Source organism: Trachemys scripta, chromosome 13, assembly GCF_013100865.1.
Source record: "Trachemys scripta elegans isolate TJP31775 chromosome 13, CAS_Tse_1.0, whole genome shotgun sequence".
Classification (NCBI taxonomy): domain Eukaryota; kingdom Metazoa; phylum Chordata; order Testudines; family Emydidae; genus Trachemys; species Trachemys scripta.
This window is the reverse complement of record NC_048310.1, coordinates 23,066,314-23,329,396: the sequence shown is the minus strand read 5'-3', so window position 1 is coordinate 23,329,396 and position 263,083 is coordinate 23,066,314. Positions and strand designations below refer to the sequence as shown.

Genomic DNA, 263,083 nt, shown 5'->3' with positions numbered 1-263,083 from the left:
TCTTTCTACCTAACATCAGAAAGCTGCTCTCAGCTTTAAGACAATGTTTCTTGTTGAAACTTTTATAAGGACTATAACCCCTTCGTCGACTGTAATTTGGGAATTGAATTTTTCCCTTATCTGTTTAACATCTGTATTGTAACAGTATATTATAAAAATCTCACCTTGTGTATTGTAAGCACGATCCCAGTGAAATTATTCTTAAGTATTGTGTTTTTCATTTCTGCGTATCACTGCTTGGCATGATCTACCAAAGTGGAAGTATGTTTCCATGGGGAAGGTTGGGCGGGGGGCAAGGGGAAGGTAAAACTATCATGTAATGTAATATTAAAAGTGTAATCCAGCTGAACACTATACAAAGGGATTGTGAAGAGTTCTGCAGCTCCTCACCTGTTGGTGTTGCTAATCGTATTTTGGTTGGTTTTTTTTTTTTTTTTTTAAGGAGTCTCAACGAACAGGGAAATCATAGGAAAAGAGGAGGTAGAAAATTTAAATGATCCCAGAGTGAACTGTTTTGCTGTTAATACAGAAATACAGAGCAAGACACATTTAATGGGCTCTATTTTTTATTATACTATGCTGAATAATTAAGTTTGAGGCTAAGTGTCACATAGATTTATCTTTTAATTAAAAAAGCATGGTTCACGCATATTTGAGTGGTAGTCCAAATAAATGCAATATAGAAATTTATGTTTGTTTATCTAGGTGTTAATTACCTAGAGATTGTTCTGGATTACTTCTTTTTATAAAGTGTCATAGGCTCATGTCACAAGTAATAAAGCTTAACAGTGGAACCTTATCAATTTGCTAACTATAATGTTAGTGTGACCTGAAGGAAAGGGAAAAAAAAAAACTTTGGAAAATGTTCTGCGTGTGTGCCCCATTCCACACACAAAAACCCACACATTGAACAAGGCAATCATTTTAAAATGTTCTCGTAAGTAAAAGTACAAATACATCTTCAATGTTTTACAACCTTTCATGCATGTAATTATTTATATAACACACTGTTATTTATGCCTTGTGAACTAAATGTTGTGCAGAGACAGACATGGTAAGCAATAAGATGTAGTTTACCTGGTGGGAAGCAACACATTTGATGTATGAAGGAACATTTACAAACATGGAACACATATTAAAAGTGAGACTTAGATGTAATTTCCTTAATATTTTGAAAAGATTTTTCCAATGTATCTAGAAACCAAGATGAAGAGAAATGCAAAACTGAAGCCTAAAGATAAAAAAAATCATGCATTTCAATGGTGCTAACAGAGGAGAAAAAATGTGTACAGACACAAATTGATCATCATATTCTCTGTCCATCTGTTTTTTCTTTGTTTATGACCAGAATTTATATTAGAATTCTATAGAATCATGTGGAATGATGCTGAACACTGGCAGAGAAAGCTAACTCCACAGCACGTTCAAATAGAGGGCTAGCTTTTTAGCTAGTGTAAATCAAATGGGATTACACTGATTTTCACCAAGTGAGAATCTGCTCCAGGGTTTTGAAAGGCTAAGAAATTTTTCTTACTGTTTTTTGTTTATTTGGGGCTTTTTTTTTAGATGGTGGGGGGATGGGTAGAAGAAAGGGAAACAATCCTTTATTTATTCTTTGCTTAGCATTCTGATGACCTGAAAATAATATTAACTTTCTTTTACACCACATTATTTGCAAACTTTTTTGAGAACCTCCACTCTCCGATATCACAAGAAAATCAATGAAAATTACTCTAAGTGTTCATGCTCATTAATTCTTGCTTCATCTACAGTTTCTCAATATAGGAAGAAGACTGGAAACAAAGTAATAAAGGGTTGTCTTCTGTTTGTTACACAGCAATTATTTCGGCAGAAATAGATTACAAAAGCTTTGTTTCTTGTGCAGACAGTGGTAGTCAATGAGGAACATTTGAACAGGTGAGGTAGGAGGTAAATTTAATGTTTAGAAATGTTGCTAAATAAGACAGCTTTGAAAATAAATTTAAAAGAATTTAAGTATATTTCTTTCTAAAGGAGTGCAAATATGTATATTTCTCATAAATACAAAGTTAAAGGCAAACATTTTTTTAAATAGCCTAATTTGGGCCCCAACATCCATATTCAAATTCCTAAAAAAGTGGCCTGAAGTGTAGAGCAGTAAATTTAAATCAATAGTTGCTCAGCACTTTTGAAAAATCAGGTCATTTATTCAGGATTCTAAATATAGACTGAGGAATCTAACTTTAGGCTCCTATGTTTGAAAATCTTAGCCCTGGAATGTGATGAATCACTGCATTATTACAGTTTTATAGTAGTGTAATTCCATTCAAATCAATAGTTACACATCTGTAAAACTGAAGAACTTGGATGGATTACGTAGTATCCTGGATGGATCAAAAGGACTATTCATCCACAAAGAGAGTGGAAAATTTCTTACCAACAATTTCCTTTCTTTTAGCAGCACCTCCCAGAATCCTGGATGTCCCGGCTGCTCCCCTCCACTCTGCAACTTACAGAAACAGATCAATGTTTTGCCACCACACACTCTGGCCACGCCCCCTCTGCTCCCACTTGCGTCCAGAAGAATTCATCCAAATCTGTAAAACTTGCATAACATTATTATTAACAAATGCTCTGGAGGTAATGAAATAGCTATGCATTAGACCAAGAAAGATGGGTGTATGGTAATGATCTCACTTAACATCTGACCTTTGGCTCACGAGCCGTCTAGGCTGGGTAGAAATGTGAGAGATGCTGCTAGCAGAAAGGAAATTATCAATAAGACATTTTCCATTCTGCACCCCAGCGTCTCCCACAGTTCTGGATGCCTGGGATGCAGTGAGGAGTGAACAGATATAAGGCAATTTATGAAAAAGTTCGGTAGGAAGAAAGAGAAGGAAATACTTCCTCTTTTTGTAGACTCGCTCAAAGGGCTACGTTATTTCTGTGCCATGGTTTGTAGCACTTTCCTGCAAAAGGAGATCTTTGCAGAGGACAGAAAGTCATAGAACTGTAGGACTGGAAGGACCTCGAGAGGTCATCTAGTCCAGTCCCCTGCACTCAAGGCAGAGCTAAGTATTATCTAGTCCATTATTATCTAGTATAGTACTTACAGATTCACCAAAACTGAGCCTTTTTATTCCTGTTGACATAAAGCATAATTTAATCCAGGCTAGTTTACTGGTAAATTCTCAATTTAATTTTCATAAATATCTGTATCAATCCACCTTAGATTGGTGTTACCTGTAGACCAAGTGGCCACATTGCAAATTTCCAAAGTGAATACACTTGCATGAGGTTGCTAAGGATCTAGTGGAGTGCATCTTGATCCCTTCTGGAACAGGAACCTCTGATGCTTTGTAGGTTTCCGCAATGCCTAGTCTAATCCACCTAGCAATGGAAGACTTAGAAGCTCTGAGTCCCTGGCATTTTGGATGGAGGGACATGAATAGGGAGTCCAGTCTTCTCATGGATTCTGTACGCTTGAAATAAATTTTCAAGATTTTTCTGACCTCTAAGGTGTGCCACATCCTTTCAGTTGGATGCTTTTGGACAGAACAAAGGAAGCACAACCTCTTTGGAAGAAGTGTGGAAGAAGAAATTTATCTTAGGAAGAAAGGATTCTGATGTCCTGAGTGCTACCTTGTCCTTGTGAAACATGCAGTGAGGCTCATGTATAGATTAGGCTGCCAGTTTAACGCTCAGCTGGCTGACATGATCGCTGTTAAACAGATCTTAATGGATAAGTAAAATGCTGACACTGATGTCAAAAGCTCAGAGGGATGGCTTGTTAAGATCCTGAACACTAGTGGCAGATCCCTCTGAGGGAGTACGTACCCCATATACCCGTTTTCAATGAGTTAATGTGGGCCTAAGAAGCCAATTAACATACCTGTAAAAGAGAGAAAACTAGGTTTAATTAATGACTAGGGAGGGATGAATAGCTGAGGAGGGGCTAGATGGTGATTATAAAGCCAGGAAATAGAGAGCAGAAGGACTGTAGGGAGAGAGAGAGAGTCTGCAGTCACTCTCTGGTAATAGGAGGTAGTGACGAGGAATCCCAGGAGAGGGCCCAGCCCTAAGAGTCCTAGCCCTGAAAAAGGTAGAGAAGTTGTGGGGAAGAAGGCCTGAAAAAGGCTGGGTAGGAAGGAGCCAGGACAACAGCTAGAAGAAGTGGGGCTGTGCAGACCTTAGCTGCTGGCTATAGGGTCCCTGGAACTCAGTGTAGTAGGAAGGCCCGGGTTCCCCTACCAATCACTGTCAAGGTGGCATGAGTCCAGAGTTGGGACCTCTGGGGAGGACATTGGACTGTTTGATGTTTGGCTTTCTGTTACCCCAGAAAGAGTGGCTGGAGAGCTGAGTTACGAGAAGGGAGACCACCGCAGCAATGGAGTCACTGTCAGCAGGAGGCACCAGGCTGAAAGACAGTGCTACACCATGCCATTTTGGAACAAGTGGCCTGACTACCAGTCTGGCTAACTGGACTGCTCAAAGGAATCTGGATACTTGGGTTTCATCAGCCAGGGAACCCAAGGATCCAGCAAATAGCACACTACTAAGAATGGATTCCTGACATACAATGGTACTGAGCTGAAGATCTCTGTCTATGCCTTCTTGGAGAAAATCCAAAATGGTTGAAATTCCTGGATTTCTGGGATTTGCACTGTGCTCTTGGCACCAGTAGTTGCATCTGGACTAGATAGAGATGTACACCTTTAGTAGCAATACTCTCCTAGATTAAAGCAATGTCTTAATGAGTCTGAAGGATAGACCCAGACCTAGTGCTTCCCTCTCAATAACCAAGGTGTTAGTGAACCAGGTCCAGATGAAGAAGAGGACACAGTGATAGAATGTCCAGTCTCCAGGAAATCTGGAGCAGAGTCTCCAGTTTCAGCTCTGTTAGATCTGAAAACCGAGGTCTCCTCACCCAATGTGGGGTTATCAGTATTACCCTCACCTGTTCTCATTTTATTTTCGGGATTGCATTCTCCAATAGCAGAAAGGGTGGAAACACAGAGTAGGTCTTTCAGCCAACTGTGCAATAAGGCATCTGTCCCATGAATCTGGGGGGTTTGTCGCCCTGGTGAAGTATTTAGGCCTCTTTGCATTCGGATTATTGATGAATAGTTTAGGTGAAGGCAGGCCAAATGTCTGAAGGGTGAGATTGAAAACCTCCTGATTCAGGCACTCCTGTGTCTGCCAAGCCAATCTGCCTCTCAGTTCAGATCCCCTGTGACAGAGTCCTGGGAAGCAGCAAACCTGGTCACTGTTTAACCAGTTAGGCCTGCGGGGAGGGCCTGATTAAGGAGAGGAGTTCCTGATTATCAGATCAGACTGGAGCTGGGCAGCTAATGAGCTAATTAGCAAGGAGACTGGTAAGAGAGCACAGGAAGGAAGTGCAAGGGAGGAGAAGCAAGCAGGAGCAGACCAAAGTAGGTGGTACCAAAATGTTGATCTGTCTCCTTAAGGTGCACTGTGGAGGGGAGCAGGCTGGACATCCAGAACTGCAGGAGATGCTGGTCTGCAGAATAGCAGAGGATGGTACAGAATGGGCTACCATGGTTGCAAACCCCCAGTAATGGAGATGTCACATGACAAGAAGAAAACTGAAGGGGTGCCCTGGCATATCAGGCACAATATTAATAACATTAGAGAAAAAAACCTCTATTTGAAAAAGATATATACATAAAAATGCATACTGTACATTTTGAGAGATGTTTCAATAAGGGATATAATGCTTCTCTTACAGTTACGCCACTGGTGTTTTTTTCCATTATTACCATTGGTGTTTATTATTAAGGAAAGCTGTTGTGTGAGTCTTCTAAGTAATTCATATTATGATGCGTGAAACACAAGGACTAATAAAGAAAAATTGTGATATTCATGCCAACAGAAGAAATAGCTCTTTTGTTAAAAATCTCCCATAAGATGTCTTGGCCATCATGTCTGCGCTAGGGAAGGCAAGAACTATATTTCCTGAATTATACTAGTTTTAGTCTTTAATATGCTGCTTATTTATGCCATGACCCTGTAGTAACGTATTATGACCTGGATTCAATAGGGGCTTTTTCCAGTGCCCATTGAAGTCAGTTGGAGAATTTCAATTTCCACTAGCATCACTGGACTTGGAAGCAGGCCTTATATGAGAAATATTCCAATCTCCTGAAGCATTGACTCTTAATATTTGTATTATGTTTTCCCCAAAGTTCTCCATTCAGTGGAGAAATGTATTATCATCCATGAGCCGTATTCTCCTCTCACTTTCTCCTTTCAGACTTCAATGGGTTGCCCTGGCATAACCAAGAGGAGAATTTTACCTATTATGTTGTGACATAATCATGATTTGAGGACTTCAGTAAGTGAGCCAGAGGTTATTGGTCTATTACAGGGATAAGTGGGTGAGGGTCTGTGGCTTGTGATGTGCAGAAGATCAGACTCAGTGGTCATGGTGGTCCTTTCTGGCCTTAAAGTCTATGAGTCCATTTTAAATTATTTGTTAATTTTCAATAAACTTTAAAAATTGTAATGTTTGTTGGCTTTTTAATTCTTTTCAGCCAGACTCTGCTTCCACTGAAGTCAAGACCATTAAAATCCTAGTGGCATCAATGAGAACAGGCGCAGGCCTTCTGGCATTATAGTCTCTGGCATTTAGAGCCTAATCCTACCCCCACTGAAGTTAATGTGATAAGCATCTATTTTACCATGTATCTACATTTGACATTTTTTCATTTAGAATAGACACCATGGTGTGACTCATCACTCACTGTGATGTGACACTAGCCCTGTGTGTGTACCATGTAGATGGGGTTGTTGATTATTTTTTGTCAAGGTGCAAATTTCTTGGTCAAGGTCCAGATTCCAGAGGTAATAATAATAATAAAAAATAGCAATAATGATAAGTAAATAAAAAGAGTTCAGGGTCCATTCAAAAGCACTTGGTGGTCTTGTTTTGGCCTGCAGTCTGCCTATTGATGACCACTGTTGTAGATTAATATAATTTAGGTTTGAAGTTCTAAAGTTATTTTGTGTTTTCATCGCATCTGCTCATATCAAATGGGAAATGCTGAACAGTGCAACCAAAAATCTGAGCAAATAATTTTTGATGAGCTTCCATCCTATTGTATTACCACAGACGCACTTCTTCAGAGCTACTTCATAAGTATTATTATCTGATGAAGGCATAGTTTTGTTTAACATTTTTATTAATGATCTGAAAAAAGAGCTAAACAGCACAGTAATTCAATTTGCAGATGAAAGTAAATTAGGAGGGGTTGCAAACACCACAGAGGACAGAGAAATAATACAAAGGAACCTAGGGAGGTTAGAAAAATGGACAGGAATTAAAAATAAATTCAGCCTAGAGCAGGGGTGGCCACCCTGAGCCTGAGAAGGAGCCAGAATTTACCAATGTACATTGCCAAAGAGCCACAGGAATACATCAGCAGCCCCCCATCGGCTCCCCCCACGGCTCCCAGTGCCTCCCACCCACCAGCAGCCCTGCCGATCAGCATCTCCCCCTGCATTCCCGCACCTCCCAATTATCTGTTTCGTGGCATGCAGGAGGCTCTGAGGGGGGAGGAGCGAGGGCACTGCAGGCTCAGGGGAGGGAAGGGGTGGAGTGGGGGCAGGGCCTGTGGCAGAGCCAGGGGTTGAGCAGTGAGCACATACCCCCCAGCACATTGGAAAGTTGGTGCCTGTAGCTCCAGCCCCAGAGTCTGTGCCTAAACAAGGAGCCATATATTAACTTCTGAAGAGTTGCATGTGGCTCCGGAGCCACAGGTTGGCCACCCCTGGCTTAGAGGAATGCAAGTTAAGGCATCTGGGGAAAATTACTCATCATGCAGATATGCCATGAAATGGAGAAACATGAAAAACCATTATGTTAAACAAGAATATAGGTGTGCTAGCAGCCAGGAAGCTGGAGATGACCTTGAAATGCTGGCGGGTAGCATAGACAATAAACTCCAGTGCTCTTTAGGGCTGGCAGAAACATGGTGTTTTGATACAGGGGGGGATAGTTCTTCTTTTAATAGAACTGGTAAGACTCTCCCTAGAATACTGTGCACAATTCTGGGCATTTCACTATTGGCAAGATATCAAGAAACAGAGAAGAGCAAATCGAATTAAGGGGTAAATATTAAAACAACCAAATGTATGTAACTCAGCCAAAGGAGAGATATGGTGACCCAGCATCTGCAAGTTTATGAAGGATGCTGTCACACAGTGGGCTGGCCCTTTAAGGGACTTGGGTTAGCCCACCTCCTCAGGTGAAAGGCATAAGTGGGGGGAGTGTCACATGATAGGACCATGTGACTCAGATCCAAGCCTGCTGAGTACAGTGAGTCTGCTGAGTTCAAGGAGAGACTTCAAAGGAGCAGGAGGGCAGTTTGAATGGCTCTGCCCAGAAAGACTCTTCTTACCTTCCAGGGGGAAGAATGGATGTACTTGCCAGTGAGAGGTAGGAGCAAAATCCTTCAGCACCTGTGGGCTGCTGAGCTCAGGACAGGCATGGTGAACCTACAGGAGGCTAGGGAAGTCTAGGTTTTAGTTGAGCTGTTGTTTATGTTAACAATGTTAGCCGTTGAGGTGGGTTTTCACTGTTCACATTAGCTTAATTACACAAAGGTCAATTCATACACCATGTGGTATATTGTTTTCTCCTGTTGAACCCCAGGGATTATAACTGTTAGTGTATAGGAGGAAACCACTGACACTTGTACTGTATGTGGATGGCCTGGTAGGCGAGAAATGAAGCACAGTAATGTGTCATTCTAGCCTTTTAGTGACCAGAAATATCCCATAGGCACACTGGTAACTAATTCTGCACATCTCCTTCTCCTGTACACTTGTGATTATCTTTTATCACAGGCTTCCAATTGTGTGTCAGGATTTATGGGCTCTTCTAAACTTCAGTACTCCTGAAAGGTGACAGACTTACTGTCCTGAAATTCTCTTTTATATCATAGAACAGGTACAGCATCTGCATCACCAAAGTGTCAATTCTGATCTGAGCAGTTGTGGTGGAGAAGCAAAATCAATTCTTTAGTCTCTCAGCTGAGATTGTGATGAAGATTCTGCACCTTTATGGTACCACGTAAATTATAGGGGTTCAAACCAATGCCAGTCAATTATGGTGGTGACTCTTGTTATATAGTCTTGTGCAGTGGAAGTGGTACTGAAACCACCAAATCAGTTCACATTAGATCACGAAGCAGCTGACATGCATTTTTCTCATATAACAGTATAAAAATGTACAGTGCTGGTGACATGTGCAAATTCATGTTTCCACTGAAATTGCAAGGAAATGCAGAGCAGCAGTGCCAAAATACCTCCCTTTCCAAACTGCCTTTGTACTTGGTGAGACACCCATCTGAAATCTGGGCTTCCTGGGCTCCAGCATAGTGAAAATGAGAATGTTAGGGGCACTTTGTTACTGTGCTTTGCATTGCACACTACTGTTTCTTGCTCAGCCCACTGGCCAGGTGCTGATGGTCAGTGCTGGTGTATATCAGTCCTGGTTGATGTGAGGCATCCCTTTAAAATTTTGTTTCATATAATGTCAGGTCTACAAGACTTAAAAGGCACTGGGGTCTCTTCCCCTGAGTGAGGAGGGAAGGAGACAGTCAAAGCTGCCTCCTACTCCGCACCCTATGAGTTTCTGAAAATGTAAGGGACAGATTCTTCAGTCCATCAGGCTAGTTGTGTGTCTGTTGCCCAGTGAAAATCTGCACTAGGCCAATGGAGGAGTCCTTCTGTATCTGGGAATGCCTAGCTGACACAGAGCTTTGGTGGCTCCTATAGCCCCTGCCTCCCTCCCCAACTTTATTCCTGCCAATAATGTAGGGATGTGGCCAGTGTGTTCCTGTGTACTGTATGTCAGAACAGCTGGCGGTTGCCAATGGCAGTGGGTGCAGTTTAGAGCAGCCTTCAGGTGGCTGTAATTGTGCCAGGGAACCAACCCAGCTCTGAGCTGGGCAAAAATCAAGCCGAAAGCCACCTTTGCCCACCCCAACGAAACCAGACCAGAGTACCTGGCACTAGGGTTTCACTTTAAACATGATTAAATTTGCACAACCAAACTCACTACCAGTCTAAGCTAATTTGAACCTATGACCTGACGGTGAAAGAATCAATATCTCATTACCAATGTCCTGAATCATCCAGTAGACTATATTTTGTGAGGCTTAATATCCCAGCTGTTTTAAATCACAATGTCTGAAACATTGATATGATCAGAAAGAATCCATTTTTTCCCCATAGTGTGGATTAGCTAAACTGCCTTTTTTCAGTAGTAGAATTGTTCTAATGTTTCTTTGGACCAGCATTGGCTTAAAAAAACTTCATCTTTAAAAATCCAATTTTACAAGCGGTTAGTCTTTAGTGTGGACTGTTGCGTTTTAGTAATTTGGGAGGAAAAATTAATGGCTGAGATTTAATTTTGAGACACACTTTAAACATGCAGTAACTATCTTTTTTATAATATTTTTATTGTCAACTATATAGCTTGAACACTGCACAGCTATTGCAGGCTGGTACAATTAACATCACAGTATTTCTGAAGGGGCTGTTAACATGTCTGTGGAATTATCTCCTACTGCACAGATCTAAACTAGCTCAATGGATATATACTTCTAACAGCACAACAGTTTGTTTTTCCACTAGACAGAAAGCCCCATGATAGGACCCAGAAAGAAGATCTGAACACTTTTGTCCTGCATCTTTACTCCATCTCTTAAATATGACTACAGAACCAGGGTGACAAATCCATGTAATATATCCTAATCTGATGTATACAGTAGTTACTGTACTGTATGCTGTGTAATAGCTCCAGGATGTGTTCCTAGGCTTTCCTTTCCTTTGGAGGATCTGGTTAGTGTCTCCATCCTTTTCTCTTTCTCTCCCTTACGTAAGTGTGTGTCTTTAAGCAGTGAATAATGGATGAATTCATTCCTGCGTGTGGAATATTGTATTCCCTGAAAGTAGATCATTATTCTATATGGAATAAATAGTGTTATCCAGTTGATATGCTTTAAAGCTAATGAACCAGTGTCTACTATCTGAGAAGCCAGATAACAAGATTTGTTTCTCCATTGGTTTCTACTGATGTATTAATGAAAACCAAGATTCTTTTCTGAGTTGGAAGTGTACTTATCTCTTCCAACCTGGTTTCAGGTATTTCCCTCACTATACCCCTAACACTTTTATTAATGTGCATAAAGGAACAAGTTTCCCACCAATCAGCTCAGTGGTTTTTCACATGCCCAAAGCAAAGAGATGTAACTATGCATGCAAATGCCTCCTAGGGTAAACACTCTAACTTATGCCAGAGAAGCAGACCAGCACACTTCTGGCCCAGTATCAGGGGAGCCCAAAGTTGGCTTACGCCCACCTTTTCAACCCCCACTTCCTGACTTGCACCATGCACTCAGCCTCAGCTGAGGATTTGGGTATTATGGTAGTGCCTAGGGCTAGTTGAGAATGGGGGCCATTGTGCTAGGTAATTTATAGACATACAGTAAGAGCTTTGTCATTGCCCCAAATATTACAATCTAAATAGCCACAAAACACAGAATAGGGAGAAGGTATATAACATACAAGCAGACTGAACAACATGATGGCTGCAAATGGCATGTTAGTGCCATGAGTCATTGTAGTTTAAATCCTTTAGTGGGTTTATTAGAAGAAACGGGGGAGAGTTGGATCAGTTTGGAAACTGAGGGAGAGGATGGGAGGATATTGGAGCAAACAGCCCATCAGCACCAGGGAGAGAGACTGTCCAATGTGAGGACTGCAGAAAGTGTGATGATGACATCATTTTTGTGTGTTGGTCCCTGCTTAAACCTTGGGGAGAGGCATAGCTTAGTGGTTTAAGAATTGGCCTGTTAAACCCAGGGTTGTGAGTTCAATCTTTGAGGGGACCATTTAGGGATCTGGGGCAAAAATCTGTCTGGGGATTAGTCCTGCTTTGAGCAGTGGGTTGGACTAGATGACCTCCCTGAGGTCCCTTCCAACCCTCGTATTCTATGATAAACTGGTTGTGCACAACACAAGTCTTGTGAGTTGGGATTTCTTAACAACACTTGGCCCTCTTAACACTCATACAACACAAGGGGTCATACCTTAAAATCCAAGAGCCTGATTCTCCCCTGGACTGCAGCTTGTGTAGTGAGTTATACAGTATTGCCAATCCAAAAATCATGAACCAGGCCCCCAAAATCATAATAGTGGCTTAAAAATCAAGTTTATTTTAAAATAATAAATACAGGCTTCTTTTTTTATTTACTTTCTGGTTTTTGATCCTTTAGGGTGCACTTGGGTCATATCTGCAAGCTTTTCTTTGCAATAATAAGGACTAGAAACTTCATCTTTTAAAATCAAAACTGAGATTTTTTTGGTGTCGTGACTCCACAGGATTGGGATTTTACATAAAACATTAAATATCACAAGGCTCTTGATTTTATCATGAGAACTGGCAACACTTCCTGTTGTATAAAACATTCTGACTGGTGTGAATAAGTGGCGTACTCTGATTTGGTAATATTTTACACCCACTCACTTTGCACAGGTGTAAACAGCTACATAAGGTGCCAGGAAGTGGAGAGGTGCAAGGAGGTTTTTTTGCTACATCTTTTATGTGCTTTCCCAGTATGAAATGATCGCTAACCCCTGTTCCAGGGGAAGCAAGTATTTCATGGAGGATCACTGGCGTTCCAGAGGGCCTCTTAACCTGGGGCACATTTTAGCTAAAATACTTGAAATACTCTTTGGTGTTGGCATTGCCCTGTAGCATCACACTTCGTGTGTTGAGTTATTCCCTTCGGAGTCAAAGTACTGGGTGTTATTCCATCTTTAAAGGCCTACAGAATTTGAGGGAAAGTAATTGGCTGTTCCAAATCTCTGGGTGGAATTGTGTGTGTGTGTGTGAGGAATCTTTTCAAATGAACCTTCTGGTTTTTCTTCTGGCTATATTTGGAGACTTCACGATGAGCTCACCACCTGCCATGCATTCACCCCCTCCCCCAGACACATAGAATGATGTACTACCCCAATAAATCTTTTTTTCGGTAGCATCTTAAACTGGACCCTTGACCAGTGATTCCCTAGTTCTGAAAGGGATGTTATGCATGATCGTGGCAAATTAGGCTTAAAGGGGCTGGTCTGTTTTTCTCAATTCTTACTACTAAGAGAATTAGCTCTAACTTTATAATTCTAGGTTAATGTAAATGATGCAGTGTAGACTATGATTACTTAGTTTTACTGGGACAGCACACAATGTGCTTGGCGCTTTCCAAATACAGAGGGAGACACCATCCAAATAAAGTCTCATGCTCTTATTTTTAATTTTCACTCACTCTGTGGGAATTGCATATTTTGTCTTCTGTCAAACAATAAAAGCCTGATTATTTCATATTTGGGCTCTTCTTCATTCCTTTATTTTGGGGCCACTCCTCCAGCTCACCTCTTACACCTTTAGTTTCCTCCTGCTATTAAGCACACCAACAAAATAGCGTCCCTTTTGTTAGGGAGGAAAGTTGACAACAATTTCTCATAAACATGCCCCAATGCTTTGCTTGTCTGTCCCACTCACACACACCCATCCTGCCTCACTTCCGTGCTTCCAACCATTTCCTTCTCTTCTTTCATTTTGGGGCCATCACAGTAGTTTTGGGATTGATTGATTTTAAACTAAGAGCTCCAGGGCCAAATTCATGTTTTTCTTTCTATAATTGATCTTTTGGCCTATGTCTCCAGTAAAGAGGCACTAATCTCTTAATACAGATGGTTTCATGAAGCGAGGAAAAAATGCACTACTCCTTCTTTTTCTAGAATGTGTTTCTTAGCAGAACGGAGGGGTTCTAGCCCAGTCCACCCTCCTCCCTTTGAAACTTGAAACCACTGGATCTACATCTTATTTACAAAAGGCCATATGCAGAATTCAATTATAGGGTAACACCATGGTCCCAGGTAGTGTAGTTTTTGGCGTCCAGTGGAGTAGCATTTGTAGGCAGACAGTCTGAAAGCCACCAGTGTGTTCGTCTTGCTAATTCTCTGTGAGCAGTTTCGAGCAGTACTTGAAGCTGGCTGCAAAATAGGTGCTAAACACCTGAACAGTGAACACAAATGTGGTGCACGGGCCAGCATATTTACCAAATATATCACCTTTCATTCTTCTGTGCATTACTGAAGGATTCTGCTCTCCTGCTTGCATGGCAGAAGAGTCTTCTTATGCCCTCTACCCCAATTTCTGCATCACCGCAGGGCAGGATTCTGTAAGTACATTCACAATAACCTGTGGCCTAATAACTTTGGTCATTGTCTTGCTCTCACTGTCCATGCCTGTCTCCTCTCTCTGGAGCATTGCTTTTCCCCCAATCCACTAAAGGGCTAAGGCCAATAGCAGTCCCTGTTCTTGGAGCTCATGGACTGTCTCCTCTGTGCCTCCCTAGGGTCACACAGTGCCCTAAAGAGAGCAGGGAGTTAACAAGGCACCAGCCTCCTTCTGCACCAGCCTCCAAATCGGACTGAACTCACCAGGAGGAAGTGTCTGCTGCACTATTAAAGTATGGTGCTGCCTGTGCAAATCTCCTGTCCTCTCTTCTCTTCCACAGACACACTCTGGGGAGCTCAGGTAGGGAAGATACAATTGCTCTTCAAGGTCTCTCTGGGGTGGCGAGGCTCATGCTACCTCCAAACCAGGCCTCTAACTAAGGGGTACAATTCATTGGCAAAGAAAGATTTGATTTGTACCCAAATTCTGCTCTCAGGCTACCAATGGGATTTTCTAAATTCTTTAGTTTGAATCTTTATTTTCTGCAATGACTTTAGTGGAATTGCTTACACCAAGTCTCAGTTTGGCCCACTCTCACTTTTAATGGGAGCTTTCATTGACTTCAGTGGGGGCAGGATTGAGCCCTAAGAATGCACACTTGCTAGCTCATCTTCCTGTGTAAATGACAGAGAATAACTTAATGACAAATCAATGTTATCCCAATGTGGGGAGATGAGACAACCCAGCCTTCCTGTTAATAGATCCAGGTAAGCAGCTTCCCAAATAAGCATCAACTTATCTGTGTCCTTTAGCACGTTAAATCCAAAGCTTTCTTTCTAAATTGCCAAATATATTGCTAATAATTTTATTTCCATCCTGTGCATAAAAGGACTCACTATGTCAAAGACAACTAGAATTAGAAGTCACCCACAACTTTTTGGCTTCAGATGCATTGTGTGGGACTCCCATTAAATATGGCCCACGTTGTATTAGACCATCATTAGCCTATAATTAAGCCAATTTTTCCTAATCTTTGCTGAACAGGGTTCAGCCTGGCTTGTATGAAAATGAGAACATTGTTCACTTTACAACTGGAAGTCTTCTGTTTTTTACCAACACAGGAATCAATTCAGTAGCAGGTTAATGTATTGCACGTGATCTCTGCTTAGGTAGTCTTAATGCTAAACGATTATCCCCAGTTCTTTCTTGTAACATTTCTCTATGTACAGTGTGTGGCTTAAGTGTTTCTGTACAGTAATGTACCCATTAAACCTTTTGAATCCCCCCTGTGAACCATTGCAGTAAGGTCCCAGGTCCTAAAGATTGCTTATTGCACCTGTATTTTGGCTAATTATTAAACTCCTCAACAGAAGCTGCTCATAACCACAGCTTTCATTACACCATAGTAGCTGAGTAAGTCCCTGGCATACAAGTTAGTATATTACAAAACTCCACATAACACTAGCATTTTTCATACAAGCACATATTCTCTGTCTTTCCAAAATATGATCATCAAGAATATTCCTATTTCAGGTAATCTTAAATGCTAAACCCTTTCAACAGTGACACAGATATCTATTGATACGATACTTCAATCAGTCTCATTTACTACTCAGAGTCCAATTTCAAGGCTTCCTTAGGAGTTAGTATTAGCTAATATTTCAATAAATAAGGCAAAAGATAATACTGTCAGTCTCATTCTCTTTTCAGCCAAGTGTCTTTCTTTTCTATATAAAACACAGTAGGGCTAAAACCTAGCTTGTTTAGCTTGGGGCAAAACACACCCTACATGAGCAGAGAAATCTAATTTTCTCAATGAAAGTCAGTGCCAGTCAAAGACGTTCTTGGATATTTGCACTTAGGATACATCAAAATGTACAAATATTGAAAACCTTAGCATAGACAGGCAAGTTATGTACAAGATTATGAAAGGAAACCAAATTAAGAAAGACTATTCAGAATGTCTTTGAAATAACAAAGGAACTGTGAATGTTTCTTCATTTTAATGTTCTTGATTAATTGAAAATTAGGAAATTGTCTTCATTTTCACTGGATGAGTTTTAGATTTTTAACATATAAATATTAATGTGGTTCAATTGTCTAGTTTACAAATAACACCTTATAAATCTGATGGATTCCATTTTAGCTTCGATGTTAAAAGAAAAGTAAACATGTATGACGAGAGCTAAATAGCAGAGGTAAGTGGAACTTCAGCAAAAGACAGAAGGTGCTCTGGCACCAAATCTTCTCCTCCTAGTAAAGAGTTAATGCAAAGAAATAAAATCAGATATGTGTAGCCTCCAGACGTCCATTAAAGTGCAGAATGCTGTTTTCTATCACAGATTATATGCCAGATGTTCAAACTATCTCTAATCATTGCAGATGTAATGGAGTAGAATGTTGCAGTTTGTGAGTTTACTGGCATTAATTCTGTATACTGCACAAGGGAAAAGATTTTAAATATATAATTATATCTCATTAATACTCAGGTTTTATTTCCTTTCAATGGAACAGGACTTATTAAAGCAACCATTTACCGCATGTTTTCTTTTAGGGTTTGGCCCGAGCATAATCTTGTGTGCATTCTACATGTAAATATGTACTAACCTGAGTGTATAGAACCGCAAAATACTGTATATAATTCCACTGATACAAAACCCCACTTTTTATATGCATGAGATGTTTGCATAATGTAAATTGATAGGGGAAAAATGTATACAGTACTGCTTTAACCACATACCTTTCTAACAGCTTCCCTCCTCACTGGAGAGAACTATAAATAAATCTGTACTTTATTAACCTTATTTATTCAGTTTAACTGGAATAAAGCTATACAGTTGTATGAACCATCCTGGGCTCCACTAAATTGCCTCTGCCTTGCTCCAGCCCCCAAAAGTAGACTTAAAACTAGCTTGAGTGGCCAGGGGAGGACTCCCTGGCATAGTGGAATCCTCAAAATGTAGCTTGCCCTGTGCCACAGATCTGTAACCCTTTTCTTTGCCCCCTGTTTAAAAGACATGCATATATGGGACACGGTTGGAACATTGGGGGTCTCCAGCAATTCCCAACCTCTGAAAGGGACCTCTTGGTGTCTTTGCTGCTGATTGTAACTCTGAGCAACCCTCGAGCTGCTCTAAATTGCACTGGTTCGGCCCCCTGCCAGCCCTGGATCAAGAGGTTTAGAGATGTGAGACAATCACTTTGCCTGGATCTGACCCAGGCTCCTGACTCTCCTACCTCCCCTTCCCTCTCTGTGCCTCCCCAGAGTGGCTCCTGAAACCACCTCTCATCTCCCCCGACTTTTCTCACCCCTCTGCATTTCAGTTTGGGTACTTCTTCCTGGGCACCAGCAGGGAGAGAATTGTGGTGTCAGTTGTCAAGCACAGGAACTGACACCACAGCAACCACTGGTTTCCAGAAGAAGTAATTGCTGGGGAAGTTCTGTTCAGCCCTGCATCTACAGGCTGGAGCATGCTGAGTATAGATGGAATCTTTGGAAACTTTAGTTGCCAAACTCTAGTAAACCTCTGAGCACAAACTAACTGAGACTCTCATAGAGGCTTATAACTTTGCCGAATTTTGATGGCTTTTTATGGGGACAGAAAAAACCACATACCTGACATGCAGGGCAATTTCTGCCCCACCCACCAAATGTCAAATCCCTGCTTCGAAGCATGGAGGTGCTAGAGCTGCTCAACAAAACATTTAATTTTTTTTTACCAACCCTGGGTAAAGTAAAGTATTTTTCTTAATGTCATTCTTGGATACGACTGAATGGCTTTAGCAGAAACGGTTTCTTTTATTAAAAAAAAAAAATCAGATTTTGGCAAATACCCAGCACAGGCAACTTCAGCCCACATGGTTCAAGTCTGGCAAAGTTAGAAACAACTGAAAATAGGGGATTACAATAAGAAGGCTTGAACAACCTTAGCTATGTGCAGTGTTACCATCTTTGATTATAATATTGCACCAAATATAGCTTGAAAGTGTTTTCCGAACAGTGTATTTACAGAGGGGAAGCTTTCAATCCCTTCTGCATTAAAAGGGCCGCAGCCAGAGAGACAACACAGGGGAGATGGGCAATTCTGGCCAAAGACACCAAGGCAAAATCCTTATTTTCCATTGAGAGCAAGCTGGTTACAGCCTTTAAGGTCTCCTCCGAAAGACCCATTTGTAGAACCTCAGAAAATGAAGGGTTCAAACTGATTCTGGTGAGATGTAGACTGGAGGGACCTAAAGTATTGCAAGCTGGGTGTTTAGACCATTATGCCATTCCCTCTGGATCATGCAAAAGTAAATGAGACATGTGAGTAATATATAACATATGAGTAACTGTATATGTATAATACATTTCATTGGTGCAAATATGAATTAATATTTCAACATCCTGTGGCAACCAACAGCATGTGACAGATTTAGGGTGACCAGATGTCCTGATTTTATAGGGACAGTCCTGATTTTGGGGTCTTTTTCTTATATAGGTTCCTATTACCCACCCCGCCCTGTCCGAATTTTTCACATTTGCTGTCTGGTCACCCTAGTCAGATTGTGCTCAACTTCTAAATGGATGCACAAAGGGGAACAAGGAGCCACTCCCTCACAGCCATGCACAGCTGCATGCACAACTGCATTCTCCTGAGTACAAGGACTGCTGGAGGCAGCTGCTGCAACCAGAACTCCCCTCCCCTCAGAGGGCAGATTGTCTCATGAGTAGTCTCTGCAGCCATTGCTTGGGGGGCACTGTAGCTGCGTGCACTGGGAGCTGTGTGAGGCGTTGTGCCTGCCTGGGGCAGTGCTGAAGTGGTCAGCAGGCAAAGGCACAGCAGTACTTAAAGTACAATAGAGCTAGTTCTCGGTGACAGACTAGAGCACTGAATGCAGTTAAGTGGGGCACAATCTGCATTCCTTAGTCAAGCAAAATTTCCCATGCAATATACATTTTGCTCAATTCTTAGTAGTCAGGGATTGGTAGTGGGGAAAGCAGCTAAGAAGACTCTCTACTTTAGCATCCCGCTGCCACAGAAGATGTGTGTTTACCCTTTCAGGCCAAGGAATAACCTCTTAAAAGATGGAAGTTGTCTAACTTCAGCCTCCAGCCATTGGATCTTGTTATACCTTTATCTGTTAGACTGAAGAGCTCTCTATTATCAAATTTCTGTTTTCCATGTAGGTACTTATGCACTGTGATCAAATCACCCCTTAACCTTCTCTTTAAGCAAAACAAATTGCGTTCCTTGAATCTATTACAATAAGGCTTTCTTTTTTTCCAAATCCTCTATAAATTATAAAAATTAATGGAGATATCCTATCTCCTAAAACTAGAAGGGACCTTGAAAGGTCATCGAGTCCAGCCCCCTGCCTTCACTAGCAGGACCAAGTAGTGATTTTGCCCCAGATCCTTGAGTGGCCCCCTCAAGGATTGAACTCACAACCCTGGGTTTAGCAGGCCAATGCGCAAACCACTGAGCTATTCCTCCCCGCACAATTTTCTTAGGATGACCTCTAATTGCTCTCGTGGCTCTTCTCTGCACTCTCTCCAATTTATCAACATCCTTCTTGAATTATGGACACCAGACCTGGATACACTATTCCAGCAGCAGTTGCATCAATGCCAAATACAAAGATAATATAACCTTCCTACTTGAGATTGCCTTGTTTACATATCTATGGACTGCATTAACCCTTTGGTCACAGTGTGGCACTGGGAGCTCATGTTCAGCTGATTATCAACCATGACCTCAAGTCTCTTTAGAGTTGCTGTTTTCTAGGATAGAGACCTCCATCCTGCAAGTATGTCCTACATTCTTTGTTCCTAGATGTATTACTCTGGCCACATTTATATGCATTTTGTCCGTTTATCAAGCGATCCAGATTGCTCTGTTTCAGTGACCTCTCCTCTTCATTATTTACCTCCTCCCCAAAAATCTTTGTCTTCTGCAAACTTTATCAGAAATTTCATGTTTTCTTCCAGATCATTGAAAAACACGTTAAATGGCGTAAGGCAACAAACCAATCACTGCAGGACCCCACTAGAAACACACCAACTTGAAGATGACTCCCTTTTGCAATTTCATTTTGAAGCCTCTCAGTTACTGTTCTTAATACATTTAATATGTTCTATATTAATTTTGTGTTCTAGTTTATTAATCAAAATGCCATGTGGTACCAACTTAAATGCCTGACCGAATTCTACAGAAGTATATTCCATCAACACTGTTGCCTTATCAACCATACTTTGGAGTAAAAGGTCCATGACTCTGTTGCTCATCAACTTGTCCCTGACACATCCTCCTTTGAGTGCAAAGTTCAGGAGTCCGTCTCCAAAAATTTCTCTGGCATTGGTTGTTTAGATTACTTGACTAGGCTACACATGTTGAAGCTATGTAGGACATCACTTGAATGTTTGGTCCTGTGAGTTCAAGTCCTGGTGTGGGAATTAAGATGTGCTCATGCTCTCTGTAATGAGATCACAATTTTATTTACAACAATCACCCCTTAATTCCTTAGTACTGGCCACAAAATAGGAACCTAGAGTATGTTAGTGAAACATGTCAACTGCCTTATCAATGCAGCATCTAAACTACAAAAAGCACAAGTAAAAATGCTTTCAAAGGAAATATGTAAAGACAAGACAAACAGTGAGTACTGTAGGCATTCTCAGAGAACTCGTTTTAAAAATAGCTTTATTTCTCACTCATAAAAATAACCAAAATGTCCATAGAATCCATACAAAAAGAGAAGGCTCTCTATATGGGCCCTTGTACAAGCAAACCACTGACTTGTTCCCTGCTATTCATAAAGCTCGGTGTCACAGATGTGGTGTCTGGGATTATGATCTAGAAGGGAAGGATTGGGAAAGTGCCTCAAAATCAGAGGAAAGCATCATATGCCAGTGACAACACTCATGTCTAGATATATGCATCAATTTTTAATCTTTCAAAATAAATAGAAAACATCTGTGTTCACTTGCAAACAAAAGTAGAATATTCTGCAGCTAAAGCAAGTAAAGAAACAGATCCTCAGATTTTACTACATTGTAGTATTTAAATAACCTGTTAAATTGCTTTCATTGTCTATAATCTGATATGCACACATGGAAGACAACTTAGATTTTTTGCATTTCCTGAAATAAGTCAATATGTAACAAGAAGATAAGGGAGTGAATTAACTTAACCCCCCATATTAGTATATTTTACTACATCTTTCAGTTTCGCTGTTATATTTCTAAATAGTTTTATACTGAACCAGAAATTTCTCCCTACCACTAAATTGTATGATCGTTATCAGAGTGGATGTAAATAAGGTGGGTAGGTGATATCAGAATAAATTCTGACTGGAACTTTTAAACAGCAAAACAGAAGCATACAGATTTTGGCTAAAAATGGTATGGAATGATGTCATTCCATTAAATTTGAGCTCACTGAATAATTAGCAGCATATAATGTACTTAATTTCCACAAGTAGATTTCAGCTTCCTCAAATATATTCAAATTTTCTTTAAAAAAATAATTCTGATTGTGAATAGTTCCCTGAGTATTCAGTACTTTAAATTTGAGTTACACTGGCTACTTATGATTGCTCGTAGAAGTCTTATAGTATTGTTTGCATTTCTTGATTTGGGGATGGAGTTACATTCAACCAGTCAGTATTGGATGTATCTGTCTCTAGGAATAGCACACAACTGCTCTACTGACCTAAGACAGTTGATGCATTAGTTTAATTGTAGGCAAACTGGTCACTAAAGAAAGTAGTATTGACATGGTGGTGTCTGGCTGACCTCTGGCTATATCTGAACATGAGAGTTTTGGGGATAGATTAGATTATTTGGGTTGGAAGGTACCTCAGGAGATCATCTAGTCCAACCCCCTGCTCAAAGGAGGGCCAATCCCCAACTAAATCCCCAAATGGCCTCCTCAAGGATTGAACTCACAACCCTGGGTTTAGCAGGCCAATGCTCAAACTGCTGAGCTATCCTTCCCTCCCTGTCTCAGGTGATAGGATATGAGCCATTTCTAGGTGGTAGTCAAACGTAGATTAGGTTGGTAGTGACTGAAATTTGTTAGTTCTTGACTATTGTGGCATATCTGTAAACAGACCAGTATCCAGTGGGCAGATGGTTTGCATCTCAAAAACCACCAGCTATCAAATTGAGATAATGGTACATTTGTCAATCTGAGGGCCAAGGGCTGAATACACACTAGGAGTGAGAATATAATTCAGTCTCTATAGATGGCCTTCCAGGCTGGTGTTGAGGTAGAGTGTTGAGACAGAGTAAGGAAAAGGCACTGTCTGCATATTAAATTTGTTCAGAGTACTTTGATTGCATTGGTGACTAATCTGGTATTTTTATGAACACAGATTACACATACACAAACTTTAAAAAGGATAAATGAAAACCAGACTTGTTACATTTTCATCATATCGTATGCCAAGCCTCTGGGAAAAGTTCTGAAAATCTCACTACAGTCTTTAAGAAAAATTAAGACAAATTTTCTGAAAATGATTCCACCATGAACTTTACATCTGTACTCAATATGGCCGCACAAAAATAAACTCTCCAAAGACAATCTTGAAAACACATAACAAACGACTACAGTTCCCACCCCAACCCCTGCATTATCTTTCATATATTTTACTTTTTTCTGACTAAACAATAGTAGAATGTCCACATTTTCATAAAAGCAAACACTGTATTTTGAAGTGATCCTCTCAAATGTGCTTTTAAAAAAATCAGCACATGGCTGTCACATCACACTGGCATCACACTTTGACTTAGTTCAGGGAGATATTCCTATCTGCTACAAGTAGTATCAAGAAAAAACCCTGGGTAAGAAGAATAAAGGTTCTGGTTAATTCAGGAAAAAAATAGATATGTATGCAGCAATACAGTTTTACTGCTAATCTTTTAAACATGAGTTGAGATGTGTATTGTATGCCTGATTAAGAAGAAAAACTGGCAATTTGTTCTACATTGATGCATACAGGTATTCCTTTTAGACGTAGGCGAGTGTGCAGCTGCACATAAATCAAATAGGGGTAGGGAAAGACACTATATTTGCCCATAGTCAAGCAAAGGTTGAAAACTATATTTTAATTGCACCCTCATTCAGCGGAATAGCAAAAGATTACCTTTGGCTATATTCTCACAGCATTGCATGTTTTTCCTGAGTTCTCTGTGTGCAGAGTGCAGTTTGCCTTCTCTTGAAAGAGAACATCAAACACTTGCATTTGATAGGTTTGGTTATTTTACTAAAAAAAGCGATAAATGAGCAACAATTGTAAAATGAAGAATTTTCCCCCAAAAGGGATTATTCACGACTATATCTCGTCCTATCTCATTTTATTACATAATGATTTAATAAATATTAAAGCTATGTGAGATTTCACTATAGAAGCCTATGGTATGGTGGCTCAATTTTAATAGGACCTTTCATGCCATGCATCACAAGGTGCTTTAGCTAATAAAATTAATCAACAGATGAAGCACCATTGGATCTTATAACCCAAACACTAAATTCATCAAGTGGTAAAAGTTAAATCAAAAAGATAATTTTCAACCTAGATTTAAAAATTGTGACAGATTGAGCTGCACACATTGAGGAGGACTAGAGTTCCAGAGATGCTGCGCATGGGTGGAAGAGCGTTCAGAGATGGTGAGCATATCAGCTAAAAGCTCTTGCATCATAAAGCTGCCAAGCAAAGCTTAGAAGGACCAAGAAGCTTTAGAAGTAGAACTTAAAAAAGGCAATCCAAGGAATGAGACCACCAGGGAGGTTCTTTTGGCAAAGACACTGCAGTGTCTGATAAGTAAGGAGAACAATTTGAAAATCAGTCCAAAAAATTTTCTGCAATACTGAAAATCCTTCCTTTTTCATTTAAAAGGACATTTCACTGGTATCTATAAATAAAGGATTCTTTCCTCTTGTATGCTAGCCTTTCAGAAACAAGGCAAAGATGCAAGACAGCTAAAAACGGTCTGATCATATCAGCGCACCGTGTGATAGACTGCACCTCCACCTGACATTTTCATTATCGGTAAATTTATGTTCCTATTTCTGTCTGTAATAATGACCATTCATAGTAAAAACACGGTGGTGGTTAATAGACAAAAATGGGAGGAAAATGCATAATTGAAGCATTTCCTCCAAATACTTTGGGCTGTGTAGTAAGGCGGAATGGCCTCCCATGGACCCAGGAGGGGGAGGAACCCCTCACTGAGCCCTGGTGGAGCCAGGCCATGCTCGCCCCTCCTGCCGGAAGTCAGTAGGTGGGACAGGAAATATAAAAAGCGGGGCTGGAAGCTCAGTTGGGCTGCAGCCGCTGGAGGAGCCAGATGCCTCCTACTTGCTTCTAAGCTGGGAGACTGCTGCTGGCCCCTGGGGAGCTGAGGACTGGCCAGAGCCACTGGAGCCATATGCTGACCCAACCGCGGAGGAGCTGCCAGCACCACCACAGACCTTGTACCTGGACAACCCTCTAAAGGATCAAGTACAACCCGAGGGGGAGTTAGGAAGTGGGCTGGGGCAGCTGACCTTAGTCTGGCTGCAACACCGCCTGAGCATAGGTCAGCGTGTTGCGGTCAGAATCCCTGCTGACCCAGTGGACTAGACTACTATTGCTCCGCCCTGACTGAAGGCCTGGGATACTTAATTGGGTTTGTTCAGCTCTGACCACAGGCCTGAGCTATAGACTCACTGTCCCACCCTCCCTGAGGGCCTGGGCCATCTAACTGTGTTTGCTGCTTGACCCTGAAGCAGACCCCAGCCATAGACCTTTGTTTCCCCACCCTGCCTGAGGGCCTAGGCTACCTGACTGCTTAACTGTGTTTGTTGCTTGACCCCTGACCACAGGCCTGAGCTATAGACTCTTGTCACACCACTAATTCCCCACAACAGGTGACGCTCAGAGAGGTAGTAAGGCAGACTGGCCTCCTACAGACCCAGCGGGGGAGGAACCCCACCGCTGAACCCTACAGGCAGCCAAGTATTTCACACAGATCTTGGAACCTGAATGCAGGTATAATAATTTTACACAATTTCCAATGATTAAAATGTTGTAAAGTAGTTACATACATCTCAAAACTATTGTATAAATGATAGAGTGACTAAGATAAGCTTCATGGTTCAGAATTAATCTTGCTAAAAAGCTCCTAAAGGTTGTTCCTAGTCTCAGGAAATATACCTATGCTGGACTTCCATGGTGGTGCCATTCTCTTCTGCAAAGATGGCTAACATTAAATAACATGATTTGCAAATATCCATAATATTTTATATGTAGTAGAGTAGGGGAGTAATTTAGGCACTATTCTCCTAGTTGTATTTGTTGCCATTTCTGATCATTAATATGTTAGCCTCCACCATAGTGCTGGGTTAAGAATATTAAGAATACCTAGTTTGTCACACTTGGATACAGATTGCATTTTCCAGCACTAGTGTGTTAGCCTTCTTCTCTGTTCTTTCATCGATCGTAGGTTATCTGTAAACCTATGAGGAGTCCTTGTGACACCTTAGAGACTAACAAATTTATGTATCTTTTCATGTACTATGTATATATACCTGCTACTGTATTTTCCACTCCATGCATCTGATGAAGTGGTTTCTAGCCCACAAAAACTTATGCCCATATAAATGTGTTAGTCTCTAAGGTGCCACGAGGACTCCTCGTTGTTTTTGCTGATACAGACTAACACAGCAACCACTCTGAAACCTTTAAACCTATGGTGACCTAGGTTCATAGGAGTTGCCATACTGGATCAGACCAGTGCTCCATCTATACTAGCATTCTGTATCTATCTGTGGCCATTAACAAGAAACTCTGTAGTGGACAATGATGGAATAACCTGACCATAACAAAACCTGAAGCATTAGTTTGAATGCAAGGGAAGATGGTACCTGGGACCAGTGCACAATAGTGGTAGTTAAAATATGGTGGCTATATTTCAATGAACTGGTACAAAGATGTGACATTACTGTTCTTCAGGATTATCTGGAAGCCCAAAAATTCCATTTTATCTCTGATGTCAGACCATCAAAACAGGGCTAGTCCAATGCATGGGCTTCAAACACAAGTCATTGGGTTTAATGGGTGAAATTACGTGGCCTGTGATACATCATCTAGTGATCTGATCTCCTGTGTAATGGTCCCGTCTCACCTTAAAAAGCTATCACTTTCCAAGGGGTGTAACTAGGTCTTGGTTTTGGCTTGAAGGAGGAGGTCATCAGATGTTCTTGTCAGTCTTATTCCTTTTTGCTCTTGCAGTATAAATGTCCCAAATACCCAGTTACAAATGAGAAGACAAACATCAGAAGCTGCCTTACATACTTTGCTTTTGGCTTAAAAAAAAAAAGTGGGGGTCAATAATGAACTCGCTAGTCAAATCAACAAAAAAAAATTTAAAAGAAACATCAATTTGGGACAAATTGGAATTTTTTTTTAATAAGTGTATGTTAATCTTTTATGGTCTGACAAACACTACTGCACAAAATTGAGTTACTAATAACTACTCATATACCTTTACTAAAAAAAATATAAAAATCAACTTCTCCCTTCAGATTCAGCAAATGAAATTCAGACAGAAGAGACAACAGAAATTAAAAATGAAATAAGATACTGTACACTTTCCATTGTCTGACTCTGTTTTCCAACAGATGGAAATGCAAAACTTGTGCAAATTTCCCCAAGTGCAAGTGCTAATGGATAATGGCTTTATAGCTCTGACCATTTCTATGTTACCATTTGATGCATCAGGGAGCATTTCATTTCTGTGACCATACTAGGGTCAGCTCACTCCTGAACCAAGGCAGTAGTTGAACGTGTTAAAATTAGTAAACCATGATTGATACAGACAACTCCACAACATACTTTCTCCAAAACCCATTGCACTCAGAGGGGGTTTTGCCTTACCCTATTTCTGTTAAGCCCAGGTAGGACTGAAGACTACTCTGAATATAGAGATCTTAAAAAGGTGTTTGGTGTGCTGCTGAGATCAGCAGGACATGAATATATTCTCACAAGAAGGCAAAAGACCCTGAGAGAACAGAAAAGCAATGATAAGAAACCTTAGCCATTTCATGCTATCTTTGGACTCTGAGTACTTAACTATAAACTTCATCTCTTTTTTCCCCTGTTGTCAGAACTTCTACTGCCATAATTCTGTGGCCATGGAAAACCCATTGAATTCAATGCCAAGCTGCAGAAATGAGTTAAATAACAGCAATGATTCTTATTTTCCTCACCATTTTTTAAATGCTCAAATAAGACTCCATTGGTCTTCCACTCCTGCATCCCTCCAATTTCTCAGTGGTCTGCCTTTACCTTATGTTTGGGGCTGCCAGGGTCCCTTCTCAAATTCTGGTTCTGAGGCCTGGAAAAGAGGCTTCCAAAGTGGCCAATAGTGTTGGGACTTTTGCCTTTGTGTGTCTTCTAAGAGATCTGGCAAAATATTCTCTTCCTGGAGAAAGGCTGCTTCCTATAGTGAGGGCCCCTGTTGAAAATAAGATCCTGCCCGTGGGCTCCCAAATACTTCACCCCCTCATTAGCACTAACTGGTGCCTGAGGGTAAAGAGCCTTCAGCTCAGCAAAGGTCATTCTGGGGCTGAACATCTTCATCTCCAGTTTCCGTGGTGGGAATTGGCCCTTCAAGGGAAAGAGAATTTTAGCATCTCCACTTATCGCTGGAGAGAACTCTTCAGTGCCTGGATACCACTACCAACTTGCACCAAATGGCCACCTTGATATTGTCCCTAGAAGTTTAGAGATTAAAGCATATAATTTTTTAACAGGTCTGTGATTTAGCAGTTATTTGGGCTCTTATAAATTGTTTTCCTTTTTGCAGCCTTGTTCATAAAAGTCCAGCAGACTGTCATGCATCTCTAATAATGAAGGAGACTACAAGGGGGATAAATAGAATTTACTAATTAGATTAATAATGGGAAATACCTATTCCATCTTACAGAGAGACAAATTAAAAAGGGCAATGGGAGCTCCCAGAAATCATCTGTTCATGTTAACAAAGTGAATATTAATGAAAAACAAAAATGAGAGTCTCTTGTGGTTCATTTTCATCATACCATACAGGTATTAAAAATAGCTATAGAAATCCAATCCATTAGCTGCTAATTCTAAATAACTTTGGCCTCGGCTCTATTCCGGCCTTTTACCTCCCCTCTTAGCAAAAACCTGGCTAGAGCAGTTCCACAAAGATCAAGAAGTGAGCTAATTTAGATCACTTTATTTACAGTTCCAAAGATCTAACAATAGAGGCCCGCATGAAGGTAATGAAATGTTAGGCTGACCAGATAGCAAGTGTGAAAAATCGGAATGGGGGTGGGGGATAAAGGAGCTTATACAAGAAAAAGCCCCAAATATTAGGACTGTCCCTATAAAATCAGGACATCTGGTCACTCTATGAAATGTGCTGATTAAGGGACTAAGCGGACACAGTTGGGGGCAATTCACCACTGGTCAGAAAATGTGGTTGTTTCTTTTTTGTCCTAGTTCTCATTTGTTCACTTCACAAAAAATAAAACAGAATCTGACACTACCGTTGGGTCAGTGGAGACGCTGTAAAATTAAGGTTCATTGTCAGAAGTGTGTGGAGAAAGATCATGTACCACTATCATACCTCTTGACTGTTTCTCATTTTGATGACTGCCATTCATTTTAGTCTCAACTACCACCATTCGCTTTTTTTTTTATTGTTGAGATTTATTTATATTGTAAAGAAAGAGAGAGAATCTTGAAACGAAGGTTATAGATAAGTTATACCAAAGGAATGAACCCCACAGCATTGATACTTTTTTTGAGTGTCTCATTTTGTCTCTATCACACATTGTCTGCCACATTTGCAGCTTGGCAGGTTGAGAGGTATCTGAGCAGCAAATTAACTCCTAATTTATACATAAAATACAGAGTAAAGAAATGTGCTGGTTGTACAAAACAGGGGAGTGATGCAGTCAATTAAAAATTAGGCCAATAAAGCTGAGGATGACATGGCTAGAGGTGTATTCTAGGCATGTGGCTGATTTATGCTGTATGAATTATAATCAGGGAATGACAGTAGCACAAAAACCATCCCATCCCATCCCAAAAGAGTAGGAAAGTATTGTTCACTGAGTTAGGAGAGGATTAAATGTGAGTTATGGATAAAGTTATGTAACCTGGATATCACTGACAGTATTCCTGTTTCCTAAGTTAGCTCTGGTAGCCTCTGTTCTGCCTGAAGTTTTTCAAAAAATTTCAAGTTCTTAAACTGCTTGATGCTTTTAAAGGGACAGTGCCACCTTAAAAATCCCACTTCTATTTGGTATTTTTGAAAGTAAACCCATATGATTATAGTAACTGAGAGACATCAGTGGGGAAACACTTTCTTTTGTCAGTTTATTCACATTATGCATTTATCAGCACTTTGTCTATAGTCAATTTCACTGTTTTCCCACAGTTACATCCCAATCCAGTAAACACTTATGCATGTGATTAATTCTGAGTAGCTCACTGACTTCAGTGGAGTTGCTCACTTGATTTAAAGTTACACACATCAGTGTTTGCAGTGCTGGGACCTTAGTTTCTTCTGTAGCGGCTTTCCCAAGGCAAGAAAGGAGGGCAGAGAAAGGAAAAGATTGTAATGCCACCAAAATGGCAAAGGAACAGGGCAGGTGTAGTGTGTGTGGGGTGTTTTTGTTTTGTTTTTTGTTTTGTTTTTTTAAATGAAGTTGACATGCTCCTCTAAACTGCTTCAGTTTTAAAAGCTCTGGAGGCAGAGGAAGGTGACTGCTTTAAATTCAAAACTTTCAGGATTTAGAGCCTGATTCAAAGCCCAGACAAATCAATGGGAGGGGTTTTTTAATTGACTTCAGTGAACTTTGTATCAGGCCCTTAAAGCAGTTTCAGAGCCTGATCCACTCAAAAGACTTAAAGTATGTTAAGCTCTTGAGGACTTAAAGTGGTTTAATATCTTAAGGTGTGTTTTCAGTTGCACTGGTGTAAATCCAGAGTAACTAACTCACTTGTGCTGAATTTCCCTCCCCACCAGCAAAGGGCTTCTCCCCCTAGCAGCAGGCCCCTTGCACAACAGTTAGGGCAGCTTCAGTTCTGCTGATGGCTCCAGTGTGAAGACTGCAACAGGAAAGTGCTGAATCATCTAATATGTTGGGCACTGCTGACTAGCATTGCTTATTCTTTGGGTGGTGCCTGGCCCTTGGGAGAAGGGTTGCTTTGACTGCTTTCCATTATAATTGCAACCTTTTCCTCCAAAAGGACTTCCCAAGTGCAGAGGGCAGGCGCTAAGCACTGGTTTATACCAGCAGCCCCAGAATAGAGGCAGTAGAAGCTGTTTTACCTTTGTTCCTGCCTCATCATTGTCTAAACTAATGCAGGAATGCAGCTGCCCCGCTGTGTCCTGCTAACTAAAAAGAGGGGATGAACCAGAAGGACTTCCCGACACCCTAAAATGTACTGTTCCTTCCTTTATTTTACCTTATATTCTGGCAGCTTGTTCTGGTCCCAAGTTTAAATACATCTTGTGTGTTTGAGACCAATGTAAAATATATGGAGACCTTTTTAAAGCCTTTATTACATGCTATTTCTCTCTGTCTGGGTAATTGTTGAGGAGTGAGCCAGAAAAGATGATCTAATTAATTAGCGATGGTATTTTAGGAAGCTGCATTCTGTTCTAAGGACTAGAATCCAAACTTCCCACTTATCTGCCTTAAACAGTCAAGCCTACACTGACCTCTGCACCTTGTCTGAGTGTTTGTATTTACACTGGAGTTTACTGCAGGAGGCCTTATTAACTAGTGGTCAAGATTTTATTTTTAAATGGCTCATTAACTTGTATACCCTAAGAGCTTGCTGATAATGCTTTACCTTTGAGTCCTTTGTGCCCCAGTAATTTGAACCTGCTTAGACACGTTATGGATTTCCTTCCAGCTTAAAAGAGACAGAGAAAATGCCAGGGAAGTAGCAGCAGTAGAAGTGAGAACACATTCTTCATCATAGTAACAGAGCAGATGCTCCAATGGCGATAGCAGCAGGTCCAGTAAGTGCTGCATCTTCTTCTTTCATCTCCCATAACCAAAGCTGCTAGCAACATGCCATCTTTCCTTCCCAGGATTGTGATTCCACTAGCATTTGCTGTGCCTCCTTCGCCGACTTGTTGCAACATACGTAGCTTCGTTCCAAGAAGCAACCAAGTCATCCGCTAAGGTAATTTCTATTGATGACTTGTACTTGCTTAGTGGATGAAATTCATATCTCTACTCCTGATTCAGTTCAACTGCCTTGTGCTAGTGGTGGACACAAAGTGCTATAGGAACAGTTTGTCTGCCTTGCCAACGACTATGCCAAAAACAGAGCAATGGTGCTTGAATTTAGGAAAGTTCAGTTGTCTTGATAGTAAGATGATGATTGTTTTTGTTTTTGTAAAAGACTGTGGGAGGGAGGTTTTTCATGGCTTGGTTCCCCCTGCTTCTGTTTGAGTTTGTCCTCACTGTATTTGTGAACAGAAGAAATTCTCTAGATTTCCAACCTGATTTTTAGATCAACGTGTTTTGAATAGTTGAGACAGTTCAAACAAAGCCTCCAGAATTGTGGGGGAGGGGTGGAGGGGAGAGGATGTATCCGAACTGAATCTCAGATCTTCAGAAGACCACAAATTAGCCAACCATAGTCGATTCGCTGTACTGGAGTCTGGCTTTATTTACCATCATCCTCAAACTGCAAGAGAATAAATGACCCAATCTGAAGGAACAAGGTTCTCCCCTGTTTCAGAACATGCTCTCCCTATTAGAGGGTGAGAGGTACTTGCCATAGTTTTGTTTTTTCTGTGGCTCTGCACTGGAGACAGATGGCAAATATTTTCGAAAGTGAGTGATTCTGGTGCTTCTGTTTCTGTGTGATCCGTTGGAGATGCCTTGAAAGTGTTTGATTTTCAGAGGGCGGGTGCTCTGCACTTGCTGAACATAAGAAAGGCCGTACCGGGTCAGACCAAAGGTCCATCTAGCCCAGTATCCTGTCTACCGACCGTGGCCAATGCCAGGTGCCCCAGAGGGAGTGAACCTAACAGGTAATGATCAAGTGATCTTTCTCCTGCCATCCATCTCCATCCTCTGACAGACAGAGGCTAGGGACACCATTCCTTACCCGTCCTGGCTAATAGCCATTAATGGACTTAACCACCATGAATTTATCCAGTTCTCTTTTAAACTCTGTTATAGTCCTAGCCTTCACAACCTCCTCAGGTAAGGAGTTCCACAAGTTGACTGTGCACTGCATGAAGAAGAACGTCCTTTTATTTGTTTTAAACCTGCTGCCTATTAATTTCATTTGATGACCCCTAGTTCTTGTATTATGGGAATAAGTAAATAACTTTTCCTTATCCACTTTCTCCACATCACTCATGATTTTATATACCTTTATCATATCCCCCCTTAGGCCTGGTCCACACTAACCCCCCACTTCGAACTAAGGTACATAAATTCAGCTACGTTATTAACGTAGCTGAATTCCAAGTACCTTAGTTCAAACTTACTGCGTGTCCAGACGCGGCAGGCAGGCTCCCCCGTCAATGCCGTGTACTCCTCTCGCCGAGCTGGAGTACCGGCGTCGACGGCGAGCACTTCTGGGATCGATCCCAGAAGATCGATTGCTTACTGCCGGACCCGGAGGTAAGTGTAGTCTCCTCTTTTCCAAGCTGAAGAGTCCTAGCCTCTTTAATCTCTCCTCATATGGGACCCGGTCCAAACCCTTAATAATTTTAGTTGCCCTTTTCTGAAACTTTTCTAGTGCCAGTATATCTTTTTTTGAGATGAGGAGACCACATCTGTACGCAGTATTCGAGATGAGGGTGTACCATCGATTTATATAAGGGCAATAATATATTCTCAGTCTTATTCTCTATCCCCTTTTTAATGATTCCTAACATCCTGAAAATCAGGCCCCTTTAAAATGTCCCACCTTCAGCACCCAAAATCACTAGTTACTTTTGAAAATCTTGATCTCTGTCTCTTTAATCACATCTCTGGCTTTTGCAGGTTTGGTGGGAGTGCATTTCACATGACACTTAGGGGTGAAATCTCACTGTTAAATAATTTACAGAAAAACGAAATTGCATGTCAGTGATGGTCCTGCCTCTGAGCAATGGGCTGGACTTGATGATCTCTCAAGGTCTCTTCCAGTCCGCATTTCTATGATTCTATATTGAAACTCAGAGGGTTTTAGGCAGCTTTAGTTCTAAGGTGCTACATGCTCATCAAGAAAGTGCAAATGGTTCATTTAAGGCCCAATTCTCTCAGGCACGCAACGCCTCCTGAGATTCCCTGGTCACCCTCAACACTGACTTCCATGGGAACTGAAGGCATTGATTCAGCAGCTCACAGGATCAAGCCCATAGAGAACATTTCCTTTTAGCTAATATGCAAATTTTAGGTAGTGAAACACCAACACAGTCAGTAACACACAGCAAAAACAGGCACAACAGCCAGGAAGCCATATGATAGATATCATCTTCTGATTATGTTGCGGGACTTTCTTCTTTATTGGCAAACATTTTGGCGAACAGTTCAGATTTACATAGAATCACATATGTGCTCAAGAAAGCATTTGATTTCCCTCCTTACTGTGTCTGTCTTTACCAAGCCACAGATACTGATAACGTAATACCAGCGAGAGGTTATGGGAGCCTCAAAAGATTTGTCATTGCTCTGCAGGACATCACTCAGAGGCTTCTCCAGATCCCATCTAAATTCCTTGATTCTTCAAAATTGGGCTGGAAATCTAATGAGACCAGAGATTTGTGAAAATTCTGGGTCTTTCTTTGGATCAGAAATATCTCAGGAACAATATTTTGGTGCTTCTCTTTCTGAAACCCCAGAAGCGATGAAGTCCAAGAAACAGGAAATGTTTGAAACAAACTTTTGAACTTTTTTTTTAAGTCTACAAGACAAGCTCAAGCCAATATTCTGCTTCAGTTTTGTTACCCAACAAGGCTGTCTGGGTCCCTGGCTGAGACCCCATCCTAGGCTTCTGAAAGGCTCCAAGAGAATCTTCTGAAAACTCTATCAGAACAAAATCTAATTTCAAGAGCAGCTAATTGTTTTGTAAATATTTCACCCTCAAAATGCCCCAGGCTGGGATTTTCAGAGTGACTTCCATGACTTAAACACCCAACTCTCATTGAAAGTCAGGCCCCCAGCCTTAAGGTACACCGTGTAGTCTGGTAATCACTTAATTTCACTGATGGCTAAACTAATGTGCCTCAGAATAATGCCTACATTCTCTATTCATGATTTACAATAAATTGCTAGTGAATCTCCACACCTTTGTATCAGACAGAATAAAAAGAAACATAAGAATGACCCACAGTAATCCATGTTGATGAATACCACTGCTTATTAAGACCCCCAATACATAATGTACTTGGGAAAGGCCAGTTAACCCACTAGCATATACAGGATTTGTGAAACTTTTCATATCACTAGTGCATGTATCATTTAGAAAATACTTATTTGGAATGGAACTATATGGCTATTTAAGTGATTTTTTTACAAAGAGCAATCAAAGCATACAGCATTTGAAATGTATTTTACATTAAAACTCCCTAATTGTGCAGTAGTAAAATATGAATGTGGATTTATATTGCATGCAAATTGATTCTTTCACAGCACTGCTCAATAAAAATGCAGGGTGAGTTTCAGATACTGGTTATCTCCTAGCTTTCAAAGAAGCACAGTGGAGTAGAGTTTATAATACCCATATGTAGGCATTAGATGCAATGCCCTCCCCCACCCCCATCTCCTTCCTAATAAACAATGGAGACCAAATTCTGTATTAATTGCTTCAAACTCTGCAGTATCACTGTTGTGAAATGTAGTGGGTAGGACAGTTCCTGTAGTGGCTTTTTGAAAAGAGGAGTGATTTTGGGTGCCATTTTGTGTCAGCCTATGATAACAAAAGCTATTGTGGGTAACCAAAAGTGACAATTTATGTTTCATGATGTTACACATCATTAGCAGATAATATCACCATTGTAAGAGTGACATACGTTGGGCATTTATAGGACAGTCTGGCCTAAACTTTCAGGCAAACGTGCACATATAATCACTGCAATTGCATCCTCCGGAAGTGCTGTAATTGCATGTTATAAATTAAGCCCACAGTTTTGTGAAAATGTAGGCCTATAAGGCACTCAGAAGGCTATTATGCTGTTAATATTTTTATAGCAAGAGTTGGCAGCTGCAAACATTTTTAGCAAGATTGTTGTTGTTGCTACTCTCTGCAGATAGAGGGGGCTTAGGCTCCTCGGGTGACCCTAATATGAATTAGGTTGTTAGTAAAAAGGAGCAAGACTCTCTTCCTGCTTCATTATATTGACTGGAGAATTGTGGGTCTGAGGCCTGTTCACATAAGCATGTTAATTGCTGCTAGAAGACTTTGAGTAAGAGCTGAACACAGACACTCTAATCTGCATACCCAGCATTCTTTGTTGGCCCCAATTCAGCAAACCCCTTAAGCGTGTGTTTAATGGTTTGGTGAACCAGGATCTAGATGCTTAAATCTCATCAGCCGTTGCCTGAATTTAGACTCTCCTACAGATCTGGCTTTGGTTCCCTTCTCTGCCACTGACTTACCATGTGACTTTGGGCAAATCAGGAGCAATTTCTCTGCTTCTATTTCAGCATCTGTAAAAATGGGGCTACTGATGGTAGCACACCTCACTGGGTTATAGTGAATCCAAAATCATTAATTTATATTCAAGTTACCTCCATGGAAGGTGCCATAGAAGTGAAAATTATTGCTATCCCAATCACTTCCTCTGTACAGGGAGTTGCATCTTTCCACTATTCTGCATTGCATAGCTACATATGATTCTTAGTATAAAACCAATAGATTCATTTTGGGTGGTACCAAAACAAAACAGAGATCCATAAAATAATCCCCCCTTTTTAATTCTAGGTTGTGGTAGTTTCTAGAACATTTTAAAAGGAAACTTATAAATGTAGGTATTTCTCCTGGCATTTTCTTATTTGTAGTAAATTCATAAGCAGTCATACAGCACAATGAACTTTTATCATAAAATAAATAACTCAGCAAAATATCAGCATTACAAAGTGATGTTGGCTTTCCTTTGAAAGCTCACTTTACACAGCTTGTCATACTACAGACAGTGCTGCTTTCAGGTGAGATTCTGATGGTTTTCAGACTTTGCATTCCATTTTGGCTAAAATTAATGGAACTGCATGTTCCCGTTATGACAAATGAATGCAGAAGGAAGCCAATCTGCTCACTCTTCCAGTGAGCGACAACAGGGGACGTCATCATTCTCATCATCACCCTCCTCAAACGCATAGTGAATAGGGCCCTACCAAATTCACGGTCCACTTTGGTCAATTTCACAGTCCTAGGATTTTTAACATTGTAAATTCCATGGTTTCAGCTATCTTAATCTGAAATTTCAGTGTTGTAACCGTGGGGGTCCTGACCCAAAAGGTGGTCATGGTGGGAAAAAGGGGGGTGTCTCAGTTGTGCCACCCTTACTTCTCAGCTGCTGCTGCCTTCAGAGCTGGGCAGCCAGAGGGCAGCTGCTGGCTGGGTGCCCACCTCTGAAGGCAGCAGCACTGCCAGCAGCAGTGCAGAAGTAAGGGTGGCAATACCATGCCAAGCCACCCTCACTTCTGTGTTGCTGATGGTGTCGATGCCTTCAGAGCTGAGCTCCCAGCCAGCAGCAGCAGAGCTTCCTGTAACCAAGGGAGGTTCTCGGAGGTGGGTCTGACCTGGCCCCAGGAGTGGCCTGTGCAGGGAGAGAGGAAGTCCTGTCCTCCCCAGCCCATCCACCTGGAGCCCAGTGCAGAGTCTGAGTCCCCGGCTAGGACACCCCCAGCCCTGCCCCTCCCTGGCTCCAGACCCATTGCTTGGGAGTTAAAGAGGTCTTGGGCTGGCTGTGTGTGGGGGTGTGTGTGGACCATGGTGCCCCCTGACCATGGGGGCTCTGAGAAGTTGCCCAATCACCCACTCATAAGGCTGGTCCTGCCCCCCCCAAAAGTGACTACTCTCCCCATACCATGCCACCCGCTCTTCTGCCCTTTTGCTGGTGGTGATACTGCCTGCAGAGCTGGGCTCCTGGCCAGCAGCTGCTGCTCGCCAGCCGTCCAGCTCTGTGAAATCTGGTCCCAGCTTTCACAGGGGAGATCAGATTTCATGGTCCATGATGCTTTTTTCACAGCTGTGAATTTGGTAGGGCCCTAATAATGAGCTATTGGAGGAAGGCCACATTTTTGCAAGATTGTGACATTTCACACAAAGTCAAACCACCTTTTGCTCAGGTTTGGATGCTGACAGTACACATGGAATGCCTCTAGTTGCACCAAGTCTGCCTGTAAGAGGATCCAGGTTTCTGACTGATATAGCAATACAGGTAGTACACAAGCTTGATAGTTCCCAAACTTTGTATGAACACACAGATGTTTTTGTATGCATAAGCAGGACATGGGTTTAATTCAGGAGGCTGCAGACCTGGTTGTCAAATAACAGCTGGTTTCATGCAACTGTTTTAACTCTACTTGCAGCCTAGGTAGATTAACTCATCTACGCTCTCCATGGTACTTGACCACAGCTACATCCAGGGTACTGGTCATCCAGCTGTAAGGATGTGATAAAGGTATTCAAAATAATGAGTAGTCTAAAGGAGGCCAGTTGGGTGATATCTTTTACCCTTCCACAAAATACAAGTACAAAAGACACCCAAGGACACTAAAAAGTAGCTAATTTATGAAAGGATCAAAACAACTATTGTATTCTGTTTGCTGACTCTCTGCTTTCCTTCCTTCCCTCCCAACCCATGGGGTACTAAAGGCAGCCAAGCCAAAGAGGAGTCCCTACCAGTGCTATTCCAGTGGAATTCATTGCCAGGATGGGTTGGGAGGCCTTCAGGACCACAGGTACTGTGGAGGATTGCCCCAGAGCTCTCGATGTGTACACAGGGCCTCTTTTCACCTGTTGAAGACACTGTCTGAAAGTCACAGTTTGCTGAATATTGGATCTCCTATTAGAGGCTGTTTTCTGTCTAGCATCCCATCTTCTAACCTGCTGTTCCTTTGTGACTTTGGTTGGATGTTGAAGAAATTGCCCTTGATTTATATTTGCTAGCTCAAAAGCCCATTACTTAATGTGTCTCCGATACACAACACACCCACTCCCTACACAAAGCTCATTTTTGGGGAGTGGGTGGAATCCCTGCCCTAAACAGCCATGAATCTGCAACCCAGCCCTTTCATTGCCTCTGTTTTAATCTATCGGCTGAAACAGTGCCTTGCCCTATGTGTGCCCCTATGCAGAGGACTTGGGCCACTGGGCCTGTCTAAGTGTGAATCCAGTAGATGTGGCTCTAGCCTGATTCCAGTGGCCTCATTCACAACGAGGAAGTATAGTCCAGTTGTGAGGGTGCTCACCTGTGACTTGTGTGAGCCAAGCTCAGTTCCCAGCTCCACCACAGACTTCCTGAATGAGCTTGGAGAAGTCAATTAGGTCCAGATTTGTACCTAATGAAACAGATGGATCCTGGTGGGATTCTCAGTAGTATCTAAACAGCTGAGGCAGCTAGCTCCCATTGATTCCCCCTCTGTAAAGCAGAGATTATCGTCCTTCCCTACTTCACAAATGTTTTCTGAGGATAAGTTAATTGAAGACTGAGGTGCTCAATGCTATGGTGATGGGATATAAATACTTAGATACCATCTATCTGCAGGTGGTGCAGAGACTCACTTCATATACAGGGGCTGTGAATCACCTCCATATGACTGATCCTCCAGCCCATCCTTCATGCCTTCCCTTCCTCTGTACAGAGGTGCAATATGGGACTTAGGTGGTATGAGGACCATTTAAAGATACTTTGCAGCTGACTGAATACCATCCATCCATTCTATTCCAGAGACCTGATCTCACACACTCGTCTCCTGACTAAGCCAGCAAAAAGCAGAGGGAGAAAAAAAGAAACCCAGGCACAGTCAGGACCAGCTGTAGCCCATTTAAATTAATCATTTCACAGGAAAATACAACTCTGCCCATACAAAACAAATTCACTTGCTGCAAAACCCTGAGCATTTGACAGGGAAAATGCACTTCTCTTTAGGGCTCTTTAAACAATGATTTAGAAGCCTTTTATAATTAATACTTTATTAAAAGATCCTAGATAACAGGAAAGCCATTGTCAGAATACACATTGTATGCTAGATAGAAGCTTGCTCTATGTGTACATTATTTCCCATACAAATCATAAAATAGAAGAAAAATCTATCTTGCACACTAATTCTTTGAGCCACGGTAAGAAAGCGCTCTGCCTGACTGCCTGTGTGGTTCAATATCACCTCTGCTGCAAGCATGTAGCTAGGCCTCTTTTATAATGCTAGCAAAATGGTTGTGTGCATTAAAATTAAGCAAATAGGTAAATTTTTGCAGGATTGGGACCTTAGATAGAAACTAAACATTTGTCTCCACAGTGGGCCATAATTACCAGACACATTTTGAATGGGATACATCGACAAAGAAATCAATATGAGTCTCAGCCTAGTGAATCTCGTAAAGGATCCCTCAGCCAAAATTCATTTAAAATTAACCCAATCCCAATCTGAAACTTGTTTTAAGCACTGTTTCCAAGTCCATTGCAACTTGAAGATGGGAACAATAGGAATTGTAGAAAATAGATAAAGGAAGCAAAGGGACACACAAAAACCCGCGGCCAGCAGAGTTGAGGGCAATAAGGAGGTGTGTGTGTGTTTTAAGTATATCAGAAACTAAAAGAATCCTAGCAAAGGTTTTGGTCCATTACTAAAAATGGTAGAATTATCAATACAGTAGAACCTCAGCGTTACGCACACCAGAGTTACGAACTGATCGGTCAACCACATACCTCATTTGGAACTAGAAATACACAATCAGGCAGCAGCAGAGACCACCAACAACAAAAAGTTAACACAGTATGGTACTGTGTTAAATGTAAACTGCTAAAAATAAAGGGAAAGTTTAAAAAAATATTTGCCAGGGTAAGGAAACTTTCTGTGCTTGTTTAGTTGAAATTAAGATGGTTAAAAGCAGCATTTTTGTTCTGCATAGTAAAGTTTCAAAGCTGAATTAAGTCAATGTTCAGCTATAAACTTTTGAAAGAACAATCATAAGTTTTGTTCAGAGTTAGGAACATTTCAGTGTTACGAACAACCTCCATTCCCTAGGTGTTCATAAATCTGAGTTCTACTATAATAATGCAGAAAAGGCAGATGTGCAAAATAAATATTTCTGTTCTGCATATGGGGAGGGGGGAGAATGTAGTCATATCATATAATAACACCTTTTTCATTCCACTAGCATCTCAGAAGGATGTTAAACAGCAGCTACTAAAGACATTTTTATATCAGCAGGGTCCAAATAACTTGTAATCCAATAGGTTTTTGTTGTTCATTTGGGTTTTTTTTTAAAGACTTGGCTGAAGAGCTCAATGGACCCTTAATGTTACTTTCAATAAGTTTTGGAACACTAGGGAAGTTCCAGGAGATTGGGAGAAAGCTAATGTTGTGCCAATGTTTAAAAAGGGTAAACGGCATGATCCAGCTAGTTATAGGCTGGGCAAGATAATGGAGCAGCTGATTCAGGACTTGATTAATACACAATTAAAGGAGAGTGATATAATTAATACTGATCAACATGGATTTATGGAAAATAGATCCTATCAAACTAACCTGATATCTTTTTTTTATGTGATCACAGATTTGGTTTATAAAGGTAATAGCGTTGATGTAATATACTTAGACTCCTGTAAATTGTTTTACTTAATACTGCATGACACTTGGATTAAAAAATTATAATATAAAAATAATATAGCACACGTTAAATGGATTAAAAACTGTCTAACGCATAGACTTCATAGTAAAATTGTATATAGGGTGTCCTCTTCAAGCAGGTGTGTTTCTAGTGGGATCCCACAGGGATCAGTTCTTGGTCTATGTTAATTAACATTTTTATCAGTGACCCGGAAGAAAACATAAAATCATTATGACAGTTTGGAGATGACACAAACTTTGGAGAACTGGTAAATAATGAAGAGGACAGGTCATTGATATAGAATAATCTGGATCCCTTGGTAAACAGGGCTCAAATAAACAATATGCATTTTAATACAGCTATATGTATGTATCTAGGAACAAAACATGCAAGCCATATTTACACAATGGGGGTGTGACGGAGTGGAAGAGGCCAGCAGCTGAGGCCACAGGTTCCTCCCACACTCAACCTAGGAAAGAAGCAGTGGAGAAGGTCTCCAAGCAGGTTAGAGTGGCTGCAGGGGAAGCAGCCAATCAGGGCCCAGAAGGACCCTATAAAAAAGAGCCACAGAGGTAGTTCCTTGCTGGATCTGGGGGAGCGCAGATGGTGTTTCTGACTGGTCAAAAAGACATAGGACAATGGACAGCCCAATGCTAGTAGGTACTGGGGGAGTGGGGAAGAGCTTCTGGCTGACTGCTGGGCCTGAGCTTAGAGCCCTGAGCTAAGGGTGAGGCATGGGTGAAGGCTCGGGCTATGGAGAAGTGGCCCCCGGGAACTGAAAGCAGCTTTGCTAAAGGGACATGGTATCATGTGGCTGCTATTCTTGGGGTCCCTGGACTGGGACCTGGAATAGTGGGTGGGCCTGGGTCACCCCAATAAGCCACTGGGAAAGGCCTACAGTTGGACAGCAGGAAACTCCCCAGAAGGAGACTGAACAGTCAGGAGGCCCAGCTGGGGCCAGAACAAATGAATAAGGCAAAACCATTGCCTCAGAGAGGAAGCCCTGGGGGTCTGGCCTGATACCAGGGCTGGAATGGGTTTAAAGGCTGCAGACACACCTGACAGAAGGGGGCACTCATGAGAGGTGGGTGCCATGTCATTACAAGGGACTCTATCCTGAGACTCTGAAAAAGATTTGAGGGTCATGGTGGATAATCAGCTGACTGTGAACTCTAAATGCAACTTGGTGGCCAAAAGGGTTAATGTGATCCTGAGATGCATAAACAGGGGAATCTCAAGTAGGGGTAGAGACAGGGCCAGCTCCAGGCACCAGCATTCCAAGCAGGTGCTTGGGGCAGCAATCTGCAAGACGTGGCAGTCCATGTGTTTTTGCCGCCCCAAGCAGCGCGCCGAATTGCCGCCATGGACTGCGGTGCAGTCCGTGTGCTGTGTAAGGCGGCACGCATGTTTCCACGGCGACGGCAATTCAGCGGCAGCTTTTGTCTTCAGAAGACAATTCGACGCGCTTCTTGGGGCAGCAAAAATAGTAGAGCCGGCCCTGGGTAGAGAGGTTATTTTACCTCTATATTTGGCATAGTATTCCAGCAGTGGTGGCACTATGTCCAGTTCTGGTGTCTACAATTCAAGAAGGCTACTGATAAATTGGAAAGGGTTCAGAGAAGAGCCACGAGAACAATTAAAGGATTAGAAAACAGCCTGGTAGCGATAGATTGAGCTCCTGGAGTCTATTTATTTTAACAAAGAGAAGGTTAAGCAGTGATTTGATTAAGTACCTACATGGAGAACAAATTTTTGATAATGGGGATTTCAATCTCACAGAGAAAGGTATAACACGATCCAATGGCTGGAAGTTGAAGCTACACAAATTCAGATTGGAAATAAGATGTAATGTTTTTAACGGTGATTGTAACTAACCACTGGAGCAATTTACCAAGAGTTGGCTGGATTCTGCATAACTGGCAATTTTTAATTCAAGATTAGATGGTTGTTCTAAAAGATCTACTCCAGAATTGTTTGTGGGAAGTTCGATAGCCTGAGTTATTCAAGAGGTCTGATTAGATGACTGCAATAGTTCCCTCTAACCTTGGAATCTTTGATCGCTAAGGGTAGTTAGCAAATTTCCTAATTCAGGGGAGATTCTTGTACACAAAGCATCACTTAAAATACAGATCAGAAAACAAGACTGACATCTCTGTGCTTCTTAAAAACCCACTGGTGGCTGGGCCCATGTCCCCTCTATTTTGAACCAGAGCAAGGGAGGTGTATGTGAGGGGCCCCAATGGACTCTGCTTTCTAGAACCCTACTACACTTGCATGCCAGGAACATTCTTATGTAAGATCAGCAATCAATATGGTCAATTGTCTTGAACTAGCTACTGTAGTAAGTAAATGTATCTTTTATCTACTCATGGTTGGAGCTACACTGTCAAAGAATCAACTAAAACCAACCATTTTAGAATTGAATATTGGATCCCATTACCTTTAGGTACTGAACATTTTACATCACAAAAATCAGTTGCTAAATAACAAAGCATAAAGTTTTCAATTTAAAGGCTCATTAACAGACCCTCCTCAGCCCAAATATTAACCCCTCCCCCCACCATGTCTGCACACCTAGTCCTGCTACTGGTCAGTCAAAAGCTTAACCAAACAGACAGGACCTCCACTATGGCCCACAGATTGCCAGAGTCTGGTGTACTGCTGGATACAGCAGATTCAAGAGTAGGGCCCTAACAAATTCACAGTTGTGAAAAATGCATCATTGACTGTGAAATCTGATCTCCGCCGTGACATCTGGCTATTGTAGGGAAGACCAGATTTCACAGAGCTGGGCAGCTGGAGAGTGGCAGCTGCTGGCCAGCCCAGCTCTGAAAGCCGTGTCACTATCAGCAGCAGCACAGAAGGTAGGGTGGCATTGGAAGATAGTCACTTTTACAGGGGGGCAGAGGCAGCCTTACCAGTGGACAACTGGGAGACTGCCCAGGGCCCTGTGGTCCGGGGTCACTGTGGTGGTCCCCCCGCCCCACACACACACAGAGCCAGCCCAGGCCCCCTTTAACTCCAGAGTGCTGCACCTGGAGCCAGGGAGGGGCAGGGCTGGGGGCATCCCAGCCACGGACTCCTACTGTGCGCCAGGCTCCAGCTGCTAGTCCCAGATGGGCTGGGGAAGGACAGGACTTCCTCTTTCCCTGCGTGGGCCACTCCTAGGACTGGGTCAGACCCACCTCTGGGAACCTCCCTCAGCTGCAGGAAGCTCCATGGCGGCTGGCTGGGAGCTCTGTTCTGAAGGCATTGTTGCCGCCAGGAGTGCAGAAGTGAGGGTGGCTTGGTATTGTATTGCCACCCTTACTTCTGTGCTGCTGCTGGTGGTGGTGCTACCTTCAGAGCTGGGTACCCAGCCAGCAGCTGCCCAGCTCTGAAGGCAGCAGTGCAGAAGTAAGGGTGGCAATACTGAGATACCGCCCCCCCCCATGACCACATGTTGAGTCAGGACCCCCACAGTTACAACACTGTGAAATTTCAGATTTCAATAGCTGAAACCATGACATCTACAAATCCTATGACTGTGAAATTGACCAAAATGGACTGTGAATTTGGTAGGGCCTGGACCTACCACTTGTCAGTGTCTCCCATTAAACTCAATGGATGGACAAGAGCATCTAAGGGTAGGAAATGCCTGAAGTGGTGGCAAAGTCGGGAACACTGATATTCCAGTGAATTTCAGAACGAGCTCCAGAGATATCAAATTTTGTTGTTCAGATTGGTTGCAAGTGAGAAAACATTTGAAATATCAATGGCCTGATGAGATTCTTGGGGAAGAAAAAACAGCTATAGGATACGATGTTTCTGTGCACATCTGAAAGGTAAGTATGGAATGTTTTCTATTATTCTGATAAATGCCCCGGCATATAGAGCATAGCATCTGCCACTGATTGTGAAGCCCCGTTAGTATTTGTTTGCAAAAATTCAAAGATGTGAATAGGAAAAAACAGGGTTTTACTTTCTCCCTATTAATAAACAAAATGCAGAAAGGTTTAAGAGTGGTAGCCGTGTTAGTCTGTATCAGCAAAAATATGAGGAGTCCTTGTGGCACCTTAGGCCTTGGCTACACTTACCCGGTAGTTCGACGGCTGGAAATCGAACTTCTGGGTTCGACTTATCGCGTCTAGTCTGGACGTGATAAGTCGAACCCGGAAGTGCTCGCCGTCGACTGCGGTACTCCAGCTCGCCGAGAGGAGTACCGCGGAGTCGACGGGGGAGCCTGCCTGCCGAGTGTGGACCAAGGTAAGTTCGAACTAATTCGAACTAAGGTACTTCGAACTTCAGCTACGTTATTCACGTAGCTGAAGTTGCGTACCTTAGTTCGAATTAGGGGGGTAGTGTAGACCAAGCCTTAGAGACTAACAAACTTATTTGGGCATAAGGCCAGAAGGTTTTGTGGGCTAGATGATGAAGTGGGTTCTAGCCCACGAAAACTTATGCCCAAATAAATTTGTTAGTCTCTACGGTGCCACAAGGACTCCTCGCTGAAATTGCAGAAAGTCACTCTTTCTTTCTGAAGCTGGTAAAACAATGGAGAATGAAGTCATGTTGGATTAGTAAACAGCTAAACCAAATGGAAAATTTTGATATCTGAGTTCTGTAGCTAAACAAACGTTAGAGCATATATATGCAATGTTTTTAAAGTGACTAGAATTGTAGAAACATTTAATCTCCTTTCAGCGATTTCTTAGAAGATCCAGGTCACAGATTTGTGTTTGAGTAAAAGAAGCTGTCAATGTTCTGAGTGTCAGCTAGAAAGATCAGGTCACTGTTGTAGTACTATGTGTTCTAGAGCAATCACCATTTATTCTGGATGGGATATACACAAGAAATGTTACTAAGGTTTTGGTCTCGGGTGGGGTGCTGTGAAGTTCTTATTTTGCACAGCCAATTGGAACCAGACACAGAATAAAGGAGATCTCTTGCAAGTACCTTAAGCACTGAATGGTCATTGAACACCACAGTTACCAGAGGTTTGCTTGTCATTAAATGATTTAGTTGAATTCACCACTTAGTAATGTTCAAAACAATCACTTGATTATCTGTAGGATCACATTTTCAAAGTCCTTATTTTTTCCCAAACAAATTAGTGGAAAAAAATGTGAAAACAGTCCCCTGACCTGCCATAAGTGTAGATACAAATTATCAGATAAAAGCAAATACAATCTGAAATATAAGTTCAAGATCTTGAATTATTAATCAAATTGTATTATACATTTATTAACTTTCAGTCCACAATTATTCTTGCGAAGTGAACAACCATTAGTTCATTTTCTGTTTTAGGGCATTGTGGTTATATAAGGTTCAACTTTTAAAAGTACTAAGTGTTGGCCTATCTCTGCTCCTTCTGAGTTCAATGTAAACTCCCATTGACTTAAATGGGAGCAAGGCTAGCCAGTGCGGAGCCTTTTGCAAACCCCATTCATCTTATGGAATCAGGAAATCATATGATAGAACTTTCCTGGTATTATGTTCCTATGATCACACTGAAGTAAAATCCTGGCCCCACTGAATTCAATGGAGTTTTTCTATTGACTTTAATGGAATATGATTTAGTTGTATTTTCAAATAAATAAACAATTCTGTAAAACAGATTTGCATTACACTATTTTACTTCACTTGGCGTTGCAATCTGAGTACCATAATTAACTTAAATATTTCCCTTCACTATTTTCCAAAACACTTTTTTCTAAATTGTCAGTAAGCATTCTGGAGACAGTGGGACTTAAAACAAACAAACAAAAAACTGAACATGTGCCTGTTTAATTTTAAGATAGTCGGGTTTTATATTTAATCCTGATTGGTTTTTTTGTTGTTGTTTTTCAATGAGTCCAATTAATTGATAAAAAGTATAGTATATATGCAAGCTCACTTTATAGCTGAGTGATGCTAATGCTTGTATAATACTCAACACCTTCTATAACAAAAGGAATTTGTATTCTAAAACCTGACTGCAGTATATTCTATAAGAAAAGTGGAGTTTCAATTCAGATAGTTAGTAGCATGTTGGCAAAGTGGTTACATAAGTAACAGTGGGTTTACTCTAATGCCTTGCTTGTAAAACAAGAGATCACCTTGGGCAGCCATTCTTTGTTTGCTGTCATTACAAACAACTCAGGGGCGATCAGCAGCCACAGTGACAACCTCATTCCTCTACCATCTGCTGACTGTCAATCAGACAGCAATCCTGAGGCTATTGATACAGTTGCCAGGCTGATTGGGACTCAGTTGTCAGAAAAGGCTTTATGATGTCAGCTTACCAGATCGTTTCTCTGCATCTACAAAAATAGACTCTTATTTCTGATTTGCATAATTTTCCAAGTTATTAGGAGCAAAGGAAATACATAATGTAACATGCTGCTTCTGTACAAAAACTCTTTCTCTTCAGATTCTGCTGGAGGACAGTGGTGTTGGAAATCCATTAAATAGCACTCTTCTCTCTGAGGGCCAGATCCTGCCTGACCTTTAGGCAGCCTGCACAAGAACCAGATAGAATTGCAGTCCCTGTGCCCAGGGGAGCATAGGAATGTACCATCTCTACTCCCATGGGTGTGCCCAAGGGCAAGGGCCTTCCACTCACAAAGGTGAGTGGAACAGGTCTGGTACAGAGTGGGGACTAAATTGCACCTGTGGGAGTGTGTAGTGGCAAGAACATGCCTCCTGCAAGATGGAGACTTTTGGGAAACATTCTACTTCCCAGGGCTCCTCCTGGATCCAGGCGGTTCCACCCTGTCCTTCAGCAGGCATACACTTCTCTGAGTTAGTAATAAACCAGTTCCAAATCTCAGGGGATGAAATTCACCCCGGTGCAGAGGAGTAGCACAAGGACTTAACTCAGGGGTGAGCAAACATTTTGGCCTGAGGGCCACATCGGGGTTCCAAAACTGTATGGAGGCCTGGTAGGGAAGGCTGTGCCTCCCCAAACAGCCTGGCTCCTGACCCTTGACTTCCCCCCTCAGAACCCCCCCCCCCCCCTTGCTCCCCGCCGCCCCCCCCCCCCCCCCCCCCCCCCCCCTTACCCCCCCCCCCCCTGGACTCCCACACCTATCCAATCCCCCCTGTTCCCCATCCCCGACCACCCACCCCACAGAACCTCCACCCCATCCAACCACTCCCTGTCCCCTGACTGTGCCCCAGAACCTCTTGCCCCTTATCCAACACCCTCCCTGCTCCCCACTCTCTTACCATGCCGCTCAGAGCACCAGGACTGGCAGCCGTGCTGCCTGGCTGGAGCCAGCTATTTCGCTGCGCTGCCCGGCAGGAGCTCGCAGCCCCACCGCCACTGGTGGCACGGTGAGCTGAGGCTACAGGGGAGGGGGGACAGCAGGGGAGGGGCCGGGAGCTCAAGGGCTGGGCAGGACGGTGCCACGAGCCAGATGTGGCCTGCGGCCCGTAGTTTGCCCACCTCTGACTTAACTTCTACTTAAGTCTCTACTTTGAGATTTTTGTAAGTAGGGTTTTACTGGCATATACTTCCTGGCCTGGGTCTCTGAATAGGGGTGAATTTTATCCAGTATTTGGGATCATGGCTGCTGCAGGTGCTGCCTTTTTCAAATGAGACCTAAAACCCAGCTCTTGACTAATTCTGACCTTTAAAGACCCACTGCACTTTTCACAGGGGTGGGAACCCCATTGTCCAGACCAAATTTAATCTCAGGGTTTATATTCTACCTGAAGTTCCAGTTGGACACAGTATTTTCCTTTACGCCCTGTACTACACTTGTGTAATATTGTTGTTCCTACAGCTCTCGGAACAGACAGGAGGGTTGGGCACAGAAACCTTTGAGAAGTGGAAAAGACCTTTATTGTAATAAGGCTAATGCCATCAATTGCAGTAACTGTGGGCCCCTAACTCCCCTGGGGAGGGCTTTCCTTTCTGTACACAAATCGTCCCAACTCCAATTTGCCCTGGACTGGGCTTTTCTGTCTGTCCAACAATAAAGGAAAGGAAGGACCTTTATCAAGATCTGAGGGCCTCATTTTATCTCCCTAAGTAGCCCTTGTGATTCACTCCTTTTGGGGGGGGGGGGTGGAACAGCTGATCTAGATGGGGTCACAGTGAGCAGCCCCCCGAAAGTTCCACAGGGGAACTACACTTCCCAATTTAGCTTTCCTTTTGAACAAAAGATTTAGTTTAAGTTTGGTTGTTTATGTCACTATACTCCAAATAATTACATGCCAAAAGTGAAACTTTGGCTTTGTTCTTCCACTGTCATGACATAGGCTGTTTAAATAGCTGTCATGTTGCAGCCCAGAAGTGACTGCATTTCAATTCAGGGTGAATTGATTCAGGTGCTTCCTGCTTCACAGGGATATATTGATGCTTAATGAATCTTCAAAAAGTAGTTTGAGATTGCCCCAAATATTAAATTACGTAGGATTAGCAGTATTCTGTTTACAAAAAGCAGGGGAAGGGAGGGAGGAGTGCTTCGAATCACTGGTGATAGGTTATTTAGTCTTGAGACTGGAGCTGAAGAATCTGTGCAGAGTAGGTTCAAGTTAGAGAACAAACTGAAAGGTAAAACTCCTTTTTGCTTATGAACTTTTACTGCCATCAGTTGAGGATCAGTTCATTCTTTCTGCACTAAATTCAAACCCACAATCCCTTAGGGACGAGGATAGTGCATTAAGGACAGTGCATCCATCAAGAGTACCACCCAGTCCCCTCGAGCCTCGTCTTTTGGAGTGGCAAGATTTATGGGATTTCTGCCACTTAGTACCTTGCAACATAAAAACAGTATTAAAAAAGAGACACAGACGCCAAATTTGGCATAAACCCTACCAGCAATTCTGGGATTCGACACAGCAATATACTGGAGCCTCTTGGGACAAATCTTGAAGTCCTTACTCTGGCAAAATCCACACTGATGTCAATGGAAGATTTCTCTGAGTCAGGAGTTCAGGATTTGGCCCACAAATTTGTATGAGTACTGGGACTTTGTTTGCAAATCCTGACTAGATCAGCTGAGTAATGCCACTGTAGTCAATTCAGCATGCTTAAGGACTACCCGCTACTCATGAGATTAGGCCCAATGCCTAATTGAGGAGAGAGGCTAATGAGCCATAGGGAAAGGGCTTCCCAAACTTGAAAACAAAGATAAAGCTATCAGGTCAAATTTATCTCTAGTGTAACTCCACTGGCAAACTTCACTCAATAGAGCAAATATTCTCCTCACTGAGGATGAAATTCACCTGCACCATTTAAGTTCCCACTTAAACTGTATTTGTGAGAGCTTAAGTGGGAGTCTTAGTTGTAAGTGGTGCACAAGCCGTGTACTGGCCCTCTACTCAGGGGTGAATTTCACCGTGTGAATGGTGCAACCCCATTGAAGTCAAGGGAGTCGAATGGGCAAGATTTTTTCCATAAACAAAGGAACTTTTAGAGACAAGTGAAATAATGACACATTTAGGTGTAACCATCTCCATCCCTACCCCTGATGGCTTGCCCTCCTCTTCTAAATCTTAAAGGAAAGCTGTCATTTTAAACTGCTACTAAGTGAAGCATAAGGTATCCCTAGCCAATCCTTTGTTTTCATATAAAATAATGCCAGTCACTACTTTTGACATCTTTGCATAGGTATGACATTTTGGTTACCATATATTAGGGGACAGCTATGATTATATAGTAAGTATAGAAAAATAAAAACAGGTCCTGGATTTAACTTTATTAGCAGGCATAGTATCAGGCACATAACGCCTTCATTATAGCAATCTGAATACTTCCTGAATAATTCAGAAGTGCCAAACAGATGACTTGTTGCTTGGATGTGCTAATGAAAATATCAAGGGAATTAATTAACAGTCAATTATATCAATTTTAGATTTGGACATTGATTCTGATGCTACAAGCAAAATCTACATTCTTTACTACATCGTGATTTTTTTTCTCCCTGGTACTACAACTTAGTTTAATAATTTCAATCAAAAGTCTAAAGGAAATAAAAGTTCAGATTATTTTTCATTTTTGCTCTACATTTCAATGTGCTCTGGATAAATAAAGATTAAAATCTTGATAGGAAAATGCACATTTTTTTGCAGCTATGGTTATGCAGATTTTGCTAGTTTGATCTTTATAGTAGTCTGTTTTGGGAAAAGGAAATTTGAATCTATGGATAATAAATTATCAGAAAAAGCAAAATAAACTGCATACTATAATGACCTATTTATTTGTATTTTAATGTTGCTTTCGAAATAGACAATGGGAATTATGTTATAATTTACTCTAAAAAACGACTCTTTTCAAAAATTGAAGTTTTGGTTTTGCTAGAGTTCCGTGGAGAGTAAGCTTATGTAAGGCTATTTTGTTAAGCTCTACATGTATAAAAAACCACTAACATTCTCTGATCTTTGGTATTAGGGGAAGGCATTTCATTGAAATCAGTTTTTGCATGATTTGGCACGAGTTGTCTAGACTGGTTTATGAAATATGACAGCAAGTAGGAAAGTAATTAAAAATGTATTTTGCTGAAAGCAAAAGTATTTTTGGAATCTATAACAACCATCTTTAATTTGCCAACCATTTCCACAATTGTTTTATATTAACTGGAGGATTTAACATTCTTGAAAACATATACATGGATAACTGTGCATTGATAGCTTTATAGCTAAGTATTTCTCAGACTCTTGAAACAAAATGGTGAGACAGAGAAAATGATCAAAGAGTACATACAAATCCCTTTAACCCCCTTCACAAATTATTCTGACTGACAATAGATGGTGATTGAACTTTCCCAATGAACTAAAATGTTCTAATGTATTGGCTAGGGCTATAAAATCAGGCAGAAGTATAGATTTACATAGTGTTATATCTGCTTTTAGGTTTGACCATAAGGAGAGATGGCCCCAAACCAAAACATCAGCGATCAACACCTTGAACCTTGTTGGATTAATGATGAGAACCAAGTTTTGTAGCACAGGCCTATCTCTAATTAAGTAGGAGCTGCTGCTCAAATTATAAATTGTGGCCAAAGAGCCGTTTGTACAGCTCAGGAGATTATTGCAAAGGTAACTTTAAGCCAGAGGTTCTCAAGCTTTCCAGACTACTGTACCCCTTTCAGGTGTCTGATTTGTCTTGTGTACCCCAAGTTTCACCTCACTTAAAAAAACAACTTGCTTACAAAATCAGACTCAAAAAATACAAAAGTGTCAGCACACTGACTGAAAAACTGCTGAATTTCTCATTTTGCCTGTATGAACTTGTACTGACTTTGCTAGGCAAATATCTAGATGAGTTGATGTACCCCCTGGAAGACCTCTGCGTACCCCAGGGGTATGCATACACCTGGTTGAGAACCACTGCTTTAAGCCATCTTTGCATGTGCTCCACAATCCTGAAGTTGCACTGCTTTGGACCAGTCTCTTTGCACAACATAGAGCAGCCCTCATGCTGCTCTGATTTGCACTGACTGTCAACAGCCCCAAGGGGACATGCCACTAGCTGGGTGTCACTAGGATATAAGTGAGCTCTGGGGATGCCCCTGAGCAATGGCCACATTCCATAAGATAACAGCTGGGAAGGAGATGCTATAGGACTGCTAAGGCCACCATCTGATTGTGATGCTGCTAAACCAGGTGCCAGTTTTTGCCAAGTCTGTAGGTGTGAGCTGAGCACTGTCAGATTCCTAACTGGAAACCAGACCAGCTCAGCTCATGCAAAGACCAGCTCACCTATATGTTAGTATTGTTCAATATAGGTTTTGAATTGTAAGAATGTGTTTAGACTGTGTAATGCTTGTATGTTGCTGCATGCATTAATCTTACTTGTAATGTCTGTATCCTGCTATATGATAATATGCATGTTTTGGTTTATAATTGTAAAAATTCCTGCTCTGAACATGTGAACATAGGCACTGGTTCTCCCACCCATCTAGAAGAACTTTCAAGACTAAGTGGCCATTGTGCAACATTGCCACACAAAGGCTGGTTTAATTGCCCTCTTTCACCCATGAAGGTGCTACATGTGAGACAGCATGTCCCATCAGCTTGAATTTTGGAAAAGGGAAATAAAGACAGCTGACATGAAGATTGTTCATCTTTTTGTTGTTCAAACTCTCACAAGAGCTGGAGCTAAGAAACAAAAAGCAGAGATCCCCAGGGTCAACCTGGGTTAGCGCTAAAAAGACATTAAATGCTGACAGATGACTATGTCTCTGTCACATTTTGGAACCATAGGCTGAACTAATTTGTGTGTATATATGTTGCCTGCTTTAACCTGTAAATAACTCTCTCATTTCTTTTTTCTTGGTTAATAAATCCTTAATTAGCTTACTATAGGATTGGCTACTAGCATTGTCTTTGGTGTGAGATCTGAGGTACAAATTGATCTGGGGTAAGTGACCGCTTAATATTCAGGTACTGGGAGCAGCCTGAATATTGTGATTTTTGTTGTACGTGACCATTTATCACAAAGTCCCACTTGCCTGGGTGGCAAGAGAGACAGGAGAGCCCAAGGGGACTCTCTGTGACTCCATGGTAAGATTGTTACAGTGATCCAGGAGTTCACATTTGTTACTGGATTGGTGAAATCTAATTATAGAACATACTACCAATTTGGGGTGTCTGTCCTGCTTTTAAAGTCTGACCTGAGGGTGGCACCTCAGTCATGAGCCACTCCAGACAGTGTGATATTGAGTATCACCCCTCCCTCCCCCCGGATCTGACCCTTAATTTTAGTGTAATGTTAATGCATCAGATTTATATCAAAATTTACTTTCAAACCCCATAATTTATTATCACGTAATACATGTAAAGTTCCACTCTCCATTTATGGATGTGCAGATATAGTTATGGGGATGGGGTAAAGACACCCTTTCCTCACTTGCAGCCCATACTGCATAGCAGCAGGGAGGGATTTCTATTCTACTTAGTGGTTGACAAGGCAGCTACTGTGCTGGGCAGTACACCAGAGTCCCAAGGGCATATGAACTGCTATTCAGGGAGTGTGATTAGTTCCTCAACCTGACTAATGAATGTACTGTCATCTACAACATGCACTAGCCAGAGGGATATACTGCTCCTGTACAAAGGAGCAGGCAAATTTGCCCCACGTCACATCCATACAGCATTACCCATGAAATATTGCCCTACCCAGCAAGATCTCAGGACTAGCAGACACAATAGGTTGCATCCTGGCTCTTTCTAATAGCTCCAGCCCAGGTAGAATATGTCCCCATGTATGACATAAGTAATTCATTTCAATGAATTTATTTCACTAGTGTAAATTTATCATTCTCAGGTTAGATTTCTGATTCAATGTTTTAGAGATGAGAAATCAAATCTGAAAGGCATCAGTAAAGCACTGTCATTTATTTTAAAGCTGAAGATTAAATTAAAGTATTAATAAAAATAAGCTGAAACCATTGTGGATAGTCCATTGATCTCTACCTGTCATTCACAGTGCTCTAACATTCTTGAAGAGTGTTTAATTTATCATACTGTCATTCTGGTATCAGATATCCATTCCATAGTGGATCACTGATTGGAAATTCAGAACTAGCTTACTTACAAAAAAATTTCCTTGTAGCATTGTTTTTATGGGTAACCTTAAAACCTACTACATAAGATATGCTACATGTACCACTCATACGCCATATTCAACCTTGGATCTGCACAGACATCAATGGGAGTTCTGTGTTTGGTTGTACAGCAGTTTGTGATATTCCCTCATTCACATATGTAACTCCCATTAATTACTTATCCTTTAGAAAGTGTTTTGAAATCCTCAACAAAAAATGCCCCACATACAGATCCAGACCCATACATGGTAACATGGTCTGATAGTTTGTGCCAGAAATGTTCAATGTACCAGACATTTTAAGCAGATATTCACGGAGCTGTTTTGTACTAAGCTGTCTTGTGGTTTGTGACAATACACAGATAGTTATGCAAAAGTTAACTTTTAAAGTTATTTTCCAATTAACTCCCACAAACTTCCCTCTGCATTTTATACTGCATATTATAGCTCCCCTCCCCCTTTTTTCTTTTCTTATCTCTCCTTGGTTTAAGACCCTTCTCTTTGATTGTGGCATTGTATCCTATAATGTGTGTCATATACTAATTCACCCTGATCTCCATCTATGATTCTGCATGTCCGGGCTTTCTGGGTTTTCATTACCATCTTATCTTAGTGTAATATTAATTTTTCCCTAATTGATATGCACAGTCAGACATAGTTAATCCATGCTTATCTTCTACATATGTCCAAGTATCCCAAAGGTTTAATGAACATCGATAACCAATCTTATGGGAACAGCAGCAAACTCCTGAACTTAGAGGGGCTTGTTTGCAGCTCAGGTAAACAAATACATGCAGCTCATGATTTAAAAGACTGTGTGATAGAAGGTCAAATTCTGTTGTCAGTTACGGTTCACCAGTATAAAGCTGGAGTAACACTGTTGAAATCAGTAGTTAATCCTTATTTACACAGGTATAACTGACAGCAGAATTTGTCCTAGAGCCTCTAGATCTCTTTTTCTGCCACTAATTAAACTTGTATTATAACATATATTATAATTTAATTTAAAAAGTGGCTGTCAGTGCCTGGCTAATTTGCATGATTGCACTCTTCTGGCTGCTAAAGCTTAAGGAGCACACCTTGAATGGCGCCCCAATAGATGCAGATAACTAGTGCAGATCACAGAAAACAGGCATAGTGTGCTCTGTGAGAATCATCACTGAGTAAATGAAACACCTGGTTTTTCCTTTAGCTGAAGTTCCTGAATGATCTTCAAGTGTACAGCGTATTTTACTAATCCAGTTTTATGTGAAATGTTCTTAGGGTAAGCTCCTATCTACTGACCCACTAGTTGTATAAGATATATACAGTGAGGATATTAGTTATGGATTATGGAGATTTATTACAAAGCATTTTGTTAATAGCCCTGCCAATTGCCAACCGATGAATACTATTATATATTGCCTTTTTTGCGTAAGCCTTCCCATGAAATATTATTATATACATTATCTAAGCTGTGTGTATGGCATACTAAATGTGCTGTGCTTGTGATGTACATTCACAGATCCCACTGTCATGTGCCTGTGTTTGAGGATAAAATGTTTCCCTTTGGGGGTTTGTGGTGAGGAGCATAGTTCTGAAGTGTAGATTATTAGGCATGTCATCAGCATTGCCAGTACACTAAATCTGTATCATGCGTAGCTAGAAAATACTGCTAAACAGGCCTCTTACTTAGCATATTGACTAAGGAAGCCACTTATCACAGCTGAAATTTCTATCTAATGTTGGAGGCTGTTGAACCAGGGTCCCTTGGAAGCGGTCTGGGTTGGCATTAATTCTCCCAGTGTGTATGAAGCCACTGTGCTGACCTTTCACTCATGTTGGTTAGTGAATTTTTCTCCCTTAATACTGGGAATAAATTATGTGGTGTTACAGTTGAGATCTCAGCTTGAAAACCCAAATAGAAACTTTGCACTGATGAACCTGGTTGTTCAATGAGGTGTTCGTCTGAATCATTCTCTCTCTCTCCCCCTCCATATCCTCCTCATTCTTGTTTTGAATGGGCTTGCCTTTCAATATCAGCTTTAAGATGCAGCTGAAAATAATCCAGCTCCTCTGTGGGTCAGAGATGGTAGGGGGGAGATGGAGAATTGCATTAGAGAACAGACTTGGTGCTGAAGGACTTTACTACTGAGTGGCATCATCACATTTACACTTCTGTAATAACTAAGAGCCAAAGCTGGAGAGAAGAACACTTGCAGCTTACATTGACTTCAACTGGAGTTGCAGGTGCTCAGCCCTTTTCAGGATCTGACCCTAACTGTGTAGCCAAGTGGAAGAAACAGATGTTGACAACTGGAGCTTTTCCACCATCCCCACCCTGTGTGTTTGTATTTATCTAGCTCCTCCCTGCCTCCCTCTCCTGCCTTATTTGAGTCATTAAGAAGGGTGTAAGCCATTCCCCTCACTAGACAGCTGTACATTTTGGGCTTGATGACCCTGATCCTCCTGGTGCTCAGCCTATCTCCTTTCAATTGTTTCATCAGCTGCATGACTGTCGGCTCACACCTGACAAGTGACAAGTCTCAGACTCCTGCTGACTAGATAATCAAAGTCTTGTCAGAGCTGTCAATACCCTGCAGATAGGAGAGGACAAAGAGAGGAAAGGTTTCTACAGAAACCACTGCCTTAAAAAAAATACTGTCAATTCTTCTTATAGAAATCACCTGTTTGTTTCAAAACATTATTTATTACTGAAAATAACGATTCCCTAGAACAAGCATATAAGTGGAATGAGCACAGAAGCCTTTAATGACATAACCTCTCCAAATCCCTAGTGCTCCCTATGTTTTGTTAGAAATTGTTTTGAATCCCTGATCAAAGGAAAAATGTAACATTCAGCAGTCATTTAACTTCGCCGAAGAATGTGAGGATGATCATTTCAAGCATAACAGTAATTATTCCTTGATAAGAAAAATACACAGCTTTAAAGCAAAGAATGTACAAAAATGTCCTCGTCTAATATTGTAGACCAATGGTATTTATGATCATTTGAAATTTTGGAACTTTTTCAAATCTGGATTTGATTTAAAATGTTAATTAAATCACAGGGCCAAATTCTGCCCTTAGTTATAGCACTGTAAATCTGCAATAACCTTACAGAAGACAATGCATTTCATCTGGATTTCATTGGTACAAGTGAGTGCAATGTTTGGCACTCAATTGTTGATTTTTTTTTTTTTTTAAATGAGGCTAACGAACTATGTAGGTTCTATTCTATATAGGTTCTTACACTGCGCTCATCAATGTAATATCTGAACACCTTCCAGCAGTGCATTAAGCAACGTCATTAACATCTGTCATGTGGTTGTTCTCTCATTTCCTTCCCAGGGGGAAAAGTGTGTGCAGTGGAGTGTGTTTTGGCATTTTTATTTTATACACACATATCACTATATGTTTATGTTAGCAAAGGCAAGGTCAGAGAAATATGCCTTGCACTTAGAATGGAAGGTGGTGAGGTTTGTAATGGTCCTAAATTCCTGGGGGAGTTCATTCCACAGTCTCAGACTGCCCCTCCCCCAAGAAAGCGTTGTTTCCCCTTCCTTACTGTAGAAATTTCCATTGTGGCAGAGGAGTGAAGTCTTCATCCCAGATGCCTTGGTATATTTACTATTACAATAATATTACTGTTAAAGTATTGTGGTTTTGAAACTATGCAATGGTCATGTATTCTGTACATGCTGACTTCAACAGACAGATTTTAATTCACTGTTTATTTTATTAGCAAAACACATCACCTTTGATTTGAAAAACAGCTACTTATGGAGAACGACATATTACTTTTCACAACTGGGAGTCCCATTCAGTAATGACATCAGAAGAAAGGGTACTGAAACATGCATACTTGCTATTTGGGATACTTCGTCTACCCTGGCAACAGGTATACAACAGTATGTTTGGCCCATAGTAAAGAGAGACAGCTTGGCACACTTGGCAAAACAAGGAGTCTCTCTCCAAGCAGAGTTTCAGTCAGTGTTCTGTACTTGCTGGTCTTTAGTTCCACTTCATGATAGCCTAGTATAGGGGGCCAACCACTTTCCAGTCTCCTGTGTGCATCACAAGATCCTGTTTCCCCAGCTTCCAGTCTATTTCTTTGATGTTAGGAATAATTTTCTCAGACATTAAAAATTGTAGAGATGGTTGGCCTAAATTGAGAGTATTGAGGCTGTCAAAGTTTTAGGCCCCAATGAAAAAGGCAGGATGACCTTGAAGGCAGAGCTTGCTGGATTCCTAACATAGTACTCTGGTGCACATTTTGTTTTGGTTTATTTTCTGGGGTTAGGATCTTCTTCAGAGGAGTACCCCACCTATTTTAGAGAGTCAGAAGCCCTGGTGTCTGTGAGCGATGGAGCCTAAAGCTTATTGGTGAAGAGCTCATGTCATGTTACTTGAGCTGGTGAGGCAGTGAGGAAGGCTGGAGTGGGGAAGATGCTCCTACCGAGATAACCCTGGATGGGTCCTTGGGACTGCAAGCCTTTGTGTCAGGCCAGCAAATCTTCCTTTGAGGGAAAGGGCAGTCAAGGGACCCTACAGACATGCTGTGCCCTTGCTCTGCCTGGTGTTGATCTTCTGTTGCTGTCTATAGTCAAGAGTTGAGGGTTGGGGGAGGAACTGAGAAGGGCAGATGGCCTGAGAAGTGGTGGCAGATTGTACCCCAAGCAGCTCTGCTTGTTCACCTCAGTTATCATTTAGCTAAAGAGGAACAGAGTCAGGGTTAGCTGTGAAATAGTTGGCTATGGAAGGCTCCTGCTCCAGCTTCTTCCAACAAAGCTGAAGTAGGGGTAGGCAGGGCTGATAGAAATACAACATGGGAAGCTATATCTGAAGCATTGTCATAGCCACCTCTGTTGCAGGTGGTGATGCCTCTGTGTAGCAGTTGCAAGTAGGTGAAATAAACTGCTGAGGATCTGAGCCAAGCCCTGTTTATGTTTGAAGCAGAGCATGCATTCCTGGGTGCAAGGGTCTTAGAGCCCTTCATTGACATCGCTATTTAAAGTGATGCCCAATTGTGAAAAATAATATTCTATATAAACCATTTGCTGCTACAGATAATGTACATCGACATATTAATGCAACATATGTAATACCACTGCTTAACTCAACGAGGTATACTTAAATTTACTGGTAGGTAAATTAAATAATGTAACAAATACTTATTTTCTACATAGTTTTTAAACCTTGATAAATACCATTTAAGCAATCTAATTGTATTTAATTAGCATACAATGCATGTCCTGATACGTCTAGATTAAATACATAATTAGGTGTATTTAAAGCACTTAATTTAAAGTATTGCCGCTTATTTAAACAATAGTTTTCTTATTAGGAGTGAGTTTATTTGTTAGTCAAATGTCAGTTAAAGTGCAGAGTGGGTGGAAAAGAGGAGTTAGATGTATTACTTGAAAAAAAGCACTAGACAAAGTAGGTGGCAGAGAGTAAACAAAGAAACTGGTTGAATTAATATCAGTATTATCTGTTCGTTTCTAATTTTATCCATTTGTCTGAAAGAAAAGATTGAAGGAGAAGAAAAAGTCCAGAGGTTTGATTCTGCTTTTTTTTTTTTCACATAGTTGGACACTAGTTTAGTTCTGCCTGATTTATATTGGTAGAAATGAGAAGAGAATCAGACTCCAAATTTGCAATAATGCACTAAACACTATTGGACAAATGCAAGCCACTTGATGAATCAGCTGAGTTCATGTTATTAGGAGCGGTGTGAACCCTGATTGATTCATTTCATAATGCTGTCCATGAACTGAACCCAGCCATTTAGCTTGCAGAGCTGGAAGCAAATCAACCCTATTTGCTTGCTAGCAGATCTATGTTCAAATGTACTTGCACCTTGAAGGGAAATATGAAACCCCTATAGATATCCCCTCCAGAAACAATAAGACATAGTGCTTCTCCTTATTGCTTATCTAATATGCCTTGGCGTAGAAATTGATAGGGAAGAGCCAGGGAGGCCAACTGGGGTGAGGGTGGGTTTGCCAACTTATCAGCTGTGCAAACAATCTCAGTCCACCCTTTGCTGAACTTTCACAAGCATGGGCTGAAGTTTGGAAATGTTCCAACCTCACATCCCAGACCCAGTTCAATTGGGTCAATGCAAATATTTTGTATGACTCTGTACAACACCTGAGCTGCATGATGTCCAGACTTGACTAAAACCAAAGTATCAAAGAGATTCCATTCTGAAAAGATTGAGGAGATGCTACTCCATTCAAAGCACCTTCCTTCCAACAGAGTTTCATCCATACATTGGTTATATCTGTAGCATTAGTAGCCTGTTATTCTCAAATTGTTATACATTTTGTCATTTAAATATTAACAGTGGATGTGCTGTGATATGTGAAAGTGAGCTTACAGACATGATACATAGGTATACTTAAAGCTAGTGTATAACAGCAGGTAAAGATCACATTATGAAGGCCAGGCTTAGGACCACTTTGCAAGAGAAGAATGTGGCAAAGTCACTCTAACAGACCCAAGGGTGGGACTCATTGACATCATTGTTAATTATGAATAAATCTTACTTATTATTAGCACCAGTGCAAGAGAAGAATTGGGTCCAATATATTTAACTGCAATTGTTGTATATCTTGAACAGTCTTAGGAAATTCCAATGGGAGTGACTAACATTGCAAGTTACAGCACATGGTAACATGGGACTGTTAAATATTTTGAACTCTTGAAATGCTGAGATGAAGACTAAAACTGCAAGATAATGGGCAGGAAACTTCTCATTTCCAGTTACTTTAGTTTTCTAATAACACATGAAAATAAGTAAGTTATGATACAATCATTATTTCTATAGCATCTGTCATATTATAAAGAACGTTACAAGCATGTATGATTAGTGTGCTTGCGTACCAATGCTCTTTACTGGTTAGTCTGAACCGTTCGCTTGTTTGTCATGGGCCCTATATTGCTAACACCTCATGGAAATTCTCCTTTAGCTCAAATGACAAGAACCTCTATATGCTTGCTGTTATGATATTCCGAGTAATCACAGAATCCTAGGTGGCTATGGATTTTACATTGTTAAAGATAACTTGAATGTTTTCAGGAAGGAGAGTGATAAACAATAAAGTTTGATGCTTTACAATAAAGGGGAAGAAAAGTAAAACTTAGTCTTATCCATACTTCATTTAGTTATCTGTCCATAATTCTTCTCAGTCAGCCCTTTTGCTTAAGAAACCCATCTATCCTCTGCCAACCCAAGAGAAGTTGTCTATGGTTTCATGTTTATTCCTGGACAGATGCTTTATCCTCATTAAAATTAGGTCTATCACTTAATATTATTTTTGTCCTTTTTTATGGTTCATCTGATTGCACTCGGTGACCAGAGTGCACATACTACAACACTCAGTTTAATGTCTTACTTCATGTGCTACCACTTTAAGACCCTTCCCCCAAGCCACACTCACAGCTGAGTTGCTGGGTATCAGGACCCTCTATGTTGCTGGGCTTCATACAGCCGCAAGATCAATGTTTTTGCTAGTGGTACAAACTAAACATAAATAGGTATATAACGTAACTAACTCCCTTCGATGAGTGTCTTATGGAGACTGATCTTTATCCTGCTGTAGGTGAGTGAGATTAGAGCTTGTTTTGCTAATGTACATGTAAAATATACAGTCATTTAGAGATTGCAACATTAGAATGAAAATAGGAAGTTTGTTAACAAATTTCCTCTTTGGCTCTGAGTAACAAGATCATCTAGATGTAGGATAGTATTAAATATACATACTCCAAGCACAATTTTTAAATATTTAAGGGTTATTCTCTAATTTCAGAATGAAAGGGCTGCATCTGGAGTTTTGCATTCACTTGCAATTAAGAAAATGATACTTTTTTAATGTTGTAAAGACTTGGCATGGTTTTGATATATAGTACATCAGTGTTTCTCAAACTGGGGTCACCGCTGGGCTGGCGGGCTGGGCCGGTTTGTTTACCTGCACCGTCCACAGGTCTGGCCGATCGCGGCTCCCCCTGGCTGCGGTTTGCCGCTGCAGGCCAATGGGGGCTGCTGGAAGCGGCGCAGGCTGAGGGACTTACTGGCCGCCGCTTCCCGCAGCTCCCATGGGCCTGGAGCAGCGAACTGTGGCCAGTGGGAGCCGCGATCGGCCGGACCCACGGACGGGGCAGGTAAACAAACTACACAAGTGGTGACCCCAGTTTGAGAAACACTGTAATACATGCACTTTATATGTCAAATGCATAAAGGTATGAATTACATTGGTTATCAAATAATTGCATTAAGTTTTAGTAGTCTGTCTTTTCTGAGGAAGCAGTTATTCTCTCTCTCTCTGGGTATTTATCCTCTTACAGTCTCAAACTAGCCTTATTTTACAAAAACAAGGCCCGTGGAACTTTTCCAGAAAAATCTCAATGAATTTAACCTGAAGTGTTTTGTAGAATCATCACATCTAGAGAGGAAAAAAAGCCCTGTTAGATCAGCTACTCCACCCCCTCTCACTGTCTGTTAAAAAATTTAGGGTGACCAGATAGCAAGTGTGAAAAATCGGGACAGGGAATGGGGAGTAATAGGCGACTACATAAGAAAAAGCCCTGAATCTGGACTGTCCTTATAAAATCAGGACATCTAGTCACCCTAGTTAAACATTGTTGTTTCTACTGTTTTTTCCATTACTTTGTCCTGTCCTGCTTGAAATAACCAAATTTATTCAGGAGGAAATGTGGATAGGAGTCAAGAGAGTTTGGTTCTATTCCTGTGTGACCTTGGGCACGTTACTTCACAACCCTGTGTCTCAGTTTCAATGATACTTATTGGCCTTCACAAAGCACTTTGAGATGTATGAATGGAAAATGTTGGACAAGACGTAGATAAAACTAGTCAAATACTGAAAACTGTTTTTCTCCCCCAAAAATTGGTAATCTTAAAGTTATTTTCATTTTAAAGTGTTCAACACAGACCCATTTCTTGTGGTTTCAAATTTGCAACTTTTTAGGGTTTTTTTGTTCTATATTTTTCGTGCAAATATTACTGAGATAGTTGTTTGAAATTTTTCATTTACCAAAAAAAAGTCTATCAATATTATGATTACATATTTTATTAAAAAAACAAATAGCCACAATCTTTCACAAAAATAACTTGACAATATTTTTTCAAAAATCATTCAAGAAAGGCCATTGTTAATGAAAAACATTTTTATTCAGAAAAAATTATCCAAGTGTATTGGGCTTTCACCATTTCCTTAGGGTCATTGTTTCAGACATGTGATATGAAATATTTCTCTAATGCTGCTAATACTGAGAATAACCCATTTAACCTAGTCCCTTTTCAAATTCTTCTTGTATAATATCGTTACCATCTGTCCTTCCCCCTCCATGGCAATATTGCACTCCCCTTTATTTTTTATATCTCAGACAGGACTGTAAAAGTTTCAGAGCTGATTCTGACTAAAGTTGATGCTGACACAGCCTGAATTCACCCCTAAAGATGCATAAGATGGAATCCTGAAAAGTGGGGGTTATGTGCCTGCAAAATGAGCCATGGTTATGTTCACAGATCCCTGCAGGTAGGCCCTGGCCTAGATCCATAAAGGGATTTTGATACCTAACTGCCATTTGAGGTGCCTAAATCCAAAATGTAGATCTGTAAAGCGCTGCCTAACCCTATAGGTGCCTAAATTTCTGCCATATAGTCCGCTAGGCACCTAACTTCTGTAGGTAAGCATGCACACTGCCACCTAAATTATGACACCCAGACACCTATCCCACACCTAATCCTTGGCAATATATTAAAACTAGGCATTTCCCTGTCTATCTGGCCTGCAAGGTCTGATCCAGTAAGTGTTTCCCAAGGCCTCCTACCAACTCGGGTCTCATGCAAAACAGCACAGGAGGAGGAGATGCTGCTGCCCCCTCATTAACCTTTAACTCAGTGGTGAGAGCATTCATCCATGATGTGGGAGACCCAGGTTAAATTCCACCCTCCCTACCTGATGTTGAGCTAGGACTTGTACTTAGCTCACCCACATTGCAGGTGAGAGGCGTAATCACTGAGTTACAGGGTTTTCTGAGATAGAGCTTTCTCGATCTCTCCTGTTGAAGTTGTTTCATGTTATATAAATAATGAAATGGTCACTGGAACAGGAACTTGAAATTTGGGCTCCCGCTTCCCAGGTGCATGCCCTAACTTCTGGGCTCTTTCTCTGGCCACTGAATATTTAATTACAACCTACTGGAGATATGGATGCAAACAAGAACATTGCCCAGTGCCAGAACACTACAAGGGAAGCCACCCCTAAAATGGGGAAAGGTCTGTTTCCCCCCTGCAAATGTGCACAGTTAAAACTCCATGTTCTGACATTCTGCAGGCATGCACACTTAAGTGACCACCATGCAAACTTATCCATAGGTTTTTCAACAGCCCAGCAAAGGCAGATGTGGTGACGATCACATCATGCACTAACACCCCTGTGCAGACTTGGGTTGAATAGATGTAGCTGAGACCAGAATTTGGGCCACTCTGTCCTCTTAGTCAATTGTGAGAATGCTGTCCCAAGACGTTTTGTTGGATGTGTTGACTTCTGGCAGCTCAGTAGAGCCGGGATCTTGCTGCTATCTCAGTTGATGGATCTGCTTCAAAACCAATGGACTTTGTCTCCTAGCTGAGAAAAGTCTGTATCATCAAAGTGAAACAGTTTATGCAACTTCAGCCACTGTTCTTTCTTCAGCTCAGTGTTGCTACTGCTGCTACTAGAGCTGAGAGAATAATTCACAATGAATCATGTGTCCAATGAATTTAGCCTTTTTTCCTGTGAATTTGGATGAAGCAGATTTCAGTAGAAAATATGTGTAAATATTTATGAATTATTTTTTTTTTCATATTTGACCACCTCTGGCTTGGTCATTCTCCTAATAATCCCTCATCTGATTCAGGAACAGAAAATCCTGTCCCAGTGTAATATAATAGGAAATGAGATGGCAGGTTCCAGATGACACCAGTTGTCATCACTTTTCGTTGTTTCCCTTATAACTCTTAATAGACCCATGCCCACAGGTGTAACTTACTTACTACTGCACAATTACCTGGCAGTCTGAATTCATACACCCATCCAGTTTGTTTGCTTCCCTAATCCAGCATTGCCTATCCTGTCCCCTGCACTTTTCTGATGATGTGGTTGTTATCCACTGTTATCAGGGTAGAGGATATAATAGTAAACTTTCTCCTTTGAATATGATTTTGGATAATACACCTGTACCCCAATATAATGCGACTTGATATAACACAAATTCGGATATAACGTGGTAAAGCAGTGCTCCGGGGGGCAGGGCTGCGCACTCCAGTGGATCAAAGCAAGTTCGATATAATGTGGTTTCACCTATAACGTGGTAAGAATTTTTTGGCCCCCGAGGACAGCGTTATATCGAGGTAGAGGTCTAGTTCCAAACATGTTAGTGTTTGTTGCATTGCCTCTCACCTTCTGGCACTTGCTTCAACATGCCCTGATGGCTTCTTGGCTCCATGGGCTCTAGGGAATGTTCATTCTCATAGTCTCCTGGGTTCTTGTGCTCTTGCCAGAGTAACTTAGAGTAGATAGCTTTTTTTCTCTTAATTATTTAATGGCTTTTACCTTTATTTTTATTATGCTCATGGGTAAGTGGTGCTACTTATCAGTTAACACCTCTTTTCCTTTCATCCCATCTCCTGTTCCAATGTATTATTTAGATAGGAGTTTGGGTCATGACTCATTACAAAAATCCGTATTTAATATTTCCTTATGGAATCTAAATTATTTTGGTAATCTATGTAGAGATTATGCGTAATACAATTAATTGATATAAGTGGTTTCAGTTCTCCTTAATATGACAAATCTCCAGTGTGAAATATTCTGAGTTAATGATCAACATAAAATAGAGTTCATTTTTAATGCAAGAACAAAATTTGAATTAATTTGTAGTTAGAGCAGAGTTATTAAACTGTATAATAGTATATATATACATACACACATTTACATGTAAGAGATAAGGTGTTATGGTTGATATCTTTCTATCAAACTTCATTTTATATATTTACTAGTGGTGCAGATATATTTTAGAATTCTTCTAAGGTTCATCTACTCTTCCTTTTGTTACTCCATTTACTCCAACATGCATTTGCACTGAAAATAGCATGTTAATTTACATTGGGCCAGATCATCATCTGGTGTAAATTGCTCTAACTCTATTGGCTTCAGTGGGACATAGGCCAGTTTACAACAGTCAAGGATGTGTCCTGTTGTCTACATCTCAGAATCCAAAAGAGTTCACTATAGTATCATGTTGGACAAGAAACTGTCAGATAAGTCCACATTCAGGTGTAAAATCTCTAGTAAAGTGCAACAGACATACTATTTGAAAACCTACAGAATGTCACTGACTAATCTACATTGACCAGAGTATTAATGCAAGGAAGAGATTGCATGCAGGGCAAGAATGTTAGTAGGGTATTAACATAAAACTACGTACTCATCATGGTCTCAGTTTCTTAGATTTAATGTGAGTCATGTAGCCTAGTATTACTATTACATTTATAGCAGTGAGATAAGAGACCAATTTCCCTACAAAAGCATTAAAGATGGGGGAAAATATTAGGATAAGTGCCAAACTGAATTTGAATATTATTTAAAAGGTGTATAGGATGGAAAAAGCAACTTGCAGGGAACATCTGTTTCTTCTGGACCATTTTTCTTTCTGTTGGAGCCCATAGTTAATAAGAACTTGTCTACAGGAACAATTAGTTCACAGCAAGCTGGTGTTTGAATCTACCGTGCACTGGCCTGCCGTGAACAAACTGTCCATGTGGACCTTGCTGACACATGCTAACAGTTTGTTTGCACTTTAATCTACCCTGCTTAAGATGCAATGCAGTTTGATGATAACCTTACAGAATGCTGGGTATATGTAGTTCATAAATATTTCCATTTTGGAATTCTTGCTATAAATCAGGGGTCGGCAACCTTTGGCAAGCGGCTTGCTTACCCTGGCGGGCCGGGAAGGTTTGTTTACCTGCCGTGTCCGCAAGTTCGGCCGATCACAGCTCCCACTGGCCACGGTTTGCTGCTCCATGCCAATGAGGGTGGCGGGAAGCCAGCACATCTCTCGGCCTGTGCCGCTTCCCGCAGCCCCCATTGGCCTGGAGTGGCGAACTGTTGCCAGTGGGATTCGCAATCAGCCGAACCTGTGGACGCGGCAGGTAAACAAACTGGTCCGGCCCACCAGGGGTTTTCCCTGGCGAGCTGCATGCCAAATATTGCCGATCCCTGCTATAAATGATGGCAGAGCTTATAATCCTCTTTTTCCAGCATGGAGCATGACTGAGGGTCAGCAGGATTTAAGATGGGTTTGTCCCCATTGTTTTTCAAGCAGAACAAATTTGGGGATAAATTTCAATATTTTTCAACATTTCATTTGCAATAGAGTGAACCCATTACAAGGATACTGTATAACCAAGAACTTGCAGAGAGCGACATATTGGTTTGGGATACATTTAAAACAGAAGAAAGAAGGTCATTGTCTTCTAAACTAGAAGATGGAGGGATATTTATTTTTGAGCGTCAGAGGGTCTTGCAAATCACAGACAGTAAAAACAAAAAATTGAAACTACCAAAAAGTATTTGACAATATCCCTTTTTAATGTTGATTTTAAAAGAATATTTATGGCTTAGTAAAATTGAGAAAAGATCTTTTCATTGTTGATGCTTTTGAGCATACATAGTATACAATGTATTACAACAACCAACATATAAGCCTTATTCAAAGTCCGTTTAAGTTAATGGAAAAACTTCTATTTACTTTAATGGGCTATGGATCAGACTTCATAGCTATAAGAGATGAAAATACTCCATTAATTTTTAAAAACCTGCTCAATGGCCAAATTGTAAGGATCTGATTTTCTAAACCTCCAGTGCTGTGGGAGGGGGAGGGTAACATGCAACAAAGACTTGTGTGCTTAATTTGCACATACATAGTGCCTGCAATTGCACACAGAAATGAGCATGTATACATGAGATGTTGTACTGCGTTAGTAACTGCTTTCTGATCAAATCTTTTTTTTTCTTTGTTTTTAATTTTTGCATTATTTTAATGGCTGTTTCTCTTGCAGTGTGACTGATGTAATTACAACTGGATAGAGTCTCAGGTACTAAAACCAGCTGACGTGTATATCAGAAGTCACAAGGTTAACATCCTAGCATTGAGGCTTTGGCCTATCTTTAATTGAAGTGGGGGTCCTCAGTAATGAAGCAAGTGGCTTCCCCCATTAGAAGTGATTTTCAGTTGGAAATCTATATTCTGTCATACTTAATTATGCATCTTACTGATCAAAAGAGAACTTGGTGGCACCTCCACATGGAGAAGCCTGCATCTGTTCTAAATCCTGCCCTTCTAAGCAGGATCATTGCCAAACACTGGGAAGATTGCTTAGCTGGGTACAAAAGATGCTGTATCCAAGCCAAAAAAGGAAAGGAATCCTGATTTTATTTGAATGAGCTTATTTTACTGGGTAAAAGAAAGTAATTGAATTACATACAGTAAAATAAGCTCCTGTGTTTTTGAGAAAAATATACACAAATAGTATTTAGTAAAAATAAAAAAACAGGAGAATACTTGACAAATACAAGGCTCCCAAGCATGCCAAAATACCTCTGATCTGCTTTCCCATTCCTCTGAAAATAAATATTACTAGGTGTATTTTAGACTACTGTATTACTCTTTTGTTTGCTCTTGTAGCAAATGGCTCAGGCCGAAATCAAGCAAGCACATAAGCATGTGCTTAATGTTAAGCGTGTGAGTAGTCTTATTTGAAATCAGCGAGAATTCTCATTTGCTTATGTGCTTTGCTGAACCAGAACTTCAAAGCAGGTTCAAAGGAACCCTAGCTGTGGTTTGAATTCCCATGTCAGTAAATAGCCAAGTATCTGTGGAGGAGGATTTCTAAAAAATGCATGGTGTTTTTTTTTCTTTTAAATGAACAAAGTAAGAGCAAACATATCCCTCCACACACACTCTCGTATTGCTTTTATCTTCAGATTGTGGTATTCTGGATATTCCTGTGTATCATGGGCCTCTAAAGCCCGGGGTAATCATTGGGAATCTTTCCGTTGACTTCAAAGGGCTTTGGTTCTGGCTCTATAAGAGAAAGTCCTTGGGACATTTCCTTTCCATTTGGGGAGGGAGAAATAGTTTTATATTTTGTGTGTGTGCTTCATTTGATAACACCAGTAACCAGACACAGTTCCAACTCCATGGCTGTACATTTTTAAGGGGTCATAGTTCCACATGATTGTCCAAGATTGTTAATCTGTGAATTGTATTTTACCATTTTGGAATAAGATAACTCCTGGCTTGAGTTTTTTTCTCTACAAAGTTTATTATTTCAAATGATTTAACTTAATTATAGAAAACATTAGTGGCAAAGACTTAATAGGTCACCTGGCACTTCCCTCCTCTCCCACAGATCCTCACCAGAGCAAGGGGGAGGGGAGGGCACATGAGGTAAGTCTAAAAAAAAATCCCTGCCACCAACCTTCACATGCCCAAATCTAGGGGCTGTTAGAACACCCCACCAATCTCAACTGCTGTGGTGGCACTTAAAGAGAGGAGCCGCTTTGGTAGCTGATCCCTTTTGCCTGAGCATAATTGTAGCTGTCCATGCAACTTTGATTGAAGATAACCAATGCATAGCTATATTATAGCCCCATCTTTTACTTTGGGATAATGGTCATGGCTCTGATTTTCAGAGGTGATGAGTACCTCAGAGTACATGTAGAAATTGGGTGTCATATACTCAAATGCACGGTTTAAATGCACTGTGTCTGCCTAAATCTGTATGCTTGACCATCTCAGCATATGTATTTTAGCTTTCTCTCCACATGCGTATTCCACAGAACAGTTTGAAAATCTGGCTCACCATGATTTTGGTTAGTTGCTGAGAAAACTTAAGCGCAGTAATCTATTGCGTTTTCATACTACATATTAATATCAGAGGGTCTGATGCTTGTTCTCTATTCTGATAGTGGAGCAACTTGAAATGACTACTCTTTCAAGTACAAAAGCACATCTGTGATGCACATCTGTAGGAGAGGTGCTATGTGGATGGTAGTAGAACATGTTTTCTTTATACTACAGACTGCTCTAATGTATGTTCTCTCTCTTAGTTTTACTTTTCAAAAGGATTAAAATGAATAGTGAAATTTTACACCTAAGACATGCTTTCCAATGATTGGAATAATTTTAGGAAACTCTCATTATAAAGATAGCCAAGCCAAAAAAATTGTGTTTTGGTGCCAGCAAAAAGGTCCTTTCACTATGCATTTCATCTGCCGTTTTGTTGCCCAGTCACCCAGTTTTGTGAGATCCTTTTGTAGCTCTTCGCAGACTGCTTGGGACTTAACTATCTTGAGTAGTTTTGTAAAATCTGCAAGTTTTGCCACCTCACTGTTTATCCCTTTTTCCTGATCATTTATGAATATGTGGAATAGGACTGGTCCCAATACAGGACCCCGGGGGACACCACTATTTACCTCTCTCCAAAGCACACACAAGCTTTACAATCTTGTATTGCTAACCATTTCATGTCCAGTGTGTCAATCCAGCCTTGTTATATTGTACTTTTAGATATTTTACTGAGTTTTAGAAGCCCACTTTTTATAAATCACTGAATAACATAATAATTTATACATTTATAACAGGCACTTCTAATGTACATTGTTAACTAAAAATAAAATCATGGCATTTATCTGAAGTTTTCCTTTATCTTTTAAAAACAGATGCCCAATATGACTGAGAAAATAATACCCTAAAGTTTAAGACTGGTTAGTAAACACAGTCCCTAGTGTCTACTATTGATCGTTTGCTATTTTAATGCATTTTTACTGACCGACATGTCCTGTGGTAAAGAATATTGCCTAAATTAGTTATCTGATTGGTTCTTTTGATTAATGATGGGACTGTGCTTCATTACACATGACAACATGATCAGAATAATCACTACAGCCATAGAAGCTGGGACTGGCATTTTTTATTCTTTCATTTTTAAAGTTCATTTATAAAATTATTTAATGTATACGTCCGAAGTTGTAATTTATTTACATGACACTTTTTTCGATGGGAACTGTTGTACTGTGTCACAAATGGCTAAGAAAACAAGGTAAACTAGATGTACAAATCAATGTCTTCTGGCTCAAGGGAAAAAAAAACATAATCAAGATTCAAGAGCTGACCTTGTCCAAAGTCCAACTTGTCACACAACAAACACTGAAGTGCCCAACAAATCATTAGGATCAGCAGGATGTGTTCAAAGGAATTTTTTAAATCATATTATTTCTTTCTTGAGTTTTTACTTAAATTTCAAAACTCAAGTGTGTTGTGTATGAAATCTGAGACCGGGAACTGAAAGCTTTTATGTGCCCACAAATTAGACACAATGCAAGATGACACGTGTCTGATTCTGGCTGATATAACGCCACCATGACCTGAGCAAGACATCTCTTCTGAGAACTGAGAGTACTCTTTGCCTGTTTGCTTGTTCACTGGTTGGCCTAGGATGAGCTCTGAGACCTGACTTGCAGCATTTCTGATGTACTGCTGCTGTTTACAAGAAACTGCACCAGGAGTATCAACCTCTGAACTGATGTAGGTTTGCAAACAAGTCCCGGTAGCTAAGAGGCCACTTGATTAAATGCCAACGCCATCCTAGAAAAATACTAATTGTTCTGGCTTAGCTGTGCCTTTGGTACTGCAAGACTAAGCCACATTTGACTGTGACTGTTTGGAGCACCATCTTATCACTGAGATATCTGTGACAGTTTATAGCACCTTTACCTACTTTGAGGTTCTTGATTACTTTTTAGTAGGAAATTCTGGGATTGATCTGTTTGAATTTATAAGGTTATGCATCCCAGCTTACGTCTTGTTGATGAAAGATTCAAAACTTTAAATGGCAATGCGACATCTAATGTTTTGAAAAACGTTTAAATGGTGTCATGCACAGAATAAATGGCAGCTTTCATTTTGTTCCTTCAAAAATCCCTGCCAGCATGTTTACATGATGTTGACAGACATTTTAGCATTTGCCAGTGGAATAATTTGAAGAGTTGGACATTTGCCATATAATGGTTTCCTTTCCGTGGCAAGTGTGGAAGTGTATATAGTATTCACACACACACACATATTTTATACTTATTTCCAAACAAAATTTGTTTGCTGTTATGGTTGCAGAAGTATATTTTCCATTAACACCATCTCCGAGAGTGGTGACAGCTAAATATTAAGGAAATGCCACCATTTCATCCAGTCCCATACTAACTAACTACAGATTCAGAAACATTCTTGCTGACCTGCCCTCAAACAACCTTAACTATATTAGTTTAATCTGATATCTAAATATTGCATTTGAAAACTTAGTAGGCCTGTGTATTTCCCATTTAGGGAATTGAGAAAGTTATTGATACGTATTTGTATGTTGATGGCACCTGGGGGTCCCAGTCTTGGATTAAGTCTGAGGTACTGTACGGAATGTCACATGCATTATGTACCATCATGCTAGGTACTGTACAATTTGTCACATACATTATGTACATCAATTTGCATACTGAATGAGGCCCAGATTCCAGAAATTTATTACATTTGGGCATACTGTTGACTAACCGCAGTGTGACTCCATGTGGGTACAGCAGTCTTTCCACACATAATGAATCGCAGGATCAAGGCTGAGATTTTTTTCTGTATAATAAATGTGATGGTTTACTATGACACCAAGAATGCCGTTTCCATGGAAGGGTCATGATTTTATGAAGTTGTGTTAAAATTAGGATATGTTCATATACTAGTTTTGTGCTAACAATATTTGTCTAATTTATAGTTATATAGAAATTGTGTATTGGGAAGAGATTACTGTTGTATTAAATTTGTTTAGTCTGATTTCTCATGTTATGTTAAGTTGTATAAAAGGCTGGATTTGGCATGCTCTTTACATGGATAAGAGTAAGGCATTAATCCTTGTTGTGGGGGTTATGAAAGAGAATTGTAAGATGAATAGATAAGTTGCCTTTACATTTCTTAATAGCTGAGGCTATTTCGTTATAGGTATGTTAGGCACTATCAGAAGTCAACGAGACATCAGCAAATACTTAAGAGCTTCGGTGAATCAGGACCCATTTTGGTAAGTGTTGTAAGCTACTATATAGGTCACTAGGTTTTAATGTTCAGATATGCATGAAATATTTAAGAACTCTGCTGTTTCTATGCTGTACTTAAACAGCAAAGTAAGTCTGTTAATGCCAGATGTGTGAATAAAAGGGATGCATATGATTTTTTTCTGGAATTGATGAATAAATGGATTCAAAATCTATTTTATATCAATATAAAGAAGTAATTGGTAACTGCAACATTTCAAGTATCTGGGTTTCAGAATGTAGGAAAATGGGGAAATGGAGGATGAAATTAGAGCTAAGATAATAAATACCTTACTCAAGTAGAAAGAGATAAGTGGTGTATGTTGTATATGACAGGAAGATACCAATAAGATTAAAAGGGAAAGTCTATAAAACAGTGGTCCATCCAGTTTTAATGTATGGTGTTGAATGTTGGGCAACAAAGTAGAAACATCAGCAAATGATCTGTTCCACAGAAATGCAAATGTTGAGATGGATGAATGGTGTAAGCAAGAAAGGCCACGTGAGGAATGTGTGTGTTAGAGACATGCTCAAAGTAACACTCATCAATGAAAAAATGAGAGGGTACAGGCTCAGAGGTTTTAATCATGCAAAGCTCCGTCCTGTCAACTGTGTGAGTAAGAAGATCCAATAGATCAAGAATGAAAGAAAAAGACAGAGAGGCCGACCCAGGAAGAAGTGGTGGGATGTCATAAAGGAAGACCTGTTAGCATGTGGTATGATAGAGGTTATGGCATTGACTAGAGCAGTGTGAAGGGTGAGGACTTATTCAGACCCCCTTTGATGGGCTTAATGCAAGGAAGAAGAAGAAAACAGGTAATCAGTTGCATTGGTTTATAAACAATAAATATATATATGAAGCTAAAACTTAAAAAGCATATCAGTGAGCATGGTGATATAGAGCTTGTTGTATTGTGTTGCATCCTGATATACTCGATAGGATTAGATAGGATGTAAGATCATATGGAATATGCAAGTTATATGTTAATATGATTAAATGACTACTGAATTGCCCAATGCAATCGATTTGAAATATACAACAACTTTGTGTTGAAATTGAAAGAAATTATTACCTCAAGGCTGCCAAATCCATGATACAACTTTGCATTTACAATAATGTGTGCCTTATTTAGCATTCAAAAACTATATATATATATACACAAACACACATACATACACTCTTTAATGAAGTAAGATTAGTCCATTAAGGAAAGACTTGTTTGAACTGCAAAATGTAATAATCTGCTCTATATAGGGATTTTAACTGTTGGTCTGAGGATTTTAGTTAGTTTTTTGTTCATAATACATTGATTTTTAAGAAAAAGAAGCACAAAACATCTATATTATTTTATGATTTTATGATTTGTTTCTTTACCCTAAAACTAAAATGATTTGATTTAAGAGTGTGATGCTATTTACTTGTATTTTAAAGCCTCGCATAATACTATACAGTATATTAAAATGCATACTTATGTCTTTTCCTTTCATTGGACAGCTATGCTAAAGCAAATAAAATCAAACACATACATTCCCATTCAGTGGTTTTACAAACTGTAAGTGATGGGAGGAAAAAGCCGCAGTCATTTCACTGAATTCTAGTATTGACAACAGCAGAAGTAAAAAAAATTAGAAAACAAATCCCTTTTTAAATAAAATGAAGTAAAAGACCTACATTGCTTGGAGGAAATGCTAATTGAAAATACCTTGCTAATGCTAGCTAGTCACAGGAAGGAAACATTAAGTTATTATTTTTAATAATGTTTACAAGTATATCCAGCCATTTCCAGCCAGTGAAAAATGTTAGCCTTGGAAAAATGTGGCAGTGCTACTTTTCACTGGTGATGCTGCTCATCTTCTCTCTGATAGCAATCATTAATTTTATTTTTTAACCCAGTCTTCAAATGAAGACGGATGAGCAGGAGAGTTTTAAATGCAAGCTGCTTATGTTCAGAAAAATGGCTGCTAGATTACAGATCACAGCGCCTGATCTGAGTCCAGTTACTGTTTGGAAAGGGGGAGAGAAAAAACAAACAAATATTAGGTGAGCGACAAACTGGCAAGCCTTCTAAGAACAGCTAACGGTGTGTGTGTGTGGTTGGTTCAGGAGTGTGATGGGGGAAGGAATGCACAAGGCTACAGCAATCTGATTCATTCTCTAATTGCTATGGAGACTTACAGATACTATTATTGTTAATTGTTCTTGATAATTTTAACATTACATTTAACATTCATTTCTCATTAACATCCTCTTAGTGGTAGAGATCAAAATGCCTATTATAAATCACCTACCTGGTAACATTGTCTGCATCCTTAAGAACAATATTTTTTTTCTTTTAATGTCATTTGAGTTGTATTTTTAGTCATGTCAATTAGCCTGATTTAATTTCTGCTGCTTTAAGTCACAGTTTTTAGCATCTTCCACCATGCACACACTCTAGATTTCCTCTTAGCTATGCTGAAACTCCCAATGCCAAAGTTTTCTAACTTGATCCCACCACACAAAGCAACCCATAATTGATTGTCCTGATATGATTCCTTTCCCTTATATTGTGCTTGACAGGAGGTACTGGTCATGCAGTGCTTCAAGAAAGAAAGAAAGAAAGACAGCATGGGCTAGTTGATTAGACACTGGACTGGGAGTTGGGATCTGGCCTCTAGTCTGGCTCTGTTGCAGATTCATTGCATGACCTTGCCCAGGCCACCTAATCTCCTGTCTTAGTTTCTGCAACTATAAAACAGGGATATTACTCATCTATCTCACAGGGCTGTTTGTATTTCTAAAGGGCTTGGCCAACATAAAGCACTTTGTAAAAGCTATTATTAACTATTGGAAGGAGGCATCATGGAAATTGGTACAATGGATTATGGGTTTCAGAGTAGCAGCCGTGTTAGTCTTTATCCACAAAAAGAACAGGAGTACTTGTGGCACCTTAGAGACTAACAAATTTATTAGAGCATAAGCTTTCGTGGACTACAGCCCACTTCTTCGGATGCATATAGAGTGAAACATATATTGAGGAGATATATATACACACATACAGAGAGCATGAACAGGTGGGAGTTGTCTTACCAACTCTGAGAGGCCAATTAAGTAAGAGGAAAAAAAACTTTTGAAGTGATAATCAAGATAGCCCAGTACAGACAGTGTGATAAGAAGTGTGAGAATACTTACAAGGGGAGATAGATTCAATGTTTGTAATGGCTCAGCCATTCCCAGTCCTTATTCAATCCTGAGTTGATTGTATCTAGTTTGCATATCAATTCCAGCTCAGCAGTCTCTCGTTGGACTCTGTTTTTGAAGTTTTTCTGTTGTAAGATAGCCACCCGCAGGTCTGCCATAGAATGACCAGACAGGTTAAAGTGTTCTCCCACTGGTTTTTGAGTATTATGATTCCTGATGTCAGATTTGTGTCCATTAATTCTTTTGCGGAGAGACTGTCCGGTTTGGCCAATGTACATGGCAAAGGGACATTGCTGGCACATGATGGCATACATCACATTGGTAGATGTGCAGGTGAACGAGCCCCTGATGGTATGGCTGATGTGATTAGGTCCTATGATGATGTCACTTGAATAGATATGTGGACATAGTTGGCATTGGGCTTTGTTACAAGGATAGGTTCCTGGGTCAGTGTTTTTGTTCAGTGATGTGTGGTTGCTGGTGAGTATTTGCTTTAGGTTGGGGGGTTGTCTGTAAGCGAGGACAGGTCTGTCTCCCAAGATCTGTGAGAGTAAAGGATCATCTTTCAGGATAGGATGTAGATCTCTGATGATGCGCTGGAGTGGTTTTAGTTGGGGGTTGAAGGTGACAGCTAGTGGTGTTCTGTTATTTTCTTTGTTGGGCCTGTCTTGTAGGAGGTGACTTCTGGGTATTCGTCTGGCTCTGTCAATCTGTTTTTTTCACTTCAGCAGGTGGGTATTGTAGTTTTAAGAATGCTTGATAGAGATCTTGTAGATGCTTATCTCTATCTGAGGGATTGGAGCAAATGCGGTTATATCTTAGAGCTTGGCTGTAGACAATGGATCGTGTGGTGTGTCCTGGATGGAAGCTGGAGGCATGTAGGTAAGTGTAGCGGTCAGTAGGTTTCCGGTATAGGGTGGTATTTATGTGACCATCGCTTATTGGCACAGTAGTGTCCAGGAAATGGACCGCTTGTGTGGATTGATCTAGGCTGAGGTTGATGGTGGGATGGAAATTATTGAAATCATGGTGGAATTCCTCAAGGGCTTCTTTTCCATGGGTCCAGATGATGAAGATGTCATCAATGTAGCGCAAGTAGAGGGGCATTAGGGGACAAGAGCTAAGGAAGCATTGTTCTAAGTCAGCCATAAAAATGTTGGCATACAGTGGGGCCATGCGGGTACCCATAGCAGTGCCGCTGACTTGAACGTATATATTGTCCCCAAATGTGAAATAGTTGTGGGTGAGGACAAAGTTCAGCCACCAGGTTAGCTGTGACATTATCAGGGATACTGTTCCTGATAGCTTGTAGTCCATCTTTGTGTGGAATATTGGTGTAGAGGGCTTCTATGTCCATAGTGGCTAGGATGGTGTTTTCTGGAAGATCACCGATGGATTGTAGTTTCCTCAGGAAGTCAGTGGTGTCTCGAAGATAGCTGGTAGCGCTGGTAGCGTAGGGTCTGAGGAGAGAGTCCACATAACCAGACAAGCCTGGGTGCCAATGCCTGAGATGATGGGGCGTCCAGGATTTCCAGGTTTATGGATCTTGGGTAGCAAATAGAATACCCCTGCTCGGGGTTCTAGGCATGTGTCTGTACAGATTTGTTCCTGTGCTTTGTCAGGAAGTTTTTTTAACAGATGGTGTAGTTTCTTTAGGTAATCCTCAGTGGGCTCAGAGGATAATGGCCTGTAAAATGTAGCATTAGTGAGCTGTCTAGCAGCCTCTTGGTCATATTCCAATTTATTCATGATGACGACAGCACCTCCTTTGTCAGCCTGTTTGATTATGATGTCAGGGTTGTTTCTGAGGCTGTAGATGGCGTTGTGTTCAGCATGGCTGAGGTTATGTGGCAAGTGATGTTGCTTTTCCACAATTTCAGCCTTTGCACGTTGACAGAAGCAATCTATGTAGAAATCCAGTCTGTTGTTGCGACCGTCCGGAGGAGTCCACACAGAATCCTTTTTATTGTAGTGCTGGTAGGGGGGATTCTGTGGGTTAGTATGCTGTTCAGAAGTATGTTGGAAATATTCTTTGAGTCGGAGACGTCGAAAGTAGGATTCTAGGTCACCGCAGAACTGTATCATGTTTGTGGGTCTGGAGGGACAAAAGGAGAGACCCCGAGATAGGACAGACTCTTCTGCTGGGCTAAGAGTATAGCTGGAAAGATTAACAATATTGCTGGGTGGGTTAAGGGAACTACTGTTGTGGCTGCTTGTGGCATGTAGCAGTTTAGATAGTTTAGTGTCCTTTTTCCTTTGTAGAGAGGCAAAGTTTGTCTCGTAAATGGCTTGTCTAGTTTTTGTAAGGTCTATCCATGAGGAAGTTTGTGTGGAAGGTTGTTTTTTTATGAGAGTATCCAGTTTTGAGAGCTCATTCTCATCCTTGTAAGTACTCTCACACTTCTTATCACACTGTCTGTACTGGGCTATCTTGATTATCACTTCAAAAGTTTTTTTTCTCTTACTTAATTGGCCTCTCAGAGTTGGTAAGACAACTCCCACTTGTTCATGCTCTCTGTATGTGTGTATATATATCTCCTCAATATATGTTTCACTCTATATGCATCCGAAGAAGTGGGCTGTAGTCCATGAAAGCTTATGCTCTAATAAATTTGTTAGTCTCTAAGGTGCCACAAGTACTCCTGTTCTTTTTAATGGATTATGGGTAGACTCTGTTGTCTGAGAAGGATCATTGGGAAGTGACTGAGCAAGTACACTTCAATAGAAGATCAAAGGCAGGAAATGAGACTAGTTCATAACCCCCACAAGGCAACTGCTGGCAGTGCAAGATTTTGAGAATCAATGGCCTATATGTAGAGTTACCAACTTTCTAATCACACAAAACTGAACACCCCACCCCACCCCTGCCCACCCCTTCTACGAGGCCCCACCCCTGCTCGCTCCATCCCCCCTCCCTCCATCACTCACTCTCCCCCACCCTCACTCACTTTCATCGGGCTGGGGCAGGAGGTTGGGATATGGGAGGGTATGGACTCTGGTCTGGGAGTGTGGGGGCAGAAATGAGGGGTTCAGGGTGTTGAAAAGAGCTCCGGGCTGGGGTGGGGGGTTAGGGCTCCAGCTGGGGGTGCAGACTCTGGGGTGGGGAGGGGAAAGAGGTGTTCAGGGTGCGGGAGAGGGCTCTAGGCTGGGGCTGGGGTTTGGGGTACGGGGGGGGTGAAGGCTCCAGCTGGGGATGTGAGCTCTGAGGTGGGGCTGGGGATGAGGGGGTTGGGGTGCAAGAGGAGGCTCAGGGCTGGGGCAGGGGGTTGGGGTGTGTGGGGGGTGCAGGCTCTGGGAGGGAATTTGGATGTAGGATGGGACTCCGAGCTGGGGCAGGGGGGTGGGGTGTAGGAGGGGGTTGGGATATGGGGTCCCGGCGGCACTTACCGCAGCTCCCAGGAAGTGGCTGCTGGGTCCTTGCAGCCCCTAGGCACATGGGTGGCCAGAGAGGCTCCGCGCCCTGCCCTTGAACTCTCACCTCCCACCCCCACAGCTCCCATTGGTCACGGTTCCTGGCCAATGGGAGCTGCGGAGCTGGCACTCAGGGCGGGGGCAGTGCGTGGAGCCTCCCTGGCCGCCCATGTGTGATGGGGCTGCAGGGGCCTGGTGGCTGCTTCCAGGAGCCGCGCGGAGCCACAGCAGGCAGGGATCCTGCCTTAGCCCCGGGGCCTCTGCTGCCAACCGGACTTTTAATGGCCCAGTCGGTGTTGCTGACCGGAGATGCCAGGGTCCCTTTTCCGCCGGGTGTTCTGGTCGGAACCCTACCTTGATGGCATGTTCTACATGTTATTGGTTACGTCAGTTGTGACAGCCAGCAGCACTCAGCTCATGAGGACAGTTCGATATGGATATTCTAATAACCGTTTAAAATAAAACAATCCATTGTTTGTGGGGAAGCCAGAAATCACTTAAATCCTGATTTGGATGTGGAGCAGCACCTCTATGAAGATATAGCCCAAAGTGGGATAAAAATGTCTTTTAAGACACCTTTAAGGCATCTTTAAGACATGTTTGTTCCTCCCAAATTCTGACATAAGTGAGAGCAGCCCCAGGAGTTGCTCTATGTCAGGGACTGAGAAAAGGGGGGCTGTGCATATGGGTAGTATAAGGCCTTTCTGCCAGCACAGAGACACGTGGGGAATTCCACCCCTCCACACACCAGAAATATTCCTTTGAGGTCAGTTTTGCAGCCCCTTTCTAGTGAGCTAAGTGTTAATTGGTGTGCTCTGCAGCAGTACCTGGGCTGCCTCACGGTGCTTTCCAGAGGAAGATATCCTGGAAATCCTTTTTCTCATATCAAACAAATCCCTGCAAAAGGTCCCTAATGTTGCTGGTGACATTTCGTGCCAGGTTTTTAAAAAGTCTTTTTATTTCTGCATCTCCAGTTTTGTACCCACATACCCGGGTAGGGTGATGTCCAAACATCAGTATTTTCATGCACAGTTATTTGTACAGGCAGGTGTATAGTTACAGTTAAGTGAGGCCCAGCTTCAAAATCAGGCCCAAATGTATGCATGTACCCGGAGAAGGATCAGCTATTAGATAGGGTTCTGAGAAGGTTTACTTGCTTGTTTATAAAGCAGTTTTAAAATGCTCATATGAAAGACACTATGTAAGCAATATAGCAAAGAAGCAATGTTACTTGAGCTTCTTCCTCCATTATCCCAGCAGCACTGATCACTTGAGCTGAGCTCAAAAACTGATGGGGTGTTCTTTTTGCATAGCAAGATTGGAAATAGTTCAGACTCATAAAGCAAGATAGTTTCAGATCAGCCTTGTCAGGTTCCTTAATATCTCTCTGGATGTCTGGCTATCGAATGTAGGAAGACAGATTTAGGCATGTGTGATTACTAATATAGGAAAGGATTACATTCTAATGGTCAGTCCATGTCCCCCCTCTCCCGCAGGAGAATATTTTAGCCAAACCTAGTTAAAAAAAACCTCTTGCAGGTTGAAACTTTGTTGATCCTATTTTTATGGCAAAGGTTAGGGAAGAGCTGGACCAGTTCACCCATAATTCCCAGATGGTGAGAGTGTAGCAAAAGAAGACAAACTTGGCAGGGAAAAGGATCTAACACAGGTCTTCAAAGTAAGAATGATGTTACAGGGTAAAGGAAGGCAGAAGGTGCCAGCTGTCTGACAAAAGAAATATCATTACTCACCCTTAAAGGACACTTGTGCTTGGTATAGTTATGGGTGTATCTTCTGAAATTTCTTTTAAGATAGCTGATTTAGCTTTTATCTTGCTTGTGGTTTTTCCTTTTATGCAGTTAGGGCCCAATTGGAAGCCCTTACTCATGCAAATAGTCCTGTTGACTCACTTGAGTAAGACCTGATCTCATGAGTGAATGCTTGCAAATGTTTGACTGGTTAAAAAAAAACAAGCCCTTCCCGCCCTCATACCCCCACCCCTCCACAAATCTTTGTATCATTGCTAAAAGGGAGACTGCATAAATATACTATCGTCTCTCCAGGATGGGATAAAAATTGCAATGGCCATTCTGCAATGCTCTTGGGTCATAGATCTCCCTCCAAACTCTGCTCTCCTCCTTGCCTGCTTACCTTACTGAGAGGCCGGTATTACTCATGGCTAGACATACATTTGTTTAAAAAAACCCTGAAGATAGAAAGTTTATCTGTGAGTTTTAGTGGCAGAAATTTTATAGTGATCATCACTCTGACTATGGGATGTTTCTTACATTTTACAAGTGTAGGGATGATTGAAACAGAATAGCGAAAATTTGGTGTAAAAACAGGACTACTGAGATTAAACAGGTTGAGAGTTGTCTGGCAGCTCCAAATACTGCAGAGAAGTATAGCTCTAGAGTGCAGCAAATTTAATCTTTGAACAGGTTTATTGTTTTATCAGTTTTTTGTTTAAGAAGGGTTTCATTATATATAACATTGAGATAATTTTTTGCATAGCAGATTTATTCAACAGGTTTATTCTTTTAACAACTCATATTGCATTTCACCATTTGGTATGTGGGGTCTTATTCATCAAACAAGTTTATTACTTTATCAAGTAAGAATTTTAAAAAAGTTTTACTAATAATACACAATGTGTTAAGATTTATGGGCAGCACATTATTCTATTAGGATTTTTAGCCTTGTGCGAGGCACTGGAGAGGGATGATGCAAGTCAGTTGCATTGTTACCACGGAGTAATGTAAGCTACATAGTTACTACATAGCAATGCTTCTGAAAACAATAGTAATTACACTGTACCTCATATTCTCTTTTGATAACTGTAACATATCTCCCTTTGCTGCCCCAGTGTTTTAAAAACACTGAAAGTCCAAATACAATGACCCTGACTAAATTGGTGTTGTAAATTAGAACAACAAAGTGAGATAAAAAGCAATATTGGCACTGGCAATAAACTGGAATTGTGTGATCGTTTGATGCACATTATCTACCTCTAGGCCACAGGTTGATCAGAATCACAGAGATTGGATTGGTAGCCTACTTGTGAACCTGTGTAGGGGCATGGCCATATTTGACATCTCCACAAGTTCTGTTAAAGTAATGACATAGGATTGAGCGATACTGACAAGGCAATCCTCAAATCATTTTTACAAGGTCCATCTTCCAAAGGGAATGGCATGAAAATTCAGGCAGCTGTCACCAGTTTGTAGCTCCTGTTTAGGAGCATAGTTAAAAGTAGCTCTGGGCACTGAGTTATCTTGTATTTTTAGGTTTGTGCCCATCTTTCTACTTCTATGTGGAGCGGCGGAGGATTCATATTTTTAAAAAAAATCTTCAGCTACTGTGACCTTTATTATTATTTGTCCTTCTGTAACATGTATAGCAAATTCAGTAAAATCTGATTTGCCCTAATAACAAGGAAGATCCATTGCAGATTTTCATATGTTGTGAACTAGCAATTAAGAAAGTGCATAAACACGCACACATGCACACAGAGCAGGTAATCTGCATTGCAGAGTGTACTTTGTTCATGTGTTATAAATGTAGTGAAAACTATTTATATTTTATACTGATCCCCTTGTCCTGAAATCTTTACTCATGTAAATTGTCCTTAGTCATGGGATTAATCTAGTTGAATTCAATAGGATTACTCGTATGGAAGGAACATGAAGAATTGAACCCTATATTAGTAAAGTTACTGTTGCATATATTATAAAATAATGAAGTTTTCATAATATAATGTGCTTTGGCTTTCTGCTACTAAATCTTCACTGAGCCGTGGGGGGCTGCCATTTTTCTGGGGAAATTACTGGGCTTGTTTATGAAGAAAGTAAGAATTATTGAGGTTCTAGTGTACAGTAGATATTTCCACAGACTTGTGAAACCATTATTTTTGGACTTAATAATAGATGTATGTTTTAATTGTGAAAACTGTGTTTAGCTATTTTATTATAGAAGTTCTTATTTTTAAAGAATTGCTTTAATGTACTGACTTTTACTTGATAGCCTGAAAACTTCTAAGGTACCTGTCTGGCTTGTTGGTTGGTTGTATTCTTTGGGTACATAATTTGCTTTAATTAAAGCACCTAAACAAATAATTTCTAAAGACTAACTGTGCCATTTGGCACAGCCCCTGATTCCTCCAAACATACCAAGTTCTTTTGGTAGCACTCAACTGATTAAATAAAGAAAAGGTTCTGATGTGTGGGAGGAACAGCTAATGTATTCAGAAATGATACTGACACTTTGGGTGAAATTCTGACTCCACTCACTTCAGTGTAGCCAGGATTTCACCCAATGCCAAGACTCCAATTGACTTCAATAGGGTCAAGATTTCACCTTTTGATCTTAAATCCTGCTTTCTTCCTCTGATGTTTGAGGTGAGGAAAGTAATGTGTTCTGTCCTGCAGTCTGACCCCTCCTGACTGGTACAGTAAGGAAGCATATTTTGTCTTGTATTTTGTGTTTCAGTGGAACTCAGTCTACTTTCACTTGCACTGTCTTAGTTTCATTGATTTGCAGAGGAATTACTCCTAGATTCCAGTGGTTTAAGTGAGGGAAGAATCAAGACCAATATCTTGAACATTAACTTTATTTAAATATGCTTTTTTTGTGGATTTAATTCTCTGCACTTTGAAAAAGTGACATGTGGGAGAGATGAACCCACCAGGAGTTCATCAGCCTGTTGTGAACGTTTGCTCCACACTTCAAGAAAAGTGTTGATCAGCTCATGCCAAATGACAGTTCTGGCTGTGTAGGTTCTTTGTGGACCTCATGTATTCCTTTTAATAGGCAGGTCTGAGTGTGACTAGATCCGTGTTCTTGTTACTAAGCAATCCCATGCTGTAGAATTCCAACATGGCATTGACAGCTGATGCCAGTTGTTTACACTGTTGACTCTTATTAATCCAGTTGATTTTCACCTCTTCCTATATCATAATGTATGTGGATGACTTACTTGAAGCTATTGATACATCCAAAGCGTGCAAGGATCTATCAGATACCTCCCTTGGATTTAAGGTCTTATGGTGGCAGCATGCAACTTTATAGCTGCACTGTCCCCAGTCTGGTCGTACTCAGTGTTGCTGTATAACCTTCTCTACTACACTACTAAATTGCTCTATGGAGATGATCCATTAAGAATCACAATAAAGCTTGAATGTTTGAATAACCTTTGAAATTATTGACAAATCAGCCCCAATGGGCTGCCTAGGAGCCTAATGTGGAGCAAAAGATCGATGATAATACTGCAGAGACAGGAACCAGACTGCAGCAGTGAGGGGATATGTCATGTGATTTTTGCATGCTGCCACTAGAGCACAAGTATAGCAGGGATAATGTGCCATATTGGTGCATGCTGTCTCACTTCTCATGCCACTGGGTATAGGACAGTCTGACCAGGTGTTGTATTTGCAACTAGGGCTGGGCTTCTTTTGAAGTTTTGCTTAACTCAAATTGGCAGGTTCAGGTCACCCTGGGGTTGCATCCCATGGCAGTCTTCCTTCAGGCATTGAGGCTTGCATGAACTCGAAACTTCAAGCACTATGCAAAATTCCACGTGAACCCTGAAAAATCAACAATATTATAACGATATCTAGTCTGTCTCTCAAGATCCTTATATGGGCTTCAGCATCATGCAATCTGAGCACCCTACAGTCTTTTTTATCCTTGCAGCACCCCAAAAGTATCTCCCTTTTATAGATTGGGACCTCAGGGACAGGTAGATTAAGTGATTTGCCCAAGATCCTAAAAAAGTCTGACACTACCAGGAATAAAACCTAGGTCTGCATAATTCAAGTTGAGTGCCCTACCTGCTTGGTCATTCTTCCTCCCTACCCCTCTCATCAGCAACTAGGTCCTTTCCCTTTCCCTTAGGCATCTCCACAGAAGTGAGGAGGGCTTACTGCCCTACAACTCTTCCTTCTGATCCTACAGAGTGTAGCCAGCTAGCCTGTTTTCTCTCATCCCCTTTCTTAATCTGGATGGGTTTTTTTCTGGGTGGGCTTTCTTAATCCGGGATGTTTGAAGCTAGGTGTCTTTGGCCTGGGTTTGTCTTTCTTTGTGAAAGCTTCATACAGCCATAATAACTTTTTATAATTAGTAATACAACTTCTTTATTAACAGCATCTCTCCTCCTGTAAAAAGGGCAATTGAGTAAAGTTTATTCATAATGCTCCGGTGTTTGGTGGAGACTACAGTAAAGTTCAAAGAGCCATTATTTTCATTTCCCCAATAAATGTATTCCACCTGCATCTATTTAGCGCAATAGTGACCTCTAATGGCTGGTTAGATTAATGATATCTCAGGAGAAATATAGCTGACATTAATTCTTATTTAAAGGTAGAAGTATGGATCTGTAGCAGGTATTTCCCCCTTCATTCTGAGCACACCTTTAGAAAGGTCAGCTCTTGGAAAGATCTGAGAATCTGTTCCTTTTCCCTTGTGCTGGATAAAGGCACCTGACCTTTCAGTGATCCTAATTTCTCTTTCTTTTTTCCACCATCCTGCCTATTATTTATTGAAGCTGAATGGATCTTGTTTTTTTTAATAGTTTCTAAAAGAAGTGACCAAAGGCAGCGATGACACAAGTTAATATTCATCATATCTTTGCAGAATAATACCTTTGTGTAAAACTTGAATGGCAATATCATGTAATAGTGTCACATTTTGTGTTACACCAGGAGATGTTAACTCATTCAACTCACTGAAGTTCTTGGTGGTGGATCTATTATTAATGTTTGCGGGGGGGTAGAGAGTACACCCTAATTCTTAGCACCAGAGCTAGCCTTGACAAGTATTAGGGCTGCTTCTGGACAAGCCTAACTTGCCCCATTAATGTATGATCCTTAATGGACACCATATTGGTAGAGGCTAGGCCTATGATAGAAGAGATGTGCTGACCCACTCTCTACTCCCTATACTAAGTGCGGGGGTGGAGCAGCAGGTACAGGGCCCAAGGCTGGTGCATCTGTGTCAGCAGGGAATTTTTCTGCTGGCCATTTGCAGTATGTAGCCCCTTTGTGCCTCCCCAAGGATGCAAAGGGGCTGGATCTGATCAGGGAATCTAGCTCAGAATGTAGAGGACAACTTAAATGTCAAGATTGTTACATTTATTTTGCAGGCAGGGAGTTACAGGGCGACATGAGCCTATTCCAATCCCAGGAGGCATGAGGACAGGAAATCCATGGGACCCAGAGAGAGGATGTGTGAAATGAATGCATAGTACCTGATTTTCCCCTTGGCCTTGACTGCCTATCTGATTGAGTGCAGTGCGTCAGGACTTCAGAATACCCCAAGATCTGTCAGGGCTGAGGACTGAGCAAACAGAACACAAAAGCCAGGAGCAGCTGGAAAGAAATGAGGAAAAGGTCAAGTTCCTTCAAAATTGCTTTGATTAAAGTAACACATTTAATTGGGGTGGGGGGGCTTTTTTTTACACATTAAAAATAATGTTCATAAATCTTGTAGCAGCCAGTGAGAGAAACTTGGACAGGAATAGAACAGGGCTGGGTAATGGAGTGAAATGGAGTGCACAATACCAAGAGGGAAGGGCAGTGGAGGGCAAGGAACCAAGTAGGAAGGGGAAATAGATCAACGGAGGTAGGAGACAAGGTGCAGTGGAAAGTAGATTGGACCAATGCTGGAGAAGGAAAGGGAGGACCTAAAGAAAATGGGAAAGGCTCAAGGAATGGTAGGAGGGTAGAGAGAACTAGAGAGAGCAGAAGGCAAAAGAAAGTGAAGAGCATACTCACCAGCAACCACACATCACACAACAAAAACACTAACCCAGGAACCTATCCTTGCCAACTCTGTCCACATATCTATTCAGGGACACCATCATAGGACCTAATCACATCGGTCACACTATCAGAGGCTCGTTCACCTTCACATCTACCAATGTGATATATGCCATCATGTGCCAGCAGTGCCCCTCTGCCATGTACATTGGCCAAACTGGACAGTCTCTATGCAAAAGAATAAATGGACACAAATCAGATGTCAAGAATTATAACATTCAAAAACCAGTCGGAGAACACTTCAACCTCCCTGGTCACTCAATTGCAGACCTCAAAGTCACAATACTCCAACAAAAAAATTTCAAAAACAGACTCCAACGAGCAACTGCAGAATTGGAATTAATTTGCAAACTGGACACCATTAAATTAGGCTTGAATAAAGACTGGGAGTGGATGGGTCATTACACAAAGTAAAAACTATTTCCCTATGCTAATTTTCCCCCTACTGTTATTCACACCTTCTTGTCAACTGTTGGAAATGGGCCATCCTGATTATCACTACGCAAGTTTTTTTTCTCCTGCTGATAATAGCCCACCTTAATTGATTACTCTCGTTATAGTTGGTATGGCAACACCCATTTTTTAAATGTTCTCTGTATATATATATCTTCCTTCTGTATTTTCCACTGCATGTATCCAATGAAGTGGGTTTTAGCCCACGAAAGCTTATGCTCAAATAATTGTTAGTCTCTAAGGTGCTACAAGTACTCCTTGTTCTTTTTGCTGATACAGACTAACACGGCTGCTACTCTGAAACCAGAGTAGTTCTGTATATCCACACAGGATCCCAGTATCTGCTACCTTTTGCCATTTGTTTTTTAAAAAGTTAGGTTTTCCAGCATGATTGTTCATTTTAAAAGGATATTATTTGATAACATGCTTTTTCCCTAGTGGGAAACTTTAAATTTGGTTCATTCTAGCTAGGTTTTTTTAATTTGTCATCACAGCAAAGTGTCTTCTTCCCAGGGCCGGCTCTAGGCACCAGCCAAGCAAGCTGGTGGTTGGGGCGGCAGCTTGTAGGAGGCAGCATTCCGCCCAATCCTAGGGCGGCACGGCCGCTTTTTTGTTGTTTTTGTTGTTCCTGTAGGGGGCAGCGACGTGGAGGACGGGGGCGCCCTGCAGCAAGCCCGGCAGGCAGCCCGCGTCCTTCCCTCACAACTGACCGGAGCGGTGCGGAGCCCTCCCGGCAGGGGGCACGGCGCGAGGGGACGTGTGGCCGCCCCCCTTCTTTCTCTCCCCCTGCTCCTTCCCTCCCTCCCCCTCTGCAGGGCAGGGAGTCCCCCTGCACCCTGGCTCCAGCCGCGCCGCAGGTTGTTTTTTTTGCTTTGCTGTTCTGGCCGCCGCAGTTTTTTTTTTTTTTTTTTTTTTTGCTTGGGGCGGCCAGAAAGCCAGAGATGGCCCTGCTTCTCCCCCAACAACAGATTAAGATCCTGTTCTATCCACTCATGCTAGAATCAGCATCCAAATGACCAAACTAACTATGCTGGTATCCTTCCCTATTCCAGCACTTGAATCATCCCATCATCACTTGTTTCAGCACTGAAGCTACCTCGACGTTTACCTACTCCAACCTTTCCTTCTTCTTGTGAACTCGTGTGCCTCGGGTATCGGGTATTCAGATGCTGCTCTGGAACCAGCATCCAAGCTGCCTGAGCCTGACCCTCAATGCAAATATCTGCAAATATCAGAATTAGTGACTAAGGTGTCTGGGAGTTACAGGGTATGGACTACGCCCCAGCCTTTAAGTTAAACAAACTAGAGTGAAACAAATTTAAAATGTTCCACTGGGGAAAAAAATATGACCAAATAGCTGGGAGTACCCCTTTAGTGCACCAGACCCTATGGGGCTAACTTTTCCACAAGGCAGACCATGCAGCTTCCACAACTTCTGACTGGGCCTTTGGGCTCCAGCAACCCCTATTTCTCACCATGGCTCCCAATAGTGAAGCCAACTGAGATTAAACACCTGAGAGAGGCTTTTCTTTCTTGGGAGCAGTGCAAACTGAGTATTTGTAGTGATGCAGGTTTCAAAACATGGTAGCATTTATTAGTTTCCTGGAATGCAGCAATGGAGAGACATGCTAGTATGGGAAAGGTAAACATAAGACAGTCCATTTTGAATATGGGTGGTGGGGAGGAAACCATGGTCCAAGCTATGCTCTCCTGAGATGCAAGTTCTCTCTCTTGCTCTCAGTTCCTGTGTCCCCCTTTCCAGCATCAGCCCTAAGACAAAGTTACCGGACACCTCTTGCCTTTGTTCTCCAAGTAGGGGCTTTTTGTTCTGCTTCCCTGCACAGAGGTGAGTGGGAAATAACTTGCTGTGGGAGTTAATGTTCCCCCATTGTCTCTGTAGAGTCTTCCATTCCAGTCAAAGCTAGTGGCTTTGTATCCCAAACACCTAGCCCTTCTCCCCCTTGTCCCAGAGAGAAAATTAATGGGTAACAATACCTAGTGGGGAGGTATAGGGTCATACATCTTGGCCAAAAACACTTACCAAATTTTACCAAATTACCAAAAATTACTAGTCAGAGATTGAGGCCTCCTGGGAACTGTACATGTATATAACAAAAAGCTGATCCCTGAGCTTACAATCTAACTATAAGGCAAGAAGCCACCATTGTCTTCTTCCTATGGCTGATGTAAATGTAGAGCAACAGCTGTAATTTTATATTTAGATTGTTAAGCCAGACAACTGCGTGATTGTAACACAACTCGTGTTAAGCCAGAGTGTATTGCTGAGATGCCTCCTTTATATTTGTGAATTGGACATTGAGTTGTTATATGTTCCATGGCCTCTTCTGGCAGCCCACAGTCGCACACTGAAGAGTCTTCAACTTCCATTTGTGCAGCAAGTATCTACATTTGCCATGATTTGTGCAGATACAGTTTAGCCTTGCCCATAAGCTTCATGGGAGATCAAAGTCATCTCTTCTGCATCTGATCTTTCACAAGGTGTTTTTTGGTGACTTCTTGTGAACCATAGTAAACGTGTTAGACGGGGGGAGAACAAAGTGATGGAAATTATCTGATGTATTGTGGGGTGAAGCCCTGCACCAGTGAAATCAGTGGAAGTTTTGGTCAGCAGCATAGTGACCTGAGGTTTACAAAGCTGGGGATATAAGCAAAGAATTCTTTAAAGCGGTGGATATACTTTCAGATCACAGCCAAGAGGCAATCACAAAGTGAATACAGAGCTGGTATAGAACTTCTGAAGGGGAACTAAAAGCTTGATCCTGCAGCATTGAAGCTACTGGGAGTTTGCCATAGGTTTCAATGGGAGCAGGACTGAGCCCTAGTAGAAGAGTTGATATTTGTATTTAGTTTGACCAAATCAGTCCTAATGAAACTGAGGGAAATGGATTCTGTGTACAATTATATCAGCAGAACTTATCCTTGGACCCTGAGGGAGCTCTATTTGAACTAGGTCTTGGGGAATAACTTGGCTCAGAACAATGGGATCCTGCATGAGACTTATCAGGCATTTGGTGACAAGGAGATGGAGAATCATCTAAAATGTAGATGATGCAAAGCTGTTCAAAAACATCTAATTAGGTGTATTGGTCAGGAAATAACTGCTATGTTTATTAAAGTCAACCACAATTCAGAGTCAGATGAAACCGTAGATTGGGTGGGGGGGAGAGGTGGGTAAGGAAACAAAAGACCTTTGCTGAAGGTATTCACACAATAATGTTATGAGAGGACTTCCCCCGGTTTACAGATATACATTTTATGCCTGGAAGAGGAGTAAGAGAGAAAATGCTGATCAAGTTACAAATCATACGGGTGGATTTCAATGGACCTATGTATATAGGCGGACTAGTGCAATGAGTAGTGGATGCTTTTCTGAAGCACAAGCACTCATTTTTAGTCAATACATTAATCCAGGGGTTCTCAAACTTCATTGTACCGTGATCCTCTTCTGACTACAAAAATTACTACACAATCCCAAGAGGGGGGCCCGAAGTCTGACCTGCCCAAGCTCTGCTGCCCTGGGCGAGGGGACCAAAGCTAAAGCCCAAGGGCTTCAGCCCCAGGTAGGGGGCCTGTAACCTGAGCCCCGCTGCCCAGGGCTGAAGTCCTCAGGCTTCGGCTTTGCCCCGGGAGGTAGGGCTCAGGCTTTGGCCTTGGGCACCAGCAAGTCTAAGCCAGCTCTGATGACCCCATTAAAATGGGGTCGCGACTCACTTTAGGGTCCTGACCCACAGTTGGAGAACTGCTGCACTAATTCAACACAGGAAATGGTATCTGCTACCAAGGAAAGAGAACTGTAACTGGACATATTTTCAGGAGGCTGCAGGCCAGGCACAGCCTTGATCCCAGTTCAGATCAGAATCAAGGAATGATGACATATCTAGTTCCCAGAGACCCACAGACTGAATTGCATAATGGGGAAGGGGGCAGGGAAATTAAGGCGCTCCCATTTGTTTATTGAGAGTGACATTAGGGAGGGAGAAGGACCTACAGTGGTGGTTCTTTTGAGAGAGCATAGAAAAGGGCCAGGCTACGCTACAGAGCCGGGGAAGGAATCAGCTTAGGGGAGGAGACTATGAAAAGGCAGAAGCCCTGGAATCCCAGCAGGGGAGAGATAGTACTCAGTTATGGGTGAAGCTGTGGTCTGAATAGGACCTGCAGAGAGCAGCCTGGAAAGGAGCCTGATGAAGAATCATAAAAACAGAGTTGTGAAGGAGCAGGAACTGTTGGGAGAGGTAATTTGTTTGCCACCTGAAGAGGCAGGCGACTAAGGAATTCTTTATCCCTTAGGTTGGGGAGGGTGTAAATGACTACTGATCATCAATAATGCATCAACAGTAATGAACTTGAATAAGGGGTTAAAGGTTAGACCTTTGGTGGAGAAAGGAGAAAGATGTATCCTGAGATGACAGAACTGGAATTGGCTTCAGGCCTAGTAATGGGCACCCTCTTTTATTTAGCAGTCATAAGGAATGTGGGAAGATGCCTCACCCATCACTCACCCGCATCAAGGGGAAGATACTGGATCCTGGTAAGAAGAGGGTTTTTTTTACCTGTCTAGAGTGGAAAATCACCAAAACTACCCAACATGCCAGAATGAAATTGATGCACAGCCATGCATCCTGACACCAGAAAGGTAAGAACCCCTTACTAGACCAGAAGACCATACCTAAAACTCTGCCTCAGTGTGTTCAAATACATTTTTTCTAATATCCACATATCACAGAGGATATTTGCTACTTGGTCTATAATTATAGCTAGTAGGGAATATTCTTTTTTCTGTTCTTGCTTGCTTGAAAAACTACTATAATGACTAATGACCAATTCAGTCGATAACGTTTATTCATCAAGAGTTGATCTAAGACACAAACAACGTGATAAAATTGACGACTTTGCAAGGCAGCCAGGATCTCACAGATCAGCTTGTGAGCACTAGATGTTTGCCATTCACTGTGCTTCATTCACTGTAAATTCATATAGAGCATACAGGTATACTACTTATTCCACACTGGTCCCATCCTGATTTAAAATCCTACATGTGTTATTGATGTACTCGGCTAAAAAACTAGCAATTACTCATTTTATGTCATACCTGTTCTCTGTTGTTATTTTTCCTAAGACCCAAATGTGGGGCAAAGGCCCACACAGGAAGGGGGAAGTAGTTACGGAAACCTAAATTGCATGGGATTTATTGCTTTAATGTAACCAATATGTTCTACAGTCTCTGGTTCCTGGAACAGTGCTTCTGATATTAACCTTGCTGCCATAATAGCAGAAAGGACCCCAGGTTTGCCTGGGATGGAGTTCAAATCTAACAACATCCTATGCAATCCTGGGATTCCCTCGCTACTCTTGTGACAGCAATGTTTACGTCAGAAAAATGTCTCAGGAAAATACACATGGACCTCAGTGCCAGATGCGCAAAAAGTAAGGCTCATGGGTCCAAATCATTACTCAGGCAAGACTCCCATCAAAGTTATTAGGAGTTTTGCCTGAGTAAGGTCTGAGGATTGCAGAATTTCACTCAACATGATTAGCGCTCCTTGTAATCAGGGACAGTTGGGAGGTATCTCAGAGTGTTTGTTTTTGGTTCTTATAATGAAAATGAGATCCCTTGTGTAGCCTCTGCCATTTTGCACGTCAAACTGAAAGAATATATGCTCGTCATAGGCATTAGTGTCTGAGCTTAACGACAGAAACTTCAGACAAATAAATCCATATGCCATGAAGGATTTTCCTAATGAAATGGAAGTACAGTATTGTTTACGCAATGTTCTTTAGACTGTTTTCAAACAGAAAATGCTGGACGTTGTTGCAATCCATAGATATCCACTAATGTGGACAGAAATTAAAATGTAATATTAAGCGTCAGGTTCTCTTAACTTTTCCCAAAGTATTTATGCAGTTGCTCTGAGCACCCCCTCTGAACTTTTCCCCTCATGGTGTTTTTTTTTTATTGACATTCCAGCCCTTGAAACAAGGTCTTCGCTCCTTTTCTCATTTCAAGATCTTGTTTTGGGAAAGCTCTAACACCTGTCCACTGATCGCCTGCCAGTCTGCATCTGTGCCCAGCTGACAAGGCTGTCTGCTTTGACTAATGATGTGATTGATGGACAAAATAAGGAAGAACACACAAAAAAACATTTCTGTCTGGTCTGGTGTGTCAGCAAGCCTTCATCAAGTGGCTGCTGAAGGTATATTTTGCTGCATGCCTCATTACACAGTAATGGCATTCCCAGGCAAAGCTGTTTCTTTTCATGACACAAGACAGCAGGCAGCTTTATGGACTCTGGGCCTATCAAGCCTGGAGGAGAGAAGCACTAAAGAGTGGTCATTTCCAAAAGTGCCTCAAGTTGCTTTTTTGTTGTCATGAATTTAATATGAATCAACACAATATGAAATGAGCATGAGGAATTTTAGTGACTAGTCATTTTTTAAGACTGCTGTCTAAACAGCCATCAAGGAAAAAAAAAAACATTTTCTTCTACCAAACCTGTTGCAAAAAGAAGTCATCTGTCAATTTTATTACATTAAAAAAGTACACATAGGCATATAGTCCAAACAAATGTCTGCTCCACTGCTAAACATGTGGAAAATGCCACATATCTGAAGCAAAAAAGGCAATTCACTAAGCGGCTGAATGCAATATTTAACCACTAAGATGGCCCTCTCTTTAGAGCTGTATGAAGAACATTCATATACACTATGTACATTAGAAGATTGCCTACTTCAGGTAACAATAATTGTGATAGCAATTAGGCACTGAGATATGAGGCTAGGGTGACCAGATGCTCCGATTTTTATAGGGACAGTCGCGATATTTGGGACTTTTTCTTATATAGGCACAAATTACCTCCCCACACCCTGTCCTGATTTTCACACTTGCTGTCTGGTCACCCTATATGAGGCTATACAAAGGCAACCATGAACCCCACATACAGCTTGTAGCAAGGTATAAATAGGAATAATCTATTGTGTAAAGAATAAAGGGTTGAAGGAATTTACCTTCCCTTTTCTGTTGATCCAGCTTTGCTTTTTTACCCACTGTAGATTTTAAATATGTACTGCACATTTCACTCTGCTTTATCATTCAAATGGCTTGTTTTCACATAGCTTTCTCTATCCTGTGAAGATTTTGTGCTTCCTATATGTTAAATTTGATAGTTTTCCATTTAAAAATATTTTTAGAAGGAGAAACAGTGAAAAATAAGTTTTAATTTCTTAACCAAAAGTCTTTTTCCCCCTCCTGGCATGATGGTCTCTTACCATAGTGAATAATTGTGAATAATCTGTGATTTTAATGAGTTGTGATTAGACAAGAAGCCCTTCTTCATGTAATAAATACTCCATGATAAATTAGAAAATGTATAGGAGTTCTTTATTCCCATTTAAAGAGAGAGAAAAACATCAATGTAAATTCTTGTTATGACAAATGTAAGAGATAATCTTTTAAAGTGCATTTAATTTACTGTAATAGTCAGAGCCACTTTATCGATGCCTAAGAGTACAGAAAAAATGAATACAGAATAATTCAAAGCAAATAAATAGCATGATTAAATTCAGCATGGCACTTACTTACAGACACAATCATATTATCCTTACATATGAGTTAAAATAATAATAATGGAAATACCATTTTTGATTTAAGAATAAGACTCCTATGTAGACATGAATAACTAATGGGAGTTGTTAAAGGCTGTTAACCTACCTTCTTGAGTCTCAATACTAAATAAGGCAATTCCAGACTCAACGAAAGAAATTCTGTTGATTTGAAAAGTTTAAACAAAATAATTATTCTATCAACTGCAATAGGGAGCTAAATATCAAACACCTGCACATTTCCAATGAGTTCTCTTTTGAAAACCAGAAGCAGCTGGGTGGAGGAGAGGCCATTTTATCAGTAACCAATAGGTTTCTGTGCTCCACTGACCTTGAAGTCAATACCAGTGCCAAGGGCTCACTGTCTGCTGTTTCTTCTTGCATTATTGGTTTGAGAAACATAAAAATGTCACAGATTTACTATAAATCACAATTCAGTTGGGTTTTGTTGTCTTGGTGCATTTTTTTACTTTAGCAAAGGCTGGTCTTATTCATTTGCAATTTCTGGGTAAAGTGTACAGTAGTTAGCAGAATGTGTCTCACTGCATATCCACAGAGTTTTAATGTTTTCCTTTAAAATAAGGGTCATCACATTTTCATGTATGTGTAGATTGCTGCTAATTCCTGGTGGATAGCAACGGAAGTCATGAGTGCACTCTCGCCGCTACATCTGGAACACAATATGGACAAAAAGAGAGAGAGGCAGAGCTATTTTCCCACACCTCTGCTCCTGCTTCTTTTTAATCACACGGAGTCAGTAAGAGAGACATTCAGTTGTCTAGACTCTTCTATACAAAGTTGTTTACTGTGTCAATTTGTTGGGTTTTTTTTGTTTAATAATCACAAAAACAATACCTAGCTTTTATATAACACTTTTCGTCTGTAGATCTCAAAGCACTTTACTGTATTTCCATGCACCTACATTTTCATTTAGGTTGGGACCTTTAGAGAATGATCATCTTATCTATCTGTTCAGAAAGCATAACTAGGTATCAATGTGGATCAGAAAAGTGGTTTGAAAAATCCCTATACTTAGTCCTATTTTTGGCAAGTAGTGACTTCAGGAGCCAAGGAAAACAAGAAGAATTTAACTACACAAATATTCTTTTATCGGCTCCTTGCTTGGAGCCCTGGAAAACAGGTTTCCAGTTTTGTGGATGCTAGCATAGGAACTCAAAGCGAGATATAACCTTAGGTTATGTTTTTTTTTCATGTTAGAGTAACCTGCCACCCATTCACATGCCTATACATGTATTGTGGCATATATTTACTTTCCTAATCAGGTTTGTGTATCTTTCTTTATTTTTCCCCAAAACCCCCTTAATAATTTTTCATGATGGCAACTGTGTTGTCCTGGCTCTTCCTTCCAAACTCCCTACAGATAACTGAAGGTACTTTTGACATGCTAGAATAGTTAAACCTTGTAATTCCAGAAAAAAATGTTTACTTGTTTTCTTAGCATTCCTGGTAGAAATGTAGCTTTTTAAGATCACAGATTGTTCAGTTGGCTTTTTTTGATGGCAGAAGTGTCATAAGTTTTTGATAGGCATATATTTTTATAATAATGATTTCCAGGGCATTTTTTCTCCCCCTGTCCCTAGTGTTAGGGCTGAATCCAGGTCCCTTTGAAGTTAACAGATCCCAAGGCCTAAGGGACCATTATGATCATCTAGGCTGACCTCCTGTATAATACAGGCCACAGAAGTTCCCCAAAATAATTCCTAGAGCAGACCTTTTAGAAAAATATACAATCTTAATTAAAAATTGTCAATGATGAAGAATCCATCATGACCATTGGTAAATTGTTCCAAGGTTAATTACTCTCACCATTAAAAAATTATGCCTTATTTCCATTCTGAACGTGTGTAGCTTCAACTTCCAACCACTGGTTCTTGCTATACCTTTCTCTGCTAGATTGAAGAGCCCATTGTTAAATATTTGTTCCTCATGTAGATACTTATAGACTGTTATTAAGTCATCCCTTAACCTTCTCTTTAAACTAAATAGATTGAGCTCCCTGAGTCCATCACTATAAGGCATGTTTTCTAATCCTCTAAACACTCTTGTGGCTCTTCTCTGAACCCTCTCCAATTTATCAACTTTCTTCTTGAATTGGGGGCACCAGAACTGCACACCGTATTCCCATAGCAGTCACACAGGTGCCAAATATAGAGGTAAAATACCCTCTCTACTTCTACTCCAGATTCCCCTGTTTATTCATCCCAGACTCACATTAGCCCTTTTAGCCAGAACATCACACTGGGAACTCACGTTCAGCTGATTCTCCACTCAAATCTTTTTTAGAGTCATTGCTTCACAGGCTAGAGTCCCTCACTGTGGCCTACATTCTTTGTTCCTAGATGTATACATTTACATTTAACATATTAAAATACATATTGTTTGCTTGCACCCAGTTTACCAAGTGATCCTGATCGCTTTGAATCAGTGACCTGTCATCTTCATTATTTATCACTCCCCCAAATATTGTGTCATCTGAAAATTTTATCAGTGATGATTTTTTGTTTTCTTCCAGTCACTCATAAAAATGTTAAATAGCAATACCCAACCCCTGAGGGACCTACTGAAAACACACCTGTTTGATGGTGAGTCCCCATTTACAATTACATTTTGATACCTATCAGTTAGCCAATTTTTAATCCACTTAATCTATGCCATGTTAATTTTACATTTTATTTTTTTAATCAAAATGTTGTGCGATACCAAGTCAAATGCCTTACAAAAGTCTAAGTATATTACATCAACACTATTATCTTTATCAATCAAACTTGTTATCTCATAAAAAATCAAATTAGTTTGATATTTTGACATTCCCCAGGGTACAATCTGGACTGTTGAATAGCTGTCTCCTCAGTTCTCCAACCTGGGATGCTTTTTTTAACCCTACTTTACTGGTGAACAACCTGACCAAGTAACTTTCTCCCCGCTGCACAGTATTGAGTGTTTCTAGCTAGCCACTCATGAATTACACTGCAGAAGAACACCAGCAGATACTCTAGTCCCAGACTTTTCCCCAGAAATGTGCATCTTGTATTGCCAAGCACATCACTGAACAATGCAAGCTCAGATAAAGTCCGTCATTTCATCAATGGAAAAATATATACACCAGCTTTGTTATCCCAAATGGAGTTTCCCACACACAAACACTGGTTAGATAAAACAGTGAAACAAGTTTATCAACTACAGAAAGAAAAGCAAGACTACAAGTAATGACGCATAAAGGCAAGGACTGGTTACAGATTTTTTTTTAGAAAAACCCGCAAGATAAATACCTAACTTAATAAGCTAAGAGAACATAAAAGCAAAACGTTTCTCTCACCATAAGCTTACAGCAGTTTGTACTGGCTTACTTCAGCCAGGACTCCCTCCCCCCCCACCCCAGTTCAGTTCTTTAAGAGTTGTTGATTTCATTAGCAGAGATGGAGGAGGAGAGTGAGGTCAAGTGTTTTTCTCCCCTCTTTATATTCTTTTTCTTGTGCTAGATACATCCTTTCTGAATCATGGTGACAAACAGTCTTTTGTGGACATGAAGTTTGAACTGTCCTTGTGATGAAATGCAAATTTCTTGTTCATGCCTTATCCCCTGACAGAGAATGGCCACTTAAGCAGGTTGTAGTCGATTAACACCTGGTTGGGATGCCAATGTGTCTTTGTCTTTGAAAACTGGTTTGGGCCTGCTTTTCTAAGTCTGGAACATATTACAGCAATTTAAACAGTAGAAAATTATAACCTTACATACAATGCTGATACACATATTTTATCAGGACAATAATGTTCAGCAGATTGAGTTTTCCAATGATACTTCACAAGGCATACTTTGTACAAAATGTATCGTAGTCTTGTGAAAGTGATGATAATGGGGTATAGTCTGTCACAGACGGTAAACCTGAATTGATTTGCATTAATTTCATTACTCTCCTTTAGCTCTTTATTAATAGAGACCAACAACAGCTGCTCCATTATCTTGCCTGGGATCAATGTCAGGCTGACAGGCCTATAGGTATCCAGGTCATCCCATCTATCTTTTTTAAAAAGTTGGTATATTAGCTTTCATCCAGTCTTCTAAACTTCTCCAAGGCTTGTTGAAAATCAACAGTAATGTCTTCTCAACCAGCTCTTTTAAAACTCTTGGGTGAAAGTTATCTGGATCAGCAGATTTAAAAATGTCTAACTTTAGTAGCTTCTCTTTAACATCCTCCAGAGATACTAATGGAATGGAAAGAGTGTTCATCATCACCATGAGAGACTATATCATCACTTCCCTCCCAGCCCCAATACAGAACAGACATATTTATTGAACACGTCTGCCTTTTCTGCATTATTATTTATAATTCTACCATTTCCTTCTAATAACAGACCAATACCATTGTAAAGATGCTTTTTGTTCCTAATATATCTTAAAAATTTCTTCTTATTGTCCTTAACTCTGCTGGCCATAGATTTCTTCTTGTGTACCTTGGCTTCCTTTATCAATTTTCTACAATTCCTAACTTCTGATTTATATTCCTAGCTATCAACTTGCCCTTTCTCCCATTTGTTTTATATATATATAAATATATATATTTTTTTTACATGTCCCGCCACGTCCCATCTAAGCCAGGTTAGTTTTTTAACCAGTATGGCCTTCTTCCTCTAGACACTTTTTGGGCATCTAGCAAGTTGTTTTTAAATGATTCCAAGTATCATTCCAATTTTTCTGGTTAAATTCTTCCCTCACAGCTGATTTGGCTCATAATTGTTTGAAATTGTCCTTATTAAAGCACAAACTCTATACATTATTGGTCTGGACTTCATTCTGCTTCCACATTATAAATGTGATCAAGTGATAATCACTTGTACCTAAGCTACCCATTAATTTTTAGTTCTGTGATCTGTTCCTTTTTATTTGTTAGGACAAGGTCTAATAAAAACCTCCCCCATGTTGGCTGCAACATGTTTTGAGTTAGGAAATTGTTATCTATAATGTTTATAAATTCCAAGGATGTTTTAGTACTGGCAGTATTAGAACTCCTGCAGATGTCATTAAAATTGAAGTCGCCCATGATCACACACTCCTCCCCACACCCTGGTGTTTAAGTAAGTAGTCATCCTGTTCCCTAGTGTGATTTGGTGGTCTGTAGCAGACATCAGCAGTACCCCATCTTGAACTATATCTGTTAGGATATTGATCCATAAGAATTCAAGATCATTTTCTTCCAAGTTACCAGTGACTTGAAAACAGGTAATGTCATAGCGTGCCACTGCCCTTCCTCTTGTGACCACTTGAACCTTTCTAAATAGGTTATAATCATTGACTTTAATATTCCAGTCATGGGAATCATCCCACTAGGTTTCAGTAATATCAATTAGATTGAATTTTTGCTTATAAATGAGTAATTCAAATTCCTCTTGTTTGTTACCTAAGTTTCTAGCATTGGTGTATAGGCAATTCAGGAACTTTTTCTCCATGTCCTTTGGTTTCTTGAATATTGTCCACATCTCTAATTTATGCTGAGTGCTCATATTTTTCCTATTTTCCTTCTCCCCTTTTGCTATTAGTTTAACCCCCTCCAGACTACACTAGCCAACTTGTCCCTCGGGGGACTGGTTCCCCTTCTACTGAGGTAAAGGCCATTCAAACTGTACAGCCCCCTCTCCCCATAGAAGGTTGGACCAGTGTTCTACAAAACCAAAACTCTACAACATTTACTAGCCAGTAATTCACTTCCAGAATCTTCTTCCTTTGCTCATGGGACAGGAAGGATCTCAGAGAAGATTGCTTGGACATTCTTCTTCAGCATGCTTCTGAGTTCCCTGAAATCATCTACTAGCTGTGAGATATCCCATGACACAGTGTCATTAATGCTGGTGTGAACCATCACCAATGGATCCTGGCCCATCAGCTTCAGAAGCCTATCCAATCTTAGAGTGACATTTTGTGTCTTGGCTCTGGTAGCATGCTGTCCTGTTGTTCACCTGTTTCTTGCAGAATGGAGACACTCTTGGAGTCTTTGGATTGACCCCTTATTTATAAGGTTGTACTGTTCTAGGATGAAATACTTTCCATTCCTCTTGCTGGCAAAACTCACCTTCATTTCACTGGGAGTTTGACACATACAGAACTATTAGGTTGGGCCACAACGGTCAAATTCTGTTCTTTGATGTATGTGCCAGACACCCACGGAAATCAGTGAAACATGCACATCTAAGGATGCAGTCTCATTGAGCTTGACAAAGTGAAATTAGATATAGATCTACTAAATAGTTAGTTAGTTAGTTTTTCTTATCCAAGATGTAATCATTGTATTCTGAGCCAAATGTATCCTGAGTTCTTCAGCTTTGATATTAATTAACTAAGCAGGTGGATTGAGAGGACCAAGACTGTGTGTGTGGTGACAGGATGGGAATGGAGTGAGCTCCTAACGCAACCACATCGATTATGAATATTTGAATGACAATTTATAAAGGCCGCCAGTACACAGGAGGGATTTTAATATCAACAGTGCATTTGTTCAGAACTAACTAGAATCGGTGTACAAATCCTTCTGTTCTGATTGGCCTATTAATGGCTCCCAGTCAGTTAGGGTACAAATATTTGAGAAATTAACAGCCATTCAGAAATTAACTGTATAGTTGTCCTGTGCATTTCCATTGTATAGATGACAGTCAAGAGTCCCAAGGAATTGTAAATCTAAAACTTTCTATTTTTTTCTTAACTCTAATTTGGGATTCAATCCTGTAACTAACCTCTCAAAAAACTCAGGCCTAAATGTTCCACTGAAACAACAAACCCAGACTTTGCAAGATCAAAAAAACCAAGAATCATGATATTTAGCATGAGATGCACAACAACCAACAAACTACTACTGTTGGAAAAAACCTATGAAGAAATATTTAAAAAAAATACTTATTGCCAAATTAAGTATATCTTTGAAGATCTGGAAGTTAGGTCCCAGATTTTTATAGATATTTAGGCATTGCCAGCCCCAGAATCAGGGAACCCAGAATCATACCCTATCTCCTCAACTGCATCCAGCATGCACACTATGTGTATTAAATAATATATGCATATAAAATATGTTAGGATTATGCAATGTATAAAGAATGTACCATATGTCATACAAAATAAGACTGAACAAGGTACATGAACAAATATTGTACAGCATATGGTGATCTAAATATTATCTTTATCTATAAATAGGATCTGAAATATCTGATTTAAAATAAGGAAAGGCTTAACATAATAGCAATTTAGGGGGAAATGTGTGTCATTAAAAGTTTTTGATGTCAGTGAGGCAAAATACCATTTCAATACCTAGTTTTAATATGTACTTTTCAAAATAAATCATCTAATATTTTCATGGCAGGTATAGAATTTTATGATTTTTTGATGATGATTGTGGTATTGGGATTCATATTTTATAGACAGCACTAATAACATACCATGCTCCAGAAAAAAAAATCTTCAAGAAATTGTAGTGGGGGTGAAATTAGGCAGAAGCTAAAATTTATATAATTTAACATTTCAGGTACATTTTACCTTTCCATTTAGAATAGCTACTGATATATTCACAGGCTGGATTGCTTTGCATTAGATGTCTAAAATAGAATACAGTAAACTCCCTTATTTCCAGTCGTGATTGCAAAGTTGGGGAATTAACTGCTTTGCTGAATGCCAAGCAATATAAGTTTATCCATAACTCTGTTTTTACTGAGATACATGCTATGCTTCTGTTAATTACTGATGGGTGTCCAGTGCAGATTACCATCAAAAAGCCTCTGGCCCAGGTTTTGTCAATCCAAGTGAAAGTCTACCCTATGGGATGTCCATACTGCATGCTACTTTCGGCAGTGTGTAGAGTACATACCTGCACAGGCCCCCAGCGCTCAGGCATAAACAGCAGTGTAGCCCGTGAGGCATGGTTAGGCAAGTAGAATAAATACATGCCAGAAGGGTCTGGGTATGTACGTGATAGTCCCAGCTGGGAAAGGCTCTGGCACGGGGGAGATTCTGAAGTCTTTCCCTGCTGCCTCCCTTTCACCAACATGCTTAGCTACACATCGCAGCCTGCTTTTCACTCTGGCATGTGTACCTGTATACTACATGCCATCATCAGTGGGGTGTAGCCTAGACCTAGCCTATCTGGATCACTGTTGTTTGGGGCTCTGTATTGCTTATCAGTGAAAATACCCAGGCTACTTAACTTCATAGAGTCCCATATACTGTATGACTATTGATAATGCCATTGTGACCCCAAAGAACATAGAGTGGTGGTGTTCTCTGCATGGCGAACCCCACAGCAGTGATTGGAATCCCTGTGAGTTTCCACTCATGGATTTTCCATTGTGGGAAGGGTTCCTCCATTCTAGAAATGGGGTTCAGACCCTAAAACAAGTGGATTCCTCATCCATATCCAGGGTGAAGCTCCTGTTTCCTCCCAGTAGGTGTGCCCTAGCCTGAAACTGAGCTGCTAGGGATTTTTCTTCCCCACCCCATCCTACTTCCCCCAGAACTAGCTTTTCCTTAGGAAGCTGCATGTTTCAATGGGAGAGAGTAGGTAAGTAGAATGCCTGCTCTGGCCTACTAAAGCCCTCTGAGGATTTGATGTTGGGGGAAATGATGTCATAGAGAAGGCAAGCTTTTCTTGCTGCTCTTCCCCACCCCCTCCACTCCCCACCGCCTGAGCAGTACAGACAAATCACTCCTGCATCTATTTAATAAATAAGATCAGTCAGAATTGGAGCTGCTGAGTTGACTTTGAGGCAAAAATGTCTTCTCTAATTGTTTTAGCTCATTTTGCTCACTAAGGCCCAGGAAGTGCTTGATGAGCTGCTAGTAAAAGCTAGTGGGGGAACAATTATTATTGGATATTATTTGCCCTGTAAGTTCTGCAGAACGAAATCAGGTAAATCCTACTTATCTGCACGTTAATTGCTCCTAACACGAATTACAGAGGGTGGATGGAGGACAGGCAGTTTGCAGGGTAGAGTGAGGATACTCTAGGTCAGACAGGGAAAGGGGTATTGGAGGTGGCAGATCTGTGCAGAGCTGCCCTCAAAGTTAGGTGAAGCTGCTGGTTCCTCTGGTGTCAGCCAGTCTACCAGATCTACCCACATTCTGACAGCAGAGCTGAGCTTCTCTCTTGCTTTGGCAAGAAATCTTACACTTTTAAATGTTTAAACTTCATAGAAGTGGAGCTCTCTGTTGTCAGAACTTGGAGGTTTTGGACATCCCAGAGACCTTGAGTTCATTAGGTGTTTACTGGCTTACGCAAGGGAGAGCTCTTTTTTTTTAATGGGTTGGTGTGTATAATTCTAAAGAAATATAATGGATATTTACACATCTGTCTCTATAATCTGAATGAAAAAAACATACCTAACCCCTGACAAGTGTTGTTGGGTAATGGCCAGATTAGGATGCAGAAGAAACCCTTCCCCTTCCCTCCTCTTGCATGTTTGATCAGCAGCCAGGCACAGCCACACATGCCCCATGAAGCACAAGACACCCCAAAGGGGCAGAGAGGGCTATGGTGCTGTTCCCTCCTAAACACAGGTTGTACATGCAAGGGCAGGGAGGGGGGTGTTTATGAAGAAGGAGTATAGCAGCGAGTGTGTTCCCTGCATACTGTTGAGCCCTGGAAGAAAATCTGCTTTTAGGGGCAGAATTCCTTTTGAAGCGCCCCGGGGTAGCATAGCTCAGCACCGCCGCAGTGTGGGTCTAAAGTGGCATAAGTGATCCCTAAATAATCTGTGTTACTTTAACATATGTATTTACCTACTGTACCTTGATGGTCCCAAGGAGTCATTACAGTCAGTATATAGTCATGGTGCTCTTTTAAAATTCTCTAAGTACATATTTATCTGATTGAGTTAATAACATGGTCTAGCAGTGTATCCGTCACACTTCCACTGAGCCTAGTTAATTCACTGGGTTCTTCCCAGTGGGTGATCTCCCTTCCTGTATGTTCTGCAATACATGATCCATAATAAGGTGAGATAAGGACAGAGTGTTGCAAACTGTATTCTGAATGCTGAACTCACCATAACGTGCACTTACAGGGGCTCTTTCTTACGTTCCCTTTTGGTATCAGTAACAATAAAAGCAGCAGCAGCAGCTTTAGAGAGTATATAAAAAGTGCACTGCCTTTCCAAAGTGGATTGATGATTACTTATAGCATTAAATATCTCTAGAAAGTACATATGGGGAGAAATAGAAGAAGAAGAAAGAATGGGTTTATATTATTAATGGGAAGAATTCATACATCTCCTTCATTCTTACTCATTTAAACAGTCTTGTTATTGCAGCTCTACCAGTATTCAGTAATTAAGTAGGTTTTAGATTGCAATATCTTTTTTTCCTATTTTAACAAATGTAATAGCTTGCAACCATTTGTGTGTAGGGTTCAAAGAGTCTTTGGATGTCATGAAAATGTTACATTTACCCCACTGTTACTTATACCTATCTAATATACTTAACATGGGGAATACTACAAATACCACAGTAACTTTAATTACTTTGTGCAGTAAATACTTGAGCTGGTCAAAAAATGAGGGAGTGGGGAGAGGAGGAGGAAAAGGAAGGTGGAGGGGGAAATATTGCAAGCATTTTTGCAAAAAATGTCTTTTTTTCTTAGTTTAAAAGTTTTACATTTTTAAAATGTTTATCGACTCCAGCTAAGTACCAAGATTTTAATGGCGGGGCCTTTTAAAAGCTACTTTCAAAGCTGATCCTTTTCTTTCACCATTGAATTATTTTCAAAATAAAAGGAATATTGGTAAGAAATTGGACTTTATTTCCTGGCCCTTGACTCTGGAAATGGGTCAGGATGCCAAAGGACAGTACCCCTGTTACATGAAAGGAGTCAGTGTATCCATCAACTCTAGTAGCTACTGTTAAACTCTTTTGGGGGCCTCATTTTCAGAGATGGCTCCTGTGTGTGTAGACACAAAATCATGCCCTCATGTCTTTGACCTACAGTGCATCATGGGGAAAACTGAGTAGTTACAACACCAGTCAGATATCTGCCTTAATATTTGTAAGTGGAAATTTTTACAGGTGCAAAATCACATCCATAAAAGGAGAGATCAGGTTGCAGTCCAAATGATGCAACTCTAACTCCCAAATTAAACATTTAACAGACTCAGGTCAGGGCATAATTTGAAACTGATTGTTACATCAAAGGTCCATGGAGCAGGAATAAAATTATGCCTTTATCAGTCTCTGTTGGCTTTAAGCTGAGGAATAATATTTTCTTTGAACTTTGACCTAACCAAAGAAAGGTTGTGCTGCTATTGTTAACAACATACTATAGCCAAATGTAAATGCAACCAGAGATTCAAAATTAGGTGTTTGCAAAGCAGTATCGTAGTCATCTTTTACAATGGCAGAGAATAAGGTTTGGGTATGTCAGAGTGGGCAGTTTTTGTCCTCAATAAGTCAGAAGTCTGTTTTGAATGTGTACATACATCTGTGATCACAAAAGTCTGAGGGCTGGGAACCTGAATTATTCCGTTTGTGAGTCAGATTTGATGCAAGGCAGACGTGGTGTATTTCCCTACATTGTTCTACCCTTCAACTCTGACTTAGAAGGGTGATTTTATTGAGCTTTCAGGGCCATATTTTTGAAACTGTTCAACAGCGAGCAGCTTCTATTGGGGAAAAAATCTTTTAAAAAACAGAATAATAAAAACATGCCTTTATGTCTTTAACTATATAATAATTCATGCTGTATGCTATACATTTCAATTATCAAAACACACTGAAATGCATTTAAATTAATTGGCCATTACTTTTTTGACTGTCAATGAACCACATAGGGAAAACATTTAAAAAAAATAAAAATCCCACAGAAAATATATACCAAGCCTTCATTTTAGGGCTAAAATCCTTGGAACAAATCCGCTAGAATTACACCTTCTCTGGCAAATAGCAGCAATTAGGATAGATGCCCTCCTCTAACTCTGAGCCATGCAGCTTGGGTGACAAATATGTCAAATTAATACATCACCAGGTATGAAAGCGCAGTTAGAATTTGACTGAGGTACTTCCAGCCTGAGAAAGGGAACGATTTATCAATGCAAACTTAATAACATCTATTTGAATCTAACTAAAAATCAATATTTCATTACCAAATTGTTAGTGAGAATGAAGAAAAATTGCGGAAGTCGGGCAGTTTGGTGGAAGAGAAGCATCAGGAGTTCAATGTGAAGACGGAATGATTCATGAGGCCAACCCAGTGGAAGGGTGAAGGAGGACGAATGCAAAAAACTTGGAGGGCCCTCTCTCTTGTGACCTTGGCAGTCAGAGAGAAAAAAAATACAAGAAAATGAAAGTGACTGTCAACTCCCAACAGGGATGGATCACACCATAAATCAAGCATAGCCCTGAGAGAGAATAGGGGCTTAGGGCGGGGGATTTATTGTCGAGAGGGAAACAGTTGGTTAATTTAACTCTTTGAACCTTGGATGCCTTTTATTTGTACTTTAGGGGAGTTCATAAAACATACGTGAATCTTTTCTCTTTGAAACAGTTTACATAAAAATATGCCAAGAGCCGATAAATGGTGAAAGATTACTTTCCATTGGCTAAGATTTAAAGTACAGTATCAATAAGCATTTCCTTGAGACTCGGCAAAGAGAAAAACGAGAGAATGAGGCTTCCCTAACACAAAACTAAATCACTTGGTAGGGAGGCCTAATCCATGAAAGGTGTGGTTGGGTTTTTTTGTTGGTTTGGGTTTTTTTTTTGTGATTTGCAGAAAAAATATAGATTTAAGCACATTCATATTTCTATTACTGAGATAATGTATTGATCTTAACAGGAAGCCAGAACCATTTTTTTTAAACCTATGCTACAACTAAAACCTATAGTTTTTTTTAATCTAAATATTGGTTAGTTTTTTAAATATGTTCTCTGACAACATTTTTCGGGATAAGAAAAATGACAAATATACAGGAATTTGTAACTGCCCTTTAATAATGGCTTAAGGAGAATCACAGATGATGTGAACATTACATCTGTCAACAGTAAATTAAAACATAGTCTATGAGCATTTTATTTGCTGAACTGTGACACACAGCACCACCTCTATTTTCCCATCAGACCTCTCTTTCTGTCCTGATTGAATCTTCCTTCTATTGATGGTTAAGGTGGTCTCCTTAGTGGGCCAATTTCAGAGGCCAGTCTTTCATTTTCAGCTGGAATGGATTGAAAATGAAGTATCTGGATTTCCAAACAGACATCTTAATGGATGCATCACTCCATCCCATTTGGGGAAAAGCAAGCCCTCCATATCAGCACATCTACAAGATGCTCTGTGAGGCACAGTTCGGGTACATATTGGTGGAAATGTGTGAACTAGAGTCCATTTGCTTTTTTCTGTGAATTGAAGAATGGTAGAATAAATATTACATTTTGTTTATTATTTAGACATATTACAGAATATTTTAAGTACATTACTCAGGCTCTTTAAGACAAGAGCTTATTCTGATGTTAGCTGGTCCACTTAGGCCAGTCTCTGTGGATCAGAGCTCTGCGTTGGAGACTTATTTTCAAAGGAGCTCAGCACATTGGGCTGTCTGGCCATCATTGTCACAGTGGGAACTGCTGGGTTCTGTGCACTCTTGAAAATCTGGTCCAGTTTGCATTGTGAAGATGTAGGCTGGGAATAAACTAGCCACATGGGTCCTTCAAAACAACTGCAGGACTGTTGGTGTGCTGAACTGCAATGCCACCATGGGAAGATGATACTTCCAGGAATGGGAGTCACATTCACCAGGCAATAAGCAATTCTCACACTGCAAGAGCATCTTCACAAGTAACATTGCATTTTATTACTGAGTAAAGGGCTTGGTTGGTTAGTTGGGTGCTTGGGTTATTTTTTTTATAGAGGGGTGGGGCTGGAGAAGGAGGGTCACAAATATGACAACAAAGTGAGGGTTACAAATATGTGCCATCTAGGTGATTCAGAAAATGGATAAAATACCAGAGGCAAAATACTTGTTGGCCTCTGCATGTTCAGTAATTCCCATATTTTTTCCTATATATAGGATTCATATCAAGACTTCACATGAAAATTTGCAGGTCTAATCAAGGTCAGAAGAACATTTAAAAAAAAAAACTAGAACAGGAAAAGGCCATCAGGACCAATGTTTCTCTTCCTTTTTGCCTCCTGTCTTAATGCTGGAACTTAGCTCTAATTGCCATTTATTTTTTATTGCTCTCACTATGTTTCACATATAATGTTTATATAAATTGCGGGGGGAGGAGGAGTGAAGAAACACCAGGAAATGGAATGCAATTGGAGTATGTGAGATATGGCTTTTTTCTTCTTTATCACCGTTTCCTAGCAGTACTTACCGCATGGATATTAATTTATTGTTGAGAGTGCTGCAGAAGTGTGGTTCCTTGTATTCTGTTGAAGGTTTGATGTACATTCCAGATGGCCACCATGTGATCAACCCAGCCACAGGCAAATAGGATATTTCTTTGTGTCTAGATCTGATTTCTTGGCCAAATCCATACATGTCTAATCTTTGCCCATAAGCCTGCATTCATTCATTCTTGTGTTCTTTTTCTAAGACATGTGTAACAGCTCCACAACATTCAGATCTTGCACATAGGCAATGATGATGACTGCAAACATGTAAATTCTGTTTACATGGAAGACTCTGCTGAATGCAAATAATAATTATCCAAATCACAAAAATATATCTTTCTGGCCTTCTTAGCAGAACAACAATTCCTCTCTGAAAAAAGAAGGTTTTAAAATTTGTATAAGATGGGTTTCAGTGCATTGATACCATGCTGCTTTAAGAACTAAATGCTTTGATTTTGTGTGTGAGGAACTGTGAAACATTGCTCATGAAAGTCCCTGAGCAAAGGCCTTGTAGTATCCCTGCTTTGGTGCAAGGTTTTGATGCATATGGATGGGGGACTCTCTCTGAATATCACAAACCTTCTCCCCACCTCCAAAAAGGCAAATTTCAGATTACCCAAATTCTACATTCCAAAGTACAATAGTAGAAACAACAACATGAAAACCTTCTGAATCAAGCTGCCATGTAGTCACATTTATATTTCCTGATAATTTCCTAATTTTCTTTCAAAGCACCTCTCAATAATATGAACTGTAAAAATCGTTCGATTTCTGCAATGTGTTAAGAAAATATGGGGAGGGGGGAATTAAGAAGGCTCTATGTTTTATTATTCTGTTCATAAAGCACTACAGAACTATAACTGCAGCACAGAAAAGAAACAGACACTGTAGTGTCTGAGGTATTCTGTGCCATAAACTCCCATAATAGAAACAGATGGTAAAAACGCCTTGCAAGTAAAGAAACTACTGTACATGCAGCTCTATCCTAATGTATGAAGAGATTCAGGCCTGACACTTAAAGGAATACATTTGGAGTTATGCCAGTACTACTCTATAATTTAGCAGTTGGTATTAGAGATAAGAGAACCCACAACATTGAGTTTAGAATACTTTAGAACTTCTCTGAAGCAGAACCTTTTGGAACATCTTAAAGGGTAGTCATTTTTGGCTACTCAATGATAAGCAAAACAATCATTTTGTGGGGAACTTCCCCCAAACTCTGAATAAACAGAGCATATTGGAAAGTTCTAAAATGTCTGTGAACCTAGATAGAGCTTGTCAAGATTTCCTTGTCTCTATTAGGTATTTATCCAAATATCTAATGTGACCTAAGGAGAGCTGTGTGGCAAAAATCACACCCGTAGTGAAACTGGCAAAGATATTGTATTCATTTTTGGAGCCTAGCTAAAGAAATGTCACTTATTTCACCTGGCATTGTTTCACTAGTTTTGCCATGAGTGAAAGGAAATATAATGTGTGCATTGCACTGGAGGGGGAGCTGAAGGTCAGAAGTGAAATATAGCTTTCTGCAGCACTTGGTCTCAGTCTGAATGTTACCTACATTATCATCAGAGCTCACTGTCATAATGGGGAGACCTTGTCACAGGAGGGAGGTCACCTAGAAGCTGGAAGAAAAATTGGGGGAAAAATACTAAATAAGATAGACTAAAAAGAAGCAAGCCTTGTATATCTGCACTCCCAAACTTCTTTTGTGTGTTTGAGAACCGTAAATTATCAGCAAGAGACATTCTTGTCCTCTAAAAACTATGAAATTCCAGTGATGCCATGGGTTTTAGGTGCTGCTCTTCTAACTTTTTTGTAAATTTGTTATTGGTGTCTTTCCACCGGTGTGTCTGCCTTTGACCCTTATGCTTCCTTGATGGCTGGGATTTATAAACTTCAATTCTATTTCAGTACAGCAGCTTTCTGATATTTGGGGCAGGGGAGGGAGGTGAATATCAGATTGTTTTAATTAGAAAACAGACCATGACAAATAAACTTTGATCTGTGTCCCTGGGACCTTTCATCTAAGGGTTTCAAAGAGCTTTACAAACAATCATGAGTTCATGTTGAATGTGTAGCCAAAGACAAAAAAGAAACAAACATTCCCTTGTCCTTTCCCTGTCTGCCTCACAAGCCAGTCAAACCTTGTGATCCCCTGGGTGTAAATGTAGATCTAAATTTTGTGTGAGAGAAGGCTTGTACTTTATTAAACTAGGTACAGAGCTCAGGTAAGTGTATCTCTTCTCTGTGAGAACCAGTTGCCATTAGCATTATGCTCAGCCTATCTGTCCATAATGTTAATAGATGTTTATACTGGTATCTAAGGGCCAGATTTATGAAGGAATTTGGGACTTAGACATCTAAGTAACTTTAAAAAGCTGGCCCTAAGTGCTTGGAGACTCAAATTGGGATCATGTGACCCTTATCTGGGGACCTCTCCTTTGAGTTTCATAATGGATTCCCTAGCACACAGTTTTAAAAAAACTCACACTTAGAGACTGCAAAAGATTTTGCTTCTTCTTTCATGGAAAGATTATATGGCTCAAACCACCTCTCTTTCACTTGAAATACATTTAGTTTCATTTCTGCCTGAGAACCCACAGCCAGCCATGTTGTGTGTGGTTTCAGGTTTCCTAATGAAAAGTTTGAACAACTCTAGATTTAAGTTACTTTGTATTTTCCAAGTATCAGATGTTGCTGTTTCACAAGCAGGTGTTAATAGGCAGCAGTGCAAAACGTAAGTGCTACTTTGGTGCTACCTCTAGGAGTGATCTGATGGCGATCTCAAATGAAGGAGTGAAAGTAAGGAAAATGAGGTAAATACTTTAAAACCTTTTTACTGGAATCTATAATTTCTCTTTTATATCCATGTAGTTATATTTGAAAATAGCCTTTTATCTCTGTGGTTCCTTCAAAATTTTGTGTCAATTTGCTAGCTTTTTTTTTTAAGTGACGTGTTGGCCATGTAACTCTACTAGAAATAGTAGTAGAAGCATATTTTCAGGTTTTTTATAGGCAACATGAAACTTAGGAAAATTGCCCTGTTTTTTATGTACTTAATCTTTCACTTGTATCACTGTGGCACTTGAAGGTCTGGGCTTTTCCTAACCTAAGACTGAAGAATATGAAAACATTGATGTGATGTTTTGGTGAATTTACATGCCCCAATTCCTCCCGGGGTGGGGAGTTTGTGCCGTCCAGAGGTTGACTTGGGGCTTGCCCTAATTGGTTCAGGGCCTGCCTAAACTTTTGTTTGGATACCCATGACCACTCTGGGTGTTGCAGTTGCTGTGGAACATGAGATACAAGCTCATGCTAACTGTGAATGCACACACATGCCACCATGATCCAGAATGACCCGTATACTGAGGACTCTTGCGTGGAAATATGTGAGGAGGTTACAGTATAGGGTACTTTGTTCCTGGCAGGGACAGTTTTCTGTGGCTAGTGTATTTCTCAGGCCATGGTAGTTTATGGTTCCTTGCAATGATTCAAAGAGGCCACAGCCACAAATAGTCCCATTATGTGGACAACTGCAATAAGAACTGGGATGAGAATGAACAAACTCACTTCAGTTGTAATGCAAAGTGGAGGTGATTCGTTGATTCCTGGAATAAGCCTAAATTAAAGGTTGCCATTTGACAATAAAAGCTACTACTATCGATCTTTGCTATGAGTATGATTTAGGCAAGTGGCACCTTGATTATGGTATGTGAGTGCATGCTGTCATTTAGAAGGTCTACATTTAAATGGTATATAAAAATGATTTGATATACATAGCTAGGTACCAGTATAAACAGCATCTCACATAAAACATATTCTTTCATCTTGGTTTTGTCACTACTTTTTACAGTTTAAACCTCTCTACTTCTGTATCTCTCTTTTATGAAGAACTTACACAAAAATGTTTGAAATTTCCCACGTATTTATTTTACTGCATGTAGCACATTGGTCATTTTTAACTGTATTGTGAAGGCTTCATAAACTGCAAAATATAACATTTCATTATATGTTTGCAGGTAATTATTTTAGAAATACAGTTTAAATGCAAGTTATCTTTATTGCTTATCTGACTGAAAAGAACTAAGCCAAACCTAAAAATCATAAACCCTTCCAAACATTATATTTTATGCAGTCCAAAATGTGACACATGGGGTCTTTAATAATTCACTGCTTGTTAACATTAAACAACTGTTAACATGCTCAAATAATTAGTTATGCTTGCTTGACATGTTTGCATCTTTAATAATTGATGCATTTATCTTAATTACTAACAGTATTATGGTCATAATATGCATCTTTTTTCTATCTTAAAATTTTAACAAAAACTGACTTTTTGCCAAAAATGATTATCCTCCAAGTTTTAATCACTTGTTGTAATTAAATTGCAAGCTGCAGTATTTTATTAAAAATATCTTTTACCAAAATATTTAATGGAAAAGAGCTGATTTGTTGTTTATGCATCACAGTTAGTAAATATTGCATAAGTTTCATATTATTCGTTCAGAGTGGATCTATAAAAACATAACATTCTTAATATGAGTCAGTTTCAAAGCTGCTAAAGTAGTCTTCGTTACACCCCCAAATGGTTTGCAGAAGTCAATGAGTAAAGTATGATAAAACAAACAAAAAATTCATTGTGATTGTATATAGGTTGCACATAATATTAGGAACCCAAGATCTGACGCTGCTGTGGTTGTGTGTGTAATGGAGCCTTGAATGGAGTCTATTTGACATGAAATGAAGATGAGCCTTAAAAACTATTTCATTCATCAATATTCATCCCAGTCAACATTTTTCTTGCATACTACTAAAAACAATAATTGTGGTAGAGCTTTGTCTGACGTCAATTATTTATTAAAATCTTGGTAGAGGTAGAGTGAGGCTAAATTTATAATGTTAGCCAGTTTTACAAGGAGACAACATTTTTATGATAGGTCCTTCACATTCTTAAGATGGCCTATTTCAGATGAGTTTCACCATCCTGCAGCTGTGGAGACCACTACTGATATCTGTACATCATGGCTCCTATGGAATTCTTTACTGGATATTCCATCCCAACTCTTTCCCAGTGGCTAAGTCTAGGAAATAACAAACTCATTGGGAATGATGATGTGCTTCCTTAGTTTTCCTCCCCAGCTCTGAATGGGAAGGATGTTTGAAAGGGTCAAAGCACATTATTGGCAGTACCATTCTGGAGGGCCATCAGAGAGACAAAGAAAAGGGTCCATTGATCCAAATAATGACATGATAAAGCCTCCATGTTGCAGCACGAGAGGGAACACAGTGGAAGGGAAACTATAATAATGACTGAATTCCCCTGCAAGGCCTTGGATTCTAGATGGTTAATAATCTGAGTCCTAACCATGGGTTGATTAGAACTCCAGGTGGCTGCTGCATTGTTCTTGGCAGACAAAAGATGATGACAATGTTGTCTGGTGTGTGTGGAATTAGGTATGGGTATTTCACAAGTGCTAAATGGAGTCAGAATGGGGATTAGAACTGGAACCAGGAGTAGTCATTGCATCCACTACATCTAGAAGTCTGAGTTGTGTTTAATTTGTCTGGAGACTGCAGAATTGCAGCTCTTGAGAAGTGCTTGAGAAGAGTGTTCAGTTCTAATGTTTTTGGAAGTCTGGTATAGAAGGTTTTGCTTGTTTTCTCAACATTTTGGCCTTCTTATTCATTTTATTGGGGAAGTACAAGTAGATTCTTCATGATTCTTGAGCACACATCATTTAAACAAACCGTCCAAACATAAAACAGTCCTGAGAATTGCTGTCAGTCACCTAGCTCCTCAAGCTGCTCCTCAGTTAATCTGGTCCTAGTGCTGCAGTAACATGAGACATGTTGTCTGAGTTGAAGAATTGAACATACAGAGAGAAGTGAGTTTATAGCAAGATTATTAAGTCACAACCAATATAATCCTAGGAATACCCAGCAATTGCTTAAAAACATGAAGGGAAAAAAGCTCCTGGGAAATAACAAAGATACAGGAGTAGGTTTGAAACTGCACGCAGCAACAAAATGCATGGCTACTATAAGTGAATGCACAAACTGGTGTGAAAATAAGACGGTAGTAAATGTGATAACTGTAGTCATCCTAAAGGGCCCTTTCAGATTTGTTATATACCTGTAATTAGATATCTCCTTACTAGTTGTTTATAGACGTGTTTGAGCTTCTGAAAGTTCTTACCTAAAATCATGGGGAAAAAATCCCATTCTACCTCTCTCTCTATTATTTATTATGAATTATTATTATTCATATCTTCCCAGTTCATTTTGATGAGCGTGTGGAGCTAATAGATCTGAGTAGTAGTTAAGTATCTGTGCATCTTTGAATGCTTGAGTTGCTGCTTATTTATTTCTTTTGGAGATGGGTCAAAGCTGTACAGTTCAGACTTGGATTCAAACTTCTTCAAAGTTCAAGGGTGTTTTGATCCAGGGTTTGATTCACTCCATATCTACATTTGATATATATCTTTAATTAAAAAGTAAAATAGTCACCTGCCCAGTATTCTTTACCCCTTCAGCTATACCTAACCTGACCCCTCTGACAGTATTAGAAGCCTCTCATTATTAGGGAGTCTCTGCATCTCCTGAATATCATGGTGCTTCAGATAAGCCATTTCTATTATGATTTTAGAGTTCAATAAGAATGTACACGTCATAGGCCTATTAATCTTTTTTTCCCCTTACATGGGTGTATCTTCAGATTTTTATGTGTCCAGATGGGTGCATTAATTTCATGTTGTCACTCAGTCCAGCAGAATAAAAACATTTTAGCAGGCTGTGGAGGACTGTGGGCTTGGATTTTCAAATTAAATGTGCCATAGACATCTTGTGGATTCTTCCTTTCTTTTTGGCTGTATAAGATAACTACCATATCTGAATTCTTTGTACATGGCACAATTTACACCTCCTCAGTCAATGAAGAAGCAGTCTCTTTCTGAATAAAGGGGTCAGGAACAATTTGGTTTCAAGGCAAAATGTAGAACTGACTCAACATAGTTTGATTCTGCAGTTGCTCTCCTGATGTTCTACAACTTTCTGCCTTAAACTCCACTGCACCCTGGTGTTATCACACTCTGGTACGGAAGGTGCCTAATGGTAGAGGTGTGACTCCTGGGGAAGCTGGTAGGAAAACGATCTTCATTTTCTGGCTCCTCTTACGTGAAATGAGTAAAAGTTACAAAAGGTTTTCCTATTATATGGCAGGGATCAGTATCCCAGGACTCCAGTGTCCAGGGACTCCAGTGGCTACTATTGCAAAGCCTTATGAGTATGGAAGCTTGAAGGAGAAACCTACAGAGAATATGGGTTTGGAATAAGAAGATGTTAAGAGCTTGCTTTTCAGACACGTTCTCTATAACATTTCTGCCGTTAGGCCCTGATTCTGCAATTGAGAGTGTGGGCCGGGGAGGAGGGGATGCTGCACTCACACCATTGAAGTTACAGGGGCTCTGCTCAGGCACAGCATGTTGTCAACTGCAGGATCAGGGTCTAGGTAGGATACGTATGAAAATGAACAGAAAAGGGGATGCCAGTACAGTTGAAATGAATATTTGCAGCCTGCCTGGTTTGTTTTCAGTCTTTTCCCAGCTATGCTAATGACAATTATGGGGCACAGATATTGGTTCACTTTGAAAAGGGTGATTGATGCCTTTGCAGTTAGACCAGTACAGGGAGGGGGAAGAGGAGGGCATCAAAATTGTCCTGTCTGGACAATACATGAACACATTTGTTGAATAGATGATCACAAACCAATTATAATAAAATTTTAACTGTGAGAAAAGAACATGTAGAAATATCAGTGTAAGATTTGTGGTTCATTTAATTGTCCAGTTTTGTTGGGTTTATGTTCTTATTAGATCTTAGTTCTTAGGTTCTATGCTCTCTCTATTTTAAATCATGACTGGCTGCAACTCAAACTTCTTTTGTATAAAAACAAAAGAAAAGCTGCCTGAATGCTGCTGTCAAACTGATGCTAATCCATTCAGAGTGCAGTTCTTGGTCTGCATTATGCCATCCACTTTTGAGCAGAAGTCTCCACTGTAATCAACGAGTAGTTCTGCCTAAATATTAATGCCATGATCTGGCCTCTTATTTTTAAATTAAAAACTGAGCATTCTGATTATTATTTTTAGACGAGGACATATTTCCTCCCAAATGTGCGGTGCCATGAAAGACTGGCCAGGAGAGGTAGTGGTGTGGACAGACCTGCCAGTTGTTCTCTAGAATCACAGCTTCCATTTAAAAGAGGTGCTCCATCCTGTCACTGAATGAGGCACAGTCTTGTACAGAAATTAACATGTGATCATGTCATTAAAGACAGTATCCTAATTATAGCTGGGTGACATTTTTTGGCCAAAACTTTTTTTGATCAAAAAATGCAAATTTGGGTTGACTGAAACATTTTTGCAAATTCATATAGATTTTCACAAATTGTTTTGGTCTAAACAAAAAGAGGAAAAAAATGGAAATGTCTAAATGAATTGTTTCAACATTGAACCAGTGAAACATTTTGATTGTTTGGAGCTAGATTCAGAAGGGGATTTAGATGCCATTTACAAAGGAGACATCATTGGGGCGCCCCCTCCCTTTTATAGCCAATGGCCAGGGTACTCACCTGGGATGAGGGACATGGATTCGTATCCCACCCTGGAGCAAGGACTTTGAACTCAAGCCTCCTCCCTCCCAGGGAAGAGGCCTAACCATTAGGATTTTGGCTGTTGAAGCTAGGTAGCCTGCTGAGGTTGTTCCACCTTGTATAAATTGCTTGAATTGTTATTGGACAAGAGAGAGAATGACTCTATAGCCTGGTAGTTAGGGCCATCATGGGAGATGCAGCACCCATATTCTAGTCCTGGCTCCAATTACTATTTAATTAGTTATACAAAGTGGAACAGTTTTAACAGGTGAAATGGAAAACTACCCTATTTGGGAATAGCCAGTAAGTAGATGGTTATGGCCCTCATCTGGGAGGGGAAGACACCTAGATTCAAATCCACACTACAGAGAAGGGGTTTGAACCTGCAGCTCCCACATTCCAGGTGAGTGCCTTCACAGCTGGGCTATTGGGTATAAGGCGCCATCTCCTCCATTGTATGATTAAAGCCCTTTGTTTCCTTTGCTTTTATTTAAAAGGCTAAAAATGCCCGAAATGAAGTGTTTCACTTTGTGTGGAATTAAACATTTTAGTTTCACACAACTAATTTTTTCTGATATGTTTTTTTGGTTTGCTGAAAATTCAACGCAAACTGAATTTTTAATTTTCAGAACTCCCAGTGAACTGAAAAAATCAGTTATTCGCACAGCTCTAATTGTAATGCAGCTGCACAGGAGGGGTAGAATTAAAATTACATAGATTACCTATATTCTGAAGTTTATATATATATATATATATATTTGAATGCTAGACTTCTAGACTTTATAATCTAAATAATTTTAATGCATTTTTATGTATAATTTCCTTTTTTTTTTTTTTTACATACAGTAAAAGAAATGCACCATGCACCAAGAGCAGGGTGTAAATCCTCCACACTGCATCACAGAATTCTATCACTTGAACTGCAAAATTAATTACATTAGCTGGCAGCAACCTGAAGTAGGCTGTTATCCATGGGGCAGTGGAAGGGGCTGCTGAGCCTAGGGAGTGTTTGGAGTGGAATTCCAGCAGCTCTCCAATGTCATCATCTGCTGCTGCTTTGACACTGGTGTAGGCCTGGTAGGGTGACCACCTATCCCAAATTGGGCAGGACAGTCCTGAAATGCAGAGTTCAAGTCCCAGTCCTGGGCTGAATCACTCCAGTACAGCATTTGTGCTGGATTCCCTGTGGCGCCGCGCCATGCCTGCAGAGGCTTATGGGTGGTGCCAGCCTCTTCCCAGTGGCAGGGATGAGGTGGGCCTTAGGCCCCCCTTCCTCGCCATGAGGCCACACCCCTTCTCCTCCTCTTCCTCCCAAGACCTGCCCCCTGGCCAGGTAGGAGCTACCCAGGGAGCCCAGGCCACTGTGGGGAGCCCTGGAGTCCTGGACCCACCTGCTGTGGGTGGCATGCTGCAGGCGGCAGGGACATGGACCAGGGGCGGCTCTTGGGCACGCTGCCCAGGGCAGGTAGAGGGTCTGAGGCTCCCCACAGCAGCCCAGGCTCCCTGGGTGGCTCTTACCACAGCTTGGCTCTGGCTTCCAGCCTGGCCAGGATGTGTGGAGGGTGCAGGGCTCTTGCATGTGTCCCATTTTTGGCTTTTGAAAAGATTGTCACCCTAGAGCCTGGCCTTTTCGATGTTCATGTTGAGTTATTATTTTGGCAGCAAAATTTTCCTGATGCACACAAGGAAGAGAAGAGAAAAGGCAATTTTTTATCAGAAATCTATATCTTTTATTTATATCTTTATTTTATACCTCAAAAAACTCTGAATGAATTTCATGGGACAAAGAAAAGTTACTTCTCTAGCTCCAGGGCTTTTTCCCTGCCTCATTTCAAAGTCCTTATGCACGCAACAATGGAAGTGTTAAAGATCCTTAAAAAAGGGTCAGAAAGAATCCTTTGTTATGGAAAAAGTTAGTCAACTTATAGTGGTCATTGCCAGCTCCCCTGATAATATCAGTGCTTATCAAAGAACATGAAACAGGAGAGTTTCCGTTATGAAGATTCATGCCAGTGTTCAAAAAATGTGTGAGCATGGGGGGAATGGGGCATGAAGGACTCATGGGTGGGAGAGTAAGTATATTCATTAAGTTGGGTGGACCTTTAATAACACATGGAGGGGCTGTAAAAGGGTTTTTTTTTGTTTTCACTTTCCTGAAGTGGGGCTTCGCTTTCAAAAAAATTAAGAAATGAGCAGTATAGTGTCACCTTATTAACTATATGACTTGCAAAATATATATGATTTTTACAGGATTTTCAGTAAGCACATTTTAGTGTTTATGGCACAGAATATTTCAATGGTGAGCTAAATTCTTTCTAGCTCATTCAAGGTTTTGACATTTGTAAGTCTTTGCTTGCTCCAGGAGTATCTTTAATGGCTCATATTAATTCAAGGTGTCCCTTTATGCACTTAAAATAAAATAAAAAACTTCCTTTTAATGACATTTCCATTTATTCAGAATTATTATTTAAAATCCTAAATTAGCATTCTGCACTTTGGTTGACAGAGCCATTACATTTTGTACTGAAAGAGTTTAGTTAATTTTAAATTATTAAACCCTATTGGCTACATGGATTGAGCATCTTTAAGCAAATTTCTATATTTCAGGTGTATGCTAACAGAGTACAAGTACAAACTGGATTAGGATCTGTTTGCCTTTGTGTCTTGAATTTTTATATATGGCACAGTTATTATTCTAGGTTTCACCTGCTGTCCTGGGGTAGCAGAAGCTAAATAACAGATGAACATGCTAACAGCAATATAAATAACAACTTGTCCTATGTCTGTCCCAAGGCGCACAGATGATGTTGCTTTTCAAACTAAAGACAGTGAAACTGACATAAGTAATTATGAGTATGTTTTCTGAAGGAACATGCTTTGATTAAAACAAAAAAAGCTAAAGTAAAAAAAAGAGAACACTTAAACTTAAATTTATTTATGTAGGAAAATAATTTGTCCTGCTAATAATCCTGTTTGCCTTAAATTGAAAAAGTAGTAACTAAACTTTTGTTTTAATATATTTTGTTGCAGCAGAATTGTTTCACTTTGGACTTCGAAGACATTTGCTTCCTGTCTGGTGGTGGTGGTATCATGGTTTGGGTAAGATCACTGACTCCCGCATGACATAAGTCATCCATTGATGGTCATTTTTTCAGGCTCCTGAACTGAGGAAATGACTTACAGTACTGTTTCTCTATCCGACAGAGGAATCACCATCTTTCTTGGTACCAGCAGAGTATTTCTTTACATAGGTGAAATCCAATGTATTATCTTAACTGTAAAGCAGAGAAAATTTTTCAAAATTACAGTGTGTGCCTGAGATCTCATCACCCTGGGGATATAAAGGGAGATTTAAAATATTGTAAGCAAACAGTGTTGTCGAAATGTAATGTAACTGATTAAATTAAGTTTTCTCTTAAAATTGTGAAGTTGCACTTTTAGGGTGGTATGGATATCTAGCAATCAGCAGCCTCTAGAGCAATTCAGTTGCTGTGATTTCAGGTGAAATTTGCTACAAACTATAGATCTGGTTCTAATTTTTATTTTTTATTTTTTGACTCGGGAAACAGCCATGAGCATTTACGTGCATTACTAATTTGCTCATCTACTGAAATGTGAGCTGCACAGTTTGGGGTTTACAGATTTATGAAGTGAAACAATTGGACTAATATCATCTTCGTTTAATTAAGTTTAATTTTAAATGACTTGCTAAAGCACCTGACAAACGTAACATCTTCAAGACATTTTTAGCAGATAGATACGGCTTTGTTGTATAGAAGTATTGATGTAGCAAGAAAACGTCTTGTTAGCATGAAAGGCCCCTTAGTGCTTTAGAAGAGAATGTCTTGTTTATAGACTAATTTTTTCACTGATTGCCTGACTCTGTAATTTTGGGGGGGAAAGGAAAACCGTGGCAGTGCTGCCTGTGGCACCGGCATAATTCTAGTACTCTAGTATTCTAGTACTCTAGTATTCTAGTACTCTAGCACTCATGATACTGTTCTTATAAAATGCAGTGTTCTCACAGTCCTCTTCAGATTTGTGCTGCACTATTAGTTACTTTCACACACATGCAGCAATAGACATATTGACTCTGAGTGCAGACCTGATCCACAGCTCATTGAAGTCAGTGGAATGACTCCCATTGCCATCAATGGGCTTTGAATGAGACCCTATAGGAATTTTAATCCTGCTGCTATGATAAAATAAGAACTAGACTAATGTGAAAGGCAGCCTGCTGCCTCAAGTTGTCCACAGGGAGGGCTGTCAAACTTGGTATTTCTGAAGCACCCATGTATCCTGTGGTCACCATTTAAAAACAAACAAACAAACAAACAAACAAAAACCAGTGTTTGCTAACAATTTATAATGTGTGGTATCTGAGATCATATTTATTATCTATTCAGGTACCATTCTTAGTAAATGGTAACCACTGAATGTGCCTAAAAAAGTTAGAGGCTAATGAGCCAATTTTCCTCTCAAAGTTATGAGTATTGATCTTTGCAGAATGGTAGATTATATATAGCATTTTACTAAATATGTATAAGAAGCCCTGACCAAAGAGCTTACAGTGTTACTCAGAAAAATATTACATAAGACAGCAGTTCACATTCAAGATGGTTTGCAGACATGGTCAATGAGGTTAAGGCAGAAAAGGTGGGCAAAAGGAGTGGATTAAAACTTATTCACATTGCATTTGCCTCCTGTGTATACATACAATAAATATTAATAACCACCTATGAATATTCAATATAAGCTGAATATTCCTTTGTGCCTGAAAGTTTGCTGCTGCTTTGGCTTTCTGGTGTTCAAAGGGTTATGTAGCAATTGTTGCTGAATAACGTTTACATTTATCTGCTGTAAAATAGGCTGAATGGCACCAAAGAGTGTCGTGTTCAGTTTTAAAATGCCACAAATAACAGATTTATAGATTTTTCTAAATACATTATTTTAGCTTGACAGCATTAATCATTCATGCTTCCTTCTTTCATTTTTCTACCTGCAATGGATTATTGAAACAGAAAATAACAACGGGAAAGGCTACAAGCAGTATCAAAATGTCAAGTTTGTACTTACAGTTGTATGTGCGTAGACAGGGTCAAGAGCCTCAATTATTTGTATATGTACACAGTGGTACTACATGAAAGGTTATGTCACCTGCAGCTATTTTCTTGCCGATTTAAATAGGACTGATATTCAACTCCACAGTCAGCCACTGACATGGAACATAGAATTGTAAAATACTATGAACTCTCATGTCAGGACCTAAAATATGAACTGGGTGATTGCAAGGTGTAGCTGTGGGCAATGCTGCGTCTTGCAGTGTAAGTCCTTTAAATTACTTTGTGTTATCCCTGACCTGTTCTTTTCATTTAAACATAAGCCAGGAACAAGAGGGAAGTACTTTTGCAGGGAAAAAGCAGTATTGTCTATTTTTTCAAATGTTGTTGTTGTTGTTTTTTTTGCTTGTTTCTTTGTTTTTAGTAATGCTCCATTTTTCTATGACCATTAACCGTAGAGATATGATAATTTGAAAAAAATCTAAGAGCATTTTTTGCATGGTCACTGGACATGAGCCCTATGTCAAAAATGACTTAGCAGAATTATTTTGAGAAGTGGGAGTTACGCAGTAAATGTTACTCTGGTGGGGATCTTATTTCAGATACCTTTTCAAAAAAAGTTTTAGATTTACAGCCTTTGTGATCTAGTTCTTATGGGTAAAATTCACCACTGGGCATAAGGTCAGCACAAGATCTGTGAATCACATAAGCCTTATTTTGAGAGCCTAGGTGAACACCCATTCACTCAGGTGGTGTACTAAATCCAGAATTAGGCTCTTACCTGTCTTTCAATTGACTAATGCCTGTTTGTTTGCTGGTACCAACTTCTTTTTGTTGGTTTATAGTTGCTAAGTATGGAACTAGGACTTATTTTGCTCTTTATTCTTCCTCCTCCTCCCCCCACCTTTAAAAACAAGATTTTTTTTGCTGCTGCTTCTTTGTTAATGGAGTATTAAGGTTTCATAGTTCAGTACAGGAGTTGGGAAAGTTTGTTCCCTTGTTAAAATGCATTATAATACTGCCATTAATTATGTAATCTTTATTGTTATAGATACCCATATACTTAATGTTGTAGAAAAATGATTGTAATATATTTATATATGTAAAGTAGTATTCATATAGGTTTATAGATTCATATAGTAACACAACACATACACACAAGGGAAAGAATTAGGGCTGTAAAATAAACTTTAGCTTTTCCTGAGAGCCATATCCTATTCTCACTGAAGCCATAGACTTCCATGGGAGCAGGTCTATTCCTGAGAACTCAATTGTGTGACTCTAATATTGTATTAGCATTGTTGCTCTGAATTTCAAATATGTGCATGATATAATGGTATAATTAATGATAGAAAATAGCTATGTCTTAGTTGTAATAAAATATTGAAGCAAATATAAGTGAAAAATAATCTTTTCAGCTGCCATCTTTGTTAAAAACAGTCAAGGGTGAGAAGTCATACATTAGCATCAGTCTCTCTGTCTGCAGTCAGGTGGCACAAACCACTGGTATTTACTGAGCTAAGAAGATGATCATTGCAAACATGTTTTGAGATATGCTGGTCACTTAGCAATTATACTAATGCATCATACCAATTTGTACAGTTACATCACTAAAAAATTCACTTCATTTCAGGTTTTATCAAATCTTAAAATACAGATTTCACTGTCTCAGACTCCACTGAAAGTAGGTGAAGGCATTAAGCATCACTAAATGGACATATTACTAATGCAGTTATGCATCAAAAAGTTTGTTCACTTTTTCCTCAGGAGGAAAAATGTTGCTCTATTGTCTCTACAGCGAGAGATTGTAGCTGTCATTATTTAGCTCATTGTCTAGTTTTCATCTTTGTCATTGTCAGATATTTTTGTTATAGTCATTTAACTTCAAAAATTATTTGCACAAGCTTAAGGGATAATTGCTTTTAAATAAATTCTAATGGTCACATAGGTTTATTTCTCTTTAAATACAGAATTTAAGGAAAACTCTAGTGAAACTGCTCCTACCTATGGCTTGGTCTACACTACCCCCCCCAATTCGAACTAAGGTACGCAACTTCAGCTACGTGAATAACGTAGCTGAAGTCGAAGTACCTTAGTTCGAACTTACCTTGGTCCACACGCGGCAGGCAGGCTCCCCCGTCGACTCCGCGGTACTCCTCTCGCCGAGCTGGAGTACCGCAGTCGACGGCAAGCACTTCCGGGTTCGACTTATCGCGTCCAGACTAGACGCGATAAGTCGAACCCAGAACTTCGATTTCCAGCCGTCGAACTAGCTGGTAAGTGTAGCCAAGGCCTATGTAACTGAAACAGCAAGGGGAAAAAATTCCTTTAAATACACCTCTACCCCGATATAACGCTGTCCTCGGGAGCCAAAAAATCGTATCGTATTATAGGTGAAACCGCCTTATATCGAACTTGCTTTGATCCGCCAGAGTGCGCAGCCCCGCCCCCCGAGCACTGCTTTATTGCGTTATATCTGAATTTGTGTTAGATCGGGTTGCGTTATATCGGGGTAGAGGTGTACTTACACACACACACAGGTAGACCCATTTAAATCAATGGCAGCTTCATGTGTGAATAAGAGTCACTAGTGTAAATAGTAGGTTTGGGTCCATAGTTAAGAACTTTGGGGAAATCCTCTGTGTGTCGGTGTCCAGGGGTTAAAATAAAGGGTAAGAACTCTCCACCTCTTGTAAAAGCAAAGGAAAAATCCCTTTCCTTTCTCTGGCTTGTGTGAGCCACCACATTCTCTCCTCCTTAGCTGCTGCTAAGTGTTCTCTCCTGTTTCAGTGTTCTTTAACCACTCCGTGTCCTCCTCTACCCTGCATGGAATGAATTCTGTCACCTCTGAACCACCATCCTTCCCTTTCCCTCGCCCTGTGGAATGTCCTCTGTTGGTTCATGGATGTGTACACTGTGGGTGAGTTGGAACGGGGTGGGTTAGGAGGAGAGTGGAGGAACAGTGGAGTGGGAGCACACCTTGTCTCCTACCCGCAATTTCTCCAGTCCAGCAGAGATTCCGCTGAAAGGTAATACAGCTCCAGCAAAGTTTCCTCTACAGTGGGAAGGACCCTTTAGGGTAGGATCCACTTGAGTAGCCACTGCTAAGGTAACACCGCCAGGGGGTGGAGCTAGAGTTGCCAGGGGTACAGAGCTACTGCAGAGAGAGAGAAGGCTTTCTGTGGCTAGGGATCCTCCAGTTTGGTTGGGGTGGGCCCTACAGACAGTGCTTCATGGGAGCAAACATGCTTCTTCTCCTATTCCAATGAGTGACTAGGGAGAAGTTATGAGAGGGACATAGACATTTCCTCCCTGTGACCTCCTTCCCCTTCCTCTGGTTGTATTGCAGGAGGGGGTGACTTAGCTCCATAATTCATATTATAAATAGTTTAATACAATAATAGCACTAATGGGCCATGGAGAAACCTGTCCTGGTTTTGTAGTCAGTTTATATGTCAAATAATATCACAGTACTGAATATAATTCTACAGTCATTTTGAATCAACACTAATTTCTAGCTTCAGTGGAGGACCCCACCTCCACCCAGTTGGGAGATACAAATTGGTCAAATGTTAGATGTTCCCAAACAGAGGAGGCAAAAATGCTGCAAATTACTTCCTTATATGAATACAGAGATATATAACTTGGTAGGAACAAAGGGCCAACATATCGTTATGGTTTTATAAACATTGGTTTATTACAATTCTATTTTTAGATAATTTAAATAAAGAACTAATCACTGGCAGTTGCAAATTCATTATATGTATTGATTCCAACATGGAGTGGAAGTTTACTAGGTTTTAAGAACAATGGAACATATTTCATATGTATTCTTATTTTTGTCATATGAACAATCCTACTTCACCCATATCCTAATCACAGAGTGTAAGATATAATTGTTAGGAAATATCACACACACAACAACAAGGAGGTATGTGTATATAGTGTCTTATGTTCCTAGAATGTTCATCAAAAGTAACTATCAGACATTTCAGTTCCATCAAGGGGAAGAAAAAACAAGTTTTGTCTCTAGTGATAACCAATATACACAGTCTTACTGATAAAAAAAGATACATTTACAATTCTTTTATTACTACATTCTTTGACAAGCTAAAATAAACAGTATTTTGTGAAACATTACAACTTAAAACAAAAGCTAAGCTACTGTCCAAGGATACTGAAAAATTCTAGTATGAATACACATTATTTTCAGCTGGCTTGTGGATGATTAGGGTATCCCAACACTTTGACAATTTTCATATAATACTATGAAGAATTTCAAGCTTTCCCTTCATCTTAGTGCTACCACCAGCCCAATACATCTTTTCTAGTAAAAATTATACACATCTATGGTTCTTACTCTTCTTCCCATGTACAATAAATCCTGCAGATAGTTTATGTACACATTAGCTACAGTCTTTTTCACCCCCTACAGTTCAAACAGAACCTCAAATATATTACACAAGTGAGGATAGAAAACATAAGGAACGTAACTTTGGTGAGATTTGAGTAATTTCTCTTTATGAAGATTTACCTATTTCTTTTCCATAAACAATAGTGAAAGACCAGGAAAAAGTTGGGTCATCTATTGGCATCTGTTTCTCTGCACAAGATGTCCCAAGAGAATAATACTAACATGAGTTACATGATGGACCATAATCTAGAGTTTTCAAATTGTCTTGGCAGCTGTTCACCTGTTGAATAGCTCTGTGACTTTCTAAAGAATTCTTTGCTTGATCCTGTCAAGGCAGAGGAAAGAATTTAGTGATATACAAAAAGCCATCTATGTTTTTGTCTTTATTAATCTCCCTTCACAGTATGTTATTTTATGAAGCTTGACTTTACTGATGAGAAGGGACAGCCAGATCTCTGGCCTTCAGAGTTTCTCTGCTGTGACTGTAGTGGACTTTCTTTAAGTAAGGCCCATGATTTTCCTAGGGTTTTTTTTTTGCTTTGTTACTGCATTAGGGCAGCCCAGATTGCATCTCTGGGAAAACAGGTGCTATGTGCCTGCAGTTTCCTCCTCATGAGACAGACTCATCCCAAAAAGGGATGAAATAATTTACTCCACCCCACTGCAAGAGAAGAGCAGGGAAAGGATTGTGACACTCTGGCAGCTATATATCACCCCTGATGCAGCACTAAACCTAAAGGCTCAATTGAGGTTGTAGGCTCTAATCCTGCAGTGAGCTCTGCCTAGCCACAGTGGTCTACCCACAAAGAGTTCACTGCAGGATCTGGGTTATGCTGAACAAAAACACAGCCCAGCCTGAAAGAATCAGACAATTTAAATTGAGCTTGATGCAAGTGGGGGAGATAAGAGGCAAAAGGGTTTTATAAGACGTTTGGTGACATATTGGGTCAGACAGGACATTCCAGGTTTATTGGCCAGCATGGGAGAAGGTACATGGGAGAAGTACAGGGGTACTTGTGTATGAGAGAACAAGGGAAGGAATGAGGAAAAGGAGGGTGGAAGAGGCATGAGGAGCAGAATTAAAGGGGGTAGAGCTGGAGAAGGATCTATAGGTCACATTTTAGATGCTGAATGGAATGTCACAATCAGGTCTGTAGGGAAAAAGTTCTTTGTGGGACACTCAAACAGATAAGATTGGTATTGGAAGGATTAATGTACAGTACCTTTTAAAGTTTAAACTTTTCATCTATGCAGTTATAAAGAAAGAAACACAAGAGCTGGTGTTATGGAAACTTGTTATCCAGCCTTTTCTACATTAAATTATGTGTCTCTGTAGCTTACTATCTCTCTCCTAAGAAGAATTCCACAAACACAATCTTCTGCCTCAAGAAGCAAGTTTGAAAAGTGTCTGTTAGGACATATATATGAACTTCTCTACAACACCTTCCTTTTCTCTCCTTGCCCTTGAAGACTTTAAGTTTCAATGTTTAAAAATGTATACTCTCTTACATTCATTAGTTAAAGGTTTGTGCTACTTAGTCTGGAATGTACAATTATTTATCCCCAAATAACTGAAAATTGTGTATGAAAAAGACCTGTGGGTTTTGGTGCATGTTAAGCTAACATGCTAATGACCTGAAGTTTTGAAGCCACCTTTGGGAACTGGTGTCCAAAAATCTCTTAAGCAACCTTGATAATTTCAGCCGAGGCCCTTTTCACTCCTGGAGATATTTAGAGTGGCATTTTAAAATTCCCTTTTCCTTCAGTGTAAACAGAGTTAGACCAATAATGAGAATCCTTAAAAATCTCCTTTCCCCTAAAAGCAGGAGATCCTAGCACCTGAGGTCCTGTTTCTTGATTGTTGCTCTGCCATTAACCTTCCTAACTATACCCTCTGCTGCAAATACATTTTTATGAGGGAAGATTAGCAGAAAGAGTTAAACCATATATACATTTACTACCCCTTTCCATTGCCTGCCTCTCCCTCCCTGTTTTCCTACTACATTCAGGAGTTGTATTCATGTGTTAAAATCCTATTTATCGGGTTTGATTTGAAAGAGTAAACTTGGCTTTATCTCTGAATTTACTTTTATGCATTCTGATTATTTGACCAATAAAGCTAGGTCTGTAGTTTGTATTTTGTGAGGCAGTGAGTAGTGCAGCTCTCTATAGTCCACCTTGGTATCTAGTTTCTATATTCGAAGAGCTATGCTGTACAGTTGAGTGAAATTCAACTAAAACTTCTTACTGCTGAAGAATACCGATTCAGGTCAACTAAAACATTTAGTGAATTCATGTTGCATTTGTGGAATTGAATCAAAGAAAAAGAATCAAAAAGTTTTGTTTTGACATATTCTAAATGAAACATTTAGACTTTTCAATTCAAAATGACATTCTGTTTTGAAATTTGGTTCAAATTAATCACAAAAACTTTTAAAAACAAAAAAAAAAGCCCTCAAATAAAGCAAAACATTTCATTTTGAGCAGAAATAAAACTTTTGTTCAAGCCATTATTATTTTTCTGTTTAGTCACTGCATAGAAAATCAGTTATTTGCACAGCTGCAATAGTTTGAAATGTGGTTGGATGCAGGACACTTCCAGAAATAAACTAGAAGCAATGTTTGTACCAGGATTCAGTGGTGATTCTAGTATGCCTTGGAGTTACCTGCATTTTCAATAAATCGTTAAAAAAGCAAAGTTAATAAAGCATTAACTGACAAATCTATGTAAATATATTTTACTGTTGCAAACTTTAAGGGTGGAATCTCGCCTCCTTTGAAGACAGTGGCAAAACCACCATTGACTTCAAAGGAGCCAGGATTGCATCATGAATCCTGTACTCTGATCCATTCAGGTGGTCCCATACACCCAAGTAGAGTCCCATGGACGTCAACAGGGCTTTGCACAGGTGAGGGGCTGGCACACATGGATGACATTGCAGTAGCTGGGTCTTAAGGTTATGTCTAGCATATTGTCTAGTTCATGTAGCTGAAAGTTATTTCCCAATTATATCTGACAGTTGTAAATGTGGTCACCAGTTTAAATGGAAATAAGTACAAATCTTTTCTAATATGCGCAGAAGGCAAGTTTATTGCTTATCACTTGGTGAAGATCCCAAATGGTTTATACATAAAACTAACCAAAATTATGAAAACTTAAAACAAACGGTCAGCATGTGAGCCACTTTATAAAGATACCACTGTGAGATACTTACATTTTTGGCAATGAGTTAATTTTTTTTATATCTGCAGTGAGGTATTGGGACTATTACCACTTTTTTTTAATATGAGTAAAATTTTCTTTCCATTTTCCGAAGACTCCCCAAGGTCGATAGTTTTCTTTGCGGAAACTGTTGCCATTAAATATGCTGTATGTCAATGCAGCAGTGAGGTGGTTAATTTTGACTGAATATTACGCTATATAACCACTTGGCATTTAACTTGAAAAATGACTTTCTGCTTCACCTGTCAGCAGCCCAGTTCTCATCAAATAAGTGAGTGAGAAAAATTTTTAAATTTCAATTTCCTGATGCTATTAGACACTACTTCTTCCATACTTAAACAGTTTAGCAGTGCATGTACATGTTTTGGTATTCATGCCATGCATCACACTACATGCTATTACAATAGCTTTTTTGTTTAAAGGGTAAAGAGATGCATGGATCTTTATCTTGGGGTTAGGAAAATGTATTGCAGGAACATGGCCAATCAGGTTTCTGAATAACTTTGTAACATAGTACCATAACCCTGATGTAGTGCAAGGAATTTAAAATACTAGGTGGCTCTGACTCTAAGGGAAGAAAGCATTCAAAATGAAGTAAGCATGCACAGTAATCTTGTACTGTACTTCTCTAGAAAATCAATGACTTATGTAGCATTAATATGTTATATTCTTTCTTCTGTCAATTATATTTTTATAAATCATGCAAGAGACTCATGCATTTTCTATATGTGTTTAAGATTAAAAACACATTCAATTCATCTTACCTGCAAGGTATATCTTCCATCATTTTTATTTAAAAAATCAAAATTATAGCTTTCTAATTTTGTTTATATATCCCCAAACAGTAAGGAAGCTAGATTTAGATGATGCACAAGGCACCATTTGATTTCCGTTTCCCACATTACTTAACATCGTATTCATTTCACCATATCTAAGTCCTGGGATATTTTACTTGATTGGGAAAAATGTTTTTCTTTCTGTCTTTCTTTCACTAGTTTTTATTGTATTGTATAATGTGCATAAATCCATAATTCTAGAGTAGTAAACATCAAACACTATTTGAAATAATAGTTCATTGTAAATCTATGCTGGTATCACTAAAGTGGCGGTTGTTATTCTTTATTCATGTATTTGTTTCGCACTGACTATGGAATATACAACAGTATGGACATCACAGCCTGAAGAGCCTTAGAAAATAGATACACAGAAGTCAGGTGGCACTTAGGGATTCCTGGTTGCTAGTACAACCTTTTTACCCCTCTAATCTTCCACTCATGACAGTTGCCTGTGAATACCAGGTAATCCTTGCTCCTTTTCCTAACTCTGTTTTCAGCTCTCTGCAGACCTCTTCAAAACCCCACTGATTGACTATGCCTACAACTCCTGAATTTCAAAAACCACTAACCTTTCATTTAACCACAGTAAACATAACATAAACATTACAGAAGCTTTCAGTAACCCTTCTTACTGCCGGAGGGAAAGCCTACTCTTGTAAGAGCCTGGCAGTGCTTCCCCTCATGACCAAGGTCTAGCTTTCTGACCCCCTCTGTGACCCTGCTCCCTTTCTCCTCAGGAGCCAAACGGCGACACCTCACATTCAACCCCCGCAAAGTTCCAAACCAGGTGGAGGTTCTGTTCAGAAGTCCAAGCTCTTTCCCTCTGTGCACCCAGCAGCATGTGTTCTTTTCTGTCTTTGACCCACAACATACCCCGTCTTATAATTTCAAGTTAAAATAGTCCCTTCACCACGCATAATGATAAATTAAACCTGATATTTTGAAAAAACGTGGTCTAAATTGTCAAAAGGGACTAGTGATTATGGGTGCCTCCACTTTCGGGGAACCAACTTGAGGTACCTTAATGGGGCCTGAATTTCAGAAACTGCTGATCATCTCCTCTCTGAAAATCAGGTCTCATTTAGGTGTCTTGAGGTGGCTACCCAGAAATAAAAGCACCAAAAATCACTAGCCACTTTTGAAAATAGAGATCATAATCCTCCATGCCTACTGTATTTCTTAACCATGACACAGTTGTACGTGCACGAATTAGGTCTGAATGAGAACAGTGTGACTCTCTATGGGTCTTTTGTTGTAGATATGAGAAAGTAGGTTGTATGTGAATGAGAACAAAATAAGTCCATGTACAGTGCAGGCATAAGCATGAGGTTTTTTTTAGTGACAATTGCAACGGAAACGCCGTGCCCATAGGGGTTGGTTTCAGTTATGATCTTTAATGTATAAAAAGTCTTATTTGATGAAACAGTAGCAGACACCGAGTAAATTAATCCTTTGTTTGCATAATGTTTTGCTAGTTATCAACGTAAGTGGAGTTACTCTGAATTTACACCACTGTCAGTGAAAGCAATATTTGTCCTACTTGCTCCATCGTGGTGGGGTGTCACTATAGTGGGAGGGAACAGAATTTTGAATTTCCCTTTTGGTGTGCTGATTCCTCCCAGCAGAGACAGGAAAACCCATGTGCCTGTCCATCAACCTGCCTTACTGGTTCTGGGTGCTCACTGTTTGAGGTAGATGAAATCCACGCTGGTTTCAATGTGGGTTTTTGTCCTCTAGTAGCTAGATCATACATTTGAGTCTGCAGCTGACTATGAGCTAATAGTCCTGATCCTTTAGCTTAAGCAGCAATAGTTCATGCTTTTAGACCCAGAAGGGCAAAATTCAAGACCTACTAACATCATTAGAGTCATCATTACAAAATGAAAGGATCCTTTGTTGCAAAATGACATCTTGGTAGTTGTTAGCATCCCCCGCCCCCCAACTCAATTATTTGTGGCTAGACTGGTTGGTTTATTCGGTTTTTGGATGTTGGGTTACTTAGGCTCTGCCTAGCAGCTGTGTTTTCATTAGGGATGGATGTTTAATCCTTTTTCACAACCTTCACAGGAGTCCACTTTGGCAGCAGCCAAGTTTTGTGGGGGACTATAATTTATCTTAAACCTAAGCACAGAGGGAGGAATGAATGGGAGCACTTTATGTTAAGTGTGATAGGACATGGGTTGACACTTTAATAACTTTAACATTGGGTACAGTTTGAGGCAGCTCTTGTCAGAGTCTCATAATTCACAAGAGAGAGAAAGATTTCAGTTTTGGCCAAATCCTATTTGTTTGGGGATACAGTAGATGGAACCCCTTTGTCTTGGTAGTCTGTTATGGCTGTTACATACATAAAGAGTAACTCCATAAGATGAAGGGTTCTTCTGCTGGTTAATAGGGATTTTCCCCAAGGCTAAAGAAATTATAATTAAAGTTGGGGCTGTTTGCTAACTCAAGTCAATTGTGTGGAGTATTTACTTATTGACCTCCATTATGCCAGCCCCAAGGGAAGCATATATTTATATGCCTACACAAATCTCATGGATCCCTTTAAAGCCAAATGAAAATCATTGTCTAATGCTATTTTATTTGTTTCTGAAAGACAGAATCAGCACAGAAGTTAGGAGGCTACAGGTGACAACTTTAGTATACAGATGCATAAACCATGCTTCCTCATTACCTTTGCTGGTACCATACAGCCTAATACATCAATAACACTTATTCAAATTGCTTTACAAATATTAACCAATCTTCACAATATGTGTTCCATTGAAGTAGGTAGGAAAAGTACCATTATCCCCTTTTTTCCAGATGAGGAAATTCAGGAAAGGAAGTTTATATAACTTGCCCAAGATCCCAGAGACTATGAGAGAGGGGATTTGGAACTCATTAGCACCAGATGCTCCATAAAACTATGAGAGCACCCCCACTAATATCACTACCTACTGGCAGTGAAGCGTCAAAATCTTGTCAGGTGACTTATGTACCTCGCAGTGTTTACTCTCCCACAAACTCATTCATTCATATGCAAGGTTCAGAGACAGGCAAACTCTATATTTGTACATGATGTTTGAGCATTGTCCATGGGTCCAATAACACTAGACTTGGCAAAATTTGGTTTTTAGTTCTTTGAAGTTTTGGCAGATAATAACTTGGTTTTAAGCATTTTTTAGATTTTTTATTGATTTAAATTGTCACAGTTGTGGAAAGTTATGGGGAACTCAGACATGAGAATAGATGTTGATATTCAAAAAGTTGAAGCTTTATAACTGTTGAAACGCCAATTGACAACATCACATGTCAAAATACACAAAGTAAATATCCTTAAATCGAACTCTAATAATTTCTCAAGTAGCATTTTTCTTAAATGTAAATGTTGATTATTATTAATGAAAATATTTTTGTCATTTGTGTGTGCATGGTGAAATCAATAATTATAATTGTTTACTGATAAAAATCTAATTCTTTCAACCCTAAATACCACCTACTCTCTCTGACCTGTCAACCTCCCGACTGGAAGGGAAACCACTTCAACTGCTACAAATACAATAAATTCCCTACAAATACAATAAATCAAGGAGAAAGAGAGTATGTCAACTAAATTGTATTGTCATTTAATAATGTCGCATCCCTTCTATGTTTCCTTAATCACCTGAGGGTAGTTGTACATATTTAGAAATTCTCGCGCTTCCTTCAGGAATATCTATATTGGATTTTATAGGAGTTTTTATAATAGAGTCAATAACTGTTCGGATGAAATTCTGGGAATTCTTCTGTAGTGCCATTTTTACATGATAATCATTATGAGATTGCTTCCCCACTGCTTGCTTAATGCAGCTGTCCAAGTTTTGTATTTACTGGGAATCCAATTTGTTTTAAGAAATTAACAAAACAAATACTTAAGTACTGTGCTGAACATATCATAAAGTTTTTATTCATTTTGGTGAGAAGAAAAACAAGCATTCTACTGCTCATGAAACAGCTTTTGAAACCCTTTTTATGAAATTGAATCTCTACCAAAATAATTTGCTCATGTTAATATAGATGCAGTATGGCATCTCAATAATTCTCCGTTGCCTTTATCTCTTAACTATTTCAAACTTTTCTATATTGCTGGTCTAATATCTGCTCAGAGAGGCAAGCCCTGTTCCCATAAATAAAGGCTTCCCGTTACATTCTGGCAGCGACGCCTCTGCTCTGCATAGGTGGAGGTAGGAGCCGCATTGCCCACGGATGAGTCCTGGAATAGTTTTGCCTCAGAGAGATGTGATCTCACTAGTGTATGGGTTGTGCACAGATTGCTCCACCAACTGAACCACCCCTCCTTTGCAGGCCAGTGTAGGAGCCCTGATTTCACCACTCCCTGCACATTTGGGGACAGGAATGAGGAGTCCCTGTACTCTCAGGAGCCCAGGGACTGCTGTTGTCCAGATATACCAAAAGAAGGACAGGAAACACTTGATATGGTTTTAATCAGGCCACAACTTTATTATAAGATGTCTGGGACTACCCGGCAGATAAAAGTGTACAGCGCAGGTAATCCCATGTTCAGCTCCATGATCTGCCTGGACTGGGAAAAAGGGTCTTCTGCCGTGCTTCCCTTTTTGAACTCAGGCCCCTGGGGATGAATCAGCGACATCACGCTGACCTACTCCCCCTTTTTGCAACAGCTTCTGAGCCTCACTCCCCTCCTGGCCCTAAGGCTCTAGTCCCTCTCCCCCAGCAAGCTGGACAAACCCCCTCCCCCCCCACTTAAAGGTGCGGTGTAGTCATTCTGAGTGGCCTTTAAGTAACTGCATGATGACAAGGCCTCTTGCATGCCTGGTGAAGGGTGCCTCTTAATGTGACCCTAAGTTAATAATGGCATAGGGAGGATTTGCATAGCCCACTTTGAGGGAATGCTTTTCCTCAATGTGGGCTATGGAGCCTGTCTCCACTTAGATGTAGGATGTGGGCTAAGTTCTCTCTAAGCTGTGTGGCTGTGCAGCTGCCTAGCAGGTGGCAGGGCTATGGGGTGGGGTGTGGGGGGAGGAGAGACATGCCTCTTCCCAAACCCCAGACCGGCTGTGGCACCCCTCCCCCATGCCCGGCCCAGCCCAGCCCCAGACCTGCCGTGCCCAGGGGACAGGCGCCCTTCCCCCAGCCTTGCCCTGAACCTGCTGCGGCCGGGCAAGAGCCGCCTCTCCCCCCCAACCCAGGTGCTGCTGTGGGGAGAGAGAGATGGGGGGGGTCCTTTCTTCCCACCGTAGCCCTGGGGAGCCCCACTTCACCCCAAATCCCTCATCCCCAGCCCCATCCCAGAGCCCACAACCCCAGCTGGAGACCTCACTCCCCCACACCCCAATCCTTTGTCCCAGCCCTGAGCCCCTCATCCCTGGCACCACCCGAGAGCCCACATCCCCAGTCAGAGCCCTCACCCCACCCCCACACCCCAACCCTCTGTCCCAACCCTGAGCCCCTCATCCCTGGCCCTACCCCAGAGCCTGCACCTCCAGCTGGAGCCCTCACTCCCCCACACCCCAACCCTCTGCCCCAGCTCTGAGCAGGGGCAGTTCCAAGCACTAGCCTGGCAAGCAGGTGCTTGGGGTGGCCACTTCGGAGAGGGGCGGCATGTCCAGCTATTCAGCGGCAATTCGGCGGAGGGTCCCTCACTCCTGCTTGGAGCGAAGGACCTCCCACCGAATTGCTGCTGCAGATCGCGATCGCGGGGTTGGGGTTTTTTTTTGGCTGCTTGGGGCGGCCAAAACCCTGGAGCCGGCCCTGGCTCTGAGCCCCTCATCCCCAGCACCACCCGAGAGCCCACACCCCCAGTCGGAGCCCTCATCCCTCCCTACCCCTGCACCCTAACCCTTTGCCTCAGCCCTAAGCCCCCTCCCACACTCCAAATCTCTCGGCCCCATCCTGACACATTAATTTTGTTATGTGCACCAATAGGGATGTGATGTGTCACACATCCCCTCCATATTGGTGCACATAACAAAATTCATTCCTCACATGGATGGGAGAAATTAGAGGGAACACTGTCCAGGAGCACTTTTCCCTGGGCCTCACTGGCCATCTGCTCAACACTCCTCCAGCCTACCTTGTCCACTGACCCACAGAGTCTACTACCACGGAGCACTGGCTCACTGCTCAGAGAGGCTGTATACTGCAATGTAGCTTCTCTGTGCCTGATTCCCTCTCCCCACAACAATGGAGCCCTGCGAGTTCAGCTGCTTTTCACATCTTGTGCCTCTGCACACAAAAGGTCAGGATTTGTCCCATGATATATTACTTATGAGTCCAATCTACAAGGTGCTGAGCACTTTTTGCAAGGTTTCTGAGTATGCCCAGCTCCCATTAAACATGCCTAATCCCTCTTGCGCAGCACCTTTCAGGATTGGGCCCTTAATTATAATCTTTTATAGTACAAGTAATGTATATGGTGAATATGATGAATAGGGTTGTCTTTATAAATGGGAGGATAAAATTGCTAGGAATGAACGTTTAATATTAAAAAAAGTAATTTCTGTAAAAAGTAAACTTTAAACCTGTTTTCTGTATAGATGAGATAGAAAGGGATGGCCATAGGTGTCAGTGGAGATTTCTGCCTGAATAAGGATGTCAGGATAGAAGCCACAAGTACACCATGTACTACTTTAGCTTTTTCAAATCTGTTTATTTTTCACAGTCGATAGTTTGATGAAGATAGTGAGCTGGATTCCTCATTGTCTTGCAGCCTTGTTTAGTCACTGTGCAATGTTGGTGTAAACTGCAACCACAGCCGACTGGTAGCATTTTACACCCACTTGGCACTACTGTACACAGGTGTAAATGCCTACATGAGGTGCAAGGCAGTGGAGAATCGGGTCCATCATTTTTAAAGAGCTCTGTAATGCTCAATCTTCCTAAATTTCCTGCTGACTGGCTGCAGAATAAGAGATCTTTGCCAGAGAAATTAACAAGGCATGTCAGTACAGCCCTTATCACACATATACAGTAGGTGAAGTCTAGCTCCACCATGGATCTGTGCTGGAGGGGTGTTTGCAGAGGGGGAGAGGATAAGGAGAAAGGTCAGAGAAGCACAAAACATCCTCCTATTTTTTTAACCTATGATTGTAAACCTATGATGTTTATATAATTCCCTAACTATAGTATCTGACTGAATGAAGTTTGAACGGCTGATCTTGCTTTGCATGTGTGTTCTTGCTATATGAAACCCAGTAGCCTCCTAGTCAGTGTTTTCTGAAGGTATTTTTCTGCATTCCAGAATATGACAATTGCTGTGGATTCTATCAGAGATCTTTGGAATTTGGCATCCATTCCAGGTCTCTTTCAGTTGCAAGGCTAAACTGCGTCCCTGGCCTGTTTTCCTGCCGTAGTTTCTGCAGCAATGTTAACTATATGGTAGGCTTTCCAGCTGCCTTTTTTTTTTTTTTACAGCAATAAAATTTTCAATACATTGCAGAATGTGGAAGTGAAAAACATGCTGCAAAAACAGTGTTTAACTGGCATTTCAAAACAAACACTATTAAATGTTTTTTCATCTTATTGAACTGTATCCGATCTCAGTATTGCTGAAGTTAGGACTAATTCTTTGCCTCCCCATTAATATGGAGTTAAAACCTTCTAGTTTTCAAAGAAAACATGTAACTTTGCTGATTTTTAGAGCCAAATCTCACTCTCACTGATTTCAGTGATGTAGAATAAAGCCCATCGACTTTGTTACATGTAACATAAAAGTTTCCTAATCCATAACATTTTCAGCAATAGTGTCTTTTCAGTTACAGGTCTGCCAAATAAGTAGATTATAGTATTACATTTTGTGTCAGACGCTAGCAGCTGGAAACCATTATTTTAAAAGATTTAAATTAGCAGATTTTATTTACCAGAATAGTATTCTTGAGATGTATCTCACTTCTGTCTAAAAGAGTTTTAAATTAGCAGCTTTTATTTATCACAATATTATGCTCTTGGGCTATCACACTTTCTTTTATGTTATTTACAAAGACCAGTGTGGCAGAAGACAACTGTGTGACATTGGGAACTCAACAATACTAATGTGAAATGCCCAGCAGCAGGATTATTGTAGAGAAATGCACAATTCAGAGGTACATCTGTAGAACCTTTTTAATATAGTTTACATTCTGAAACCACTCTCAGCTATATATTATTTTCATGGAATAGAACAAAAGAATATAATTTTACCATTTTACTGAGGCTCAGAAAAGCAAATTCTGAATCAAAAGCTTAAGTTAAATTCAGCCACAATTAAGTTTAACCACAAGTTAACATTATTCCAGTTTTAAGAAAATCTTTTATATGGGTTTGCATCATTCATTAAACTGTTGTATAGCTTCCTATGTCACTTAATTTTAATCTCTATCTAAAACCATTTAACAACGTCCAGTTTTATTTTCCATCATTGTAAACCATTCTTTTTTTTTTAATACTCTTAGAAACATAAGAAGAAATCCAGGTTCTGTGGATCATAAACTGAATATCCATATTTTATATAAACCAAGAAAGATACACCATGTCCTTCTCATATGCTCATATTACAAAATTTATTGGGTAAGTTTCCACATCCTACAATTAACAGGCAGATTTTAAGACCCTTGTAAGTAGTACAGTAGTTGTAAATGCCAGTTTTTATTTTACAGAAATATTCAGAATCAAAATACTTTCTAACTGCAAGAGGGAGCAAAACCTTCTGTAAAGTGTCTTCATTTTTGGTAGTTTAGTTCACAGTAACAAAAAACACATTGTACCAATCAGATATTTAATGAGCCTCTAACTCCATTTCTACCTTATCCCAAAGGTATAGCAAATAGTGCTGCTTTTTTAAAATATCAAGAAAACATCATTTGCTCTAAAATGTCCCTAAAAGCAGGTCTAAATTGCCAATAAAGGCTAGGTAATTGTATCAGCATGGATCAGAAAGCATTTCTCAGAACTGATGAAATAGTTTGCAGTATTGCAGAACCTGAATGATGCTGCCTGTACATTACACTGTGAACCAAATATCAGAGGCTGGGCTCAGATTAATTTGCTCACTACTGCAAGTTTTGGATTCACAGGAAATATTTCTCACTAATGTCATTCTGTTTTTCTTTAAATATAATTTGCTTAGGGAAAGTCGGATGATTTTAGCAATCTCAGGTTCACTTAGAAGAACTTTTCTTTGTCAGTTACAGAGTGCTACCTTTCTATGGGAATCCTAGGCTAGAAAATTGGCAGGATTTACATTTCCATACCTTATTAAACTTTTTAAATACTTGGATTTTTTAAAAAGTAATAATTCACAACACTGTTGCACTGCCTTATCGGTTCCACCTCAGAGTTATGCAATCATTTGACGACCAAACACACATACAGTATAAATATTTAAGAAAAAGTAAATTCCATTAAGCTGCAATGTGATAGATGCAGTAGTAGGTACTTATCATTGAAATATTAAACTCTAGACATTTATATCCATACAAAAAAGAGTTTCCTGCCATTTGATGAGAATGATGTGCTGGCACTAATAAAATATTAAACTCCAATTTAAAAGATAAGTATCTTATCCATTTTTTTCATAATAAAACATTTTACAGTGAACATGAGAGCTAATATGCATCAGAATTTCCATACAATACTGTATTTACTAACTTTTATGAAAGTTTTGTGTCTGCATTTATTAGTTGTTGACTGTTGGAGCACTTATTATATCGCATAATGACACTGTATTTCAATAATGCATGAAAGAAGGTGTACAAACAGGCTTTATTTTTTGTAGTAGAGTTTTCTTTTGTCACAGGCTACTGCTGCCAGTTAATTAAATGTAGCTAGCCACTAAAATTGCATTATCCTTTTCTGTCCCTATTATATCAATTAATGTCAAGCTGATGCAATGTTTCATGTTTAAAATAATAGATATGAGTGTTAAAAATTATACCCTGCAGTTTTCTTATTTGACAGTGCATTATTTTCAGCTGGAAATGTCAGTTTCTAACCTTCTGCCAAGAATATTTTGTAAAGGGCAATAAGTAATAAGTGTTAGTTATGAAATATAATGTCCTTTGAAATTTGAACAATGTTGCATGTGGGGGAAAAGTCCTAAAATATTGTGGTTCCATTTAAAACCTAATTTCTTTTAAAATCAACAGATGGACACCACTAAAAAGAAAAAAAAAGTTCCTTTGAATGACAAAAACTCTCCATTTCCTTTAGGTGAACTTTAGAATGTGATTCTTTTACCTTTCGGCTAATGTATTTTACAACAGATCATTTTGACTTTATTTCATCAACGCTCTGACGTAATATGGTGAACTCTGCAAACAACTGAGTTTATTTCAGGTATCACTGCATAAAGCAGTCTGTTAGCTGCACAATCATTTAAAATATTTGTCAATTTCACATCAAACTATGTGATCACTGAGCTATGCTTCACTAACTTAATTGAACAATATGATATTGATTTCATTAAAAGAAGCAGTATGTTTAATTTTTCTGTGCCCATAATTATCCACTCTTACGACTTACAAAAATATTTCATTAGAGTCATTTCCCCACATCTTTCTGTGTTCTGATCAATGTCAATAGACAACAATGTCTTTTTTAATTACCGAAGTGGATGATTGGAATTAATAAGCTATGAGATGTAAATACTGTGTCATTTCAAATAAATAAAAATGTATTTGGAAAAAAAATAAAAATTGAACTCAGACAAATCTTATTCAAAGGGATATGCAGTACGAGTGACTTACTGAATTACTTGCAGTAGTAGGATGTACCTTGCTGCTCTAAACAGGAAGATATAGCAAAAAGGTTTCATTTATTGTGATATCTTTTTAAAAGGTGCAGCTAAAATGCACCATATCTTCAGATCACTAAGGTCTTGTGTTTATATTTTCCACTTTCTACCCAAAGAGATATTTGTGATCTCATGAAAATATTTTATAAACAGAAAGTTTTGGCTTCCACTTTTCTTCTAAAAATGATGCCTTTTGTGGTCTCAAAGCAGGCAATTTCTATGTGTCTATCCAGCTGGTCCTAAATATGGTGTTACATAAAAGAAACCCTTCTTTATAAATGTAGTCCTTAACATTCTATATAAAGTTGGAGTTAAAATTAAGAATTAGGAACAGTATTGTTTCAAAGTAGCTGATGCATAGGGATATAAAAAAGAAAATCTTATTCTATATTATGGACTTCTACAATTAGAACTGCAAAAATTGTGCATGTAAATGCTAGTTTGCATTACAGATGCATTTTTGCAAATGGATCAGTGCAGAAGTTTATATCTAATTTTAAATTGGCTGAATCACACTATAAGGATTTGGTTAGCTAGTTGTGGGAGGATATTATTATTATCCTCATTATCATTACACAAGAATTTTACATTGTTCCTCTTATTTGCTTAGCCTGTATATTTTCTTTCCAAAAGGGATCCACTAATGTTATGTCATTTTTTGCAAATTCTTAAAAAGAGGAAGAAGAAGGGGGAAAAAGATGTAATGATCACACTGCTACAAAAGTGATGCCTAATTATGGCCAGGATAAACTGCATTTAATACCTATTTGTCAGCAAAGCAATTTGCCAGATGAGATCTTTAAATCCTTTCCTCATTTTTTTCGTACGCATTATTGTAAATGGTCATATTTAAGAGCCCATTCAAAACAGCTGATGATTTTGGCTTTTTTAAAAAAATCAATTAGAGAGTGAAATCCATGTTACTGTGATGGGGATTTGATTTTTTTCGTATGCCTCCATGATCAATTGTCTATCAAAAAAAAAATGTACTAATCCCTATCAGTGCAGATCCTTGAACATAGCGTCTGATAGCAGTCTGCAGTATTTTGTTAGAATGGCCGCCCAACACCCTCACAGGGCTATATGGCTGTTGTCTGGGTACTTCGTTGCCATCTGCTTGTATTAGCTTCCATGTTGGTGCTTACACCCTTCCCTGCTGCACAGCAGGAATAGGGATTGTGGCTGGAGGAAATGGGGCATGGCTGCAGTATGCTGATTTTCAGCTGTTTTTTGACTTCCTGTGGCCATTTCAATTCCTAGGCTGCTCTAAGATAGCCAGAGATTGGCCCAGCAACCAGCCACTTTTAAGCCACTTTTGCATACTTGCTCCCTGACTTGTGTTCCGTGCCCTTTAGCCATAAAGAAGGCTCTGGCTGTGTTTTTACAATAACATTTTCTCAATATATGGTACATTTCTTCAGGTTATAAGGGTTCCAGCTTCCGTCTTTAACTGGGGGAAAATTGCACACACTTTTCTTGAGAAGGCAGATTTACATATGCATTAGGCTCATTTTATCAGGATACACCCCCACACCCCCACACACAGAGCAATGACACATCTCATTGATAGAGTGCTGTCTAATGGATAACTCCATACAAAACATATATTTGAAAGGAAAATAGGAGGAGGAATGGAATTAAGAGTCTGTACATAAATGACATCATGTTTTCTGAAGATGAACTGCTGGAGTGCCTTGCCTTACTTCATATTTCTGGATTATTCACATACGCAACAAGTGTTCTGCAACTCCAAGACATTCACTGCTCTACAACAGGACTATGGTGTTCCTAGCCTGCGAAGGCTAAGTCTATTATGCATGTTAATCAGTTATATACATGTGTTTATCAGTTAGCCTACACAGATTTAAAAAAATAAGCAATGGTGATTTAGACATTGTCTGGCTCTGCAACCTTTGATCTTCAGTAACAGAACTCCACATGGGATTAACTCCTATCTTGTATCACTCTAGAGATGCATTCAGGGCACACAGTTCAGATCTGGATTTGCATTTTCCAAAGCCTCAGTGTGTTTGAATAGAGGAGTTTTAAGTTCTCTCTATATAGACATCGGACAGAACTGAGTAGTTTGGACCTAAACCTGAACTTCCTCAAAGATTTATTTAGCTCTGGGATTATGGTCCCGGCCCATCTATACCTAACTCCAGTCAATTCGGACTCATTCATCTAAAAGCTTAATGAAGACATATGACGGGAGTAGTTAGAAATCCTTCCTGTGATGTGCATTTGTAGAGTTTATAGAATGCTAGTGAATGAGATGCATGGAAAAATTTAGAGGCTGAAATGGACATTAACTTGTGGGGGAGAAATTTAGCATATGAGTTCTGCTTATTGTTCTTATCATGCCACTTTATAGATCCTTCTTTCCTTTCCTGCTGTACGTTCTTTTCATGTCCATAGCCTGGGCTCCAGGGTCCTTATATTGGGGAGCCACTCTGTTTTAGGCAGTCCAGTCTCTTTATAGGTTTATGGTAATATTTTTAAATATAATTGAGGCCACCAAGTAATTTCACGTGGGCTGCAGAACACACTTTAATTATGGTGGTGTTTATCCTGTACTAATCTTTGTCACATTCATATCAGTGACTTTAGATGAAAGACTCCTTCTACAGTAGCAAATGACCTGAGCTATCCCTTTCCAACTTTGTCCCATAAGTCTTTGTTTATTTCAGAACTCTCAATTGATACATTCCAGTCTGGTTTTACCTTTTTGGGAGTATGGAGTTGGAAGCTAAGAACTCTTGAAATGTAATCCTGTCTCTATACTAAAATCACACAGTGAGTCAGTATAAATCCTTTAACTTCTGTCTCAGGCTTTCCCATTTATAAAATGGGACAATAATATTTATTCATATACCTCAAAGAATAAGTGTTGTGAGGATCCATTCGTAAATGTTGGTAACACGCTTTAGAAATCGTCAAATGAATACCCTACAAATGTGTCAAGTATCAGGGGGTAGCTGTGTTAGTCTGTATCTACAAAAACAACAAAGAGTCTGGTGGCACCTTAAAGACTAACAGATTTATTTGGGCATAAGCTTTCGTGAGTAAAAACCTCACTTCTTCGGATGCATAGTTTTTACTCACGAAAGCTTATGCCCAAATAAATCTGTTAGTCTTTAAGGTGCCACCAGACTCTTTGTTGTTTTCTACAAATGTGTGTGTTCCTACGCACACACAATCATGGCACTATAATCTTACTGTAAATTGGCATTTGCTTGTGCAAATCTGAATAGTTAGGCACCCAACTACTGACATGAGTTAAGGAATTACCAGGCTTCCATGGAAAATTTGGCTATTTGTATTCTCACAAGGCAGATTTTGACACTTAAAAACCCAGTTGATACAGATGGGCAGAATTTTAGGCTCTACCTGCCCTGTAAGGCTCCAAGATCTCAAGAAACCAGCTTATTGAGGCTGAAGTATCAGCTGGAAGTTGCAAGTGTTTCTGTTTCTTGGATACTGTGCAAAGTCCTATTAGCCCATCAGGGATCGGGGGGGGGGGGGGGGCCTTCGAAGACTAGACAGGACCCAACAGTAGCATAATGTTCCAAATGCTTCTGCCCCTGAGGAGAGGATGAGAGAACTAACCACGTGTGACAGATGTTGTCATCTTGCTTAATGCACTAATAGAAGATGCTCAGATGCTACAGTGATGAGCATGGTATAAGAATCTATTTAGAATATTATATGGCATATTGTTTCCCGAGTTTCTTTGAGCCCAAACAAAGTAAGGCCTACCAGGCTCAGGTCTGCACATAAGCTAAAATTTTCATAATGGTCTATCTAAAGTTAGATTGCTAAATCTGTGTATGTACGTGGGGTGTGTGGTTGTTCAGTATCTCTCTAAATCATGCCACTACTTTAGGTGCCTATATATGTGTTTAGTCATCCATTAGCCAATTTTCAGAATTTTTGGCCTTTCGTTTTTAATTTGAAATGGTGTGTGTGTCAAATCTGACTTTGGCAAATTCTCTTTGAAACATCATTTTTCATTTGCAAATGCTATTGCAACAAAAATGGGAACACAGCTTTATTAGACACTGCAACCAAAGCAGACTATCTGATACCTATACTTCTGTGCTTAAGTTTTGGAAGAAGGGCAGGGGGAAGGAAACAGTCTTTACGTCTGTTCTAAGATATTGTATTGATTTATGGGTGGTGTTATTATCTTTCTTCCTTTATAATACATTTTAAAAAGCCTGTATATGACTTCACCTTGGTTTCACTGCTGCTTATAGGCAATCCTCTGGGTATAGCTTCTTCCTTTTTATAGTAAGCCCTGATTTTGGAAAATAAAACTGGTTCATAAAAAGAATCAAAAACTCATCAGCTAAAGCAAGGATTGGGGAGAGAAGTTTGGTTACTGATTACTTGTGATACTTACGCTTCTTTAGTGGGCCTTGCAGTCCTGACTCATAAGTAAAATCAGTTAGGCATTTAGGGATGCCATTGCCTTAAAAAACATGTCAAAAGACTGTGGTCAGTTAAAAAAAGTTGAGTGTATTTTGAGGTTAACTTAAACAGTTTTGATTAGCGTGAGAGGTTTCCGTAATTATTTGCAAGTATTTTCACAATTTATATCGCCAACTATTGATATTCAGAACACAAAACCAGGTTGTCCAACTCAAATCCTCCTGCAATCCATCAATGATACAGTCTATCAAGTGTCTCATTCAGCCTGTAGTCATTACAATCTCCTTCCCCCCTCCACCCCATGGAGACATTTGGGATGACTCAATTTCTCTAATCTTGTAGCATTCCTTCTGTCTTTAGAAGGGAATTTGTAATTGTTGAATTATTCTTAGCCATCCTTCATTTGGAATTTATGTTGTAATTTCAGCAAAAGGCAGACCTTGTACAGCAGTTTTCATCTTTTTCAAGGCTGCTTCTATTTCTTGAAATGCTGGAGGGTTTCCAATTATTCCTTCTGGTCTCTTTGGATGTGAATTGTAACAGATCATCCGAGAGTCGTGGTTCAACATTGTTAAGCTTATCAATATAAATATAATGTTCAACCCTTTTTAGATAATTGGGGCTATGTGTGAAAATGTGACCAATTTATGCATAAATTGATCCTACACTTGTCTTTTTCCCTTTGCCAGAAAGAATTGCATCATATGTGGGTTTCAGACTATTCCTTGTCAGAGCTTCTATACCTGTTAACTATTGGTTAGGTTGTTATATTACCTTGCAATAACTGCTTAACGTGATGTCAGTCAGCTATGCAAACAAAATTCATTAACGCAAACAGATTTCTCGTAGCAGGAATTTTAAGGCCAATGAAGGGTTGATAAACCATACACAACAATGAAGTTTAAAAAAACCTCAGACTTTATTATCTTCAAAATTCAAGAAAATTAAAAATGAGGGTTGGTTCATACAGAGAGTACTTAGCCTGTCTTAACTAGCCATCCCAGCCTGTCTAGACTTGCCAACGTGTGTTTTGCCCACCCAGCCACTTGCAACTGGAAAGACAATTTCCGATGCTGCCTTTGAGGGCAGTTGAATATGTGGCCCTACTGGCATGTGTTCCATACCCAGGCGGAATTGTCATAGTATTTCTCCAAGTAGTTTATCTATTTCCCTGTGTTTATTGTGTTCATCGGAGGGTAGCTTGTAGCCTATCAGTATGATGAAGTGAAGTTTAAAATTACATTGGGACTGTGTTTAAAGACCATCATGTAGGTCCAGGGAGAGGGCTTATCCAGCCTGTTCAGGCCTGACTCAGCCCAGGCGATCCATTATTCATGTTGACCAAAGTAGCTAATCATGAGAGCTTGTTTAGGCACAGTGTTCTGTTGCAGTCATAAAGTTAGCATGCTGTGTTGGTGGATGGCCAGCAGAAGGGAATGTTGCAATCTTGGCTACAACTAATGGATTGGACTCAGAGGCTTCAGAAAGAACACAGCATGCACAAGAAGGAACAATGAGTAAAGTGAATAAAGGAAGGGGATTTAAGTGGTGAATGATGCATTGTGAAATATTACAAACTAACCACTGTAACACCCTTAAAATGGTCACTAGTGATACTGACGAGTGTTCATATTAGAACTGAGGTATAAGGATGGTGGATGCCATTATACAAATGTATCATTTCCCTCACCATTTTGTACATGCAATGTGTGGTTTAGATGCATCAAATAGAGGAAATGATGCCATTTTACTATAAGATATAGCAGACAACAATAAATATTATAGAAGGGGAGGTCCTCCCCCAGCCAGCCACAGTAAATCCTAAAAATGTCACTTAAAAAACGCAAACACTGGTATTGTAACTTAATGTTCCCAAAGGCTGCATCTTACAACAGGATTGCTACAGTGTTTTGGTCCCTTGTTTTAGAAAATGTAATATTTTTAACAAAGGTAGACCCAAGACACAAAGGTTTTGGATTTTAAACCTACCTTTAAGGTTTAGGAGTATCTGATTCTGAGATTTTGATTTAGTCAGCTGTAGTAACCACAGCCTTTGTTATAGGTTCCTGGTTCCAAATCCCCTTGTCCCTCAATGCATTTAGACATAGGGAAAGGAAGGTGTCAGACTGATCTTGAATTTTGTTTCGGACCCTTTTTCTAGAAAATACTAAATTGACCATATCCTCAGACTGTTCGTGTTCTTTTAGATTATTTTTATTAAGAGGATCATATATTTTAATGAATCCATGTTGAGATGCATCATTACCTATTCTCTAATAGTAATCTATTTGGGACCAAGACAGAGAATTGTTTTGAAATAAGATTACAACCACAGGCAGGGTGACCAGATGTCCCGATTTTATAGGGACAGTCCCAATTTTTGGGTCTTTTTCTTATATAGGCTCCTATTACCCCCCCACCCTCACCCCAATTTTTCACACTTCCTGTCTGGTCTCCCTAACCACAGGTGTTCCCTTGAGCTCATTAAAATGTCAGGCCCAAGTCTGCAAATGCTTAAACACATGTGCCGTTTTACTCATGTGAATAGTCCCATACCTAAGTGATGTCAGGATCAAGGCCTGACTTTGTTGTGTGGGTTTTGCACACGTCACAGCTTGTGGCCCTGGATTTGGAGGTGAGATTTTGGTCCAGAGTGAAACTTTGGTCCATATTCTTTAGGAAACTACAGAATCTGGGGGTGTGCCAAAAATCCCAATGTAAAAATAAAGCACACTAAAAATAATGCAGATTAGAAGTCTATTGGAAAAATATTTAGATGCTAATATATAAAGGAATTTTGTTAACTGATCATTTTAATGTAGAAAACTGTTCTGTTCACTTTTTTTTTTCAGTAGTAAAATGCAACTGTTGTAAAATGAACAAATAACTTGGCTCCTTCTGTAACTGGGAGGTACAGTTAGACCTTGCCTATTGGCACTGCAGTAATCTGCAAACCCACACTGAAAATTAATTTGGAGGTTTGCAGTTTACTGTGATCCAGAGCAGCTATGTGGGTGGGTCATTATGAGTGACATCCTGCTCCATGTTGGGCCTGAGGATGAGCACATATCATCACTTGGCCACATCTCTGGCAGCAGTCACTGAAGATCCTAGACCGAGATAATCAACTTTAAAAGGCAGCTGCTGGTGGTGCTCTGAGGGTTGAAGAGTAAGGCCAGAGTCTCACTGCTCCTACTGTAGCTCTGCTAGAGCCAAGGAGTTAACGGGAACCAGGAAAACTGGAAATCCTCCAACCTACCTCATTTGCAATAATTCGTAGAGCTGCTATCTTCTTCATGTTCCCCGTAGCATTGAGCCCAGGAGAGGGAATCGAATTGGAATTGTCCCATATTGTCCTCAGCAATAGAAAGTTGGTGGCTATCTTTAACTTCTACCATTGTTGGGCCCAGTGCTGTGGGGAGCTTGGGGGAAATGTCATAAGTACAGTGAGACCCTGAATCGGTCTCCAACCCATTTGTAAATTGATTAGAGCTTCATTGAGTGGAGGGACAGGGCAAGTGATGGCTTGCTTTTTCTGCAATGTCCTATGGGAAATTTGCCATCACCAGCATTGGCTCCATCCTATCATTTGCTAGTCTACTAACCTCTTCTATCTACACTCATTCATCAATGCAAATTAGTGTGGTTCTGTTGTGTATGGCTTCTTCAGGTCACTTGTATTTACAGCATATTAAAATGTGTCTTTATGAACACTTCTGATTTGGGCTTAAAGAATGTGAAGCAGATGTGAATGGGTCTACCCCAGATAACCCTTTTATGAGACCCACTCTATTAGACATAGATGCTCAGGGCTCCATATAACGTAATTATAAAGCATCAAAATATGAAGTGACAAAAGTGACTAATGAAAGAATGAAATAATGTATTGAAGTTTATTTTATGAAAATGGAATGTTTTCTCCCCTCAGGGTAATCTTACAGTGAAACAGCCCAGCATTTATATTTCAATAGAATAATGAAAAACAAAAGCAGTTAGCTGAAGTTCTAAATCACAAGGTACCTTGTAAGCAGTATGGTAGGGTAGGCATTTTCATTCAGTTCAGCCAACAGATTGGCTAAATATCCTGAGTGCATTATAAATGACAATGCAAGCCACCCATTTTATTTTGCTCAAAACCCTATCGTGCTATATTTCATACGATGGCTTTCCTAGCTGAAATTGACTGGTGCCTTCTCTAAACCATCTGCCTGCTGTAATCTGACAGTGCAGCCAGACATAAGCAATATGCTAATAGAGGAGAAAGGATGGTCTTGTGCTTAAAACACAGGACTGGAATTCAAGAGACCTGGGTTCTATTTGCAGTCCTGCCATAGATACCCTTTATGCCCTTAATGAAGTTACTTACTCTGTACCTCAGTTTGCTCATCCATAGTAATATATGTAACAATACTTGGCTTCCTCATGGGGGTGTAGTGAAGCTTAATAAATTAATGTTTGTAAGATGCTCTGAGATCCTTGGATGGAAGGCAAAGTGAAGTGCAAACTATCAATGTGATTCTCAACCAAATGATCTAAGAATGACCTGCATTTGAATAGGTTATAGAGAAGGATGAAAGTTTCCTCAGCCGAAGAATTAATCTCAAACTATTGGCCCACCCAGCAGTTTCCGCAACAAATTCTATATCAATGAAATGACAATTGATGAGGTTTGGTAAACTCTCTTACTTTTAACATCTTCCAACTGTTGGTGAGCAGTTTTAGATATAGTTTGAAATATTCCGCCCATTGTTTACTAACTGTTTAAGGTCTATTTTGCCTCATGTCACAATTAATATGTAGTAAGAATGATTACATAGGATGAGTAATTCACTATTTTCCCCATGATCCATGTGAGGAATTTTAGTTGGTATTAACAATGGGATATCAATAGAAAGGGGAAGTATGTGCTTCCTTAAAACACATATCTTTTGGAATCAAGCCTGTGCAGTGTATAAAAAGCTTCAGCAAAGAATTTACATCAGTCAGTGTTTTAGCAGTGTTACCAGGCTTTATCAATCAAGTCATGAATTCAACTACCTAAGTTCTCTTTCTTCCCATATCTATTCCTGTTGCCTCCATTATTGTTCCAAATGTACCTTTTGTTGACACATATACCATAGGAAAGTGACCATGCAAGCTTTTCTGCCTACAGAATATGTAAAGGAATGGTACAAGCTAAGCAATACAAAGAAATAAACAGTACCCAGGTACAAACAATAGTAATAACAGAAAGCAAGATCCAACTTTCCTATACAGTAACTTTAGCCAAGTCAGTTAAAGCTAGCTCACTTAGCATTGCTAGAAATATTGTTACTAACTATCAAAGGAGTTTGATACTAGGATAATAGAATAATGACATTCTAAAAGGTGAACATTAAAATATTTCATCCATATTCTGTGGTATCCACTACTCCTACTACTACTGCAAATTTGGATGCCACGTTATAGACATAGAGTGATGACTGGTCAACTTTGACAGATAAAGCATGGCATTTAATGCATCAGGAGAAATCTAGACAGTTTGATAGTGTGTTATTTGACTCCATTTACTGTAGCATGTGACTGAATTAGAGCATATGATAAAGTTATATATACTTGTCTTCATAAGCAGAAGTTAGTTACTATGAGTTTCCAGGTGTATGTTTAATTTATTTTTATTTTATTTATTTCTAATCTACTCAAAGTATATTTTACAGAATAAATGGTTAAAAAGGTTGGGACACAAACATATGAAAACTGTGCTCAAGAAATTATCCAAAGTGTCAGTGTTTGATAACTAAAATCTGAAATATAATAGTTACATTGGCAGTGCTTTATGGCCACATGAACATGGGCTTTTAACATTTGGATAACTCTGCTGTTTGTAGACATAAAAATAAATGGCCCTAAAATTAGTTTAGGGTTGTAGGTTTAGTATAGAGAACTAGTTACAGCTACAAAAATAAATCAGGGGAAAAATATTTCTGGCATCACATCTGCCAGATACATCAAGGAACAGATATTTTACATGCCTGTTCAGTGTGATTCAGGAAACATGCACTCGCCTATGCTAGCCTGGTCAGGTGGGCTCACAAAATTTATGACCTTGGCTCTCCATTTTCTCACGTCTTACTTTATGGCCTACAGCCATACCATTTTGGGCTGAGATATTATCAGATGTTGGAAACTAAACTGTGTCCAGGATGGTCAGTACTTAAACCCTTCAAGTGAAAGTGCAGGAAGCATTATTGGTGAATTGGTATCACTCCTCTTTCTGAGTCAGTAATGAACAAATGCTCTGTCCTGGTATTTTCAGCCATTGCTTTGTTGTAGGTGCTGTCTTTCAGAAATATATCAAATTGGATATATTTGACCATTTAAAGATTTCATGGCACTTTTTGATTGTGGAGAGACTTTATTCTGAGCATTTTAACTACAGCCCAATTTGTGTAATTATGTTGTGCCAGCCTAAAATTTCCCCAACAATTTCAACTGCATATGGTATTCTTCTTCACTTCCTATCCCAAACACTGCCTATGGGGTGGAGTTCCTTGGGTCTACCCCCAGATCCTTCTACCATGATGGGTTGAAGAGATTTCTGGCCATAGGGTTATCAGGTTAGTCAAATTCATTCTGTGGAGAGTACCAAATTCCAATTATAATTATGGTCCATTGTCCAAGTGAGGACTAGATACTACCCTCAATCCATAGCAGTTCTCCCACTGATGTTAAAGATGAAGGCTAGAAGCACGTGGCCTTTATGCAGTAAATAAATTTTTAGTTATTAGCATATTTATTTTTAATTGCCTGATTGTTACTTTTGCTATCACTCAGCGGGAAAAGGTACTTAACTTTAAGACCATCACTGTTTCTTCCCTTTGCTTTTCTTCCTTCTCCATCCTTTCTCTGTTTCTCTGCACTTTCTTTGCCTTCGCGTTTCTTCCTTCTGTGGTTCCCTCCCAACAGCAGCTCCCAATATTCCCCTTCTGTGGGCTTCACCCCTTTCTCATCTGCTAAAATGTTTAGAAATTAAATAGTTAACACTGACATGCAAAGTTTAATAATTGACACCCAATGAGATGCATAGTGGTGGTGGAAAGGGAGATGGTAAGGGAATTCAAACGACTCAGTTGTTGTTTCAGGCTATCTGTTTTTGCAGACTCAGGAAGATAAAACTATACCTGTTTATTCTGAGCACACATTTAGAAGATTATTTTCTCAGCCATGTAGGTTAGAAGTTTAACTTTGTAAAATGAAACCTTAGATTCTGTGGAATCTGGGTATGGATTACATTAATATATCCCGTGGGCTTGATCTAGCCTCCAGGCCTCATGATTGACACTGCTGATGTATTCAGTCCATAAGGTATTTAAAATGTTTGTGAATCCGTCAGGATTAAATGCTCCATGGAAATTTAAGATAACATTTTAGGAGCATAGGAATTGCCATAATGGAAAAGACAATTGGTCCATCAAGTCTGGTATATCATTTTATTAGTGACTGATATCTCATTCTTCAGTGTGTAAAATGCCCTTATAATGTACCAAGCTAAATTTACGATGGTATACATGGGAGGGGGAACATAACCAATGCGTGTGACAACACACACAGTGATGTGTGAGATGAGCTCACTTGCTCATGGCCTTTAGTGTATATTGAGCTTGCTGGAATGATTCAAGTCCATTTTCCTCAGAGCAGCCCACAAGTTCAGTGTCTATCAATTTACAAGGGAAATTTTAGATTATTGTCACCAAAGCATTACTATAAACTTATCCAAGCTGAATTTCACTTGCCATTAGCTATCATGCTGCCCTGTCGTCATGCCTTTATACCAGCCGTAGTTTATTACAATCCTCCATAGTTTTTACAGTCCAAAATAATGTTGTAACCAGCAAATTTCATCAGCTTTCTCTCCATTTCTCTTCCAAGGGGGAAATTCAGCCCTGCAAAGAGGGTCAGCATGAGGCCCACATGCCACTTAAGCCCTAGATAAATTGTAATGGGGCAACTTCAGAAGTTTCACTAAAAACAATATTTGCATTTCCACAGTGCTTCTTCTGAAGACTTAAATGGGCCTTGTGCTGGCCCCATGTTCATGGTGAATGTTACACTAAGGGCATGTCTACACTAAAAAGTTAAGTATTTACTGCGGTGGTTCATGTCCACACTACCCTTCTTTGATTGATGATGCGTTTCCTCTCCAGGAGCACTTCCACCGACCTAAGAGGGGCAGTGTGGGGAGTTGAGACTCCTGGCACTCAGCTCCACTTGCAGCTCCCCACTGGGAGCCCAGCTGCTTCACGGGCTCCTGGCTCCCCACTCCCTGGGAAGCAGCCCAGCTGGGAACCAGGAGCAAGGAGGGGCAGCCCGGCTGGGAGCAGGGAGCCTGGGCAGTGGAAAGCAGCCTGTCTGGGAGCCTGGAGGACTTTCTTGTCAATTTGGAGCCATTAAATTGACAAAAAAAAAAAAAAACAGCCAACAGCCAATGTAAGTAAGCAGTCGTCCTAACTACACTGCATAAGCCCTATGTCTCTTGTGGAGGTGGAGATATTATGAAGGCAAAGTAGAGCACTTACATCAGCAGGAGCAAGGCAGTAGTGTGTACACCAGGGGTCGGCAACCTCTGGCACGCAGCTCGCCAGGGTAAGCACCCTAGCGGGCCAGGGCAGTTTGTTTACCTGCCGCATCGGCAGGTTCAGCCAATCGCGGCTCCCACTGGCCGTGGTTCGCCGTCCCAGGCCAATGGGGGCGGCGGGAATCCACGGCCAGCACATCCCTTGCCTGTGCTGCTTCCTGCAGCCCCCATTGGCCTGGGATGGTGAACCATGGCCAGTGGGAGCCGTGATTGGCCAAACCTGCTGACTTGGCAGGTAAACAAACTGGCCCGGCCCGCTAGGGTGCTTACCCTGCCGAGCCGCGTGCCAGAGGTTGCCGACCCCTGGTGTACACTGACAGAGTTGGGTTGACATAATCTGCCTTACTTCGACCTAACTTTGTAATGTAGACCAGAGCTAAGTAATTGGTAAATACCATAGGGTCAATCCTGGGGCCAGAGCTGTACATGCAGGCCCTTAGACTCATGTGGAACTCCAGTGACATCAGTGGAACTCCACAAAGGAATAAGGATAGAGATCTGTGCAGATCTGTTTGCGGGATGGGGCCCATATGTCATCAAATTTAAGTACTGTGAATGTATGGATGGCCTGCCATAAACTCTTCCTAAACTATTAGAAGTTGGAATTTGTGCCATATGTAGTGAGAGAGATGATTTCCTCCAGATTTGCAGGAATGTCTGAGATTTTACCTTTAACTTCAAGGTTGTAAAGTATGAGTGGTCTCTGTACAGATGGTCTACTAGGACTGTTAAACATTTTTGTTGACTTGATAGAACGGTTTAATTTACAAGGACAAACGAATTTTTAAAATAATAACTGTATTTACTCTGACTCTATCTGGTAACTCTACAAGTGTTAAAATAATGTGCATGTGCCAATCAGGATTTCAAACAGTATTTGAATTTTTCAAGTTTTCCAGTGGCTGCCAAATTGTTGGATAATTTAAACACTTCCCTCCATTCTCTCCCCCCACATCCTCAGCCCCCTACACACACACACACTATAATATGAATGCTCATATTTTTCTTTTTAAATACATAAGCCAAATCTTGCTTATGTTGAATTCAGAGGAACTACTAGAATGAGTAAAGTGAGCCAATTCACAGTATAGTAGGAATTTAATATATGTAAGGTATACTGAATTTTTAATCAGCCATATATTTGTTACAGAGAAGTGTAACAAATTACAGTACCAGTAGCACACAAAAGCTTATGGCATTCCATTATTCTTAATTAATAAGTAAGCGTAAGGCTTTTTTAAATTTATACGGGGGAATATCTTGTTATTAATTTGGTTGCAAATGTATAAAATATATGAAAGACACAACTAAAACTAGCAAAGTGAACAGACACATTTTAATAGTAAAGGCACTCTTTCTTTCACTTTAGTTTTCTGATGTAACCTCTTGGTTTGCCTTGTATTGTTACTGTAATAGGCTTAGATCTGTTTGAAAGATGTGTAACCTTTAATATGGAATGTACATTTTTTGTAGAAAAGTTAATAAAATACATCTTGACTGGAAAAAAAAATACTGATCGTGATAAAGAGGTAATGCGTTATGTACCTACATGTTCTCGGGATCTCTTTATCTAGAATCCGATTCACGAAACTATTGCAAGAAAGATCAATCTGATTATTGCAAGAAGATGAGAGTAAGTGGAGACTAAATTTATTCAGATATTGCTAACGCTAGCATTTTTTCTCTCCCCTAACCACATAGGAAAACTACCACCTAAGCATCTTTCCTCAACAGGATTTAATGCCACCCATAGGCCCCAAAGATAGCAAACTGAGTCTTGATTTCAAGAAAGTAACACCCACATCAGCAAGTAATTGTTTTTTCTATTCACAAAGCATAATAATGGAGGTTTCAGAGTGAGAGTGGTAGCTGTGTTAGTCTGTATCAGCAAAAAGAACAGGAGTCCTTGTGGCACCTTAGAGACTAACAAATTTATTTGAGCATAATAATGTAGTAATTGTACCTTTCATTTCAATAGAATTTCCTGAGGATCTCTAAAGTCCCGAAAAAAAAAATTAAGCCAGGATTCAGAAACAGGGCCCAAAATTTAAGCTCCTGAGTCTTGATGTAGTGTCCTAAATAAATAGTCTGGTTGTCAAAGTGTGCTACACACAACTGCTCCCTGTAGTCATCGGGGGGGAGGTGTGGTGAACACTCCACACTTGGAACATTAGCCTGCTAACTATGCACTTAGACACCACACTGTAGGCTGCTGTTTCATTATTTTTTTTAAAGTTGACCTTTATGAATTAAGTATCACAACTCCTGTCAGGTCATAAAGTTGGGGAAACTGAGGCACAGAAATCTGGGGTCTGGATTTCAGAGGGGATATGTAGACACAACTGCCGTTGATTTCACATGGGAGATTTTGTGCTGAACAGCTTTTCACAGGAGACCTTAGTGTATCTTGTGCCTGTCACAGGAATCCTGTGGGAAAATTAGGAATTCTAATCTCATTTACAGTCTTGTGTTTTAACCACAGTATGGTATCCCATAGAATCACAGAAAAATAGGGCTGGAAGGGACCTCAAGATGTCATCTAGTCCAGTCCTGCACTCAGGCAGGACCATGTATACCAAGACCATCCCTGACAGGTGTTTCGCTAACCTGTTCTTAAAAACCTCCAGTGATCTGAATTCCACATCCAATGCAGGGGCAGGTGACAAAATTTCACAGATAGGAATGCAAAAACAGAGGGCTAGATGTTGGGGAGCGGGGTGGAGAATGGAAAATTACAGTAAGGTCATAGCTGCAACAAGAGGGGAAACAGTGGGGGAATCTATTCACCATCTTAAAGTGCGTAAGATAAATTATGACTTTATTGGCATCACTGAGCCTTGGAGGGATATATTTAAACTAGATTCTGTCTAACGGAGGAACTAGTTTTGAATCTGAAGGCTGAAGGCAATTTGGGTGAAAATGATCATGACACGATAGATTTCATGATTCTAAGGAAAGGACAGAGTAAGAGCCGCAGAATAAGGACAATGGACTTTAAAAAAGCAGACTTTAACAAACTCAGAGAACTAGTGAATAAGGCCCTATGGGAAGAAAATCTAAAAGAAAAAGGAGATCAGGAGCACTGGCAGTTTCTCAAAGAGATAGTATTAAAGGTGCAACAACAAACTATCCCAATGCAAGGAAAAGATGGAAAGACTAGAAGAGGTCAATATGATTCCAGCAGAAACTCTTTGATGACTTGAAAATCAAAAAGGAATCATACAAAAAATGGAAATATGGACAAATTGCAAAGGATAAATACAAAATAGTAGCACAAGAGTGTAGGGGCAAAATCAGAATGACTAAAGCACAATATGAGTTAGCAAGAGACATAACAAGCAGTAAGAAGAGGTTCTTTAAATACAAGAGAAACAAGAGAAAGATGAAGGAAAGCATAGGTCCTCTACTATGCAGAGAAGGAGAGCTAATAACAGATGACATCAAGAAGACTGAAATGTTTCATGCCTATTTTGCTTCAATCTTCACTAAAAAAAGTAAATTGTGACCAGATACTTAACACAATTAATACTAACAACAAGGGGAAAGGAACACAAAACAGGGAAAGAACAGGTTAAAGAATATTTAGATCAATTACATGTATTCAAGTCATCAGGGCCTGATGAAATTCATCCGAGAGTACTTAAAGAACTAGCTGAAGCAATATTGGAACCAATAGTGATTATCTTTGAGAACTCATGAAGGACAGAAGAGGTCCTAGAGGACTAGAGAATGACAAACATAGGTACTATCTGTAAAAAGGGCAACAAAGAGGACTGAGGGATTATAGATCAGTTAGGCTAACTTCAATACCCAAAAAGATACTGGAATAAATGATTAAGCAATCAATTTGTAGGCACCTAGAGCCAGGGGTTCTCAAACTTCATTGCACTGTGACCCCCTTCTGACAACAAAAATTACTACGCAACCCCAGGACAGGAGTCCGAAGCCCAAACCCCACTCCCCCCAGGTAGGGGGACCAAAGCTGCCCCAGGGCTTTTGCCCTGGGCAGGGGGCATGTAACCTTATCCCCCCTGCCCAGGGCTGAAGCCCTCGTGCTTTCACTTCAGCCTTGGGTTGTGGGGCTTGGGCTTTGGTTTCAGCCTGGGGCCCCAGCAAGTCTAACACCAATCTTGGCGACCTCATTAAAATGGGGTTGTGACCCACTTTGGGGTCCAGACCCATAGTTTGAGAACACCTGACCTATAGGATTAGAGTGTTGTAATAGCCATCATAGGTTTGTAAAGAACAAATCATGCCAAATCAATCTAATGTCCTTCTTTTGACACGATTACTGGCCTAGTGGATTGGGGGAAGTTGTAGATGTGATTTATCTTTATTTTTAGTAAAGTTTTTGACACAGTCCCACATGACATTCTCATACACAAACTAGGGAAATGTGATCTACATGAAATTACTATAAGGTGGGTACACAGCTGGTTGAAAGACCATACTCAGAGAGTATTTATCAATAGCTTGCTGTGAAAATGGGGAGACATATTTAGTGGTGTGCTGCAAGGGTCTGTCTGGGCTCCAGTTCTATTCAATGTTTTGATTAATAATTTGGCTAATGGAGGGGAGTGTATGTGTATAAAATCTGCAGATGACACAAAGCTGGGAGGGGTTGCAAGCACTTTGGATGACAGGAGTCGAATTCAACTTTACCTTGTCAAATTGGGGAATTGATCTGAAATCAACAAGATAAATTCAGTAAAGACAAATGCAACGCATTGCACTTTGGAATTAAAAATCAAATGCACAACTACAAAATGGGATTATAACTGGTTAGGCGGTAGACTCTGGAGGTTATAGTGAATCACAAATTGAATATGAGTCAACAATATGATGCAGTTGCAAAAAAAGCTAACATTCTGGGGTGTATTAAGATACGAGAGGTAATTGTCCCATTCTACTGCGTACTTGTGAGGACTCAGCTGGAGTACTGTGTCCAGTTCTGGACACCACAAAGATGTGGATAAATTGGAGAGTCCCCAGAGGATAGCTACAAAAATTATCAAAGGTTTAGAAAACCTGACCTATGAGGAAAGGTTTAAAACGCTGGGCATGTTTGAAAAAGAAGAGTGAGGCCCTGATAACAGTCTTCAAATATACTAAGGATTGTTATAAAGAGGATGGTGATCAATTTTCTACATGTCCACAAAAGTAGGACAACAGGTATTGGGCTTAATCTGCAGCAAGGGAGATTTAGATTAGATATTAGGAAAAACTTTCTAACTATAAGGATAGTTAAGAACTGGCTTCCAGTGGAGGTTGTGGAATCCCCATCCTTGGAGGTTTTAAGAACAGTTTGGATAAACTCCTGTCAGGGATGGCCTAGGTTTACTTTCTTCCTGCCTCAGCTCTGGGGGCTGGACTAGATGACCTCTTGTGATCCTGTCCAGCTCTGCATTTCTATGATTCTATGATTCCAATGCACACAAATCAGATGCATAGATTCTGCTGCTGGAACTGTGGTGCCTTTGTGATAACACTGAAAGTTGGAGGGGATGGGGATGGATTGTTCTTGTGTAGGCATGTTCCTGGCTGCTGCTGTTGGACTGGCTTTCTGTATGTTTCTTCTGTGTGAAATATGTCCTTCTCCCTGTTGGCATGGGTTTGAGCCTCAGAGTTAAGCTGGGGTGACGGGAGTTTATTGATCCTTTCTAAAGGCTTTTTAGTACTTTTTAGCTGGACAAAAAAGGCAGAAAACAATTCATGAAAAGATTGATTTTTTTGTGAAAACTTTTTGTCATAATCTAAAAGTTTTGAAAAATTTCAGCCTCTCTCTAAGTTGCCCTGTAACCCCCTTAAAAGGAACATTTTTGTGGGAAATTTTTACTGAAACTTTGGGGAACAAATTCACCAGTTCTAATTCTCAGTAAACATAGTGGATGAGTGTCTCAAACCCATTACTGAATTCACCTCTGTGAGGTAGGGAAATGTCTTTATCCTTGTTTTACAGAGGCACAGAGAGGAAGTGATTTTTCCAAGGTTACACAAGAAGAATGTGGCAGAGCCAGGAAATTAATCATATTTTCTTGATCCCAGTCAAGTGCCTTAGCCACAAGCCCAACTTTTCTCACTCTGTTCTCAATTCTCCATTATTGCGTTTGAAGCAGTTAGACAACTGGAGACCTACCCCTGAACAAATTACAACAGGGTCAGTTCAAAAAGCTTCATCAGTAACATTTTTTTCAGCTTTCCAAAGCCTACTATCTCTAAATTTGATTGATTAAATCAAAGATGGATCTGCTCTCATCAGACATGTTAGATCTGGAACAAAGACCCCTTAAACTGTTCAAAAAACAATTGAAAGGTCTAGGAGACAAGATTAATGAAGCACAGGTGCAAAACTTTCTAGTACTAAATCTGTAACAGGGTTTGACTAAAGGACACAGCTTTTGTACATGGCAGGATTAATATAATTGAAAACTTTATAAAATCTCAAGCCCCCGCTGAAGTCAATGACAAAACACTCAGTGGGCCAGGATTTTACTCAAACTCTTTATCCAACATAAGGTATTCTGGGATCTTTTAAAAAAGGAGCTTTAGCGATGGGGACCTATTTATTTAATCCTTGCTGAATTTGTTCCTCTTATTTTCTTCTCCTTTTCTAAAGATATTCCATATACTTCTTAAATATCCCACATTAAATTATTGTCTCCCTCCTCTCTATTAATTTTGAAGGTAACAGTGATATTAGCATTGTTGTGAGGCCAGGAATGTCTCATCACCATACACCATATGTAATGGAAGACACTGTTTTTAATTTGATTTTTATATATATACATTTCCTGATGTAAGCAAAACTAAAAAATATGGGCACTGCACCCAGAATTCTTATCATGGGGTTTCCAAGCTTCTCTGGGTTTTTTGTTTTTGTTTTGTTTTGTTTTTTTGAAGAAAGTGACGCTTATTAAAGACAGCAAAGAGTTCTGTGGCACCTTATAGACTAACAGATGTATTGGAGCATGAGCTTTCATGGGTGAATACCCACATGCATCCGACGAAGTGGGTATTCACCCACGAAAACTCATCCTCCAATACGTCTGTTAGTCTATAAGGTGCCACAGGACTCTTTGCTGCTTTTACAGATCCAGAATAACACGCCTCCCCCTTTGATACTTATTAAAGGCATTAATAATAATAAAGACCACACCCTTTCAAATTTTGTGACGTCATATTCTAACACGGGACTATACGGCATCAATTAAGATTTCTACTTAAAACCGGATGGCACAATCTGACCCAGAGTTAGGCCAAAAGGCATCTCATTTAAATGACGTTAGTGCTGAGTCCTGATGAGGATGTTTTAAACAATTATCTGCTCCCAGACTATGAATCATCCTGTTTCCATCCTCTCTCTCTTTCTTGACGTGCTTGGCAGTAAATTAACTGTGTGCTCATCTTTGTATACGTTGAAATGGAAGGTTTTTCTGATATTTGATCTGAATTGCTAAGGTTTTTCTATTGTTTCTAATTGTTCCTATAGTGTTTTAGTCCTGGATACTAAAACAATGTTGTTTCCTCTGCTGTTTTTGTTGTTTGTTTTTCTGGTGCCTCCTTGTGACTGCAATGCAGGAATAAGTGCTCTGCAGAAATATGGAGTAAGTATTCTGCAGTCATGGAGTCACTTCATAGTACTTCATTTTGTATCCAGCTGGCTATCTCTAGGGATTCCCCTGATTTCAGTTCTAATATAACTATGTTCTAGTATTTTTAGCTGTTACAGTGTTATTGTTTTTGTTTATGTGTTACAGTAATGACAGTATAACATTCCTTCAAAGTAAAGTTAGCTTTGTGGTACAGTCCCACAAAGAAACAAAGAGAAATTGGCACTTTAGGATTTCAAACAAGAATTTACATAATTTTTAAATGTGTGTGTCTGAATTAGGCAACTGAACCATTTAAGAACCTAAAATGAATGTCTTTCTTTTCAGAAGTTGGCTGCAATAGGAATGATGGGTGCTCAGAATTTCTGAACAGCAGGCAAATTTCACACAGGAGCCTAAATACGGATTTAGGGGCCTAACTTTGGTCACCCAAACATGAAAATGTAGGCTTGAATGTCTCCTTCCCAATGGGAAGTAATTGGTTAATATATTGACTGTAACTTGCATCTAGTTACTATTATGCTGACATTGTAAACCCCTGAAATGTGAAGTTATTAGTGTAAATATGTATGCATTTCAGCTCTGCATGATGCTACCATTAACCATGCACACTGTATTTTGTAGAGTCCACTTGAAATTGTACCTTTTCCTTCTAATTGTTCTGTAAAACTGATGTAAGCCTATGGCACTTTGAAGCTCTAGGGAAGGAGATTTCTGCTAATGGTGAACTGGAGGAAGAGATAGAATGAATGTGGCCTTATTTGCATATTTGCTACCCATCATCCCAGTGTGAATATTTTGGGCATTTTGGTTAAGACTAATTTAAATTTTGGATGTAGGGAGTAATGAAATATTATAATGCTTACTGTGTGACAAAAGGGCAACGAACTATGCTTAGTATACCCTAAGTGCGGAGTTGTCATAACCAAAACCTCACTTTTGCATGCTTGGGCAATGGGGCTGGATGCGTAGGAGGGAGGAGAGAAAGGTTTCTATCTTCTGTACTCAGAAAGATAATGGAGGAAATAATTAAGCAATCATTTTGCAAACATCTAGAAGATAAGGTGAAAAGTAACAGTATGGATTTGTCAAGAACAAATTGTGTCAAAACAACCTGATAGCTTTCTTTGACAGGGTAATAAGCCTTGTTGATGGGGGGAAGCGGTAGACATGATATATCTTGACTTAAGTAAAGCTTTTGCTACTGTCTTGCATGATCTTCTCATAAACAAACGAGGGAAATGCAACTTAGATGGAGCTACTATAAGGTGGGTGCATAACTGGTTGGAAAGTTATCAGTGGTTCACAGACATACTGGAAGGGCATAACGAGTAGGATCCCACAGGGATCGGTTCTGGTCAATATCTTCATCAATGATTTAGATAATGGCATACAGAGTACACTTATAAAGTTTGCAGTTGATACCATGCTGGGAGGTGTTGCAAATGTTTTGAAGGATAGGATTATAATTCAAAATGATCTGGACAAACTGGAGAAATGGTCTAAAGTAAATCAGATGAAATTCAATAAGGACAAATGCAGAGTACTCCACTTAGGAAGGAACAATCAGTTGCACACATACAAAATGGGAAATGACTGCCTAGGAAGGAGTACTGCGAAAAGGGATCTGGGGGTCATAGTGGACAACAAGCTAAATATGAGTAAACAGTATAACACTGTTGTAAAAAAAGCAAATATCATTCTGGGCAGTATTAGCAGGAATGTTGTAAGCAAGATACGAGAAGTAATTCTCTCGCTCTACTCCGCACCGATTAGGCCTCAACTAGAGTATTGTGTCCAATTCTGGGCACCACATTTGAAGAAAGATGTGGACAAATTGGAGAAAGTCCAGAGAAGAGCAACAAAAATGATTAAAGGTCTAGAAAACATGACCCTATGAGGGAAGATTGAAAAAATTGGGTTTATTTAGTCTGGAAAAGAGAAGACTGAGAGGTGACATAACAGTTTTCAAGTATGTAAAAGGTTGTTACAAAGAGGAGAGACAAAAATTGTTCTCTTTAACCTCTGAGGATAGGACAAGAAGCAATGGGCTTAAATTGCAGCAAGGGAGGTTTAGGTTGGACATTAGGAAAAAATTCCTAGCTGTCAGAGTGGTTAAGTACTGGAATAAATTGCCCAGGGAGGTTGTGGAATCTCCATTTGGAGATTTTTAAGAGCAGATTAGAACAACACCTGTCAGGGATGGTCTAGAATGAGACTATTTAGTCCTGCCATGAGTGCAGGGGACTGGACTAGATGACATCTCGAGGTTTCTTCCAGTCCTATGATTCTATGATCTTGTGGTTAGGCTGGGAATCCTTGGCATCAAGCACTCTGCTCGAGAGTTGTATATGCTATTTAATCCCCTCTGTACTCTAATATTAGCGCTGAGTGAATTCTGGTAAGGACCTGCATCTGGGTTGTAGAGGTAACGGTAAGGTCCCCTAGCCAACACCCTTAATGCTGGGTTAGTAGCCTGAGGACCCAGATCCAATATTGTGTTTAAAGGTGATGTGTGGAGAGATTGGGGCAATAAGAGATGAGGCAGTGGAAACATGTCTTTCTACAAAAGCCAGGAAGCACTTCCCCCTAGGAGCTAAAAATGGACCTGCCCAAGTGTACTTCTGGGCTCAGGACTTCACTGTCCACTGACTGCTAACTGTGAGTGGGGTACACAGAAAGGGGAGGAGGGAATGTGGCATGGAAAAGGGACATTTGTCCACTGGATGTTCATGTCGGCAGGTGGGGAAACTGAGGCAAAGGACTATGCCCAAAGATACTGAAGCGGTAGGTATTTTGCTTATTATTTTGTAAAAACATATTGTTGGTATACGATTGTTATGTTTTCCCAAATTAATGCTGTGTTCCTTAAACTTTTCCTTGTGAGAGGGGAAGTATTGCTTGTCAAGGCAGCCCAAGGAAGGTGTTTTGTTTTTCCCAGGTTTCTGGGAAAGATACCCCTAGATATTTGGCTCTTTTTGCTGCCAACAACACATGGCAGAAAGGTTACACTTAGAACAATGCATATATCACAGGTGTATTTGTGCTTGCATTATATCATCTTCGTCTGTGTGGTTATGGCTGAACTTTACTTAAAGCATCATCAAGTACAGCAGGCATAATATACATCAATCTCCCACAGAGTTTCCTGGTACTAACTGTGTGGATTAAACTTTAAAAGCAATGACTGATATTGATGAAAAACTGATCATTGAAAAATTGACACAGCCTAATTTGAAAGGGTTATATCATTACAAGCCCTGTACTTGTGTAGTTCAAAATAGTACACATCTTGTCCCTTTAACTCCAGGTGTGTGTGTTTTGCCTTTTCTTGGAAGTGACTGTGTACAGGCAGAACATAATTGGCAGCCTGTGACATCCCTGTCTGCAAGTGTCTCTCTAAATGGAGCATATTTCAGCCTTTATCTAGTGATGGCTGTTACCTGAGAGAAGCCCAGGGCCATCTCAAAGGGCTTGTAGCGGCTAATTGTGCCTGTTAGGACTAGCAATTAGCTGGGGATCTCTCGACTAGGCAGCTCCGACACCCACTAGCTTTCAGCTCTTTTCACTTCCTTTCAGTTAACTAGCTGTGCCTAATAGAAGAGACAAGGGACAGGTAGGCAAGTGTACAGTCACACAGAGGGAGGAAGAACAGGGAGAGATACAAAAGCATTGAGGAAAAAATAGACAGAGTTATAATAACACAAAAAGTATGCTTTGCTTATTACAGAAACAACACAGTACAGTACAGTGGCCTATCCCTTATTAATAGGTATCGGAAACTACCACTGCACTATTTGCACAGTTTATGCTTTAGCTTTAAGATAACAATAAAATCTAATTAGGTATAGGTCATAAAAGAGATCACATACATATGGTGGTTGCTGGTTACCATGGTGCAAACAATGGTTTCAATGGAAACATGAAGCAGAACATCTGAGAATTAAGATAATAAATCAGTTTCATTGAATAATAAAGCCTTGCACTTACCCATTAATTAAGGATAATCGCATGCCATAAGCTTTTGTGTGCTATAAGTAATTTGTTACTCTTTACCATAAATATATAGATGATTAAAAATTCAATACACCTTACAGGTAGTGAATTCATACAACCTCTGTTTATGTTACAAAAGAAAGATGTGAGCATTCTTCTTCCACTTTTTATTTTTGTAGTGGGGGAGAATGTTTCAATTATCCAACAGAATTTGAGTTTTTGATAGCAACTGAAAGAACCGAGAAAATCAGCTGCTGTTTGAGATCTTTGTGAAAATCATTAAACATTATTGAGATAATTCAAAGGTGTCTACAATTGTTCATAAAATAGGCCAGATTTGTGTGATATATTGGGTTCCCAATAGTGAATTGAGGCGTATTGTATAATGCGATGTACAGTAACACAATACACATCGCTCTTCTATTGGCCATTTCATACGATGTATCCTAAGGTGCTTTACAATCCCTAACAAATACACCTTAAAATCCCATTGAACTGTGCATGCAACTGAGAACAAATGTCTTAAGACTAGCCTTCAAACCAGAAATAGTATCCGTCTCTTGGCCAAACAAGAGAGAATATTCCAGATCCATAGGGTGTCGGAATTAAGGAGTCAAGACGTGCCGTTTGGAGTCTATACCTGGGAATCAAGGGCAGATATTACTCAGAGCCAAGCCCACAGCAGTGGAGAAGGAGTCATTTATGTACTATTCCTTTTTAAAACTTATTCTGACTTTCATTAAAATTCAGTAGCTTTTAAGAAATTCTTTTTGACACAATTTTTATAAGCATGTTTATTAAAAGCCACCTTTTATGTGGAATAATAACGATACCTAGCTCTTAGCTCTTTTCATCCATAGATCTCAAAGTACTTTAAAAAGGAGGTAAACATCATTATCCCCACTTTGTAGATTGGGAAACTGAGGTACAGGGAGGTAACATGACTTGCCCAACATAATCCAGCAGTCTAGAAACAGAGCAGGGAATAGAAGCCAGGTCTCCTGTGTCCCCGTCCAGTGCTCTGCCCACTAGGCCTCATTGTCTAACATATTTTCTTAGCACCGAAGTAAATATGCAGCAACATACACCGGTAATTTTTTTTTTAATGAAATCAACGAAGGATTTGGCAATTCAAAGCTTTCTAACAAAGTGATTTATTTGCCTTTAATTCTCTCTCTCTCTCTCTCTCTCTCTCTCTCTGTTACCACCCTCTCAATGCATCCTTTCAGTTGACTAATATTCATTTTTTATTACAATTTTGGGAAATACTGAGTAAAGGGAGGCCTAAATTGCACACAATACATCAATGGTTGAACCATTTCAGGCTTTCTCTTATAAAGTGTATAAAGCCAGCAAACAGATGGGCTGAGTAGCTTACTGGACAGAGCCTTGACATTTTAGCTCAGGGATCACAGTTTGAGTCCAACTTGAAGCACTAAGAAAAATGAATCTGCTGATCTGAGTTCAGCTTCTCTTGCACAAAACCATCATACATAATTCAGTAGAAATTTGGCTATTTACTATTAAAACCTGTCCTTAGAAGAAGCCTAGCTGGATTTACATGCATCCTGAATTCCCTTTTAGCCCCAGTGAAGGTACCTTCTCCATGCTTATGATCGTGTGTGGGAGCTTGTGCTGCTGACTGCACACTGAACTTCACCAGTGGATGCGGGAATGTAAATCCTTTAATGCTTATCAATACACTAGTAGTTCTCTCCCAATGTACTAACCAGAATCTCAATGAAGTGTACCATAGCATGTGATGCACACACAGTACAATGAAAGCCTTTTGTGAATTTTAAAAGGAGGTCTGGAAAAAATATTTCTAATAGAAACAAGTCCAAATCCTCCAAACTAAACTTAATGTTATACCTGACCTTTGGATTTAAGAACCACAAATTTTCACAGGAAATTGAAGACACGCTGAATGAGGGAACAAAAGAACAGCAGGAACAGATGCCATTATTTGGCACACAGTAGGGAGAGAAGCATGGAAAAGGCATTCTCTGCAGAAGACATTTTCCTTTAACTCTCTTTGTTTTCTCTTGGGGAGATAAGGATAGAGACCTCACAGGCTTTTCTCCTTACTTCAAAGAGCTGGGGGTGGGGGAGAATGTTTTTTAAAAAATGAAGAACCTGGTGGCAAAAATGTTCAGTTATCTGTTTTACGATACTAGACTGTGTAGTTTGTGAAGAGGGAAAAATGATGAGCAGAGCGATTGAGAGGAATTTCTTTAGCGTAACTATCGCAGCCACTTACTATCAGCAAAGTATTTAAAAACTCAGGGAAGGCAAGGGAGTGGAGGGAACAATTAGGTTTCAGTCTTTATCACTAAAGTGGTATATGTTCATGGCAGGTACACTTTTAAGACTATGGAATGTGGTGCTTATGAAAGGAGCTGAACTAATAGCCCTCTATATTCTTGTCTCATATCTTGGGACTAACATGGCCACAACAACACTACAAACTGCCTTCTATAGGATAGTCATCTTTAGCAGCCACAGCCCAGACTCAGAGTGTGAGTCTGCCTACGCTCTTCTGCCTCAATGCTATGCTGGAGAGACTACCTACAGGAGGGAGATGTGCAGTGTAGTTATAGCCGTGTAGGTCCCAGAATATTAGAGATATGGTGGGTGAGGTACTACATTTTATTGGACTAACTTCTGTCGGTGAGAGAGACAAGCTTTCGAGCCACACAGAGCTCTTCTTCAGGTCTGGGAGGAGGGAGAGGCAGAGGATAATTCAGTTTCCATGCTCACTTAGACCCCAATCATGCACATGTACAAATGAGTTGTCTATTGTAGTCCCATTGACTAACTTCATTGGGACTACTGTAATCTTCAGGTTTTTTTGCACAATCAGGGCCTTATGTGTTAGACTTTCTACTGAGGCTGCCAGCAAAGATGGTGGGAAGCAGTCACTTTGTCCACTATGAATGGGTCTGAGACCACAAACTCATTTCATGTAAGCCATCAAATACAAATGATTTTTGGTGATTTTTTTTTTTTAAATCTGCAGTAGCAGGAAGTTTAAAAAATTGATATTCGCTGATATTTGTTCAAGATGTAACAACTATAGTTTGAGATTCATAAGATATTGATTAAATGAAATCATAGCTCATAATGCTTTGTAATCCCCAGTCCACTTTGTGGCTTGTGTGTGAGAGGCTGAGTACTTCTGCTGGGGTGCTATTGACCTTGTTCATGGTGTCGTCTGCTCCCTGGTATTAGGAACAGAGAATCCTTAGTTAGTGATATTTATTTTTACTGGGCCTTCAGTTCTCAAGATAACAGTGGCACCCTATCTTTGAGAGCACTGTCAGTATACAATATTAAGGATTTAATGACCCAATAAGCATTCCTAGTTCAAAGCAGGGCCCCAAGGAGGAAAAGATAATGTGGAGGGGACAGGAGCAAGGGAAGTAAAGGGGGATTATCACTAAAGCAAACAAAACATCAATCAGATTATCTATTAAACCAGTAATAAGACTGTCTCCTCACTTTCCACATTCCTATGCTTCAGCATGTGACACTTGCGGGCTTGCTGGTAGGTGCTCAAATGGTTAACAGTTATGGTTGCTACACTTTTCCTGAGCCCAGCAAACTGGCATGTAGTGCTCTGTCAATATCATGGTAAGAGGGAAAAATCTGTACAATAGGGCAGAGCTAGGCAAATAGCCATTTTCATTTCTAAAAGCGTGTTCTTTAGCCTTATATAAAGGGGCCACAGCAATCTTAGTCCCTGTATTTCGTGGAGATAATCATCTTTTTTAAACCATTCTTCATATTTTCTTCTGGACTTTCTCCCTCGGGGGCAAGTGTAGGGATTTAGATCGCAGAGGAGCCTGTAAAAGCTACACACACATCTATAACACATAAAAAAGTAAATCTGAATATTAAAATGGGGTAAATGCATGCATGCCTATCCCTTCATGTGCACAACTGTTTTATACAAGAGCAGGATTTATGCATATAGATCCTGATGAAAGAAAGCATTTAAGTGTTTAACTATGAGCACAAGTAGTTCCATTGAAATCAATGGCACTACTGACCTAAAATTAAACATGCTTTAGATGCTTTGCTGGCTCAGGGTCACAGAGCTCAAGTGGGACTTAAGTCATATGCAGTCCTTACTCTGGCTGCTGATATAGGGGTGAATGTCACCCACATAAAAGAATAAACCATGCAAGTAACTGTACTCACAGGGTTTTTCCCATTTTATTCAATGGAGTGCCTGTGATTCAGAGCTTGCAAACAATTATATATGCTTTTTACTTTAAGCATGCCTGTAGTCTCAATGGGATTGATTCTCGTTTACAGTCAGGCTATTTTACACCACATGTGGCAGGCAGGATAAAGGGGTTTTAACATGGCTTCTGCTCACTTTGGAAAGCCCCTTGACATTGCCAGAGCAGCATGAAGCAGCAGTAGAATCAGGCCCATAGAATTCAATGTGAGTTATGTTAGGCACCAGCAAAAATGTTAGCCTATGTGAGTAAAGTTACTCATGTGCATAAGGATTTGCAGGACTATTTGTGGTCATATATTTTTTACAGGCACAACATATTCCTGTTTAATCCCTTTCTCATATGAAAATATTTGCATAGAGATGGTTTCAGTCACTTCCTTGATTTGATGGAACTCAAAATGGCTTGTTTGAAAAACTGAAACTTTGTAGTTACTTAGTGATTACTATGGGCTGGTGCTGTTTGCCTTTTAAGAAAAAAAAAACTTAAATAGAGACAAAAGCTATTCTGATAATGTTTTTATCTATTCTGTGACTGACATCAATAACACATAACTGTTCCATTGACATTGCCTCCTGTCCAATGGACCCACTGACCTGATTCAATGTCAGCTCAAATGCCTCGTATATCATAAACACATATGAATTGCAACAGATCCATTACCATCATGTCAGGTCCGAAAGTGCCCGAGACCTGATACTAAGTCAATGGGATTTTAAATTTTTTTTAAATGTATATGTTCTATCAAACATCTATGTAGAGCAGCAATGTGATGCTCGATATAATGTCACTGGAAGACCCTAAGCATTGTATGAATATATGAATTGTAATTACGTCAATAGTTGTTCAGATCCTACGTTGATAAGAGCATGGTATAAAAACCCAGATAAATATGTTATACCTTGTCAGGAGAGCCTGCAAACCTGAAATGTCATTCTCTTATAATGTGAGAATATATGAATTATAATATTCCCATTAACACTATGTAAAGTCTGAAGTAGCTGCTGGCTGGATCCATTGACAATAGAACTTTTAACGTATATTGATATGCATTTTTAAGAGTGTCATCCTGCATCACTGGGAGTGTCTAGTCTTCTGTTTCTTTCACTGCCCTTAAAAACAAAGAAAACTGGAATGAAAAGTTTTTCAAGGCTTTAAGTTAGATCCTCTTAACAGTATATAAACATTTCTTTCCACGGCTGAGCCTGCTTAATAGTCAAAACCGTAGGAAATGGAATATACATGTACTGTATAAAAATGATATGCTTGGTTAGTGATAGTTTAGAAGAAATAAGTACATCAATCATAGAGTAGCAGGTTGTCAGCTCTTTATGTGTAGGAAAAACATTGAACAAAGAATGTGATGGATGTTGGGCACCATTTACAAAAGTTTCATGCCAAAGTTGATTTACAGGAAGCTCTTCCCTCCCTCCCCCAAAAATTCTTCAAAAGAAATGTTCAAGAAAATCTAAGCAGAGTATCATGCTCCCCGTTCTGACATGTGTGTAATTACAAGCTCATCCTCATTGTGAATTTTCTGTTTGACTGGTAAAAAATGTATACTCTTAATGATGTTCTGCCATTCAAACATAGCAGGGTAATTTTCAGCAGTAGTTGATGACAAAAGGCAGGCTGGAAAAATTAGCATGGTGTGTAGAGGGTCAAATCTTAGACACAGATCAAAGCCTGCATATAAGACCTTTGCTCAGAGAGAGAGAGAAACATTGGAGGCGGAAAGAGAGAGTGAATCCTCAGCCATAACTAGAAAGACTGTCCATTCAGACTGTGTACTGGAGGAGTGGATGTGGATTGTAGCTGTCCCATGCAGTGTTTCAGCCCAGATCCCTCTCACTGCACTGGATCACTGGCCATACCTTGCGCCTGCCCTGAATTTCCCCCCAGGATGATACTGGTGTACACCTGACACAATATTCACGTTCATCTGAAAAGGTGTGAAGACCTGCAAACTAAAACTGCCAAACCTAAGCAATAGATAACTACAGGCCTGTTAGTTTAACATCTGTAGTGTGCAAGGTGTTAGAGAAAATTCTGAAAGAGAAACTAGTTGAGGACCTGGAGGTTAGTGGCAATTGCGATAAATTACAACATGGTTTTACGAAGGGCAGATCGTGCCAAACGAGTCTGATCTCCTTCTTTGAGAAAGTAACGGATTTATTAGATAAGGGAAATGCGGTGGACCTAATATACCTGGATTTCAGTAAAGCATTTGATACTGTACCCCATGAGGAATTATTGGTTAAACTTAAAAACATGGGGATCGATATGAAAATCCAGAGGTGGATAAGGAATTGGTTAATGGGGAGAATGCAGCGGGTCGTATTAAAGGGTGAACTGTCGGGTTGGAGGGAGGTTACTAGTGGAGTGCCTCAAGGTTCGGTTTTGGGACCCATTTTATTTAATCTATTTATAACTGACCTCGGAACCGATTGCAGGAGTGGGCTGATAAAGTTTGCGGATGATACGAAGGTGGGAGGCGTTGTAAATTCGGAGGAGGATAGGGATATCCTGCAGGGAGACTTGAACGAGCTTGTGAATTGGAGTATCAGGAATAGGATGAAATTTAATAGTAAAAAGTGTAAGGTGATGCATTTGGGGATGACTAATAAAAATTTTAGTTACAAGATGGGGACGCATTGGTTAGAAGTAACGGAAGAGGAGAAGGACCTAGGGGTCCTAGTAGACCGCAGGATGACTATGAGTCGACAATGCGACGTGGCGGTGAAAAAAGCCAATGCTGTCTTGGGATGCATTAGGCGAGGTATATCTAGTAGGGATAAGGAGGTCCTGCTTCCGTTGTACAAGGCGCTGGTGAGACCTCATTTGGAGTACTGTGTGCAGTTCTGGTCTCCCATGTTTAAAAAAGATGAACTCAAACTGGAACGGGTGCAGAGAAGGGCCACTAGGATGATCAGAGGAATGGAAAACCTGTCGTATGAAAAGAGACTAGAGGAGCTTGGGTTGTTTAGTCTGACAAAGCGAAGGCTGAGGGGGGATATGATTGCTATCTTTAAATATATTAGAGGGATTAATACGAGGGAGGGAGAAGAATTATTCCAGCTTAGTACTAATGTGGATACGAGAACGAATGGATATAAACTGGCCGTGGGGAGGTTCAGGCTTGAAATTAGACGAAGGTTTCTGACCGTCAGAGGGGTGAAATATTGGAACGGCCTTCCGAGGGAAACGGTGGGGGCGACGGACCTGTCTGGTTTTAAGATTAAGTTAGATAAATTTATGGAGGGAATGGTTTGATGGTAAAACATAGTAGTCAAGGAAAACCAAGAAATGGTAGGTAAATTGTATAATGGCTGACAGGGGTCAGGCTGGAGACTCTTGCCTATATGCTCGGGGTCTTACTGATCGCCATATTTGGGGTCGGGAAGGAATTTTCCTCCAGGGCAGATTGGCTGAGCCTCTGGAGGTTTTTCGCCTTCCTCCGCAGCATGGGGCAGGGATCTCTAGCAGGAGGGTTTCTGCCGATTGAAGTCACCTAAAACAGGATTGGGGACTTCAACAGCAGAGTCCAGGGAAGGGGTAGGGACGGTTTTATGGCCTGCAGCATGCAGGGGGTCAGACCAGATGATCATAATGGTCCCTTCTGACCTTAAAGTCTATGAGTCTATGAGTCTATGAGAGTTTTGCAAAGCTCTCCTCTGACCTAGATTCAGAAGCGCACAAGACTAAGGATGCTAGTTCCAAAAAGCTACTCAATATCTCTCTTTATGAAATAGCATAACAGTTCGGCGAGTACAGAGATTCTTACCTTTCCAGCTCAGCAGGTTTTTTTTTCATATTCTCTATCTTTTCCTTAAGGCAGCCATTCACTCTCCCATGCATGGCTCCTTTCATTATATGGATTTATGCTGCACGCATGTGGGTCTACTTAATTTGACAATAGCTCTCCTTCCCTATTAAGGGTTCAGTGATGGAGGGGTAACCATACATTGCAATAAAAGACTGCACAAAGACAGGAGAGATCCTTTTATTTCAGCATCACACAAAGACATCTTTTGAACTGCACCTTAGATTTATTTGGTATTGATATAGCCACCATACACACCAAATAATTGCAATTCATTTTTGCACTTGGTCAAAAATAGTTACAATCTTTAAAGAGTTCATGTCCAAACGAGTAGTAAAGTACTACCATGGCTGGCATGTGCAGGCAACCTGTATTCCCACCTAGGTAAAACCAGAGAAAATGTGCATACTGATTGACATATCACACACCCATTGAAAGTGGTGAAGTGCCCACTGAGAGTCATTAATGCCTTCTGCTCTCTACCATGACTAAAATTCTCAGCTTGAGATGCCATCTTTGACTAGCTACTGGAGAATTCTACAGTGTCAGGTAGTTCCCTTTCCCCTGTAGTGTAGGATGGGGAAAAGACTGGATCATTCCCTCCTATGGGAGACACTCAATGGAAGAAAATTCCCATGGGGTTCCCATCCTAGAAATTCATCCATATCATTCAATTTGAGGGCAGGAGGCAATGGTATTTATAACATGCAAGCTGACCCATCATATAGGCCTTGAAGGGCCAGGTGGCCTAGTGGAGAGTGCACCTAATTTCCAGTCTCTCACCTCCTGGCAGGAAGGGCCTTCACTCCAGTTCCTAACCCTTGTATGTGGCTTATCCTTGCATCCACCAGAGATCTCAGAATCCTTACCCTCTCCTTACTAAAGGGGGAGGTGGGGTGGAAATGAGGCATATGCCCCTCCTATAACAGGGAAGTTGGTAGGAGATCAAGGCCCTCCCACTCGACTGGGCTATGACCAAGGACCCTATGAGACACAACAATGTTGGGCATTCTGGAGTGCCCCAGGGCTGCCTTCCTGGGTCACTTCCTACCATCTGTCGCCCCCAGAGTCTTCAAGACCAATATAAGTAAGCAAAAGAAAAGAAAAACAACTAAGCCTTCAGCCCCACTGGGCTCAGCAGGCAGTCTTCTTCCTCACAGGGAGGCTTCTTCAGCACCCTTGTTCAGGGGCCCTCAGGATAGGTTTGTCTTCCTTCCTCTCCTGAGCTGAGTGGCTCCCTTTCAAGCTCCCTATCCAGTTGGAGCATGCTCTGCAGGCCTGGTGTGGGGCTACCTAGACCCATTCTTGTTCTTTAACCCCTTGTCCTTTAACCCAAGGAGGGTTTTGTAAACCCCATCACATGACCCCAAACCTCTTGGTTCCCTGGGATGTATGGGAGGCCATGGCTATCTGCATAGAAGTCCTCTGCCTCTGTGGCAGTTCTGGTCCCAGTGTTCCCCAATAAGTGATAGTAATCACTCCTAATGGTTCCCCATAGACACAGCTGCTCCTGGGGACCCCCATTTAAAGGAGGATTGCCCACCACAGAGAGAACTTTGCAGAATGGATAATATAGTCTGTGGCTATATTATCATCTCCTTTTAATCTCCACAGAGCATTATTCATCTCCCTCCACAACCCCACCTTGCCATTCCTTTCTTGGACTACCTAGTCCCTGCCCCGTTCCCCCAGCAGAGATTCCTGTGCCTGTGGTGGGGCCATGGGCAATGGGTATCATAGGCTGGGTATCATAGTTTGTGCCTCCCCAAATAGCCTGGTGTGCCTCCCCCCGATGCTCCAGCCAGCCCCAAGGCTGGGACTGGGGCTGGCCGACCTACTGCGGGGACTCGGGGCAGCTGGTGCTGGGGCTGCGCTGCCTGCCCAGCACTCAGACCGTGCTGCCCGGCGCTCTGGGGCTGGAGCGCTGCTGCTACGCTGCCCGGCACTGGTGCTGGCGGCCGCGTTGGGGGTGCTCTGGACTCCTGAGGGGGAGTGGGAGGTGGTGGGTAGGGGGAGGGGACGGGCCTTGGGCAGAAGGGGAGGGGCGGGGGCTAGCTTCCCCCAGTGGGGAAGTGGCAGAACAGCCTGTCATACACAACTGATCCCCCCCACGATACACACATATACGCCACACCCTTCATTCCAGGGAGATAGCCACATACACATTGGCAGGATGATAGCCCACAGGATGCTTTTATTCTTCCTCTCCCTTATCTACCTGTACTCAAGAGACATCTTAAAATTGCTTCACTGGTTAGTCTTACCACCACTATGCAGTTCAGTAACCTGCAAATTTGCAATAAGTATATCTGAGTCATTTAATATAATGTGCCTCTGTTTACATCTGAAATATTAACTCCATCTGAAACAATCCTGGGCATTTTTGACTGTGATACAGCCCATCACATTGGCTCCAGAATTCTAGTCATGGAAGAGGAGTGGCCTGTCTCTACGTTAATCTTTATATTTGTTGATTTAATTGTTTCTGGAATATTGTGGCTCCACTTTAAAAAAAAAAAAACCCTAAAAACAGGATTGTTTTACTGAAGGTACATGCAGAATCAACCTGATGCACAGTAGTACAGTGAAAATATTATCAAAAGCATAAGGCACCATTTTACCATCCAGTTAGAAAGCCAAGGCTATTACCGGAAATAGTTTGAAGTATTCTACATAACCAGAAGTTTCAGATGAGCCCAAAATAAATTGCACTGTACCTCCAAACATCCACTTGGATGTTAGATCTCAATTCCTCCGAAACAGTGACCAATTCCTCAGCCCTCTTCATGGATTTCCAGTTTGGGGTGATTATGTGACAGATGTCCTGGATCATTTGTGCAAACTGACACTTGAAAGAAGCCTGTGTCTTTTAGGATCCAGTCCAGTAACAGCACTTTAAATCATTGCAACTGATTATCCTGTGATTGACTTAACAATGTGAATAACCCCAGAGCCACCATATTGGACCCATGTCAGTTATGAAGGGCAATCACAGCAACTTCATAGTCCTTTCAGTGTGCTGCAAGAAAATTAGAACTGACTAAATGTAGAAGAGGGAGAAAGGTGTGACATCACTACTGGATAACACAGCCTCTCCCTTTAGAACAGAGCCAGGCGCTTGGATTTTTTTAGCATCCTCCCAATTCTTGGCCAGTCCTTTTTACCCAATTGTGCTCCCAATTATTGGCACAATTTCACCATCACATCTTTCACTGGTTGCTCTCCTGTCCCTTACCAACCCCAAATTAAAAATGACAATTTAGAAATGTTGAGAGAGCAGTGTGGGCCTAATTGTCTGAACATGATGTTATTTGCCTCTTTTATTTTTTAATCTGCCTATAAACTGAGCTAACTTTATAAATACCACAATGTACTTATGTTCAAATATGAGTTAAATAAATAGCTACAGTATCTTGGATGATAATGTGACCACTCTGTATAAAGTCATGATTTTCTCTTTTTGAGTAATCACCTGTAGTTGAGGACCCTCATATCTTTACAATAAAGCTTATATCACTACGGGCTTTCTAAACACCCCTTGCCTTTGTTTGTGAATTTTGTGAGCTACGCAAGAAGTTCTAGTTATCTTGCAATATGAATTATTGTAGCCCCAAAGTCATGTGTTCTAGCAAGTGCCAAGCATGAATCAGGCCCCTCTCAGGTGTCTTCAGTAGGGAACCCAAAACTTGAGCCCTCCAAAATCATTAATCTCTTCTGAAAATCTTGGCCATAGCTCCTATCCTTTGTTCTGGGGTGAATTTCAGGCTCCCTGCCTCCCTAGCCATGCGCTGCTCTGGCACCACGTCCTGCGGCCCCTGGGGGATGGGGGGCAGAGGGCTTCACGCACTGCCCTCGCCTGTGGGTACCTCCACCGAAGCGCCCATTGGCCACGGTTCCCCGTTCCTGGCTAAGGGGAGCTGCAGGGGGCGGTGCCTGCAGGCGAGGGCAGCACATGAAACCCTCTGCCCCCCAGAGGCCGCATGGACTTGGTGCCGGCTGCTTCCGGGAGAGACAGGGGGCCCACGGCGCCATGGGGGTGGAAATCCCACGGGCCGGATCCAAAGCCCTGATGGGACAGATCCAGCCCATGGGTTTGCCCACCCCGGTTTAGACACAACAAATCTAAATCTAAAACTGGCAGGGGGTTAGACTAGATGACCCTTGCTGTCCCTTGTAGCCCTATGGTGCTATGATTCTAAGAAAAAGGGATGCTGAACCAGAAAGTACCCTTCTCACTGACAACTTCAAAGTTTCTGGTGTAAAAGAACAAGAGGCAGAGTCAGGAGTCAATATTGGAGACATGGTTAGTGGCAAGAGTACTGTAGCATTTGTTTCTATTATGCCCTTAAAATGTATGCCGTTTGACCCCCAGTGATTATATTTGGATTCTGAGCCTGAATGGCACAAGTTTATTGGCTACAGTATTACCTGTCCTAAATCAGCCCAAACTAAACCTGAGCACTGCCACAGAGTGAGGGAGCAAAGGCAATGTGGAGATGCAGCAATACTGCAGCTGCTACAGAAGCTGAATGTAACGCTGAAATGATATTGATGACATTACTTATTTATTTAGCAGACAGAATTTAGAATGGGAATAAGGATTTGTCTGTCATCATCACATCACCCATCAGTTTTATGCTGCTCTAGGCAATGAGTATGCTGTTTCTAATTTTGGTTGGTTTTCTTGTCATTCAGCGCAGTCCATTTCTGAGGTTCATTTTGAAAGAAAAATAGAGAATTATTGGTGTTTTTTGATAGAGAGGATTTTTAGGAAATTACTCCTCAAATCTCAACCCCTTCAATATTAGCAAGTTAGTGAGATTTGCCTTGAAAAGCTTCCATTATTTCCTTTAGAAATGAGATCAAGAATTCTACTTTTCCTTGTGACTCAATGCTTTTCTTTTATAATGGTCTTAGAGGAATCAATGGCATGACCACATCCTGTAGATTTTATCTAGTTTTGGCTGCCTATCTTTAAAAAAGACATGTCTAAACCTTTTTGCAGTGGTGTTGTCGCCATGTTGCTCCCAGGATATTAGAGAGACAAGGCGGGTGAGTTAATAGCATTTGTTGGACCAACTTCTGCTAGTGAAAGAAACAAGCTCTCGAGCTTACACAGAGCGAACGCGGGAGTTTGCATTCTGGTTTCATGCTCTAATCCAGGGATCGGCAACCTTTCAGAAGTGGTGTGCCGAGTCTTCATTTATTCACTCTGATTTAAGGTTTCGCGTGCCAGTAATACATTGTAACATTTTTAGAAGGTCTCTTTCTATAAGTCTATAATGTTTAACTAAACTATTGTTGTATGTAAAGTAAATAAGGTTTTTAAAATGTTTAAGAAGCTTAATTTAAAATTAAATTAAAATGCAGAGGCCCCCGGACTGGTGGCCAGGACCTGGGCAGTATGAGTGCCACTGAAAATCAGCTTGTGTGCCGCCTTCGGCATATGTGCCATAGGTTGCCTACCCCTGCTCTAATCATTCTACATGCTTCCTGTCAGCTAAAACTGGCAAATTGCAATATAGCGAGTTTTCATTTTCCCGTGAAATATCTGATCTGAACACTACCAGAGACTAGACACTGGAGTGGATGGGCTATTGTGTTAGGATGATAGAAAATTTGTTGCCAACAAGAGCACTTAATCTGAGATTCACATTTCCATGAGTGTGTATGAAGTGACATATTTCAAACTATATTTTCCCACAAAATCAGCAGATTGAATTGCCATTGTACACACTGGTTAGTCTGACTTTCATGTAATCTTTTGGCCACAGACTCATGTCCTTACTCAGCTTTTACTTAGTCCTTACTTAGGCAAAACTCCCGCTGAAGACCACACTTAAGTAGAGACCATCTAATTCAAGGACCCATCAAGGAAGATATTTTAGTGGTTTTTATTTCAATCTAAGACCCTTCTCACTCCATGATTAGCACATCAATCAGCTGTTTTTTCACTTTGTCTTCTATTTTCTTCACTTGTAGCTGGCTTTGGAAGAATTTCTGAGAAAATCACATAGGAAAATCCTGTCATCAGTTTTCTTAAATCCCTGAAGTTACTTTTTCTTAACTCTTCCTTCACTGATTTCATTTGTTCCCACATGGATTACTATCAGTGGGAATTCTCCAGCATTCTTCAGGACATCCACTACACTTCCTGTTTTCTGACAAACGAATACACAGCAACCTCGATATAACGCGACCTGATATAACACGAATTCGGATATAATGTGGTAAAGCAGTGTTCCAGGGGGGTGGGGCTGCGCACTCCGGTGGATCAAAGCAAGTTCAATATAACATGGTTTCCCCTATAACACGGTAAGATTTTTTGGCTCCTGAGGACAGCGTTATATCGAGGTAGAGGTGTAGTAGCATATAGAAAGGAAGGATGATGAGATTGTGGCTAAGATGCTGGATGGGGACTCAAGAGAGCTGGGTTCTTATTCCCAGTTCTACCACTAACATACTGTCTGACCTCAAAAAAAGAACCCAGCAGAAGTCTGTCCTATCTCGGGGCCTCTCCTTTTGTCCCTCCAGACCCACGAACATGATACAGTTTTCGGTGACCTAGAATCCTACTTTCGACGTCTCCGACTCAAAGAATATTTCCAACATACTTCTGAACAGCATACTAACCCACAGAATCCCCCCTACCAGCACTACAAAAAAAAGGGATTCTGCGTGGACTCCTCCGGACAGTCAAAACAACAGACTGGACTTCTACATAGATTGCTTCCATCAACGTGCAAAGGCTGAAATTGTGGAAAAGCAACATCACTTGCCCCATAACCTCAGCCATGCTGAACACAACGCCATCTACAGCCTCAGAAATAACTCTGACATCATAATCAAAAAGGCTGACAAAGGAGGTGCTGTCGTCATCATGAATAAATTGGAATATGACCAAGAGGCTGCTAGACAGCTCTCTAACACCACATTCTACAGGCCATTATCCTCTGATCCCACTGAGGATTACATAAAGAAACTACACCATCTGCTAAAAAAACTCCCTGACAAAGCACAGGAACAAATCTGTACAGACACATGCCTAGAACCCCGAGCAGGGTATTCTATTTGCTACCCAAGATCCATAAACCTGGAAATCCTGGACGCCCCATCATCTCAGGCATTGGCACCCTAACATCAGGCTTGTCTGGTTATGTGGATTCTCTCCTCAGGCCCTTCGCTACCAGCACTCCCAGCTATCTTCGAGACACCACTGACTTCCTGAGGAAACTACAATCCATCGGTGATCTTCCAGAAAACACCATCCTGGCCACTATGGACGTAGAAGCCCTCTACACCAATATTCCACACAAAGATGGACTACAAGCTATCAGGAACAGTATCGCCGATAATGTCACAGCTAACCTGGTGGCTGAACTTTGTGACTTTGTCCTCACCCACAACTATTTCACATTTGGGGACAAAATATACCTTCAAGTCAGTGACACTGCTATGGGTACCCGCATGGCCCCATAGTATGCCAATATTTTTATGGCTGACTTAGAACAACGCTTCCTTAGCTCTTGTCCCCTAATGCCCCTACTCTACTTGCACTACATTGATGACATCTTCATCATCTGAACCCATGGAAAAGAAGCCCTTGAGGAATTCCACCATGATTTCAATAATTTCCATCCCACCATCAACCTCAGCCTAGATCAATCCACACAAGCGGTCCATTTCCTGGACACTACTGTGCTAATAAGCGATGGTCACATAAATACCACCCTATACCGGAAACCTACTGACCGCTACACTTACCTACATGCCTCCAGCTTCCATCCAGGACACACCACGCAATCCATTGTCTAGAGCCAAGCTCTAAGATATAACCGCATTTGCTCCAATCCCTCAGACAGAATGCAAGATCTCTATCAAGCATTCTTAAAACCACAATACCCACCTGCTGAAGTGAAAAAACAGATTGACAGAGCCAGATGAGTACCCAGAAGTCACCTCCTACAACACAGGCCCAACAAAGAAAATAACAGAACACCACTAGCTGTCACCTTCAACCCCCAACTAAAACCTCTCCAGCACATCATCAAAGATCTACAACCTATCCTGAAAGATGATCCCTCACTCTCACAGATCTTGGGAGACAGACCTGTCCTCACTTACAGACAATCCCCCAACCTAAAGCAAATACTCACCAGCAACCACACATCACTGAACAAAAACACTGACCCAGGAACCTATCCTTGTAACAAAGCCCGATGCCAACTCTGTCCACATATCTATTCAAGTGACATCATCATAGGACTTAATCACATCAGCCATACCAGCAGGGGCTCGTTCACCTGCACATCTACCAATGTGATATATGCCATCATGTGCTAGCAATGCCCCTCTGCCATGTACATTGTCCAAACCGGATGGTCTCTATGCAAAAGAATTAATGGACACAAATCTGACATCAGGAATCATAATACTCAAAAACCAGTGGAAGAACACTTTAACCTGTCTGGTCATTCAATGACAGACCTGCGGGTGGCTATTTCACAACAGAAAAACTTCAAAAACAGACTCCAACGAGAGACTGCTGAGCTGGAATTGATATGCAAACTAGATACAATCAATTTAGGATTGAATAAGGACTGGGAATGGCTGAGCCATTACAAACATTGAATCTATCTCCCCTTGTAAGTATAATCACACTTCTAATCAAACTGTCTGTACTGGGCTATCTTGATTATCACTTCAAAAGTTTTTTTTCACTTACTTAATTGGCCTCTCAGAGTTGGTAAGACAACTCCCACCTGTTCATGCTCTCTGTATGTGTGTGTATATATATATCCTCAATATATGTTCCATTCTATATGCATCCGAAGAAGTGGGCTGTAGCCCACGAAAGCTTATGCTCCAATAAATTTGTTAGTCTCTAAGGTGCCACAAGTACTCCTGTTCTTTTTGCGGATACAGACTAACACGGCTGCTACTCTGAAACTTGTGTGACCTTGGGCAGTTACTTAACAATTCTTTTCTCTCATTATTTGTCTGTTCTATTTAGATTGTAACTCTTCTGCAGTGTATTTTGTGATTTAAAAAAATATTTTACTTTTTTCTTTATTCACCCCTCTCCAACTTCTTATGCTAGTAGGCTACTATTAAAGGTACATATATGCCCAAGGAAGCCACAGAATTATGCATGCAGTTGGAATGTGTGCATTTTAATTGGGTGGCAGCTATCTGTTTTGCATACATAGATATAAATTTTGCTACTTGTATATGAAAGTGATTGTGTGTGTAAAGCTACAAATATATTTAGGCAAGTTGAGACCACTTTGACAATTCACCCTTTCTCCTTGTCCCTTTGTGTTTTAATAGTCTGAATTATGAATTATTCTTTCATTTACAAAAAAAAAATTGTGCTTACATTTTCCTGTCTCCATGTTCAAAAGCTGTAAGACTGTACAAGCTAATATCATATGGGGACAGTGTGATCTTTAAAACTAATCCAGGTTGGAACTGATTTGAATTCTGGTTGCCACAAAATCCAGAGGAAACTGTATTGATATAACATCTCTATCCCATAGAATTGCTCTGCACTCATTAAAAAACCTGTAGAAGGGTGGAACTTTGAATCTCCTAACTCCAAGTAGTTGGAAAGGTTCATTACCCCAGCCTCATAGGAAGAAAGACAAGATGCTAGGGATGTGGTTTAATTAGGCTGCAATTAATTCCCTCCCTAATGTTAACCAAAAGTGCATCTGCTGCCAGGTCAGAGAGGTGTATACCATCATCCCTGAATAACTCAGGTGTCCATTACTGTATTTTCTGATGAGTAATTACTGACACTCCTCATTCACGTGCAGATTTAGCCACTTCTTGATTCATGCACCTACGTGTTGTCAATCAACATGCTCCCCACCATGCCCTCTTCTGAGTGAAAGGGGACTCTATACGGTGCAAACAGAATATAAATACCCTCCCTTCCTCAGGTGCCTATGGACTTATGGCCTAGCTGAGCCACTTCATGTCAACCCCTGGCTCAGGTGATGCTCCTGTCCCTCTCTTCTTAATCCAATTGGGTGAGGACCTTTAAAGGAGCCATGACCCCCTTTTGTTCCACTTGGCCAGACAAAGCCCCTCCTCACTCCTGCCCACATTCAAAGTTGTGGGGAGCACATTTCCTTTTGCTCTTTGTACAATGGCAAGGACCACATGAGGTGCCATGTTGTTTGGCAGTAAGACATTTATCATCTGCTGAGACAGAAATCCTATCTGGTGTAATTACTGTATATTAAAATAGATGAAATTTTGATATGGAAGTATAGAATACTGTACATTGCATTAGTCAGAGAACAGGATATTCATCTTTAATTTGTAGACTTCATAACTTTGTTTGCATTCACTACAAGATAACTACTGTACATTCCTGAAAAATGACATCTTGTATGAAAAGACTAATGAAAGTCATAGTGCTCATAATTTTCCTGTGGATCAGGAAGGACAGATTTTTGTGTGGTTATGACACGGACCAAACCTTGCCTTTATAATTTTCAACAAGATGTAAAAGTTTGAACGCCATACATTAAAGTAAGTTTCTGTTGATCAAATATTTTAGTTAGTTGAGTGAAATTTTGGTTTATTCTCCGAAAGGAGAAAAATTATGGCAAATAGTCCATTTAGGATATTTAATTGATAGGAAAAATGCAGTTCTAGTGAAACATTTTGGAAATCTGCTTCTCTGTGTGTCATTTATGAAGTATTAGTTTGTTAGCTGTTTGTTGTGCAGGATTGCAACCTAGGAATTGTATTGGATCCAGATACTACTGGCTGAGCGGGCAGGTAGGTTTTTTGAGTGCTTTTTATCGTATGTATTAGACAAGAAGGTTGCAGCCATTTTTTTTGGATGGCGCTATCTCCATCTGAGATTTTAGAAGCTGTCTACACAGGATTACACTCTAAGATCTATAGGAAATTGAACCTATTTTATATCATTTTTATGAGATTACAGGTTTGGTTGATAAAGATAATAGTATTGATGTAATATACTTCTGTAATACATTTGACTTGGTACTGCATGACATTTGATTAAGAAACTAGAACAATACAAAATCAATACAGCACACATTAAATTGATAAAAAAATGGCTAACTGATAGGTCTGAAAATGTAATCATAAATGGGTAATCACCATCAAGTGCGTGTATTTTTAGTGGGATCCAGCAGGGCTCCATTCTTGATTTTATGCTATTTAACATTTAATTCAATGATCTGGAAGGAAACATAAAATGATTAGTGATAAAGTTTGCAGATAACGTATATATTGGGGGAGTTGTAAACAGTAATGAATACAAGTCACTGATACAGAGCAATCTGGATCACCTGGTACACGGCACAAAAAAACGGTATGTGCCTTGATATGGCCAAATGTAAATTAATACCTCTAAGGCCTGGTCTACACTATGACTTTAATTCAGATTTAGCAGCGTTAAATCAAATTAACCTTGCACCCGTCCACACAACGAAGCCATTTATTTCGAAATAAAGGGCTCTTTAAATCGATTTCTGTACTCCACCCCGACGAGCGGAATAGTGCCAAAATCGATATTGTCATTTCGAATTAGGGTTAGTGTGGCCGCAATTCGATGATATTGGCCTCCGGGAGCTGTCCCACAGTGCACCATTGTGACCGCTCTGGACAGCAATCTGAACTCGGATGCACTGGCCAGGTAGACAGGAAAAGCCCCGCGAACATTTGAATTTCATTTCCTGTTTGCCCAGCGTGGAGAGCACAGGTGACCACAGATAGCTCAGCTCATCAGCACAGGTAACCATGCAGGCCGATAATCGAAAAAGAGCACCAGCATGGACCGTACAGGAGGTACTGGATCTGATCGCTATATGGGGAGAGGATTCAGTGCTAGCAGAACTTCGTTCAAAAAGACGAAATGCCAAAACTTTTGAAAAAATCTCCAAGGGCATGATGGAGAGAGGCCACAATAGGGACTCAGATCAGTGCCGCGTGAAAGTCAAGGAGCTCAGACAAGCCTATCAAAAAACAAAGGAGGCAAATGCTCGCTCCGGGTCAGAGCCGCGGACATGCTGCTTCTACGCCGAGCTGCATGCAATTCTAGGTCGGGGGCTGCCACCACTACCCCACCTCTGACCTTGGATTCCGAGGTGGGGATAATCTCATCAGCTACACCTGAGGATTCTGCGGACGGGGAAGAGGAGGAGGAGGACGAGCTTGCGGAGAGCACCCAGCACTCCGTTCTCCCCAACAGCCAGGATCTTTTTCTCAGCCTAACTGAAGTTCCCTTCCAACCCTCCCAAGCCAATATCCAAGACCATGACCCCATGGAAGGGACCTCAGGTGAGTTTACCTTTTAAAATATAAAACTTGCTTTTAAAACAAGCATTTTTTTAATGATTACTTTGCCCTGAGGACTTGGGATGCATTCGCGGCCAGTACAGCTACTGGAAAAGTCTGTTAATGTGTCTGGGGATGGAGCGGAAATCCTCCAGGGACATCTCCATGAAGCTCTCCTGGAGGTACTCCAAAAGCCTTGCCACAAAGTTTCTGGGCAGTGCAGCCTTATTCCGTCCTCCATGGTAGGACACTTGACCACGCCATGCTTGCAGCAAGTAATCTGGTATCATTGCATTACAAAGCCTGGCAGCGTATGGTCCCGGTGTTTGCTGGCATTCAAGCAACATCCGTTCTTTATCTCGCTGTGTAATCCTCAGGAGAGTGATATCTCTCATGGTAACCTGGTTGAAATACGGGAATTTAATTAAGGGGACAGAGGGGGCCATTCCTACTGGGCTGTTTGCCTGTGGCTGAAAAGAAATCCTTCCCTGCAGTTAGCCAAGCGCGGGGGGGGAGGAGGAATTGGCCCTGAGCTTTTCGCGTTTGGCTAGCAGGGATCTTCTCTGTTACCAGCCACGCGGTGGGGGGAGGGATAAAGCGATCATCCCAGAGAATTGGATGAGGGGGTTAGTTTGTTTACTGCTGCTGAAGGTTAACAGGAAAACCGCAGCAGTCAACGGGCTTTGCTTGGTATGTGGGAAAGGAGGGTGCAGAAGCCGAAAGACAATGGCTTACCATGGCCGCATGCAAGCTGAATTCTGTTGCCCGGACCTGCATCTGTGATCTCTAACACTAAAGCCACAGGCACTCAATATTAAGATGGAAAATGCGACCTTGTACTGAAATCACATGTGCTATGTAATGTGAATAGTGTTGTTCACTATGAAAGAGTATAAGCATTGTTCTGTAAAATGTATCATTTAAAAAACTCCTCTCCTTTTTTTCAACCCTCCCTCCAGCAGCTGCAAATTTTTCAGGCCTCCCTCCTCCGTCCTGAAGGCTATCTCAGATAAGGTGGCGGAGGAAGAGGACGCAAGATGAGATGTTCACGGAAATAATGGAATGCACCCGCAATGAAAGAGCTCATTTGAATGAGTGGAAGGACACGGTATCTAAATTTAGGAAAGATGCCAGTGAACGTGAGGTCATGAGGGATGCTCGAGATGAGAGGTGGCAGGCTGCAACGCTGGGGCTGCTGCGTGAACAAACAGACATGCTCCGGCGTCTGGTGGAGTTCAGGAACGGCAGCAGGATAACAGACTGCCACTGCAGCCGCTGTATAACCTCCCTCCCCCCTCACCATGTTCCATATCCTCCTCACCCAGACGTGTAAGAACACGGGGGGGGGGGAGGCTCTGTGCATCCTCCCACTCCACCCCAGTGGTCAGCCCAACCAAAAGGCTGTCATTATATTGAATTTTTTCACTGGCCTTTTACTTCCCTCCTATCCTCCTCCCAAACCTCACCCAGATTACCTTGTCGGTTCTCTCCCTATGTTTATAATCAATTAATAAAGAATACATGATTTTTAAACGATAGTGACTTTATTTCCTTTGAAAGCAAGCTGGGGGAAGTGGGAAGGTGGGTTCCTTACAGAGAATGAGTCAATAAAGGGGGCGGGTTTTCATGAAGGAAAAACAAACAGAAATTTCACACTGTAACCTGGCCAGTCATGAAACTAGTTTTCAAAGCTTCTCTGATGCACAGCGCTTCCTGGTGTGCTCTTCTAATCGCTTTGGTGTCTGGCTGCGCGTAATCAGCAGCCAGGCGATTTGCCTCAGCCTCCCACCCCGCCATAAAGGTCTCCCCCTTACTTTTACAGAGATTGTGGAGCACACAGCAAGAAGAAATAACAATGGGGATATTGGTTTGGCTGAGGTCTGAGCGAGTCAATAACGATCGCCAGCGACCTTTTAAACGGCCAAATGCACATTCTACCACCATTCTGCACTTGCTCAGCCTGTAGTTGAACAGCTCTTGACTCCTGTCCAGGCTGCCTGTTTATGGCTTCATGAGTCATGGCATTAAGGGATAGGCTGGGTCCCCAAGAATAACTATTGGCATTTCAACATCCCCAACGGTCATTTTCTGGTCCAGGAAGTAAGTCCCTTGCTGCAGCCGTTTAAACAGATTAGTGTTCCTGAAGACGCGAGCATCATGAACCCTTCCCGACCAGCCCACGTTGATGTTGGTGAAACGTCCCTTGTGATCCACAAGTGCTTGCAGCACCATTGAAAAGTACCCCTGGCGGTTTATGTACTGGGTACCCTGGTGCTCCGATGCCAAGATAGGGATATGGGTTCCATCTATCGCCCCACCACAGTTAGGGAATCCCATTGCAGCAAAGCCATCCATTATGACCTGCACGTTTCCCAGAGTCACTACTTTTCGTAGCAGCACCTCAGTGATTGCTTTGGCTACTTGGATCACAGCAGCCCCCACAGTAGATTTGTCCACTCCAAATTGATTCCCGACTGACTGGTAGCTGTTGGGTGTTGCAAGCTTCCACAGGGCTATCGCCACTCGCTTCTCAACTGTGAGGGCTGCTCTCATCTTGGTATTCTGGCGCTTCAGGGCAGGGGAAAGCAAGTCATAAAGTTCCATGAAAGTGCCCTTACACATGCAAAAGTTTCGCAGCCACTGGGAATCATCCCACACCTGCAACACTATGCGGTCCCACCAGTCTGTGCTTGTTTCCCGGGCCCAGAATCGGCGTTCCACAGCTATAACCTGCCCCAGGTCCCGCAGTTTGATAGAATTCCATGTCCATATCCACATCAATCTCGCTGCCGCGCTGCTGTAGCCTACTCCTCGCAGCCTGGTTTTGCATGTTGTGGTTCAGCATAAACTGCACGATAACGCGCGAGGTGTTTACAATGTTCATGACTGCTGTCTTGAGCTGAGCGGGCTCCACGCTTGCCGTGGTATGGCATCTGCACTATTCACCCAGGAAAAAGGCGTGAAACGGTTGTCTGCCGTTGCTTCCCTTTAGGCACTCATTTTCCAATATCAGGTATGTTTTCTTCTGTGTCTCAAAAATTATTGAGCCATATTTTCAGGCCATTAATGCGCACAAGAGCATGTGCAAAATGTGCAGGCAATTGCTTGTTTAATTTTCATAACAGTGTATGCCGATTATAGAATTGCACACACAGATATGCCATATTTATATGATGTGGGTTTTGCACTTTAGAAAAAGTAATGGTGATTTAATTTAAATGCATGTTTTTCTCCATGAAAATCCTTATTTTAAATATTTAAAAGTAGGTGTATATTTTTTAAATCAAATAGACTTGCTCTTAAGCATGTCATTAGCATTAATTTATGATGCTCTGCTCAATGAGCCACAAACTCAAAATATTTCAACAAAGGAGAGAAAAAAACAATCTTTGTCTCATGCTATAGTAGTTCAAAAGAACAATTTCAGGACTACCAGGGAAAATGAAGATCAATAATCAGATGGGGCCATTACCCTGTAGTAGATTGTGCAAAGTGTAAACTCTCTCATTAATAAGGCAGATTTTTTTAAATTTTTGCTGTTGATTTTTTTTTTCTTCCCTGGCACATGTGGTACTTAAGATTTCATACAAACCCCTGTAAAAAAAAAAAAAGTGAGTAAAAAAACCGAGTATTGACTAGATACAGGTATGTAGTCTTAACTGTGAATTTCTTTGCTTTGGTACTGTAGGTCAAAGTCAAATTCTTAGTGTTAACTAAACATAGAATATGTTTTGTGTTTTTCCTGCAATTGATTTTAACATGTTCTAAACTTGACTGCTATAAAATTAATAATTGTCTTGAGGGTTTTTTAAAAATTTCCATTTGTGCCTTTGATTCAGCAAAAGCCATTGTTTGGCATTTTATTCGTGGGTAGTGACTTTGATCTGTGTTTGGCTCAAACACAGATACCCTGCACCAAAACATTTCAGTTCCAACAAATCATAACTGGTTTGGAAATGAATAGATTTGCAAGGTCAGTTGTCGAGGTCAAGTTTGCAATTACATTGCAATTTTAAGGTGCAATTGCTTTAGGCATTACCGGACTCCAAAAAGAACTATGCAGTAACTACAGGTTTGAAAAACTCATCCATAGGCTCTTGACCTACAGGTGGAAAGGGATAACTGCAATGCAACTGAGAAGTCTGCAGATTGAGAGAATTATGTTGACACTATTAGTTTTAGACATTTGGCATTTAATCCTAATCGCTAGACAAAAGAAGCTTTAATACAAGGAAATTACTGAAAACACTGTGAATGACATTTCTGAACCATGTGTGTATTGTCCCCTGCTCTTCCTTGCCTCCTTCAATATAACAAACATCTTTCCTCTAGCCCTGGAAGGAAAACAAGTGTCTTTGCAATTGGTGCAAGTGCCATTCCTTGGCTGGCTCACAGCAGGATACCCTCTCCTCAGGGTAATGGAGTCCCTTCACCCACAGTAACAGATTTCCGTGACTAGAAATGAACAACATATGTGAACTCTGCTGGCCAAGTGAATGGGGACAGTATAGCATATCTCATTCTAAACTCCTGGGTTTCCAACCAAACCACGGAGGAATACATTTTAAGAGAGATTAAAAGATTCCATAAAACAATCTCAGCACAAAGACAAATCAAATTGTTTCTAAAAGTCTGTATTTTACTGCAGCATGGGAGTAGACTCTCTTTGCATGAAAATGGTATCTTGTTGAATGCTTGGGGGGAGGGGAGGTCAAGGAAGAGGAAGCCAGCAAACAAACTTGCTAACTTACCCTATGTTCACTACCTCCCTGCACTCTCTCCTTGTTCATAGTGCCCTTAGAGTTAGTTAGTTAGAGGAATTGTTACTGGAGATGGGTGAGAACTAAAGCCTTGCATCTGAACACTCACAAAATTTCAAAGGTCAGAGTGTTCAGAGTCTGATAGACTCTTCCTCTAGAAGGAGCTAAATCAAAAGGCTGGATCCAAACACCCCAGAATTTGGGGGAGATGGAAAATCCAAATCAGAATGTTGCAGCTCAGTATCACCTCGAGTTCTCATGCTGGAAAGTGTCCACACCAATTTCCATGCTCCTTTGGGAAGACTGTGCTCTGATGTTGCAATGAAGCAGTGCCACAAAGGGAGCTGGCATACGTTAGTGCCAGGTACAAAAAATGCTGCTCTCATTTGGCAGAAACCTCCCCAGCAACATTAATAATCAAAACCTGATTAACAAACTGGTCAGTTTAAAATGAAAATAATGATCTTCCTTTGCCTTCCTGCTCCCATCCGGATGATCGCGAAAGATGATCTGTTTTAATAAATCAATTAGACTCAACAAGCTGGCTTATTTACCAAGCAAGGACAATCCAACCATGCAGTTTTCACCTCTGATTTCTGATTTGGCCCCACTTCCTGGGGTCAGGTGCCCCTCCTTGAAGCCAATCTCAATTTCTTTCTTCAGCGGGGACTAGGCTTGATGGTGATCACTGTAGTGCTGTGTTTGTTGCACCAGTCTGAGGCAACTAGATAAATTCAATCATCATGAAAGACGGAGGTGAACTGGGCATGCACCTAACAGCAGAATCATTGTAACGTATGAGGTTGGTGGAAACTCGACATTGTCCAAATTCTAATGAAGGTTTAATTTTTATTAATTAAGGATTTGATTTTTTGTTATCCAGCAGAAGCAGGACAATGCTGTTTTCAGCACTGCATAATCCTGTATTTTTGGTACATACTGAATATAGCTAGTGCTACCGCCTTTGCAGTACTGGGGTGCCTTCCTTCCCAGTCTAGTGGAGACCAAGTGTTTTACTAACTCGTGTTTGGTCCTCAGAGGTAGCATGTTAGCTGCATCGCTCCTGGAACATCCCCGCCAGCCTGTCATGGACCAACCTTGAGTGCGGTCTGCAATTTCCACCTTTCCAACTAGAAATAAAAGTTCCCTTTGTGGCTGAAAACTAATGGGGAGAGATCAGCTGCTGCTATGCTGGCCAATTGCTCTACAGTGTGGCCTTGTCTACACTACCGGGGTAAGTTGACTAAGTTACGCTACTCCAGATATGTGAATTATGTAGCTGGAGTCGACGTAGCTTAGGTTGACTGACCGCAGTGTATTCACTGTCCTGGGTCGACAGGAGACGCTCTCTGGTCAACTTACCTTACTCTTCTCGGGGAGCTGGAGTACTGGAATCAACTGGAGAGCACTCTGACGATGATTTAGCAGGTCGATCTCCAAGTCTATCTTGATGTGGAGTTGAGAAAAATGAAGAGATGGATATTATCTCACTTACATTCACCTTGACCACCTGCCACTCTAAGCACCAAAAATTATTATTCTCTTATGGTTCGGTGGAGGTGGAAATTCTGAAAGAAAAGCCAATGAAAAACAGGAATATTCCCTTCTTTAAAGAAAGTCTTGTTTAAAATCTATAATTTGAGGAAAACTGTACAAATGGAACCAGCTTTGTTTGTATGTACAATTTTACATACAGTTCTCTTTACTTTTTTTGTGCAAGGGCCAGGTCACTGCTTTTGAACCTCTCTCTCAAGAGCTGACACTTAAAGTGCAAATGAAGCTAATGACAAGAGACAATATTTTAATGTTAATTAGATATTTCATGTGTCTTAGTTCATCAGAGCAATGTTGCTCTTTTATGTATTACATGAAAGAGCTTTAGCTTGGAGGAAAACAGGGAACACAGTCAGTTACAGAAAAAGTATTCTCAGTTTTGTAATTATTAAAATTATTGTTACATTTAGGAAACCCAGGAAACTGTGAAAGGAGGATGTTTAATAATAATAACACAGCTACTGCACTATAGGAGGCCCCAGCAAAGCCTTTACATCTTTTTTTCCTGCCTACAAGAGCTGGAATTATAAAATCTGTAGTCTCCAATGATATTGCTAAGCACAGGAGACTTGGTTTTCATACAGTTTAAATCAATATGATGCAGGAAGGGTGTCTTTCACCTGGCTAGATTCCCCCCACCCCTAAATTTCATCATTTTAAGAGTTTTGTTAAACCGGTGACATTATTTCTAGCCAATGTGTACCACAGCAAAATATCCCAGTAATGCTGCTCACCACAGCTAGGCACATAACGAACATTTTCTGTGGATGCGGTCACTTTTAATGAGTTTACTGTGGCCCTTTTTGTGCCACTTTTTCATCCTTCCCCTGAATGTTCAAAGAATAATTTTTCATTGGTGGAAATATTTGCAGGAAGCAAATTTCAGAGTTGCACATGTATTTGAAGAAAATGAAAAACAAGCCCCTGTTCTTGCAACAAGCTCCTTGTAGACAGATCCTTTCCGTGGTTCATGCACGTGCGTCTGCCCAAGGAGGAGTTTATTGAAGGGCTAGGGCCTTACCTCCCACACACAAGAATTTGTATCTGCAGTGCAAGTACACTTATCCAGTCAGGGAACCTTTAAAAAATGTGAATGATCTGACTGGCTGTAACTAAACCACATACCTGAATTTCAAGTATCCACAATTAATCTATACAGCAAAAATAAATAAATAAAAAGGGTATTTGTTGAATAAATTGGAATGACAGAAAAAAATCCAGGAAATCACGATCTGGTCATGGATATTCCAGAACCAGAAATGGGATTGTACTATATAGGAATTAGGTAGTATCTCTTTAACTACTTTGGGAACCTCTGGTGGGGCTCTCTGTTTTCTATTATAGAAGCCAACAGAACCTAACGGAGCAACTCTGAACTGTTTGTGTGCGTGTGTATAAAAATGGGCCTTGTATGTTTATATATAATTAGTAAACATGGTTATTTTGAATTTAACTGTGTGTCATTTCACCATCTTCGTAATGTAGAGAGCAAAGACACACTAGAGACTAAATGTGTCGAATAAATTATTTGTTGCCAATTTTTCACTCAGCTGAGATCGTCATTGCTTTCATTTTCACAGTATTACACAGCATAATACATCATCGAGGGGAATCATTTTTAACTACAAAAGTTTAGTGTAAAATATTGGAGTTGAAATGGAAGGTTTCTTAATTATGCAAACTCAAAAATAATATTTAATATTAGCAGAGAATATTTCATATAAATTAGAGGGCAAAAGATTAAACGAGAAGTTCAGGGCCACAAAGGCTGCTTATGCTGTACTGAATTCAAAAGAGGTTCAATTTCTGTCACCACTCCTCTGATTGGGAAGCTCAGTTGGTAGGCTCCCCACTGGCTGAGGTTTGAAGTGAGTCTGACACTTCAAGTAAAGAAAAGCTGGTAAGTGAGAAAGATCTTGCAGCGTGTAATCAGTCCATCCACATTGCAGAATCAATGGGTAGCACTGGCATTATCTCCAGAATGCCCTGTGTTTCATTTTCCATCCCTAGAAATATATTAGCATCAGAGACGAAACACGACAGTGATGCCAAGATGAGGGTTTTTTAAAATAAAAATGAAACAACATTTTCTCTCTCTCTCTCTCTCTCTCTCTCTCTCACACACACACACACACACACACACACCTTGTTCTACAGTTGTTTGTTTGTTTACATTTAGGAATGAAACTCAGGTGTGTGGTTCAGTAATAATTGCAAATGTTCTGCCTGATAAAAAGCTATTTGCTTTTCTACTGCTTGCTTTTTGCCTTTAAATCCATGGTTTCTGCCCTTTTGGGACCATGCAGTGGACAAATCAAATGAACTGCTAGAAGGGTATAAGTACTTTAAGTTATATTTAACTAAAATAAACAGGCAGATCCAGACACTTCTGCTCTGCTATAAAAAGGCTGCATATGCTCAATGCAGGTTTTCTTAAGGTAAGGGACAGAGCTTAGGAAGCTCTAAGGCAGCTAGATTTGCCCATATGGGAAGGCGGTCTTTCACTGATGATTTTGCAGACAGAAATTGCCCATCTGCACTGTTTGCAGGTGTTTTGAATGATTATATTATTAGCTCTGTCTGTTCAACTTTGCTTTTTTATAGTGGCTTTAGTATTGCAGTAAATAAAAAAAGGAAATATATAAGCAGCCATCTGGTTTCCAATTTCTGACTAGCGCTTTTTGTCAAGAAAGAGAAAAGAATTCTCAGATATTATTTCCTAGTTCTAAAACACTAACAAATGAGTAGAACAAATCTCCAAATTCTGACCTGCATATAAAATAGGTGCAGAAATTTTCATCTCATTTATTTTTGTGTGATTTAACTTGCTCTGATTAATCCATGTAAATACACTCTCCTGGGTTCTGCTCTCATATATACTGGTATGAGACCAAAGGAGTTGTTCTGTACTTACATCAGTGTATCTGAGAGCAGAATCTGCTCCAGTTTAAATTAGAGTGAAACAAATTAAAGTGAAAGTAATCATTGCTAAGCCATTTTGTATGTTTCTAAATGTGCAGTGACAGCTGGAAAGTTGTCCTTTCCTGCAGGATCTTACAGGGATGATTTGCAGTTCCCGTGGAAATCTTTTGAAATGCAATGGTGATGAAACTTTGCAAAATCTGTAGGAATGGGGAGTAATTTTTTAGCCATCTCAGCAGTAAGTCCTTGAGTTTTTGGATTGCGGTTGGGTTTCACTCAGTATAATATTTGATTGTTAGTGATACATTTTCAGTTAAATGTTTCATTATAGAGGACAAAGGCTTCTTGACACTGCTGTCTGGCAATTGTAAGTGTTATGGAAACAGCATACTTGTAGATCTGCATGCACTCAGATTTATGCAGGGCTGATGAGACCAGTGAGGAGAGGAGGGACCATTGTACTGGGGCTCCAACTCAGGGCCCCCCAAAAACATCTGTAACTTCTGTGTAAATAACATGCAATGGGAAGGGAGGCAGCAAATACAATGTACCACAGGCCTAACTTCTCTCAACGGGCCAGTATTTAGCCAGTGTCCGAATATCTTTTTCTACAGATTCTTTCAAAGTGTAATTTTGGGTCATGTGACCCTTTAATGCTATTTATCTTTTCATAGAATCAGTTATATGTAGCAAGAGACAGATTCATTTGGATACCTGAAAACACCAGTAGAGCTTCTTTGTGGAGATGGGAACTAAACCTCACACTTCTGTTCCCAATCCAAATGTACCTAATGTTCAAAGGTGTTGGGACCTGTTCTTTCGCTTTTACCCATCTTTCGGTCTTTATTGAAGGTATCATAGAAAGAAAACAGAGCCCTGTTGATTTCAATGAAGCTCTACAGGGGCATAAGGAGCCTCAGACACAGATCCAATTGCAAGACTGACGTTGTTATGTGTGCAAAGTTTGGTCGAATGTTCTGCCGTCGTTACTCATGTTGGGAGCTACCTTACCCCACACGTAATTCCACTGAAATGAGTGGGACTATTTGCACGGTAAGTTAATACCTAATGGGTAGCGGAATTGGTCTCAGCAATAGTAATAGGAGCGTATGGTCATTTGCATTGAACTAGATTCTGTCACCCATAGACTCCTTTGAATATCTTATATTGTTATTGATGTTATTTTTTATTTGTATTACTGTAGATCCTAGGTGCAATTTTTCAGCTAAACTTTTTGTGGTGAAGAATGCAGATTTGGCAACACCAAATTGTTTATTTAAAAACAAATTCTGAAGAGCTCAATGTTTCTTTTTGACATTTTCTAAATGAAGTGCTTCCATTTTTTTTATTTGAAACTGACTTTCATTTAGAAACTTCATTCCATTTCATTTTTAAAATGCAAAAACGTTTCAGAAAGCTTGAAATAAAAATGAAACATTTTGTTTTTGGTCGAATGAAACAAAATGTATATTGATTGTTCAATTTGCCCAAAAAATTGAAAACATTTGTTTTCAGTTTAACCCCAAATGATTTTTTTCCAATCTTTTGGACTTGCCAATGAATCAAAAAGTCTATTATTTGATTGGCTCACCCTAGTCATGGAGCAGGGCCTCAGTGTGCAAGGTGCTATACAAATACTGAACAAAAAGACGGCCCTTGCCCCAGAGAACTTACAATCGAGACTATGGTAAGATACAATGCATGGATACAGACATAGGAGTACAAGGACACAATGATCCTAGATGTTGATGGGGGGTATTTTTTGTAAGTATCACAGAAAATATAGAGATTTGAAGGATGTTTACAGGAAGATTCTCCCAGCCACGAGAGGCAGCAGGGGAGAAAGTATAAGGTGCTTCTTTGAAAATGTAACAAGTGCACAATGGAGACTGGCATCATGGGCCAGTCAGAGTCAGGAGTTGACTTCTCGATAGTGGTGACAGGCCATGGAGAGCCCAGAATGCTATGAATAGTGGGACTACTCACAGAGTAAATATGAGCAGGAGTGGCAGAATCTAGTCCAAAGTGAGTGTCATGGTTACAGGGCTAGTAGCATGTTTGACTCCTTTCTGCTCTCTTTGAGTGAGCCCCTTAAGGTCTTAGGCCTTGAGCTTTTACCTCCTTGGGGTGGAATCCCCAGATTTTTGTTAGTCATTCAAATCATTTGGGAACTATGCAGTGAAAAACAATGGTCTATGGCTCTTGGTCCAAAGATGACAGTCTTTTGACATATGAAATCTGCCTCTTGGATCCCGAGATCCTTTTTGCCTTGGTTGTAAACTGTCTGTCTCCATAGCCTAGTTGATCAGTGTAAAATGACTAAAATCTGAAATATGGATTTATTTTTAACTAATGCAAATAATAATGTGGCTTATAATTGTTATTACTGCTCCTTTGGGAATCAGTTGTTACAAGCTCTCAACCCTTTTGTCTCTCCTTTGGGTCTCCAGGCTACGTGGCAATTTATAACAATACCAGACCTTGGGCTAAATCAATGTCCTTAGGGTTATGAGAAGTTGCTAAATATCAAAACAAACTCCCAGTGTTCCAGTTCTTTAATTTCACTATGTTTAATTAGCCATTCCAATTAACCTTCCCTTTTGTGTTCCCTCATGTTTAAAGGGTTATATTAAAAGTACTGTAGAATTAAAATCATTTAAAAATGTGCTGAGTGTATTTCAAGGAAATCAGAAAGCATCTTACATGGAGCTGTCCTCATTTCAGTTTCACTGGTGACTAGACATTACGGGCAAATTTTCAGAGCTCTGCACCTAAGTTGCAACAACAAAAACTTTACATAGTCATATGCAGCCAGACAACCATGGGTGCAAATGGGTAATAGTTTTTGCATAGATTTTATGTGCTTTGTATATGCAAATACATATCTTGCACATCCATGTTTGCAAGTTAAATCTAGGTGAAAATATGTGAATACTTCCCCAGTAGTTATTGGGCAAGCCAGGTCCAGTTTGGAAAACATTTTTGGCGCCCCCTGAGTGGCCAAGTAAAAAAAAAAAAATCCCCTAAAAAACAGAAGGCCAAATACTTGAATGATATGCAGTGTGCCCTCACACCCAGAGGTTGAGTTGGTGCCCCCAGAAGCCGGCATCAGGGCAACCTTCCTGATCTCCATCCCTTCCTTGCCCCCCAGGCCTGCCCTGTAGGCATGTAGACAATATTTAGTTAGTTATCTAGTTAGTTATTCAGTTTATCATGGTGCTAATTAAAAAGTGAACACCAATCAAAGATCACTGTGCTTTATAAGATTCTGTAGTATTTCCCTAAGCAAACTTCGAATCAGAAATAACTGTGATATGATAGATGTGTGGCAACAGTTTGTAAATGTTCACTTTTTAATGGTGGCTGCTATGTGTGGCATGCTTGACAAGTTTCTGTAAATGTCTAAATGGAAAAGATTTAAAATCCCATACAACAGTAATAAGCCACTACAATATATTTGTACACCTACATCTCACACCAGAGGTAGATAATATAAGGATGTGTCCTGAATGAAATGGTGAAAGGTGCTCTCTACCTATTTATATGGCTCTATCAATGCAGTATCTAAACACCTTCCACATATTTGTGGGTCTATCCCAATAGCCTTTTCTTTGCTCTTTGGGGTATAAAGGAAAAACAAAAGGGATGTTTATTTTAGTTGAAGCTGTGATATGAGAGGCTTTTACTTAGGAAATCTGTTGGAGTCTGTCTTTGTTTTCTAAGATAATGCCAGTTAAAAATATATTATGTTTTGTGTTAAACTGTTTGATGGCATAAATTCAACAAAGACATTGTCTAGTGTGCTCACTGTATGAGTTTTATAAGATTAAAAAAAACCTCCCTAAGAAAAGCAAAAATCCTTTTCCTCCTCCCCCTCCTCTGCTTTTCATTGGTAACAGGAAAGTTCAGTTCCAAGGCATGTGATTGTAATATAATCAAATAACCTGCTGGTGTCTCATAAAGAAGTACTGGTTGTTTAAATGACTATTCATAACAGACTTAGATGTTTCATAGCTGGCGATGGTTTAAGAATCAGATAACATCAAATCAGTGAGAGTAAGAGCTTAAGCCCCTTTGAAAATGTACAAAGAACAAAGATGACAGCATTACTGATGACTGACTAGTTGGGAAGAGACAAAAACAATGACTATATTTAGGATTTTCATCAAGCTTAAAGACAAATCTGTAGAGGGGAGCAGTAGTACAGGCATGTGATAGACACCATAGACATTACAACTCTTCAGAGATGAACGAGATATAGGCCATTTTGTATTTCTATCTTAATTTTTATACCACCTAATCTCCAGTAATGGAGAATCCACACCGAGAGTTGTGTTCAAATATATATTATTCTCTGAGCATCTCATGATGCTTTCAGGTATAAGAATATGCCTAGAAGGTGAGAAATATCTATTAAGCACATGGTCATTTTATTCTTTACATCAACCTTATTGTCACCTGCTTATTGATATTCAAGTTTCATCACAAGAAGAAAAGTGGAAATCCAAAGAGACTAAACAATCAATTTCAGTGAGTGAACAGAAAGGAAAAGACAAGTAGAGGATAAGAGGCTATAAACCTAATGAAGAACAAAAGGAGCAAGTAGAATTTAGGATAAAGATTAAAAGGACTGAGACTGTTTTAAAGAACATTTTCTTAGATTTGGACCAGAACACCAAACAACTTTCTGAAGGAAAGAATACATGAGGTCTTGAGCTTTGAAATAACAAAGATAGAGCACAATGCTCTCCTTGCACTGCATGTTAATGTGAGTTATTAACAAAATGATAGAGTGCATTTTGTAAAAGTGAAGATATAGTTTAACCTATTTTTAGTTTTGGCTGTTGGTTAACACTGCAAAATTTTCACCTCAAAATCTGAGACCAGAAGAATGATGGTAGGTGGGAAACTGAGATTAACAATCAGCCAGATGATGTGGACAAATGAAAGACGAGGGGTCTGATTCATCTCTGCATTACTCCAGGTTTATGCTGATGTAATTTCACTGTCAATGGAATTATACCATCATAAACCTGGAGTAAGACAGTGGTGAATCAGATTCCAGGTCCCAGTGCGTCTCAGAGTGGATTTTCCTAAAATATTGGTGTTTTTCATTAGAAATGTTTCCCTTTCCTTGGCAGGTTTATAAAGAGATTTTATTTTTAATATGATATTATCCTGAGTGATGTGAAGACAGCTTTGAATGTCTTATTGAATATTCAATGTAACATTTTTATCATTTCCCTCCTGTCTTCTAGATTTAGGATCCAATTCTGCTGCCATTGAAGTCACTCTGAGCTTTCAGTTACTCCAATCAGTCAGAATCCGTAGTATTTATAGTAGGTGAGGCTATTGGGATGACCTTTCATCTTATGAACCACACACAGTTATGAGAACATTCCACTGATCCTCTCTTGGTGGTGCCAAGAAGGCTTTTGGTTGTGTTGAGTGGCTTTGAATCAAACTCTGTCAACTTGTTCAAGATCGTGTATGATTCACCCCTTTGTTAGATGCATATAGAAGGAATTATATTGTCTCCTTCTGAGTTAAGAAGAGGAGCCAAGCAGAAAAGTGACAGGCTGCAATTATTCTTCAACATAGTTGTCAACATTTTCTAAAATTTAATATTAATATTAGATTTTTTTCATCAAAATTACCAATTTTTACAAACAATGGATAAAAAACGAAACATCCCCAATTTTGTTCTCTTATTTTTCAATCAGCTCTACTCCTCAATTTCTTTCTAAAACTTGTGTCTATCAAATTCTTCTAGAAAAAAAAACCATGGACACAAATACATACACACAGTGTCAGATCTAATAGATTAGCCCTGTACAATGAATAAAATATGAGCAATGACTCTCCAAATATGGTGGTACTGCACCAAGCTGATAAAGGAAGTGCCATTTTGTACCTTTACACAACCCTTTCTTGCTGGAATTCCCACTCCCCACAAGAGATGCTGATGCTTTAACTGATTCCAAGGAGTAATCCCAGAAAGCAATACTTCTGGGAATAACATAACAGCACTGCAGGACAGTCTGCATTATGGAGTAAAATACATGCACATCTCTGGCTATGATAATTTTTCATTATAAAGTAATATTTTAAAGACCCATTTAGTAGCCACTACATTTGCTAAACTCCCATTAAGCTAACTCTAAGTTCCGTATGTGGACTGGCTAAGAATCGGTTCTTTAAATGACAGTATCTGACATTTGTATGTGACACTAATCTTTGAAGATCCATCATTAGCTCTTATCAGCAAAGGTGTATTCTGAAATCAGACCTTTGTCACTGAGAGTGTGACATAAAGCAAACTAAAGATTCCTTTGCTCCAGGCTTCTGGATGCATTGGATTAAGTTCATTGCTAATTAGACACAATTGTGAAGCACAATTATTTATGACCCTTCAATGGGCTGAATTCATGAGAGGGATAACGAGTATATATTTTTCTTTAGTGGAATTTTAATGAAGAAATGGCATTACTATTCATTATTTATCCATTTTTAAATTGTAATAATTCTACTGGCAAATACCAAATTTATATATTTTTAGAGAAAGGCAGCACATGTGTAGATAATAGCATAGATCAGAATGTATGAAGTGCTGTTTTTCTATAAGTATAGAAATTTGGTAATTCTCAATAGGACTTTTCAGTAAAATTTGAAATTAGTACATAATAAATAAGGATGTCATTTAATTCATTAAAATCCTAGTTTCATAAATTTGGTTCAATGGTCCTCCCAAATAAGATGGGTTTTGCGATGCTTTTATTTTACCTTTTGACACTGCTTCTCCTCACATGCAGCTTTTATCCCAAACATATTTTAAATCATATTAATCTTAGTTACACTTTTAGAAACATTTTCACTAATTTGAGATGCCATAATAAAATGTATATAGCACTCACACAGTGGGCCTTATTCTCACTGATACTAAAGCCCCTTTTTACTGCTCTGACCTTGAATATCTGGACCTTAAAGTGGGCACAAGTTGTGCTTACACGCACTTTAAGGCCTCTTTACAATATCAGTGGCACAACAGGGCCCTAGTGTAGATCAGAATTGTGACCATGAAGACAAAAGTACAAATGCAGGGCTAAGCTGTGCAATCCTTACACTGAACACTCACCCCCAAGAATAGCTCTAAATGAAGTCAGGGCATAAGTGATGCACAGCAAGCTATCCCTTGAGGAGTAAGGTGCACTTAACATACGTAAGGGTGGCAAAATCAAGCCAATGAAAGTGCTCAACATGAATTAGGGTTGTACATTTTATCCGTGATAGGTTTTAACCTGCACACAAAAAATATAAGTAACACAATAGTCAACCGAAACTCATAAATAATACATGAAAAAAATGAAAGCCAATAGTAAAATAAAGGAAAGTATAAGTTGAGAGTGAGTCTGGTGCATCTTTACACAGAATAGTGATAAATGTGGTAACTATACAGTTATACAATAGATCGAGTCCTCCCACCCTAACTCACACTTTCAAGTTTGCCCATTGATGTCCGTTAAGTATCTTGTCTTATACGAAAGGACTACTTAAACGAGTAATGGTCACTGGATTGGATCCACTATCCTCAGTGGATTTCAGGTTAATTTTGAGTCAGTCTTCATATGAGCCAAGACATTTAATGTAAGCTATTATATACTCTAATAATTCATGTTGCATTTTATGAATTAATCTTCAAAAAGATGCAGTTTCAACTATGGTTAAGGACTGCAGTTGCATTTGTACAGCATCTTTGAACTTGTTAGAACTGTGACTTTTGGCACTTTTTGAACCCTGATAGAATAGAGGATATTAAAGTCCCACAGAATGACTAATTGTGCATTTTGGGGTAAGTAGAAATTCCAGAACATGTAAATAATATTTTATATTTTGACCCAGGACAATGAAACCTTGAGGCATGACCAGAATGAGTCAAGCTCACCTCAGAATGTTGTTGTTATTGCTTCGGTACAACAACAGATCTGTTATCAAAACTTTATCGCCTAGTGATATATGTGATCATTAGATAGGAATACTTGCTCACATTATAACCAAGAATCAGAGACCCTGATAAATCTCACAGAGTTTAAGATTAATACAGAGGAAATTTAATTTGTTAGTCATGACTTGTTTTATTAGTACCCTGCAGTTTGACTGAGACTGGGAAATGGAGAGAGAGAATACACAGTTTGCCAATAGACAGAGGGAAAAAATACCTGGTTTTAGTACCTTAGAACAATTGTTTTATGGTAAATTTCTGTGAAGATACATCAAAATCAGAGAAAAAGTTGAATGAATTGCAAACAGAGCACATTCTATCAGCATGAGTATGAATTCTATAGCTTTTGCACAACTCTCAATAAGGTCTTCTTCAGAAGACAAATCTGCCAGGTTTCTTTCAATAGCCTTAATTGCAATTTAAAGTCTCTGGAGAAATGAGATGACTTACAGCCATCCCATGATGAGTTGTTGAATAACCCAATGTGATTTGACATTTGAAATGGGGTTGATTACCAATAAGATATGGCAATTTTTACTTCTATTCAAGGGTAATTAAAGATGGTGAATATCTTTACATCCTCACACATTTATACTACTTGGTCCTTCTTCTAATGTCACGCTTGCAAATCACAATGTAGTTTACCAATGTAGTTTGTTATTGTAAAATCTGTTACAATTACATGTTAAACATGTGGCCTGAAACCTAAGATTTTTTTTCTTCAAAAATATTTATTGAGATTTAGCCACATTTTGCTAATGTGCCAGAGAACCACAATTATTTTAATGACAAAGTCATGCCCTCTTGTAGCCATCCTTGTTGGTAGCTAAGATTACCCTTTGTGCTCTGCTTTGTCTTAAATGTAATGTCTCAGTGCTGCAAAGCTCTATGTGCATGCTTAACTTTATGAAATGTGAGTACTTCCGTTGACTTAGTGAGACTATTTACAAGGCATAAAGTTAAGCATGTGCATAAAGCTTTACAGAATCGGGGCCTAATCTAGTCTATTTAGAGGGTTCCAGTGGGCATATGTCATATGCTGTCATATGACAATAGATAGCTGAAGCAAAGCATCTGGGGAAGGTAATGGGTTGGCTGGAGCCAGTTAATTTTTTATTACACCTATGGAGCCAAATTTATTCTGAATGGAGCCCTAATTTATTTCAACAAAATTTGTAATGAAGAAATATATTATAAAAGGGGATACAATAAATAGAATGTTACTTTTTGTAACTTTCATTAGGATAAAATTTAGCACTGTGCTCCTTTGCAGGATTAAGAAGTAGTGCTATGCACCAATATTTTAAATTGCTCTCTATCTCTAAAAAATATATAGGCCAGAGTAGATCATCTGATTGTCCCTTATGTCCATAAACTCTATGGATCAATAGCATGGAAATCTGCATGGGAACTGAAATATATAGATTCTTGCTTTAAAACTAATGGGCCAGATTCTCAACTGGTATAACTCCACTATGCCTATTGTGCAGAGACATAGAGTCCTTTTAAAGACCCAACACTAGTAGCTGAATTTAGAGCAGCCCTGAAGCTGTTCTATATATTTCCAAGGCTAGTACAGATGAAAGATGACTCTGAGAATTAAGGGAAGTATAAACAGCTCCTGGTGCCCCTCCCCTTCTCTTGCTCTGAGCAGAGAGAATCTGGCTGACTAAATTCAGTATGTGCTTAAAAGTGTAGAAAGCTTATCTAGTTCCAATTTGAAGTTTACTCACCTTATTGGCATAGTTGCTCTACAGTCCTACACTTACCTTGGTGGATCAAGTACAGTACATTGTTATGTCTTACTGTACATGTGCATATTGGCACTCCATCTGAAAAGCTAGCCTAGCAAACTGCACAAATTGACAGAGCTCTGTGAAATAGTGTACTTGGACAACGATTGCAGAGTTACCTAAATAGTTTATCATTTGTTGACAATAATTATTTAATAGTCATACTGCTCCTTTGCAACACAAAGATGAAAACTGGCAGACCTTTCTGCAGTGCTCTATGCTGCACTTGATAAGGTGAAAAGCTGGTTCTATGATACAGTGAGCCACAATATACTGTAGCGGCCTTTACAGTAATGCCCTTTTGCACTTCTGGCAATGTAAAGATGCCTTATATTGGCTGGAAAGCACTCCCACTTTAAGTCCCCTTTATATTTTACATACAGAATATCTTGTAATCAGCATGACGTTGCAGTTATTTAATCAGATCACATCCCCCAGTCCTCCTCTTTCTGAGATCATCATTGCATAAGCTCTCACTGCACTTAAATCAATTTAAAAACATCCTTTTAGTTTTGGTATTTTTAACATCTCTGGAGTAAGCTGATTTCAGCACTTCCCCAAGTTTGCTTTCCTGTATGTAACATTTCACACGTGGGCTAAAAACCAATTTTACACTTAATAAAGTTTAACTATTCAATATTTTTCATTTCAAAACTAAATAACAGGCATTTAAGAGAATATTTCTTTTTTAATGACACACATGATACTATTTTAAAAAGCTGAATGACAGCCGCAGTGGCTTTTTAGTTCTTTCACTCCATCAGTGAAGTTTGCTCATATTTACAAGATTTTTGTTCAGATGTTTTACTGTTATCAGTAGAACTAACATCTGCTTCTCCAGGGATATTCCCATTTACAACAATTGGAATTGCTGTTTTTGAAAACTATTTGAATTAAACTCATTCTTCTCAGATGTGGTTCCACAGTAGCTCTATGTGTGCATATGCAGTTTTCCCTGGTGCTGTTTGGCAGAATTGTGAGGAAAAAAAATTGCTTTCAGCTATTAATCCCTCTTGAAGCTGATGCACGATATGGTATCATAGGATTGTTAGCAATACAGTGACATATACATGTAAAATAATGTTCAGTGAAATCAGATCTGATTATAGGAATATGTTTAATACAAAATCATTAGAACTTCAGTATTTTCATCCAGAGATTTCAGAAATATCACTCGTCCAACATTACAGCTGACCTGTAATTTCAAAAATTAAGGCATACAGAAGTTGAGTAAGTTGCCCAAGGTCACACGGAGAGTAAACAGCAGAGTTGGGAAAAGCATACAGGTCTCCAGACTTATAGACCTTTCTTCTGGAGAGGAAAACCCACTGATGTTCATGGCTTGACTTGTTAGTTGTACAAATACTGCTGGATGTGCTCTATGAAAAACTAAACAGAGCTATTTTCTGTAAAGGATTGAGAAAGCTCAGTGCTATAAAAGGGAAAACTTTTGAACTGTGTGGAATGTTTTCAGAAAGGGGCTGCCCTGTAACTTCTAGGTGAAATTAGTCAAAAGACCCACATCGGGGCTCTACAGAGGGAAAGTAGATGCAGCAGTCATAGAAGGGTGCTTTTATACCTTCTTCATGCTGCAGAAATGTTCTCTGCAGCAGCCCTGTGTATCCCAGTATGAAAAAGCACGATAGAGTGGGCCAGAGGAAGGCTAGTGAGTCCATATCTGCATGGATTCAGTGACCTCAGTGTTCTGCACAACTGGTGTAGTGGAGCAGCAGCTGCTATTCCAGCCAAACTTGCTCAAAAGCTTCATGTGGGAAGGTTGCATTTTGCCTCCTCATCCTATCCAGACAGAGCCCAGTTACTCAGTAATCATTCAGGAGGGGTCAATTTCACCCTATGTGAATGCATTTTTTAAATATTTCAGAAGTACGTTTGGCAAGAGCTACCCCTGACCCTGCTATTTCCTGGATCACACACCCGTTTTTGTAAGACATCTGGTATCATGTGGAATATTCCAGGTCCTAAAAGCACTTTCAGCAGCCAATGACACTTCATCATATTGTCTCATTATGTTAGATGATATTTCAATACAAGGCTACAATGCTGTGATGTATCCGTAGCTTACATCACAGTTTTGAAACATTATCATCAGGACTGTGCCTGTGTGTCACAGAGATACACGGGTGGGATGCTGTGAGTAGAATAATTTACCCTGTTGGGCAAAGTCTAACAAGTTAGCAACCTGTTTGTTGAATCAGGTTGTTTCTAAAAACTTAAATACATGATTGCTTTTAGAAATAAATACCTGCAGTTTGAGCTTATGGAAATCTCGACTCAGAAAACCAATATGTCCTACTTCCTGATTAGTCACTGGCTTAAAAAAATGAAGAGAGTGGGGACAGGAACATGGCAGACCCCCAGGTAGAGTTAAGGCAGCCTGAGGAGAGCTCTAACGAGCATGACGCTAGGACCACCACTGTCATTCGAGCTAATTACTCTTTATTTCTGTGGCCCAAGGCTAGCTCCCTCTTTGCTGTGCTTAATCAACAAGCTTCTGGAAGCAGCAGCCTATTTTCCTTCATCATTTGGCCACAGGAAATGTTGCCAGCCCTTCTATTTTCCTCTTCCATAGAACAAAGATAACGGTAGTAATTGTGAAAAGAAAGACATTGTCACCAAGTGGTTCTCAATTATCACATCAACAGCCTTACTCTTCTGTGTAAATTGTCTTTTTAAAAAACACCCTCAAGTGCAAGAATTCTCTTTGGGATTGTTACAGATGAAATCTTTTATTTTCTCTAAAGAATGATGGTCCTTAGGGAATAGAATTGCCAAGAGTTGGAAGAAAAGCAAGGTGTTGCAATGTAATGTACATTATGATTTAAACGTGTTATAGTACTTAAGAGAAATGATAACCAGACACTTTATGTGCTGCATCTTATTCTGAACAATTTTAAGAATTAAGCCACAAGACAAATATCCAGCAGGGAGAAGTGATATTTGTACATTACAGTGATATCCCTGGACATCATAAATTCAGTTGCAAATATAATTCATTGAAGTGTTTATATTTGTGTATGTGTGTGTGTGTTTTCAATTGTTCTGAAGTATCTAGGTCAAAATATCAAATGAAATCTTCCCGTAAATCCTATCCGGTCTGTTCAAGATGAATTATCTGTGCCAAATGCAAAAACCAAAATTGTACATTTTGTTCATATTCATAAAGTTGATTTAGAGTTGTACAAAATAAGTCATCTATTGACAATAAGAAACATCTTTTTGATGCTAGAAAGATGTATTGAATGTTGAAGGGGTAATGCCTTCTATAGTTTGTCTGAAAGGCCCCTCGTAGGATAGTAAAGCCAATTCCTTTTATCTTATACACTATGGGTAAGTCTACACTGCAATGTAAGCACAGGGTTAGTGGTAGTTGAGTCCATGGACCCTGGGTTTTCAAGCCCAAGGTTTGAGCGTCCACACTGCAAATTGATCCTGTGTTTAGGATTTATGGACTCAGGCCCCAAACATGGGGTGCCAGCATCCACACTGCAGTATGCATACCTGAGGCAAACCACCCTATTCCAGTCTTTCTAGCACCCTCCCCAGCTGTGGCTGCTATCGCCCTGGTTCATGGTGCAGTGTCAAAAAATTTGACTGTCCACCCTACATGTTTCAGAAACACAGCCAGCAGCATGCTTGGGAAAGGACTTTGTCTTGTCAGTGGCCATTACAAATGCAGAAGAAGGTTCACTCTGCTTGCAGCATGATGGTCAGAACAAAATGGAAGGGTTAAATGCTAAGCAGCTGTACTTCAACCAGGGAGATTGCTTCCATTTCCTGGGAGCCAATTGGACAGTTTTGGAATGGAAAAGCCAGAGGCTGCACTCTCCCATGGAATTGTGGGATAGTGTTAGCAGACTCTCAGAACCCAATAGCTCAGTGGTTTGAGTGTTGGTCTGCTCAACCCAGGGTTGTGAGTTCAATCATTGAGGGGGCCACTTAGGGATCTGAGGCAAAATCAGTACTTGGTCCTGCTAATGAAGGCAGGGGGCTGGACTCGATGATCTTTCAGGGTCTGTTCCAGCACTACGAGAGAGGTATATCTCCATATATTAAGTCTGGGTGGTCTGGGCCTGAGCTGCATCCACACTGCAAAATGATGGATTGTGAACCCTCCATGCCTGCAGGGATTTGGGGCATGGGCCCAAGTTAGACAGAATAGTGTGTAGATGGAGGGGTGTTTGGGCTTAAGCCAGAGTCTGAGCTCGGCTTACACTGCAGTGTAAGCATACCCGTTATCCCTTGTGCTCTTCCTCTGAATGCGTGATATGATCTGTCGTTGAATACTCGACTGACCTATCTTGCAATGGTTGTTTAATTGTACTTGCAATTAGAAAGCTTTCTCATATTCTCCCATCTAAACTCATTCTCTTTAATACAGCTACACTTCAATTTTATGAACTCTGATTTCATTAACCTCCTCTTATCTGATTTGCCACTGTGTTCCCAGCTTCATAGAAGGCTATTTATTATTTTTTACTTGCTTTTATAAAGTTTGGGGTGTTACAAGACATCTATAAAGTCAAAGCGTATACGTAAATCCTAATCCAAGTATTTTTTCTTTAATCCTTGCTTGGTGTCCTATATCATTGGAGTGGTCTCAAAAAACAAATATTGGAGACCACATATTGGCATTGTGCAAGGAAAGTGCTGACAGAAAATTTTTATTCATATCTGCCCCCAACATCCTCCGTGATCAGTCACCCTCTTCCCCTTCTCTAATCAACAAGGCACAGTCCAAAAGGGTCAGTTGTACAGTCTCCCTTTCCATCAACCCCCAAAGGAAGCAGCACACTTTTCCATTCCCTGCTTCTTTTCCTTCCTACATCGTTTAGCTCTTCTGACACCATCAACCTACCCATCATTCCCATCAGCCTGGTTGTCTTCTTTTAACTTTTCTTTATTTTTCCATTTCTTTCTTCCTTTCATCTCCCCTTCTCATGTTTCTTTTTTTTTTGCCTCTTGTTTTATTGCCCTTTTATTACATTCTGTCCACTTCCCCTGTATCTCTCCACTATTGCACTCCCCCTCCTTATCCTATCTTGACCCCATTTCCATTTGCTGCTTTCCCTGCCCCTTGGTGCTCTATCCTCCATCCCTCTTTCCTCTATTTTCTAATCTCTCTCTACTCCCCTCTCCCCCGTCCTCCAGTGTCATACTCCCTTTTATCCCCACTCCCATCGCTGCCTTGGTCTTTTCTTTCCCTGATCACCCCATCTTGTCCTTTGCCACCAATTTCTGTACTCTGACTTCATTCTATGCTCACTCAGGTCAGAGATCTCTGCAGGGCACACTGGCCCCTTCCTGCATTACCAAGGATAGCATAGAAATCTAAGCTCAATTCAAATAGGTCCCCTCACACTGGCCAGTGCATTCCCCCACCCTCTACACATGAACTTCCAGAAGAACAGGGATTTCCTCCCATTGCCCATCTCTTCTGTTGTAGTTGGAACCCAGCTGCCTACTTCGGGATCCACGCAGAGAAGCGTTGCTGGTAAAGCTGTCCTGAGGCTTCTCTGCTGAACTGCCTTACACCCCTGTGGCTCATAGCACCACTGACACTCTGCCATTTGGCTCCCTAGCAGTGGAAGATGGCATCACAACCCCTGTGTTCCCTGTTATTTTTCCCACCACTGATTCATTCCCAGTGTGTCACACAAGAGTTCTCAATACAATTAAGAAACAACAAATGTTTGTCTCATTATTATTTTCTTTCTACTTGCTTTTGTTATCTTTTTTTTTCTCTTAATTTTCTTCGGTCTCTTATAATGGTAATAAATGTTGATGGGAAAATTGAACTTGATCCAACAACTCTGTTGGATGCAGGTGCTGGTGGGCTGTGATATACAGGAGGTGAGATGATCTGCTGGCCCCTTCTGCCCTTATTCTTTATGACTCTAACTCTAGATGAATGTGCTGCTGTTATCATGGCAAATACCTTCTTTGTACTTTGGTGGGCAACAACTTGGGCAGGTAACCAGTTATTCCTGGGTGCTTCTGAAGCCCCCAAAAGCAACGTTTTTAGTTCATCATTTTAAGGTCTTGTGTGTTAAATTCTTCATTATGTTCATTGCCTAGAAGAGTAAAGTCCCTCTCCCCCAAACACACACATACCACACACTTGCTCAAATGAGTCTGGGCATGGGATAAATATTGTATCTTACAGAAATCATTTTTGTAGTAATTTTCTGCAGGCGTTAGCAGTTTCTCCATCCTGTTACTACTAATGGCCACATAAGGCCTTATAGTCCAATTTTAGCTTTCAGTTTAACCAGTCAAATTCACTGAGAGCAAAGAATTTGGCCCTATAGCTTAAGATGAAGAAGTAAAGTGGGATGCCATCCATATTTGTGTACAGTGGGGACACGAGTTAATTTGTAGGTTGGTGAGAGAGAGCTTGTGACACTGCACTCCATTTCACATCAAGAGACGTTAACTTGAAATTACTGTTTCCAAGGGAAACACTTATGACTCAAAGCATTAATTTGCATTAGCCCATGATAAGGCTATCCTGTAAACTTGAATTATTATTGAAAATAACTCACGTCCACAGTGCCAAGGAAGAATTTAACTAGAAATAGATTTTCTTCTGCACAGCCAACATTTTGCATATGACTGGGGCTTTTAGTGGGTCTATACAAGTTGATTTTTTTTTAAATGCAAAGGAAGGAAAAAAGATAAATAGTTGATCTGTGTAAAATTCAGCTAGTGCGGTTCATGAAGGAACCTAGTGTTCAACCAGTATTGGGAGGTGAAGGATTCATTTTGGATAGATTTTTACTCCTTGATTTTCCCACTTTTTGTGGTTCACTTGAAATAAAATCTGCGTTCTTGATTTAAGATCAAAACCACGTGGTTTCTGATGCACTATAAATTACCACCTTGCATCTTTGGGGGAAGACTCAGTGCAGGTTAATTTGATGTTCTGCCTAAGCTTGCCAGAAGTGTTTATGACTCAGGTTTGAAACTAAGCCTGGACTCAGGCAAATTTCACTCTGGTTTTGTGCTTCCTTGTGAAAGTTTAGCAGATCTCTGGCAAACATGTTCTTTGCCATGTGAATGGTCACTTGATAATGATCTAGTAGTTGTGTGATTTATACTATGAGCTGGATTAGCCCCTAAGATCTACACTAGGGCAGTTTTTGCAACTCGTTTCTAACATCCATTCCATCCCACTTGTATTTAGTGCATATGTGCCACCAACATTTTAAACACTTGGTGATCCAACAGTGCTCTGAGCAGGTCTAATCAACATGGCACTTAAAAAAACTGGAAGCAACTGATGGCCTATCCCTGCTTGGGCTTCTAACATTGCTCACGCTTGTAAAGCTGACCCACTAATGGAAAATCCTAGCAAAATTTCCCTGGTGTAGAAAAGGCTTAAATATTATCTTTCTTCCATTAACAACTACGCAAAATGGCATCCAAGCAGAGAAATGTCATCTCTGCCTCTCTCATGTACACCCTCCACCTCTCTAGTATACACTGATAGCTGTAAAGCTTCACACTATCAGCTAAGTCATAGGCAAGTGTTTGGAAGAATGTAAATAAGTAGAAGACACCCACTTACCAGATTTTCGCCAACTGCCCTTTCCTATTAATCAGATCTAAAGTTGTACTGGGAAAAAGGGAGAGAAGAAAATATTGAGGATTAATTTTTCAGACTAGCGCACTTTATTTCCAAATGCTCATTACTAATTGCACCTCAGTGGCCGCCTCCTTGCTAATAATAAAACTGGCCTCCTTTTGGTTGTTTTTGTTTCCTATTCTTTTTTAACTATAGAATAAGTGTTTAAAGGCAAGCAAATGATAGTGAGATGATTAAGAATATGTTGACCATCCATGTTTAGTGTGGTAGAGGAACGATATCAGTAGGTACAATTATTTCCTTTCCACCACATTTACATGGTGCTGTGATTACTAAATAGTTATTCTTTGAATGCTATAGGTTGGAAGTAGCATACTGTGATACCACAGTAACTGGGGATAAATATATACCTGTACCGCATACACATCTTTTTTAGATTACATACAGGATGTGTGTGTTTTGACTTGCACATATCTCTATAGCTATAAAAGTCTGATATGTAAAACAGAGATGATGATGTCACATGTGCAAGTGAAGGGCACGAGTAAGGGGAGGGAGTAGCATTCTGCAATTTCCTAAATATGTGTATTTTTCAGAGAAGGGGTTATTCCTCTTCCATACAACATTCTCTCTGCCAGCCATGCCCACCATGGGCACCCTGCAGGGTATCTCTCAATTGCTTCTCATGACTAAGGACATTATTTTAGATCCAAACTAATATGTAATTATCTATTTTAGAATGTTTTATTAGGAATTAGGACCCTTTTTATATTTTAACCAAACATATTCATTTCACAGCATGTTAAAATCATTTGCTCTCCCCTAACTGTGTTTATCTTTTCTCTGTAATATTTCACAGCTGAAGTCCTTTTCTTGGAGAACTTAAAATATTGCTTTTTTTTAAAAAATGAATATATATGGATAAAAATCTGCCCTTCTCTTTCTTGCCCTTAGAATTCTAAAATGTACCTGTGTTCAAATATTAAGAAATAAAACAAATATAAATTATGCATTTTCCAAGTTAATTTAAAATGCATTATGCACTGCTTTGTTCTCTGGAATTAGTATTATTAAGGGGACAGATCTGTATGGATTAATTTTGAGTCAGTTTATTCACTTCTTTGTAATTCAGTGGCAAGGATTTCTGTCCCCAGGCGTCAAATTAAAATTTTTACTGTAAGTAACACATACACAATATGGACCTTTTTGTATTGTTTCTTTGTTTTTCTAGCATACATTGTATTTACATATTATATTATTTCACCAAATTCATCTCTTTCAAAGTAAACAAATAAAACTTTTTTGTTGTTGTAATGATGTTAACAGAATGCTCCCATTGTCAACTGTAACAGAGTGGTACATAATACCAGTCTATTCTTTTCATCAGTATTCAGATTGTATTTAGCTCTGTGTTGCCTGACTCCATTCTCACAGCATACCTCCATACCACCTGCACTCCTTTTCCAATATTTTTGGTGATGTGTGAGCTGTTACTTTGTGATTATTTTTTTAAATAGAGGTATTCAATAATCATTTTACAGTATTGTTTTAGTGTCATAATTCTTTGTGCTTAGATGTTTTAAATCTTTATGTTTCCCTAAACTGAGCAAGAAAATAGTCTGCATTCTTAATTAGTCTTCTTTAAACAAAATATCCTTTCCTATGCACTAATAAAGACTAAGGATCGTTTCTCTCTGGTTTAAATAACTGCTTGCTGTAGTATAACATTGTAAGAGACATGATGCAGATCAAGATGCTAGCTTGAAGTGGAGAAGGGGAACAAGCAGTGCAATAATAAGCAGATTTTAATGATTTACTATAAATCAGCATTTTTGCCCTGTCAGTGAGATTGAAGAGGCAGACAGCTCCTCACATGTCTGCCTAGCAAATGTCTTCCTGATGAATCATGTGCTCTGAATCACTGATCACAACATTCAAACAGCACATCCAAATAATGAGGAAAACATATACACAGCATTCTTATGGCTAGTCTAAAACGGCGGGCATACGTGGTTTTAGTGGGGTGATAGTTAAACCCCTACATTGTCTGTTCAACAGAGGGTAGTATAAGTGTATATTACCAGTTAACTATTGATACCCTAACAAGCTATGCCTCTACTCATTAGATCTAGGATGAAAATCTAATCTTTAAATATTCTGGAGGAAAAAAAGAAGGCAAACTGGAATTTAAGATGATGTATATTTCAAGTGTCTAGTGACAAGAAAATATATATCAACTAGTTAGTTCCTTGGTGAAGAGTTATTTGTGTCAGGTAAAATCTATCAAGCTATCATTGTATACATGGTCTACATCAGATAACCATTGTTAGTAACATCAATTGGTCAGTAACTAAGAATAAAAGTATCATGGAAAACGTTATGCATTGCATAATATACAGTGGTCATCCTTACAAACTTGTCATTTGCCTTAGATGACTAAATAATTTTCATCCCAGTATAGCAAATAATGCAGGTGGTGATGTAACCATATCTATTTAGCTATTTTATCATATCTATTTTAAGGGTGGCTACTGTATAGTAACAAGTCTGTTGTAACACTGTAGGGCTGATAGGGATAGGGAAGTGACAACATCAGGAAAGCTATGGTAGATTTAATGAATGGGCTATGGAATGGACCCCCAGTTTAGGAGTCCATGTTACCTTTGGGACATAAACACAACTCTCATTAGCAATAACAGGAGTTGCATGTGTCACACAAACCTTCCCTTAATAATAATGGAAATTGACCCAGCTCACCCCTCCCCTTGCTCCCCCCTCCCCCAAGTTCTTAAAGGTTGATAATTTGCATGTCAATAACTCCTATGATAATTAAACAAACCTGGCAGTTCCAGCTTATAAAACATGCATAGAAGCAGTCACATGAAAACTAAGCTAGTTCCTAGTCAAGGATAAGGCCATTTGCAGGTCAGTTTGGAGGAACCCATGCTGCAGTCAGCTGTACTTGGCTGTTTGTGGATAAAATGAGTTCATCCTCCAGCACTCTCAGTCCTTTAACCTTTTATTAGCCCCAGCATCCATTCAGAAAATAAATTATGATGCAAGTAATTGTCTTAGTTAGCGCCTCATACGTAGTGATTTTTTTAAAGGATTATTGAAAGTTTGGTAGTGATGATTTTTGAAAGATGGTAACTTCTAATTCCTAGTTTTGCAGAATGTAACTTTTGCATTTACTGCAAATTTCTGTACTACTCTAAATACAGTGTATATATTTAATTTAGAATTTGTCTGTGTATGTTATGCCAGCAGTGCAGTTTATCCTCATGAAGACTTAGTAAAATGGACTTCTTATGGATCTTGGAGAAAAGTTGACACTAGAAATCCACTCACTCTTTTTCCTTCTCCCTACATGCCTGTGTCCTGCTATGAATTTTGTCAACTATCATTTTTGCAAGATGCTACTGCCCATTGTTTGTGAAAGCCAATGTCCTCATCTTTTTGTTTTGCATGCAAGGAAAAAAATAATAATGGGTTTTTAAAACAATAAAATGACAATGTATTTTAAACACGACCATGTGAAGCTCAAAGTGTATTTTCAAAAGCATATCCATTTGTTTAATTTGAAGAAGAACATACTTAATTTCATGGTCATTTGGTTAAAGCAGTTATTTTTATTAATGTGTTATTGAGCTAGGAGCTGAGGGGACTGGTCAGTTTGCTTCTGTATAACTCATCAGCTTGGAGAATGAAACCTAAAAATACAAAAAGGAAAATGCATACCTGCTCTTCAGGCATCTCAATGGTATATTTGAGCCTTGTCTTTATTTTATTCAAAGTAAAGGGGGGAAAAGATGCTCAGATTGCTTATTTCTGCAGAAAAAAATCTGCAAATGAACTGTTCTATTAGCACAAACGTAGGAAAGTCTTTAGAACCTCTCTCTTCAAAAGCATAATTAGGTATTTATTTCAGACATACTAACATCTTTGCAGTAGCTAATAAGATGCAGCCCATTTGAATATTAATATAATAAATGATTAAATTAAACAGCAAGATTCAGACTCAGAAATAGCCTTTATAGGTCTCAGGGGGTCACTAAAACTGTATTCCATTTCTTCCTACAGTTAACATAGTACAAGAGACATGAATGCGTAAAGCAATATTTGTCTTATGAAACATGGAGTTTTATATTGTGCTATTCAGTTTTATTACTCCACAGTTTGAAGCTGTGGCCTGTGATGAAGTCACCATGCTGGGACCCAACAGCAACTCTTCCTGTTTTGGTGCTTTTTTGGCATCAAAGTGATGCATCGTTCCCTTGGCAGAGGCAAAGCTGATGGCAGACTACGTATAAATAGGTTAACAATTTTGGCACATGATAAACTAATAAAAAAAGTTGTCGTAAAGTAAATGGACTAGGAATTTTTCATCTGTACATTACAATGTATTTATTATTAATAATATGTTCCAAATGATGTGCAGAATTAATATCAACAGCACTAGGATGATAGGTTGAACTTATTTTTTCCCCTACACATGAAATAAAAGAAAAATAGGCAAAGTAGGCAATTATAATTGGCCATTATTCCAATAAAGGTGTTTCTCTTCTCAAATTAGTCCATGAAAACTGCACACTATTGAAATCCCATGAACCTGAGAGGTGTTAATAAACATCTGGTCATGGTTTTTGCTTAATTAGCATTCCTTAGTTTGGACTGAAGTCTGTTTATGTAAAACAAAACACACACGGCTCAGATTTTGTTGTGTGAGCCACAGCCCTTCAGCAATCCAAACCAGCTTCTTGTAAATGCTCGGTGGGAGAATTAGATTTTTAAGTCTTATCATTTGTCAACACAGCAAAATAAAAGGAAAGTTTTTTGGATTTGTCTGCTTCTGTTTATTGTATAGGACTTGTGTCACCTCAATAATAGCTGCAAAAATCTGTGGATTTTGAGAAAAAATTACCATTTTTAAATGCAAAAAGAAATTGCAAGCTTATTAGCCTACAGATTACTGAAAATGCCATTTTATTATTCCTAACAGCCAAAATCTTGCAGTCCTATCTCTCCGCGGAACAGCATTGGCAGGAAGGTAATGGATAAACATGCAACTGGGCTTGCAAGACTACACTGTCTAAATTAGATAAAAGAAAAGTAGGAAGAAAATGCAAAGATAAGTGGTACAAAGTAAATCAAAACAAATCATCTTACCAAACTTTATTCACATCTGATACCATTTTTAGAAATTAAGGTCAGTTTTGTGGAACTAATAGGGAGTTATACCTATATATCTTGGACACCATGACAATGCTAGAGAGGAAGATTTATACACTATGGTTGCAGATGCAGAAGAAAGATATGAGAGATCAAATGGAAGTGCATGATAACAAATGAAAAATGGTCCCCACAGCCCATAAATTAATTGAGAAAAGAAGGTTGTCATTATTTGAACATGCTTTAAAATAAGGTATGGGGTCCAGATGGCAGAGAATAGATAGGCCAACAAAGTTTGAGTAATTGATGACTTAAAAATAAAACAAGATCTTAAAGAAATGAATCACATTGGGAGAGTAAGAGGAGGAATATTAGATGAAAAAGCACAAAAACTCCTAGAAACTTCAGAGCAAAATCAAAGAATAGGAAAACAGACACATCTTCCATAAAGGATCTAAATAAATGTAAGTAATAAATATTTCAGTCAGCAATTGCATTTCCATTACAGCCACTTTTCTTTTGTGATTTCATTAACCTATTCAGCCTTATTATTATTTTATTTTATTATTTTATTTTATTGTTTTGGTAGCCTAAGATTTCCAGGGAATATGTCAAAAGAAATTAACAAAAGCTGTGCCATAAAAATCACAATGATAGTTTCTGCTGCCATTACTGTTGTTAGTGCATAATGTCACTCAAAAGAGTCCTCCTTTGGTAAACAGCTGCATGGTTCCTACCTCTTGTCTGAAGTCATAATATCCTATTTCTAGCAAAATTGCTTGCTGCCTAGGTCTTAAACTGATCCCTTCTTTGCTACATTTGCAGGTTAACAGGATCATGCATGTCACTGAGGAAGTGACGACACTCACACAATTTTTATTCCACTTTGTTTATTATTATTGTTAATGCACAAACTGAGACAAGATGTATAACTGGAGCGCTTGTCTTTAAACAATACTTTTGTACTACATAATGCCAGGTGATCACCAAGTAAACTACGAATCATTTTATTTTGTAGCTGTATAACCGCCTTCTGGAATTTCATCCATCTACTAGAAATAGAGGAAATGGAAACAACTATGTGATATGTGTGTGTGTGAATATCCATATATTTCATATTTATCACTTTTCAGTACATTAGCGCATTTACTGACTTTGGAAGGTTCTCATCCAAACACAGCTCCATGTGAATGCACTGTATACAAGCCAAGAAAGCACGGCTCCAGGCTGCTAGAAACCTCAGAAGTATGCTACATCATACTACTCAACTGTTCCTCATTAGAACACTACTCATTTCTTTCTGTTTTTTTCCCCCTCCACTTTTTAATTTTTTTCCCCTCAAAGCCACTTATTTCGCTGCTGAACTCTAGGAGCACATTATGAATATTCAGACTGAAAATAGAACACCATCTAACAATGTTGAAAACAAAGGAGCCTTGAAATATATTCCGCCTCTTATTTACATTGTTGTGAGAGACAATTGTATTAGCATACAATGGCTCTCTTCCACACTGTATCAGTTACCCCTCACATTACACTCCTTGGCAACTTATTATTGATGACAAAAAATATATCTAATGAGAGAATGCGGGTTTGCTAAACCTATAGGTAAGCTATATTGCATTTAAGAAAGATAGCCCTAAAGGAAAAACATCAAAGTCTGACAGCTGATTTGTAAAGAAGTGCTACTGAGATGGGAAGAAAGGCAAACTTGGGGACCTTCCCGTCATAGCACACAATGATGTCATTAAAGAACATTAATCTCAAAAAAGATACACACAGAAAAACTAAACTGTAACTCTCCGTGTGGAAGGCAAGCAAAAAGGCTTGAAAATATTCAGAAGACAGAAAATACAGGCTACAAATATTTCAAGGGAAGGATAGTTGCCAGCAGGATTGATCTGAATACTCAAGCTGGTGATTTATTTGTCATGCTTCTCATAAAAAGAAGAGATTTTCCCCCACCCCTCCTCTTTCCTAGACAGTAGAAAAGATGGGATGAGAATCTTGTTGCCCATTGAGCAATGGCTGCCCTTTCACAGACACTACAAATGAATGCGGGATATTGGATAGACCAATTCAAACACTTTACAAGGAGTACATCAAAAAATGGGATAAGCCACATTCTTTGCATTTGTAATGGCAGAAAAGGAAAAGGACGTTTTCATTAAAAGCCAAAGGACTGTAAAGAGAATGTTAAATAGTTTCACACCCAAAATTCAAACTGATTTGAAGGCATGTCTTGTTTTGCCTTTAACTAAAATGAAATTTCTCAAATCCAGCTGTACATGTAGCAAGAAAATGAAAGACAAAATATTTACTTGTGGACTCAATAGTCTCTTTTTTTAAAAACAGGGGCCTAAGCTATGGATTTTTTTAAGGAGTATAAATTTAGAAGATTTCACATGATCCATTACATTCCTTAGGACCATTAAGATGCAGTTTACATGATTTATTCAGTATAAGGTCCACTTTTAGCTATATTTAAGTCTCCTATTTGTTATTTAACATGTGTTTAATGTTTTCTGTCCCTGCTGTGCACAGCTGCAAGCTGCTATTTTTTGGCAATTTTTGTGACTGTGAAGTGATTTGTGTCTTTGAATCTCACCTTTCTATTCCACAGCCTGCTGTTTTGATTTTTTTTGAAACTTTAAGAAATAAGTTACACTGTGTTATGACCTTTGCTTCACTTCACTGAAGTAAACATCAAGTCTTAAAGGCCCACACAAAAAAAATCATGATAGTCATCTTTACAGGGTAGTTATGAAGACACATATGTCATTGATTTAGGCAGCCTGTGAAACTGTAATTCAAAGAAGTTCTACAAAAAACCCTAAAACAAATTCAACAATGACATAAGAGCTACTAATTGAGTACTGGCAAACACTTTGCTCACCACTTACAAACATTCAATTCATATAAACATTCTATGGCAGTGATTCTGCTATTAAGATTAACTCAAATGATCTCAATTAGAGGGAAGCTGCTAGAAAATAAGTGACCACAGTGAGATACTTTGAAAATACATGCTCTTTACACAGAAGAGTGAGAGAGAGAGTAAAGTAGACACACAAGAGAGAAGTCATTTCAGGAAGTTTTATAATTGGGAATAAGGTCATTTGCATAAGTATTTCTGGCATTGCAATTGGCTTCCTAGCAGTAAAACTTTAGAAAATAGGAGTGCTGAGAATGATGAAAAATAATGGTAGCAATGAAGGTATGAAATGCCTATTTTGTAATATAACTGGACACCTAAAGATACATAGATAACTAGAGTTTGCTGGACCAGTTTACCTCATTCCCTAATCACAACTTCATTCAAAGTCTCTACAGAAACCACTTACTGTAGCTATGACTTTATGCATATGTATGCTTCAACTACTCTAGGAATTCGCATCATTTGCCAACAAGCAGGGTACTGTCAGAAGGTTATAAAGTCTACAAGTGTATTGTATGGAAGAAGAATAACTCTCTGGCTTGAGTGAGAGTTGCTTTATGCCATGCAGAATCAGTCCCTGCTAAATGAAGGATTATCCCTGCTTCTGGTCCCACTGAAATCCGTGATAAAACTCCTGGCTATTTCAATGAGAGCAGGATCAGATTGAAAGCCTCACATTTTCTGGAACCCACTGAAGAGGCCCAGATACTTGGCTATGGTTGAGACGTGCACAGTGTAGTTTAGAAGGAGTTGCAAAGGCAGCTTTTGCTGATCTTGCACTAATGGCTGAGCCAATCTCCCTTTATAACAGAGCTGCGCCAAGTTACTCCAGCTTCTTGTAGCCCAGAGATGATATGGCAGCTGGGGATCAACAGGGAAGCCCTGACCAGGCCTGTTTTCCTGGCCAACAATGGCAGCAGGAAGAAGGGCTGTTATAGGAGCTACCAGGTCGGCTTCAGGCCATTGGATGTTCCTCCAGCATTGGGGTGAATTTATATGGCCAAATTCCACTATCAGTGGTGGCACAAAGTGAATAGACTGTACCCCGGAATATGAGCCCTACTGACCATATATCACACTGGTAGTAAAAGGAATAGGCACTGAAAACAGACTTAATTGCTCAATCTACATGCATGTGTCTCTAACTACTTTAGATTTATACAGCAGTTTTCACACATAAGCTGTGGCACCAGTAGCCTGATTTGGTTACTTCTTTGAGCATGTAGGTTAGTAATCTGGTCTTCTGCCCTCCCTCAAACTGCAGAAAATGGTGTAGCTGCTGTGTCTCTCTTCTCATTGGAGTATCTTTCCTTTTCATTTGCTGTTTTTCCTTTGGTTTTGAGGAAATTAATCAATATCACTCTTGCAAACGAGGACATGCGTTTAATTCCTGGGCAATGAATGTGCAATGTTCATATAATGACCTAAAAAAACAATCTGCAGGGAATACTGTATATACTGGTACATATTTATTTTATATGGATTAAAACGGGTGTGCTCTCCTGTTTGCTAATGTCTCACAGATGCATGCAAGTAATCCCCTCCTTACATGTAGAGCTTGAATTTTACAACCCCTGTAAAAAATGCCAATCAAGTGAAATGTCACATTAAATATTTCAGGTATGTGTAGTCTATTCCTATGATTCCTCCAGGTAATTTTGGTGTCTTTCCAACTACTACCTTAATTGGTACAAGAGTGTTTAAAATCTCAAAGGGGAAACAAATATAGTCATGTAAGAGTGGTAAAAGTGTCTGTCAATTTGGCATCATTTACCTATAAATAGAAAACTTTGTAACTTCATTTATCTGATTTCACTGACCATGGAAAATGTATTGGTGCACCTTTTAAAAGAAAAAAGTATAAAATATACTAGTTATTACTGCTTGATATATGTTCCCCATCCTTTTGAAGGATCTGTAAGAGAAAGCCATGTTGGAATAGTTTAATGCAATGCCTTTAACTTATCTAAAGCACATTCAACTGACTGCACTGCGAAAATTGAATCTTTTCCTCACAATCTTAGTGACATGAAATATATATAATACAGTAAATGATTAATGCAGTTATAAACTATACCTGAGATAAGATTTAAGTATTCATATTTCTATCATGTTAATACAACACGATAAACCCATGAAGCAAACTTGACCATAGCATTTGTTATTCTGTCCAATGTTCAATTATTCTTTGTCCAAATACAATTTAGGGGCTTACTAGAATACATTCGCCTGGTACAAAACATTATGTGCTACAGTGAGATAATCAACAGCAGTGGTCAGCAACTGTAGACCTCAGTCCAGGGCACAGTACTGCAAAATAAAAGTGAGCCCAGGGTATAATCACATGCGGTTGTTATTATAGTTGTCCAAAGGATGTCATTTGCACTCAAATGCATTATATTTTTTGTCTTGTGCAACATTTTGCTTGAAGCCTTTATATTAAAGAAAAGCTAAATTGACATAATCACATATGTGCTTTAAACAATCAGCCAAGCTGTTTAAAAATCACATTGCCTTAATAATCAATCTCTTCTTTTAATATCTGCATTAGGGGTCAGATTCTGTCCTTGGAAATACATGTGGGCAACAATCAGTGACATTAAGAGAAATATCTAAGGAAAGAGTGAGGACCAGTTTGATGGTTCGTGTTAACTTTATGGTGGAAAGCTTGGGCCACCCATAAAATTACAACCTATAGTACTGATAGAGAAGCAGCATGCCTAGCAGTAAAAGCACAGGGCTAGGAGTCAGAATGTCTGAGTTATATTTCTGGCTCTGCCACAGACTTCCTGCAAGGTCACTTTACTTACTTGTCTCAGTTTACCCAGTTGTTATGTGGATATAAAACCTAATTCACAGAGGTTTCATTCTTTCATGCTTTTAGATACTTCAGTCGAAGGTGATGTAAATACATAAAATACCTTATTCTTCTATAGCTCTTGTCAACATTGGTTTTAAAATACCGTACCTGCCATTCTCAGCCTTTCTAATAGACTTAAAATTCCAGTCATTAACTCATAGCTCATGGATACTGCAGAGTCAATTAAATGTTCCATTTATAAATCAGAATCTACTTGTAAACTAGTCAGCATTCTGAATCCCCCAGAGTAATAAAGCACCCTGAGAGAGTCTTGTCTACTGGTTGGAACAGGGACTGGCAGTTGAGGTCTCCTGGTGTCGCTTTCTAATTCTGCCACTGACTCACCCTGTGACCTTGCATAAGTCACTTAATTACTCTCTGCCTCAGCTTCACAATCTGTAAAATAGGCGTAAGTACACCTTACCTAGTAGTCTACTACTTTGAATGAACTAATGAATAAGCTTTTTAAAAATATGCTAACAGTAGAGTTTTCAGAAGGAGCTCAATCTCCTGAAGTTATAAGCTAGAGGTTCTTCCTAGAGCTGGTCAGAAAATGGTGGGTTTTTTACAGTGGAAAAAAATATCATTTTCATCACCATTTTTCATTTTAAAATTTTGACTTTTAATTGAAAAACTGATACCCCAAAGCTTTGCTTTTTTGCCCTCCCCCAAAATCCGTTTTTGCTGAAAAGCTTTTGATAAAAACTCAAAATTTCCCACAAAAATACCCTTTTAATGGAAAACCCAATTTTTTGGTTAAATAATAGTTTTGACCATCCCTCATTCTTCCACATAGGCAGATGATTTGGCTCTGTGGATGAGCAGCCTCTCTCTATATTATGTATCTAGGAAGCCACAAATAACACAGAGAGAATCACAGACATGCACCATGCATTCTGGAGGTGCAACTCAAAGGGGAAACACTCAGTGGCCGCAAATAGAGCAGTAGCAGAACCCAGCTGTTACATGCCACCATATTTTATAAAGTATGGAAACCAGCAGGGAGGTCTAGGCAAGGGAACTAGAGGCATGTTTGTGGGGGGAACAAAGGACGTTGCTGAACCAATCTGTCATTATAACAAACTTTGGCTGCAATTAGACAAGGGCAAACATTCAGGATGATCTGTATTTTCCCAAAGTGATTTGCCCATCTTAAAAAGCTAAGCTAGGATTTAAACGAATTGTTCAGGCTTTTTTTTTTAATTAAAAAAGCTAAACTGTGTCACATTGTGAACGTTGTGTCCCGTAAGATAAAATGTGATGATGTCTAGTTGGAACATAATACAACAAATCTTTTCATATTTTCAGACCCAGGAATTCTGTTTCATGATTAAAAAAAAAAACCAAAATCAGTCCTTAAGAACACTGTCAGAAAAAAAATCAGTGTAACTAGAACTGAAATACTTCCCACTGCTCAAGAAAAGTTTGAGTAAAATAGAATAGAATGTCCTCTATTTTCAGGGTAATAAAATATTACCCTGAAACTTTCACTTTCTGGCTGATCCAAACGGCTGGAGGTAATAGTTGCCAACATTTTAAACTGAAAATCCATACCTCTTTGTACTTGCACTTACCAGAAGTACACACCATATTGACTATGTCTGCACACAGTTGATCTTATACAACCATTTGTGTATGTTAATATTGTTCTCCACACAAACTTTGTGGCAAGGGCACACACAAAGAAGTGGGTTTACAAATTACACATTCTTTTATTTGATAGTCAAGGGCAAATTTTGCAAAAGGAAGACCGAAGGTCTGCACACCATTGTGCACTTATACATTTACCACAGTTGCAGAAGTAGAACATGCGGTGGTCTATGCCAAAGGTTAGTTAAGTAGTGAAAGAGGCATTTGACTGCACAGTTACCCGTTTGTGCATGAATTCATGGTAATTCCATGTGCATTTTTTGTGCAAAGGGCCTACTTTTTGAATAAAATAAATTCAAAATAAGTATTTTGCTATATATGACATTGATTAAAATAAATTAGTATTGATCTCTTGAGATTCACACTTAGTATTGCTGGTGTAGTACAACTATTAAAATAGAATAGTTTCGACTCTTAAGCTATCTTTCAGTTATGGAACAAGATAAATCAGATATCTTCTCTGCCGTGTAATAGAGTTACATTTTTCAGGTTTCTTGCTTGTTTTTCTGCTGCCTTTTGTGATGCCAACTCAACATTCGCTTGAATGGAGCATTACTGTCATCACAACAATTTCAGCCCTTGCCTATGGAGATCCCATTACCATGAAGCTTACAATGACAACATGATTTCTGTGCAAGTCTGTGGTGACCCTCCCCAAGGCGATGCCATTACAACATGAGATTATAAAGGGAAAACAAATTCAATGACAATCTATATACTATACTTGTGTTATAGTATCTAGTCCTGATGAAAATGATCAATGCAAGTTTATGTCTATGATGATGTTAGATGTCAGGACAAGATGGGAGGGGGGAAAGTTCACCAAATGCACTGCAAGTGTGTTAGACAGTGTTATAGCTTTATAAAAATGAAACCTACTGCAAGTGGAGATGATGTGAAGTCAAGATGAAAATTTAACTGATTTGTGGCAAAAGGCACAATTGGTTTGTGGTTACAGCACTAGCAATATAGTAGTATTGGTAGCTAGTCAGTGGGTAATTTGGGTCTCTGACTGTACTGAGGCAACTTCACCTGGCCCTAGAACAATGACCGCTCATATATCTGTACCCTTTCAACATTTTTGCCCACCTCCTAATGCATTAATGATATTTTAATGAAAATGGCACCAAGCATATAAAACAGCACTTCCAACCTATAAAACAGCACTAACAATTCAGTTCAGACCTATTTAAATTCATTGTCATCTTTAAAGTTTCACTAGCTAAGCTACTGATGGGATGTCAAATATGAGCCTTCAGAAACTCAGCAGGAAAATCACCTTCTCCATGGAATACAGTGGGCCTGATTCTCTCCACATGTGCATTAGGCTAGTAGTGCTACCATAGCTTGCGGAGACAAAGATGGTCTTTGTGCTCCCCTAACCCTGAACCAGCTGTACCCAGCGTAACCTACAGTAGCCTGCTCTAAATTATACCAGCAACTAATGTCCCCAAGAGGTTAATAATGCCAATTGGGAACTGACAGAATGTAAAGTAGGCCTTCCCTACCATCCTTCCCCTGACCTTCTTCCTAGGAGAGTGATGTAAGCACCACCATCTCAGTTCTACTGGAAGTTTTGCGAGCTATCCTGCTGGCTTCACCTATTTTGGACAGCTTTGTGCCAGCAATGTATCACTGTGTAATACAACAATTTTGCACTGATGGAAAACCCAAATGAGAAGAGACTCAGGGCCTGTATTTCCCCTTTGATAATGGAGAAGAATAAGATGTTTATTCACAAAATATTCCTTTCTAAATCAATCTCAACAAAATTGTGAAACCATCAAGAATGTTAGATATGTTTGTGTTTCTTTCTGTAGAGTTTTAATAACACCTATACAGAAGAAGCTGTTGTCCTTCAGAATAAAAAGGTGGCTTCCAGGGACAAATTCAGGCTTTCTAGCTAGCCCAGAGTACATCACTTTTTTACCATGAGACAATAGTTTTCCAGTTTGTGCCTGAGCTGTCTGCAGAAGAGAAGAAGTAGAGTATGAAAGTCCACAGACCTCAAATGCATGAACTTAGAATGATTAAAAGGAAGCCATTGATGTCACATCTTTTGATCCAGTGCATCTATTCTATAGGTGGTTCGGGTTCAAGCCTGTGAGGTGCTGTGCAATTCCAATTTAAGTCTCCTTAACTCCTACTGAAGTCAAGGGGCACTCAGTTGAGTAGAAGGGACACTCAGAATCTGCAGGAGTTACTCAGCACCTTGAAGGATCAAGTCTTTAAAGAGCGGGTCAAAGAAAGGTTATGACTTTCCAGGACCATAGAAATATTTTCTTCAGTACTGGTAAGAAACAAGTTCCTTCTATGGAGAGAGACAAGGGCAGGGGACAAGTTACTTGATTTTTGAACAATATACCAGAACACCTGCAGACATTTCTTAATTTTCCAACCACCATACTTACAGCTAGAGAAAACGAACGAAAAGTTTTATGTGTTATTGCTTTAACAAGTGTCTTAAAGTGATTGACAGCATTCATATTCTCATTATGGCACCTGCAGATAATGAGGTATCTAGGCACAAGACTATCCACTGCATGAGCATGCCAGGAATATTATCACTGATGTTTTAGCTAAACATTCCAATTCCACACATTACCTTTACATCTTCGAAATGTCAAAACACAGCCAGATGCTGGAGCCATGGCCACTCAAATCACATGCTTTTCTAAAACAATATAAAGGCACGAGTAATGTATGTTTATGGTAAGAATTGTGGATTACTACGAAACTGTTTGATATTTATTCACAGGCCTTTATTAATACCTGAATGGGCTACCCCCTCAAACAGAATTTAATGACCACCCTCCCTTTCAAAATCTTCTTAATTCTGAAACTCCTTAAAAGAGGAGCAACAAGGCTCATAAAAAAACTTGAATGGATTTGTGGAGCCATTAGAATGAGAACCATAATCAAATGTGCTGTACCTCTATCGATACAGTCTATGTCTCCAGTGTATGGCACCTCCCTGGGAGTCAGGAGCCTGAGGTTTATGTCCCAGCTCTGTTACTGACCTACTCTTTGCTACTGTATGTCACTTCACCTCTCTGTGCCTTGTTCCCCCCCCACACACACATACACACTCATTTTTTCTGTCTTGTCTGTTTAGATTGAAAACTCTTTGGGGCAGGGACTGGCTCTCACTATGTGTTCACAAGAACAAAGACATTAAAAGAAGGGACATTCTGATAAATCTGTGTTAAGCAATATTAACGTACAGTAAAATAGAGCACAGTGATAGCAAAAATAAGAGTGATCATGAAAGACAATATTGGTGACTAGCTCAACACACCACCTCACTGCACCCTCCCTCTTGGGACCTGAGGTAGAGTAGATTAGCACTGCAGGGGCATTGGATGACAAAAGGAGTCTTCTGACCCATTCTACAAAGAGACTTGCTGGCAGGAGCAGGTCCAGTCCTGCAAGTGTCTCGTGCATCATACCTGTAATTTCAGAGGGGGAGGGGGAAGGGGAGAGTGCTCAGTATTTTGCAGAAAATGCCTGACTGATCATGTTGTTGGTTTTCAACGTCCATGGAACTAGCTGAGGGTTATAAATCTGCTCACTAATATAGGCCAAGCTATACAACGTTTAACCTAGGGCCAAATTCTATCCTCAGTTATACTGTGCAATCCATTGCCTGAGAGGTGGGCACCTAGTCTATAGAGCCAAGCTATTCTGTTCTGAGCTCTGTTGTTTCAACATTGATCTGGAAAGAGTTTTCTCCAGACACGTCCTAGGGCTTGTTTTCCAGGAAGCTCTGAAGAACAAACCAGCAAAGAAAAGTGGAACTGATGTGAGAACTGTCTCCCACAGCAGGTCTTGTCTTTTGAGGCTAAGGTGCATCATATGGTTCAGGAAAGAGAGAAAATGTGTTGGCAACGGGAACGTAATCTCCCTCGCTAATGTTGTTGTTATGAATTTGTCTACATGGGGAAGTTAGTGCACAGTAAGCTAGGGAGTGAATTTAAAGCACACTCAGCACTAACTCCCCATGTGGACACTCTTGCCACACACTAAGGGTGGCTTAATTTAGTACACTTCCAAAGTGCAATGAGCTAATGCGCACACAGGCACGCTTAGTGTGCAGTAAGCGTGTCCGCATGCAGAGCTAGTGAAGAGAGAGCGCACCAGCTACTGTGGGCTTTTTCACCATGTAGGCAAGCATCTTCTCCATTGTACTGGAATACTTTTACTTCCTTCCATCGGAACAGGACAACATCTTTATCTATATTTGCACATCAGTCTCAGATGGCATGCTCTTATAATAGGACTGGAGCAGGTAGTGTCTCCTGACTTCTACTCATATGTGTCTTAGTCTGAGCCAAAGCATGTATGTTTTAGATATTGTCTTTCCTCACTATGCATTAGAGCGGCTTTTTTCACTCTCCTGCTATTTGAATCTTGTACCCTGCTAAGTTATGTCAAGTATAAACTGATATTCTCTTTTTGTTATTGCGTTGCAATATCCAGGGACACACTGAGGTCCTGTAATTACATAGTCTACAAACAAATATCTACAGATTAAACACAGAAATGTCTAGTGGGGAAGGCCCCTAAACAAAACCATACAGGGAGATTTAGCAGAGCTAGTCTTGTGTCATTCTGATTTTGCATATTTAAGTATATTTTATTATTTGCAGGATGTGTGTGTGATGTGTACAATGAACTTATTATTTCTGATTTGTGGTGTAGAGGTTGTTTCTTAGACCGGATATGAAAAAATTGATCCACCCAGCTAGTGTAGAGGATGCAAGTGGTAGCATCTCAGTGATTCATGCTGATGGTATGGTGAAAGCTGGAGTTAGTGATTATAGTTTGGGCTCACCCTGTAAGATGTAAACGTGAAGATCAAAACATGGCTCGACACATTCTCATGCAAAAAATTGCTCATGGAAAATCATACATGTAAGCATTGAAACACCTGAATAAACTCTCTAAATTTCTCCTGTATAAAAATCCTAAAGGATGGTGTATCAACCTCCCGTGTGCACTAACAGGTTGGAGTACAGCCTGAAATTTAGTAGTTTAGTAAATAAACTACTTCTGAACATGTCAGCTGTAAATACCATGACTCTGGCATTGTATTTACTAAGGCACTGGGCTGAATGCAGGAATCTATGTTCAATCCCCGACTCTGCCACAGATTCTCCTTTGTGACCTTGGGCAAATTATTTAATCTCCAGTTCCTGATCTGCAAATGAGAGACAATAGTACTTCCTGCTGGTCTGTCATATCTGTTCAGATTGCAAGCACTTTGGGGCAGGAACTCTTGCTTACAATGTGTTTGTACACTGCCAGGCACAAATGCTCCCCAATATTATTTGGGCCTCTAGGTGCTAATCATATGACAAGTTAATTTCCCTCATGTTATGGGAGAATTTAGCCATACAACTGCCAGAAGCATTAAACAATTAAATAGCCCTAGTCTGGAAATATACAATCCCCTTCTCAGAATTGGCCCTAGTTTATGAAAATAATAAATCCTACATTTTCTTTAAGGTTTCTTCTCCACGGTGCTTGTGAGATTTCTGATTATGCTTTGTTGTTAAACACTACTAAATGCTGCGTGCCTTCTTTCATGTCGTAGATAAAAAAGAAGATGCTGAACCCCATAAATGACAGCTTTAGTGGAAATGGGAATGCTTTTTGGATAAAACCAGAACATTTTCAATGAATAAAATGGTTGACTCAGTTGTTGTTCCTTCTGCACGGCCTAGTCAGTAGCTTGTATACTATGAGTCTACTTTTACACTGACTAATACAGAGGCAGTATAGGACAGGCGGTGAGAGACAGAACAGGGCAGCTGCAAATGAAAATCACCCTGGGGAGGGTTACAACTGGATAAAGTTTTCGACAATAAGATTCCAGAGACTGCTGACTGGAGAAAAGCTCAATATTTTAGTCTCAGTACAAATTTGCTTCAATCTTATACAACTCCCATGCAGCCGCCGCCACAGCTGCATGCTGTAAACAACAAACAAATCTATTTCCATCAGCCCTGCTGATGCTATGAGAAAAGTGCCTGAGCATAAGACATGCACAGATGTAGAGTCTCACCTGAGCCTAGTGCTGCCCTCCATTTGGCCCCTCTAACTTAATATCGTTGTTACAAAGCTATTGGTCTCCTGATAGAGAGCTGGCTCAATGCAGAGCCTCTTCTTCCAGCTAATCTGACAACTCCGATCCAAGAAGCATCAAGGGCCCAATTAAGAAGACACATCTTATCAAGGAGCTTATTTTGCATAACAGAATACAAATGACGAATAAAAATTTAATGTTTAATAACTTAGTACAAAGAGGGCTGTTGATATAGAATGCCTGGAATTTTTATGGCGGCTGTCAGACTTGTGATAAAACTGTTATATAGGAACACTTGGCAAAAAACAGCGTAGAATTTTTCAGTAATGGTGTGTGCATGATATTGCATTAATTCTTGATAGGAACGTAACTGTAAGCCTGGGAATCAGCCAGTTTGAGTTTCAGTTTAAGATGCTTTTTTTTTTTTTAAATTGAAGGACATCTAAATATATTTTAATGAAGAGTTAGCTGAAAGGATACTTGGTACTTCATAAATGTGTTTGTTGCAGTACAGAAATTGTAGGAAAATCACTATAATCCCTCTGGGTTCAAAATAACTTCGTCAGCTTCAGTGATGTGCCTTCAGTTTGCTGGTAACCATCACTAATGGATAATAGGGAGCTGGATTAAAGAGGAAGTGTAGGTTATCTATGTACCTTTGCCCTTCCTGGTTAGAGGCATTTCGTCCATTTACTTATTTGTACGGAGAAGTTGCAGACAGATAGAGCTCTTTCTAAAGCAAAAGACAATAATCTGTAAGAAATTTGACTTGCCTGTGTTCTAACTAGTGCAATTTGTATGTTGAAGATCATATGTGCTAATAATTTTTTTTTATTGTTTCTGTGATTTCAGTACCAAATCTGTGCAATAGCTATTGAATGTAGCAGTGACCAGTTAGGCTGTTTACGCTTAAGTAATTATTGCAAAGTTCTTGCAAGCTCTGTGGCAAGTTGGCTCTGTGAATACATCACAATGGATCGGAAAAAAGGTTTCAAATTTCCTTCTAACCATTTTCACAAGTCTGAGGCTGTTGCACAGGTTTGAGACTTTTGTTTCATATTCCAATGAAGTTGCCATAAGTTCCTAAGCCTTTCTTTAATAATAAAAAAAAAAGCTATTGAAGTGCAGAAATTAAGTCATCTTTACCAGTACACTTTATTTTAAGTGTCCATTAAATAATGCTAAACTAATGCTGAAATAGAGTGGAACTCTTTTAGAAGTACATATCACATCCATATGAATACTAAATGAATTTCTTATTCATTCCATTCTATTGTATTAGTGTTATTGCAATGAATACTAAATGAATTCCTAATGATTGGACATTTAAAATAAAGTGTTACCCCTATACAATAGTCATCAAACTTTAAGGACAAATTGAGACTAAAGAAAACTGATGTAGCGGTGGAGAAAAAAATGTTGAACCATATAGTTGAGGCTATTGAAAGGTATAATTTATTTGATGATGCTAATATTCAGATGCAATCTTATATTAGAATTAATACTTCAGGAGTGGACCCTTATATGGAGGATTTGTTGCAGAAATAAAATCTCTCGGTAACACTTTCATTGTTCCATCATTATGAACTCATTTGGTATTCACTGTAATAGCACTAATCATAATGAATTTGTTTGATATTCATGTGGCTCTCACATGCATTAACATAGGCTTTCTGTTGTAATTCAATACCCAACAAGCATTAGTTAATGCGGATTTTGGGTTAGAAATGGACAGTATTGTGCAAGTTCAGTTTTTATAAACAGTTAAAGGCATTTTTCTCTGTCAGATGCCTGATTCATTCATTCTTTGATGAATTATTTGGAATGTCCCACACTAGCTTTTCCAGATGAAGATAGGTGTGTGCCATCATATATACAGGGCAGCAAGCCAGAATTTTATCACCCAAGCACATTACCTCATTATCCCCTTGGCACTGGTGGGCTCTGGCACATCCCAGTGCTGGCAAAAGGAGGAAGCCCAACTCCTGGTGTTAAAGGGGTTTTGTGCTTTGTGCTAACAAACACCCTGCCTCCCTGGGAAAGTGGTATTGGGCTACGTTTATTTTGCAAAATGGACTCCAGTTCTTTCTAATGGAAATAATTCAACACCCTACATGGCAAAGGGCAGGGCAAATGTCTGCAAGTTCTCCTAAATTAGGGAACACGGCCAGTTTTTCAGCAGTTCCGACCCACAATTACTTGAAAGGGTTGGACCTTCGTCCCTTAAAGGCTGCCTCATATATGTAATTGTGTTATTCATTCTTATGTCAGGCTACTTGACTTTGCCTCCATATTAAACCTCACAGTAATTATTCTTGTAATCTCTTTAAGATGCTCAAAAAGCAAAGGGTAGTTTATACATATATGAAATGTAATTCCTCCTAATGAGTACTGTAGTAATCTTTATTTTATATAGTAATGGTTCAAAATACCCTGGGCCAGATCCCCAGCTAATTCAATTGGATTCAGCTCATGTAGTCAATGGACCTGCACATAAGAACACCAGAACCTGCTTCAAAGTCCTTTGGAGTCAGCGGAAAGACCCTATTGAGTTCAGTGGGTTGTTGGATCAGCCCACAATTGAGGATGTAGCCCTATATCTAACAATAGTAATAGCAAAGCACTTTGCACCATTAGTATTACTATAGAATGAAGTAATATGTTTGTAAGGACAAAATAATTGGGAAGACAGGGCCATGGACCCAATTGTTCTATTAATGACATCAATACTATTGTCTCAGAACCACAAGCCTGGAATTTATGAAATAAAGTAGCTTTACTCTAAAGTTGATGTTTTCTTTTAGGAATCTTGTCTCCCAGCAAACAGATTTCCCTTTGACCCTCCTGCTTGGTTTGTACAAAGAATGTCCCCCCACCTTATCAGTCTCAGGGGTGGGGAGACTTTGTAGGCCTGCAAGGGAAAAAAAACCCTGCGACCACATCAACAAAGAACTTAGGGCCTAACTCCCACTTTAATTCCAATATTTAGGATCCTCAAAATCCTTGCTCAGCTACTGCCATTCTGCACTGGGAAGAAAAGCTCCCCCTCTCTCTTTGGGATAACTTTGGGGGGATAGGTAGAATTTTTCTCTCACTGCCAAACTGGCCAGGGTAGTGTTGGTATTTTCGCCTGTCTCTCAGCAGCCCAGGGTCTTGGTGGTTAGGTTAGGTTGTAAAAATCATAGTCATAACTTGGCTGGTATCCAATGCAAGTACTCATTCCCTAGGTGGTCTGGTTCCCTGATAAACTGGAGTTGGAAGTGGATTAGGAAGAGGCATCTCAAGAAGAAGCTGGGAAATGAGGTTGGTGTTTCTAATGTCTAGTACACTGAGGACACAACCCTCTCTTCCCCACCGCATTAACCTTCAGATGAGGGGAGAGAAAGATGGGATCCCAGCAACAGTGTTGGGATCAAGTTAATGGGATGAAAAGCAGGTGGGATGGAGGGCTGGTGGTAGACTTCCACCATGTGTTACATATTACAAAGGAAGGATGACCTGCCCAGGATGAGTTGTTGCCGGATAGTTCCCAGATGTGTTACTTAATAAAGTTGCAGCCTAGTTAAACCGCATTCCTAGTGTCTTGTCTTTCTTCCAGAATCTCTGGGACAAAGGAGGTATCCTCTTGCTCCAAAATCCCAATCTGGATTCTGGTAGTTTGGGTTAAGAGGGATCTCTCCTTAACATTGAATCAAATCTTTCTGCTGGTAGCACAGAATTTGTCAGGACTTCTAGAGCCCTTGGTAAATTGTAAACTATAGTTGATTAAGTCACCTTACAGTACAGTTGCATCTGCTAGCACCATTATAGTGAAGGGTCTTTCAGAACTTCTATTACAAACTTCTATTTTTAGACATTTATAACTCAGGTGTAAAAATCAACTTCGGGTTAAAGGTTGACAAAGGCTGTGAAGCGGCCAGAGGTAGGTGCAACAGGGGAATCAGCAAAAGAGGCACATGCATCCACAACATCACATGTGAAGATTCAAACTGTCATTTGTAACCATAGATTGGCTAGTCAGGTGCACAATTTTGCCCAATTTTTATCCACAAATGCTGCTGTGTGTGCACAAATCTGAGGCCTGTCAGCAGCAAGGACTAGAAACACATTTTTGCACCAACACTGTATCCAGTGCTGAAAATTTGGCCCACAAGGCTGTAGGGAAGAAGGTGTTTTTCCTTCTCACTCGCTTTATTTAAGAACTCTTTAAAGATTCTGTTTTAGTCCTTTCACACTGAAGAGAGACAAGGAGAATTTTCTTCTTTGTGCAGGTTCTAACTTAAACATATTTCCTTTTTTTAAACTAAAATATTTATGACAGCCTATAATGTGAGCTAATGCCTTTGGATATAGAAAAAAGATAAGAAATTAAAACAACCAGCTACTTCATACTATTCTTTGCTAACAAGCAAAACCAATGTTGTTTTTCAATGCAAAACTAGTGAGTAGAGGTGCCAGTCCACCGCAGGCTATCTGTGCTAATACGCTCTCATTACATCACAATTACATAAGAAGAATGTATGTCATGTCTATGCCTGCTGAAACACCTTGGCACGATGGCACAAATTTGTGCACAGAATACCCCTAAATCTGAATTTGCTAGTTTTGTGGGTTTGTCAGACCGTTAATATTATTTAACTTGCTTTTTGTGGTGATAGATAGGTACTGAGTATGTTATAAATACTAGCTTGTGTCTGCAAGTTGGGCTGTGAAGCTCTCACCCAGGCTTATGGTGTCTGTGATTTTATAACCAGCTAACAAGTCACTTTCATGGGTTCTGACATCATCTGGAACCTTTGACCATGGAACAGCCAACAGTTATGCTGTGCATGCCAGGTGTTGCTTGATTCATATTCTTATGTACGTATACATCAATATATATTTTATGGGTTGTTGTTTTTTTTAACCAACCAGAGTCGAGAGAGTTCCTTGCTTTAGTTTTAAAAATAAAGACCATGGCCCTCTCTAGTGTCTGACCTATCAGGAGTTCATAATGAATACGAATGTTCATTTTTTCTTTAAAAGTGTCTCAAGCTAAATGATACTGACGCCTTCAATTTTTAACATCATAATCAATAAAGGCTGCTTATGCACACTTTGCAAAACCATCAGTTTAGAAGTTTGAAAAAAAAATCTGCATATGGCTGCAGCTTGCTGACTGGAAAGCTCTAGCACTAAATCTTCTGAGGTAAAGTTTTACTGGTGTGTTATGAGTAAAAATGCCTTGTCAGCCATCTGCCAGTTTTTCTCCTAACATCCATATTTTCAACCCTTGCTAAACATTGGGAGCATTCGGCCACAAGAGGCCAGCTCTACAATTAAACAGCCAAGTTCTGCAGCAGAAGCAAGGGCATGTCAAAATAGAACTGTCTGTTATTAATTTTAAAAGTCCATAAAGGAAAGCGATGACCCTGTCAGGGTGATGGACTGGCAGTTAAATGTATTATAAACTGTTAACTCTCAGAGACACAAAAGAATAGGAAAGGAAAAACAATGCAGCAGTGTCAAAAAGCTTCAATAAATGCTAATCATGGCAGATTAATCAGCCTCTAATTCCACTGATCCAAAAAGGTTAGCGAGTCAATTGTGTAAAATTAGCTCTTTCTCATGTGTCCCTTTGCATTTGGAGAATCTGTCTGTTCATTTGCATCTTTTGCCTTGTTTACGAAGAATTCAGTTCATTAGCTCTTAAACATGAAGTCAGCTATTGAAAGGGGAATCCATTGCCTTTTCCTGCTTAAAGCAGTGCTTAGAGCAAATAGCATTGTTACAATGTACATTTAAAGATTCTACCGAGCAGCATTAATTACTGTATGTCTCATACCTAGAAACCTCCTTTTGACAGAAAACTTTTCATGTGAAGATTATTGTGTGTTGTAAGGAAGTTTTTTTCTATGGGTTTGGGGTAAAGCCATTTAATCATGGGATTGATATGAAATAAATGGCAAGGAGGGTCTGACAAACCTTGGTTGATTTAGGGACAGACAGAGCACTTGTTAAAATGAGATCCCAGGTCCACATGCATTAACTTTTTTAACCAGTGTTTGAAAATCCTGAAACCTGCCAAAGAAAAAGGCAGGAGAAGTGAGTGACGATGCAAAACACAGAAAGCCTGATGAACTATCACTTGGTGGCAAATAAAGCAGGGGATAAGAAAGCATTTTAACTAGAGCTGTGTGAAAAATTCATAACAAAACCCAGACCCTGCCAAAACTAACCTGGTTTCTTTACAAACCCAGAACTCAACCCAGACTTGCTCATTGTTTGCTGTTTTGGGCACACACCATATGACATATGTTATGTTACTTAATGCACTACTGGAAGGCACTCAGATACTAAAGTGAAGAGTGAGGTAAAGAATAGAAATAGAACAGAATCACACTCTCGATTATGGGAACCGCACTAGTCTGAGTGGAGCAACATCAGCCCCAGTGTTTTCACGGCATGAGCATCCACACACAATTGGTTGCATTCCCAATGTCCTGTCCACCAGGCATGGTCTCAGGGTATAACCCCAATAAGTTCTCTGTCAGTCTCTTCTCTGGCCATTTGAAAGGTTTGGTCAGGGGATATCACACGCACTTTGCATATTTGCTTCCTGTTGGTTCCAGGAAGGGAATTATGGCTTGGAAAGGACACCTAACCTAACATCGTCTCATGGTGTCAAAGTTCAGGGCAACTTCACCTGTATTTCCCCTCAGTGGTCCAGCAAGGACACCCATTCTCAGGTTTCCTGCTCCCCTGGTCGTCAACTCTCTTGGGTGGAGACCTATGTCTCTCTCCCTCTCGACCAGGGAACTTCCAGGCTGAATAGTATCCTGCCTTCACTGTGTTAGTCACAGCAAAAGGCAGGCTGCCTAAGCAAGCTTCTCCTGCCTTCTCTTCAGAGACTGCTAAAAGTGTGACTTGCTGTTATAACGTACCACACGGCACTTCCTGTGTCAGCCTATTTATTCTTAAGAACACAGCGCTACAGATAAAACATTCAAAACAATAAAAGAACCTACATGCATGCTAATGAGCTTACCGAGACCATCCCAATACTAAATATGGGCCCTGGCAAGAACAGTCCTTCAAAACCATTAAGGGAGCCCTGTGGTTTCGAGTTCATCCCAGCTTCCGCGCAGAACAAGCACTCAGTCTTATGGGGCCTCAGTAGACCAAGTCCTTCTACCCCTTCCCTAAGGACAGAGCGCTCTGTGGTCAAGGGGCCCAGTCCAGGAAGAAAGCAGGCCCTGGCCCTCTGTAAAACCAGGCTATTTATCCAAAAATCCTTTCTTTGTTTGTTAGTCCCTGGAGAATCAAGTTTGAACTAGTATATGTGAACTTCTCCAGGGGGTGGCTTCAAAAGGGCTGATACCAGAGGAATTACATAGCGTGTGCGTACACACACACACACACACACACTTTTAATACAATGGACCCCAAAGGTATTAACCCTAATTCAATAAGGTTTAACTTAAATCAGTAAAGTTTATTTTAATTCCATAAGGTTTGTCCAGGACATTGCAGGATATTGTCAGTCTGCCATACATGATTTTTACGGAACACCTGGCAGTTTTGGGGTGAGTTTTGTTTCCAGTCTATCCAAAAACTAGAAGTGAAACTCAGGAAGAGCTAGAACTTATGGAAATGTGAAAAGTGTTTAGGTGAAGCCTTTGCAAAGCAGAAGGAACCAGAGAATTGCAAGACTCTAACTTTCAGGTGACCCATGAAGTTTGTATACGTTAAAGAAGCTTTAAAAGCTGTGAACATATAATATTGAGGTTAACAAGATAATAAAGAGCCCATATAACACTAAATAGTCAAGAAATATTTTAAAGGGAGTATAGTGTAAGTGTGTATGGCACAGGGAAGTGTCCTGTCACCAATAGTGGTCTGTGTGAACATCTTTTGTATTGTAGTGAAGTGTGCAACAGCAAGATTTGAATATTGTAAATCTGCCATCTCCCATTTCTGTCAATCAGATCATTCCAATTTTGAACATGCCAACCTGAACTACGTTAACTTCTTTGTCACAGAAAAGTGAATCCAGTGAAATTTATATATTCACTGGTTTCATGAAAATGAGAAAATTCTGTCTATTTGCAAGAACAGCTTTGGGCTAGGTTTCAATGGCTGCATTTCATCTGTGCAATTTCCCTCCCCACAACTCTTATGATGTGAAAAGTGCCCTAGGCCAGGGACTTGTAGGCCCAAGTCCACTAAAATTAATTGTAATTGGGGAGGCGGGGGGAGAGGGGGAGGAGTGTGTGGAACCCTCCCCCACCTTCTGCTGTATTTTATTCCACCAGTCATACTATACATTCCAGTCCTTCCCATTCCTCTAGTCACTGTGTGTAATTTGATTCTACCTGGTCATTCCTTTTTTTGCACGTGAGTCTAATGTGATCCCACCAGTTAGAAAAATATGTCAGACAGCTGTCCCAGTGCTTTTCAAATGCTCAGGACTATAATAAGCTTTGTGTTACTATTCCCACTTCCATAAAGTTTTGGTTTTAATACCATCAAAAGGATGTGAACATTGTTCCTTTTGTCTGGAACAGCCCCACAGAATGGATGCTTTCCTGGGCCTAGGCTTAAGCTCTGGTGTCTGACAGTGTCAGAGGTAGTTTTTGCACTGTGGAGTGGGAGGGGACAGAAGAGTTTACAGTCAATGCAATTTTTGCTGGCAGTTCTGTTATCTAAAGTTTTCATGAGATAAACCTTCTCACCAAAGAGAACAAGAGGTGGGTTCCTGCCACAAAGAGCAGATCTGTGTCTGAACTTCCCAGAAGTTCTGTGCTGTTTGGGGTATGGTGTTCATCATCTCTAAAGTTCAGCTCGGGATCCAATCTCTCATAATATGTAGGGTGATGTTCTGATCTGTGCACTCAGAGTGAGACACAATAGTAGAAGCACCTTATTATTCTCTACATTATAATGTCACTTCTCCTGGTAATAAGCAAAGTTTTCATTTAGCAAAAGAGCCATATGTAGTAGAGACTGATCACTGCTTTGTTATCTGGCTATGAGGGGATTGGAGCGCTCTGACTCCAAGGTGCTCATCACATCTCAGGAAACCTTTAAGATTTTCAGACCCTGTAAGAACTCAGAAACTAAGCAGTGTCAAGATCAGTCAGCACTTAGATGATCCTGAAGTTGTAAGGATGATTTAATGGATTGTATGCTTCTCTCTGAGTCAACACTGAGCAAACAACCACGCTTGGTGTTTGAGGAGGCACTCTTCCGCTAGAAGAGTGATCGCTCAGATGAAATGTAAAGCAGAATTCCTGCCCATTTGCAGTGAACTTCAGAATCCTGGCCACATGCCAGCTCCATTCTGCCTACCTACACTTTAAACTGAATACAGTGTTCTTCATTTCCTGCCCCAGCTGTTCAGTAATGTTGCTGTGTGCTATTAAAAGAGCAGCTACATGTCGGTGATGGGTGAAGAGAGCCTTTACCTCTTTCACAAGGATGTTGTGAGCTTTAATGAAGGAATTCATATTGGGAAACACACTTTAAACCAAAATGTGCCTCTTCAGAGACAGAGATAAAGGGGAGAATCATAAGGTTAGAAGGGACTGCAACAGTCATCCTGTCTAACCCCCTGCCAAGCTGCAGGATTTATTGTGTCTAAACCATCCACGACAGATGGCTATCCAGACTCCTTTCAAAAACCTCCAGTGAAGAAGCTTCTACGACCTCCCTAGGCAGTCTCTTCCATTGTTCTATTGTAAGTTAGAAAGTTTTTACTCAGATTTAATCTAAACCACCTGTGCTTTAGTTTGAACTGTAGTAGAAGTAGTAGAATGTTCTCTCTGTGGCAAGCGAGAACAACTTTTCTCCATCTTTTTGATGGCAGTCTTTCAAGTATTTGAAGACTGCTATCATGTCCCCCTTAATCTCTTTTGCAAACAGACCCAGTTCCTTCAGTCTTTGCTCATATGGCTTGCATTCCATCCCTTTGATCATCTTTGTCACTTGCTTCTGGATCCTTTCCAGTTTCTCTACATCCTTTCTATGATGACCAAACTTGCCTAAGCGCTGAGTAGAGCAGTACTATCACCTCCATGGACTTACATGCTATGCCTCTGTAAATGCAACCTAAAATTGCATTTGCCTTTTTTCTTTTTCGCAACAGCATCGCATTGCTGACTCATGTGGAAGTTGTGATCCACCACAGCTCCCAGATCCTTCTCCTCAGTGCTGCTTCCAAGCCAGTTAGCCCCCATTTTGTATTTGTGCATTTGGTTTTTTTCCCTAAGTGTAGCACCTTACACTTGTCTTTGCTGAATTTCATTTTGTTGTCTATAGCTGAGTTCTCCAACTTATCAAGATCCCTCTGAATTTTAGTTCTATCGTCCATAGTGTTGGCAAGCCTCCCTAGCTTTGTGTCATCTGCAGATTTGATCAGTCTGCTCTCTAGTCCTACATCCAGGTCATTACTAAAGATGACAAACAACACAAGAACCCGAACAGATCCCTGTGGAACCCCACTTGAGACCTCCTTCCAATCTGACATCATTCCATTAACACTTACTCTTTGTGTTTGTTTAATCAATTATGTATCCACTTAATGGCAGATCCACCAAGCCCACATCTCTCCAGCTTACCTATCAGAATGTCATGTGGGACTGTGTCAAAAGACTTGCTGGAGTCCAGGTATATTATGTCCACCCCATTCCCCCCATCCACCAAACCAGTGACCCTATCAAAGAAGGAAATCACTCTGGTTTGGCATGATTTGTTCTTAGTAAATCCATGCTGGCCGCTAATGATTACTCCTTCATTCTCCAGGTAGTAGAGAAGGGGATGAACAACCTAAGTGGCAGTGTCTGGAGACTTTTTGTCAGCCAGACATGACTGGGCACTCGGGCAGCCATTTACACAGTGCAAAATCATTCTAAAATACTATCAAATCAAAATGGCACCAATGGCATTCACTTTGCATAGGTGTCAATGGTTACACTAGGTGTGTAACAGAGAGATAAGTCTACTGCCTCCTAGGCTCTTAGGAGAGAAAGTGACAGACAGTTGCCCTCACTGTAGCCCTGCCAATGCGTGACTAGGGAATCAAGATGGGGGGAGGCTGTGTGAATCATGGCTCTAGCCCCACCCAGACACAATTTACTGGTAGCTCCTCCCCCCTGCCCTCCCCTCCCACCCATGCGTGTGTGCATGCACATTCCTTGCAAACTTTTGTAGCAAACAATTTTAGTTTATTTTTCATTTATTATGTGCTGTTATACTTATCTAACATTATTTCATATATAATCATATGTTAAATACAGGTAAATTGTAGGATTATAGAAGTATAAGATTGATCAGTGTGTAGAGCAGGGGTGGCCAACTGAGCCTGAGAAGGAGCTAGAATTTACCAATGTACATTGCCAAAGAGCCACAGTAATACATCAGCAGCTCCCCATCAGCTCCCACCACCCCGGCTCCCAGTGTCTCCCACCCACCCACTGGCAGCTCTGCTGATCTGCACCTCCCCCTCCCTCCCCACACCTCCCGATCATCTGTTTCAGGGCATGCAAGAGACTCTGGGGGGAAGGGGGGAGGAGCAAGGGCACAGCAGGCTCAGGGGAGGGGGTGGGAAGGGGTGGATTGGGGGCAGGGCCTGTGGCAGAGCCAGGGGTTGAGCAGTGAGCACCTCCCAGCATATTGGAAAGTTGTCGCCTGTAGTTCCAGCCCCGGAGTTGGTGCCTATACAAGGAGCCGTATATTAACTTCTGAAGAGCCGCATGTGTCTCCGGAGTTACAGGTTGGCCACCCCTGATGTAGAGGAAATAATCCTGTATTAGGTATCTAAGTAAGTAGGAATGAAATGCAAGGCTGAGGCGTGTAAGATTTTAGCTTAGCCATACTAGGCCATTGAGTTAAGAAATGCTGATATAAATAAGTGATTAAAGAATAACCCAATGCCTTAACATTACGGAAAAACATGTACCAATGGGTGATATTGCGAAAAATTAACTGTCAGAGTAATTTTTTGCTTACAAGATACCTGGTAGTCACATTTTTCTAACACATGCCCTAACTGCAGGGTGCACAATGTGCATAAATGCTAATGAGGCATAGTCAGAATCTCATTATAAAAAAGGGTGCCCAGATTAGGAAAATTGAGCTCCCGGTGGGAAACTCCAGCAGGAACCATCCCTCTACTGATGATCAATCTATGAAAGACCTATCAAATCCTAACACTGTTGTTAAGGATGTAAGTATAACTATATTTGTAACTTTTACATAGGTCTTTATAGAATTTTTATATACTTAGGTAATCATAACTTTAATTGTAACTTTAACGAAACTTGTAAAATAAAGTAAACCTTGTACTTGTGAATGTCTGTGTGGTCACTGTCCTTGGTCTTTAGGTGTTCCTAGAGACTCTAAATCTGAAGCAGGTAGCAGAAGTAACTTTCACTCTGTTAAGCTTAAAACTGTAACCACTACAGCTGAAACCAGGAGCAGAGCCCAAGTCCCGATGCCCTCCCCGGGGCAGAAGCTGGAATGAAGCCACAAGCCCTGGCATCCACCTCACCCCATCCCTCGCAGGGCAGAAGCCAAGAATGGAGCCACTGGGCTGAAGCCCCAAACCCTGATGCCCCCCGTGAGGCTGAAACCGGGAACGGAACCGTGGGGCTGAAGCCCCGAGCCCCAGCACTCCCCCCAACCTAAAGCCCTGAGCCATTGTGCTCCCAAGGGTCAGAAGCTCTGACCCCCCCGCCCCCGAGCAATAAAACACACACACACACACACACACACACACACACGTGGTTGAAGCCCGTAACGTCTTGTTTGTAGTTATGGACATTTCAGAGTTACAGCCAACCTCCATTACCAAGGTGATCATAACTCTGAGGCTCTACTGTAGAAGAATATTGCTCTGAAAATACTTGAAGGGATTGGAGAGTGGGATGATCAGAGACTTGATTTAGCTTTTTCCTGACCGGGAGTGTAAGATTTTTCCATTCAGTGTAGAATGTTTCCAATAGAAAACTACATAAATTTTTCTTAACACAAAATCTTAATTCCTACCCTTTGACATTGACAGGATGCAAGCTTTTGACAAGATATAGAATCTCCTTAGCATTCCATTGCTTTCTCAGAACCAGAAAAATTCTCAGCGACAAATTCCTAACTTGTGTAAATTTCAGTGGAGCTATGCTAATTTATACCAGCTGATGATTTGGCTCTTGGTTTTGTGTTGTTCCATTACTTTCTCACCTTTCGATATGCACTTTCCTTTGTTTCATGGTGTTTATCCACTAGCAGGGAAGGACTGTTTTGTAGAAGTGGCTTCTGTTGAGCCTTGTTTTTGTATCAAATTTAGGGTTAGGTGATTTCTTTTTTTGTTTGTTTGTTTGTGGCTATATTATCTTGTTGTTCATCTATAAATGAAAAAGCATAAAAGGTGTAGATCATGCACTATATTTCCTGTAACATTCATTAATAATTGTAAAACACTGACATATTGTACTCTACTTAAAAATCTGTTTTCTTTAGAAAATACAGTAAACTATTTAATTCACCTGTGTAACTAAATTTATACACCTCAACGATGTAGAAAAATATATTACTATGATAATATACCATGGTCCAGATTCAGCTCTAAATTTCACTGGTGTAAATCCAAAATAACTCAGTTGACTTCCATGGAGTAATGACTACCTCATTTACAACTGGTGTATTTGAAACCCAACTCTAGTCCAGTCTATCCCTTATCAACTGATGTAAGCCAGATGGTCACAATTTTTTCATAGCTTGACAAATTTATGCCATGAACACTTCTCTTCCCATTTATGGGCACTAGGACAACCTCCCCTTCCCGGTCACAAGGACCATCTCCACTCCCACGTGCAGTCAAATAATGTCCCCTGGGCAACTGCAGCAATTGTTTAGCTGGGGAAGTAGCATTAGGAATCGATTTAATGTATTGTTAATTAGCTTCCAATACAGTTTAGCAGCTGGAAACCAGATAGAGAGCTGCACCATGGGCTTGATCTTACACTCATTGAAATCAATAGGAAAGCTCCCATTGATTTTAATAGTGCAGGATGAGGGCCCATGTGACCATCTAGCTCTCCACATGCTACCAGCAAGTAGTGCCTAGCACAATGAGGCCCTGGTACACCACTACAACTCCTAGATATTACAGTAGTAATAATAATAATATTTAATAATTAAGTGCTTCACAGTCATAACCTAATACCAAGAAATAGTGGTCTGGTTTAGAGAGTTAAAGTCATTAGTCAGTTAATTGGCTGGTATTTGTTGAATTTATTTATAAAATGCGGACTACCTGTTTCTTGTAGAAAAATACAACAAAACCGGAATGGTTGCTAATTTATGGAAATTACATACACACATCTATATACATATACATATATATATATTTTAGATTTGTGAAGTTAACCACAAGAAAGGATGCAAAGAGATATATCCCTTGGAGACCTGTGTTCCTATTATAAAGCTTTCCCTACAGAAGTCTTTAAATTAAAATTATTTTTTAAGCTTGAGCCTAAAACATCGAACACAAATCCCAGTTTGAGTGCATCGTGTGATTCCCACTGGGAAATGGGCTACATTTTCAGACACCAGATGATTTCTGTGTCAATGAGTGTTTAGTTTCATGGAAGAAGAGAGATCCAGTTTTGATGTAGGACTCATTTGTATTTGCTGTGACTTACCCATTAGAAAATTATTGATCTTCAGTGAGATTAAGTTGAACATTATTTTTGTTTCCAAGGCTTCATGTATTCTGAGCAGAGACTACGCACTGCACTGAACTGGGCTATATTGTGTCTGAAGATTCCATAATATGGCCTGCTGTAATAGCCACATGCTGTTTTTATGAAAGATTTTACAGCATGTCCTGCTAATGAGCTTTATGTGGGACTTCTTATTGACTCCAGTGTATGCGTGTGCCCAAAGATTCAACTTGAACCTATGCCTTGTGAGAAAAAGATCTCACCAGCTTTAAGATTACGGACATTCAAGTTGCCCTACACGCATTATGAAGAGCTCAGTTAAAAAGGTGACGGGTGTTTTTATGAACTTAATGATACATTATTAATTAATTTATTTATTTATTTATTTTGTCATCGACATTCATATTTTTAATTCAGTGATGATTTCCGAAAAACACTTCCCTAGAAGACTCTTCAGACAATAATCTAGCTGCCATCCGGCCATCTCCCATTCTTATCCCAAAACACACACGGAATTACAAAAGTATTTTTTTTAAATTCTGTGAATTCTCCAAATAGATTTTGTGAAATTCCCAAAACCTTTTCCTAACATGAGGCCTAAAGAGATTTCCAGGAAGATACTTTTAGATAATTATCTGAGAATTAATCATAAAAATGCAAAATAATCATACATACTAAAGTTCTTACATACTCCAGTCATTTTAAGGTATGTTACCAATTTTCATAAGGGGCCACTGTCAGAAACACAACTTCATCTAACCAATTAGGGGCTTCTTCTGCCATATAACTCTGTAACTGCTTTCATTGCATTTAACAGCTGCTTATGCAAAGAACTGTGTGAAACACTATTAGAAACCACAGGGTCTCTTGTAGAGGGCTTAAAAAAAAAAACCCAAAACCTCCCAGTAATACTGCATTAGATACACTCCCTCTGTAGGAGGTCTACAGCCAACAAACAGTTAAAATTATGAGGAAGGTAATTCCATCATGCTATTAATGTCCTGCAATTCAGCTGTGACTGTGTTCTGTTCACTTGGTTTTCCTCTTCAAGTGCTGTTCTGTTTTTAAAGCTGCTTTGAAGGAATGCTCTCCAGTGGACTGCAGCCTGTCACTGCTCCCTGTCATGTGTCCGATAATTAAAATCTGACTGATTTACTGACTGGCATCAACCATCACAGCTCAAGAGTTAGATGATGTTCATCCTTCCCAAGGCTAAATTTACTTGGTGAAAAGGGGCTGCTTGCTTCCAGCCTGAGCTGTCATTCAGCTGCCGTGGAAACCATAAAGATAGCTAACAGAGCCCCAGCCAGCAGTCTTTAGTTTATTTTATTCTAATATTTATTGCCACCCAGAAAATGAACATAATACAGACAAGTTAGTGAGAGCACTGCACCAGTGATTTGTGAGGCTGGTGTGGAGTGAGATCAAAACACTCCTGCAGTACTGAAATAAAATAGAACAGCGGTGTTTCCCAAAAGTATGGCTGGGCTGTAGCTATGTTTATATTAACTCTAATGGGGTACAATTTATTATTGCATTTTAAGTAGATGCTCTCTTGGAGAAGGCTTTTTTTAAAAAAACACCCACTGTTCAGGCAGTACAATAAATAAATAAATAAAGGACCATTGAGTCACCCAGTGTGAATAATCTAGCGGTATTAATGGAACCGCTAGGATCTATCGAAAACAGCAACTTCGATAGCTCAGGGTCATGGTATCAGTCCCACTGCTGGAACAAGATGTTTACAAAAGATTTAAACTCTGGTGAGCAAGCCCTCACTGGCTCACTCTCCTTAGCCTTTAGGACTGTGTCCTGCTCATCTTGCTCCTTACAGTTTATTTCTTATCTCGAGCTGGGTGCGACAGACTCCAGCAATCTCCAGGGCTCTGCCTCCACTAGCAGCTTCACCTCAACCTGAAGCACAGCAGGAGCTCTTAATTCTGACCCCATTTCCAAACCAGGCTTTCTCGGTCCTTAAAAAAACAAAAACAAAACAGATTTTAGTCCCCATCTCTCACTTTTCTGTACTCCCAACTACAGTACTTGTCCTCGTCTGTTACACATAAATAAAGCAGAACCTTAAACACATACCGCCTGGTAAGAAACTCAAATACCTTTCCAGCATGGACAAGATTAATCACACGTACTATTTACAGCACTAAACAAAACAATTATAACATCATATATACTCGGTTGAACAAACACAGTGACAGTACTTTTAGAAAACATACAGTAAAAAGCAAATGAAAATCCACATCAGGAAAGATGAACTTTCCATGAGTCTGGCTCCCCTAGTAGCCTTTGGGTACACAAAGTTCAGGTACTATTTGGCTCCATTCTTCTGGAAACATCATCTCTTCTGTAAGAGAAAGACCCACAAGGCCTGATACACCACTTCCTTACTGTAGATTCGCCCTGGTGTAACTCCACTTCTCTCTAGGCAGTTACCATGGTGTACCCCTGGAGAAACTCAGCAGTGAATCAGCCCCATGGAGTGATGTTTTCAAAAGTAGGAGCATGTAAATAACAAAAGAAACCCATATTTGTACTTACTTAATTATACAAGCAGTTAGGCATTTGTCCATCATGAATACAAATGTGGGTGCATGTGGACAAGCCAACCTCAGTCTCTACTTTTTGAAAAATTGACTCATTTTGCATTTGGCTTCTGGAGAGTTAAAAGTGTGCACAGCACAAAGAGGGGACCTCTTGCCCTCAATGAGTTTACAAACAGAGGACCCAATCCTGCATATCGTTACTCAGATGAGTTTTATGCATATGAGTAGTGCCATGAAGGTCACCAGACTTTTTGCTTGACTAAGAACTAATCACATGAATAAAGATTTGCATATTGATTTGGTGCCTGATCCTGCACAGGCAGTGCACTGGCTTACAGAGGGCAGACATACCCTAATTAAAAAATCACTGTGAAATTCTATAGTAATGGTCCAAATTAATGATACTGCAGTACAGACGTTATTGCTGAAGAATACTCTGATATATGTTTATATGCAGTGAGGGTATTTTTGGGTGTCAAAGACACTTCCTTGTTGAGGGGAATAGGCTATACAGACTGCCAATTCAGAATTGCAGCCTAAACAAACTGGAATACAGACTTAACACGCATTATGCCAGGTGTTGTCTGATCAGCCATGGATTTGATGTGCTCTAACACACTGTAAAGGGAGCTCAAAAATCATCCATACCAAACAGCTTCATCTTTCACTCTCAAAAATATTTCATCTTCCCTTGTCTCCTTGCCTTCAGGAATTTCTATCAACTCAATATTTCTTAATCGGAACTTATATTTTACAGGTCATCAGTTTGATTTCTCAATGTCTTTGTGCATCGTCGTTTCATTTGGAACAGCAATCAGTTGTGCCCATCGATCTTTAGCACCCTATATTCAATTTTCATGCAGCTGTTTGCCGGGGTGGAACTAAAAACTTTCTGGTGAGTAGATGTTTCCTGGCATAGCTCAGACTATTTTTTTCATAATGATCATTTTATTATTTTAAAGGATATGTAAAAATGAAAGCTATCAAACTACAAAAATAACAAAACCAGAAAAAATTAAAGAGTACAAGAACAATAACTCTGTCTGCCACCTTGGATTATCTATGGGATCAATTTCCTTACTGGCCATCTCAGAGTTCATCTTAGGCGCTGTACTTGAGTTGCGGTTAAGTTACGCTTATCTTAGCAAGTATAACTATGAATGGTATTATTTGGTCATAAACTTATCCAGCTCTTTTCCTGCTACAATTCTGGTCCTTATGACCTGCTGTGCAAGTGAATTCCAGAGGCAGGTGACATCCTGGGTGAAGAAACAGATCCTTTCATTTGTTCTAAATTTACCTGCCATTAATTTTATCACGCGACAAGTTGTTGCTGTACTGTGAGATACCATGAAGAGGAAGGACTGATCAGTTTTCACTACGTATTTCATAGTCTCAAATATCTCAATCAAGTTCCTTTTAATTCTCCTACTTTCCGAGTTCTCTCTCCCCTTAAGCCAGTAACAAAGCAGCATGAAAACTGTTTTCCAGTGTGACTAATACTGAGCAAAACTTTCACCTCAAAAGCAGAGGAAGATCTTCTGGTTTTGATGTAAAAGCAATTCTCTCTAGGGATGCACAAACCTCAGATAATTTCAGCCAGCCCTGGTTTGACTCAGGACCTTTAACTCTCTCCTATACATCTTTCCTTCCCCTCAACCCCAAAGGCTCCACATCTCTACCTAATTGGCTCCTCACACAAACCCCTTTCCACATACCTCTAGGTATCATCTGGGGGAGGGGTGTAAAAAGGGTCTTTTTCATTACTCCCCAACATCTTTGGTGACAAGTGGCTGACCCAATCCCCATTTTCTGTGCCAGGCTGGCAGTCAGGGGATGAACAGAGGTTTTAGGCAAACCTAAGGTCTGCTGCCCTTTCACTCCATAGAGTCTTCAGGGAAGCCTGCTACCTACTCACTCCTCACCCATTGAGATGCGGCACAAGGACATGGTCTAGCCCAGGGGTAGGCAACCTCTGACATGCATGCTGAAGGCGGCACGTGAGCTGATTTTCAGTGGCACTCACACTGCCCGGGTCCTGGACACCAGTCCCGGGGGCTCTACATTTTAATTTAATTTTAAATGAAGCTTCTTAAACATTTTTTAAACCTTATTTACTTTACACACAACAATAGTTTACTTATATATTATAGACCGGGGTTGGCAATGTTCGGCACGCGGCTCGCCAGGGTAAGCACCCTAGCGGGCCGGGCCAGTTTATTTACCTGCTGACGCGGCAGGTTCGGCCGATCGCAGCCCCCGCTCGCCGTGGTTCGCCGTCCCGGGCCAATGGGGGCGGCAGGAAGTGGCGCGGGGCGAGGGATGTGCTGGCCGCAGCTTCCCGCCACCTCCATTGGCCCGGGACGGCGAACCGCGGCGAGTGAGGGCCGCGATTGGCCGAACCTACCGCTTCAGCAGATAAATAAACTGGCCCGGCCCGCTAGGGTGCTTACCCTGGCGAGCCGCGTGCCGAACGTTGCCGACCCCTGTTATAGACATAGAAAGAGACATTCTAAAAACGTTAAAATGTATTACTGGCACACAAAACTTTAAATTAGAGTGAATAAATGAAGACTCGGACCCCCATTTCTGAAAAGTTGCCGACCCCTGGCTAGCCTTCCTACAATCCAAGTGTCAGGGTTATAGGGCGAGCTATGCTTTAGACCACTTTTAGTCCCCATAAGATGCTTCCCTCTGGTGACAGGCCTGACTTCCTTCCCCTCTCTCAAGGGTCAACCCGTATCGCTCAATCACTCTGAGACTAGCTCTCTGGGCTGCAGCCCCCTGTTTACCAACCATATCAATATAACAGGTTCCTGTAAGCGCTTTTCCCTCCAGGAGTTTGTGACCAAGGAGCTGATTACTGTGATTCAAAAACAGCTTCTTCAGCCCAAAGGATTATTTATTTACTCAAAGGTACATCGCATGCAGATCAAAGAGCTAGAATGAAAAAGGTTCATGCACATAACTCTTACCTACACCATCATTTTTGCTTTCAAGCTTTTGTAAATTCCCTTTAGCCCAGTTACCTCCATCCCTAGGTTGAGGGACAGCCCTCTTGCTGCAGTTTCTGTCTCTCTTTCTCCTGGGCAACTGCTGACAAGCTCAGTCACTTCTCTCTCCTCTCCACACCTCCTTCTTCCCTAGCCTGCAGCTTTAAGATTTTAGCACCTCCTTTGATCCTAGGGTCCATCTGTGAAGAGTAAACTTTGCCAACCTGGTTGAAGCCAGGTTGAGGGTATTCCCCAATTAATAGCTTCCCTATTGTTTCCCCAAGGACCCTTGGTATTCCCTATGTTAGTATCTTATCTTTGCCATTGTTTGGTTTCCTACTGGTTTTCCCTTTACGGCTTTTTTTGATTTAACTCCTAGTCAGGCAGGATAATATCAGACAGGTAAACTGAGGTGCATATGATATTAACAAAATATTTATAGATGTTTCCTTTCTTGTCCACTCTTGAGTCAAGAAGGTTGCATGGCAGTAATGTGAAGAATTTCATTATGTCAGGTATATCACCTATTGCCATGGGACAATCTCAGTCCTCACCTTATGGTAATACCCAGGAAAGCACTGGCTGCAGTGGAAGCAGGATTGTTTTCACTCCTGCTGCTAAATGGGGGTAGCAAATCATCTACTTCTCTAGAAAGCCTTGCTATAGAATGGGAGGCACTGGCCCCATTTTTAGTCCCCCTGAAGACTGACATGTTGGTTTGGTCCCACCAAACTCACTCTTCACAAAGTCCATGAGGGATAGAACTTGCTAATCACCCTCTGAAGCTTTTGAGAAGAAAGGCCTCCAAATCCCACCTGTCGCTACCTGAGGGTTCAGAACTTATGGTTGGAGGAGCAACAAAGCTCACCCGTTTAATTAGGAAACTAACTAGGTTAGCCAAGATTTGTTGAGATTGTTTTGGAATTTTGGGGGTTTTGCACAAGGTTTAAACTCTGAGTCAAGATTAGAAGATGGGAAACCTGGTAAACTGAACAAAATGATTTGGTTCACTGAAGACACCTGGAACCCATACAGGAAAGTATTGCTCTATTTACCACTCCACTGGTGTCACAAATTGAGTTACTCTCAGCACCATGGCTACCACCAGTAGGCTTAGAAATGTTGGGCCTCATACTGATGTAACACTGGTTTTATACAGGGGTAACTCTATTGACTTCAATGGAATTACTCCTGACTCACTCTGATATAAGTGAGGAAAACCAGATCCATCAATTGCAATTATAGGGCCATCTCCTTGGATTCATGGGAGCTACGTTCTGCACACATGAGTGGAAAACGGGTGGCTTTCAACCTTCTGCTGCCCCCTAAATCCTGAGGCCTGTTTGGCCTCAGGGTAGCTCTAATTTATGCTGGCTGGAACGGCCTTTTCCACCAGCTCTGGATTGCACTCACAGAACCTTGGGTCCCAGTTATGTCAGGGAGGATTGAGTGAAGTAGAATTGGTTCCTTTGACTTTATCTGACAGGGGGGAGGGGAGGAGGTTCCTTGATGCAAGGGTGATGCAAAGGTGTGAAGAGCTGACCCAAAAACTGCATTGTGGGCTGTTTTCACTTAATTAAATTAATTTGTTAACTAAGGATTAGCACAGATGCTGTAGCTGTGAGAGAAAGAGCAAAGGCACATCATTATTATTGTTTTAAATAAAAGAGTTCAATAGAACTAATGTAACAAGATTATACTATACAATGAAAATGAATAAAAATGGTAGTATCAGAGTATATTTCATCATGAAGGATACAAAATAGAACTTTACAAGTTATTTATCTACAGGAATCACTTCATCCATCATGGAACTGCACCCACTTCTGAGGTGTACTGAAGCAGACATTTAACAGCACCCAACAACACGACCTAAGTTTAAGATGGGAAGTGAAGACCTCATAGTACAGCATCCAGATAAAATTGCAAATGTCAAGTGAAATTCACCAATTGAAAGGAGAAGAGCAAAAGGGAGATGACTATTTTTATGTAAAATAAATCATTTTGCTAATCGGGTTGGGATTTTGCTGCTGGGAGTTGAGGAGGGCAAAAGGAGAACAGTAATTTTTAGAGTTGCCACTTTAAAATACAGCCCTTCTTGCTTCAACATTGCTTTGATGCAGTATCAGAGCAGAAGCCTCTTGAAGTACGGTAATGTCAAGCTCAAACGGGCATATTTTAAAGTAACAGGAAGTAAATTAAGCTAATTAAACACTCAGTGCTTTGAGTTTTTTTAAGCATGTTTGCTTGCCAAGCAAATTTTTCCAAGCTTTCACAGCTATGATCATAACCTACATTTTAGGAGGTAACTATTTCTCCGAGTTGTGGGCTTAAATCTAAAACTTAGTGATATTGGTTTGGTTTTATGTACTGGATCCATGTGTGTAACAGTGACTGCTCAATAAAGGGAAAATAGCCTGTAAGATCTATTGTATTCATTGCATGAAATCTTCACCCCCATTCTGCACCCTTTACACTGAGAAAAGGGCTAGAGCAATGTAAAAGGTCTCAAGCCCCAGTTCTTTCTGAGGCACTACAGAAGACAGCTGGCTGTTCTCTGAGGACCCCCACCCCACATAAGTCCCAGTACAGGGGTATAAAGGGAACTGGGACTGTGGCTGGAAGCAGTCTGTGTCTAGGGCAGGGCCACACCACTCAGTATTGTGGATATTCCAGGCCACAGGAAAACCCAAAAAGACTGCTGTAACTTAGACAGCCCACCCCAGATTGTCTAAATTATACCATAGGCCTCTCCAGCCCCCCAAAGTAGCCCACAACCAGAAGCAAAGGTGTGTCTTAAAGCCACAATAGCCCCTTTCTTGTGGGCTGCAAGTTCTGTGCTGTGTCTCAACTAGGGTAGATGGATATGTGCTAGTTCTGCTGGAGATAGCACACTAAAATAGCAGTGTAGCTGAGGAATCATGGGTGGCAGCTCTGGCTAGCCAATCCAGCTGAGTACAAACCTACCCGGCCTCCCTGGGTATATATACAGGAGGCCAGATCGAGCCACCACCCATGCTACTCTCTGCTACACTACTATGTTTAGTGGGCTAGCTCCAGTGCACTCCCAGCTGAAGTGTAGACATCCCCTAAGACGTGCAGTATGGAATCTCACCCCCAGTATAATTTTTGTCCCATTATTCCTGGTACTCTAACTAGTCTGTGCATTTCAGATCTTTAAAAAGACAACCAACATGAGTACACTTAATTTCCTTTTCCTCCTTCTCCCGGCTTTTCCATTCTGAATATATGGTTTATAGGCTCAGACCTGTCTGATAGATCTGCCTAAGGGCAAGTAGAGTTCTGATCTCTCTAACATTACCATTATAGTGCTAGGCACAGTCTAGATCAGGCACTGATACTACCATGCAAGTTCATACCAGCTATCACCAACTCACAAAGAGTGTCTGATCTTTCTTGTTTGTTTCTGCTTGGTTTTATTGCATATTGTGAACATTCAAACGCAATTTTAATTATTTAAAAACAAAACAAAACTTTGCAAGAATTATAAAAAAACACATCTTGTAAAAAACTTATTATACTGTGAGCTGTGCTTTCAGGGCCTGATCTAAATTCTATTTAAGTCAATGGGAGGCTTTCCATTACTTTAATGGACTTCGGCTCAAACACATGTAGCCTTGGATGTATAAGAAATGTTTGGCATCCACCTGAAGGAATATAGGAATTTCCAAACAGGATCAATCTGGCTAGTCCAGTGTCTTACCTCTGACAATGTCCAGCAACAGAAGTTTCAGAGAAATGTGCAAGAAACCACACAATAGGCCGATGTGGGATACCCTGTCCTCATAAAGACCCAAATAGTTAGAGATTGGCTTAAGCCCTGAACCTGAGACTGTATATCTATTCCAAACCTCTCCATTTTTAAAAATATTAATGATTATATTTCTGGATATTCTTGTTATCTGTATAAATGTCTATATCCCCCCCCCCCCTTTGACGCTTGCTAGGTGATTGGCCTTAAGTAGGGAATCACCTCTCATCAAATAATCAGATATGCTGGTCAATAATTTGGGCCTGGGGGAACAATGATTTCATGGAACGCTGTTGTGGTATCATTAGAATATGTCACTCCAGCATCCCCAAAGAAGGGATCCAGTTCTGCTCTCACATGAGGGTAAACTTGGGTGAAAACCATTGACTCCAAGACCGTTAGCCCAAGAGTCTGTCAGCTCCAGCCAGAAGCCTGGTAAAGATTCTAAGAGATATTCGATTATGTCTTACATTCTTCTCTCAACTAAAACAGCCCTTGTCCATGAGCTCTGTCACATGGTGGGTCTTTAGCATAGGTTGCAAGCTGGGCATCAAATGCTGCATGATCTTTTCTAAGAACCAGGATAGGCCACCACACAGCTCATTAAATAAATGGGCATATTGTGCTTGCTAATTAAGAGATTAATTTATGGAGGGAAGGCAGAGGGGAGCTAGAATTTCAGATCCTGTAGCATTTTCAGGCAAATGAGCTGCCAACTGAAGGCGCGACTTCACTAACTGAAACCTGTGAAGGCTTCCATACCTGTAACTCTGAATGTTCCACACAGCCATCATGTCAATTGAGGTTATTGCAAAGTTAAAATTGTATTGGCAGTGTAAATAACTCTTCTATTGTCATGCCTACTGTACAAACAGAAAGATGAGTGTGAGAGATAATACATGCTAGTGCTGTGTAGTTAAAAAGGTTTATCAGCATGAGTTTCAGAAGGCCATATAATTCATGAGTTCCAAAGTCATGTGATATACAATTCATCTCAAAGAAGTACTAAAAAACCATTTATACCTGTACCATACAACCCTAGCATGCACGCTGTATGTGCTATATATGGTGCTGTACACAAATAGCAAACAATAGAAAGGTTTGTTATAGTTCCTATAGTTTGTTTCCATCCATCTATAAAGCCATGCTTCCACAGGAGGCCAACTATTCAATTCTTGAAGTCAGAGGAAAATTATAATCAGGGTATATTAAAAATCACTAACATGACCTTAAATAGCTTTTTCACGCATAATAACATTATAGTTTGAGGGTCTTACATGGTATCTTGTGATATAACCGGGCTAGAAACAAAACCAAATGCCAACGAAAAGAGGAGATTTCTGTCTATTTAAGCACCAGTTATTACAGTTGATGGTTTGTGAGATATTAAATCTGCTGCTGGACCAGGTTTGACTACTGCCCAGGCCCCGGGCAGTGAAATTTTGCTGAAAAATTCAGCATTTCAGTGAAAGCAAGAAACTTTGTTTTGTTTGGATTTTACAGGAGGAAATGTTTGACTTCAGAAAGTCATACACGTAAGTCCGGATTGTAACCCTGCTTTCCAGTCCAGCATCACGTAACTGTGCTGTCTGAGGGTCAGGCCTGGAATGAGACTGGGTCTCAATCTCAGTCTGAACTCTACTCCTTCCCTGGCCACTAGGAGTCAGGAATTTGTCACATCTTATTTTTCTTTTTGCATCAGCCAACCTGCATTTGCTGGACCATTGGGTAGAACCAAAGCTCCACCTACTTGCTGCCTGTACCACCCACTCTAACTATCTGCACAAGAATGCAGCTATGCTCTCCTCCACTACCAACCAACTCTGGTGATGCAAGAAGCCTACACAGATGGCTAAAGGGGTTTCCTATGCCCCCTCACTCTCCTGTACAGATGAGCAGAGAGAGACGTATGATTGAGCCCCTAGTGAAGGGCTCCATACAGATAACTCCGTGTTCGTCAAACAGTTGATCAGTTACAGCACACAGCATGACCAAAAAATGAAGCCACCAGCTGATTGGTTGGTTTAAATGGTGGCTATTGAAGCAGCTCAGAAGTTTGGAATATTGCAAGTAGTCCCAGAAGAGCGGGATTATGGGCAATGTATGGTTAACTAACATTATCCTGCTGTGAAAATATACCTTTCTTGGCAGCAAAGACAAAGCCTTTGAAGAGTGAAACCAGTATTTCCTGATGGGGAATGGAGTGAAGCTATGGCTGAGGGGAGGAGTGGGAGTGGTGTGGAGGCATAGAAGATGTATACATTAAAATATGTAGTGCTTTAACAGCACATGGTGGGCTAACACAATTGGTTTCCTATTCCTGAAAGAGGCTCAACTTGCTAACGTTTGGGAAACTAAGGGCTTGTCTGCACAATGAAGGGTGTAAATTCTAATGTGCACTAACATGGTGCACACTAAGGGGCCCCTGTGGCTCCTGATGGTGTTTCTAAATGTTCCCTAGTGAGTATTAATGTAGTACTGTTTGAATTTTCACCCCTCTAGTGCACCATGTAGACCAACCTGTAGTCAGTGGAAGAGAGGAAGTGAAGAAGATATACCCTGTCCAACAGGAACTGCAAACATTAGAGTGGAATGCTCCATTTCAGAGGAGGAGGACAAGGCAGGACTGGGGCTGTTAATTGGGAGCATTTTGCTTCTGGGAGTTGGGAAGGCTAGGGAGAATAGTAGTTTTAAGAGTCATCATTTCAAAAAAATAGCTTTCAATGGGATTGCACAGGATGTAAATCAACGTAGAATTTGGCCCAGATGTTTAGCTGGGCTTCAACTTAATATTGTGTTTTTCACATCTCCACTCTGAACAAAAGGATTTTTGTATTTTGTTTTCCTCTCTGCTTTCTAATGCAATTTATTTAAAGGGTTAAATAAATGTTTACAGCTCCTTAACAAAATTGTACACAATCAAATAAAGCCAGCAGCACCCACTTTACAGTAGAGTGTGTTTCCTGAAAATGAGCATATTCTTTGCAAATTGTCCCAGTCAAGGTCTCCATGGGCACTATATTAAACTGCAGGATTTTACCTTTACACACAGATGAAATGTTATATTTCATGTACACAAAAATGAGCATTTTGGCACAGACAATGTGACCAAAACAGTTTCCACCCTCAATCATAAAATTTGATGGCTTCCTCGAATTTAGTCATCCACAGAAATATACTGTACGTGAAACAAACAGTTTTAACTTGAAAGCTCACTCCCACCAAATGCCTGCATTTTTTTGAAAGAGACAAGAAAGACCTAAACTCAACTATAACATATTTCCAGGAAAAAGTCTTTGCTGCTATTGTGTCAGGCATAATTTGTTTCCCAACCAATGATGATATTTAATCAAAACTCACACTAGCATTCTTAAAAGCATTTAAAAAACAAAACAAGCATTAACTGTGCCATAGTTTGGTCCTTAATCATCTAATCAAACCCCATAAATTTTCCACTCTCTCCCAAAATGAATTCTTGGCAGCCTTGACTCAAATCAAAAAAAGTTAATGTAGAAGTTCAAAGCTGCGATTTATGTTTCTGATAGTTCTAAATTAACTCTTAATCTGTGAAGAATAAAGAAACTATGTTTGAGATTCAGCCTGCATCCAACCATATGGTTTAAGGAGACAGTCTCTGTGATGTGTGGCTACAGATCTTTCTGTCCCTGGCATACACACCTGAAGTTCATGCCCTCTAATGTAATTGGACAGTTTTGTTTGTGGAAATGGCCTGTTCTGCCAAATGCTGAAGTCCTTGCTTTGACAGATATATCACTTTCCTATTGTGAGTGTATTTTGAAGAGAGCTGACACATGATCAAGTTCTCTTTAATATCCTTCAGCAAACCTGACAGTTGTCCAGCAGGGTCTTGTGCTGTATCCAACTGTCAGCTATCACTGAAGCATTATGGGAGAATAGACTGAGGAAAACAGCAGTAAGGGGGGGGGGAATTATTTATGTTTTCCCTGCTTAGTTTGGTTATTTTCAAACCATGTACTTTGTATTTATTTTAACAGCGTGGGTTTAATGAGATTCAGGTAGTACTGAACAGCAACGTTGTTTGGACTTTGGAGATTCAATGCATTTCATATTGAAAAGCACCCAAAAACTTCTGTGTGCACATATCTGAGATTAGGACCATTTATTTGAAAGCAAAATGATAACAGTGTTGAGGACTAAATGTTCTCATATTAAGATCTTTTCCTCAACTTTGAGTCATGATGTAAACAGCAATAACTAAATACACAATTTACAGCTAGCCAGTGTACCTCCTATTCAAATTATTTCTCAGAGGGACTTTCACATCCGGAAAAAGTGATCCTTTGTACACAAGCACATTTAGTTGGTTAGTATTTTTGTTTACCTTTTGCTGCTATTAAAGATGTTTGTGCTTCAATTAGGGCTCCAGCAATTTCTGTCAGGCGGCTTCTACTATCTAACTTGCCCTCAGGGCCAGGCTTGTAGTCCTTTCATCTTAAAATGTCCCCGTTTTAGCCACCATTGTAGTTGCACTGGGACAAACCCCTAGTGTAGACATGGTTTACAGCAGTGCAGCATGATGTGCATTGATTTGAAACTGAAATAAGCAGCACTGATCTATACAAATGGTTGGCTCTGGTACACTTCACCATTGGCTAAAATCCCAGTGTAGACAAGATCTAAGACACAAAGGTATCCAGTTCATATGCAGAAACTGCAGCGAAACCCAGGGTGGAATACAGATGGTATTGACAGGTTTCAGAGTAGCAGCTGTGTTAGTCTGTATCCGCAAAAAGAACAGGAGTACTTGTGGCACCTTAGAGACTAACGAATTTATTTGAGCGTAAACTTTCGTGGGCTACATGAAGTAGGCTGTAGTCCACGAAAGCTTATGCTCAAATAAATTTGTTAGTCTCTAAGGTGCCACAGATGGTATTGAAGTGCTGCAGCCACAGAAGAGACGTTCAGAACTGGGGTACTGGTGAGTAACCATGGCTGCCCATGTTATTCTAGTGTCCCTTTAAATATAGTGTCTGGGTAACTGCCTACTTAGTCTGTGCCTAAGGCCACACTTGGGAAGTGAAGTGCCATAATCTTGGTTTATTGCACCACATCTACTGTATTTGCTCAATCTTTT

The 263,083-nt window shown here is 40.2% G+C and overlaps 1 protein-coding gene and 2 long non-coding RNA genes across 6 annotated transcripts in view; 2 read left to right on the top strand and 1 right to left on the bottom strand.

Moving 5' to 3' along the window:
- Nucleotides 1-178, top strand: part of ZNF536 (zinc finger protein 536) — a 417,852-nt gene extending 417,674 nt beyond the window's left edge. For all 4 annotated transcript variants that reach the window (XM_034788197.1, XM_034788198.1, XM_034788199.1 and 1 more), the window contains one exon: nt 1-178. This exon is cut by the window's left edge and continues 4,526 nt beyond it. The gene's annotated coding sequence lies outside the window, so the exon portion shown is untranslated.
- An 82,683-nt stretch (nt 179-82,861) lies between these two features.
- LOC117886858 lies at nt 82,862-96,470 on the bottom strand. Its single transcript, XR_004648070.1, has 3 exons — nt 96,336-96,470; nt 87,586-87,706; nt 82,862-85,924 (listed from the first exon to the last, which is right to left on the bottom strand). It is a non-coding gene; the product is annotated as an uncharacterized LOC117886858 (long non-coding RNA).
- LOC117886860 lies at nt 93,099-256,536 on the top strand. The gene is made up of 3 exons (XR_004648071.1): nt 93,099-93,263; nt 251,960-252,097; nt 255,987-256,536. It is a non-coding gene; the product is annotated as an uncharacterized LOC117886860 (long non-coding RNA).
- Nucleotides 256,537-263,083: the final 6,547 nt, after the last annotated feature.